This window comes from Paralichthys olivaceus, chromosome 9 (genome assembly GCF_024713975.1).
Source record: "Paralichthys olivaceus isolate ysfri-2021 chromosome 9, ASM2471397v2, whole genome shotgun sequence".
Taxonomy (NCBI): Eukaryota; Metazoa; Chordata; class Actinopteri; order Pleuronectiformes; family Paralichthyidae; genus Paralichthys; species Paralichthys olivaceus.
Genome location: NC_091101.1, coordinates 14,480,768 through 14,745,000, shown reverse-complemented (window position 1 = coordinate 14,745,000; position 264,233 = coordinate 14,480,768). Strand labels below are relative to the sequence as shown.

At 39.9% G+C, this 264,233-nt stretch overlaps 12 protein-coding genes and 2 long non-coding RNA genes across 29 annotated transcripts in view; 11 read left to right on the top strand and 3 right to left on the bottom strand.

Moving 5' to 3' along the window:
• The window catches only part of LOC109626904 (zinc finger CCHC domain-containing protein 7-like), a 5,406-nt gene extending 1,705 nt beyond the window's left edge, over window positions 1–3,701 (top strand). For 2 of the 3 annotated variants that reach the window (XM_020083144.2, XM_020083136.2), the window contains 5 exons: window positions 708–878; window positions 1,135–1,170; window positions 1,409–1,513; window positions 1,768–1,885; window positions 2,846–3,701. In XM_020083144.2, coding sequence (XP_019938703.1) covers window positions 708–878; window positions 1,135–1,170; window positions 1,409–1,513; window positions 1,768–1,885; window positions 2,846–3,300 — 885 coding nt within the window. In that variant the 3' untranslated portion in view covers window positions 3,301–3,701. The remainder of the gene's footprint in view (window positions 1–707; window positions 879–1,134; window positions 1,171–1,408; window positions 1,514–1,767; window positions 1,886–2,845) is intronic. The other variant, XM_020083153.2, reaches the window with a different exon arrangement.
• Window positions 3,702–3,936: 235 nt separating this feature from the next.
• Window positions 3,937–15,169, top strand: LOC109626892 (E3 ubiquitin-protein ligase RNF38-like). 2 transcript variants are annotated; one of them, XM_020083124.2, is made up of 13 exons: window positions 3,937–4,232; window positions 4,924–5,503; window positions 8,545–8,597; window positions 8,749–8,930; window positions 9,461–9,896; window positions 10,631–10,771; window positions 10,895–11,083; window positions 11,744–11,905; window positions 11,995–12,098; window positions 12,641–12,722; window positions 13,061–13,182; window positions 13,453–13,552; window positions 14,073–15,169. In XM_020083124.2, exons 2-13 carry the CDS (start codon window positions 5,215–5,217, stop codon window positions 14,133–14,135), a joined length of 1,923 nt encoding a protein of 640 aa, XP_019938683.1. In that variant the 5' UTR covers window positions 3,937–4,232; window positions 4,924–5,214; the 3' UTR covers window positions 14,136–15,169. The 2 variants fall into 2 exon arrangements, with proteins under 2 accessions (XP_019938683.1, XP_019938663.1); XM_020083104.2 differs by having other exon boundaries at window positions 3,937–5,503.
• Window positions 15,170–23,325: 8,156 nt separating this feature from the next.
• LOC109628102 (neuronal acetylcholine receptor subunit beta-2-like) lies at window positions 23,326–44,866 on the top strand. 3 transcript variants are annotated; one of them, XM_020085035.2, is made up of 9 exons: window positions 23,326–23,379; window positions 24,718–24,828; window positions 24,952–25,036; window positions 30,382–30,508; window positions 37,502–37,647; window positions 38,022–38,066; window positions 38,570–38,679; window positions 41,066–42,056; window positions 42,426–44,866. In XM_020085035.2, exons 4-9 carry the CDS (start codon window positions 30,457–30,459, stop codon window positions 42,579–42,581), a joined length of 1,500 nt encoding a protein of 499 aa, XP_019940594.1. In that variant the 5' UTR covers window positions 23,326–23,379; window positions 24,718–24,828; window positions 24,952–25,036; window positions 30,382–30,456; the 3' UTR covers window positions 42,582–44,866. The 3 variants fall into 3 exon arrangements, with proteins under 3 accessions (XP_019940594.1, XP_019940602.1, XP_069387989.1); XM_020085043.2 differs by lacking the exon at window positions 24,952–25,036; XM_069531888.1 differs by lacking the exons at window positions 23,326–23,379; window positions 24,718–24,828; window positions 24,952–25,036; window positions 30,382–30,508; window positions 37,502–37,647 and adding an exon at window positions 37,692–37,793.
• An 8,012-nt stretch (window positions 44,867–52,878) lies between these two features.
• LOC109624020 (neuronal acetylcholine receptor subunit alpha-3-like) lies at window positions 52,879–70,845 on the top strand. Its single transcript, XM_020078520.2, has 7 exons — window positions 52,879–53,125; window positions 63,721–63,860; window positions 63,963–64,007; window positions 64,089–64,198; window positions 64,612–64,819; window positions 65,032–66,036; window positions 67,774–70,845. Exons 1-7 carry the CDS (start codon window positions 53,068–53,070, stop codon window positions 67,897–67,899), a joined length of 1,692 nt encoding a protein of 563 aa, XP_019934079.1. The 5' UTR covers window positions 52,879–53,067; the 3' UTR covers window positions 67,900–70,845.
• Window positions 70,846–78,685: 7,840 nt separating this feature from the next.
• LOC109624081 (neuronal acetylcholine receptor subunit non-alpha-2-like) lies at window positions 78,686–85,398 on the top strand. Its single transcript, XM_020078582.2, has 6 exons — window positions 78,686–78,985; window positions 80,562–80,713; window positions 82,430–82,474; window positions 82,727–82,836; window positions 83,202–84,111; window positions 84,215–85,398. The coding sequence occupies exons 1-6, from the start codon at window positions 78,919–78,921 to the stop codon at window positions 84,377–84,379; spliced, it is 1,449 nt and encodes a 482-aa protein (XP_019934141.2). The 5' UTR covers window positions 78,686–78,918; the 3' UTR covers window positions 84,380–85,398.
• A 333-nt stretch (window positions 85,399–85,731) lies between these two features.
• LOC138411473 (uncharacterized protein C3orf85-like) lies at window positions 85,732–87,259 on the bottom strand. The gene is made up of 5 exons (XM_069531935.1): window positions 87,139–87,259; window positions 86,856–86,891; window positions 86,530–86,654; window positions 86,365–86,450; window positions 85,732–86,094 (listed from the first exon to the last, which is right to left on the bottom strand). The coding sequence occupies exons 2-5, from the start codon at window positions 86,887–86,889 to the stop codon at window positions 86,016–86,018; spliced, it is 324 nt and encodes a 107-aa protein (XP_069388036.1). The 5' UTR covers window positions 86,890–86,891; window positions 87,139–87,259; the 3' UTR covers window positions 85,732–86,015.
• A 4,276-nt stretch (window positions 87,260–91,535) lies between these two features.
• On the top strand, window positions 91,536–119,418 carry LOC109627075 (neuronal acetylcholine receptor subunit alpha-7-like). Its single transcript, XM_020083494.2, has 9 exons — window positions 91,536–91,750; window positions 101,892–102,031; window positions 103,810–103,854; window positions 104,747–104,856; window positions 111,907–112,154; window positions 114,171–114,365; window positions 115,220–115,306; window positions 117,841–117,950; window positions 118,062–119,418. The coding sequence occupies exons 1-9, from the start codon at window positions 91,681–91,683 to the stop codon at window positions 118,662–118,664; spliced, it is 1,608 nt and encodes a 535-aa protein (XP_019939053.1). The 5' UTR covers window positions 91,536–91,680; the 3' UTR covers window positions 118,665–119,418.
• Window positions 119,419–129,744: 10,326 nt separating this feature from the next.
• Window positions 129,745–132,094, bottom strand: LOC109626391 (uncharacterized). 4 transcript variants are annotated; one of them, XM_069531427.1, is made up of 6 exons: window positions 132,076–132,094; window positions 131,676–131,798; window positions 131,429–131,584; window positions 131,243–131,342; window positions 130,873–131,003; window positions 129,745–130,431 (listed from the first exon to the last, which is right to left on the bottom strand). In XM_069531427.1, exons 2-6 carry the CDS (start codon window positions 131,727–131,729, stop codon window positions 130,141–130,143), a joined length of 732 nt encoding a protein of 243 aa, XP_069387528.1. In that variant the 5' UTR covers window positions 131,730–131,798; window positions 132,076–132,094; the 3' UTR covers window positions 129,745–130,140. The 4 variants fall into 4 exon arrangements, with proteins under 4 accessions (XP_069387528.1, XP_069387527.1, XP_069387526.1 ...); XM_069531426.1 differs by lacking the exon at window positions 132,076–132,094 and adding an exon at window positions 131,961–131,979; XM_069531425.1 differs by lacking the exon at window positions 132,076–132,094 and adding an exon at window positions 131,950–131,968.
• Window positions 132,095–132,136: 42 nt separating this feature from the next.
• polr2g (RNA polymerase II subunit G) lies at window positions 132,137–135,444 on the top strand. Its single transcript, XM_020082311.2, has 8 exons — window positions 132,137–132,498; window positions 132,782–132,891; window positions 133,343–133,502; window positions 133,836–133,886; window positions 133,976–134,041; window positions 134,206–134,277; window positions 134,419–134,452; window positions 135,156–135,444. The coding sequence occupies exons 1-8, from the start codon at window positions 132,487–132,489 to the stop codon at window positions 135,167–135,169; spliced, it is 519 nt and encodes a 172-aa protein (XP_019937870.1). The 5' UTR covers window positions 132,137–132,486; the 3' UTR covers window positions 135,170–135,444.
• Window positions 135,445–135,453: 9 nt separating this feature from the next.
• On the top strand, window positions 135,454–142,043 carry eef1g (eukaryotic translation elongation factor 1 gamma). Its single transcript, XM_020082283.2, has 10 exons — window positions 135,454–135,675; window positions 136,509–136,667; window positions 136,898–136,961; window positions 137,682–137,824; window positions 137,997–138,140; window positions 138,267–138,396; window positions 138,648–138,849; window positions 139,482–139,654; window positions 140,776–140,900; window positions 141,673–142,043. The coding sequence occupies exons 1-10, from the start codon at window positions 135,664–135,666 to the stop codon at window positions 141,829–141,831; spliced, it is 1,311 nt and encodes a 436-aa protein (XP_019937842.1). The 5' UTR covers window positions 135,454–135,663; the 3' UTR covers window positions 141,832–142,043.
• Window positions 142,044–151,944: 9,901 nt separating this feature from the next.
• ahnak (AHNAK nucleoprotein) lies at window positions 151,945–187,211 on the top strand. Of its 2 annotated transcripts, XM_020098687.2 has the most exons (7): window positions 151,945–152,050; window positions 154,876–155,273; window positions 162,484–162,546; window positions 165,118–165,178; window positions 165,294–165,450; window positions 165,554–165,777; window positions 165,874–187,211. In XM_020098687.2, exons 5-7 carry the CDS (start codon window positions 165,294–165,296, stop codon window positions 185,299–185,301), a joined length of 19,809 nt encoding a protein of 6,602 aa, XP_019954246.2. In that variant the 5' UTR covers window positions 151,945–152,050; window positions 154,876–155,273; window positions 162,484–162,546; window positions 165,118–165,178; the 3' UTR covers window positions 185,302–187,211. The 2 variants fall into 2 exon arrangements, with proteins under 2 accessions (XP_019954246.2, XP_069388032.1); XM_069531931.1 differs by lacking the exon at window positions 151,945–152,050 and having other exon boundaries at window positions 155,005–155,273; window positions 162,481–162,546.
• Window positions 164,393–171,717, bottom strand: LOC138411471 (uncharacterized). Of its 3 annotated transcripts, XR_011244109.1 has the most exons (4): window positions 170,453–170,595; window positions 165,250–165,432; window positions 164,979–165,156; window positions 164,393–164,866 (listed from the first exon to the last, which is right to left on the bottom strand). It is a non-coding gene; the product is annotated as an uncharacterized lncRNA (long non-coding RNA). The 3 variants fall into 3 exon arrangements; XR_011244108.1 differs by lacking the exon at window positions 170,453–170,595 and adding an exon at window positions 171,579–171,717 and having other exon boundaries at window positions 164,393–165,156; XR_011244107.1 differs by having other exon boundaries at window positions 164,393–165,156.
• A 1,789-nt stretch (window positions 187,212–189,000) lies between the features above and the next one.
• On the top strand, window positions 189,001–217,303 carry klhl4 (kelch-like family member 4). 5 transcript variants are annotated; one of them, XM_020086235.2, is made up of 12 exons: window positions 189,025–189,237; window positions 193,017–193,483; window positions 201,638–201,805; window positions 204,907–205,043; window positions 205,423–205,619; window positions 208,443–208,655; window positions 209,724–209,910; window positions 209,990–210,214; window positions 212,539–212,701; window positions 213,870–214,082; window positions 215,355–215,526; window positions 215,898–217,303. In XM_020086235.2, exons 2-12 carry the CDS (start codon window positions 193,023–193,025, stop codon window positions 215,955–215,957), a joined length of 2,196 nt encoding a protein of 731 aa, XP_019941794.1. In that variant the 5' UTR covers window positions 189,025–189,237; window positions 193,017–193,022; the 3' UTR covers window positions 215,958–217,303. The 5 variants fall into 5 exon arrangements, with proteins under 5 accessions (XP_019941952.1, XP_019941794.1, XP_069388033.1 ...); XM_069531932.1 differs by having other exon boundaries at window positions 189,056–189,237; window positions 192,982–193,483; XM_069531933.1 differs by having other exon boundaries at window positions 189,118–189,136.
• Window positions 217,304–251,291: 33,988 nt separating this feature from the next.
• Window positions 251,292–252,212, top strand: LOC138411486 (uncharacterized). Its single transcript, XR_011244118.1, has 2 exons — window positions 251,292–251,469; window positions 251,678–252,212. It is a non-coding gene; the product is annotated as an uncharacterized lncRNA (long non-coding RNA).
• The last annotated feature ends 12,021 nt before the right edge of the window (window positions 252,213–264,233 follow it).

The window sequence follows — 264,233 nt, the reverse complement described above, 5'->3', positions numbered from 1 at the left end:
ACTGTCAGTATGTACATATTGCTAAAAATGTCCATTATATGATACAGTTGGTATATAAAGGATTTCCACAGGATCTTAAAAAGTCCGAAATTGAATAATGTGAATTTTAGGCCTCAAAAAGAAATGTTTTAGCAGCATGCAGTTTGTTATGTTTCCATGTGTTGTAGCTCTTTCTCAAAAATAGAGATGCTGAAATAGGCAGATATATTGTATGACATTTATTCATATCTGTCATACATTACAGGTCATAAATTTAATTCTGTGCGTTCTTAAATGTAACCTCTTGACACCTGCACTAGCCCTGTATATACCTTTCAGTTGCTGAGACTTCTGGCTTCATGTTGTAATAAAACATTGCTCTGATGTGTTATTTTTTTATTTTTTCTAAATCTAACTCCACAAGTTCTCTAGATTTTAACTGATAATCATCTTTCTGATTTTTAATAATTAGGATTGAGATATCACTGCAATGTATTTACAGATATGTGTGTAGTAGACATGTGTATTATTATATGGGAACTGTATATAGCTGTGCATAATGCCAGTTGTGCGATGTTGTTAGAGAACCTTGACAGTGCGACACAGTCAGGCTGCTGTAAACTGTGTGGAGACATCAACACTGTTGAAATCCCATGGTCACCTGTAGAGGATGACTGAAGATCATAACACCCATCTTAAAACCCTTGTATCACTTTTTTCTTCTGCAGAAATGTCCCACATGTGTCCTTTGTGGGATCCAGGGCCACATCCAGAGGGACTGTCCCAGCCGACCCTGCCCCATTTGTGGGCTGCCTTCACATGGCCTCAGGCATTGTGAAAGGCCCCCAGTATGGAAGCAGTTCTGCCAGCGTTGTGGGATGACAGGGCACCTCTCTGATGTGAGTTTGTACGTTGGCCCCAGGGTCTTTTGGCCCCTAAGAGTGTGTATGTGTTGCTCTGTTGAGGGAAACTTTTAAAGCATTTGTCAGTTATGTGTGACCGATTTTTTTGTTTTTAGCCCCAGGCATGTGTGGGATGATGCACTGTTTGATCTCGACGAACAGCCCCTCATCCTCAGTGCAGTTACACACTGCTCGGTTTTCTGTATTCCTGACCAAGAGACTAATTTTCTCCTTTTTCCTTGGTTTTCCACAGTCTTGCCCTGATACATGGCGACAATACCACTTGACAGTGAGTTGAAGTTTTTACTTTTTTTCCCTCACACACTCTTTTTCATAAATTCTTCTGAACATTGTGTTTTTTTTGGATTATTGTAGAAACTCTGCTAGTTTGAGTTATTAGTGTTTTTGCTCAGAGTTATGGAAATTAAGTCATTCAAACAGGCTAACTGAAGATCCTGTGTTTTACATGGTGATAATTGTCCCTTTCTAATGTTTAAACGTGTTCTTTACTTTGACAATTATTCCAGATTCGGTCGCAGGTTCCTCTCAGACCATTAACAGTCGACAGGCACAAATATAAGAGATGTTTTGGTCATTGTTACAACTGCTCTAAGAGGGGACATCTTGGCTATGTAAGTGGTGAATGAAAGGAACCCTTACCTTGCTTTTATTGACTTTCCTTGCCTTTTGGGGCTCTGTAATTATTTTCTTTTGTGTCTACTTCTCTACAGTCTCATCTGTTATCCCTTCTTAATATTTGTGTCCAAATCTCTCTCTGTTTTCCTTAAATGTTCCTTTTTGTCACACGGCACAATTCTGTGTCCATCTTTTACCATTTCTCTTAATCCCCACCTTGGTGTTTATATCTTTCTTTTGTCCATATCAGGAGTGCACTAAAAGCAGGATGGTCAGTGGGAGATTTCCTTCACTGCCTTATGTTTGCCACTATGACACCATGGAAGACATCCTCCAGCATCCTACCAGGATGCATGGAAAAAACAAAGGTGACAAAAACATTATTTTATTTTTTATCTGCTCTTTATTGATCATTTTGAATGGGAGAGGCTTCAGATTATATTTGCTCTGATTGGAAAGACAAAACCCACATCTTCATCTTTCCCAGATTTATGATGACATATTTTTTATATTTTAGCAATTAATAGAGTTGGCAAAAAAACAAAGTAACAAGAAAAACTATTAAAGATTGACCACATAAAATTGTGCTTACGGGGCTGCGCAGCCTCTGTTAGCTTATTTACTTGGCCTTTCACATCTTTCTCATGAGCTCTGTGACATTTGAATTTCCCTACGGGGATTAATAAAGTATTTCTGATTCTGATTCTGAAGATATAATCACTTGTACCTGTCTAAGAACACCAGGTTTAAAGTGTTGTGTTGCTGCCCTCTGTGGTTGAAGGATTCGAGCCTGGTTCACTGCTGCTTTGTTCAATCTGTAACCAGCAGTGATGTCACAGCCTCCTGGATGAACTGGAGCAGGGAGAGAAGTTTAAACTTTGGAGGACAATAGAACAACATTTTTAGGGGTTTCCTTACTTTAAGATACCATTGAAAACAGTGATATTGTCATCACTATATTTTGCCACTTGGGCACAGCAACTCAAGCTGTAAACACAGCATTGACATATTATCACCTTATATGGCTGTTTATATCCAGCTGATGTAAACACAGAACATAAGCATTATTTTGCAGTCATGTTTTTAGCCACTCAATGAATTTAAATCAAATATTTAATTGGTTGAGAAGTCGAGCTGAGGGAAGTTGATTGATACATTTTTATGAGTTAGTAAGTGAGCAGCCTCTTTCACATTGCGTTTGACCCATTGTCGATATGAAAATATTTATTAGTGCAGCTGTAAACACCAGTCTTTATAAATGCTCACACTGATTATTGAGGAAATCTTTTTTTTTTTTTTTTTTGTCGCTGGATCCATGCATCCTTCAGACCAGCAGCACCCGTCTGAACCAACAGGGCCGCCTGGGGTGGAGAATCAGCCAGTCCTTTGGAGGAGCAGGGCAAAGCAGGAGACATGTGTCCGAGCTGGCAGGAGGAAGACGTGGCCAGAGCGGCGCAGAGAGAGACAGGACGTGAAGAAACTAAGGAGAGAGGCTCAAGCCAGAAGAGAAGAAGGTCTACTGGGTAGGTCTCGTCGTAATTTTGATGATGAAGCAGACCCCTTCAAGTCCAACTTTCATTGTCACCGGCAGTCCAGACCGCCACCACAGATGAAAAAGAAGGATGAGGCAGCTGGCAGAAGGAGCAGGAAGAGCAGAGAGGCCGAGAGGTGGAGGAAGAGAGGAGGGATGAAACGTGGGGATTTATATCCTCATGGTGATGTTGACATAGGAAGTGAAAACCTGCTTTCCCCAAAGCAAAGAGTACGTCACAGAAAAAGATAAATATATTTTTTAAATGACTGGAACTGGATAACCAAAAGGTGAATAGTACCTTATTGTCTTTTAATTATTTTTTATTTATTTTCAGCAAAAAACACTGTAGAATAGCGATACAGTTAAACCATTGTCATCCTCAGTGCACCTGGTTTGAATGTACCTTTGTACTTTCACCTTGTTCTGTAAGAATGGCTAAATATTATACTGGCAGGGCCACAATTTCAAATGGTCTGTTTTGTATTTTGTGATAAGCTTTTACAAGGTGTTTTTTGGCTCTGTTGTACAATAAAGCACATGACATTGGGTCAGAGGCACAAACCTTTGATTGTCCTTGGATTGCAAAGCTTACAATATTTTTTTATTGTAGACACGACAATAAACATGCATTTCCAGGCAAAAAAAAAAAAGTGTCATCTGTGTTGAAAAGTGGTTGTTTTACGTTAAAACACACGAGAGGGGGGCGGGGGTGTTGTGTAGTGCATCGTAGAAGACTTCAGACGTGAGAGTATAGTCCCTCTGCTGCGAAGCTGCTGAATTATTAATGAGCTGAGCAGCTGCCCGGGGTTTACCAGACCAAGGCAATCAACTCTGATCACAAGCTGCCACTTAAAATCGACATTTACCACCGACCGTTAAACAAATATCACTTCGGCAGATGTTGTGCGACCTCAAACGTGTCCTCGCTCTGGGTTGGAGCGATTTACCGGTAAACACGGAGGCGGATTCGCGTGGAACCCGGCGGAACCCAGCGACACGTCTCTCTGCGATCGATTAGTTGCGACTCGGCAGGGATGTGAACCTCCCATTGATCGATCTCCACTACGCTCCCCGCTGACCAGAGAAAACAGCGAAAGCGAGAGGGGATTTAAATGGGACAAACATTGTCCTCCGCGTTTGACGGATAACGTAGCTATCTGCGTCCCCCACCGCTGCCCGAGGTAATCCGCTATTAGCTCCGTTAACGACGAGCCCCACGTTAAACACGGTGCGACGTTAGCTAGCTCGTAATGTCGGCACTGTTGGACTTGTTTTCCCCTCCAGACCCCGCTTCCTTTTAGCCTCGGGCTAGCTGGAAAATCGACATAATGCCAGCGAACGAGCAGGTATAGTTTGCCGACGTGAAGGGCTGTCACTTCACCTCGTTCAGCGGGATACTCGTCGCAGTTTAGCCGTAATTTATCCACGAACCTATGCTAATAACTTTGCTCCACGGCCAGCTACCAGGGCGGCGGGTTTCTTTTAGTTTGCTAACGCTCGACAGCTAGCCATCTTGCCTGTGTTGGGGGATGAAGTATTAAACTTGCCGACCTTTTGCTGGCGAATATATTTCCTTCACCTGCAGCTGCTGGTTCGTGGACTCGTCGGTAGTGATCTAATTTGTTGAGGACCACATTGCTTTCAACCATTGCCTTTAAAAACACTTTATTCTACAGTGTGGAAGCCTGACACTGCTCCTCTGTGGACAGACAATAGAGAACCTGACACTTGCTCAGTTGTTGCTCCGCTAACGACGAAAACTACCGATAACAACACTGAATCATGATTGTAGCTTGTTTCTGATTTCATGACTATATTTTTATACGTACGCACGTTCACAAGTCGTCAAGTAAATACGCGTTTCTCGTTCAGTTGACCCGCACAGACAGCCCGGGGAGAGACTGGATGGAGCAGATGCTGCTTGTGTGACATACGAGGTTTGTGCTTCCCTGAGCCCGCTGCTCCCAGGTGTCTCTCTCGGTAGATTTGAACCGCAGCTTTAAATGTGTGAGAGAACCCTGGAAGTGACCGGTGATCATCAGCGGTAACTCGGAGGATCGACAGACGCGCAGAGGCGGGAGGCTCCTGTCCGTTTCTCCAGCCCACCTTCATCACGTCCATCCACCACCACCGCCCTCATCATCATCCTCCTCCTCTCCAACCATGGACCCCCCGAGGACTCGGTCGCGGTCTCGGTCTGGCTTCTATCATTTCGGCATGAACGGCAGCGTTGGAGGCAACGGCGGCGGTAACGCTGTCGGCAGCGGGAGCTTGATGAACGCCAGCGGAGGAGCGGTGAGCTACCCGCCGCAGAACAATCCTGGCTGGGCGCCCCACCACCACGGTGGTCGTAGCTACTCGGAGGGCCAGCAGCAGCACACCCAGGGGAGCTACATGTCCGCGGGGGCGCAGCGCCACTCCTCGCTCGGAGCTCACAGACACCCCGGGGCCGGTAAGCTGGCTTCAGTAAACAGGGCCTGCAGCCTGGGCTAGATGCATCATTACACACACTCGCACAGGATACACCCCCTGAGGGATGCATGCAGACCACTGGCAGCTTAACAGGCTTTGAGACATTTAACTAAAAGGTTTGGTGCTTTCACTGCCAGGTGTTGTTTGAAAGGCCAGCTATATGCCATGTCAGTAGATCTAACAGGGGCTCAGCTTTAGAGGTTTGAGTAGCATTTACCTAAGTAAACAGAGCACACACGGTTCCTGAACTTCCTGTCCTGCATGTCACTACCTGGATTTATAGTTGCATTGCAAATGATCCTGACCCTCAGTTGGAGTTATGCACTGCAACATATTCCCCTTGCATGGTCCAGCAATGGTGTGGCTGAAGGCCTGAGGGTCATATTATGTTACTCATGTGGAGACCAGTGATATATGCATTTTCCTAGTGATTTAACCATGCAACATAGTCCTCCCTAGTCTCTATTAGATCTATATATGAGAAGAGTCTGATTAAAAGAGCAGTTTGGAGCCTTGACACAATCGTTGAAGTAGTTTGAAATGAAAGCTCTGTCTAGATAGTGATTTTCCATGCTGGCATATTCGTCAAAGTAGTTCACCATAAATCTCAATGCTATTCAACTTACATTTAAGTCGAACTGGTCTGGAATCAGTGGTTAAGTGCTGAGCAAAGACTGATGTATTTTAAAAACAAACATAAGGAAACAGGGTGATTAACAGCAGAGTAGCTGGTTTCTTCTCTTTAAGTTAGATTTATTTATTTTGCACAGTATCACTAAAACAGTGACTCAATGGCTTTCCTGTGAAAAAGAAAAAAAACTCCCCAAAACGTACAGAGAACTAACTGAAGCTGATATAGCAGCTAATTAAATAGTACTACTTCAATTCAGCTTCCTTTCATTGATCTCATTGACACCATGTTGACAGCAGGTTTCCATTGCTGACTATTGGAAAGTGTCTGGAGAAACCTTCTGTTTCACCAGATTGGATCCCCTCAAAGGCTAAAAAGTGGTGTGAATGAATTAAAGTGGGCTTTTAACGGGCCTCTGTAATAGTAACACTGTTGCCAAACACCAAAAATAACCCAGACAGAGGGGACACACACACAGAAACACATGCTTCTCAAATTGAAAGACTACAGAGAAGTTTGTGTGAATGTCCCTGCTGTGTGTGGCTCTGTCTTCCTCTTAGCAGCTGCACATGCCTCTTTGTCAGTGGCTGGGGTCTACGTGTGACGTGTTCTGCTTGTATGGTGTGCATTGCTGATTTCCTCTTTACCCATGCTGCTTTGTTGTCGTACATGTCACAGTATTATGCCCCCTGGTATCACCGTATGCAGGAACTTTGATGATGGGTTTGGAGGATGTTTGGAAAATGTGTGTCCCTGTCTAATTTTTTCTCCTTCCACTCCCCTTTCAAGAAATGACTGTTGCTTCCCACAATGTGCAAGCATTGCAATTTAATAGCAACCAGTTTCAGAGACCTTCATTAATACTGTCACTGAATCTCTACAGAATATGTGTGTAAAATAGGTTGCTCCTTATTTCTGGCCTGCTTCTTATAAATAATAGTTCACGTCTCTGTATATAAGAAAAAGAACAGAAGAAAAATGCTACTTGGTGACTGCTGATACTCAAAAGTTTTCTATCCTGCCTGAGTGGGTGTCAGTCCTGAAAGAAATGGTGTCAGTCTTCCCCAGCAGCCGTGCTCGGAGGAAGCAAGGTCATGTGCTCACCAGCAAAACCCGTCCAGTCTGGCTCACCATCCCCTCTCTTGTGGCCCCGGGGTGAATCAGCATTAACAGACCTAGTTCTGCGCAAAACACATCGGCGGCCGAGTCCCAGAACCCTATGAGGTTTAAAGAAAAAGGGATAGCAGATGAATAAAGATGTAAGCCAGTGTGTTGGCCCTCCTGTTGGCTTGTCAGTCAACCAACCGTCCCTCTGTTCCCTGCAGCCACTAGCAGGGCGTCTTTGAGCTGTCACTATCGGCAGACTTCACATTGCTCTGGAGTGGTGTCGCAAAGACAAGAAAAGGGTGGGGGGCTTGATTCCAGATTTGTTTTTTTTCTCTCTGAGAAGGATGAAGGGGCTGTTTGGATGAGGGAGAAATTATGGGGGAAACAGAACGAGATGAGGGGAGGATACTTTTTTTTTTTCTCCTTTTGGTGATTAAACGTTTTTGGGGGTACTGCTTAGGGGAAAGTCTTGTCAGCTGCATTCAAGGACATCCTTCTTAAGCTGCTGAAATGTCTGTGTGCACATGCTGCATCTAGACTGCACATGTGGACTCTCAGATAAACAGCTGGGAGAGCTGTTCTGAAACTGTGTGTGGCCTCAGAGCTTTAGTCAGTGTTTTAATGTTTTTTAAAAATCTCATTCATATTAAGGAGTCTTTTTGTGATGGCCTCTTGATCTTTGGAGAGATTGGTATAACTAATTCCTCTACCATGAGGAAAAAAACAGGCATGAAAAAAAGTTTATTTTTTGTTTTATTAACCGTCCAAAACTAAAAGAACATCTGACAAGCGGAAACCTGATATCTGTCAGTGTTTTTGTTTGATAAAGCACTAATGCAGTTACACTGATGCAGATTAACTTTCTTTCAATGGACAAAATCAATCCATGAACCTCTGCATAGTACAACAAAAGTGATCATTTGCCTATGAGAGCCAGAGAAGATGAGTCCAGGGTTCTATCTTCCAGAGATGGCTTCCTTCTGTGTCTGCCTGTTTAAAGCAGGGAATGTAAGGCCCTCACTGACAACAGGGGACCAAGACATTTCTGTTGTTACGGTTGGATATGGTGGTGTTAGGTCTGTACAACTGTTCAAGCAAATCAGCCAGGCTGTAACAAGATAATGACTTCTTGGCATCCAGTGCGTTGTTAGATGGAATGAACAAAAAACCAAAGACAACCAGCTGCTTGCGTGTTGGTTTAGAAACCTTAAGTCCAGGTCTCTTGTGATGTTTTTTTCAGCACTCGTATCTGATTGTGATTTTATTTCCTCTGTGGCCTGCAGGAGGAGTGCTTCATTTTCATCCAGATAATGTGTACAGTGAGGACCGGGACAAAGTAAGTAGGAAACATGACCAGTGTCCGTTGCCCCTCCTTTGCTACTGGTTTGAATAGAATTTGTATGTCATTGTTTTTCCTCTCATTCATTCTTCTCTTCTGTATGTCCTCTTTATCTTCTGCCCCCCTCCTCCCTCACCTCTGAGTGCAGATGGAAGACAGCCCAAGCCCCAAAAGGCAGCGTCTTTCCCAGCAGTCCATGTTAGATCTGAGCTCTGCACCTCCCTCCACTCCCTCCTCACCCATTCGCCCATGGGAGCTGCCTCCCAGTCGCAGACCACACCCCCACTACATGCCAGAGAGATGCCACACACCTGTTCGCAACCGGCGCAGGTAAGTTTGTGTACATTTGTAATAATAAAAAAACATATTACATTGTTTTAATTAGTAATCTGGTGATTGCTGGTTATAAAATGTCAAAAAATAATGATAAACTATCATTGCAAATTAAAAGTTCCCAGTTGTATATCTTAAAATGACTGGAGGATTTGAGGAAATGGGACAAAAAGTAAATGCAAGACCAGAGTTCCCCAAACTGAGGAGTCTCGAGCCCCCCGAAATATTCATATATTCAAATATTATTCTGGCCATAATCGCTGGCCCTAATTCCTATTCACACATAAATTATCATACTTTATTAGACAGATTTTAATATCTCTTAATTTCATTTATTTTTATGAATTTGCTATATGGAACAATTTTTACAGCCCAGTCTAAAGGCAACAAATTTCTTTCTCCTTAGTCCTACTCAGTGTTGGTTAAGTGGGTCAGAGAGTTATACTCAAACTTAGCATTTTGCAGTGTGTGGCAGCTCCAGTATTTACGCTGAGAGAAATGACAACCTCATCTTACTTCCCCTTCAGCCCTCCAATGAGACGTCAGCGTGGCCGGAGAGACCGTCTAACCCGCCACCATCACCACGCCCACAACAACAACCACCACCACTACAACAGTAACAACAACAACCACCATCATCACCACCACCACCCCAACGCCCACCATCATCACCACCATCACCTGCACTCCCACCACGGCCCGTCGCCAGGCCACCAGGATGAAAACTACCGTCATCTGGCTCCACCTCAGGGCTACCCACCTTACAGCCAGCAACCGCCTCGAGGACCCGGGCCTGGGCCAGAGGAGCGTTCAGGTTACCATCCCCAAAACCCCTCCCCGAGACCCCTCCACCAGTCACCAAACCTTTCTCCGAGGCTGCTGCACCCTGCAGCCCACCCACAGCACCCACACCCTCACCCATCCCAGCATCAGAGCAGTGTGGTGCTGGACCTCCATGAGCAGGTAAGCACATACAGATGAGTGAGGACTGACATTATACAAGAAAACCCTTGAAAATGAGAAAATATGACTTTGTGTTTATGACATAGTTTGATTCTCAAAGTTCATCTTTTCTTGTGCATTCTTGTCTCCTCTTGCTGAACCAGAATGAGACACACTCCCAAAACACTTTAGAGAAGGGAAAATGACACTACTACTCATGAGAATGTTAACCTATTTCTAGCAAGATGTAGAAGATGTCAACTACTGTATTTCCATTTAACAAAACATTGTTTATTTGTTTGTCTATTATCACTTCAGGCTTGTGTGGAGAATAATTCAATGAATAATTTAGCTTGGTTAGAGGTGTTGTTTGTGTCATTGAACTTTTCAGAACTCCAACTACAAAGAAATATCTTCTTTTCTTTAGCACGTTATCCTGTATGTAACAAATAGCTTTTTTTATTTAACCAAGTTCATACCAAAATTAATATCCACACATTCGTGTCACTTGAGCCACAGGACATTATGCAACATACTATTTTAACTTCATTACTTGTCCCACATCTAATTGTTCAGCTTAGAATCCAATGAATTTGCAACTTAATTTTGTTATTTCTTTCTAAAAGTGAAAGATGCAGACAGACATCATGAACCAAATCCTTTCATGAATTGAATGAGGCTTTAATTCTAATGCTTAGATATGCTAAGTTTGCATGCAATGTTTGGAATCTTTCTCCCTCAATGTCAATATTCAGGGTTCAGCTCCTGTGTCGTATCCTCTGTCTCCTGCGGGAGCGCCGCCCGGGCTGCCTCCTCGCTCTGCCCCTCAGCAGATCCCAGCGTGCTCAGTGGTTTTCAGTGGACAGCACTACCCCGTCTGCAGCGTCCCTCCTCCCGTAAGAGATTCAATTCAGCTGTTTACATGTGCTGTAGTTGTGCTGCATATCTGACTGGGTTTTCTTTATTTGATATTTTCATTGTTACCTCCTTCATGATGTCTTTTTCCCTCTCTCCGTCAGGTCCTTCAGACCTGTTCTGTGCAGCACTTACCAATGCCCTATCCCTTCCCATCACTGCTGTCCAGTGACCCGACCTTCCTGCTACCCCCTCCTCACCTCCCTCATCCCCCAACACACCTTTCCCACCACCCACCTCACTTGCCACAGCCTGGACAGTTTGGACCCTATCCGACACAACAGGCACGATCGGTGAGTCAGAATATGTATGTGTTGAAGTGATTTTTCTTTCAGCCATAGAAAATCATGACAAAGATTTTTAAAGACTCATGAGACGCTGGTATTTAACTTTCTATGTGCCTTAGAAAACTTTTCCTTCCTTTTTTGATACTAACAAAACCCTGTATTCATGTGTGGCAGTCAGCATCTTTCAGGAGCTTTAAATGTTCCACTTGCTTTAAGTGGAACATTTAACTGTATAAAATGCCGCAGTAAATGTGCTCCACTATGGTAAAGTAAAATGGGTGATGCATATTTTATACAGTAAGCAACTTTCTCCTTTAGCAGTAGCACACACTTGGGGATATTGTACGGTTTTGTAGCGTATGAAGACTTGTAGTAAAATAGGCCATGATTGCGGCATCATTTATATTAAATTGAGTTAAAACCAAAGATGAAAACAAGACACATCTATTGCTATTAGCTAAAGATGGCATGGAAACTATTGATTATCTGCTAATAACTCAATCATATGCACCCATGTTCAAATAATATGCACCAAACTCTCTAACTCAAACAGATCCTGATTTAAAAACCTGTGTGCTCCCTGAAGTTCATGCTTGTTTTACTGCGGTTGAAATTCTTCAGTTGATGGAATATCATGAAATTACGTTTTCCTGTTCTCTTCCGCAGCCATTACAGAGGATAGAGAATGACGTTGAGCTGCTTGGAGAGCATCTGTCTTTGGGTGCGGGGCTCCACTATCCGCCTGCCACACACCCAGCCCTCACCCCACACTCCACACAGCTCCACTTCCTCTCCCATGACCCCTTACCACAGGAGTTCTTCGGAGTGGTGAGGAATAAGAAGGAGTTGATGAAATGCATTATATATATATTTTTTAAAACAAATGATCTGACATGTATTTTTTTTTCACCCCTCAGTCCTATCCAAACTTCATTCCTCGGCGTCTCCCGGGGCGACGGTACCGTTCGCAACAGCCACTGCCACCTTCGCCTTACCACCCCAGCCTCCTGCCTTACTTCCTGTAAGTAGAACAGTTCATACATTTACTATAATGAGAGTTATGATGAAGAAGTTTTTCATTTCTATTATTCAAGTAAACAGATAATGATCTGATTTGATGACTTATACCTGAAGAACAATATAACAGAACAAAAAGTCTGGTTTCAAAATATGGTCGGATCACTTTCTTTTGCTGAGACTTTCAATAGCAATAGTTTTACATGGACAATATGTAATTATAGTCTTTTCAAAGAAAATAAATCTTTGTGTGGCTCTTACTTATTAGTTAAATTGTGAAAACAGAAGACACTCAAATGATTTAACAAAGTAATGGTTGCATAAAAAGAACCTGAGCCTTTCTCAGGCAGTTTCAGATCATGTTGAATAATGAATACACCGAAAAAATATAAAGTGAGAATAAATATTTTATATAAGATGGTAAAATATAATTTTTGGGGGTGGCAATTAACAATTCATCTTGGGTGCAAAGGCTATCAGAGCTTCTTTCTGTAGCTTTGAGTGAAGCTACTGCAACACATTTTAGCTTCACATCTCCTCCTGCAGTTCAATGCTGCCAGTCCAGCCCACAGGTCCTGCGATCAGCCTGGAGCTGGATGTCGACGATGGAGAGGTGGAAAACTATGAGGTTGGTCTTCATATGTCCGATTCTCTTCTCTGCTGGATGCAGACTCTGATTCTTGTGTTGTTACCTGCCATGGAGGTTATGTTTTGACCCGTGTTTATTATTTTTTTCTCTGTCTTAAAATGCAACATAGGGAACATTTCTGTAAATCTTTCTGGCATTTTCCACTTTCCAGGAGTATGTTTTATGACAAATGAATTATTTAGATTATCAAACCACTTCCCTTTTTCCTTTAAATTTCTATTACAACAGCCAGACAATCCTGTGTAGGATTGTTCTGCCTTGTCGGAGGCAAAGGATCTACTAAGTACCATTCTATTTGCTGATGATTTTTCCCTCAGGCTCTCCTGAACCTTGCTGAGCGTCTGGGAGAGGCCAAACTCAGAGGACTGACCAAGGGAGATATTGAACAGCTTCCCTCGTATCGGTTCAATCCAAACAACCATCAGTCTGAGCAAACACTGTGAGTGCCTTTTTACAGCCACAAGGTCATCAGCTGCTGAGAGGCTGAATTATTGTTAATTACATTTTCTGTTCGCTGAGACAGAGAAGAGGTGAACATAATGAGCCAAATTCTTGGCGCACGTTCTCTCTCAATAGATTGTGAACTTATTTTCACATAAGGTTTTCAGTGTCCAAGAGACATGGTCTCTTGAAAAAAAGAATTCACCACATGTGAATTGTGTCACCTGGAGTTATTGTGTTGGGCATCATGATATCTATTGTGCTGCAGGTGTGTGGTGTGTATGAGTGATTTCGAGTCCCGTCAGCTGCTGCGAGTCCTGCCTTGCAGCCACGAGTTCCATGGGAAATGTGTCGACAAGTGGCTCAGGGTAAGTGTCTATACCTCCCACGGCCTATCACGCACTGTTTGCCACATAGTTCAAGTAAATGGATAAGTCTGTTTTTTAGTAAGCGACCAGGCAGTGCTGCGTGAGGAGTCCCAATAAGTAAATTTCCTTTTTGTTCAAAGACACAAACACTCTCTGTACAAGTCTGCATTAATAAAATGTCAGAAAGGGAGAGTCACTTTTCCAGAGATCTGTCAGATAACCGAAACAAACATCAGGCTTGTGTGTAAATGTTCCTAAATTCAGCTCAGAAGAGTCTGTGAAATTTAAAAACCACACTAAACCCCAGGAAAAAGGGTTAAAAGACACATCTTACTGTGTTAATCATGACATAGTCTTGTGATTTTTAGATGGGTGACGCATTTTCCCAAGTGTCAGTTTGAATTGGGTTATGTGGATTTCAATTCAGCAACAAATAAATCAAAAACATCTGAAATACCCTGTGATTTATATTATGACCTGCTTCTAAAACCTTACTTTTTTTCCCTCTGTCTGTCCTCAGGCCAACAGGACGTGTCCCATTTGTCGGGCCGACGCCTCAGAAGTCCAAAGAGACTCAGAGTGACCACTTGAGGGAGCCAGACACTCCTCCACTGTCTGTCCGACACATTCAGTACTGCCTGCTCATATAAAGAAACACCTGCGTGCTCGTACACACACACACACACACACACACACACACACACACACACACACACACACACACACACACACACACACACACACACACACACACACACACACACACACACACACACACCCACCAGTTCTTTGCCTTTTTGTACAGCACCCTCTCTTCCTTTGTTGTTCTTCCATGTATTTTGTTTAAGTTTCACGCTCCCTGAGATTTTTCTCTCTTTCTCTGCTCTTTTCCAGTCAGTCTTTTTTCCTGCGATTTGTTTTTCTTGTACATGTACATACACGCCGGTCCTCACATTTCTCAGTGAATGACCCACCATCCTCCAGTGGTGTGTGTGTGTGTTCACATGTAGCACAACTGTGCAAGTGTTGTTAGGTCGGTCCTAGAGTGTGTGTGTGTGTGAGTGTGTGTGTGTGTGTGAGTGTGTGTGTGTGTGTCAGATTTTTTTAGCTGTCCTGGAGCATGCCTGAGTTTCTGTTGTGTATCAGACAAGAAAAACATCTGAGAGTGACTGACTTGACTTCCTGTTTGTATGTTGATGCACTGTGTGTCTGTATGGATACTCTGTTTGTATGTATGTTATAGACTTTAATCCTTTTCTCTAGTTTGACACTAAGGGTCCATGCTGCCACTATACTTCTAATTTGCCTATTTGATCTGTTTTGTTTCAGCAGAGTTATTATTATTATTATTATTAATAAATACAATTATAGGTGATTGTTTCATGCCTGGCGGTTACCTCATCTTTCTGGTTTTATTTTCCATTATAAGTGCTTCACAGTACTTTTTGAAATTAAGCACAGTATATTATATATTTTTCTTTTCCTTTTCGTTTAATTGCAAAAATAAGTTTGTCTGTGACTTTGCAGTGGCACATGTGTTACATATATACATATATATATATATATACTGTATAAATCTATGAATATCTGTATACCAAATAAAAGGCTTGATATTAACTTTTTAAACTTAGCATTTTGTATATATTTTAAAGTATTATTTTTATTCAGAATTAAGAGCTAGTGAAATAAATCAGGTGTTGTTTTTGTCATCCCTTTGTTTTAGTGGTGCTGTTATTAAAATGTGACACTAGACAGGTTTACATAGACACTGACATTCATATATTAACCTTAACAAGACAATAGAATCAATAAGACACAGCCATTTAATAAAAAAAAAAAAAAAAACTTTCTGATGACCTTAACCTGATAAGCAACATTCAAATTCAGGTGACGTACTCTGACCCTAGGCGCATTGTGTAGACATGTATAAGTCCAGTCACATTTTAACGTCCTATTGAAGTTTTCATTGCATTCTGGGACATCACCATGTATGACAGTTGGCAACGGCTTGATGACACATGCCCTGGATTTGAATGTGATTAGAGGGCAAAACAATGAGGTGTTGAAGCTTCTAAATAAAAATAAAAAAAGCTACTCAAACGGTTCAATGGTAGCATTGTGCATAAATCTATTTAACGCTAGGGTTTTAACATTTGAGGGGGAACGTCGAACGCATGAATTAGAGGATGCAATGTTGCCTGAATCTTAATCTGTGTCTGCTCTGTAACATGCTAACAGGAATATTTATGTAATATGTTCCATGAGAAACTGATGTATACATCATAATCTAAGAAATGTCTTCAGAATAAGATCAATAGTCAGATTATTGGTGTCCATGTAAATTTAGCCATTTACACTGTGTACAGGTGTATTAGCTTCAGACTGCCACTAGGCGGTGACACTGCTCTTTTAGACTCTCTATGAGCCGGAGTTGTTAAAGGTTTTGGTTCCTCTGTCACAGTCACTGGTTTACCTGTAGCTAATATGTATGGAACACGATTTCAACACAGCTAGTTAAATACAAATCATAACAGCACAGACTTATTAGACAATAGTACAATTTTGTACACTGATTTTTAGATTCTTGATGTAAAATTGTAATCCTGTGTTCTTCATTCAGTCTGGGCTTTGTATAAATGGACAATGTTTTTTTTTCTCCATCACAAGATAGTAAGCATCTCTTGGGGTTCCCATCTGAAGTACTGGGCTGGAGTTAGAGGAGTTAGATGTTACACATGCAGAAATAAGTTCAAAAAAACAAAGAGTCACAACAATAAGCTTCAAAATAATTACTGTTGTCATAATAAGCCGTAGAAGACGTCACTGGATTAATCATAAAAAGACTTGATTCTGCAGTAGTCTCAAATAATACAGCGGAATCATTCAAAATAAAACTACAAGACAAACGAACCAGGAGCTAATGATGAGGGTAAGCAGGGATGAATCTGATATGAATCTGAAACAAACATGGAACCAAGCATCTTATGAATTAAAAACCATAGTGAAGGGCTTAACCAGTGTTTCCTTATGAAATGCTAATGTAATAGGATTTTCCTAAATTAACGTCGAAATGTCTGCACACAGTTGGTGTGAAGGCAGACAACCAGGTCGACAACCTCTCAACACGCGTCTGTTTTCCCCACCGTCGACGTACACACATTTCCTTGTGTTTCCTTGGCAGCACACGCTTGTTGTCTTGTGAATATACAACAACAACATTAGTGCAGAATCCACAGCTGGACTCCACAAAACAGATGACACCTCCAGGATCTACAGCACCCACAGATTTTTACAAGCTACATGTGCGGAGCTGCTTCAGGCACAGGGAACACAAATGTCATTGTTTTTCAGTGGAGGAAATGTACAAAGCACATTTGAGGAATGTGACAGAAGGCACAGTCTCCAAGGGACATTTTTTATCTTGCATATCGCCACTGATTAATGGAAACACCCCCCTTTTATGTGTGTTTCCATTTCTGAGCAGTCCATGGGGCCAAACTCATGTCTATGACTTGCTACATCTGAGCCGAACTTTGGTCTGGTCTTCTTTAATCCTGATATATAGGTGTAGCTTTGGTGTGATTGCCACTCATTTTACTTGCATGGTTTGTGTGTCTGTTTGTTAGTAGGCAGGTTACTGCAAAAACTAGGCAGAGATTACCATGACACTTGGTGGAAGGATGCAGAATATGGGCCAGGAAAAGAACCATTACATTTTCAGGAGGATCAGGGGGTGGATGCAGGAATAGTTTTTTTCACTTCCTTTATAAAAGAGAGTGAGATAGTTTATTTTCTTTGAGAAACATTGATGTACGTTCTGAGTTCATGTTTAATTAAATGAGAAGCCTTTTGGCCCTGGCCTGATGACTCACTGTCCTCCTGTCCCTGTCTTTCACTCTGTCCAACTTATCTGAATCTCTTAACCCCCATTTTCTTCTTGTCTTTCCTTCTCCTCCACTGCTTCCATTCTTTCTGTCAGTGACTCTTCGTCTTCTTGTCCTCTTCATGCACTGTCCTCTGTTTTTTTTAATTGATTCTCTCTTTCAATTCTCTGTTGTTACTCTGTCCTTCCTCTCCTCTAATCTTTTCTGTTCTTCCACCAATCCACCCTCTCTCCTCTTCTCCTTCTTTGCCTGTGCAGAGAACACCACCCACTCCTTTAACCTGCTTCCGCTGTGGAGCGCTGAAGTGGAAATGATGGGGTTTACTGCCTAAAACTGTCTTACCAGTTACCCAGCTCAAGGAATAAACATTATTTGTCTTGTCTTGCTTCCTCCCGTGTCCTAACCAAGGTTGTTCCAGGCTGGAAATGGGCCAGTCCTTTCTGGCAGATCAGTCTGTCTTGAAGTTGTAAAATTTATTTTGTTCTAAAAGTGAAAATACTCACAGTGGGATGAACAGCGAAAGACAAGTTGCAGTGTTTTTCGTGAAAGTAAAATACCATTGGATTTAAATCAATTTAACACAATTATTGCGGTTATATACAACTACAAAGTTTAATAAGGAATCTTAACAACACCGTGTCCACGTTCACATTTTGAATTAAACTCAGTCTAAAGTCTAAGTCTAAAACTTTTGCTTACATTGACGCAGTTGCTGCCCACGAGGGGTCCCACTGGTGAAAAGTCTGGTTTGAACATTCTCCTCTTTGGTTGGTTTGCAGTGTGCTCAATCAGTCATGCATGAAGGGCTGTCCTGACTTCAGGCTGTGCTTGGGAGCTGGTGACATGTTTCAGGGAGGTCGTCCGACAGCGGCTGTGAGGAAGAGGAACTTTATTCAAGTCTGTTTAGGGTCATCAGGAGGGGAAGGAGAAAATGTACATGAAGAGGAACTGCTAGAATTTCTATGTTGTTCTTGTCAGTGTCAAACAACATATTTATTAAAGGTCTGTTTGTGAATCATTCTTTTTGTCTTTCAATATAAGTCGTATAAAACAATAAAAATTCTCTCAGTATCGACTCACCACGATGCCGATGGGGGGGTAGGTGAAGTGTTTGAATCCACAAACACTTCTGGAGTCACAGGGCTAAACTTTCTTGCAGCATAATCCAATACAGTGGTGTATAGATAATGAGAATTTTCATTTTTCGGTGAACTACCCCTTTAAATGCATCTTCTCCATGTTAAGTGGAGTGCATTAAGGGAAGTGGAAGTGGAGATGTGTCATGCACCTTTATTTACAGTCTATGCTCCAGACACGGTTTTAAGACATACATTATAAAAACTCTTCTTTCAAAAGTGAATTTAGATACAATTCTTAAAATGACATCCACTTCATGTTCACTGAAAAATCCAATTTCCAATTTCATGGAAAAGCTAATGTGCACTGGAGCCTCCATGTTTCCACATTACACTTGTATGTGTTGAATTTTAGATGAAAACAGGTTTCCAAATTAGTTCTGATGTCATAAACCCAAACGGTTTCCACAGAAAAACTTTCCCACTGCAGCAGATGAATATGAAAACAGCCTTTGTGTGTCAAACTCCTCACAGACTAACAATAACAATAAGTATAACACATTTTTGATTGGAGTGGCCCTTTAAATATCAGTGATGGTAAGACTAAAATAAAGGATCAGGAAAAGCGTAAATGTAAGAAAAACGCTGAATATAAGTCAATGCAATGTCCTCACAAGTGTGTATACAGCTGAAAAGTGAAAGGTTACTTGTCAGCGTTTTGCTGAGCCAAGCTTCTGTTAAATCTCCAAGGAAAACCTTTGGAAAAACTGCTCTGATGAAAATACACTGACTGTCAATGACTGATTTACAAAATGATTCAATAAAACAGATTGATCATCAGGGTCTTTTTTGTGCAATAACCCCCCCCCCCCCCCCCCCCCCGATCAAAGAAGCAAATCTTCTTTTCTTTCATCATATTCAATCAGTCCCTACTCTAATGAGGACATGAAGAGAGGAGAAGCTGTTACACCTCTGTGGCCTCTGCTCCGCTCCTCCTGCCAGCCTAGATTTTTAATGTGTAAATGTAACAATATGTGTGTGTGTGTGTGTGTGTGTGTGTGTGTGTGTGTGTGTGCCGTGTAGATAGACCTGTGCTGACAGGTACATGGATTTTCCATCCTGTTTTTATATAAAAAGAAAATGTGGGCACTGTGCTCTGCCTGCTTCAGTTATATTCACACACACACACACACACACACACGCTGTCTTCTTTTCTTACCTTTTCTTCTTTGTTACATCTTTCACTCACTGCTCGCAGTGTGAGGGTTAAATGAGAATGCGTCAGCAGCTCCCTGAGTGAAATCTGTTTAATATTTATTTCGTAGGGATTTCCCCATCCACACACTGGGTGGCTGTCGGCCATGTCATCATGTTCTGAGCTGTCAAAGGCCATCACTGTTACTTAGGAGATGTGTGTGTGGGAGAGAGAGAGAGAGAGACAGACATAATTATGGGCGAGAGAAAAGGGAGAAGACAGAATAAGTTTGTGTGTGTGTATGTGTACGCAGTGGGTGTAAATGTGTCTGATTGCCAAGTAAATGTGTCTGATTGAAACCCTTCTCCTGATGTTCCTGTTCCCACTGAGCCAGTGTGGCACTACATCACATACACACATTTTTGTACTTCTGTCTTAGTGAGGACAGTCATTAACATAATACATTCCCTAGCCCCTTGCCTTAACCTTAACCATCCATCTAAATGCCTAACCCTTACCCTAACCTAAACCTAATTCTAACCCTAAAACCAAGTCTTAACCCTCAAACAGCTCTTTGAAAAGTTAAGGCCGGTCAAAATGTCCTCACTCTGTAGGGTCTAAGCTTAAAATGGTCCTCACAAAGAATAAGTACAGGAACACATACACAGCCACACACACAGTGACCATGGACAGCAGGACCCTCCGGTGGTCTTCCCAGTCTGCTGGATAATTCCTTCTCCAGGGAGCTGGTGTGAGCCATGTAGAGAGGAGCAAAGTTCATGAAGTCAAAGTAAACACCATCAGTGTGATGAATTGCCTTCTGTAGTGAAACAAATACTGTATACTAATATTAGACAGCACAGAAGTTCTGACCATCTAAACTGCACTCAAAACAGAAAGTGTGAGGATGGAAGTATACACCTTGAGACACAGTATTTGTCTCTTTTGTTTGCTCTGTGGTTGACTGCTGACGGGTCTGGGATTGGCTCCAGCCTTTCTGTGACCCTCGAAGGATAAGTATTGTATCTAATGGATGGATGTTAAACTAAAGACAAACCCTCTGAAAAAAATAAAGAATAGCTGATGAAAAAATAGCTGCTGTCATGTTGCTGTGGAAGTTTACACACATCTTGTGATGTAAAAGCATCCATTTAACATCAAATCACCCAATAAAAACCAAAATATTCTGTTGTGCAGATAAGTTTCTCTAACTCTGGAAAAGTGTTTTCTGTAAGAATATACACACACGACTCTATGAATGCATGCAGCTGCACACCTTCAACAAATGGACACACAGATGCACTCAAAAACACATAAAATAAACTTTTAGTATGGATATCATTTTAAAGCCCTCATGTTTATGGTGCCACATCATTTTTCTCCACTGATTTGATTGTATCTCAGATGCTGAATGGTGCTTCTGAAGCCAGCTGGCCTCATGATTTTTTTGTTATCCCTGCTCATACCAATGTGTCAGACCAGGTCATAGAAATATAATCTATTGCTGTATTAAGGTGATAGTTCTGAGACAATGAAAATGGAAAGGTACTGGTCTCTGTGATAAGCAGGGTTGCAAACTGGTCAAAGTGGCAAATTGGCCAATATGAGTCACATGAGATAAAGTCTGACAGGGATGATGATACAGTTTGTGTCTTCTTAGAGATTTATGATGTCTTGGTTGTTTTGGTGGAACAGAGGGAGAAAGACAAAGGGTTTTAAGATGTGTGTTATGAGAGGCAACAGAAAAAGAAGCAACAGATCCAACATATTCAAAACCTTAACAAATGCATCAATAAGTAAGAACTGTCTACATGGTATCTAAAACATAAAAACTCTTTCTTCTCTTTACTGATAGTAGCTATAAGTCATGGATGACAGGAAATTTGTAGCCAGTGGAGACAACATGTAACAACATTCCTCAGCCACATTCAAACTGGGCACAATTTACAATATAAGAGCTTTACCACCCAAGGCTACCAGGACCCCCACTGTAAATTATCAGATCAGTGCTGAGTACAATTTGTGGCTTTATGAATAAAATGAGCAAAATATGTGTATCAACACTCACATTACCCAGAGGATCCGAGTCAGAGCTGCAGCCTCTTCCTTCCAGACACAAGCCGATATAAAGAAATACTGTACGTGCTACATAGACACATACACAAAGCACGGATGACAAATAAAAGCTTGTAAACCATGTGGACATGAAGATAAATGTTTGGAGAACTACTTGATGATTACTGATGCATGTTGAAAGAATGAAAATGCATCTTAGATTAATGAATATAATGAATAAGTTTATATAGGATATATACACATATGTACTTTTTAATAAATCACTCACATCCCTTTACCACAACACCCTTGTGCCAGTGAGACTGAGTAGTCTAGCATTGCCATCTGGAAAAGAAAACACAGAATTTCTGCTTTTTGTCTGTTTATGAATGCATCCTGCCTGTGGTGCATCCGTCTGAGTGTACACGTGATTGTGCATGCCTGTTTGTGTGTGTGTGTTTGCAGATGTGTCATTTCGGGACAAGGTGCTGGCTGCAGGCCCCACAGCACCCTAAGTCAGGTGTGCTGAGGTCAACCTGCACACATGGTGAAATAACAAGTCAAGTATCTTTGTGTTGTCTCGTTGCTCTGTGTTCACTGACTTGTGCTTGATTTGTTGTTGGAACAAACTACTAATTCACCCCCAGTTCCTTTGAGGGTTGGAGCTCCATCTCCGATGCTGTTTAATTTTTTCCTGAACTGTTCAACATTTGTTGTCATTAATCTTTGTTTAAATAAAGTGGAAGTTTAACAACGTCTTAGGTGTGAAGTAGTTTTAGTAAATTGTGTTTTATAATTTTTAGTTTTTTATTATATGTGTTACAATACATAATCAAACCTAAATGATAATATTAGTGCTTGATTTTTAATTACTTTTATTTAACTCAATATATTGTAAGGTGGACGTGGGTGTCTGGAAAGGCACTGTAAAAAAACATTATTATTATTACCATTAAAGTGAATCTCGCAAGAAGCTTGCTGACAGGAAGTACTTGCTATAGCTCGTATCTGGGCCTAACCTATACCGCTAACACGTTACTTAGCCATAAACATGCTACTGATAGTTACTAAAAGCTCTGTGTCTTTTTCTGTTGTGTCTGTTCTGTTCTGTTTACTTCCACCTTCTTGTTTTGTTCTTATGGTCGAGTGTCATCATATTAAACAAATACTTTTACTGATGAGGGATAAAAAAAAGGTTCATCAAGAACTGCAAAATAAACAAAGTGGAAACCCTGAAGACCCTCTGTATTTTGTACCCAGAGTATTTGGGTTATGTTTTGCAAAAATAAACAGTTTATTCTGGTTTCACAAACCTGGATTTTTAAGGAAACCTGCATAAAATTCCTGGAGTAAGCGGGTCTGATGGAAACCAAGATATTGTTGCACATAAACACATCAACCATGAGAGGGTGAGAAATTGCCTGTAAGTACAGGAAGAGAGAATCCTGGATATTGTTGGGATCATGTAGCCTTGAGGGGAAGGAAAGGTAACAGGAAGGCCTGGCATTGGGGCGGAGTCTATAAAAGGGGGTGTAAACCTCACCTGTCCCTTTCTTCCTGTATTGAGACACACCTGAGAGAGAGCATGAGGCCAGCTTTTGTTTGGTGTGTGATATGGTAGGATCCTTTTTGTCTAAAAATAAAAATGTTTGAAAGCACGACTTTCATCGTGAAACTGTCGAACATGAAATGTATCTTTCACCTCATTCTATCAAAATTAAGATTTATTGTTTAATAATCATTGAACCTGTGTTTTGCTATGTTCCTCATGTGCATTGAGGGACTATTAGACTTCGAGTGATTGCTAAAGCCTGTCAGCCAGGGAGCAAGGTGTGCTTAAGCTTAATGGAAATGTTTAGTAGCTTTAACATTTAATTAACATGGCTGTTCATAAAAATAGATACTAGTTATCTGCATGTGGGGAAAAAGACGGCTCTACTTTAGCAAGGTGGATGTAATTTACATTACATGAAGTTGTTCTACGATGTAAAAGTGTTCTTTTGTATATCGGTGTGCTTGTTTCTTCACTGTTTTCCATCTTATTGTGCCTTTTGCTCATCTGTTGAGTGTGCCATGTTTTTGTTTGATTTTCTTGTGAGGGTCTTCTGCTGTGTTAATGGTGGACTGAGTGGTAGCCATCTTGCATGTGTTTTAGTGTGTGGCTTTAGTCATTGTAGCTTTCTATGAATAAGAAAATATCAGTGTTGAGCTTTTTATTTTTATGTTTTTCACATTTCTCCTGATGTAGCATTCGGATACCACACTGTTTAACCTCAATGGTTTGTTCATTAAAAATGATTTTTGTGATCTTTCATTGTGTGTTGCATTTAGGCCTTCTGTTTCTGCTGTTGAGTTGAATAGAGATGAGACATTTTTCATGCATTATAAATAAAGTATGTATACTTAAGCAGTGTCTGTTTCCACTTTATTCAGAGTCACATATACAAAGAAATGAACCCAAGGTTTTTCATGTTGCATGTAAACACCATCTATGATATTGTAGTTTAGAAATCGGATAAGGATTTAACTTATGCCAACTTATGCAAATTTTCCCTGTCGACCGTGCTGCTTTTGGACCGCAGCAGCAACCTTTTCATACTCCAGCTTTGACCTGTTCCATGAGGCACATTTGTTCTGTAACAGACTGTGTATTCTGCTCCAGATAACTAGCTCACATCTTGTTTCTTACGCTGCGGTGCAAAAAGGTTCAACCTACACAAGCTGTACTGATCTGCTTGCATACGTTCAAGCACATACAGACTGAGATGACAGCAGGTTTTAACTCGGTCAGTTATTTGCTTCTAAACCTGTTTAATTCACAATAACCAGAATTTAAACTGTTGAGGGTAATTATGTTTTTGAATGTAAAGCATTGGATAATACATTTTGAACATCCATAACAAAGATATTTTGTACATGTACTGTGTTTAGTCACTTTCTGTTCTTTTATTTCAGGTCAGCCCTGTCAGAAATGCTTCGCGTTTTCAAGGATCATCTTTGTTTCATTCAGCCTCCTGGGTTTGGACCATCTGTTGCTCATTTACAATCTGAGCAGTGAAATGTACAGTAGGTGAAAATGTTGTTTGATTTCTCATCTTCTGTTCAATTTGATTACCCACGAACTGGTCACCACTCCACTAATGGCTTCAGATCCACCTACAGTTTACTGACTGCTATTGAATCCAACAGATTTAATGCTGAGGGGGACAAGAGTCATTCCAGGAGAAGAGACACAGTACAGAACACTTTATAATTTACGAGTGTTCATGTTCATGTGAGTGCACCTGGAAAAATGAAATGTAAAGACACACCTGCATCTCAAACCAACTGAGCACTGATGGCACCCACCTCTGCCACAATATATTAGAGATAACAGAAAGAGAGAAAGCTGATATTAGTTTTTATTGAAATTGGTTATATTTTTATAATATATTGATCTTCAACAGGAGACAGGAGCCTCCCACAATTTAATTTTATAATGAATATAAAGATCTTTCTGATTAGTGATTGTGATGATATACACACTTGAACACGTAATAGCTTTAAATTTGAGATCTGTCATAGGTTTACATTTTTTTTCCATTTTCCTCTGATAATCTCGTTCTACAGCTCTTTTTAAATGGGCTCTTCAAAGCTGAGTCTGCAAAGCACATATGTTTTTTTCCCCCCTTCAATCATTTTTAACAGTTAGTCATTTATTATTGTAGGGAACTTGCAACAAAATGCTTTTTTAGTAATTGTGTGTTTTTGTGTGGGGTGCCTCTTTTTTTGAAAAACCAACAAGGACAAGTTTGACTTTTCTAACAGGATTACATTTACAAAACCACTCTTTTAAACTCTTATGTCTGTAATTGCAGCTGTGCTCATGTTCATGGATTTAAATTGATCGTTTCAATCACTTCAGCTTTAAGCATCATGCACCAACTGTTTTCCCCTTTAAGTCTCCACCTCCTTATCTTCCTGGCAGGGAGCACCATGTGTTGCAGGAACATGCTGGATTGTGTTCTGCGCTGTCATATTTCTTCTGCGGCGCATGTGTTTGTGGGCTCCATGCCTGTCAGATTGTTGTTGCTTATGTCTTACGTGCAGTGCTGAATCTTCTCAGCCTGCAGTAAAGATGACATGAGAGGCTTTGTGGACGAGAGGAGAGCCAACGCTTTTAGAGACAGAGCAGCCATGCATGTACACACCGTCCTGCACACCCTGGGCCCTGTATGGACCTTTTAAATTTTGATAAACCTACACACTTGCATTTCTATGGTTGAATTTTCCACATCATTGAAGTTTAGGCCGCCTCTGTTTTCCCATACAACTCCTCTGTCCCTTTGTATTCAAAGGATGTGCTTGCGGTTTATGAAATCCTGAAACTGAGAAAAGCATGCACTCTCTCATTGGATTTGCTCACTGAGACTTTGAATAAGATTTAAGGGCAATCCTGAGGCTCTGATAGAAACCCACCTCCTCTTTAAACATTAGAGCAGCAGCAGTGACCGAGCAGCAGGGACACTCAGAAGCAGTTTGAAGACATGCTCTGTTGCTGCAGGCCCCGTCACAACATTTGAGTTCAGCCATGATAAGGTTCCTACATTTTCTCCCACCCACTGGGAGCTCGGCAGGGGTGTACATGCCTGTTTTAGGAGAGATGAGAGGAGAGCGACAGGGTGTGTGGACGGCTTAAGAAGAAAGTCCAAAAAGGAACACTGAGGGAGAAAGCACATGAATAGAATAAAGGAAAGAAGCAGAAAGACGTTAGAGCACAGTATGGACTGAAAGGAAATCAATGATGATGGGAAACACAGAGAAGCAACATGAAGATAAGATGGAGGTAGAGATAGATGATGGGTTGCATTCATCCCTGCGTGTCCTGGAGGTCCCATCATACCGATTCTGTTCCACCGGAGTAGGACGGTGAGCAGCTGTGACAGGCGACCAGTCAAAAACCTGGAAAGTCCCATCTCGTATTGTCGGTCCAAGACACAAATGTCCCCGAGTGAAATTTGAATTTATAAATTGAATTTATGATAAAGATTAAAGCAGCAGGGGAATTGGCAACTTCACCGGGGCACCCTGTCTCTGACTGTGCCGCCTGCAGGCAAACAAACACGCAGTTAGAAGACGGGGCGGCTGGTGAGGAGGCCCTGTGGAGAGGAGGAAACTAAACAAACTTAATCCACTCAAATGATATACAGTAGAGCTGTTGGTATGCAGATACAGTGTGTGCTGAGACCCCAAGCAGTGTGCATGGAGGAGGAGGAGACGGAGTGTGGAGTGTGTGTTTGTGTGTTCTCACCTTGAAGATAGACGACGTACACACATGGAGGTGTGCACAACACATGGTTAATTGGATTATGATGACAGAGTGGCTTGGCTCTGGTAGACATCAGACATCATGGCTGCAGGAAGTGAACAAATGAATGATTATGCAAACATTTATAATAAAATAAACACTTGAGCACTTTGACTTCTAGAGTAAAAGCATTTTTATACTTCTGTCTTGCCAGGAACAAATGTGGAAAAGGACACAAATCCTCTGAAGTGACGACTCAGTTTTAATGCGTCAGGATTTAAAGGATTATCTTCAGATGGAGGATATATTTAATCTCCTTGAGGATTTTTTAATGTTGATATTTCACCTTAGATAGAACTGTTTTTGCCACTTTGTGCTGGTATCTGAAAAATATGAAGATTTTCTTGTTTGCAAATTGTAGAATTCATATCAGACAATCAAAAATGGTTGCAAGATGGCATTGATGATGTTACACTACATTCAATAGATTCATTCACTTTTAATTCTCTTTAATGGCTGATATGAGACGTCTACTGTAAATATTTCACTTTGTCTTTTATAGCCACCCCTCCTGTTTGTTAGGATTGACATAAGCCCTGTTTACAACCTTAAATCTGGTGATGAAGATTTATGTTGTCTTGAAGCCCAGAACCTGAGTGTGACGGACAAATCTGTCTTGAAGATGGAGGAGGAATGGTAAACTCTGAGGTAGCACAACTTCACATTTTCTCAAAGTTACACAATTGTTGCTTAATTTTCCAGCAACATAGCTCTTAAAAGCAACAGGCCCTTTTCACATCAACTGTTTGGGACTCGTCATTGCAGAAATTAACATGAACAATGGCAGCGAGGCAGCATGGACAATACATGACCCTGAAACTGAAGCTGCTTCATGGAATCCAACCATAGTTTCTTTTATTATTTACACCTTGTTTTGACACGTTGTCAATTTCCCTGATGAAAAAGGTCAACTCTCAAGTGTCCATGTTTCCCACAATCACTTTTTCAAAGCAGCCCCTACCTGACACTGACACTGACTATGTAATGATAATGTGCCATTTTTCCTTTCACTTTAATGTATTAGCCGTTTTCTGCCTCTGAGTGAAAGGAAATAGCTGCCCGGAAGGCAGAACATCAATCTAATATCTTTTGCTTACCTTTGCAAAATGGTTGTCACTCATGTACGCAAATTGTATGTGGTGGGTTAAAATACCTGTATGGACTTTTAATAGAATTATGAGCTGCTTTGGGGTAAAGTAGCTCAGATATTGTGTCATCACGAGTGTTTTAATGAAACAGTGTTTATCTTTTAAATTGTGTGTGTGTGTTCGCGGGATGTCTCCTTCGAGCCCCAGCAGACCCCACAGTGAGCTCTAAGTAGCTCTGATTAAATTTGGCCTCCCTCTGCTCCTCTCCACTGCTTTTAGGAAGCGGAGATAATGTTCATTAGGGGAGAGATGGTCAGGGAGTTTGGGAGGTGGGTGCTCGCATGTTGCTCGAGTGTGGCTGTAATGGGGAGAGATGGGAGGGTAATACAATTTGGTTGCATTTGGAGCTGTGACTTTGGGTTGATTTAATGGAGTGTGTGTTTGGGCAAAGTTCAGGTGAGGGATGGACTCTTTGTTCCTGCAGCTTCTCTTGACTGCACATGTTTGAGGGAGTCACATAATTCTGGTTTGTTGAGATGGTTGCTTCTCCCTACTCAAGGAACAGACTGACATTTTGGGACACTTCATTTATTTTCTTGCTGGATTTGAAGTTGCTTGCCATACTAGCAGCACATGGACAGATCAGAACATCATAAGTAGTAGAACAAATGAATTAAAGTAAGAACCAAATATGGTTGTTTACAAAATTATAAAAAATAATTAAAAACAGCAAGAACTATGTAATAACTATCTCAGCATTTATGAAAACACTTTAATTCAACCCCATCTTTAATTCTTCGCTCTTATTGGTATTGCTTTTATTAATTTTTTGTTTACTTCCTCTCTTCCTCTTCTCTGTGCTGTGAAATAATTAATTGCAGTCACTTTGTGGAGCACATTTAAATCCATGTCTGCCTGCTGTCGTCACATCATCCAAAGGGACCTCTGGGGCAGTGATACACACACACACACACACACACACACACACACACACACACACTGTTTACTCACAGGCTCCTGCTGTTGATCACCCTACAGTTACAGTTATTGGGCTTTTGCTGACATCTCTGTCTTTGTGTTTTGGCGAATACCGAATATAACTTGCGAATATAATTGATTTAATGATCGAGCCCATATTCAAAAACCTTTTGCAAGATCATGTTTCCTCTCCAACTCTACCCTGACCTTTGACTCCCCCCCCCCTTCCAATGGTAATGGACACATTTAGAGGATTTTATTTTATTTCAAATTGTGAGCTGCTAAGACTTAAAGGTTTTCATGCTTCCTGAAACCAATGTCATGACCCCTCACGTCATCTCACACTGTACCCTTAACCAAACTGGCTTCAGGGAGCACAACCACAAAGTGCTCAATGCAGGTAACAACTGAAGCCTCTGCTGAGTTTCTATCATAAGAAAGGCAAGGCAGTGTCATTTAAAAAGCACATTTCATACGGAAGTTAAAATCAATAAATCTGTATAAAAAGAAATCTGCTTCACGTAATTTCAATCTTTGAAGCATTTTATCTTTTTTCTCCAAATAAACAGATTAACTTTCTTTTTGTAGTTCTTGGCTTCAGTCCAACCACTCCCTGCAGCAGCTCCCTCCTGAGCTTCATAAAAGTGTCTTTTGATGAAGTCAGGGACATTAAATGGACGTTTGATTGGAGAGGATGGAGTAACCCTCAGGACAGTCAATGTTTTCCTGGGGGGGGGATCTCTGACTCTTGCCGCTTCCTGTTTGTTGTCTCACATGTCAAACTGTGTCCATCAAGACTGCACAGAGTGAAAGTGACGCCCGACGAGGGAGCGCACAGGGCGGGCAGGGCGGTGATGTGAGGACCGGGACGCTTAAATCTTTTATCTGTAAGAATGGTCGCTCCGGTGATAACAGAACTGGCGTGTATCCCCACTGGCTTCACTGGCTCCTGACCCATATTCCCGGAGAAGATCGTTTTGTATATCGCTCAGAAGGAATCTGTTCTCTGTGGAGGGTTGGTGGTGCGCGCACAGCTCCAGGAGCAGCGGAGGGGTCGTTGCATCCAGCCTCCTCAGTCAGTGCTCCTCTCTCCGTGCCTCAGTGACCGCTCGACATCTGCGGGATTCCCTGCAATGAAACCGCAGTAATCCAACCTGTGCTTCTCTTTTTCACCCCTTTTCTTTTTGATATTTACTTCACACCGAGGCGGGAGAAGAAGACAAACCAAGCCCCGGCTGCAAGTTTGCGTGTGTGCGCCGCACTGGAGGAGGGAGGGAAGCGATGGCAAACCCGGTGAAAGCAGCGTTGGCTCTCCTGGTTCTCAGCGTGGCAGGTGAGTAATTCTCTCAAATCCTCCAGGAACGGGACAGGGAGGTTTGACTTTGTGGGGCTTTACGCGGACATTCTCGGGCTGTCCACTATCAAAAATCTCTCTCTGGGCTCCGTCCGTGACATGTGATATTACTGATAAGTCTATTTCAGTCAGTGTTAGAGAATTCCTTCAATCTCGCATGTGCTTGGTAGTTTAAACACTGCTCCTGTGAGCTGAAATATAAGTATCTCTGTGTTTTAAACCTTTATATTTTGGGGGAATGTTTGAGCCTCATTTGTACATTATAAATAAGAGTGGAAAGTGGGAAAGCAGGCTCGTGTGAACTGGAAGTGGAATCAAACACGTGATTCGGCACGTAGCAATTAACTGAGTTGTTCCTCTTTACGCAACAAACACTGTGATATTCGAGATTGCCATTGCACACATTTCCCACAGTCTTCACTTATATTTTGACAATAAATCCAATAACTGCGTGTAACCATTTGGCACTGTGGTCTCCCCATGGCTCATTAAACACACACACAGGTTGAAATGCTCCTGGTGAAATCTTATATCATGTGGCCCTCACTGTGCCCTAATGGCCTGCAGTGTGCTTCAAGGCCCTCTGACGACGATGATGATGGATCTAAATGGAATGCGGCCCCACAGTGGACTCCTTCCACATGATGACAGCTAATGAGGAGCTGTCCGTGGTGCTGAAAGTGTCCTCACTTTGTTTTATACAGTCCATGGTCCACACACATTATCTGCTTCAACAGCCCCAGAACCCACTGTGTCTGCTTCCTCAAATCAATTCAGTGTGTTCAGATTGTGTTTCATTCACAGTGACTTGAGTTGGAGATTATCTCTTTTCAATAAATATTAAACGTTGTGTACAGATAGAAATATGAATTAATACGGGGGAAGGATATTTATAATAAAAACTTCAATACCAAGTGATTTAGGAAGTTCAAAGACGGGTTGGTCTCATTTTGGGAGTATTTTTCTTCTTTGTCATTCATTATGATGTGAAAACAATTATCCTGGAGAAAATACACCCCCACATCAAATGAGTTTACAGTGTTTATACATAACTAAATCAGTACACATGTGAAATTCATTTGTGGGAAATTACGTTTTCACTTTGCGGTCAAAGGTCAGTTTTCACTTGTTTCCCATATCAACATATATTTGCTTGTTTGCCTTTTGAAATTTAACCCCTCCATTTTATATATCCATCCTCAGAACTATGTAGTTGTATTATATATAATCATATGTTTACTTTTTGCTTTGTTACTTTTTGTCTGAGTAATTTCTTGCCAGGTTTCATCTAAAGAGCACATTCTCTCCAGATCAGGTTATCGGTTATGAGCCTTGTGCAGTTTGTGCAATATTTAAGTTAAGGAAGTAATCTTCTGGTTAATCCCCTCTCCGTCTTCTCTTCCCTCGACCTCTTTACTGCTCTTTGTTACAGATCTAAAACTCTTTCATTGTCGTGTGCTCTGACTACAGTAAGTCATTGCATGATAATCACCTCATCAGGCCAATCAAATCTTACCCTGTCTGTAACTGTAAAAAGATTAAATCCAGGCAGCAACTTTGTTTACATGTATTGTTCATGACCCCCTCCTCGTATTCTGTAACTTCTCTGCCGTAATCAGTTCCTCATCAAGAACTCCTCTATCTCCTGCCCTCCCTGTCTCTCTCAGTATCAGCTGCATGCTGGCGTAAACGTGCTAATGTGTGCAACAGCTATCCCTGATGAGATGTTTTGCTCATTAAATGTTTACACAATGCCTAGGAGAGTGAGAGGGGGCGGTTACACGCTATCTGCGTTTAGCATGTTGCACGAAACCCTCACATGACCCTGACTTGGCTTTTCTGCAACCCTTGGGTGAAACGTTATCCTGTACGTGGGTGGGCAGAAGTATGCAGCTCTAAATCTTGTCCCGGGGTCATTGTGAGGTTGTTTAACTCAAGTTTAAAAACTGCTTTCTCATAACCGTAGACGTGTTTGGTCAAGACAACTCTGTGTCAGCGAGTCAACACCTCAGAGTTAATTATTAGTCACCGCGTTGGCTCACTTGTTTGGCTGTTGCTGAGAGAGGCAGACATAGAGAGAGAGAGAGACCAATGTGGAGACAGATGTATTTAGAGGAAAATTAGAAGAGACTAGTACAAAATTAAGCAGCAGTAACATATGATGGGGAAACTGTGGGAGCTCAAAAAGGGACGTTTGAGAAGGCAAAAGCAAAGGAGGGCAGAAAGACACAAAACAGATGGATTAAAAAAAAGAAAGAAAAGAATTGTCTATTTTATCCTCATGGACAGGAGAACTGTCTGTGATGAACAGTTTGAGGGCAACCAACCAAGAGAAAATCCAACGAGACTCTCAAAAAAAAAACCACACACAGGCAGTGAGTGATGTGAAGTGCTTTGTTGTCACTCACAAGTGAATGGCACATGGGTGTCTAATAAAAATGACTGATTCAGGTCCTGAGTAAATCCAAAGAAAGCTGAATTGAACTGTTTTGGTCTCTGGAAGGCCACAGCAGATGGTAACACACTAAATAATTCACCTCCAAAAAAAAAAAGAACCTACAGGATGCAGGAATTTGGATGCGTTTTTTTTTTTTCTTTTCTTTGTACTCTGCTCTGATGTCAAACCATGTGCCATGACTCATCTACAGCAGCGTGTCTGACAGGTTCTTTTACTTGTTTGCACAGTTTCCATATGTTGTAATGGAGACTTTATGTGGATTCTCTCTGACTGAGGACGACTTGGAGAATAATATTTAATTGTGTTTGAGTCTCTGTGCTTGTGAGATGATGGCATTTTTATTTTAGCAGCAATGAATTATTGAGGTGTGGAGAGTGCAGACAGGAGTGTGTGTGTGCGCGTGCGTGCATACATGTGTGATGAGACCTGCTGGTAGACTCTAATTCTTCTTACATCAGCCTCATACGCATCTCATTTTCACCTCATCTAGCATTTCACCATTCACCGTCAAACCCAAAACCTTGACATCACTTTGTATGCCCTCTATTGTGCTTCTTCACCATCCACCGTCCTTTCCAGTGGTCCCATGACATCATTTGTCCTTCACAGTCTATTAATTTTTTGTGCTGGGTTTATTTTTATGCCACTCCCTTTACAATTTTATGGTGGCATGACATCTATTATTTCTCGAAGGCAGAAATCACAGGAAGTGAGTAGAAGTCAGGAGCCACTACACTACGGACAGAATAAATATAATACCCTTTTAAATATGTGAAATTTAAACTAAATCTACTTTATTTACACAGTACCCTTGAATTGTGTGTGTGGGGGGGGATCAGCAAGAGATTTTTAAGTTTTTTTTGTTTATGTCTTCAGCTGATCTCATTTTAATTTCCCACTGGATAAAGAAGGTTCTCTCCTGAAAGGAAATGCAATACCAATGTTGATTTGTGATATTTAGGTTGCTAGAGTGGTGGGAAAACCTTCTCCAGCATCACACTTTCTCTTTCTTTTTAGCTACAGTAGGTCTCTAGTCATTTTATTAGAATGAACACTTTTTGAAAGGGACTACAGTGCATCCATGCCATAATTGATTTATTAAGAATTTATGAAAGGTCACAACTGGAGTAGATTAATAAAAAAAAACAGACAAAAACGTTAATGATTTAATAATGTTTTCAACCATATTATTGCCACATACTCTTTTAACTCAGTGGTTTGTCCTATTGTGCAATAGATGTTAAAACTAGTGCATTATAGTGGTTCATTGCTTCACAGCAAGATGAGTTCAAACCTCCAACCTGACTGTTTCTATCACTGCTGCAGTTTCATCCAAAAGACTCAAAAAGATGTGCTGGTTACCTGTCGATGGGACTGAATATTTATCTGGATAAATATTAAAACTGCAAAATGAGACTATAAACATTTATGTATGATCTGAGAACAAACACTTGTAGTGAGTGTCAAGTAATGAATTATTAAGCTTCAGATTAAGTTTGTTACTCTGATCGAAGTGCTGACTATACAACTGGTTTGAAAATGGGATCTGGTGAACTCAAATTTTTATATAATATAATGGCACCCAGTAGAGCATATACTATATATATACAGTACATCTGCCAAGTGCCAACAGCCATAAATTCAATCAAGCTGCAGCAAATTTAACACACTCATAGATATCAGTTCCCTGGGGAAAATGTTTAAAAACTCCCTCTCGCAATGTAAAAAAATGAAAAAATCATGGAGCTGGCCTCTGATCGGGATCCCCAAAAAACATTTCATGGAAAATATATCCTCATCAGAAGAAGTAATAAACATCTATCACATGCAAGTTTTTAAAGCTGTTTAAAACAGAGGCTCTATTATACATTTGTGTAAAATCAGTTAACTAGTCCGATGCAATATACATTTATTGAGGCTTTTTGTTTTATTTTAGCAGCAAAGATACTTATTACAGTAAGTTCCTCACGTATTGTGACATTTATGGCTGCTCATCTGTTCATCACTGCTTTGTGGTTTATTATCTCCTGCTCTTATCGAACCTTTTAATAAAATTCATGAGAGCACAAAGATGATGAACAATGAGCGAGACCAAAAGGATTAATAGAAAGTGTTGTCTCAACTCCCGGGCCGCTAAATAGCTCAAAAGCTAATTCGCTTTTAATTGGTACGAGAAATCTGTGTTCCAATACGAAGCAGTTTACACTCTTACTGCACACAAACAATGAGTTAGTGCTGAGCTGTGAGCCCCTCACGCTCAAACTCAAGAATCACTGCTATTTTCCATTAATCATCACCATAATGCGACATGATCCTATTTCATTTTACCAGATTATAATACACTAATCTGAAGATTGTTTTGTCTCCCATCCTGCTGTTGCCGTTGTGTGTGTTGTCCTGTCTCTTCTCTGTCTAATCCTGACAGACAGGACTGACAGAGTGCTGTGTTTCAAAGCCCTCTGAAGACGTTTACCCTTGAGGCTCAGTGTCATGTCACAGTTGCTCAGACGCTGGACATGTCTCGTCCTCCTCAGATGGAGGTCCAGGAGAGGTTAATGTAGAGTGACCATGTGTAGAATACACCTTTTCCTGCTGCAGTTAGAGCTCAGTGTCTCCTCTCCTCAGTTTCATCTTGACACGTGTCGGGAAACCTTTTTTTTAAAATCTTGTATAGATATTGATATGACAGCCGGGCGCGTAGCTGAAACTCAGTGTAAGTAAAGTGCCAAAATAAACAATATTCATAGTAAAGCTGCTAAGTGCACAGTTTTGAGATGTCGGCACAAAAGTACATTGCTGATGTCAGATCAGAAGTGTTTGCACAGCTATTTCAATACGAGTGGTTGACTGAATCACTGTATGTTGTGGCTGAAATGAAACCACTGCCAGATCTAATAAACTGTGCAGTGATATGATGTAATGGAATGACGTCCTTGTTCTAAATGAAGTTTAGTTGTCTACTGGCAGAGATCTTGTAGTTAATGTTTCATCATTTTCAGTTGGTTCTAGGTTCTAAAGTCAGACCACGGTTGTCCCTGTTCTTGCTGTGGTCTGATAAGGCCATGGATGACTCACCTTAAAACAGCCATCACTTCACAAACACCACAAAATCGTGACCTTCCTTCTCTAAGACACCGGCACAAAGTCCTCCTGCACCTGAATGAATCACTTGCTGACTCAGTGTTCCCCTGAATATTGAATACTGAATATAATTTTGGTTGTTGTTTCCACACGTGGATCTAGACGGGTAAACGTGAGGTTCCAGGATAAAATTTAAACAAAAGTTATGTGACACACAGTTTTAAAGTTTTAATTGAAAAAACTGTTTTATATTCATTAAAAATAAGACGTACTCTAAAGGTCTACAACTCTGGCAGAGTCCAAACCACTGTCACTAAATCTATGTGACCCGGTCAGATGTTCTTTGTTGCTCTCATGGCTTTGGGTTATCAGCCCCTGTGTTTGTGTGTGTGGGCAAATGTGACTCATTATTTGTAATATGAACGTTCGATTGCATGTATTATTAACATTCAACATATGCAGTGAAATGCCTGAGTGGTAAGTCGTTTAGCTACAGAGAATCCTTGTATTGTGTGTGAGCGTTGGATTGCCCACTCTCTTTCTCCCTCACACACACACACTCATTACATCTGAGGATATGCAGCTGGGTACATTGCTGCAGCACCTAGTTATTGAGACCCTACAGCACGAGATTTAACCATCGCTTCACCAACTACTGCTCCAGGCGTCAGTGTGTTCGTGCTTGTTGGGGGCTTCTCTCATCCTGATCCCGTTGATAAACGAGCGGTCAGCAATGACCAGGGAGCTGAGTAAGAATGCAGTTTTAAAAGTCAGAAGTTCACATGTTATTGTCAAGTGTTTCCTCACTTTAGTTCTTCAAGAGTTGTGATTCATTCTCATACTCAGTGAACCAGGTTACAACACTAAGTTTTAAAGATCAAGTCTAAAGTTCTGAATGAACCAGCTGCTTTTCACCTCTGTTCAACTGTTCACTGACCCTTCAGGCTTCATCCATCCGCAAGAAACTCATTATTAGACCCACGATTTATTTGACATCAGAGCCACTTTAACCTGTTCACTCTGACTCAACAGAGCAAAACATATGTAGATTAAAACATTATGATCCAGAACTGTGGAGCTGGAAAGTTCAACACAAGGTTACTGGCCTAATCGGAGGTTTATACTCATGCAGAGACGTGTGTCCAGTCACCACGTAATCAGATGCACAGCGACAATGAAATTAGAATACTGTATTGCTTTCAATATTTTTTGTTGATGCAGTTGTTCTGGCTGCAGTTTGGTATTTTTGGCAAAGTGTTCATGTGGATGAGACTAGATAATAGCCAGATGGTATTTTAGCTTAAATGGAATAAATAGTTTTCCTTCATTATCTCACTTGGTTGCATGTTACATGCAATATACATATTACAGGTTGTGATCCAATGTGCATAGCTGGTTTTAAAAGGTTATGTCTTTTGTGTGTGTGTTTTCAGCTGCCTCGTGTGCAGAGGTGGAGGAGCGGCTGGTGAGTCACCTGTTGTCACCGGAACGCTACAACAAGCTGATCAGACCAGCGGTCAACAACAGTCAGCAGGTCACCATTTATATCCAGGTGTCTCTAGCCCAGCTGATCAACGTGGTGAGGAAACACGCACATATGCACGCACGCACAAGTCTGACAACACATTGGTTGATATCACAGAGGGAGTCTTCCCCATGCCGAAGTTTCCTTGAGCAACATACTGAACACCGACCTGCTGAAAAACTGCTGCCCATCGATGCACTGTATGTATGTGTGTGTGAATGGGTGAATGGCAATAACCCCTTACTGTAAAGTGTTTCGAGTGGTCATCAAGACTAGAAAACTGCTAAATAAATACAGACCATTTATCATTTTAATCCACTGATTCGGCATATTCCAAGAGCACTGATGATGGAAATTATCTGAGGAATAAATCCTGCAGATTTACTGTTTGGACATCAATAAACCATCTTTGTCTGCGTGTGTTTCAGAATGAGAGGGAGCAGATCATGACCACAAACTGTTGGCTCACTCAGGTTTGTGTCTTAATTGTTTCTCCTTTATTTTTGTGTGTTTTTGTGAGGTCAGGCCACGATAAAGCTCTTCCTCGTAGTGGCACAACACACCAAACACATTTGCACAAGAAATGTCTGTGTGCTGCTTTGACCTCCACTAAAGAGATGTTTCCGACCCTGTTTGTTTGTTGGTGGATTTGTTTAATTAAATTTTGGTGCAAATCCTGATCCAAGGAAATAATTTATGGATGCTGATGATAAAAAACAGACACATTATGGTAACTGATATATATGAATTTGTAAAATTTCCTGGAACTTGATTGAATTTATGCAAACTGTTGGGCCTTATTGGAGGTTTTTACTCTACTGAGTAAATTTAAATTTTTTTTTCCAGTCAGAAACTGACTGTCCTTGAATTTGTTTGCATGTCATTTATATGCATGCGTCTGTATTTGTGTGTGCTTGTGTTGTGTAGCTTTTGAATATATTCATATTGCTGCTTTGACTGTGCACTTGGCTCTCAGGTATGGAATGACTACAGATTAATGTGGGACCCCGAAGAATACGAGGGCATCAAGAAAATCCGCCTCCCGTCACAACACATATGGCTGCCAGACATTGTCCTCTACAACAAGTACGTCTGCCTCATGACACACAGACACACTCATTGTGTCTGTAAAATGATAAGTGATTCAAAAAACAGACCTGTAATAGTCACAAAAAGCCCAATTTCCTAATATCCTCTTATTCCCTATATCCTCTTACCTCTCCTGCCTTCGCCCCTTGTCACCTCTTACAGAAAAATTAACACAAGCTTTAAAATCATGTTAACACAGTCCAGCAATTATCATGAGACAGATAATTGCTGATCTTTCAAGGGATAAGAGATGGCAGATTTTGCAGATAGAAAGTTGTGGAGAGACTGTTTTTGCATATTGAGCATAAATGATCTGAACACTGGAGTAAGACTATTTTTACTTTGTGTGCACATCTAAACATCCTCATGCAGCTGTGATGGCTGCAAGGAAAAATCAATACAGGAGAATCTCCAAGCTGTAATAAGTTATTCAAGGAGAATTTAGCTGCACTCCATTTTTCCACTGGAGCGTTTACTGACAGACTTTGTGTCTGTACCCCACCTCATCTGTCAATCTGTACTTGCTGATGAAGACTGTGCGATATCATTAATAAGCTCAAGACCAGCAACCAAATAGATCTGTGTGTGAGAATGTTTTCTAAATTCCTCTGTCAAAGATTAAGTGTATGATGCACACCTGATGGTGTAACAGGCTCACAGCTGTGTGGAGCTGTTGTGTTCTGGTCATCATCAGTGTTACCTCACCGTTTATCCCGGCCTTGTCAACATTAAACTTTAACGAGCACAGATTTCTGGTCAGCTAAAGACCATGTAAGGAGCAAAAATCCTTGAGAGGCCAAATGATGGGATATGATTAGCACTACTTCCCCACTTCAGGTTCAGGTCTCCAAGTCAGGGGGTGCAGACCCACAGTGAGCAGGTGGGGGCCTCTGCATTTTTGATTAGTCTGCATATTCACAGCAGCCCCAAAGCATTAGAGACTAAGTGTGATGGTTGGATTCCTGACCTACTTTATAATTGATAGGCCACTTATCTATAATGCATCACCTGCAGCCTTGGTGAGACGAAGAACAAAAAGTCAGGCTCAGCAGATTTGAGGTGGTGAGGGGGGTGGGCAGTTGTTGCCATGTTGCTGGCTTGTGTCCTGGGGTGAGTTCTTCTCCTGAGATGATAAAACGCATCCTATAACTTTTCACAGAGCTGTTGCATGTGCCACGTCAGCTGCAGACGCATGGTGTCAGACAAGAGATCGTTTTCCCAACGTGCCATCAGTTAGTGCAGTAAATTCATTTACTCAAGTCAGCTCAGCTGTTTGCCTCATGATATTGCTGAGGGACAGAGTCCAATGTTCATGCTTCAGCATCACTTGCTCATCAGCTGCATGACTGACGTGTAACACTCAATTCAGTGTGTGTTGTAATTATGATCTTACACTTCTCACTATTAGTTCACGTTCAACCTAAAGCTGCACTATAAGGCCTGAGGGCATGTTTTGCATCCTGTGCTTGCAAAATCATGAAATAAGATCCAGGAAGTCTGTAATAGAAGCACAAGTCTTATCAGATGCCAAAACACTCCACTGTGCTTTTTATTATTAGGAGGAAGCTCCAGCACGATTATAGCATTGCACTTCAGTGGCCAATGCAACATTTAACCACATGATGTCAGGTTTAGTGCACATGCGTACTTATGCATGGTTACATTTTGGCTGGGTTCAAAGATCACGTAACCATGGTTTCCATGGTGGCAGGTTTAAGTATATATAATTAACCACACAATCAAATGTTAGACGTCATCAAATTGAGATAACCTGTCAGCCAAACATCTTGTCCCACTCCTTAAAACTCTTACATATTCAAATGTTTGTTATGAAAAATGTCCCCTCATGGCTTTAAAATGTTCTTAAATGTAAGACTACACCTTGAATATGCTATTATGACCCACTTCTCTGCCCCGTCTCCCCACCCTCACATCTCACCTGCATTGAGGAGCCTTTTCAAACTACTGAGCCCTGCCCACAAGTTGACAGGATTGGTTTCTTAGTTTTGTGACATCACAAACTCTGTGTTAGGTTGGAAATACTAAGACCTGCATTGACTGTTTATTTCAGCTTAAAATAAAAATGAAGGTGTTCTCTTGTTTGTTACTCAATGCATGAGTTGCACCTTAAATGTCACTATGGCAACGTGGACCATTTGCTTTTTTTGTCTCTGATGTACGACATAAGCTTAAACATATATATGAAATTCAACAGGAGGAGCATGAGACATCCTTCTCATGTCTCTGTAATATGCTGTGTGCCTTGAAGGACTGAAAAATAGATAGAATTTGTCATTATCCTTCCAGCAGTCCGCTTTGAGTGCTTTGACTTTACCGTTGTCCTTTTCTTTTTCACTTGTTTCCCACTTTTTCCTTCCATCAGTGCCGATGGGACCTATGAAGTCTCCTTCTACTCTAATGCTGTGGTTTCCAACAACGGTGAGGTAGCCTGGCTTCCACCAGCCATCTACAAGTCTGCTTGTAAAATTGAAGTCCGTGACTTCCCCTTCGACCAGCAGAACTGCACCCTTAAGTTTCGCTCTTGGACCTACGACCACACGGAGATCGACCTCATCCTCCTCAGTGACTTTGCCTCACGTGACGACTTCAAACCCAGTGGCGAGTGGGATATTGTTTCATTGCCTGGACGCAAGAATGAAGATCCTGATGATATCAGGTACCTGGACATCACCTATGACTTTATCATCAAGAGGAAACCTCTGTTCTACACCATCAACCTGATCATACCCTGCATCCTGATAACATCCCTGGCCATTCTGGTGTTCTACCTCCCATCAGACTGTGGTGAGAAGATGACTCTCTGTATCTCTGTCCTTCTGGCCCTCACTGTGTTTTTACTCCTGATCTCAAAGATTGTACCACCTACGTCTTTAGCAGTGCCTCTGATCGGGAAGTACCTAATGTTTACGATGGTGCTGGTCACCTTCTCCATCGTTACCAGCGTTTGCGTGCTCAACGTACACCATCGGTCCCCCAGTACACACACCATGCCTCTCTGGGTCAAGCGTGTCTTCTTATACCGGCTCCCCTCTTACCTCTTCATGCGGAGACCCGGTAGCTCCAACATTCGCGAGAAGTTCCGGAAAAAACACCAGCAGCGATCTTACTCTGACCAGAAGCTGCGTGGAGCAGACGGTGGGATGGGAAGCACTGTGGGAATGGCAGATTCCTCCTCGTCCTTCTTTGTCAATGAGGATTCCGCCAAACGCTACGGCTGGAAGGTCAGCGACTTGTCAGAAAACACAGAGTTCAGAAAGAGGATGACTCTCAAGTCTAACATTGATGTGGAGGATGCAGTGGACGGAGTGAGATACATCGCTGAGAAGATGAAGAGCGAGGATGATGACGAAGGGGTAAGGAATTTGATTTCAAACATACATCAGCCTGTTGGTCATTGTGAACAGGTTTGTATCCTGATTAGCTCAAAGCTCCACCCACTGCCTGTTAGGTGTTTCTGTAAAATGTTATTTATTTATTTATTTTAAGTAATTAGGAAATTATTGTATGAGAATAAATATTGCATTTTGTAAAACACAATATGAAGTATCATAGGACTATGACTCTTCTGTACCAAAATTGATTCCTTCATGTAATTTTTATCGTATGCGTTCTATAACTTACAAAACTTTATTTTTGTCATCAACTCATTAAATCCTTGCAATATTGTGTTGGTATTATCAACAACTGAAGTATGTATTGTGTAACTTCCTTTGTCTCTGCAGATCATTGAAGACTGGAAGTATGTAGCCATGGTGATTGATCGTCTCTTCCTGTGGATCTTTGTGTGTGTGTGCGTGGTCGGGACGCTCGGCCTCTTCATGCAGCCTCTGTTCCAGAGCTACAACACCCCCATTGTTGATGACATGGACCATAACTGAAACTTTTTGATCCCAACATGACCCAGACATTAACTTTGAGTCCCCCCCTACCCTACGCCCTTGAAACAGAACTCTAATAACAATTTAACACAAACTCACACGTCCGCCTCACATGCCACTCTCACTGGGAAATGATTATGATGCACTTTAGCCCTCAACCACCACCTGCTCTCCTCCAAAACTCCATCCCCTGCCCTCTTCATCCTGCATCATCGTGACTCATCTGTCATTCACAGAGGAACTATAGGATCTATTTCAGATTACTTAAAGGATTATTCTGTTTTTTAACCAACACATTTCATAGTTTTGGCCATTATACAGTAGACAAGATTTATGAGCATTATATTGTTTATAATTGCTATTTAGTTTTATGGATTTTATCTTTATGCACAGCAGATATTTCAAGAGGGAGGGAGAGAATTCATGACACAAATGGTATCATCAACATCACAGTTTACAGATTGACTTCCTGGTTCATAATCACAATCTAAAGTTAAAATAAACCATAATTATCTTTTAATTTAAAACGTGAAATAAAACCACCTTTCAGCCATGACACTGTTGCTTGGGGGATAAATATATATCAGCATTTTCCAGTGGGTCACCCGTCACTTATCAGAGCTTTATCTGCCCAACTGCAACTCAGGACTTTTTCTGTTTAGAACAGGCTTGTTTTGCACTTTTGTCCTGAACCATCTCTCTGTATCTAAGTCTAATGGCCCTACAGGTCACTGTGTGGCCAGCATGCATACGACACTGTTTACTTATTATAATTTCTGTATTTAAACTCGGAGAGAAAACGCCCAAAGACGGACAAAGCCTCAGAGAGCCTCTGCAGATAAGCGTCTCACATCGAGGCACATCAAGAGTCCCTCCTATGTACTGTATGTAGAAGATCAAGTCTTATATCCTTTTGCCTAAAGCACACATGCTGTATGAATTTCTTATATTTGCCTTGAAAATTAGGACACAATACAACAAACTGTTGGACTGTTTACACCTCACTGTGAGCCTGGTGAGACAAACTGATCATATCCATGTCAAAGTGTTGTGTAAAATGAAGGGGGGTTATTACAGTGTAAACAATACAAAACTAAAACCAATGGCCATAAGGCTGTTGTTGATCAAGATGCCTTTTTAGTTAAAGGTACATTATATGCTCGAGTCATCAAAGCCAAGCTTGACAGTATCCATCACCAAGGAAACCAGCAGCAATAATATTGTACAGTATTTTATACACTGACCGTGAGCAAATTAACCAACAAGTCTGACTCTTCACTTGCTCTGTCTTCATCAAACTGTACTTGTTATTATCGCAGCCTGTTATCAGAAACATTACTTGAAACCGTGCTCTATAATTATTTGTACTATAACTGGTCTACGAAGCGACAAAGGGGACATGGGTGAAAAAAAAGATTAAAGTTTCACCCTCAATCTACACCGGTGGAGTTACTAATTACTACTAATAAAAATCCTCAGAATTATGCTAAATCATATTTTTCTAAAATGTGTGTATACGCAATACTTTCTGGAAATTTTAATCTGTTTTTAAGCCCATGTTACCTTAAGGGCTCCGTTCTGGTCACCATCATAACGCACTTGCTGTCACTGCTTCCAATTTAAGCGAAGGAAAAAGTGTACTAATCCAGCTGCGTTCTTTTTTCCAGTAAATTCAACTAAATATAATTTAGTTTCCTCAAAGTGGCCAATAATGTTGCGTGACTTGTTGAATTTTTGTCTGTCTCGACAGTATCTAAAGATGGACAGCATGACTCCCCAAAAGTGAAGTCAAAGTGTCTAAATCCCGCGGTTTAGCTGCTGTATAGGTCACACCCCCCACATCCTCCATGTTAGTGAGGAGAACATGGACCAAACTTTTTCTCAAAGATGGATTGTAATTTTAGGCAGTTCTGGTGATGTTTGTTCAAATGTTTAATGCTTCCAGTAAATCTGGTTTATAATGGGGTCAAACATCATGATTGACAGCTGAGCCTGACTCACGATTGGTCGAGCAAGTGTATCGGTGGGAACTCTACCGCAGCTCCCCCCTCTTATCACTACTGTGCAGACTCTGGCTCCATATGATGTCATTGGTGCCAGATGGCTGCATTCCTATCCAGCATTCCTATCTGGGAATATTTGACTTTATTTCTGGTGGAGACACGTCATCCATCTTTATATTCAGTCTGTGGTCTTGACAAAAAATACAAAGTATTACAAGGAGGAACTGTGATGGTATGTGATGTCTTGCTAACTAGATCAATAAAGGGAAATGAAAGCAACAAGCAGACCTGATTAATCTCACAGTATTAGTGTTTTAGAAGTTGCAGCATATTGTAGCAGTACCCGTAATGGTCATAATTAAAGTTGCTAATGAGAGAAAAACTGAGATTTGGAAACAAAGTTACCAACAAAAGCTACATTAGAATATTTTATAATGGTATTTTATAATCCCAATTTTCCAAATAAATTGTAATTTCTGTTTCCATTAGTGTCAGAATGAATATTTAAAAGTCCATGATTTGGTTTGAACTCAGAAACTGCTGATGCCTTCAGAAAAGACTCTTCCCTGTCTCAGTTTTCCAGTAAACATAATTTTACACACACACACACTCAAACATTGACTTAATGCTATAATATAGTGACAGCCACTGAATTGGAGTCGGGTTCAGCAATTACCGCTCTGTGCCCCCACCCGCCCCTGGTTTGACTCGTATATTAGATACTTGACATCTGCATCAATTTCCATTAAGAGAGAGACTGCTTGAGGTTGTGGAGGGTAAGAGGGGTGATGGGATGTTGTTGTTGGTCTCTTGGAGGTCCGGAGAGTTGGATATTGATTATAAATGTCTAATTTCTAAAACATCATAAAATGTTTCTATTATTTTTCTGTTGCATTAGTGTCATTCATGATTGGGCCAGATGATTATTTTTTAATCGTGCCTTTGGAAGCACATCAACTCATTAAATTCATTTAGAATTTTCTTTCAAATATAAACTTTTTTGTTGCATGTGCAGTTCCCTGTGTTACAGCCCCTGTATCTGCTATGGCTGTCATCTACCTATGAGAAGCTTCAATGTTGTCAACGTGAGGGTCAGAGACTGATGTCTCTGTCCGTCAGTCCTCAGAAGTTTCTATGGTGGCTGAGATGTCTCACAAAAGAGCTTTAACGGAAAACAGGAAAATGAGCTACAACACAACAGCCACACGTTTCATTGTCAACATCCAGTGTCGCTCCCTTCTATGATTGTGTTCCCATTGTGTTGTGGCTTTGGCTGTTTTCCGTTAATGTGCTTGTGTGAGACATTTCGACCACTGTACATTTCTGCTGCAGTCACATGACTTCACAAAACAAGGAGAGTTACTATAACTGTTATTAAAGTTTGTGCGAAGAGGTAAGAAGCTTTAATTCTCAAGATTTTAATTTTAATCTTTACTGACGCATTGAATGAACATGAACAAAAGTCAATGAAGTAATAGGAAGATATGAACTGTAAAATATAGTATGACTGTTGGTTTGAAGAGTGTATGAAATTAATCATTGCTTACACTTTGCTCCCTGTACACTCAGCTGCCAACCTAATGACACTTAATACAATGACATTGTCTCTAAACTGGTTCACAGGCACCACCTCCACGAAGCGAGTGCCAGAGGAGGAGTGTACGACCAGGCCTGTTCTCAAAGAGTCAAGAAAGCTGAAGGTTAGAATGAGAAAAGTCAGGCAGAGAGAGACGGTGTTGTGGTCTCTATGTCTGATCATGAAGCGTGAAAGTGGATGGGTGGAGGGAGAGGGATGGGAGTAACAAGCAGGGCGGGACAGACAGAGAGAGGGGTATGATTGATGGAGCCAGGAATGATGATCGGTCATAAACAAGAGACAAAGATTTCTGCAATCTATTAGGCCAGAGCCGACATTACAGACCGCTTCATGCTGTAGTCGCAGATCAATAAGCATTTATTCTTCTCTGCAAAACAAACCTCAGATACGGGTAGACATATGTGTGTTTGTACATGCACAGACAGTCACAGGCAGGCGAGCATATGCAATGGAAAAACGCATTTAACTTTCGATAGGATTGTGTGGAAAAAACAATCAAATTTTATGAGGTTGCCTTTTTAACTGTAGACCATTAAAGTCAAAATCGTTTGTTTTTATTTGGATCTTGTTTTTGAAAAAAGACAGATGTCTTTGAAAGAATTCAATTTCTGAGGAAATATCTGAGAAGTTAAACTACATGTTTAGTAGCCAGTGTTATGGGCTATTCAGAAATTACGACATAGCCAGTGGGTCAAATGTCATTTAAATATCTGCACTGCCCAGCATCCCTTCTGTTCCATTTTACTCTATTCTATGAACCTGCTGTAGTTGGATGCAGTATGGTGAGTGTCAGCAGTTTCATTTGTTTCCTGTAGTCTGCCGCTTCCCTCCATCACCCCCATTATCTTCCACAGGACATAAGGATTTATGTCTTGAGGATTAATACCTGCCATTGCAGCTCTGAGGTTGATATTTATGAACTACATTACTGCGTCACAGCATGTGTGCTGTGCAGTAGAGTCAGAGGGGCCATTGATCCTCCGCTCTGAGCTGAGGGGACAGACACGAAGCTGTGGTACGGCCACTTTACAGTGTTTTAAACTGGGCTCAGGGGGCAGCTCGGTGTAATGTCCCTGCTGGAATAATAAATATCTCCTCTAGTGTGCTGACTGATCAGGGCACCTGCTACTGCTGACTAGTGGTCAAAAGAGACACTGCAGGGTTCAGCAAGAAAATAGGAGATCTGAGTTCTGTCATTGGTTAATTACGATAACTAATCATTCAAATTTAATGATTAATTTATTGAAGGATTAAATAAATATGGACCAATATTTGAAGTTGGCTTTGGATTAATTTGCATATTTGGATAGAGAGTGTTTAAGTAAAAAATGTAACATTAGAACATATTTGATTTTTGCACATTAGAATGTTATGAATTATAAAAGTTAATTTTGATTTGTTACAGAAGCCCACCCGACAGCAACAACATGATTCATAGAATAAGGAAGAAAAACCACATTTGTTTCTGCTATTTTAAATAGCTACACAAAGTTATGCTCCTCTTGCCAGACTTTTTTTCTTATCTAATTTTTCTTGTCTGAGTCATTTTCTGCCACAAGATGATTGCTTTAATAAAACCACAAAATGTTGGGAATCACTTGTCTATATCTATATATAACAATATATGATTGAATTGGTGATCACTGAAGTTAAATCTATAATAAATATCGAGGTCACCAAAACACAACTACATTGTGTCCATGACACAATAGCACTATGATGCTGATGCACAACATATATTGCAATAAGAGTCAAAATAAGAAAGATAATATGAAATACACCAGTTTAACACTTTCTCTACCAACCAGGAAAGTTCAACTGTTAATGAAATGTTCCTAATAATGATGAAAAACAACTGAGCTACATGACGAACTGTGACGGCAACAAGATGCAAATACAATCATTCAGATTTCGTCATATAGGACGAACATGAGAGAGCTTTATGTGGCTCCTCGGGCTGCCCGCTTCATGAGTCCACATTGAATTCATACAACAAGATAAACAGTGAGAGAATAAAAACACAAAGCTGCACATTGTCACAATATGTTATATATGATGCCTCGATTTGTGTGGGTGAGTGTTAGAGGGAGAACATACAGAGAGGGAGGTAGTCTTCGTGGGAAAAAAAACAGCGCAGAGAGAGATGACCGTTTAATTAGCAGCTGACTGCTTTAATCAGATAACCAATTCAAACAATGAGTGGACTTTAATTAGTTGCTGGTGGCTGCAGCAGGCCACAGCGTGATCGAGCAGACTGCACACAGTGGACCGATGGAAAATAGGAAGTAAATTCTCTGTGGTGCTAATGGGTGTGCAGAGAGGAAGAGGAGGGAAGAGTGAGAGGAATGGGTGTGCAGAGAGGAAGAGGAGGGAAGAGTGAGAGCCATGGGTGTGCAGAAAAGAAGAGGAGGGAAGAGTGAGAGCAGGGGTGGAGGGGTTTTGTGGATGTGAACGCTACAGGGTTGAGCAGGGTCAGAGAGTGTAGCGTGACTGGCTATGGGAGGAGAGGGGATGCTGAGAGCTTTTAAAGGGGGATGGCGGAGGGTGCTGACATTGGAGTGGTGGGATTAGATGGAGCAGAAGGAAGACAGGGACTCATGGGAAGGAGGCTAAACTGCTAAGATGGGGTTAAAGGGTAAGGAAGGAAGGATACAGAGGTCGGGAGCCTACATTCTCTCAGTTCTGAACTTTGAGATAACATTTCAGTAATAAAGTGCCAGTCAATTATTCCAAATAATACAACTTTAAGTTACAGAGTGCCTAAACAAAAGACAATCCCAGCTGACATTGGGTGAGAAGCAGAGTTGCCAGAGTACTATTCAAACTCACAATCACACCTACAGTCAATTTAGAGTCCCCACACCTAATCTCATTCTGCATGTCTTTGGACTCTGGGAAAAGCTGGAGAAACCCAATTCAGACATAGAACCTTCTTCTAATGACATTGCTAACCACAGCACCACCCATAAACACAACCATAAAACATTTAATAATACTGTAGCTCGACAAAAACATATTGTACTGCAAAATCAAATACTGAGGCAGGAAACGAATAAAATACATTAGTCACCACTATGCTGGTAACCAAACTTTACTCATCATGTAAATGGAGAACGTGATCTTTTTCCATCAAAACACATCTGCTGTTGTAAATGAACTTTATACAGATGTTATTTGTTGGAGATGGGTGGGCTGCACAGACAGAGCTTCATCACTGTAAACTGCTGCAGGTGGAAACAAGGTTGACAAGTGAACCAAAACAGTGACGTTTGTACAGCCTAGTAATAAAAAACATACAAACTGAGTAAACACTGCAGAAAATATGTATTTTAATACACTGTCTACTTAATATTGATTTACAGAGCTGTACATCTACTAAATGGGGTAAAGAGGGACAGATGTGTGTTAAAGGGGAAAGGTGACGCTAAAGTTGCTACAGACACGACCTGTTGAATAATACAGATTGAGAATCAGATACGCTGCAGCGTCAGACTACAGGTTGATTACAGGCAGACAGCTCAGCGGAGTGAGTGACAAGTATTTGTGACAAAGAACCGACAGTGACGGGAACTAAATTAGATTTGGAAAGTCTAAACGCACCTGTGCTCTCTCTTTGCTTATGTCCTGCACTTTTAAACTCTTCTGCAGCCTCTAATTCATTATCATTTAATCTCCCTTTTTTTCCACAGCAGATGTTTTGATGTCAGCAGGAGCTCTGTTCTATAGCGATTAATACAGTGCAGCAATTACTTATGACTGATTGACGAGTCAAGTCTGTTATATTTCAGCAGGAGAGAGATAAAAGAGGAAAGAAAAGGACTAAATAAAAAATAGGACATAATATAGATACAAAAGTAACAGTAAACTCATGAACCGTTAGAGACAAACATGACAATGACAGCAAATGGTGGAAAGAAAGACAAAGGAGAGATAATACGAGAGAGAAGCGAGGTACAAGGTTGAAGAGGATGAGTCGGGACAGTCCCGTCTGACAAATGCTGCACTAACCACACTTGCCCTTTTCTGTTTGTTTTGTTGTCTTCATCGGGCCTGCGAGGTCCTTCTGCTTTGTCTGAGCTGTCTGACCAGATGCCTGCTGCTGTTTAAGAGTGCATCTGACCGTAGGATCGGACAGGAGGAAGAGACAGAGGAATATATAAAGTAGGATTGTAAGAGAGTATGTTCCTCTGTCACCTCGGCTGGAGCTGGTGCCACAACACCCTCCTATTGATTGTTACACAATTGGTGAAGACTCTTTGAAATCACATTTTTCTTTATTCCTTTATTAAATACAAAAGACTCCCACCTTTAACCCCATGAAACAGAAGCTTTGGATTTATTTAAACTAAGTAGTGTTCATGTGCATAATAGGCTATATAAACCCCTCAAATGGATTATTTACACATTTATTTTTTAATGAATGAAACAGGCACTTGAAGGATTTGTATTATTTACTTAAAAAGCAGTACTTTTTACTGTATTCCAAAATAATTACTTTCTTCCAATAATAGAATTTGCATGATTCATTGACTATCTTCTAAATCCTGACCCATAATGTCTGAAATGTTCACTCATACTCTATCTTATGAGTGTACAAATTATGAGGGGACACTGTTTCCCTTCCTTTCTCAGTAAATCTCAGTAAAGCCCCTTTTCTTCCTGAAGTTTTTCACAAAACAGATTTAATATTATAATATTTGTGCACATTTTAAATATATTTCTTAATTAAACATTCCCCAAAAGCAAAAATCATATATTTAATAAGATTTTAAATATTATTTTCACCCAAACACACACCTTCTTCACTCTGAACGCTGCAACAGGAAAACAGATAGAAGACACTCTGAAGGGAGGGAGAAAAGAGAAAAAGAAAAGACCTCCCTCGCCAAAACCGGTGGGTGGAATTAAAAAAATGATTTCCTGCAAATAGATTCACTGGCTCTGTCACACAGGGACACATCAGGGAGCCAAAACTTTCTCTTCTCTATTAGCCACCCACATAATTTCAACGATCACATCCTTTCTACATCCCTCTCTCCATGCTCACCCTGTACCTCACTTCCTTTCTCTGTTGTTCTTTCAGGGGCTCCTGTCTGACCATGTGCGGCACTTATAATCACTGCTGCTTTGTCAAAGCGGAGTCTGAATAACAACAACCTTGGTTGACTTCACTGTAGCATCAAAACAAATTGAGCTTAAAATTGAAGCCTGAGCAGATCCAGTCACCTTCTTTCTCTTATCTTTTGACCAGCTGCTCACATGCAAAACACTTTGCACTGTTACAATAAGTGTTGCAGAACTTATTTGTTTTACACTGGACCCATTCTCATATATTGTGGTGTATGCCAAATTTAAGTGGAGGCAGTGGTGTTTCTTTGTATGCAGTAAATTAAATAAAAAGTAATATCTGTCTTGCTTTTCCCTGGTGTGCATGTACGTCAGCAGCACTCCTACACAGATATTTGCGTATGGATGCAAGAGTCTGAAACTCTGTCTACAGGTTTCTGTGCCAGGAGGGTAGATTAGGAGAGAGTAAATATTGCAGCAGGGCAGATACAAAAACATCTTATGCTGCTGGTGCACACGTTCATTCATGCAGGTTCATATGTTCCATACATGCACGCACATAGATTCATGAAATATTCAGGGACAAATCAAACGCTATTTTGGTCCATCCTCTTACAAATTGGCTTGTAAAATAACATAGTGTGCACATCTGACACTGAGACAACAGCAAATGACACAATCATCTTGTTTTTGTAAACACTGGAAGAAAACTCAGTATATGTTGTTCATCCCTGTGAAGTGTGATGATTGTATTTCTTTATTTTGATTTTGTTTTGTTTTTCATTTTATTTTATTATCTATAATCGACCCATGAGTCTGACATAAAGCTAAACTTAACATGTCTGACTACAACAGATTAATTCATGGAATTTAGGCAAACAAAAGGAAGAAACTTTGGATGCATATTTCTAAAATGTCCCAAGAGATGGAGCTAAAAATGATAAAAAGCTAAATCCAGTCTGTTTACTTCTTTCTGCAGTATGATGTTGAAACACAACATTAGCATTTTTGTTTTTAATCTTATATAGTAAATGGTTCTGGGTGTGCATGATGCTCCAGAATGATTCCAGTGCTTCTTCTAAGCTTTAATAGCTTTCCATTATTTGAATTGGGCAGAGTGTGCAGCCTTCAAGGCTCTATTATAGAGCAGCTAATGCTCTAAGCTGCCTGAGCATTGTTATGCTGACAAAATCAATTAAGTGACTAAATAGGTCATTTACAGCTCAGAACTGACAATTTGTGATGTGTGTATGTGTGAACTGCATTTTGTCTCTAGAGCTATATTGAGTAGATGTGGGGATAAGTCTTTTCATTTTTCTTTTTTTACTTTTTAAAGAGAAACTATATATATATATATATATATTTTGCATATCTAGATTGATGCATAGGTTGGTAGATAGCCAGATGGGCTGTTTGTTTAAGGAAGCATACTTGCTTGAATATGAGAATACATTTGCAGTGGAGTTTGCAGGGCACCTTCGGGCCTAGAGCCAAAACCATTTCATTATTCCAAACTTATCACCTTTGAGTCACTGTGAGTCAGGCCGCTAAGTTTGGCCCGTGGGTGAGTGGGTGGGAGTGTGGGACGTGGGGACGGACGGACGGATGGATGGAGGGAGGGGTGGAGGAGGAGGGACGTGCAGAAGTTGTGTCGGGAGAGCGCACCACGAGTCCAACCTCTCCACCGCGCTCCGGAGCGCAAAGGAAAATGCTGTAATCTCAAAGCCTCGCTGACGCCCGCAGCAGGTTATTGACAACAACGCCTTCACCGGAATCACATTTTCATCCACAGGAGGCGTCGTCAAGCTTCGATCAATCAATGAATTTCCCCGGGAAAGTAACAAGCGTGCTCCTGCTGGTGCTCCTCGCAGCGCAAGGTAAGACCCGGCGCGCCATGCATGGTGAGGTACCATAATACTGGTTACTTTCTGTACAGCCTACTCTCTCTTCGTTTAGTCCCTGCTTATCAAATCAGATTCTCCACCCCTGCTCAAGTTCCCTGTGCGATTCTGAGAGAAAGATCCTGGCAAACAATCTGACTTCATCCCCAGTCCAGAGAGAAACGCGCGATAAAAACGTAACTGTAGTTAGGATATTTTCATTTTTGGGGGAATGAACCTCAACTTTTTTCAAGTTGAACAGAATACCGGTGCTATTGCGTCTTGATACAGAATGAGCCATGGCACTTTACAGAGATATGATCTTTCATTCTGCGTCCAGGAGCGCGCAACTCTGAGCGAGACCCGAGCTACACACACGCGCGCGCGCACACACACACACACGCACTCATTGACACCTAATTCTAACCCTAACCCTAAAACCAGGTCTTAACCCTCAGTCTATTGAATTTTTGAGGACCAGCTAAAATTTCCCCACAACATCAAAATGTCCTCACAATGATGGTATTTAACCAAAATTGCCCCTCATGACCATGGGTCAACATGCACTAGCACACATAAAAAAGTTTGCACAGCTATGTCACTGCATTGACTTCCATTCATTGTGGACAGCCTAACCTTAACAAAGACCAATTTACACCTAATCCAAACCTTAATTTATCCACATCTGACCCCTAACTTGAACCAGGACCTCAGAATAAAAAAACAAACTTAATTAGAACCAGGTTGTGGTACCCATGACGTCAGTGTTTATACTGGAACAGTTATAAGTAATAGGTAAAAAAAATAAGTACACACACACCACCTGCATGCGATACAAAACATTATTTCTGTTTAGTCACTGTTGTGTTAAGTATATGTGTCAATAATCAGATCTGGATGCATAATTCAACCAGGATATTCTTACATGCACGAGGGGTTTCATTTTCTCAGGAGATGGGTGATCTGAGATCATGACATATCGCATTAGCCAACAACTCCACCCCCGGAGCGACTGCGAGGCAACCATGCATGTGCCAAATGATCCTACACATGGATGACATACCATTCTCCAGCATCAGCTCAATGGCTGTCAACGTCGATTTCATACCTGAGTCTCTTTCACATGTGCAGAACTGTGGGCTGCAGCTTCCCACAGCAGTCAGAGGTCATGGTTAGTACATGGTCCTGTTGTCCTGGAGCTGTAGGCTGTGTTGCTCAAGGGCAGATGGTTGCCAGTGGTCTTGGAAGGAAAAGTTAAAGCTGGCACTGTGTGATTTGTGTGTGTGAGTGATCCATTTCCTTATGTGTTTTCACAGCTTATTTTGTATTTTCTGATGTTTTAAGTTCATTTAAGGCCTAAGTTTGCTTTTAAACAGCAGTTTTTGAAGTGGGGTCTGGTTCCTAGGGGACCCACATCAGATGAAAGACTAGATAAATGATAAGGGAAAACTTTTTACGCTGTGTTTACATGTAACTTAACGGTTATTTTAATGCACTGTCTCATCTCAGTCACATCCACAGAGAGTACAGAGAGAGAGGCGTCATGGCAGACTGTGTTTACCCATGGGAGCAACCAGCCGCACACACATCTAACTGTGTAGGATAAAAAAGCTACTTGCTTTAAAGTAGTAAATATTTTTTGGCAGTGTCACTGCTGTTTTTGCACTTTGACACATGCCAGTCAAATACTGTGGGTTGTACTTTGATGTAAGTTTCTGCCTTTAAGTGCAGAGATCAGGCCGATATAATATTTTCATTTTATGCATTGTCTGGCTGCAGAACTTTTTCTCTCAAATAACAGTTTCAGATGCATGTAATGTGTCTGCTTGTTATTCTTCTGTTAGTAGTTATATAATATATGTAAACTCATTCACAGTTAAATATCCAACATTTAAACTTTTCAGAGTTAGCTCAACCTCTGCAAAGCTTGTTCGCTTTAGTGTGGGTTTGTATCAACAGATTGACTTTATTAGCGATCATTTCTATAACAAATAGCAAACTGAAAGACCAAGATGTACAGATGTACTATAAGCCTTTCAGCTTTGACTATTTTATCAGGTAGCCTTCACTTTATGTAACTAGTTGTTGCTTTGGCTACTCGGCTCTTTCTTTGCAAAACTAAAAAGCTGTTTTCACAGTCATTAAGGGAACATTACAGCTGTCAGATTCAAATCTTATCTCAATCTTAACTAAATGTGTTGTTTTAAGTCTCGTGTAACAGGCACATTTTTCTATCTGTTAAACCACACACGTAATATGTGGTCATGTTGAACACTCTGCTGCTTTCAGGACATTTTCCAGAATTTTTCCAGAAGGGCTCAATGTGAGAATACAAATGTCAGAGTCAGTTGCTCCGTACATTTCCCAAACCACTCCTGTCTGAGTGAGCCCATGTGACAATATAGCAGGGAAATGTCCGGAAAATTTACAGCGAGCGACAGCCTAGCATGTGATGGATACAAAACTGAAAAAATCTGAATTAATACAAATATCTCAGCATAAAAAATTGTCGCCATACACATAGAAGACGAAGATGTCAAATTGCACAAACAATGAAATTCAAGACCTTTTGGCCGACGCCTGTATCGAGAAAAGGTGATTTATACAGAATGTGCACATCATGTCCTGCCTCCTGAATGCTTCCCTTGCCTGAATGTTCTGCATAATATCCTGCTGCATCAGATGTGAAAGGCAAAGTCGTGAAAACGTCTGGACCCAAGTGTTTGGACAGTTCATGTTTGAAGACAGCTTTCTTCAGTTTATCCCAGATAAACAGACACTTTTCCTGGGAATTACCTATATGAGATACGGTGTGCTTTGTTCAGAGGCTGCAGGAGGTGTGACGAATTTGTCCATAGGCCGAATCTCTGCTCAGCTATGTGAAAATGTTGTGACCGCTTTAGTGCAACAGTGAGTTCGTCCCAGATGTGGTACTCGCAGTCTTTCCTGTGGGAGCGGCACTAAGTGTCTTTGTATTGTCACGCTCCAGTCGTCATGTGAGAGACACTGGCTTCACACATGCTGGGACCTGACGCAGACTCCCTCACTCGTCTGTTTCACTCTCTTCTGCTTTGTCACTTTGCCCTTGAACTGGGGAAATTTCAAAAGGAACAAGAAAATGGTGCTGTGAATGGATGGTAGTGTTGATACGCTCACAGATCTTCTTCATGTCAGAGGAAATCTACTGTCTCTTTTCGATTTAGTGGTGGTTAACCTAGAAAAATGAAAGGATTTCTATTCTCACATTCTGTTTTCCCCCACTCTGTCCTCCACCTCTCCTTCCTCCTTACCCCAATCCTTCACTGGCTGTGTAGGCTTTTTTCTGATTCTGAACACGGGGCTGTGTATGCAGATATATGGCTGAAAAACACACACTGACACACACACACTCCCAGGGGGGTCCGATTAGTGGGCTACAGAAGGTATTGTCTCCTGCCATCCAGGATCGAGTGATTTGTCCCTGTAACAGAGGAATTGCTGATTCGGCAGTCCGCATGGATTTGGGTGTTTTAGTCAAAATAGAAATGGTTGGAGAGGCTTGGAGGTACAGGAAGTGAGGGGGGGACGTTAGTTTGAGTAATGACACTCAAAATTTAGTCACAGCCTGTGGGGGAGATGATAGGTTCCTTCAAATGTGATATTAAAATGAGACCAAATGCATGAGGCATTTACTTGGAGAATCTTGCCTGATCTGATCTGCTTGTGTGCCAGGCCTGAATCTTGCATCCAAATAGGCTGCGGCTGTGTGTTTAAAGTGTAAAGAGGATAAATCGTTTCAACCAAAAAAGCTGAAAGTGTAAATTACTAGTACCATCACTACAGAAGAAAATAAACATACTTGTTTGAAAAAAAAATAAGTCATCACAACTGAATGTTTTGAGTCAATGGAGGTTTTGGTTTCACTAGCAAAGGCTAAATAACAAATCTTTATTTCTTTTTTTTTTCTTTCAGCATTTGAAATGGATTATATTAAGCCTTTAAGTTTGCTCATATGGAGTTGTCTGCTTCCACCATCAAGCATATTTGCTCCTCTGCCAGACTAAAATGCTCCTCTGAGCTCGGAACTGCAGAACAGCTCTCCGGTTTCTCTCTCAGAAGCAATATAGTTGCATTAAAGTCTGACAGGCAAAATGAGTGTGTGTGTGTGTGTGTGTGTGTGTGTGCTACTGTGTGTGTGTGTGCTACTGTGTGTGTGTGGCTTAGGGGCTCTGTGGTGTTGAGGATCCTCTTAACACGATTGTCATGTGATTATTGTAACCAAAAAGCCCCCCTCTTTCCCTAGTGCACATGTGTGTAACCACCACCCTATGGATTGGATTAAACCATCACCCTCCCCTCCTCTAGCCACCACCACCACACTCTTTCTTTCTCTTTTTCCACAGATATTTTCCCCCAGACAGCACCGCTGCCTGATTCCTCTGAGACATCCTGGTCTTCAGTGCTGGCAAAGAACTGAGTCACGCTTTAGCATGAAAGCAGTGATGGTGAGAAATAGAAAGCTAGAGATGGGGTTGAGCAAGACCCCTCACATGGTGGACAGGGATTTTTCTCCCATTTTGCTTTCCCCAACGCAGAGCATTTTCCTGCAGAGCATTTTCCTGCAGAGCATCACACTTCCTCTGTTGGCTTACCTTCCCATGCATTGTGCACCCTGCAACTCTTCCTCAGGTCAACCAGTTGCATGTACCCTGGCAATGTACATGATTTAAAAGAAAAGATGATTCATCAGACCAACACCTTTTTACATTACTCTATGATTCAGGAATGATTTGAGGGCTCATTGTAGGTGCTTGTGGTAGTTGTCATTCCATTCCATTCCAGTGAGCAACCTACTGGTCAGTGTGTTGTGACATCTTGCCATTATAGTATTGAAGTTTTCTGTACTATTTGTGCTATAGTAGCTCTTCTCTGGGATTTGACCAAGCAGGCCAACCTTGACTACCCAGTGCCCACATGCATTGATGAGCCTTGGCCACTCATGACCGTCACTGGGTGGTTCACTCCTTGGATCAGTATTGGTTTGTACAAATCACACTGCATACTAAACCCCATGAGGCCTGCTGTATTGTCTGACCCAATCATCTAGCCATCGTGATTTAGCCCTGATTTAAACATTGTCTTTATTGTTTTTTGCTTTTTAAAAGAAGATTCTTATATATTGTTATGTGGCCACACAGCCATGATGAAGACTGTTCATTTGTTCTTCATTTGATAAACAGGGCAAATAAGAGTTAACATAAGGTGAGTTTTATGCCGGACAACAAAATATTTTGTTCTTCTTTTGAGATGGGCACTGTGTCCAATAGATTCACAAACTCTTGCTGTATCTCAGCAGTAGAGATAACCCAGATCAGTCATAGCTTCCTCCAGCTGCTTGAATTAAATTGCTGAGTTGGACTGACTTGATAATTGCTCATATATTCAAATTTCAAATCTGTATATTCACTTCATGCAACTCATTTAAATAATTTTTACACAAGGCCAGACTCTGATATGATGAGTCAGCAACTCACTGTTACGATGAGGTAGAGTGGAAAGTTAATGTTGGCATTGACAAAGAAACTGGATTGAGTTGGGATGGATTTTTCTCATCTTAATGATACTAGAGTCAGTAGGTGAGTCAGTATTGGCACAGATGAAATATGACATTATTGTGGTGATGTGAAGTCTGTTAAAGGCTTTCCTTCATTGGGCAACTTGAACATAAAGTTGCATCATTAGTTCATCTATTTTGTATAAAAATGGGAATTTAATAACAATATCTCAACCTATGTCAATATCAATATCATAACCTTTGCTAAGTATCTGACCTCTAAACTATATTACATGTTTTCGGATGAAAGCATGGAGGCAAAGAACTATTGAATTTCATGCATCAGTGAAAAAAATCATATGCTGTTCAGAGCGAGTCAAATCAGAGGTCAATGGACATACATAGATAAATAGGAACGTGTGTGTTCACACAGGCGTACGGTCTAGATGTAGGCAAACCCTCGTACATGAAAACATTGTTAATACATGCACCGTATGCTTCATGGGAGAGTCGCAGCACGTGCAGTAATCACCGCGGATCCTCTCGTGCGTCACTCAGCATGTCATGGTCAGGCCATCAAAAACCCTGGAGAGCAAAGCCACACTATCAAGCTCTTCTCAGCTTGTTCTCCACTTCTCTCCTCCTATCTTTTCTCTCCACTCTCTCTTCGTATCTCTTCTGCATGCACTCACACTCACTGTCAGCAGTGTATTATTGGAGGGTAATTAGTTCCTTCAGAGTGTCCACCACTCGCTCCCAGGCTCATCCTGTTAAGCACATGCGTGATCAAAGAGCTTCTCACAGGCCGTGGGTCTTTCTGCAGCTTTAGGCTCCTGTAGCCACCAAGAGATAGACCCGCTGTTTGGCTTGCTAATGCTAAATCAATGTGGCTATTTGAGGGTGAAACACATGACTGCTTGGCTTGGCTTCGCCCCCGTCAGAACAGAGGCCTGTCACTTTGTTAGTGCATCATGAAAGAGCACACCTCTGCTTTGATGCAACACAACTGTCAAGCTGAATTCACATGCGTTTTTGTTCTCAAAGACACACTGCAAAGACAGCTTTGTCTTCAATGGTTAAACACTTTATAAAGTTTGAGCTACAGAAGCTGTTAAAAGACAAGACACCTTTTGTTGATGATATCTGTAGATTTGATCTGTGACTCCCCCAGGTATGGAAGTGGAGGTGTTAATTCTTACTTAAATATATCACTTTTTGGATGAATTGGCACCTGGTTATATTACAGAGCTACTCACTTGGTGTGCTCTAGTCTAAGCAGTTCATTAGTCAAGGCTGGTAACTAAAGCTGGTAACTAACGCTGGTAACTAAGGGTGATGGTGCTTTTGCCATCTGGGCTCCGAGGCTCTTATCTTCCTTGCCTGAGTAGATTAAACTTGCACTTTACCTGTTTTAAAATCATTGCTTAAAACATATTTGTATGGAAAAGTCTGTTTAATGCCTGATTTTTAAGTAATATCATTGGATGTTGTTTATTATAAATTTTTATATTGTATGTTATATTTCTTATTTTGTTTTACCTGTGTTGTTTTATTCCAATTCCCAATCCTTTATAACCTTGTTTAGATAAGTGCTATAGAAATATGCACTCGACAGCTGGATCATGTGAAATTACATGTGGTTTGGATTTTAACTCAGGAGTCTGTATCTGCTGTATGTATATTCTTAATGGAAGATTTATAAATCATTCTTAATCATAAATGTTTTATCGCTGCCTGTTACTTCCACATGCTCACTTTTAAATGCACTCTGTGACCCAAAGAAAGAAATTCTTACATTAAATACCAGGGAGAGAGGCATACAGAAAATTCACGTGCAGCATCAACTGAGGTGAAAGTACAAAGGTCATAATTAACTTCCATTAAATTAATGCAAGTTAAGATCTTCAATGGCAGAATAAAGGAGGGAATTAAGGGAGTGTCTGTGCCAACAGAGGAAGAAAAAAAACGTTGTTTTTTTTTGTTACATTGAACAAAAGGTCCAATTAATTGACTTGGTTTAATTGCCCTGGTTTCCCCTCACCCAATTAGCGACTTAAACAAGGTTCTGGCGGTGCAGCGACTCAGGGAGCAGCGAGCAGTTTTACAGCAGGTACCAAGAGCTGAAATTACACAAGTGTCTCTCAAGAGAGGCCTTTTCGTTAAGCTGTAAGACTCAGCTCGCCTCTGCCAATGACCTCAGAAAACTTCAGAAGAGTTTAGAAACCACAACAGTATAATGTCATTTTTACCCTTATAGAGAACTGGAGCTAGATGTGATGGGTTTTATTTTTCATCATTGAAAGTTGTTTCTAGTTTTGTCTTGTCAAGGTGAGACTATTACTTTCACTGGAATAAAATCAAATCCCCTTTTTGTTTCTAAATCAAGACCAATAAATGGGTTGCAATATACACAGAGTGGCTAATTATAGGTCCAGCATCCATGCACAATTTGTGATTCAGTAAAACATTATAGGAAAAAGAAAATCAGTGCAGCCTGGTCTCATTGGACTTAAATGGCTTCTGCTTCCGCTGGTCTGCAATGTGCATTGTGTGCTAAATCCTAACCTGATATTAAGTGAGACTAACTCTGAGTTTAGGGGAGTAAGTGTAATGAATGAGGATAAATTAAGTCCTTGCATGCTTGTAAATGTTGCTGCAGCATCCTGTTTTCACTATGACCTTTACACACAATGAAATATTGGAGTGTGTTTGTTGTTGCACCAGATGTTGTGATTATATAAGTGCTCAAAAGAGAATTTTTAGCTCAGTAAAATTTGTTTACCCCCAACTCCTGAGATTAAAATCGTTTTGAAATGTGTGTTGAAGTGTTAAATGTAAAATTATTGTTCGGCTATAACATTCATTTACATGCTCATGATTTAGATTGTTCACAGTTATTATTTTCTCAGCCTTGGTACGTCTCCCAATATGATAAATTGGACAGAATGTAGTACCATGTAATGATATCCACCTGTTGGGAGTGTACTCCCAACAGCAATAAAAAGAGGATCTGCAGTATGACCGTAGGAGCAAAGATAATGAAAAATAATACATGTACACTTTCAGTAGAGACGGTCCCAACTGAATGGCCACATATATTCTCATTTTCAAAGTCTATACATCTATAGAAAACAATTACTTCCCACTTGGCTGCATTCTTGCGCTCCAGATTAGCTCAGTATGGCTGGATTGGTTAGCAATGTTACCTCAGAAGACGAATGTTCCCAGTTTGAATCCCAGTCTGTGTGGAGTTTGCATGGTCTCCTCGTGTACTCCGAGTCCGACTCCCTCCTAAAGTTAAGTTAAAGGTAAATTAGAGACTCTAAATGTCAGAATGTGACTGGTCATTTTACTGTATATGTTATAAAGTATGTTGGCAACCTGTACCCTGCCTCCAGCTGTCAGCTGGGATTGGTTTCAGCTTCCAGTGGAATGGATTATGGATGGATGGATTTTCAGTTCATATTTTGATTAGTTGCTTAACCACTAATGTTTGCGATAAAAGATATGTAACCTACATTCCAGTTGTTCCTCCATCAGTGATCAGACATGACTTATTCAGAGATGATAGCGTGAGGATGAAGAGGATGAAGACAGGAAACATCAGTTTTTCATGCTTCTGGTTTGTAGTGAGTTAAACTGACGCTCGCGCAGAAGGAAAGTTTGCCATTGAAGGACCATGTTTTATTCAGTTGTTGTCAAGGAAACAAACCTTTTCAGTGTACATGGCTATTTGTGTGGATATGGGTTATTCACCATTTGCCCCTTTGGTAACTCAAATTCTCCTCCAGCTCTGAAATGGTTCACGCGGCTCACTAAGTGCAAGTCTGATTGTTCGGGACCGCGTTGAGTAAAGTGTGCGTCACTTCTTGACTTGAAAGCTACAGTACGGAGAAGGAGGATTTTTTTTTTTTTGTGGTTGTTTGCTGTGCTTGAACAAGTTCACGATTCAAGGGCATTCAGGAGGACTGACTGTCAGTGTATCTAATATATAATAAATATCTACTCTGTCTAACTCTGTTGGCCGGTGTTTAGTTGACCAGAAGAAAAAGTGTTACAGAGGAACTGGAGCCACCATTGAAGCCACTGGCACAGTATTTCTGAGGTTTTGCTGATGGTGTGACTGTGTGCCGTCCCAAGTGAGGCTACATTTTCTGCTTGGACAGGCGTGGGTCTATGTGCCATGCCAGGCCTCAGTGTTACCAGTTGCAGTTTTCCACGATATAAACTTCAATCAAGCCTCACAAAGGGCAAACACACTCGTGCAGACACACGCTCTGGGATACTTCATCTTTGACTTTAAGCACTTTGTCTTTGGAGATATGATAAAAGCTTTCAGGTGTTGCCTTCATTTTGTAAACATGCAGCTTTATACCCTCTCAGAACACTGATCTCTCGCAGCCATCATAGAGAAACAACATCGATTTAAAAGTTAAAGGGTTATTTCACCTAAATCAAACTAATTTCTCTCAAAACAAAACTATCTGCACATCTAAATGTTATTTCTTTTATTCTGGTGAAGCCATTTTTGTGTGTGTGTGTGTGTGTGTGTGTGTGTGTGTGTGTGTGTGTGTGTACTCATTTTTGTTGCCTCTCTTGGACCTTTTCCAATATCAACACTGACCTTGTCGTGACCAGTACACCTCATGGGGACCAAAGCCTGATTCTAAAGGGACAAAACATAATTTCTGAGAACTTGGTTAAGGTTAGGGTTAAGGTGTGAACTGTGGTTAGGTTAAGGTCAGGGTCAGGCATTCATTGGTTACAGTTATAGTTAGTTATAAAGTTCTGGTTTGGCTGTCCCAATAAAGATAGCTGCACAAACCTGTGTGTGTGTGTTTCTTTTGCAGCAACAATATCAAACATACATAGAACAAAATATCTAATGAACAAGTGCCACATTTTAACTCAAGTGACCCTTAATGCTGGATTTCTTAATGCCCACAATTTAACACGGGAAATGTAAAGTGACATTGTTTTATTTCTCTCTGAGCCTTTATTTCATTATATTTGCTCATTTTCCTCTTTCTCCATTTCCACCTCCTCTCTTTTTCATCAGGCTGCATTTCATCTAAAGGAGAGGACAGATTGTTTCGGAGGTTGTTCCGAAGGTACAACCAGTTCATCCGGCCGGTGGAGAATGTATCTGATCCAGTCACAGTGGAGTTTGAGGTGTCCATTTCTCAGCTGGTCAAAGTGGTGAGAGTCTGTTGTCTATAAACAAAGAAATAACACAGATATGGATCATTCATTCATCTACATTTCACTCTGATGACTAATTCGTCCTTTGTGTCATTACAGGATGAGGTGAATCAGATAATGGAAACCAATCTGTGGCTGAGACATGTGAGTTCAGGTTCATTTTACATGTATGTGGTGTCTGCCACATTATTTGTATGTGGAAACTTACCCTGGTTTTTCTTTCAGGTGTGGAATGACTACAAACTGAAATGGGCCCCTGTTGAATACGATGGAATTGAGTTCATACGAGTTCCTTCCAATAAAATTTGGAGGCCTGATATTGTTTTGTACAACAAGTGAGTTTCTATTCACTGATGAGAAGTAAAAAACAAAGATGCTGAAAGATTAAACAGTTTTATAGTGTTTTTCAGCAATATATCTGTTTTCTGTTCCTCAAATTCATTATCTGAAAAAATATAAATTAATTCCAATGTGTGACACTTAAAATAGACATCACCCATCAGAAGTACTTTATATAAATAAGTTGTTCATATCTCTATAAGATTGTTTATATTACAGATACTAATCAGATAGATGTGGCTGCAATACCTTGATGTTCTCAGCTACAGTATCTTTTTCACAAGTAATGCTTCCTTAATTCTTCTTTCTACATGCTAATGATATTTAGATTTTGCTCAGTATCTTCTGACATTTTCAGCTAAATGTTGTAACGGCCTTTAAGTAAAACGACCTTTGAAATCTCTTACAGTGCTGTGGGTGATTTCCTCGTGGAAGACAAAACCAAGGCTCTGCTGAAGTTTGATGGCACCATCACTTGGATTCCTCCAGCTATTTTTAAATCCTCGTGCCCCATGGACATCACCTACTTTCCCTTTGACTACCAGAACTGCTCAATGAAGTTCGGCTCCTGGACCTACGACAAGGCCAAGATCGACCTGGTGCTCATTGGCTCAAAGGTCAGTGGGTCCGTCTGATCCCTGGGGAGAAATCCTGACCATTAGTAGCTTTGAAAATTCAAAAATATTAGCAATATTTCCCTCTCAAGCCGTAAATGCATTTTTTAATGTGATCCTCGACTAAAAAATCACAATTTACAAACAAAACTTACGAGTGGTTTCATAAGCAGCAACTCTGAGACTTAAAAATAGCTTTTCCCATTTCTCTTCAGGTGAATCTGAAAGATTTCTGGGAAAGCGGAGAGTGGGAGATCATCGACGCACCAGGATACAAGCATGACATCAAGTATAACTGCTGTGAGGAGATCTACCCAGACATCACCTACTCCTTCTACATCCGCCGCCTGCCGCTCTTCTACACCATCAACCTCATCATCCCCTGCCTCCTCATCTCCTTCCTCACAGTGCTGGTCTTCTACCTCCCGTCTGACTGTGGCGAGAAGGTCACCCTCTGCATCTCCGTCCTCCTCTCCCTCACTGTGTTCCTGCTGGTCATCACCGAGACCATCCCTTCGACATCACTCGTCATCCCACTGATCGGCGAGTACCTCCTCTTCACCATGATTTTCGTCACACTCAGCATCGTCATCACCGTCTTTGTGCTGAACGTCCACTACCGCACCCCCATGACTCACACGATGCCAGAGTGGGTGAGGTCTGTGTTCCTTGGGGTGTTGCCCAGGGTGATGCTGATGAGGCGGCCTATCGACCAGGGCTGCTCCTCCCCTGCTAGTGTTACAGCAGGGACAGGAGGAGGAGGAGGACGAGGAGGGAGCACTGGAGGAAAAAAGAAAAGAAAGAACAGCATAGGAAGTAGCTCAGGAAGTATAATTGTTGGAGGTATAACTGGGGGTGTCGCCTGTCCACCTCTGGATGGTGGCACGGGTGGAGGAGGGACCTCCTCAGCAGGTGGCTCCATGAACTGCGTGGAGCACCGCGACATGAACCGGGATATCAGCAGGAGATGCCCATACAGAGGCAAGGAGGTACCGACACCTGTCCCTCCCCCAATGCCCCCTCCTCCTCCTCCTCCCCAGCCACCCCAAACCCAAGGGCCCCAGGAGTCAGAGCTGCCCAAGCTGCCCAGGCCCCTGAATGTCTCATCGCCTGTCAATGCTGTGGTTGCCTTCTCCGTGGTGTCACCAGAGATCAAGCAGGCCATCGAGAGTGTGAAGTACATCGCAGAGAACATGAGAACTCGCAACAAAGCCAAAGAGGTGCGTCAGCAAGCATTACGCTTTATTGTCTGTCTTTTCTGCTAAATTATTGTTTTCCTTTTATTTTGGAATGATAAAAGTTGATACCCCACATATCTATTAGCGGAAGCTTTGGCAATACTAAAAGTATGATCCCATCTGTGGTATGATAGAGAACCTCGTCCTTTTATGGTAATTATTATTCCTGCGATACACATTATTACCTCAGACAAGGAGGTCAAGGTTTTATCCCTGTCTGTTTGTTGGTTGGTTTGCAAGCAATATTAAGCAAATAACTACTGGACATATTACAATGGAACTTGGTGTTATGATGCATTATGGGTTAGGGTAGAACCCATTTAATTTTGAAGGATCTGGATCAGGGTGCGGATCCAGGTATTTTTTATCATATTCTTTAACACTGAGAGATGAGAGCATTTTCCATTCAAGGATCAGAAATCAGGCATGTTTAGTGTACTGATGAGTGTGTAAAATTGGGTGCAGCTTGATTGAATTCAAGGGAACTGCTGGACCTTGGTGGAGGTTTGTGCTCTTCTGGGTGCCATTCTAGTTCTAGTTTTCAACTTTTATAACTATGATGGATAAAATTATCAAAATCATAATAGTTAACCTTTACAGGGAACCTTCTGATTTTACATATCGGTCTGTTTAGTAGGAGGAGGATTACTACTGCTTATGTGAAGAAGCTGTATGAATGGCAGTGACAAATCTAATGGGTTGCTTGAAGTGACATCACCTGAGTCAGCTCGAAAGAATACGGGAATGAAAATAAAAAAACCAAGGGCTGTGCAGTTAAAAAGACGTGAGCTTAGCAGACCTCTGTAGCTCACTCTTTGACTCGAGGCTACAAATATCATATCACACCTGGGACGACCAAGTTGTTGGCAGTGGATTTGCATTTTGTGTAAAGCAGGCACCAGGTCTTTGACAAGGAAGAAGAATGTGAAGAATAAAACAGGTAATATCTCTGCCTCTACTGCATTGAGTATTATTATCATATAGCGTACTTTGCATACAGGCTCCTAAAGGGAGATACAAGCACAAGACTTGAAAGCTCGTGGCCAGGGAAAAACCAGAGAACCATCACATATACAGCATTATCTTGGTCCCAATTTTAACCATGAACCTAAGTCAAGTCATAACCCTATAATGAAATTGTTAACCTTGTTGGACCTTTTCCCTTTAGAATAGTATGAATAGATTGTGTCTGCACAATACACACATGCATACGCACAACATCAACAAAACTGTCCTGTGTGTGTTATCTCAGTGAATTTCTACCTAGCTCAGAAACCGTTTAGACGAAGCTATAAAGGGAGTGTAAAGCTGCTTGTTTGTTGCAGACGTGGGGCTTTGTCTGTGCCTCCTGTGTGCTCTGGATGGTCCTGATATGTTTGTTTCCTCAGCTCCATCTTTTCTAAGCAAAGCTGGGATCTTTTTTTTTAGGCATGTAGAATAGCCTCCTCTATAGGGGCACAATGGCATTATAGTCGGTGTAACCATGATCCCATTGTCCACACCTGACTGTGTTTATACGCACACACATGCTGTGCAGAGTCTAACAATAGCCAGATGCATGGAGGTTTCAGATCTTTTTCAACACAAATGCACACGACTCAGTTGTGCCATTAACAGATATTTCACAGTTACCAAAAGTAGAGAGATCAGTGTTATTAATATATGTGTCCTAGATATTTGGTTTTCACTATCTAAATGCTCTTCTTTTCCTGTCCCCAGGTGGAGGACGACTGGAAGTATGTTGCCATGGTCATCGACAGGATCTTCCTATGGGTTTTTGTCACAGTGTGTGTGCTGGGAACTCTGGGACTCTTCCTCCAGCCGCTCATCAGCTTCTTCAATTGAGACACTTGTCTTTCTCTGTCTCTTTCTCTCTCTTTTTGTCTACTTCTGTCTAACACACTTGAATTAGTAAGGGAATTATCTCTCCCGCAGTTCTTTCACATCAAACAATATGGGCTGTCTTCTTTCCCCATTTCTGGCGTTTTGTCTCACCCCCCTGACTGCATCTCTCCCGCCATCAATTCTAGCCGTCAGATGTCTGTTTCCTCACATGACTTATCCGCATTTCCTCGTCCCTCCCCTTTCTTGCCCCATCAATGTGCATGTAATGCTGTTATCCAGTCTTCTCCTCTCATTACAGTTTTTTCCCCTGAAATTATTTCTCACATCTGCTCTCTTTCTCTGTTTTTCTCTTTTCCTTTGAGCCACTGCCGGCAGCTTTTCTCCTCACAGTCGTCCTTTGTTGCTCACTGTGCTCACACCTCTCTGATTTTACACTTTTTTATGATTTTTATCATATCTCTCATTTAATCAGTCTCACTAAAATCTCCTTTTAAAGAGTGACTTGGTTAAAATACTGACAATCAATTAAAAGAGACAAATAAAACTGTCACACACAATAAACACAATATTCAGTTCAAATGCAATCCTACATCAATGAGAAAAATCCAGCCATCACAGGTACAACTTTGTAAAAGGGGAACATTTAGTAGGAAAAACAATGACTGATGATAATAGTTCTGGGAGTATTCTGACCCAGGGGACCAACATTTGTAGAATGTTGTGAGGGCAGGCCAACTTGATTTGATCCGCCCAAGTAGAGATTTTTTCATAAAGCTAACAAATGCAAAAGTGTGTGGAAATACAGTTATGGCCACAGTTATGGCAGCTGAACAGTGGTGTAAGAGGTTTTCACAGTCAGCCATACAAATGAAATACAATATTATACAGTACTCAACGTCTTTGGTACTGTTCAGGTGTATTTATTTTAAAGAACATATCACCGTAAAAAATTGCAATAATCAAGTTTTTTCTTGTGTGGAGGGAGAAACAGGATTACTCCTGAAAGGAGAGACTTAATTTGATTTTTAGTTCATGAACTAAATTTTCATGATGTATGACATATCATGTATTTGAGAAATTAAAAATGATAAATTAGATTATATACTGAGAAAAGCAGTGGTCCTAGTATCAAACCCTGGGGCATACCTTTTGATATAGAGAGGGAGGAAGAGGAATAAGCCAATAATAACTGTATCATAAGCCGAGGATAAATTAATCAAAACTTCACAATATCAGTTTTTCAGTAGAGTGCCTCAATAAAGTCATTGCCATTCTAGTTATTGTGGTGTCTTAATGATGTCGTGACCATTTGTGTCTGAAATATTTATTTATTATTCACTATGAAACATTTCTTCTTTCACTATAATTCGACCCCTGGTTAATGATAACTGAACAAGTTTGTTTTACTGATAATCTTCACCCATCCATTTTTATTGTACTGTCTATACTAGGTTTGACATTTCCAGGCAATGTGTGTGAATATAATTACTGTAAAACAACATCAAATCACTAAAAAGAAAGACCATTAACACACCTCATCATATTAAATCCAATGAGGAGAATACATCTTGAGAAATGTGAACCAGTACGTCCCTGGTGGTTTCCAAATTAAAGAGAACTGTGACTAGTATTTTATAGGTGATGTCTATAGGTACAATTCAGTCTAAAGGTAATTTAATGGCTGCCACATCTTTCCTTGGACTGGTTTTCATGTTGTCAAATACTTTCAATCATTTCTTTGTCTGTTTGCCTGTACATACTTTAAAAAAATATAAGTTATGCATGACTTCTGAGAAGGACACTGTACACCCATAATTATGATGATGTGTTTTCCACATGTGCTCACACTAAGTATTATAATGCACTGCACAAAAATTCACCATATCACTACAAACCTACAATGTATAGAAACTCTTTAAATTGCACAATTTAGATTAAACTTGTAAAAAGACTTAAAAGTGTCTCAAGTCATTTCTTATAATAAAGACATTCCTGGACTTAAACTCTTTGAATTCTGAACTCTTAAGAATTGACTTGATCTTCCTTTGTGAGGGTTTAATTATAAAGACATAAAGGTAAGGTGAAACAGAATGTGACTGTATTCATCTGTCTGTGCGGCCATATGCCCTGGGAGAACCAGCCCCTGGAGAACACATGATTATGCATCCAGCAGACCTAGAGGGACTAACCTTGTTTAGTGTAGCGTTGTCTGTGTTGTAAATTGATGGAAAGGACAGGAGCATGAATGTTTTTGGAGGCGGCCTCCATTAATTCTAAAAATCCCAAATCCGTCAATTGTGTACATACATGTAAGTGGAGCCCCTACACAAATTAAACACCACAGTTTCCATATATTGTATATGGGGGCCATGTCAGGTAATAAGTATTTTTTTTTTACATTGATTTGTGTAATTCTAAGTAAATATTAGAAATGCATATTCCACTTTGTTACACATATAATCTGTATAATGGCATTGATACACGAGAGAATGTTTCCTGTGAGGTATCAAGGTTTAATTTTCCTATTGATACATATTATAGATAACTACTTGCCTGTTGGGGTACATATGTTTCCATGTTGCAATCATTCCTATCTGGATGTTTTTGATTGGGACAAGACTAATGTCACACGGTTCTAAAGCTGTTCAGTCAGTTGCTGTAGAATAAAAAAAGAGGTGAATGATAAAGGTGGAGGTTTAAATGATGCAGGAGAAGGAATGTGAAGAGGAGTGAAAGAGGATGGGTGGAAATTATTTAAAACCACAAAGCGTAGTGGGTCATCAGCTTGGGTCAGTGGGGTATGGTCATTGAAGAAAGATATGTTATAGGCAAGAAGAAAGATACGTTTTGAAATCACTGCAAGAGAAATGCATTTCGTTTTCAAACCTCATTCACCTTTTTCACTTGTCTTGTAGCTCTATTCTAAAATAAAAAGATAATGCATTATTTTTCTTTATCATTCTACTCTCAATGTCCCATGATGAAAGAGTGAAAAAAGAACTTTAGAGATATTGAATTTAATATAAAAGGAAAGACCGAAAAATCAATAAATAAGTATTCAGACTATTTCTTATGAAACTGAAGATTTCACTCAGATGTCTTAGATTTCACTTGATCTACTTTCAGGTGTTTCTACACCTTGACTGGTGGTAAATTCAATAGATTGAAAGACAAACTTGTCTTTATATTATATTACAGCTGACGGTGAATATCAGAGCTCTGCAGAGGTCAGATACTGAGTGGACTGTGTTAAGGTATGAGGATTAGGAGAATTTTTACTGCTAATATATTATCAGATATTAAGTATAATTTTCTTCTATACTTAGATTTTTCACTTGTGAAAGTCTTGATTTTAGTGAGTAACACAAGAGCCAATGATGTGTCAGTGACAGATGGAGGATCCTGCTGTCTGTGTTATTATGACGTAACATTTGACAACTGCATGTGTCAATATCCTCCCAAGTTCTGTCATAGTGTACGGTCTGAAATTATTTTTAATATTTTTTTGATAATATTTAAACCATACAGAAACCACACACATACAGTTAATAATAGTGTGTATGTATGTTTCTTTTATGATGTTACCAGTGCAACTTGCAATGTTTCTCCACTGGGAAATAATAAATGAATTAAAGATTCACACACATGCTTCATCTTTCATCAACTTCTGCAGCTGAATCTCACAACCTCAAGACTATGCTCCTATCATGGGCAGGTGGTGTTTGGAATATCTCTTTGTGTTTGTAGCTGCTGGTCCCCTAAAAAGAAACAGTCTAATAAGCATACCACCTACTGAAACAACAGTCTGACAACAGTCTGGAATCATCTATTACAGGACGGCGATGAAACACAGTCACACACTACTATATGTTGGCTGAAGTAAAACCCCCAGTGGCACAAACAGCATCTCGAGAGCAAAAAAGCAGAGCAAAGCATTTTTTCTTTGAAGCTTTTCGCTTTTTCTGACATATCCCTCTTTTCCTTCATCAAAGGTCACGGGTGAGTCTGGATGTGGCCGTCAACTGACACACACACACACACACACACACACACACACACACACACACACACACACACACACACACACACACACACACACACACATTGAAAGTTTAGGGTGGTGACAGAACAAAATGCAGCCCTTTCGTCCCCGAGTCAGATTGGAGTCTGACACTGGCTTTGAAGTGGCCCACCCTGTGGCTCCCAGCAACTCAATCGCTCACACTTAATCCCTCACTTGTGTGCACTGAACAAACGTGTGCATAAGTGTGTGTATGTGTGTGTTTGTGTGTTCAAGAAGGCAAGGGAGAGATTACACATGTCACCTGAGCAACTGAGAGAGAGAAACGGAGAGAGTGAGCGAGCTATAGGGAGAGAGTGTGTGTTCATTTATGTAGGCTATATATGTGCCCTCTTTGGCATGGAGCTCACTACATGGGGATTATGGGATAGACGGAGTCTAGTTATAAATATGGAGATGCAGCAGCGGCAGCCATACAAAAGCTACATATAATATCCCATCAGTCTCGGTCTGCTGCCTGACAGGGTCACGTCAGCACCTGGCTGTAACAGAATGAAGAGATCATCCTGAGAACCAGCCACTCCAGAATTACTGGAACACTATGTCACAATTGTACAAAATGGTAATCCTTCAGTTTTTTGAATTCCCTTCAAACTTTTAACAGGGAAAAAAGCCTGACAACTCTTCTTTCTTTTCAAATCTGCGTCCTGCTAAAGTTCCCAAAGTACAAGGAGGTCTCTCTTCAGAATTTTAGGATGCCGATTCTATAATATTTTGAGATGGACGCATTGGGTATGCTGCTTCTCGAAAGCTGCAGCCACTTAAATCTGAATTTGTGATGGTGTTGGATATTTCAAAGCAGTGGATCTTTCTTGAGTGATTGGACCTCAAGTGCTCGGTGGCCGTCGGAGTGGAGCGCAGCAAAGCTCTTGGTGCTAAATTGAGGGATAATACATTATTAAGCCATGAGCCACATGGATGAATATTTTACATGATTCCTCACAGTTGACACTGACTGCATCCAGCTCCTGGGCTGCAGGATGACGTCATGGCGTGTGTGTCTGCAGGATCTAATTTCATGCTTTTTTTGGTGGTTCTGTGATCAAAGTTCTGAAAAATAAATGACATAATTCTGTTGCTACACTTGGTTATCTTTTAAACAATCTCTTGTGGATCTCGCTTCACTCTATCTCTAGTCTCTATCTTAACCACTCAGATTTTGAGGGATCTAAGAAGCAATGAGGGGCTATCTGCAGGGGATGACCAGGGCGTACAGTTGGAACGGCTGGGGCGGCGTTTAGGGTGAGATGGGGCAAATGCAAGAGGGTGGATGGTGAATTAGGGTAGTCTCATGTGTCATCATGAGCAGGACGGTATGTGCCTGCGGCCAGTCAACTGTGGATAAGTAAAGGAGACTCTCCTTTAAATAATTCATTCCAGTGGGAGCCTTCTGTACACACACACACACACACATGCAAGCACACACCCACAGTCTGCTCATGCACATAAATTGCTGTTTCCTAAAGTAGAAAAGTAAACACACACACATGCACACAAAGAGCAGGTTTCTAATTTTACTCTGATGAATATTTATAGATGAATGAAGAAACATTGTCATAGGACACATAAGAAAGAGCATTTTGGAGGAACAATGAAACATTCTTGTTGCCCTTTTTAGGGAGAAAAAACACACTTCAGGAACAATATGCATTTCTCTGCTCTCCTGCATGTTTTTGTCTTTCTCACTTGAGGGAATAAGAACATTATTGCTGTCTTAGTGTGACCTGTCCTGTCTGAACACAATATGGTGGGTGGTTGTGTGCACATTTTTTTTCTTTTCATTAAATCTGTTGATTAAAAAAAGAAGAGAATGATGCTTTGCTGCATGAGATGTATTCTCAAAGTGTTGTTGTTCTTAGTATATGGAAGATTGCGCTCATATGTCTACAGTGAGACAAGCGTCCTAACCTGTGCAGAGCTGCTGCACTGTATTTCTGTATTATGTTAAAATTTGTTTGCCTTAGTTCTTAATCATTGTTTAATCATGTTAAGCTTTTTGTTCTGAAAAGTGCTGCAAAAATAGTATATCTATTTTTTATTATAACATACAGTGTTATTACTGGGCTCCACAAACTCGATTAATGAAATAAATCAGTGATTCTGAACCTATGGATTAATAGGCTCCTACGAGCCCAGATGTATGGAACAGATGTGTTTTGATTCATTGGCCCAATGACAGTCTAATTGGGTGGGTAGAGAGACATTATTTGCTAAGAGCTGAGGAGATTACATCTACATACAACCAGACAGCCAGGACCAACAAACAAGTGTTGGGATAAATGAGAACAAATGAAAGATATTGTTTTTTAAATGAATATTGTGATGAGTGGAGTTCTTGAATAAAATGTGGCTTATGTCCTCTGTGCCTGCACATCCTCATCACTCAACCATGAAACGTATAAAATCTGACGTGATGCAAAGAGCAACATAAACATTCATTTACAAAATCAAGTCATAACCTCAACACTGAACAATAAAAAACTAGATTAGCTTGCATCCTTGTTTCCTTTATTTTTTTTAAACAAAAATCTCACTGAGCCATTTACAGTATATATTCAAAGTTTATTGCTGTTTCCATAATATGGTTTTAATCTTATTTTAGAGCATGACAGCATTTGGACAGGCACAGCCCCTGAGGGCTTACACTTCATGATGCACAGGGAGCTCTACAGACAGCAGATGGACCTTTCAGCACCTCCAACTTGAACTCTAACAATTTACTGGATAAAAAGGACGAAGGGAAGTTCAGTCTACTGAACAACACGAAACTCTTGAGTTCTACTGTAGGGTTGAGGCTGGAACTGTTTCTGTTTCATTTGCTGTTGATACAGATACCATGTTGTAATATTGTGTCATCCAGCTTTTTATTTGGCCTTAACACAGTGAGGATGTATGAAATCTGATGCCACAGCAGCTGCTGTATATGCATGTGACATGCTGTATATGTGGGTGCGTGACAGTAGGTGCCTCATTATCTGTCCATCTTGTCCAGAGGCTCTTGAAGGTTACACAACATTTCTGTAATTCTAGATGAGACATGGAGAGTGATTTCTCCTGGGTCAGCATCCACTGTGAGCTCCTCATGGGCATTGACACACACAGACACACGCACACGGACATACATAGCATGTCCAAACGGATAAAGCAATAGATTTACTTCCATGCATATTGGTACACGGACTCAGATGGGCAGTCACAAGTGCTCATCGCTCAAACACGGACTCACACATGCACACACATCTGGAAACTCACATACATGCTCAAATGTAGATGAGACACATGGAAATAAATAGAGCACTGCTTACTCACGTCTGATGACAGCATCTTTGGTGTTCTAGTATTCCCACACACACACACACACACACACACACACACACACTGGGAGTTCATCATATTTTTAAATCATTTTTTAAATCACTTTATATAAATGTGAATAGGGAATGAGGGGAAATGGATGGTGTGATAAATAAGATCTCATGAACCGTGCCTCCCAAATGGTTCATTCAAAGTACAGCCACAGGGCACAATTAAATGATATGAATCATCATTGAGAGCTGTCAAGGCTCTTGATTGCTGCCTGAAATACTAACATGTTGAATTAGATAAAGTATTTGGGAGAAGTTAAACCAATCAAGAAAATCAAGTTGACATTTGATTTTAATTCTAGGAAGAATATTCAACTCAGAGCAGTTTTCAATGGTTCCTCATATTCTCATAAGGCTGCTCTACCAGGTTTTAAGAAGATGATATAATTCTAAAGATGATTAATGTAATAATTATAATACATAATCTGCACTCAAAATTATGATCTGCAACCATCAGCTGTTTTATTTTGTTTTTACAGTTGGTAACGTGTAGGTGGTTCACACACACACACACACACACACACATACAAATTCAATACAAACCAGAACACACACCTGCGTTATCTGAAGGAGACGGTCCTGAGACTGTGCAGACTTGAGTTTAAAAGAATCAGGGGCATTTTCTTCTTATCGCATCAGTCAGATAAAAACAAAAGGAAAAGTTGTGCTGTTATCTGGATGAAGTGTAATGTTACAGGCGTGTGTGTGTGTCTACTGAGTGAGAACCTTTTCCAGTCCAATCAGTGACAGCTCCTTTTCCTGTCCCTTCCTTTCCCTTTCAAATTTCCTCTCTTTATCACAAGTCTTGTCCAAATTTCCAACAACATATTTTACTCTAATCTGGTTTAGAATCTTTTACATCTCTTTTGATCTGCAGTTTTAGATTATTAAAATATCAAATAAGCAAACTCTTGCATCGAGTGGGGATCTTTTTTTCATCACATCATTTAAAAGTTTGCCTGATTTTGAAAAAAAACTAATTTGGGAACCATTGATATTCCAGAGTTTACAAGGTTATTATGCTTTCGTCTAAAGTGCTGGTAGTAGCGATAGTGAGACCATTGACTGATTTCTCCTTTGAAGCTTGTTCGAGGTTAGATTTTTTCCCTTCAATCCCCCCTCCTGCCTTTATCGCTACTTTAAAAAAAACCTCAGCAAACAGATTAAGATTAAACCCGTAGGCCGTGGGAGACAAGGCTGTTTTCTTCTTTTATTAAATATTTCTGCACCAAAAAAATCTAATCAAATTATGCAGATTTTAATTATGAGCTCAACAACAGCTGAGAAAACAAAAACAACACCAAACAGGCGAGAACACTAGCACACACACACACGCCTTAACATTTGGTAAACATACACACACACACACACACAGAAAATATATAATTCCTTCACTTTCTTTTCTTTCACTTCTTCCCTCTCTCTCTCACACACACACAGCCTGCATTGACTAACACTGAGCACACACACACACACACACACACACTGCAGCTGCCCACAGTCGTCTAGGAAGGGACCGGCAGGTTTCCAGCCTGCGAGAATTCATGTTTCCGAATGATCAGAGGCGAGGAGGATGGGACGATCTCAGAGGCAGCAGCTGCCCACCCCACGGCTCCAAGTGGAGCAGAAAATCAGGATAATTTCATTGTGATAATCAGCCTCCCGTTATCCCTGTCACTTCAAACCATGGAGGAGAAGGGGAGAGAGAGGAAGAGAGAGGAGAGGGTGCCAGAGAGAGGGAGAGAGAGGAGAGGGTGCCAGGGAGAGAGAGTGTATGACAGAGAGAAAGAAGGAAGGAAGAGAAAGAAGAGAAAATGGGAGCTTCATGTCTGGTTAACTACAGAATATATTGTATGCATGTGTGTGTGTGTGTGTGTGTGTGTGCGTGCTGGTGTGTGTGTGTGTGTGTGTGTGTGTGTGTGTGCGTGCTGGTGTCTGTGTGTTTGTGCTTATCTGACTATACTTGTGAGGACACACATCTTTTCCCTCTATACAGTCATTTCACCTAAATTACAGAGTCAATAACTGAAGCTGTAGTTTTGAAGATGGTCATTGCAGATAAGTGTTTGCTGGGCTCAGTTGTAAACTGCAGTTTAAAAACTCCACAGCAGCGTATCTGTCTTTTATTCTTTATGCTCTCATAGAATCCACAGACCTTGCTGCCAATAGTTTTTACTGGAACTGAAAGTTGACATTATTCAGTTTTGAACTCATCACAGTGAAGTCTGTGGACCATCAGAGTTACACAGACTTCTCCTGCACATTTCCTTTGTGCACCGTGGATAAAGTTGAATTCTCCTGCATTGTGATCTGCCTGCACAGCCTTCAGAGGCTGATCCTTTCAAAACCAACTCTGAGCTGTTGTGACCATATAGTAGATTATTGGCTTACTTTGTATACTTCCTACTTTAAGATCTTAAAATTCAACTGATAATACTAATACAATTGGTACTGGTAAAATGGTACTGACTGATATAAGATTGTTTGAAATTTAAGGCTATTGGGGGAACTTATTTTGTATTTATTACTTTTCTAGCTGCTCATATCAGTGTTTAATACTCTCAGATGTCAATAGCCTAAATGTGATTCTAGTCATACTAGACCTGTTAAATGAAAACTTTGTCTCAAATTAAATGAATAAACTATGAAACCATGGATATGACCCTGTGAAACACATCATGAGTTCAATTTGAGGGATTTCTGTGAGTTTCCATCATATTCCTGTTCTGCACCATTACATATTTGCTTATTCACTCAAGTAACAGGAAATACCTTTGCTGTCACGTAATAAAATGATGTGCTGAGCTGGTGTTTCTATCAGCGCCCTCCAGTGGACGAGTCTATGTGTGACACACAGTTGATCTCATTATATCTACCAATTAGACAACGATTCTGAGGGTCATCGATAAAAAACTGTATTAGTCTGTATTAATAAAATAAAAAATGGCCTCATTATGTTATGATTAGGTACAACATTGAAATTAATCGAATACCTTTCATTTTAGTTCATTCACTTTTTGCCATGAATTTGTGAAGCACTCTGTAACCTTGTTTAGATGATGGTATACAAATAAAGTTATTATTATTATTATTAAAAAATCCACCGTTTGTCATTGTTATTTTTTCAACACATCACAATTGATTTAACACAGATTTGTAAAACACGCACAAATATTTTCAAATGGTCATAACTGAAATTTTGTCTACACGAATATAAAACTTGAATATGAAACTTGCTTTATATGTGTCGGAGCAGTTTTTAAACTCCACACCTCAGCCCCTCCTCAACATCCTTCCCTCTCCCCCCTCCTCTTCCTCCTCCTCCTCCTCCTCCTCGAAAGAGCCGCTCCCCGCGAGGCACCCAACCCTGCCACAGTGTCCGGACACCGGCCACATGCGCTGCAGTCGCTGCACCGGGTCCTGTCCTCTGTTCACCAGCAGCAGGGAGCTTGTTCTCCGCCTTCAAGCCACTGAGCACCACTGATGGAAAACCCTGCGTTTTGTCCACCTCTGTGTGCGCAGCGCAGCGAATAGTATACCAGGAGCGCTCCTCCGGACCAGGACACCGTCATCATGAAGTTGGTGGTCCTCTTCCTCCTCACGTGGACCTCCTGCCCGCGGTGTCTCGCCAGCATCGCCGGTAAGAAAACCGAATAAATATGAGACTTTACTTATTCAATGCTTTTGCGTTTCTTATGTGAAAACACGAAGACAGGATGAAGTCTATGGTGACATGTGGTTCAACACTCGTGGCTGATGAAGATTTTAATCAACTCCACACAGCTCTTTATCACATTCTCCTATACAGAAAGTGCACTTATCCCTGATTTTCATTTAAATCAAAGAGACTGAACTATTTCCACAAATGTTTTTCTCTGGATGTGTAAATGTGATAACAAGAATGAAATGGAATACACATGATTTGGGATTAACAAAAGTAATCAGATGCAGGCTGCAGTATAAGTGATTTCACTCCTCTGCACTCATCCATTCAACCAGATAAGATTTGATATATCTTCCAGTGTAGTTCATCAGTATTGTGTCGTGGCCCTGCTCTGTCTCTGCTGAAGTCGATGAGACAAACTGGAACACAAGTGTCAGATGTCGGTGTCTCGCTGTGCTTTCACTGTCACACACAGAGGTGACTCTGGGATTAAACTGCACTAATACTTGATTGGAATGATGTTACTTTCCATTATTCACCAATGAGTCAGATGACGTCAGACAGATGTGAAACCAGCTGCAGGTTTAAGGTCAAAGGTCGACACTCTTCCTTCCTATCACCACACACCACTTCCTCAGTGTCTTAATTTAATAACTGTGTCTCTACAATATTATATATAAATGTGTCTCTGTCCTTTCAGAGACACCGTTTCACCTCAGGCTGATTGAAATGCTGCCTTTCCCATCTTCCGGATACAATTTTGTTATCTCTGCCCCTCCCCCTTCATTTGAAACTGCAGAGATCAGGCTCTTTGCATCTCTCGTGGAATATCGACAGTCTATGTTTTTATGCACAGAGACATATGTGAGCTGGATTTGGAGCATTAGAACCTGTAATATACACCAACATATCATTTTACACTTCTCCACTATAGATTAAAACATAAGCCCTGATCATTTCTAATGGGATACATTTGGTTGGCTAACATTTGTTAGTGCTAAACAAACAAGACATTTTAGCCTGAAGTGAATTCACGCACAAGATACATTTCTTACTTAAAACATGCAAGTTCCTTTCTTCTCAGCTCTCTCTCATGTTGCTCAGACCTGTGCCGGGGGGTTAAACTGTGAATAGTCTAACCATTGACAAACTTCTGCTCTTAGGCCAAACTTTTAATGAGCGGCCAAACACAATTTGTAACATCAAACAGTTGTTAATGAGCAGGTCCACAGAGATGGGTGGAAATAGTTATAGAGGTACTGTAACTTATTCAAGAATACTACAAGAATAACCCAACTCCACACAACAGATCAAATTCAGTGACTTTAGTAGAACTTTTTGTAAAATTAAAATGCATGATAAACCTACTTACCCATATTAATTAGCATTCATATCTTTCCAATGACATGGCAGAAGTAAGGTACTACCCGTGGAAGATAGACGTATACTGTAATATTGTGCCCCATGGTGGAAGAAGGAGACATGATTCAAGATCTTCACCTGGTACTTGCAAAATTGAATGGTTATTATTCTTCATTCCTCCTTATTCCAGCTAAAAGTGACTTTGTGTCTTTGGCGGAGATGGAGGACGAGCTGCTGAGGAACCTTTTCCAAGGCTACCAGCGCTGGGTCAGGCCAATCCAACGAGCCAATGACACTATTAAAGTACGCTTCGGACTCAAGATCTCCCAGCTGGTTGATGTGGTGAGGATGAATGCACAAACACACACGATAACATGTCTACGCACCTGTGGATTGAAGCTGTTGTCAGAAACAGATCAGTAAATACCCACATTAAACTGACACTTGAATCCTGTGTTATGTTTCATTTACTTCAATGATTGACTCCAGCGTCCCCCTGAAACCCTCTGATGGAAATATTTCTTAAAAATTGACATCATGACGCAGCATGGGGTCATGACTTTACTTGGGTGGCTTGGTCCCCCTGTGTGTTTGCACATTACTGGGAGAGCCTCAGTGAGAGAAGGTGCAATGAATTACAATGAATAACCATAATCCATTAAGAGTAACCAATACAAACAGGCAATTCGCTAACTGGCTAGCAGTGTGTTTTTGGTTTGCCCCAGAAGTTATAGCAGAGACACGTAAAATCACGGGTAAAGCTAACATGACAATTAAAAGTCAACCAAAATTAAATGTCCTCTTTCCTCCCAGAACAATATGGGATGTCTCTGGGTTGTAACATTATTGGAACAAATATATACTCATATGTCTAGTTGTTTTTGACATTCTAATGTACAATTATTACATATTATATCTTAAAAACATGACTTCATTGACACCATAGTAAATTGTGAGCCTCATAATTTCACTGCTAAAGCAAATAAACGTGTACAAACCTTATAAAGCACAGACTACTGGTGAAGTCTTAAGGTAAAGGAAGAGAATGACATGAGAATCGATCTATCAATTCTAACAAAGATCGGACACGGTTGTTATTTTGCCTGAGTGGTGTCGCTGTCCATGGTGCTGAAACCAAACAGCTGCAGTGTCACAGTGCAGAGCTTTCCATGGTCCTGAAATAGATCCGGAGCACTCTCTTCATATCTACAAGCGCACAGTAGCTCTCTCTGTGGAGTGTTTCTTTAATATTTCAGAGGTGTGCTGTGATGGTTTTACTCGGTTCAAGAAGAGAAAACGGAGGATGCTTATAGAGGAACCACTCTCCTTTGCCTTAAATATGCATCTCAACCAGTTTAGGCTTAACTCTTCCATTCTTTCACCTGACACAAGTGGTAGGAGAAGACAATCTGGGATGAATTAAACAAAGCCTCTTTATGGTTTTGCATGGAGTAGAGATTTATGTCCATGTTCTGTTGGATTTTTTTTAGAATAGATCAAGGGAAAGGAGAGCAAACCAGACTTACAGCAGCTCGGCTTCACTGTCCCCTGAGTGTTTCTGAGCTGCTGCATGTCTCTGTATTAGATTATGGTTCACCTCTGCTTTGTGTGATCACCAAAACATCCAACTCACTCTGACAGCTGGGGTCAGCTCTGGATATATTGAAAACATATGTCTTTGAATATATCTCTTTTCTCTTATTTCTCTGAAGTCTCAATTGTTCATCTCAAACTTTGGTGATGTGAAGACAATTGTTAAAATGTTAACCACTCTCCATCTCTCAGTTCCTGTTATTCCTGTCTCATTCTATTAAACTCCTGCTGTATTTATATTGCTTCAGCCAGTCCACTGCACCCACCTCTGGTTTCATGTTTCTTTTTCTTGTTTGCTAAGGAAGTGGCAGAGACAGGTAAATGAGATTCTGTCTGCTTTCTCAGAGGGGAAGCAAAGGATGATTTAGTTTGCTTTAACCAAGCTTCTCATCTATTCCACTTACATCTGATGGAATCCCTACATCAGAATTAGTGTGTGCTTAACACATTTTTTTTTGTATTCAGGATGAGAAGAACCAGCTCATGACAACAAATGTTTGGCTTTGTCAGGTAAGCAAGAGGAAACATTGAATCTTTACATTAAATCTTACCATTTGAACCCACAGGTCAAGAAGACACAAGCTGATATTTGTTTAGTTTGATTATCTAGTATTATTGTTTAATGCAAAACCAGATTATAAGGCAGGTGTCTGACAATATCAAAATAATAACTCTGGGAAGCACAGTGGCAAGATATATATTTTTTATATAGTTTTATATATAAGTCAAATGATTCAACGCTTTTTGTCCTGTATCTACCAGGAGTGGATTGACTACAAGCTGCGATGGAATCCAGACAAATATGGAGGAATCACGTCCATCAGAGTTCCCTCTGAAAATATTTGGCTGCCAGACATCGTCCTCTATGAGAAGTAGGAGTTCTCTTTCAAGTTCAGTTTCAAATGATTTACAAACATTTGATGTCTGGGGAAGCTTTGACTATTTTAATAAGCGAAAACGACATATAAACCAAATTCACTGCTAATAATTAGCAGTGAATTTGGTTTATATGTCGTTTTCAATTCATTTTTCATTTTCATACATTTACCAAAATCTACTAATTTCTAACATGATAACATGATTACATTAACACGATTAGAAGTTCCACTCTTGTCTACTTAACTTTGAGAGTTTTAATTATTAGTAATTGTAAAGAAGAATACATCTATGTATAACTGAAGGTTTGTGTTAATGTGATTCTGATGAACAAGACAGATGACTTGATTTGTTTCTTCAGTGCTGATGGGCGTTTCGAGGGCTCCCTGATGACCAAAGCCATTGTCAAGTACAACGGTATGATCACCTGGACGCCACCTGCCAGTTACAAGTCGGCCTGCACCATGGATGTCACCTTTTTCCCTTTTGACCGACAGAACTGCACCATGAAGTTTGGCTCCTGGACATACGATGGCAACATGGTGGATCTGGCTCTGATGGACTACCAGGTAGATCGAAAAGACTTCTTTGACAACGGGGAGTGGCAGATCCTCAGTGCCACCGGTGCCAGAGGAAACCGGAAGGACGGCTTGTATTCATACCCCTTCATTACTTACTCTTTTATTCTGAAGAGGCTACCGCTGTTCTACACTCTCTTCCTCATCATCCCCTGTCTGGGTTTGTCCTTTCTGACTGTCTTGGTGTTTTACCTTCCCTCAGACGAAGGAGAGAAACTGTCACTTTCTACCTCTGTCCTCGTCTCGCTCACTGTGTTCCTCCTGGTCATAGAGGAGATCATCCCCTCCTCCTCCAAGGTGATCCCACTCATTGGAGAGTACCTCCTCTTCATCATGATCTTCGTCACACTCTCAATCATCGTCACCGTCTTCGTCATCAACGTCCACCACCGCTCCTCGGCGACCTACCACCCCATGTCCCCGTGGGTTCGTAACCTCTTCCTCCAAAAACTGCCGAGGTTGCTCTGCATGCGTGGACACATCGACCGCTACCACTACCCAGAGCTGGCCCCTGAGAGCCCTGAGCTGAAGCCTCGCTCTGGAGCTCGGAGAGCAGGCCAAAGGAGCGGAGCCCATGGACTGGCGACTTCTGAGGGGAAGGAGGAAGAGGCATGGGCGACCATGTTGGAGAAAGCCATCTACTCAGTGCGGTACATCAGCAGACACATCCGCAAGGAGCACTTCATCCACGAGGTGTGTTTAGAATTAATCATGAAAGATTGAAGTAATGATCATTTTACAGATTCATGTTTCAATGAGTTGTTTTCACATCTCTCATTTCCTCTGTTTTTCCCAGGTGGTACAAGACTGGAAGTTTGTGGCCCAGGTGTTAGACAGGATCTTCCTGTGGGCTTTCCTCACTGTTGCAGTACTAGGTACCATCCTCATCTTCACTCCAGCTCTGCAAAATTTCCTTAAAATCCCTCCTCCGACTGCAAGTGAGGATCCACCTTCACACTAATGGCAATGACGTATGACTTTCACAGACAACCTGCTGATCCACCTTCAAGAACTTTAAAACACTTGAACAGGAAGAAGTCCCAGCAGGGGTTTTTTAAAGGTACACACTGACACTTTGATTTCTAGTAAGATTTCTTCTCTAGATCCACTGTGTAATATTTTCTTTATGTCATTTTATTCACGATAACATAATATTTTGTTTGTGCATAAATGATACAAACTTAGTTAAGCTCGGTACAACCTGTGTAACATTTGAGCCTGTTAATTGCCAAAGTCATAGGATTTTTAATTTAACTCAAAATGGCTTTAAGCAGCACACAGCTGTTAGTGTACCCTAGTTTAAAACTACTGGCCATGTTAGCCAAATATTTAAGCTTTAATTATATGAAACCTTAAGCGTAAAGTATGATGTTAACCTACAGATTTTATAATTTGCTTGATTCATGTCCTTAAACTAATGTCGTCATTATAACTTCATGTTTTTAGTGGACATTTCCCTTGATTTTGTTGAATGTGGTAGATTTGTTTTCTTGAGTTGTGTGGTTTATTTATTTATTTCTTCAGCAATCTAATTCACATTCTGATTATTCTGTCACAACATTAAAATAATCACATACCTGAAGCACAAAATACCTCTTACTCTAAATAAGAAAAAAAACAAACTTAATTGCTCAACATATCAACAAAATTTCTATTCAATTACATATTCATTAGACATCATGGACATCATGTACCTGTTTGAAGACATTCCAATGCATTGAGAAAATGAAAATAAGATGATTGTTCAGAGCTTAATTTGTGACGATGTGTCTGAGTGTCCTTATTTCTTATGTATTGATTCTTTGTCTCATCCTCTTAAAATAAAAAGCTTGCTACACTTGGTCACTGCTGATTGAAAATAAATTTGAAGTTACATCAAGTTCAGTAATGCATTCTAAATTACACAATCTTTAAATGTTCAGTATTTGTATGACTCAGATATATTTATTTATCACACAAATAAAGTTGTTTTGAATACTCGGTTTTTTGTTATACGTGACAACCTGTTTGTCACCATTTTGTAAAATGAAATTAAAATGGTCCATTATATCATATCATTCAATGGAAATGTGGAATAATCAAGTCACACACGATAACAGAGCTGGAGCCCATGAACAGCACCACCTAGATGGCAGCACCACCTAGAGGTTAATCATCGACATGACAAAATTTTCTGTCAAAAAGGAAACAGAGATAATGATTCTTTCCCCTGAAACAAACCTTTATAAAAAACCAAGTCCACTTCCCCTTTCCCCAGAGCCCAGGAATGAATCAGGATGCATATGAAAAAACCTGCATAGATAAAAAAAGCCCATTTGAACTGTTTCATTTGCTTTTATTTAAACTTTGAATAAAAGGTTTGATTACAATCAACATCATTGTAAAAGGAACATACGAAAAAACATTAAAATTTACAAACCAAGTCATAAGAATAAGTAAAATACACAACTCCTAGATAGATAGATAGATGGATAGATAGATAGATAGATAGATAGATAGATAGATAGATAGATAGATAGATAGATAGATAGATAGATTGATTGATTGATTGATAGATCGAAAGATAGATACTCCTCAGTTTAATTCGTCTGTGTCGTCTATCTGTGTTGACCTGTCTGACTGTCCAAGTGATCTCGGGCATTACGCAGCATCTCCATGTACAGTCTGTTGTTTTCACTGTAACACCGACAGATAAAAGAGATACAGAAAAAAGGACATTCAAAAGTGCGCAATTAGTGACATCACATGAACGAAGTGGTATCATACATTTAAGAGCCAGTGTTTCAGGCATCATATTAAGGTTTTTTAGTACTAAACGTGATGCACACTTCCATGTGTCAGTGGGGGACTGGTGTGGTAAAATGGAAGGAATATATTGTTGAACTAAACTGCCTTTACTTGCAAAATAAAACCTTGTCATGTCATGGTGTTGATCATCTCACTCACTCAGCCACAGAACGGTCGAACATCAGGTTACCCATGTCCATGTAGTACTGAGCATCTGTCCGAAGAGCTGTCCAGTACTCGTTGGCCTGAAACACAAAGATGCGTTGTCATACAAAACCCTCAAACTGACTCATGGTGTGTATCCACACCACTGCACAGTGTCACCTGTTCTTGAATAGTGTAACCCCACTGGTTCTGAGAGTGGTGTGGATCCCAGTATCCTGACTGTCTCTTCAGTCTGATGAAATGCTTTGCCTCCTCTTCATTCACGAAGGGGGCGGCAAAAATCCCTAAAACAGTGTTAAGAGCACATAACTTAAAAAAAGACAATATGCCATAAATATCAGGGAATTCTAAGGTTTGAAAATGATCATTGAAAAAATCATTCACATGTAATTGAGTTCTGATTTTAAATAATTGTGTTTTTTTTTCTTTACACTGGACTTAAAATGTATCTTGGAATCGGATTAACAAAGTTCAGTCAAACTTACCACTCAGGACAGCAAACAGGATCACAAACTTCATGTCTATAAAATGTTAAAATACATGAAAGGTTATGAATATCTAACACACTAGGATTAAAGAGCTTTTTGCCTCTGTTTACTTCGCTTGGATTGGGTTTCTTTTAGCACACACTGAAAATACACATAAATACTTGGTCCCTGACAATCTGCATGCAATTATTTCTTCTCATGCTGCATAGATATGTGATGAAGAAAATAAAGGAAAAACTAAAAAGATATTTTAAAATGTAGTGGAAAGTGTGAGATTTACCTGCAGTGTGAGCGGTAAGCTGTCTGAGAGTCACAGCTCAGAATCTCTCAGCTGAATGTAAACCTGAACAAGAGTTTCTTTCAGCAATATTTCCCAGCAACCAGAGGAATGAATGGAGTCTGTCCCTGACCGACCATCCACACACACACACACACACACACACACACACACACACACACACACACACACACGCACACTCCACTGGAACAAGTCAGGCTGTGAGATTCAACATTAAGACGGCGCCGTCTGCAATGTTAACAAACACACAGCACAACTCTTGATTTCAGCAAAGTCTCAGTTATTCCACTTAAAATGTTTCTGCACTGGTTTTTTTTTTTTATCCATACAATCAAAATTCAATATTACAAAGTTTATTCTGTCTAAAAGGAATAAAGTTTAGTTTTCAATATGTGCAAACAACTGCATATTTTTTGTTTATTACTGAGGCACTAATTGTTTTTAATTGTCTTTATCTAATCAAGTTGTGAAGTTTCTGTCTTTTATATTATAAAACAACAGGCCCTAAATAACATATTGTATATTATATACATCTGTGTGGTTATTGAAGTATAATAATCCATATATCCTTAATATACAATCATTTTGTGCACGTCAACATTTTGTCCACTGGGTGGAGACCTAGCCACAGTTTGAAATGATTTCTGCACCAGACACTTACCCAATGTGTGATATTAGTTGACATTAAAGACAATGACATTAATGGTAACAACAAAATAATTAACAGCTGTGTCAGTGTATTCAATGTATCAGCAGAGGAAGAAAACAAAGGAGAGTGCAGATGGTGCAGTAAATTTAGGACATTAAATCAGTAATGAAGGTGTAAAATAAAAGTCTTACTTATGAGATGCATTAAATGGAGGAGGAATATATATGCAGAGTGTAGCGTCACCTTAAGGAAAGGTAGAAGATTTAAAACCTGTTTTTTGTCAAAGACAAGCTTCAAAGTTTCTTATTTCAAAGCAGCTCCCTTGTGTATTAATTTAGTTTCTGCTTCTTAAGGTGCTGCATTAAATCAGGAGACTTCCTCTGAATATTTTTTTGTGTGATCCAAAATTTACACACTAGCTCAAACACAAACGAAGCGAAGAGGAAAATGTCCACCCATAAGTTGAACTGAAAATAAGTGGATGCACAAAGAGACAGCGACAGAATAAAAAACATTAATAATGAAAACATTTTTCTATTTATAAACTTATCCATGTCTAAGTATGTGTATATAAATGTGAGTAACTTTTTCTGTCATCACGCATTCATTGTTTCTCTTTTGCTGTGAACTGTTCTGTGTTTTCCAGGCTGTGTCTCTCTCTCACCCTCGACAGCATTGACCTTATCCACAGTAAACTCCTAAATGTGTGAGAGAGGTCTGACCTTTTTTTGACATCCCATAATAACCAGAGCCACCACCTGAACAGCTTAACAAAGACAAATGACAGAGGAGGAGTTTCTTCAGGAGGACGGAGAAAAACTTCATCATGTGAGCAGATATTCATACAAACCTAAACAACGTGAAATAAAGTGCAGAAAAAAGCCTCATGTTATTTGTTTCTTTCATCATTTTTCCAAATATAACTGCACTTCATAAACTCTCACACACAACATGCACACTCACAACCATAAACAGAAATTATTATCCACAAATGAATGCACATGCAAATACACACACACACACACACACACACACACTCACACCTTGGCTATAGCTCTGGGACCTGTGCACTCTCTGTCACAGTAAAAGCTATTTTGCGTTTTTCGCACATCAAAGGTAGCGGCTCAGACAAAAACTAAAACTCATCTGACCCCATTCTATCACACACACACACTCACACACTCACACACACACACACACACCCACCCACACACACACCCACCCACACACACACACACACACACACACACACACACACACACACACACACACACACACACACACACACATGCACCCTGCTGGGACGAGCGAATAATTCAAATATATCATTTAGAAACAGGGGGAGGGGGAGAGAAGGATGTTTAACAAAATATGGGTCTGGAACTTTAATACAAATCTTTGAAGGATTGTCGATCTAGATGAGGAAACGCGTCTTCATCACCTGGGATTATCATTACTTTGTGCCATGGTGTTGTAAGTTACAATGAGAGAAATCAAGAGCCTATGGTGACTCCACAACGTTTGAGTCCATTAGCGGAACACCTCTTATTTATAAAAGATGGAGAATTAACGGCTTCCCTCAGGTCTCAGTCTTTCATCCCTGCTGCTGTTCAGTGGATCAGTGCATATACAAATATTCAATCATGGTGCATCTCTGTGTCTGTTTGTTTTTTTGTGCGTAAAGAGCCAGAAGTCCCAGAGGTCAACACGCTGCTGGAGGTGTGTTTCTGCTCCTGAAGGTGAGAGATTGGGTTTTTTGTTGTGGGTGTTTGTCTAGTGCGTGACAGTATGTGTTTTGCAGCCACTCTCTAAAACAAGAAAGTGCAAAAAGAGGTAACACATCAGTGGAAATATACATGATGAAGAAAAATACACAAGAAAATGTTGGCATACTATTAATGCATATACACATACATCCTATAGATTATATGATGGAAACAAACTTATGATTCTTAACCATCTTTAGACTTTACCTGTAATATTATCATAGTTTAGTCGACAAGGCATTTGCACTGGTGATTTCAATGCAGCTCTTCATAAAACCTCTGTAAAGTTACACCAAACTTTTCAGCTTTCATTTCACAGTTGGCCCAATGCAGGGGATTTTTCGAAATTAGGTCCCCAACAAACCTGGGATTAGTTGAATGTCACCGTGCCTTTTCTCCCTCTCTGAGTTTGCCCAGTGAGAGCGAGCACGAGGATGAATGTTGCGATCAGAATGAGCCCACCTACAGATCTGTACTAAATCACATCTAACAGCAGTTCTGATGGAGCTACATGAGACGCAGGCATGTGGGATATGAAAAATGTAAAGACTGGTCTAAAACCAGTGACACAGGTCTGACTTCTTAGATGAGACGTCCCTGCTCCAATGAGAGGGGAGAGAGAAGGGGAGTCAAGCAGTGAGATGATTTAGAGAAATGTCTCATTTTCTGCTGGATCCCATTTCTGACTGAAATTATTTATAGGCTGGAATAAATAGGTAATTTTAATATACATCAAAATGGAGGCAAATATGTGACTCAGTATTTGTGATTGAGGGGAGTGGGTAATGAAAGCACTTCACATTCACATGTGATAATCCACAGCTGTGGGAGGAGAAGAAGAGGAGCTGGATGTGATCTGCAGTCGTGTCTAGAAAAACACTGACATGAGGAATGAGTGTATTTGTGTGTCTGTGACTCAATGGCTAAACCATTATTGATATATCAATTTCTAAAGTTGATGTGGTGAATGTTATGGCGAACAGCAGGAATGTCTTTGTGCTCATGATGAATTCAAGTCCAATGTTCTCTCTCTCTCTTGCTCTGTGGTGTAAAAACTCCACTGATAGTTCCCCAGCTAGTATTAAACTTTGTCTTTCTGCTGCTAGGTGCTGAGCTGGTCTTGTGCAAATGGTTAAATAGCATTTGAGCTGAAAGCTGCAGCCTGATCAGAGCAGAAAGAGTGAACCATAGTAAAGTTGAAACGAAAGAAGAGACAGATAATAAAATTAAAGAAGCTTAATAACTGTCCAAAACAGTTACACCAGTTGGCTTTATATGACCCCAGAAAAGTTGAATTCAACAACCATTAACAATCTCTCAACAAATCCAAGTTGTACTATGCAGCATGCTGTAGGGAATTACAAGATAAGGTTTTAATTAATTCACAACTGAACAGCCTACAACTTTGGTGGCTCTCATTAGAGTACATACCTCTGCCAAGTCCCAGTATGAAACCACATTTAAATTCACTGGATCTAGATTTGGATTTGGATCTGCACCACTCATAAATATCAGTCCCCTGAAATGTCAGATTTTAGTTTTCATCAAGATTCACAAATTATCATCTGAGAAATCAACAAACACACAACCTCATTGGTGGATATAGTAACACCTAAACATATGACAGACTGACAATTGAACTTCAGCCTTGATGATGTGTTTGTGTTGTGTTTGTGTTGTGTGTGTTTTGTTGTGTTGTGTTTGTGCTGTGTGTGTTTTGTTGTGTTGTGTTGTGTTGTGTTTTGTTGTGTTGTGTTTGTCTTGTGTTTTGTTGTGTGGTGTTTGTCTTGTGTTTTGTTGTGTGGTGTTTGTGTTGTATTAGTGTGCAGCCTGAATTTCTCCACTGCTCAGACGCGCGCTCCCGTGCAGCAGCGTCGCGCCGTGTTTGTGAGGGACTGTGTTCCTGACGCAGCGTGAACGCGCCTATCTGAACTCCACTCTCATTCCGGTCTGTCAGTCTTCCTCTTCCTCTGTCTCCCTCCTCCTCCTCTTCCTCTGTCTCCAGCCTCATGTTCACACCACCGCCACTGAGCCGGAGCACTTCACCTGTGTAGCCGACATTGAGAGCCCGCTGCCGGCGGCCGGCAGAGTCCACTGAGCGGTGCCAGGATGAGGTTCCACAAGTTTTGGGGCGCATGGTCCTTTGGGTTTTACGTTTGGACGGCCATGCTTTTCAGAGGTAGGTGAGGAGAAAAGTGGCTGTGGAGGTTTTTCTTTTGTTTTGAGACACTTTCTTTAGTGAGTGCATGTGTTTGGTCTAATGAGGGACTTGAGAACTTGATCATTTTAACAACTAAAGCACTAATCTGCCTGTAGGGAGGTAAAAGTAAATCTATGTTGAGTTTGAATCCGTCTCTTACTCCTGACATGAGTTTAAATGTGTGATATTTGTATGAATCACTTTTCGACAAATGACTTGTTTGGGAAATATTTGTACCAGACTGTATTTGGAAGCATTTTATTTTACTTCAATCAAAACCCTATTACTTTTTATTGTGGGATAAAGGAGATTCAACTGTTTAACATTTCATTGTAAGTCCAGAAGGAGAGGACTTGCACAGAGGAGCCCCCGGAGGACTGAATCATTTTAATTTATTACAGAGTCAGCAAATGTTCTGTTTAATAATACTGCCTTCTGAATCTTTATATGAAAAAAACATGAACGTGAAACTAAATGTTTCTCAATAGTTCTGACCCATTAAAAGGATGATTTAATACACTAAGTCATTTTTAAATGCTGTGCACATTTATGTGTGTGTGAGCAGTATTAATGTATGCTTGATCATGTGCAATGAGATGTGCATGCATAATTCTCTCCTAAGCCCCAACTTATCATCCTCATCATCATCGTCATCAGCAGCAGCAGCTTCACCATCTGGGTTGTTTACTTTACAGTTTGTGACGCAGCGGCTTTGCAGAAGATTCCCCATCAAACCTTTTATGTGCGTGTGTCCACCATCAAAGCTGCCACCATGTTCTCACCTCTACTGATTCAGCCAGTGGTTTTATACTCTGCAGGCAAGATTGGAAGATTGAGCTTTGATAGTGGCAACAAAGACTGACTGGCAAGATAAAGGGGGTTGATCACAGGACAGGAGGCACAGTCATTTATGGACAGTTGTTGGTTTTCTGGATCTGCTTTGTCTGCTGTCAAAGTTGTGAGAGCACCGCAAAAGAAATGGACAGCTTCACAGGTCATGTAGGTTAGACCTTAGTATAAATATCAAAGGGGTTTTCTCTCAGAACAAGATTTGAACTTTTTTATCTTTGCAATTTTGAGATAGAAATTTAAGCAGTGGAAATGGGAACCATATGGACAGGTCTACGGATTTGTTTGTAATGTTGTGTCATGGCATTTGACTGTTGGAAGGAGAGTAGAGGCTCTCGGGGCTTTGAGCAAGGGGGATTAGCGATGGGCTGTAGCTGCTTGTAGGCCGAGCATGTGCACATTCAGTGTACAATTGATAAGCAGCTTTAGTCTGTCAAGGGAAACACAAGACAATAGTCAAAACAGGACATTTAGGACGATTTAGATTCCTTTTAACAGAGACATGATTTTGTGATTATTCGTTCTCGATGCACACAGACACAGTGAGTTGAGAGATGATGGCATAACAGCAGACATCCTCAGCATAGATGTGGTTTTTTGCCATTGGAATTTTTTGAAGTTTTAGTTGCTTCAATTAACACCTCACTGATTAAATTCATCACTCAGAGAATCAGAGACTGGCGAGACTGAAGTTGCACAGATGCTGTAGTAGCATCTGCTTGATTTCAATGGAGCGCCTCATCTCTCTCCATGTCGCCGTCTGTCACTTTCACTCTTGCAGACTCTTCCACTCTCTGTCTGCCTCACAGTTTTTCCATGCTCAGCAATATTTCACACCTTCCCAGACCTAATCATGAAGTTTATGCAGTGTGGTTCAACCCTTGTTCAGCATTTCACTCAGGTGTGAGATGGTCTAAGTGATTGAAAAAGCTACAATTGTCAACAAGTTATGTTGCCATCAAGTTATCTTAAGGATTTAAAACTGTGGGTCCTGTATAAGGACGTCCTAAATGAGCATCCCAGTATGGATGTGACAGCGATGCACTCAGCGGTGCACTTCAGCAGAGGTCTTAGGTCCTGGATTAGGATTAAACATCCAGTGGTTTTAGGGCTCCAAGCCTTCAAGCATAGATTATAAATCTCTGCTATATGAATCTGTGCTTTGAAAACTTCATTAACACACAACACCATATGCTCTGATCCCTGCCCACTGCTGTAGTCACATGAAATTTTAAGCTTTATAACACACAAAATGGTAATGAGCACATGTACATACACATTTAAACTCACAAAAAGATAGACGTACATCAGCTACAGAAAAGGTATACGGATTTAATCTGTCTTTTTCAGCATTAATTCATCTCTGTGGTCTCCTTTACTGTCCCTCTTCTGTCTTTTCCATCCTCCTTTCTGTCTCCTGGATGCCCCCTGTTCCCCCTCATCATACCTCATTTTATAAATCTCTCCTTGTCAGTGACTTGCGGCCCCCCTCGTGCCTTTTTGTGTGCTGTTTGCTGGTTTCAGAGGCCGTAATTCAAAACCCTTCCTACAACTTTCAGTATCACCAGCTGGAATTCTACTTAAGACAAAGCAACACAGCCAGAATGCAGCAAATGAAAACTGTGTCTTCCTTTATTGTATACTAAATTATGTATATATTCATATATAAAAGGCTCATAAAAATCAAATATTTAGGTCAATATTTGTTTATATACTTCATAGCTTCAGTGAGCTGTGATTTGAAGGTGTGATGGTGCAGAGAGAGGTTTAGGATACGAATCTGTTTTCAGTGTTGTACATAAGCATTAGTGGGGATTTAAGTGTTGCTAACAGTTTTCAGGTGATTTTGCATAATCGTAGACCTGTTTTCTTCTGGGACACTTTTTGCAGGGCCATCTTTACAAATTTGGAAATTATTCCAGATGTTTGACTTTTTCTCCCTCTTGTCGTAGTCCTAGCCTTACATGCTAAGGAAATTTAAATATAAACAAAGGAGTATAGGAGTTTATATGTACCTGTATGAAATTGACAAACCAGGGGTGAATGATATTAAAACTGACATTAGTTTTGATAACTGAATAAAAACAAATCTAGTGAGTACTTTTCAACTCCTCTAGTAAAATCTGACATTTTCTGCCTTAAACAGTCCCATCAAAGCTAAGTGTAAATCGCAACCTTGACCAATTGAAGGATTTTTCCTGGGTTTTACTCCAGTGACACTTTCACCGCCATTAAATTCTCCCCCATTGTCCTCCCTGCCTTATTAAAAACTTCTTTGTCGTGTGTCTCTTGTTATCAGTGCTCGTTAAATCATATTCCTCCGACTCTCCCTCTCCCTGTCTGTGTTTTGACACGTGTTAGATAATGGAATGGCCACCTAGGTTTAAAGCTGCTGAACATCTGGCTACTTCACTGCTGACTCTTTCCTCCTCCAAATAATTAGTGGTGAAATAATAAGGTGCTAGACCATTGCCAAAGTAGGAGTAACTTGTTAGTTTTACAAGCAAACGTGTACACACACACACACACACATACGCACACACACACACACACACACACACACACAACCAAATAACAATAACTGCGGTGCCAACACAAGAATCATCTTTAGTCTCCTGTCCTTTTCATTAACTGAACTTTTTACACACACATACATACACAGACACTGAAACACACTTTGTTGCAGCCAGAATCCCATTATTTCTTCACCTTGGGTACTTTTCTTACAGATAAATAAATAATATTTGTGCTGGTCAACCATGATAGATGCTTCTGTTGTGGTGGGCTCTCATTCACAGGATTTCGAAAGGACGTTTTTTTGGCGGGGACCAATGTAATAACATCTGGAACAAACAGGCTTTATATCAGAGAGACGCATCGCTTATTGTGACATTTCAGCAGTGTCAGTATGTGATGTACGTTTTATTTTTGTTACATTTAGTTTAAAAAATTGTACGCTGTCTAATGTGACCTCTCTCTGCTGTATATCTACTATATCTTAAAAAGTACATGCAAGTGTTTATGCAAACAAACTGCATGTTGTGCTCTACACTTTGTCCTCAACACTCTATAGTGTGTCATTGGTCATATCCCAAGATGTAAATTCCTTTTTGCAAATTTAATAGGAAAACAAAATTTTCTGTGGGAGTTTAACTTAAGTCATATCACTCCTTCCACATGACCTTTCGATTGTGTGTGTATCTTTCTCTTTCCCCCTCATACACACAGACGTTCACTCTAAGACTAGATATTTGCATCAGAAAGACTGTTAATGTGTAGCATTGGCTGTGGTGCAGACTGTCCTGGCCCTCAGGGACTAGTAGTCTATCAGCGGTGTCTTTGTGCAGCTTGTTCCCCTCCAGGTTCATAACACCCTCTGTTGCAGAGAATTCTGGGATCTGAGCCCTGTTATGTTCCAGACTGGATAATAACTTTTTGTATCAATTGTAGAGATTTATCCAGCATGTGTACCACAGTGTGAAATAAGATTACTTAAGTAATAAGGGGTTGGTTTCGCTGTATTATGACTTTTATATCTGCGTTTTACAAACTTTTTGGAGGAACAAGCATCAAAATAAAGAAGTTACTGTTAACACTCAAGGCATTACTCAAGGAAGAGCCCATTAAATATTGAAGTGGATACTGATAAATGAGTGGATCCAGGATTTTTTTTCACTTTTTCAACAAATGGTAGGGTGTTGGAGGAGGTTTACTGGGGTGTCCTAGTTGTGTTTGATCTAATTGTTTTCAGTGATGCCTCTGAGGCTTGTAAGTCGATTAGACATTTGGTGACATAATAATTCTAACTTCTAAATTCTAACAGCACTGAAATCCCATCCTACATTAAAATAGAGAACCATACTCCAGTGTACATCGGTGCGGCAGAAAGACTGGGGAACAAAGCCATGATCATCCCTCTGTGTGTGTGTGTGTGTTCCTGTACTTATATCTTTGTGAGGACCATTTTAAGCATAGACCCTACAGAGTGAGGACGGTTTTGGTAACTGAGGATATTTTGGCCAGGTCTTTACTTTTTCAATGGGCTTTTTGAGGGTTAAGACTTGGTTTTAGGGTTAGAATTTGTTATGGTGTGGATGGTTAGGGTAGGTGTGAGCGTGTGCATGTGTATTTGTGTGTGTAACAAGGGGAGAGGGACAATGTGTCCCTCAGGCCGTCTGTGTTTAGATAGCCTGTGTCTGATGAATGTGTTTGGAAGCATCATGTGAACACATTGACCCAGTAAAAATATTCAGATGGGACAGTATTGCCAGACTGAATGTCTCAGTGCATGTTAATCTGTGTTTGTGAGAGTGAGGAGGAGAGAGAGGGTATAATGTCCTAGAGTGCATTTACTTCACTAGGTACTTACATTTGTAGCCACCTCACATAAAAACTCTAAATCTTTGTTTTCACATGTCACTTCGTGGAGCACAGCTCTGACCTCACTTGCCCTCTGTCTTAAGTGACTCTATTAAAATATCACAAAGAATTGCCATTTAATGTGTGTGTTTATTCATTACAAATAAGATGAAAAAAAACTCTGAAAGCAGAAAAACAAGTTTATTCAGGACAGAGTGAAAAAGGAGGAACAAGAGAGAGAGGCATTTGGAGAGAAATGGATCAAAGTGGGGATATCACAAGGTTTGGAATGATGTAAACGGACAAAGGCTTAAAGGGAGAGATGTACATTTAAAATGGAGAAGAAGAAAAATGCACAGGAGAACCAGTGAAGAGCTGTGACAAACTTTTTGTGGCTTGTGGAAATAAAAGCAGGAATTAAGAACTGACATGAGATCTGGAAAACTAGAAAGAGTGTGTGTGGGGGAAGATGGATAGAATGTGCTTCGCATTTTCTGTTATCGACTCACATTTGCATTTGACATTTAAACGTGTGTTGAATCCTGTTGCCTTATACTGCGATATGGAGGTGTGAATTTACAATGCCCTTTTTCTTTCTTTCTTTCTTTCTTTCTTTCTTTCTCCACCCTTCCATCCATCCATCCATCAATTGAGAAACCTTTTTATAGAACACAGAAATTTAGACTCTACGTAAATTACAAACCAAACCATTAGATAAAATAAAAATAATTGTTACCTCTTAAATTATCCATCTTTGTATTCTAATAGGTTCATGGCTGCAGCTGCCTCATCCTGACTCGTCGGTTTTTAATCCACCCTTCTGTCTTTATGTTGTCAGCTAAAGCACTCCTTCTAATTTGCATAGAAAAGAGTGGGTCCCATTCCAAAAACACACACCAAATGATTAATATCCTGTGTATTTGAACAAACGTTGAATCAGGGGCTGGAGCCCAGTATAAAATGAAAAACGGCAGGGTGACACTTGGTCAAGTTGTCCGACCACCACAGGCTATGAATCATAATGCAAGAAGATACACAGAGCAGATTTACAGATTTGAATTCTCTGTATTTTTCATTTCCTCTCAATATTCTTCGATAGAGCTCTTATATCTAATATTCGTCTAATAAATTTGTGATCTCTAAGGAGAACTTGTGAATATGTTAAATGTGTTTAGTAAGGTGCTGCTGAGCTGAAATAAAAGGTCCCCTTGGGTGCTGATGCTCTCGGGGTCCCTGAGGTGCTGAGAGGCAGCCTTGTTCTGTTTAATAAACTAGAACTAATTATATGTGCAGACATCCTGGAGCTCAGGGGCAACATCACAGTACTGTATCATTGAGGTTAACATGCACACATCAGTGCATGCAAAGTTTGAACACACACACATGCACACACACTGACACAAACTGTGTCAAACAGTGATGTGTTACCTGTTTCTGTTCAGTTTAAATGAGCACACACGAGGTGGTAAAAATTGACAGTGACTCCTGAAAGAGAGGAAAAAAGTTTGATATAAAATATAAAATTGTTTTATTGTTTGTTCAAGATAGAAATTGTTAATGACACTTGTCAGTGTAGCCCCATGGTCCTGTGTTAGGGATGTAGGAGTATATGACTGTGTATATCTATAAATCTAAGACTTTTTAATCTTGAAATTATCAGGCTCTACCAGTTTAAATAGTTGTGAGAAGATGAGTGTGAGTTTTACACACAGATAAATGGGATGATATAGTTTGTGTTCTTTGATGGCAATGTAAGAAATTCTGGATGATTGTGTTGTTTCTCTATGAAATAACATGTCTCCTGGCCTTTGCCTGTGATGGTAAAACCTTTAAATGATTTAGCCATAACTTTGTTATATTTATGAATAATTGACATTTATACTGATAATTCATCGTTTGGATAATGCCACTGACCTTCTCTCACACATGCTGACCCCTGACATTTGTTATGACCCACATGGTGTCACAGAGATGGATCTACTTCTCTACTTCAGTTGATTATCATTAGGATGCTTGTGTTTAGCAAGTGCACACATACACACACACACACACACACACACACACACACACACACACACACACACACACACACACACACACACTCACACACTCACACACACAAGATTGATATACATAGTGGGACTCACTAATTTTCTCCTCTTTAGCTGCGATGTAAGTTTAATGAAAATGTTGTGTGTTTATGATTGTTAATGACTTGACACAAAAGGTCAAACTATTAAGTGGCATCTAGTAATGAATGTAGGTCCAGTGTGGAAAAGGTCAACAGGTCAAAGGTGAATTGCATCATTGGAACGCGTTTTTTTCTGAAGCTATTTATTGGCAGCCCCATATCGTAATCTGTAAAATTTGGAAACATTTTTTCCACAGGGAGGTATATTTTCAGAATCTATTATTTGCATCACATTACCCTTATATTAACAAGATAGCAATTATGACATGCTATTGGCTGAATCCATATAAAGAGCATATTTAATTAAAAGATAATGAAGTATATGTGAGGGTTTAAGAGTTTTATTAACTTTCTGTCAAAGAGGAAAACCTCACCAAAGGGTTTTCCATCATGTTTTGAAATAAAACCATGTTAGAGAACAGTGAGACAAATCTTCCAGCTCACCTGCTCCCTCCGCCGCCGCCTCTCCTTCTTCCCTCTGTTGGAGTCTGTTTGATGAGAACCCTCGCTGTGTTTGGAAAAAAATTTCTTCTTACCAGCTTCTTATATCGTCTTCATGAGCGAGATTATTAAAAAAAATGAGGAAACAAAATAAACAACAACAACCCCCTCCTCCTCCTCCTCCTCCCACCTTGTGAATCAATCCCTTAATCCCAACTGTATTCTGCTATGTTTGGTTGTTGCAGTGGTTTATTTTATTTCATCTCTTAATTCCTTTTGAACGTGGTTTTATTACAGAGGCAGCGATGGAGGCTGAGCTTTCAATTCTTATTCATGGACTTTATTAGTTTAGTTTAGTACATTTGTTTGTACCTGGGCTCAGATTTCACTGTAATAAAACACAGGGGAGAGGAGGGGGGCAGGAAAGTAACTACAGATCAGGCTATATTTACATGCAAATGCAGAATCTGTTGTGCATATAGGTGTTTTGTGTTGTAAAATGAGTGTAAATCTGTCCATGTGGGTATAAACGTGTTTTGATGTAAGTCTACATGGATCCGTCAATGCAACTTCCACCTGAGGAAGTGGAACCTGGATAGATGGATGCATAGATGGAGAGGATGAGGTCTGATGTATTAATCACAGTGTGTATGTGTGGCAGAGAAAAGGTTTCTGTTGAGCTTCATGTTGCACCTCTGTCTCTGACCTCAGGCTCCCTTCTGCAATAACTCTCGTCATTACATCTTTAATGGGCCAATCAGCAGTGTTCCTGGCCACCGACACACTCCTCTCCTCCTACACTGTTACACATCCTCCGAGCTCACACACTCCCCTCCTTCGCTGTACCTTACTGTTTCTCATCCACATTACATTGCTGTATTTCATTTCCTCCCTTTTCATTTTCTGTGTCACTTGTTCACAGTTTCTGGTGGATTATCGGCTGTATTTTTATATGAAGGAGCCTTACACTGTTGTTAATAGGTGTTTCCAGCTGTGCACTTTTTTTAAATCTACTGATCAGTGATGAGTTGTTTATTTTACGGCATTAAAAATAGCTCAATAGACAGTTTTTGGGCTTTTATGCCCCACAGTGAGGGTCGGCATAGGATGATGTACAAGACTATATTCACACTGCAGACCTCTACGCTCAGCTTCAGTTGTGGCCAACATCTGATACCAGTCTGAAAAGTAATTCAGCTGTATTGACCTTCGTGTGCGAAAAAAACACTGCTTGAGCTATAGCAGCTGCTCACAGTGAGTTCTTGTACTATAGTGAGATCAGTGACTTCAAGGACATTGTGTGTATGTGTGTGTCTGTGTGCGTGTGTGTCTGTGTGTGTGTGTGTGTGTGTGTCTGTGTCTGTGTCTGTGTGTGTGTGTGTGTGTGCGTGTGTGTGCGTGTGCTCCTGCCTTTACTCCTGCCTTTATTTTGGGACAATTGGATGTGTGTGGAAGGTTAGGCAGAGAGGATCAATAATGGTGATGAGCCAACAAACACATCATCCTAATCACCATGGACCTTAACACTAGACCCCAGCCACACCACTTTGTGTGAGTCTGTGCACGATGCACTCTACTGATTTATATGCAGATGTCAGCACATTATGTGCTTATTTATTCATTATTCATCAAATATTTCAGCTCAAAAACAGACCTTTCTCTCATACATCATTCATAACGAAGAAAACTTCACAGGATGTAAAGTGTGGGAGTCTGGAACACCTTACTACAAATTCTGTATAGATACAGTATGTGACGGTGCATTTGAAATTCCACAACATATTATCATCTAGCTGCAGCCTGCTGCCAGATAAGCAAGGGTAAAAGGTTGAAACTATTAAAGTTATTTTCCAGATTAGAATTCTGCCTCAGTACACAGGAATATCTCCCATGGCTCAATTTGCAGGAAAGGGAGTGATGAATCCAAAACACAAATTCTTTTGTTTCAACTCTGGATTTATGGTTTTTAAAATGCAAACAAAAAGAGAGTACCCCCCGTGTCTATAAATCAAGAAGTGACCTTCAGAAACTATCTGCAGTGCTTGGAGGGGTGTAACACAGACACTGAAATATGTGCAGGCCGTTGATGGGAGATTTATCACTTTAATCAGAGTCATGACGTTTGAGTTGAAATTGTTTTGTCCGGCAGAACCACAAAAACCCAAGGTCGGGCCTGAACTGCAAGATCAAATGTTGATGTTTAAACAACGTACAGATTATGCTTTGAATTCAAAATAAGAACACAAACCATCTTTTCTCTTTCATCTATCGTTCCTGCAGGAACCCTGCAGGGGGAGCACCAGCGGAGGCTGTACAAAGAGCTGCTGGCTAACTACAACAGACTGGAGAGACCTGTGGTGAACGACTCGGCAGCCATCTTGGTGGAGCTTGGCCTCACTCTGCTGCAGATCATAGACGTGGTGAGAGAAACTGAAGTTTTATTTTTTTATGTGTTTGTGGCTGAGTGTTCAGGTTCTTGGTGGTGTAGAATGTGGTTTGTCTTATTTTGTATCATGTTGTTTATGTTATGTATAGACGAATATGGGATTTAATGGAAACTTAAATTCCTCCTGTGTTACATTTGAGCCATTTGGCTGTTCAGTACAGTCACATCATACACATGCATTTAGACATTTCTCATCCACAACCTAATTTATAATAAATTATACAGCTTTTCCCAAAGAGCTTGTGCTGAATGTTGGCAGAAGTAGTTCATTTCTAACGTTTGACTTATTATAACATAAAGACCATGCGTGCAAGCGTGCGTGCGTGTTCTTGCTCCAGGATTTCAAGCTCTTCACAGTGGGGCAATTTCAGGATTGTTTGTTTTTGTTTCTGGAAGTTGTTGTCTAATCTGTCTGACGGTTGAGGAATGATTCATGTTTATTTAGATTCTCATTTACACAGTGTGGTTTTGTTGCCATGACACAGTGCTAATTAGTCACATCTAAACTATGAAAAACAAATAGATATGATTCAGACTCAGACAGTAAATATTTTACTTCAAGTAGATTAAGAAAAGTAAAGTCTGTGTCAGTTTGTATATTGTGTATATACTCACTATTCACAAAAATGCTGTAGGCATTGTGACCTTGAGTGAAGTTAATATTTTGAGCTTATAAATTATATATGACACAGATATGTTTTCATCATTTCATAACATTTTTAACATACAAACACAGAGAGAGAGAAACCACTGGGTGATTTGAAATCTCTGTTTCTACCCACATTTCCAATCATTACTCTCAGCTGTGACTCCATCCTCTGGGTCATCTACTTCCAGGAAACACATTATAGATGAGTTTGCCATAGGCGCCTTCATTTTCATCTCAGAAAAGCAACAAGAGAGAGACGGATAGATAAATGAAAAAAAAGAAGTGGGGATATGGGGCTGCCCTCTCTCTTTTTGTGCAGGTGTTTCTGTTTTGTATCTTCAACTCTACGCTGAGAGCAGAGAAACTCTGATGCTTCAGAAATGCTAGTTCCACCTCGCAGCTGGAGCGAGCTGCATAATATCTCAAATACTTTATGCAAAGTAGGATTTGAAAACACTTAAAATGTATTATTTGGTAAAGGTTTTTAATGTGTAACAATAAACAATGTATGACAAATCATAAAAAGTATTCTTCAGTGGACTTTCCTATATTTTTGTATATGTTCTAGTACAATATAGACTGGTAAATCAAAAAATACAATCAGATTCTCAGAATACATCAAGATCAATAATTAAAAAACTAAATAGCACTCTTTTCACCATATACAATAAATTGCACATATACTGTCTGCCTGTCAGTATCACAAGTCTTGTCTATTCATCCTGTCCTCTGTGTAAACATAGGTTATAATGATGTAATAAAATTAAAATATCGTCTGTAAAAACTACTTATATAATTCTCCTTAGAACATGTACGATTCAATGCAAGTAAATGACCACTTTAGCATCGATAGTAACAATGTTGCAAACAAAAATGGAACCAACTGAATAAACTTTGGTAAAACTGAGTCATTGTGGCGAACACTGAGAGAGGCCGTCGTGAGTTTTGGAAGTGGTGAGTTCATTTTGTTAGTATTAAAACTTCTATGGTGAGTGAAAGTTTCAGAATGATGATACAAGAAAGAAAATGTACACACATAGATTGGCCTGGTTGGGATCGCTTACACAAAAGAAAAAAGCTCTTTTCCTCTTCCTCTTTGTCAGGATGAGAAGAACCAAGTGCTGATGACCAATGCCTGGCTGCAGCTGGTGAGTCGAGTTGGATAAGAGCACATTATAACCAAGATAATGGGCTTTAATCATATCTACAATTTTATTACACAGTCGTCTCTTAAAAGACTGTGTGACTGTGTTCCTCAAACAGACTTGTACTACTGCATAAAGAACTTGTCGATGGTAATGAAGTTAAACTGTGTACTGACTAACAAGGGATGTTTATAATTAAACCAATATGCATAGTGTAATATTTGTTGTATATTCACTTAACATAAGTAAGTGTTAGCTCATCCATTCAAGTATTTTCAAGCTATCAGCAATTATGTTCAATACTGTAACGTGTGTGTGTGTGTGTTTGTGTTTGTGCAATGCCTGCATCAGCATGCTCAATCATCACTTCAGGCAGCTTGTCAAGCAGAAAGTGGGATAAAGGGAGGAGGAAGAAGAGGAGGGAGGAAGAGTGCAGCATATTAAGTGGCCGTCAGCTTGATTGTGACTGGACATAAGGCCAAAGAATAAAAAATCTTGTAGCCTTGAACCAAATTTAACCGTGCATCAGTCATATGTTTTCAAAAGAAAACACCATTTTAAGGAACTTTCTCCGTCCCTTCTAGTGCTGTTATTTTAATGTGTTTCTGCCCAGGATTGAAAAGAAAGCCTTTACATAGTCAGAGTAAAAAGAAAAGAATTACTGTTTAATTTTATGAAACAGTAAATACTGAAAGAATCATTGCTCCCCTCCATTTTCATTTTCTTCTTGGCAAGAGGCAGCTCATCTTATTTCAAGGGAAAGTATCATTCTCTTGTAAAAGTTCAATTAGATTAGTTCAGCGAGACATTGCACATTATGGGTTTTTACAGAACATTGTAAAAAAATATACCATCACCTCAAAGTCTGGAGTCAGAATCTCTCCTCTGGTCTTAGTACTGGACAGATATCTACCTGAGCTGGAATCCAGAAAACTACCCTGGTGTCCAGAACCTGCGTTTCCCTTCAGACCAGATCTGGACCCCTGACATCCTCCTCTACAACAGGTTAGTACTGGCTGCTGCTTATGGTCTGACTTCAGTTGACTTCCTCTTTAAAAGTTGTGTCTGTTTTGTTGTTGTCTGATCTAATACAATAGCTGTTTTAATCCAGACTATTTATATTTCTGAGAAGAATTAGATATTGCTCTAATCCTTCTGACGCTCACATAACCAATTCCCCACAAACTATAGCAGTGTCAGAAATCAGTCTCTCTATATCATCCAGTCACCGATGACAGTTTGCTCCAGAAGAAGAACTGAAAAAGCTATTTTTGAAAGACCCCAACTGGGCTCCTTGAGGTTATGGACGCACACCCAGGTCTGATCAGCCTGTGGTGGGCCTGCCTTTGCAGAGGGTGTCTTGTGATGAAAAGGCTGAAACACCCAGTGATGCTAAGTCGCACATGTGATATGTCTCTTACATCTGCTGGGGATCTCTGATATCTGCTGATGATCAAAGACCGTCAAACAAACCAGAGATAATTATCTACCTGTAGCCTTTTTTATGCACTGAAAAAAGTAAGGGGGCAAATATTTTGATCATTTAAAGTTTCCTCTTGTGAAGTTGGAAGAGATCTTACTCTCCTCCCATCATCTGCTAAATATTTTATTATATATAAAAATATTGTGACCATACAAACTGTTTCTGTCAGTAGGGGGTGATTGCTTGGCTTACATTAATCCAGCTTCTATCTTCCTTGAAAGCTCACAGCCGAACAATCCATGATGTTACTGATGATGTCACAGCTTCCATTACATAATAACTAAGCCGCGCTGCATCTAAGTGCAGTGCATAGTTCAGCACAGTTCGATATAAGATCACTAATGTAGTCCTTTTGTTTTTTAACATCTGTGCTGTTATTTGAGTCAAAACCTGAGACTTTCATTAAAAGTCTACTCCTCTGCAACTGTTTTGTCTTTTGCGTTTGCAAAGTGTTTGTTTGTTTGTGAGCAATATTACGCAAAAACGACAGGACCGATTACGAATAAACTGTGCAAAGATGTGGTATGGGTCAGGAGAGAACCCTTTAAAGTTTGGTGTGGATCTGAATCAGGGCGCTTATCCAGGATTTATTTTTTCACTTTCTTTAACATTGTGAGTTTCTTTTGAAAAGCAGTTTGTCTCAAGCATGAAGGGAAAGTGTGGCCCGAGAAGAGTCCAGCAATGCACTTCTTGGATGTAGGATGGTTGCTTTGGGTTCATATAGATCTTTTAGCTTATCAAAAATCTTCAGTCGGCGCTGCACCTTTCTGTCAAGTTGAAGTTGACAGACAGATTCCTCTGTCCGCAGTGAGATACCATTGGTCTCAGCTCAAACTGTCAATCAGACTAAATTGTAATGCATTGGCTGGTAAAGAGTGTCAAGCTGACAAAAAGGTATAGAGAGTTCAAAATGCTGCAGGTCATTCGTTGTATTGCAGTTAAATATAAGTGTGTTTGTAGCACATTGAGACAGTAATGAAGAGGTCTTTATCTTAATTAATGAGGTTAATCAAGCTCATTGCATTTTGTAATTCAGGTCAGATTTTTCTGTTTGCTTTCGCCGTGTTTTTCTTCACACTTCTTTGCAAGGATTCCTCAAGTCTATTAGAAATGTAGGCCAGTTGTTTCTCTGCAAAACAACTAATTACACTACGTTTTCATGCTTGACTGAGAGACAGATGATATAACCTGAGACAGAGGGGGAAGAAAGATGACGAGATACTGAGGACAGATACAGTAACAAAGATAAAGATAATCACACTGTAAAACTGAAGATTTGATAGATTTCAACATTTACAGGGGGGTAAAAGAGAAGCTATTCAGTTTGTCTTCACTGATGTTACTGTGTGGATGAGAGAGGAGCCCCTGATGTTTCTCCTTGTGTCTACATTTCCCCCAATACACACAAACACTATTACAGGGAACACGAGGACAAAACAAAAGGTTCAGGGGTATTAACCCAAATTTTAAAAGCTCAGCGTTCAGACCTGCCGGGATTACCAAACCTAATCTCTGTGCTCTCACCCCCTTTTTCCCCCATTTCTGTGTTTTATCCTATGCTTCCTCTCCCTCCATCCCACATCCCTCCTCACCGTCTCTCTTCTCATCTCATTCTATTCGTGTCTCCTTCTGTCTCTCCGTCATAACTCACTGTCTCACTACAATTCCCTCTATTAAATCAACCCTTTCCCTCAGTATTTTATCGTTCCCAGCCTTCACTGACTCCTCTTTATAAATCATCCCATCTGCCTGTCTCTGTCAATCAAAGTGTCAGAGCATCACTCTCTCCTTCTCGCACTCCACCTGTTTATGTCTTTCTATAGTTGCTCAACCACCTTCTCTATTGCTGAGCGTTTCTCTGCCAACTGCTCAAAATCTGCTCGTATAACAACAACTCGATCCTCTTAAAAAAATACTGTTACATTTTACTAATTTGCTTTTCCAAAGAGGAACGTTATTACAGATCAGGGGGGAAATAGAAAAAAAAGTCAGGTAATCCCACACAAGATAAGAGTGTTGCCATGTTGCATCTATGACATCATTTGGCAACAGATTCTGCACAGTAGTGATCTGGGATGGAGCCGTGGTGTGGAGGTCATAATACACGTGCTCGACCAATCGTGAGTCAGCCTCAGCTGTCAATTATGACATTTCATCTTGGTGGTGTTGATGGTAAATCCATGACTCACAGTATGGATCATACGAGCGTGAAACATGATTGTGTTCAGTGTTGACACAATGAGGTGAAAAATTGAACAGCAATATGAGAGATTTCCAACTGAAATTTCAGTATGAGCTTAATGACTCAGAGACAATATCTGCTTTTTTCTTTTACATCTCACTCTTCCTTTCCTTGAACTCGCTCATCAGTAACTTCATTTTAAAACTGTAGAAGTGAATGATTGGATTTATGGTGAGAGCTTGTCTCAACAGCATGCTAATGAGAGAGAATGCATCCTCTATTCAACACAGTAAGACTAGCGTGTTATTGGCTGTGCACTGATGGACCACTGAGTAATGGCCATTACTGGTGTGTAATTGTGAGATAGTGTGTGAATGTGTGTGTCTTTGTGTGGTGCTAAAGACTATTCTGTCTTTATTTATTCGTATATACGTAACTAGTGTTCCCCTGTTTGCAGTATTACTGCGTATTAGTGAGATGGGAGCTTAGAGTTGTTTAGGGTAATTAATTAGGTGTGTGTGTGTGTGTGTGTGCGTGCATGTGTGTGTGTGTGTGTGCGTGTGTGTGTGAGAACAGACAGAGAAACATATGGCTCTTCTCAACAGGATCTTGCAGATGTTATTTTTGATTTAAAAGCAAGTGTGTGTATTTCAACCTCGATACCACGGCTTCAACCTAGATTACTGTAGACTGTGACACCAAATTACATCATCGATCCAAGACCCAGGATATTTTAGCTTCAGTTCTGGAACAGTGGGGCTGTGGAGTCTATGGAACCATCTGTAAATCTAATGTTGACAGCCAGTGTGCATGTGAGTATGCATGTGTGTTTGCATTATGCATTGTTTTTGTATAAATAATATCCAGATCTGAAAAAGCTTTGCAAGCCATTGACCTCCTCTTTTCATTTGAGGGGAAAGTCAATGGTCTCACTTGACTGGGGATCGATGAGGCACATGAAGGACGCTCAACTCAGGTAAACCACAGAGCGAATCCTAATTCTGCCAGCGTAGAAGACTGATGTACAACAAAGACAAAAGCAGTGTGACAGGCCATAAAGACGAGAGGAGAATTCATTGAATAAATGGATACTTGGAGGGGTTTTCAGTTTTTTTGGATGGCTAAACGAAGAGACAGATGGGCAGATTTGATGCCTTTTCTTTGATCACTTAAATTAATAAATGCTCTGTTAATACAATTTTAAAATACACTGTCCTTAAGACATCCAGGTTTATAAAGAGCTCAGGCCGAAGATGTGAAAGTACCAACCTTAATATTTGCAACAAATGACTTGGCTGATCACAGAACGATGAGCAGTATCGTTTACAAAGGTTTACTAATGTGCAGTTTGAAGGTATCCTGTGTCGTTACTGTCCTATAAATAAAAGTCTTAGTTGACAAGGTGAGCATCCACCAGCCAAAGGCAGTTTTAGTTTGTAATGTAACACTTTATTAACAACACATTTTGTACTCCCTTCCCTGACTTACAGTATAATTTGAAGATGTGTATAAGTAATCCACTCAGCATTGCTCATATATGTACATGCTCTCTGCCTCTGTCCCCATTAATAAATATATCTCAATGTAAATTACAAAAATACGGTAAATGCTGCCTGAGGCTTCCTGGTGCAGTCTGTTAACCTCAGAGGCTTCAGGCTGTCAGACAGAATGGCTAATGTCAGGACAGCCTGAGGCTGTTCACTTTGCTGCTATATTTGACATATGACATAATCTACATGGATAGATGTGTCTCTCTGCTGACCCACAGTAGCTGTGAACTGTCAATGGCAAAAAAGCTACAGGGAAGGTGTTTGCTTTTCTTCGTGGATTATTATACTCTTGTTTTTATTATCCATCTGATTTGAAAATCAACCAAGAAAACATGTTTGCAAAGAAATAAAGTCAAACATATCAGAATCAAATATTTTTCCTTGTTGCTGTGTCTGCCTGTGTAACCTGTTAGCAGGCATCAAGCAAAAGTATTAAAAATTATTTTAAGCATCATGATTGCGATATTACATCATAGTCTGGTTTAATAATCTCACAAGATTATGTTTTTTATGCCTCTGCGTCAATGACAGCTGTGGCCTGAGGCATTATGTTCTCAGGTGTCTGTCTGTCCATTCATACGTCAGTCTGTTGTCATTACATATCTCAGGAATCGTTCACTGGGATTGAGGGTTGAATTTATCAGATATTGGTCATCAAAGGTGAAGGTCAAAGTTATTTGGCCATAACTGAATAATTGATTCTCTGATTGTGACAAAAAGTCCATGTTGACATCAAAAAGTGTTGTAAATGTCTTTCTATAAAGGCACACAACCTTAAAGTCGTAATTCTAGTTAATGGTATGTGACCATTCATTCTACTCTGCATGGCTCTCTTTCAGCCTCAGTTACACTTTGTCACTTCCCTCTTTTTACCAGGCGTGTGTATGGGTTTGTGTGCATGTGTGTGTGCGTGCAAGTGTGTGTATGTAGGCAGCAGCAGGTGTTGAGTGAGTGAGTGAGTGAGAAGAAAAGCTCGGTGACTCATGTCCCATGGTGCAGGAACCTGTCACTGCCACTATTGTCACTGTCGGTTAGTTTCTGTTCACACCTTGTCCCTAGTCTCAGACGTCCACAGTACTCTTTCTCCTGTGTGTGTGAGTGCTGTACGAACACAACCATTCTCCCAGGGCTATCACTTGTCCAGTCGTGTCCATTATAATAAAAATGTGTACATTCGAATATCTGTTGAAAAACATTTATCCACAAAACTCCTGATTAAATAAGCCAACTGTTTTTTTTTTTTAGACACAAATTCTTTTGCTCTGTACATGTACATAACTGGAACAGTACGTGCTGTGATGTGTGAGATTGCAGTAAAACACACACCTTCTGATAAAGTAATGCCTAAACTAATTCAGCGTGTTAGTGGCCAACTTAAGCATCCTTACCCCAGCAGCTGGGTCCGTAGCTGAGATCAACACACACATTAGAGAAATAAATTACACTTAATAATCATCGTCCCCTTAAAAAAGGTACATTTCTAAATCTGGGAAAATAAAGGGATAAATAAAATGTGTTTATGAATTCTGGAAAGATGGAGGCAACGTTCTTTTGTCATGACTGAATGAGGCTCCGGGATATTTCAGATACTGATGTTATCTCTCTCTCACAGGGGAATACATTGTGCGTGTGTGTGTGCGTGTGTGCATGCTTTGATGTGTGCGCATGTATAGATATACTGTGTGCCTTCTCACTGTGTGTATGGTGGTCAGTGTGGTAACGAAACATATTTGATAGGTACAGTATAAGGTGTATTTTAGAGACATTGCATATAATGAATGAGCTTTACACTGTTTTTCCTCCTGACTCGCAGGCTGTACAGAAAAGCCCCTTTAATCTTCACTCAGTTATTTCCCCTGTTTGATTATTCTGTTTTTTTTTATTACAGTATGCCTTATATAAGCAATGGCTACAGAAGTAAATTCAGAATGTATTATTAAATACACATTCGTTACCTACAGCAGCCTCAGGAGGATATCAACGTTTAAATGTTAATGTTTTACTGTTATATTATGAGGGCTGTTTGTCCCCTCAGTTTTATTTCATGTTTCATGTTTATTTCAAAGTCCAAAGAGATTCCTTCCTAAGCCCACCCATGGACAATATTTAAAACTTGTTTAAAAAGTTTATTTAGCAAAAACCGGGTTGCATCATTAAGTTTATTCCTGAAAAGTGAAATTAGTGGGTATTTAATAGTTCTTATTCCCTGAATGTTGCATGATTTTCTGATTGTTTAGCAGAGACTGTTGTCAAGGTATGTGTTTTAGCCTTTAACATATGGAGTGAGGACACTTTTGCAGGTCCTCACTTTGTGACCCACCTTTAATGGACTGTTTGGGGGTCAAGACTTGGTTTTAGAACTAAGGTTAGTTTAAGGGTTAGGGTTAGGCATTCAGTTTGGATGGTTAGGGTAAGGGGCTAGGGAATGCATTATGCCAATGAGTGTCCTCACTAAGATAGCTCTGTCTCTGATACAGTCTGGAAACTTTACAGGTGTGTAATTGAGATCACAATGAAGGCTGAGGGTGTGGTCCGACCCAGGACGACAGAGTAATAATGTAGGAATGACTTAAAGTGTCGGAATGTCAACAAGTTGTGTTGTGGCTTTGGTGTCCATGCATCCACAAAGGTGCGGTCTCTTGGTTTGTTGATAAAATAAAAATGTTTTCCATTAATGCCCTACATTCTTTCATATGTTTATTTTTCGTGACAAGTCATCTCTATGCAATATTTCAAATTAATAAGACCTTATTCAAATGAATTGTAGATTGTTCTGATGTAAAAATCGTTTTAAAGTGCACACACTCACACACACATATTATTCTCTTTTCTCTGCCCAGTGCGGATGAGCGGTTCGACGCTACCTTCCACACCAATGTACTGGTCAATGCATCAGGTTACTGCCAGTACATCCCTCCTGGCATCTTAAAGAGCACCTGCTACATCGACGTGCGTTGGTTCCCTTTCGACGTTCAGAAGTGTGACTTGAAGTTTGGCTCCTGGACGCACAACGGTTGGCTGCTGGACCTCCAGATGCTGGACGTAGACACATCCACATACATACCAAATGGAGAGTGGGACCTTGTGGGTAAGAGAGCTGATGTTTGTATTTATCACTGCAGGTATTGTCACCAGAGTAGATTGCTGTACTTGAGAATCTTGTATAATTCAGTGCATATGTTTTAACTCAAAAACATTTTTTCCATCATCTCATGAGACTGAAAACCAGTTCCTTGAGGGGCTTATAACAATAATGCACAAAATGCTATATTCAGTCTGCATAGTACAAATTGTGAATCTACATCTCTTATTTTCTATGGTTTTAAATATTTAATATTGAGAAAAAGGTCAGGAAAACCTGCCAAATACATTTTAAAAGCGATAGAGTGCTTACAAATACATAAAAGTCCATTTGATTTTCCGTCTCATTACATTGCGTACATCATGACATACATTCATACTAATGGTTTTCACTGTGGGAAATCATTTGCATGTTTGTAGTTGGATGAATTGGAATGATTTTTGGAAGAACTCCCAAGCTGGATGCTTCCAGCTGGGACAGGAACAGCAGATCCAAGTACCGGTGCCCCTGGGGTGATGTTTAGCTGGACAGGGGTGTCAGACAGCAGCAGATGGTCTGCGAGAGAAAAGTTTGACACTTTTTTGCCGGCGTGCAGCCAGGACATATGTGAGTGCAGCAATCCACATCCCTCCAGTTAGAGTCCAAGGTTCAACTACCAAAAGTCACAAATGATTATGTGTTCCTGCACATGTACTACTATTCTGTATACTTATTATTATTATTCTTAGTTCTTCTTCCTTAAAATGTTGTCCTGCTACTCCTCCCGCAATTTTGGTCGCACATACACAAGAGACATAAAAAAGACACAAATAAATAAATGCATTAATAAATAAGTAAATAAACAAATGCATGAGGAAATACATTTAAGACATTTATTTATTTATTTCCTTATTTATTTATTTTTACACAAAAAATAACCTAATGACTTACAGTAAAAACACTATTTACTGAAATCAATGACTAGAAAAACTTCCCTCATATCATTATGTGTTTCAATCACCATAGCAACCACATGCTTTGATTTAAAATTGAAGCTGATTTAAAAAATGTTTGCATAGTCAGTATTTCTATTTGATTTATGAATTCTCTTGTACAAAGCGACTGTGAGAGGTGCTTTACTTGTTCTTTCTCTGGAATTTCGTTTTATTTGTAATGGTGTAAACTGCAAGTCTGGCTTCGGAATTTGTGGGCATAGTTACAGCACAACACAAAAATAAAACCTGCCACAAAGAATGAAATCTGCAGTGTGGTTCAATTCATCTGTTGACTTTATTACTTCCTACTGGAAACATGGGAATCGACGACATGCGCAGATCAACTGTCTCTCTGAAACCGGTAGCCTCAGCTGATGTCTTCGGGTGCGCATATGCGCGCGCTGAAAGAGGCTCTCTCTCGAGCCGGCGTATTCAAAAATTTCTCAGGGAGGAATTTTTGGTCTATAGTTCAGCTTTGTTACTTTCGTCATTTTCTGGCTCACGGAACATCTACTGATAATTACAGAAATCTGTTTGTCCATCTATCTGTCTGTCCCTCCGTCCTTCGGTTTTCTCACCAATCACTCATCCAATCCATGTCATGGACCCAGTGAAGTGCAGTTTTGATGTGAAGTTAAAACTGCACCTGCTGCATCACCACGTCATCAGTGACATAACAAGAAAGTTGTGATGATGATTTGTGAATTTCTAAATAAAACCCATTTCCTCAGGCCCTTTTTCTAACAATGTCCGACAGCCACATTTTGAACAGGCATTTTCTAGACCTACTAATAAATCCAGAAGCTTCGGTCTGTCCTTAGATTTTCTCGGCCCCTGTGAAGCTCAGTGTCTACGGTTTTTTAGATCAATGCTTCTATAGCAAATCGACAGACAGTGATTCTTTCATTTATTAATTTATTATTAACATTAACAATGTCCCTGATCAGATCGTCAAGGTCACACTGTAGTTTGACAGGCGCTGCACTACTTTTTTTTCAACCTTTTTCAATTGAAAAAACATATATGTATGTGTTCTCTTCTCCCTCAGGTGTGCCAGCAAAACGTAATGAGCTTTACTACGAGTGCTGCAAGGAGCCCTACCCTGATGTGACATTTACAGTCACCATGCGACGCAGGACTTTATATTATGGACTCAATCTGCTTATTCCCTGTGTGCTGATCTCTGGCTTGGCCCTGCTGGTTTTCCTGCTGCCTGCAGACTCTGGCGAAAAGATTTCTCTGGGTAAGAGTGGGATGCCGAAAGACAAACACACATATTCTTTGTATCCAGCTGGACCAGTGAGATTTTCACTGTAAAATCCATAAATCTAAATGTATATAAATGTGTCTTATTTACGATTATATACATGTAATGGATGAATTCCAAGCCTATTAAATTACATTTTGTGCTTAAGTTTGAAAGACTTTAATCGGCCAATATGTAGTTATCAGACTTTCCGAATGATCAATATCAATAACAGCCTGAAAAATTCATTATTATTTTGGCTCTTTGATGAAATGATTTTGGCTTCTTGACATTTGAAAAATGTGTTATTGATCCAACATTTCATCATTTAAATGCAGGGAATCTAAAAAGTAAAATAAATTCACTGATAGGGTTTTCAAACAACAAGACCAAAACACCAAATGTATGTGAAAGAAGTGCAAGTGAATGAAAATACAGTCACAACGCCTTTAAGTGCAAACACATGTCTTCAACCACGTCCTTGTGAATACACGTCAAATCAACTTGAAATAATTGATTTTCAAAATAAGAGGCTCACCACCATTTTGGATTCACCTCAGTGCCTGACACTCGATGCAAAACCATCTGTGGATGAGCAGCCACCAGTTACAGTGTCAGAGCTACCTCAGATATGTCAGATGAGCCAGGAGCTGAGAAATGGCTGTAGTCTTGAGAACATAACTGATTACATACATAAGTAATTATAGGAATAATTTCACATACGAGTGACCCTCATCACATCATTATGTAAATACTCATGTTCTTCTCTCTCTCTCTCTCTCTCTCTCTCTCTCTCTCTCTCTCTCTCTCTCTCTCTCTGTCCCTGTGTGTCTTTCTATCTCGCCCTCAAGGCATCACAGTGCTGCTCTCGCTGACTGTTTTCATGCTTCTCGTCGCAGAGATCATGCCGGCTACGTCCGACTCGGTTCCTCTGATCGGTGGGTTATTTTTATGTCTATGTCTCTATGTATTAACACTGGGAAGTCATCATTGCATTTTGCAAAAAAAACTACAAATTAGGAAAAGATATCCCTTGGGAAACAGTCAAACTTAAGTGAATGTAATATTGATTTAGTCAATTTATACATAGACAGGACTGACATACAGTATTTACAGTAAAAATGTGAGTGTCCATCTGAGCCTTTCTAACACTTCTAGTAAACATCAGTAATATAAAACATGCATCAATTATTGAGTGTTTTCAATGTGGGGAATTTCCTTATCGCTATAAATACTGTATACTGTATGTTCTCCTGAAAATTAATAAATAAAAATTCCTCTTTGGCCTGGGCTGGGCTTTGGCTTTGGCTTGAGAAGCCTGAGGGCTTGTATACATCATTGTCACTTCTCCCCGGATGGTGGATGGAGTAAATTGGGTGGCCAGAGTTAAACCTGTCAGTACTGTTAATATGCTGTGATATATGTCTGGTTTTCTGATGGGAAAGCAAGAAAGGAATGAAGAATATAAACAATAAAGGATGAAGAGACCAAGATGGTGGAAGAGGCGTTTAACATTTTAGGGATAGTTCAACAAAAAAATTGAATTCAGTCATGATCTATTCACCACTATGCCACATATGTTGGAGGGGTGGGTGAAGTGTTTGAATCCACAAAACACTTCTGGAGTTTCAGGAGTAAACGGTGTTGCAGCCAAATCCGATACAATTGAAGTAACTGGTGACTCCTTCTTCAAACATAAAAAAAACCTGAAAATGCCTGCATTCTGCTCCTGTGGCGTCATCCAAGTGTCCGTAAGCACCAATATTCAAATTCGACTCAGACCAGTGTCATTTACACCATCGTCCTCTGGATCTGCGTTCATGCTCACAAGCTCTCGGGGTACGTGGTGGAATCGCTACTTCCGGTAGCAAACATTTAGGCTTGGACAAACATCAGCGTGAAGAGAACCACAGAACATTGTGCACTTTTGACTTTTTTGGTCTATGTCCCATCCGCTAACATATAGGAGGTGGGGTTTGTGACCTATACTGTAGCCAGCCACTGTGGGTTTGATGAAGATGATTTGGCTTCACTTTTGGGGAGCGGCCATGTCAACCATCTTTATATACAGTCTATGCTTTTATCTTGTACATGTGTCCTTTGTTCCGTGTCATGTAAGAGATCAGTTCCATGGGGTCAAAGTGAGATATAGTATAAATATAACCAAAGTATTAATAGTGTATCATTAGTGTATTTACTAGAGTTTGGTCATGCTGAACATGGTTAAAGCTCACTGCCCTCTGATAAATGTGTCATCAATAGTAATTAAAGTGAATAATCAGTTTTTTATTTCCCATGACCTAAACACAAGGCCAACTGGGACACTTTTAGTAGCCTTGTTAAAATGACTCATGTCCCTTTACAACACAGTGGCTGAATGGGAATGTGAGTTATTGTAGCTGCTTGAACTGTAAATGAAAATTCAGCACCACTGCCAGAATCAGGCCACATGTCTTTTAATCATCAGACCCTAATCACCACATAAGTGTGCTCATTTTCATTTAGTTCATTTATTTAGACCTATCTCCAAAACCATTTGGCTCAGTCCGTTTTAATTCATCTTTAATGTAGTCAGTGCAGCCATGAACAACAATGCTTCCGTTACTGTATCCATAAAGTCATTAATGACTGATCACAAAGCAGTCAGGACACACTGTCCTTCCAACTCTCATAAACATATCCTTAAACACCATTTCTGGCTCTTATTTCTTCTCTCTCCTCTTTGTTTTATTATTCTCTCCTCCACCTCTTTTCCTTAAGCTCCCCCTTCTATCCATTCATTTTTATTTCCCAGATCTGATAAACAAGGTCACATCCCTGACATGAGGTGAATGAAAGTTTGACTGAAAGTTTGACTTTCAGTGACTGTCATCAACTTTAGCTGTTTGCTTTACCTTCACAGTTTCTTCAAGAGAAAGGACGGCAGGAACTTAGATATACTGTGTGCGTGTGTGTGTGTGTGTGCGCGTGCAAGTGTGTGTGCGTGCATGCCCGTGTGCGTCAGTGCACAGCATTCATTTAATGTTCCCCTGCTGTTCCCTGATGCGGGTGAAAACATCCCTCCAGAACCAGAACTAATCTCCCTTACTCCCTCTTCTGCTGTGTCTCTCTCTCTCTGCTCGGCTGTTGTTTTTTGGTTTGTTTACCCCTATTCTCTATTTTGTCGCATTTTTGCACAGATTTTATTCCCCCTGTCTGGGTTCAAGTGGGCATCTTTGCCCCCTGGCAATGTAACTTATTGCACTTGTTTTCTTTTCATGTTTGGGCATGAAATCAACCTATTTTTGGGACTTTGTTGGAACCAAGGTTAATGTTGTACCTGCTAGTTTATGTTTGCTATTGGCTATGTAGTAGAGTTATTGAGTTAGTTAAAGGGCGACTGAAAAGGGAAAGAGCATGACCTAAAAAAGCTTGACATAATTTGTAACTAAGACTAAAATTAAAAACATTTGATTTGTTGTTTTATTTGCAGCTCAGTACTTTGCCAGCACCATGATGATTGTGGGAATGTCAGTGGTGGTGACTGTAATCGTCCTGCAGTTTCATCATCATGACCCTCATGGAGGAAAGATGCCCAAGTGGGTGAGTGACTGAAACTGATTTTATCACGTAATTATCACTACTGTGACAGAAAACCTCTGCCTTTATGAATGAGTGGACATTGTGCACATGTGCTGTACTCTCTCCTTTCAGGTTCGGGTGGTTCTGTTAAACTGGTGCGCCTGGTTTCTTCGTATGAAACAACCCGGAGATGAGCGCAAGCGACCCAATTACAAGTACCGTCACTCCTCCCAGCACCACTCCAGCACCAGCTCCATAGAGATGGGCACAGTACCGAGCCTCACCGTTCCCCTCTCACAGACATGCCCCCCTTGCCCCACCGGCACCTCAAACGGTTCAATGAGCCTCTACTTTGGAAATTACCACCCCATAGAGAGCCCACACTGCCCACCCTCCAGCGACTCCGGGGTAGTGTTAGGTGGACGTGCCTATGGCACCCCCAGCGACGAGGCCGAGCCTACTGGAGGAATCAGCAGCAACGTTGGAGGCCTCGGGATGGGAGTTGGCATTCCCCCACCAGAGATCCAACATATCCTGGAGGAGGTGTCTTACATAGCCCAGCGATTCCGGGACCAGGATGAGGCAGAGGCCATCTGCAGCGAGTGGAAGTTTGCAGCAGCGGTGGTGGACCGGCTGTGCCTGGTGGCCTTCTCTCTCTTCTCTATCATTTGCACCTTCACCATTCTCATGTCAGCGCCCAACTTCATAGAGGCTGTTTCCAAGGACTTTACATAGCTGGCTGCTGCAGCAGAAGAGAGGGAATAAAGAAGGTTCAAAAGTACATAAAGAATAGGTGAAGCCGAAGGGTAAAGGAATCCTCAACCTACTATCTGGACACACCATTGTCATGGGAGCAGGGACATGCACTGTTTTATGAGAAACATTATAGTATCTCCAGAAACCTCTTGCAATTGGAGGCTGGTAGATCTGCCAAGTAACTGAATCATGTAGTCAATTTAACAAATCAGGAGACAAAACAGTTGATTACAAAGACACGTCATTTTGTTTAAAATTCCAAATCAAGAATTGCCCCACTCTGTCTTAATGTCAGACACAATTTGTTCATATATGAGGTAAAGAGTTTTGTCATGCAGGCTAAACAGTAAAGACACCTTGGTAGACTTGAGGCAAAAGGTTAGGAATACCTGGGGCAGTAGAGAAGTGCACATCATAGATTTTCTTTTTTATATTAATTAAGATGTCGGTTAATGAGAGATGAATCGTCTTTACCCAGAAAACAGTGTAAATATCATTGTCGTATCTCCAGGAGTCATTTAAAACCACTTTTTAACTGCATGTTGCGGCACATGCGGCGTCACAGTCCACCTCACTGCCTCTTCCTCAGTCATCTCATCTCTCATATATGTACAAAAGCCACACATACAAATGTATAAATATCACCTCACTGCGAGCTCGTACACCAACTGATCACTTTCTGAACTCTTGATAAAGGCGACACAGACTTTTTTTCTGAGGATGTACCATCCCTGTAGTGATGTTAGTTTAGTTACTAAAATGAGATGTCTCACTGTGAATTTCATCATTTTGGGTTTGACTTTGATCAACACAGCATCGGACCCAACTCTGTTGCTTTGATGCTTGTTTAGAGGTAGGATCCCATTTCACTTTGTATTGTCTGTTGATTCAGTCATAATCAACAGTTTGGGTCAGTGTGGCAATGAAACTTCCTGTATATTGTATAAAAAAATCACAGAGTTGTCTCACATCTACTGGTGTTGACCAGTAACACAAGACGCACAGTGTTTTTTAGCGCAGTCAAATATTGTATGATAAACTGTACAATACATCTTTGGTTGTGCACTATACAAACACATTCAGTGACGCTGGAATCCAGTCAGAGTTGGGGATGCTGAGAGAAACCTTATGTAATGACGTCATGTTAAATGCAGTGCAGCAGTGGACTATGTGTAATTTGTGTTGATATGAACTGACAATGTTTTGCAACAGTTTAAGAATATATTTCTGCTATTTGAAGCAACACTATACCATATTCATCTTTGGACAGTTCAAACATGGAGTGCACATTTGTTCTCTGTCAAATTCGTGCAGGCTAACGTCCACGTTAAGTGTTACACTTGTGCATCAGATAAGTTACACAAAGTTAAATAAAATATTACAAAAAAAAATATTGGGTCGGCGTTTGCTACTCTCAAAATGTTACCCTAAAAACTGAAATTAAATGAGCGTTTTTTTTTATTGATTTGTTTCGTAAACTTTGCCTTGCATTTACAGCCTCTTGCCAATTAGGGGTGCTGGAGCCCCCGCTGCCCTCTGACTCCCAGCGTCCTTGTACACAGCATGAGTTTATCTGCAGGAAACAGGTGAAGGAGTTTTGAAGTATTGTGTAACTGCTGTGAAAATACTCATTCATGTACTTTTAAAGGTGAACAGGAATTTGAACGTGTTGGTCCTCACTGAAGATAAAGAGTGATGTGACTTTTGAACCTCTGACACCACAGATCGGCAAGAGGCTTGATAGCAGGAGGACTCTCAACTCCATAAACCGCCATATCACCGGAGATATATACTGTAGACGTATAAAGGCCCTATTGTCAGTGAGTTTTGCCTGTGTTTTGTAGAGGGAGCCAAGTGACTGATCCATGCAACAAAGTTCTTAATGTGTGAAGATCCATCTTTGCCTCACATACACCTTTATGTTGTAGCTACAGAGTATTGGTCTTTTTTTCTCTTTTTCTGTCCAAGTGTCAACTTTTGGCTCCATGTTAATAAAAGTCTATTTATTCTCTGTATAAGTGTCTCTGGGAAATGCTTGTGTGCAGCTCCCTTCTTTCACATTTTCAAGACAAAGTCGACATCTCAACCTGAGCACTGGCACATCTCCAGTCTCTCTTTCCTATCAATCTATCACTCTCTCTCTCACCTATACACTGCTGTGACAATCAACCTGGAACATATTGAAGTATAAACATGCAGGTTTATTAAATGTGTGTTGACTATAGGAATGTAGCTCAAGTGTTAGAGCTCGATTGACATGTTTCAGGTTTATTTTAGTACACATACGCACTCTTATTTCCATATAACTAAATAAAAGGCCTCATATGTTAACAGGAGCTGACTGGGAAATAGGAATGAAGCTGGATTTTCAAAGTAAAAGCCCAGAGATGGTAATAAGACCTTACCACGAAACATGGGAATCAATGGCACACACCAAGCATCAGATAAGCACACACACACACACACACACACACTGACTCTGCTCACTTCTCTCTCTCTCTCTCAGTGTCTCTCTATCTCTTTCTCTCTCAAACCACACACATTCAAAACTTCTCCAGAGGAATTTTCTAGTCATTTGTATCTGGAATAAACAAGTGGTTTGTTGCTCATAATTTGGAAGATTCACAACAGAAAATATATATAATATAATACAATATCAACAAGAAGGCCACTAGATCTGGATTATTATTTGGAACTGCACCAAATTGCACACACTCATAATTATCAGTCCCCTAAACATGCCTGATTGAAACCCATGAATAATTCTCTGAGAAATCAACAAAATGTGGGAAAACTCCTCATCTTCCAATGTTACAGAAAGTGTTAAAAATGTTCTGGAGCTGCAGGAATATTTAATGAGTTCATTGACCCATATCCCGTTCTCCCACCAAGTTTTGTGGAAATCTGTCCTACATAATATATTTTGTAGTTTTACCAACAAACAGAAAGCATTGCCCTAGGCAGAGGTAATAAACTACACCTAATAGATTCACTGTAGTGAATTCATCAAATCACAGTTAAGTGTCACTGGGATAGTTTCAATAGTTTCAAGCCTGTTAAACTCCATCTACAAGTTAGAAGTTCAATCAGAGTGCATGCTACTTCACATGAGCTGGCAACGTGGCAGAAAACACATCAGCCAGATGTCTTCAATGTAAAATGATGGTCTGTTAATGAGGATAACACAGAGGAAACTGGAATGATCTATGTAAATGGTTGTGACTCAGTTGAAATAACAGTCAAACAGTATCACCAGGACAAGGAAAATACAATGTTTTTAAACTACTACAGAGAAAATATATAAGATAATGATAGGAAAATTGTCTTTGGTCTCAGATGAAAAAGGAAAATAAAATAAAATGTATGGGACAGGATATCAAATACAAAAATTGAGCTGAAATAGGCCAAAAAAGCAGGCGAGACAAAAAAATAAGTGGGGCATGTTTTTCCTTCTGTGGTCTAGAAAATGTGCTATGATTTCTTTTTTGTGCAACCAACAAAAGCTTCGTCTCAACTTCCAATTGTTTGATGTTTTCTGGAAGAACTCCAATCAATAAGACAGTGCCCATGTTTCAGGCTTAATGGTTGGTGTATTTATTTCTGTAAGAGATAAAAGATTTATGTTAGTGGGTCTGCACATTTACAGACTATCACAAACCCCTGAGTTATTAAAGAGAGACTGGAATCCTACTTATTCAAATGGAATCAGATGTCCTCGCTGAATCTTATTCTTCTTTGGCATCACCCTCAGTCCTAAAGTCTCATATTTTAAAAGTTCTCACTGTCTGCTCATTGAAGCTCTGTGTGAAATCAGCCATGTTTAGACTGATATGAGAATTTGCTGATCCAAGTAAACATCCCGATCTAGTGAATTTAAATGTTGTTTCATAAGGGGACCATTGGCCCTTACAGATCTATGTGTTAGTGTCATTCTGGTTTAGTTTCTCTAAAAGAAAGCAAAGGATAATTAACAATTTACCACAAATTCACTTTTTATGATACAAAAGTGACATATATATAAAAAGTATATTTCATTTATTGTCTTGAATTGGCCTCATTTGACTATTGTAACTCAGTTCTTAAAAGCAGAGAAAGGACTAAAGGGGTTGCAGTCAGTCAGTGGGCCACACAGAATATTACATAACTGAGGATAAACTGAGAATCCCTGGATAGAGAGGGTGTGTGTGTGTGTGTGTGTGTGTGTGTGTGTGTGTGTGTGTGTATGTTTGAAACCTAGTCTATGTTTAAGATATAAGAACATGTGGTACATTGATTTTGTTGGACTGTAGTGAAACTGCAAAGATTGATATTGATCAATTGAGAAACCAGTTTTAACCTTGTTACTACTCTGGAATCCAGGAAAGACAAATAGCAACCACACACCACATCACACACTCCTCTTTCCATGCTTAATTTGAAATCTGTCCATTCTAATGTGGTCTGAGACAAATTCCCTCAGGGCTCAGGGCACAACAATAACTCGAGCACAATACAAGCTTCATATTCAAATATGCAACAAAAGGAAAAAGTAATATCAATCACCATGTAAAGCTATGTATTGTGTTCTGCTCTGTCCTGTATGCATTCATATTTTAATGTTAATACGATATATCTAAATAGCTTAATTAGACCCAAACAGAGCTATTTGGCCAAAAACACAACAGCAATGCACCACCACCATGGAATCAGTGGCAGCATCAGGTTGGTTTTAGAAGATATATGAATGTAAATGTTAAATTATGAGGAATCCTGGAGGCAAATAGTCAGTAAACAGATGCAAATTGTTTAGTTTCTTCCTGAACAGTTTTCAACTTGTCCTTATGTCTAACATGTCTTCTATTATGTCTCACATTATAAAAATTACTTAACAGTCTCAGGGAAAATAAATTGTTGGAACAGATGCATGCATCCCCAATGTCATCAACGGCGCCTGGTATGCAGAGCGAACCCCCCAGTGAGAAAAAAAAAAGATCTCGACTGCCAGACTCTGCTGCTAATCTTCAAGTGCCTGAAGTATTCAGCCAGACCTTCACAGTGGAGAGGCTCCTGAGATCACAACATGTAAACAAGTGTTGTTGTGTTAAGTTATTTTTGTTGCTGTTTTTATCGCTGTAGATACAGAGCCCCAGTGGTGGCAGGTGCGAGCGCAACACTAGGTGGTTGGGTGCCTCACACACACACACAGACACACACACACACTCACACATGCATGCTTGTGTATATCAACAAAAACACATTCAGACACACTGTGCTCAGCGGGGCTTTAGCGACACCAGATTGCACGTTCATGGTGTCAAACGGTCAGGCTGCTGAGCTCAGTGTGCAGCTGATGTACACTTCACAGGGAATCGAGAAGTTATGGACCAAAACACAGATGCTTTTCTTATTTTTTGTCTTGGAGCACTGATTAAAATCTAATCTGTAACAGTGAATAATGCAACAACAGTAAATAATATACAGCAGCTGCATTATTTTCATATCTAAACCATAAACAAGTCGCTGGGGGCTGTTGGGTAAAGCAGAAAGAGCAGAAAAATAATGCATTCCATTAAAAAAAAAGGTTTGGGCTGAAGCTCCGTCTTATTACTATCCAATATGAGACTGACCTCTTCCTGCTGAACTCTTTGGCTGGCTTTATTAGTTCAAAGAAAGCTTTCGCTGTGTGTTTGTGTGTATGTGTGTCAGATGCATTGTGGGTAGGAGGGACTCTCACAACACTCCCACAATCCCCTGGGGGTTGAGAACCTTGCTGGATGCTTCAGCCACACCAGATGAAGCTCTTTTCCCCTCTTTGCCCTGCATGTTGCCAGGCCACCTGTCTGCTCCTCAGATATAAACAGTCTCTCACTTTCTCATACAGTTCTATTCTACTTCCTTTTGCCCCTCTGTCTCTGTTCTCTTTATTGTTTTCTATTTTTACCTTTCTTCACAGTGCCTTCCTGTTTCAGTAATCTCTTATGACATTATTTAATTCATTCTGCCATGACACTTTCATTAGGGTAATAAGCCCTGATTAATTTCAGTGGGTGGGAAAAAGAGGGGACGGCCTGAATGTAAATGTGGCGCTTTACCAAATGAGCGAGCGGTGGAGGAGTTGGCTGGGCAGGGAGTCCTGTCATCTATCAGTCGCCTCTCACTGTCCTGAGGGTTTTCCTCCTCTCTCACTGAGGCAAAACTCCAGTTTCATATGTGAGATTTGCAAATCCCCTCCGAACACATGGCTGCAATTAAACAAGTCAAATGATATTCATATTCTTGCCGCACACAAACAAATGAGCACAGCACCTGCGTGCGCTCACAATAGAGTCTGCCGAGCAATGATCTTGCCAAGTTTCAAGGACGAGCGCAGAAAGAGCAGACTTCTGAAATAATTATTACAACCTAGATTCAAGCAATAATCTGGAACCTAGACAGGGTGAAAACAGAGACAGAATAAAACAAAGCAGATCGAAGGCTTTGATGTTTAGATGGGATTGAAGCCTATACCATACACATCACTGCAATAAAATGATCCCATCCAACACTGACGTTATTAGTTCCAGTGTGCTGCAGAGCTCAGAGGACAGGCCGCATGTCACAGTTTGAAGTCTGCATTGACAGCACCTGATCTTATTGAATATCTTCAAAGGGAAAATAAAGGCAGGGGGCATACAAAGAATCATAGACTACCTGTAAATGCCCAGGCAGCCAAACATTCTAAACACACAAATAAAAATAGCAACTGTATGTAGACAAATAAAAACAGCACATGCACAAATCTCTCCATCTCTCTCTTTTAGCAGCAAATATGAGATGATGCATGACCTGTAATCTGCAGGCATGAAGTAATCTGAGTGAATGTGCATTTGGATTATCCGTCTGGAACGGTCTAATCTGAAACACTTCTCACACTGGTTGAGTGAGAGGTCATTAAAGAACCTCAGCTATGTGGAGAAGCAACGTATTAGTGGTTGCTTCAGTGTTGTGGGGATGGTTTGTAGCAGAAATTGTGTTCCTGTGGACATGATAGCTACAAATTATCTGTAGTATTTTTACTTCCTTCTCGCTGGCTCATTGGCTGCTCTTAAAGCTCCTCTTACACCTTCATCCGAGATTCACTTTTATCATCACGATGTGTTACATGACAGTTGCTATGACAGGTCTACCTCCCTGATCAGATTCAGGATGTGCAGACTGACGTTTCTGTTCAACCTATTTTGCATCACACTTCCTTGTTGACTGCAACATATATTTATCTCATCCCTCATACTTTTAAAATTTGCAAACAACAACCAAAAGATTACCTGAATATATAACCCATATCAGTATGTTACCTCTTTGTGATAGTGATGGGAAACAGTTAAATTAAGCCTGTGTATTAGGAGTTTAGATACTATTTGATGTGTTGCTGTCTTGCAAGAAATATTGTTCCATAAAAGCAAAGACAGCCAGCGTTTTTGAAACAGGTTCTTTCCATATGCCATAAGCCCTACTTTTAAATCACAGGCATAATAAATAATTATGCATATTATGTTTTTGTTATTTAAAATCATTTTAAGTGAGGCACTTAATTGTACTTTATAATTATCACACTTGTCTTTAAAACTACTGCTTTTTTATTGTCTTTTAACTGCTTGTTTGTGCACACGGTCCTGAGAAATGAAAATTTGTTCCATTGTGTGTTTTACAGATAGCTGGAATGACATGAAACGATAATAAGGACCAATATCAGTATCAGGAACCTTTGAGGGGAAAACATTATGATAGGATTCAGTTGATTATGCAAAATGTAATAACACTATCAGAAGAAAAATCTTGTCATTCATCACATATTTGCTTATTACAAAAACTTGTCTTTGTAAAATCTCCCTGGGTGAGATATATTTTCATTCAGTGTATTTTTCAGAGACTGACATCGAACTCTTGGCCAAATCTAACATTTGAGGATGACAATTTCACTGCAAAGACAATAGTACCTTGACCTCTACATGTTTGCCACATAGAGTGTTTTAGTTTTTGCTCTCTGTGTTGCAGCTGTGTGACTGACTGCATGTTCTATCTCTGATGTTGAGTCTTTGGGGATTCAATTCCCAGATAGGGAACAAGTAGATGCGCTGTTACATGGGAAATTCAATCAAACGGAATTAATGCAAGTGACCCCAGCTGCAAATGCTCACAGAGCATCCACATTCAACACACACACTCATTAACACAGAAGATTGTGCATATATGTAGTTTTGCAGTCTTACATATTCACACACACTTTTTACAGGAAATGACACATTCCTAACAGGAGATGATAATGCTCTCATCCTTGCATCATTCCATTTGCTCATGTCCCATATGTGCCTGCCTTGTTAGAATTCAGTCCTTCTGTACGTCTGCATTCACTTCAGTGAGTCACAGAGGGAGAGTATATCCCTCCTGTCTAAATAAAGCCTTGGTTAAAAGAGGGAAAACATCCTGAAATAGGCTTTCACATATCGTCCATATATATGTCATTATATTTTATTGTTCTTTATGCTCTGTCAAAGTCAGTGATTTGATTTTCCAGAATTATTTTTTACTTTATGTGATGGTTTAATAAATATTTGATATGATACAACTACTGTATAGAAGCAGCAAAGAAAACATGGACATTGGAGCATATTTTTTGAACATGTTAGATTATGTACAATATTTCAAGAACACCTAAAGGGAATTTTGGTACAAACATTTACTTGTACTCAAGGTACACTTTTTGCTTTGAGAGGGCTTTACCTTAAAGGAATAGATCACCGAAAGATTTAAATTCACTCATCACCTCACCACTATGGGTGGGTGAAGTGTCTGAGTCCAAAAAACACTTTTGGGGTTTCAGGGGTAAACAGCGTTGCAGCTAAATCCAATATCCAAGTGTCCGCAAGCCCCGACATTTATATTCGACTTGAAACAGCATCATTTAACCCATGTTTTTTAGCCTAAATGTCCTCTGTTATCCTCCTCTGGACCCATGTTCGTGCGTGGGTCACTTAGACTCAAAGATGAATCCTGCAAGGTTTAACGAAACAACAGCAGCAGCAACAGTTTTTTAGGAAGTAGTGAGTTCTCTTTGTTTACCATTCAAATGCCTCATGAACCAAAAGACATGGATTTCCAACTGTCAAGGTTCATGCTTCTTTTTTTGATTTCTGACACCTTATATCAACTTACCCTACAACAGAAGACAGTTTCCCACTTTGTGCCTTCACATCTCTGTTGGACAAATTATCTTTGGGTTTTTATTGTATTTGGATGTGAAGTTACAGTTTTTGTAAAAGCAACACAGATGTTTTAGCAAATAATGAGCTTAACCTCACAATAAAGGGGAAGAAGCTGCAGACTGGAGACACAATTTACATAAGAACAATTGGGTTTTTAGGCCAGTCCTCTTCTCCTCACTAACAGTGAAGATTGGAGGAGTTATCTGACAACATTCAAAGTTGTATTAAATTGAAATGGACAAGATTTGCCCAAACACCCAGAGGAGGCTTGGAAGATGAAAAGCACTTCTTACAAAACCCAAATTCTTATCTCTCTTTGAGTTATGTGGGTTGACTGACTGCGGGACGTCTGGAGTGAATGACAGGAATAATGTTACATTTATACTGCATATGCAGGCCAGTGTAAGATTTTTTTAAAAGTTGATATTCTGTCAACGTACAGTGATTTGGAGGGAAAATGTCATGACCGTGTTACAAATTCTAAACATTTCTCTGTTATTTACAGTCTTTGAGCCGAGCTGTGTTCTGCAGCCTGCAAATTTCACCCTGCAGGAAAACTGCATATGTCAAATTCATATGTCAAATAAGCTTTAATTTCATTTCATATTTATCGCTGAAGTTCATATCGATGTTTTAACAGCAGAAATATTAATTTGATCTTCAGAGAGTGCTCCAGAGGAAACTTTCGGGAAAACGACCTTCACTAATGTGAGTGGAACATTGTGTCTAGAGCTCTGTCAGAATATTTAATGTGATTATGTTTGTACCTGAAGATGTAGATATCCTGTTTAGATGACCTTCAGGCACATTGGCTCCTCAGGCTGAAATCAGACATTGACTTGACATTCACAGTTCCATATGAAATGACACTTTTTCTCTTAAGCAAATATGTCCCTAAATATTCAAGAAGGCAGCGAAGGAAAAAGACAGTTTGCAGTATAGCTCCCTTTGCAACCCTGTGAGTGGGACTCCAACATTATTTTAACACCAAAGTGAATCTTCTGGTGATGCCTGGAGTCATGTTTGACTTGTGTGACTTCAGATAATGAAAATGGTTTATGGTTACCCCTGAAAAGAAAGTTTTCATCAGCATTTATTTGTTGGTAAACAGGATTAGACAAGAACTACTGAACTGATTTCCAAAGAAGTTTATGGGGGTTGGGATATGGCCCAAAGAAGAACCCACTCCATTCTGGAGTGAATAAATGGGCAGATCATTGATTTTCTTTTTCACTTTCTTCGCAGTGTTTCTACCAGAATTAATTAAATCCATGATGTAGCACATGACAAACAAATTAATCAGAAATTTTGATTATTAATAATAATAATAATAATATATTATAATTATTATTGTATCTTTACAATATTTGAGTGGTTAGGTTTTTATACATTTAAAAATATATTTTACATATATTTTTGGGGGGAGCCTGCAATCGGTCAGTTATATGTGCCAAGTCACAGTTGTAAGATAGGGCTTTGTTTTAAAAATTTTGTGAATTTCAGACATTTTTACAGATAGTGATCTGTAGTTATATAATATCAAACCATCTATTTGATGATTAAGTGGCCAATCAGCCTTGACTGAGGAACGCGCCTTGCCAGGCACTCCGACTTTTGCTGGTGTAATTTAAGCAATTTCAATATGTATATGGTGACATCTGGTGGTGTGACACTGGCCCAGCACTGACTGTGGTCCAGATGAAAGAAAAGTAGTCTTATCCTTGTGAGAGTTAAAAAAATCAAGAAAATTAAATATAGCAGAAATAATTATTTTGAGCTTGTGTTCTTTCAGTTGATTTCACAAACAAGGAAATAAAGAGATGCAGTGAGACTGTGAATTGAAGTGTTAACATAAAGTTTCTTTGTATATTAAAAAATGTAATATGTATGAACAGACCGTATTTAATAGAGTTGAAAGACAATTGATATTTATGTGAATTGTATCATGGGTTATCAGAGATTAAAAAACAACTGCAAAAATATTTTATACTCCCCAACCACCACCAACATGGCAAGTGTATAATAAACCATTTATACCCCAAATTTAAAATGTCATAGAAAATACACAAACTCACACTGTCACCCTCACGTAATCAATAGACCCAGTAACATTTTTATAGACTGGAGTAATCCACATGTTACACAGTCCTGGAGTAGTTATAAACAGGCCCATCTATGTCTCTCCTTCAAAAACAAACACAAGCATTGAACAGGGCTGTTGTTTGTGTCACTCTTCACTTGCCGTCCCCGCCTGCCTTCTCCTTGCTCTTGTCCCTGGGAATACGGCCCATATTGTAAAACTCTGGGTTCGGCCGCATGTCGGTGAGGTGGGCGAGCCGGTTGGACATGGCAAAGAACGCAGAGATGGCAGCGATGTCCCAGGCATCCTCACGGTCAAAGCCCACTTCCTCTAAAGACTGGAAGTGCTTCTCCGTAATGGTGTCGCTGCGGCACACGGCCATTGCAAAGTCCAGCATGGCGCGCTCCCTAGGTCCCAGCTCTGCGTTCTCATAGTTAGTAATAACCTGGATGAAGGCAGGGAGAGGACAGATTAGAGGAAATATTTTGTTTTACAGTAAGGAAGGAAAGCAAACAACAGAATACATTTGTTATAAAAAGGAGAAATATATGGATGTTAAAATGTCAATGACTATAATATAATACATATAAAAAAGGAACAAGAAAGATATATTTCTCCTTTTCTTCTCATTTAAAACACCCATGCCTGATGTTAGCTGGTTTCTTTGTGCGGGAGGATTACACAAAAACTACTGAACATATTTCCACAAAGCTTGGTGGAAGGATGGGACATAGGCCAAGAAAGAAAACATAACATTTTGGCATGGATCTGGGATTTTTTTTCTTTTCCTCTTTCTTAACCATTGCGAGAGAGACATTTTCACAGATAAAAACAGGCATATTTAGGGGCCTGATATCAATGGCTAACGATCAGTAAAAGGTGATACCTGATCAGACAGAGTGGGCTTCTTGGAGTAGATGCGGTGCAGTGCACTGTGGGATACCACACAGTAAAGACACTTGTTGTGAATGCTGGTTGCGACTACGATCAGCTCACGATCTGCCTTGGTTAAACTGCCTGGAAGACATTAGACACTGAGTTAATGTGAAATAAGGAAAAACAACACACAACACATACAAACTAACGACACATAGTGTATGACACACTCCTGCATGATATGTAACTGATATCTTGCATAACTTGCCGATCCTGTCACACAGTGATGGAACTGAGTCAAAATTGGCCCTTATAGCTATAGATAGACATATAGATATATATATACACACAGACACATATATATACACACACACACACACCTGTCTCCTTGTTCATTAGTTCGTTGTAGTAAGAAAAGAAAGCTCTGAACTCTGCAGGCCTGTGAGAGAGCACTTTGAAGACATTTGGCAAAAAGCCTCCCTGTGGACACACAAGCACAATTAGGTATTAAAACAAATGCAGCAAAGTTGAATGTCTCACTCATTCATGTGTTTGTTTATTTCTACCTTAGACTCAACCTCCTCCATGAGCTCCACTACATCATAAGGCAAGTCTTTCTTGTTGGGGACTGGATAGCGGCTGATTTTCTCCGGAGGGGGGTCACCGGACAGAAGTCTGGTTCCCGCAGCTGCAGCCACCTTCCCCCGGGACCGGAGCGCCGCCTGGCCGTGGAACCGGAGAGGAACATGGGTGTCAAACGGAGACAGGATCAAAGACGACCAGGAGAAAGTGAGAGAACATACGAGTACTTACAAGCTGCGTGAACACAGGGGGACGGAACAACTTGGAGATGAGGTTACTCGCCATGTCATAGCCTGGAACTTGCACAGGTACGGAGTCCCGGAAGAGTCAGATCTCAGCGAGAATGTTTGCTTTCTTGTTTTGTCGCAGGACGTTTACAGGGAAGTGGCAGGAGGGCGTGTCCAAACAAACAAGACGAGAGATTATTGATACATCTGTCACGATCATAATATAATAATATAATCAGCCTACGTCCTACAATCCAACCCATCACATATTGACTGACATCACGATTACATGCATGTGAAGTTTGGACAAACTGATGATCAGAGGCAGATTCATTTATCAATCCAAGGAAACAAGTCCAGTGGTTTTATATTAAAAAAATATGTGTTGACATCAGCGGACTGACCAATCACAGAGCAGCACTGAGCCAAGCCCGCTGTCTGCCATCCTCTTGCACTATCCCTCCACACCGCTAGGGGACAGGCTGTGTGTGTGGAGGGGACTCTGACGCCATATTTTGCTTCTATTGTCTATTGTTTAGAGTCGAAATATATAATTAATCAATGCTTATAAAAGTTATTTAGTTATATAGCATCATATTCATGAGCATGTGTGTGGATAGTATGAGATCTTTATTCCAGAGACCGAACTCTTCCTGAAAGACAACGGTCTGATTTCATCGATGGTCGACCCGCTGACCCGGAAGAGACTGCGTAGCGAATAAGCGTCAGGCTTTTATTCATTGACTCAAATTCAGTTGTTGTAAGTTTTCAAAACAATAATATTAACCGGGGTGTAATTGGGCATCACATCCGAGATGTTTTACCATGTAAGTATGAGTGTAATTCTCACTGCACGAGCTGGCTAATGGCGTTTACTTTAGAAAGCGTCACCGTCAACGCTGCTTGGTTAGCATTGCTAATGTAGCTGAACAGAACTTCTCCACGTTCGTTTTTGTTTTGATGACATGCGGACACATTCGTTTGTCCCTCTTTCGTTGCATGAACGACACGCGGTCTCACGTTCATACGCGTTTAAAACAGTGTTTAGTTCCTATTGTTGCATCATTAATAACGGAAACCTTGTCTTGTACGTACTTTTTGTGCTCACAGATTTCGTTGGAGCATGAAATCTTGCTCCACCCGAGGTACTTTGGTCCGAACCTCCTCAACACCGTGAAGCAGAAGCTTTTCACAGAGGTGGAGGGAACCTGCACTGGCAAGTGAGTGGCTGCAACACTCAGTTATATGCAGGATATTTAAATGCAATGGTTTGATCAACTTTGTTGAAAATATATGGATCAGATTAGTAAAGTTCAGCGATCTTAAATCACATGAATTATATATTAGTTAACTCTATTCTGGTGTTAACTGTTTTGGGATTGTTGATGCTATTTAACCTATTGGATCATGTTTTGTTAAAATAGTTTAAACCTTATTTTGTACACATTTTTACTTATAATTAATCAATTGTGTTTAAAATCAAAAGTTTAAGTTGGACCATTAAAAAATAGCAACTTAAATAGCAAAGTAGATGGATGTTCTTGTTTTCTGTTTGTTTTGACATTTTAAATTACCATGCAAATATGAATACACACTATAAATACATTAGTGTTGTATTCATATTCCAGCATGGATATGAAACATTCATGTTGTTAATTTTTTCTCTTTCAGGTATGGCTTTGTGATTGCAGTCACAACCATTGACAACATTGGGGCAGGTGTAATCCAGCCAGGCAGAGGGTTTGTCCTGTACCCAGTCAAGTATAAGGCCATTGTGTTCCGCCCATTCAAGGGGGAAGTGGTGGACGCTGTGGTCACTCAAGTCAACAAGGTGAGCAAGAGGGCAGTGCATGTTTAGAAGCTGCTGTACGGATGTCTTGAACGTTCTTAATTCTTATATGATGAAAGTATTTTAATTGCCTCTGTACAAGGGGGAGGTAATATATCAGTTTGACTCCGCATTGCTTGATAAGGTTTTGTGTGTATGAGATGTATGCATATACTTCAGAGGAATCTGTACTGTTGTTTGAATGGTTATTTTATTTGCTAACATGTGTGTTCACGTGTGTAAACTGATACCAGTTTGATAAAGTGGAATAGAGGAATTTATTATTGAATATGTACGATATTCAAACTTTATTTTATATTTCACTGTTTCTTACAGGTTGGATTGTTCACAGAAATTGGTCCCATGTCTTGCTTCATCTCTCGCCATGTGAGTCCATGTAACATTTATAGTTGTTGCCTGCATTGGTTGCCCTGGTTTATATTAATATCCTATATCTTGTCTTTTCTTTTTTTCAGTCCATCCCTTCAGAAATGGAGTTTGACCCCAATTCCAACCCTCCTTGTTATAAGACAGTTGATGAGGTAAGAATATTCAGTGTTATTTGTGTTATTTTGTAGAACAAAAAATGCAACCTTCGGTTGAAAATATTTTCCTCTTTTTGGTTTTAACAGCTTTTTAAAATGAAACAGTCAATGAAAAAATCTAGATCATTGTAGTTAAACTTTTTTCCTCTGTTCTCTTCAAGGACATTGTTATCCAGCAAGATGATGAGATCCGGCTCAAGATTGTGGGAACAAGAGTGGATAAAAATGACATTGTAAGTGTATTATTTCTTTAACAAAGATATGGAGCAATGTTTCCACATCGATACAGAAAAAGATGTGTGACTATATGTCAAATGTTACATTGTGATTCGTAGAAATAACACAGTGTACGTTGCTTTTTATTTGTTTTTCAGTTTGCTATTGGATCTCTCATGGATGACTATCTTGGTGAGTATCATACCTCAGAACACTGTCATACAGATGGTAGATGTGCTCATTAGACGGTCATTAATTGCAATATAGCAAATGTAGGAGTCCTGAGGCTTGTATACCCTGGATATCTCTTTGTTATTTGGTCTCACTAAGCCTAACAACCTCGCTAGGTCCGCTTAGCATCTCCCGAACGCCTCCATGTAGAAGTGCTTAATCACCTCTCTCGTTAGATGATAACAGCATACAAAAACACAATGAAATGGCTTTGACTAAACTGCAGCCCAGATGAAACAAAATGCTTAAAAAGAGGGTGTCTTTCTTCACGAGAGTGCACGCCTGTTGTGGAGCTGGCCTACTGCAATAAAGAGGACAGTTCTGGTCCAGTCTCCACACATGTTTGCCATCCTGTGAAACCCTTTCATGATTGCCCCATTAAGCTCTACAGGATCTTCCTTGAATGTTAATGCCATTTTTCAATTGGTCAGAAGCCAGTGTTTTTCTACACTTTTATCTCTAACATGATCAGCTCTGGATTTGGTTTGGTGCTCAGTATAGGGCACCATGGCGATTTAACCTGATACCAGAAGATGATGCAACAAGAAGTTGCCTCACTAACCACAAATCCTGCTTTGTAGTACTGGCCTTGTTAATTGAATGTGTGTTGTTTTTTTGTTCTGCGATTGTTAATTGAACTCCCCGTCCTCTTTTTTTTTTTCAGGTCTTGTGAGCTGATTCACACCACAGGATGCACAGGGAACATTTTATGTAGTAGTGTCTTTCTTTGTTGTAATGAATATTTTTCTACTGTGATTGATGTGGTTTGGTGACAGGCAGTGAAGCCCACAGTTTATTTTGTTTTATTATCACGCTGTACAGACTGTATTTCTCCTTTTTTATTGGAAGCCATGCATTTAGTCTCTCTTTCATACGGAATTCATAATTTCCATCTCAGCTATGTTTGTTATTTTGTATGTAGGAAGTAATAAAGTATTTTATTTGTTCTTATATATATATATATATCTTTGTCTTTTTTAAGTAACTACATTCATATATTTTTTATTTTTTTTTAAATCTGTTGTAACGTGCTGAAACGTGGCACCGCTTCACCCCTACGTACAAATCCAGAGCCGAAATGTGAACGCGGAAGTGTCACGGGCGCGCACGTCTTTTGGGCGTAAATACGTCAGAGGAGCGCGCCCTCGCTCTTTCTTTCTCTCGTCCTGAAGATGGCGGCAGGGGTGAGTAAGATGGAGAAATGGCCACAGATGAAGCTGCGTGTGAACTTTCTGACTCAATCCGTCGAACATCGGTCGCATCTGGGCTCTTATTGAATATATCTCGGTCTGAGCCGTGTCCTGGGTGTGAGATGGGGCAGATTAAGTGTGTATTTAAGGAGATGTTCATTCAGTCTTCATTCAGCTAGCTTGTGCTACACTGACGTAGCATTGAAAGTGAATGACGCCCCTCTCCTGACGCAGGCTAGTGCCACGTTACCTTTAACAATTTTCATTCTGTGAAAATTACCTGCTACATTTTTAAATATCCACCTTTAATCCGTTTGGTTCTCGACCGGTTTGGTTTTGTTTTCTATGTAGCTTTCGGGTTTTGCTTGTCTACGAACGAGTATGATGCTAGTTAGCCTTAGAAGCTAACAAATAGCCACGTGAAAACCTTTGGGTTTTGTTTGTTGGTTCGTGCCCAAAACTACATTCGGTTGTGGTGGGTCGCTTTTGTAAGATTTATTTAGCCGTCTTTCAGCGTGTCACCATTGTCTCCTTCATTTCCAATTTTTAAAACGTGGCTAACATCAGGTTTTAAATGGCTTCATTCATTTGCGTCATTAAAACTCAAAGTCCCATCATGCCCTCTAACTGGAGTGATGGCTCGATGACCCAGTTTTCCTCTGGACGTTTCAATTATTTAACCATGTACTTTAACATCGATATGAAAACATCTTAAGGCCAAGTAAACATGTAGCAGTCCTGTTTACAAAATTGTGCCAAATTATTTCTAATTAAATTATTTTATTTTCATTTGCAGCAATCATTTCAGTGTTGTCTCCTTCTTTCAGACTCTGTACTCGTACCCAGAGAACTGGCGGGCGTTCAAGGCCCAGATTGCAGCCCAGTACAGTGGCGCTCGCCTCAAAGTCGCCAGCAGCTCCCCTGCCTTCACCTTCGGGCAGACGAACCGCACTCCTGCCTTCCTCAGCAACTTCCCTCTGGGCAAGGTGAGTGCTACTGGTTTGTTGGTTTACAGGGATTGTCTCTGTTTAGCTGTTACTCTAGTTGCAATGTTAGGAATGAATATAACCAAAGGCTGTGTATCTTCCTTGCGCCAACTCATTCAGTTTAAACTGGTTTGACTGCACTACCGTGTGGCAAGCCAATCTGCTCTTGCACACAACTCCTTGATTCTGCTGTTATAATAAACCAAATGAGCCACGTTGTTTTTTTGCAGGTCCCCGCCTACCAGGGAGATGACGGCTTCTGTCTGTTTGAGAGCAATGCCATTGCTCATTACCGTAAGTCTCAAATTAATTAATAATCAAATGCCTAGTTTTACCCACTCTAGGTTAGGATGTTCATCCAGAACAGTGATTCTCAACCTGGGGGGTTGCAAGATAATATCTGGTGGTGACATCTAGATGGTTAAGATAAAGATATTGATACAATATTCTCAACTAGTGATAGGATATGCTTCAGAAGGGGCATTGAGGGTGTGTTTGAGAGTCAGTCCTATTGTTCATGAGTTGGTGCTTGGGCCTTTACAAGTAACTTAGACTTCCATGTATGGCCACAACTCTGACACTGTGGCGTGAAACAGCTGCCTGGTCAGGCTGAGGGGTAAAGAAAAAAAATCACAAAGTATTGTGTTACCACATGGTTTAAGGAAACAGTTTCATTGAAGATTAATGTATGTCAAAGGCTTAGTAATGGTGGCATGTGTCTGTCCAGTCAGTGAAATTGAATTCAGATTCTTAAAATATTACTTTGTTTTCACAGTAGACAATGCATTTTTCACTGTAGAGGTGGGCCAACAGTGAGCCAGCATGTGTAGCATATGGTAAAAGGAATACGTTGGACCACTAAATGTTCGATATGCCTGTTATGAAGCTTTAATGTTCTTGTGGTCTTGAAGGGACATATTAATGTTGTAGTACACTGTTAGGCTAGTTAAATCCACTTGGTCAAATTTTTTTTTTTTAAATTGATTTCTAAAATGTCTAATTTTCTATTTCCAGTGAGCAATGAGGCCCTTCGTGGTGCCACTCCCCAGGCTGCTGCCCAGGTGCTGCAGTGGGTGAGCTTCGCTGACTCTGAGATCATCCCTCCAGCCAGCGCGTGGGTCTTCCCCACTCTCGGAATCATGCAGTTCAACAAGCAGGTATCTTGCTCAGCATTTCTTGGACAAACATAAGACTTAAATGATTATTTGTTGGAAAGTGGATGCCACTTGGCCAGAGTGTACTGCCCTGCTGTTGTGACTTGGCACTTAATTATATAGTAGGTTTCAAATGTAAGCCTGCATTGTCATGTTTTTATCTGTGTCTGTGCAGGCCACAGAGCAGGCCAAGGAGGACGTGAAGAAAGTGCTTACAGTGCTGAACCACCACCTGAACACCCGTACGTTCCTTGTGGGAGAGAGGGTCAGCCTTGCTGACATCACTGTGGTCTGCTCCATCCTCTGGCTCTACAAACAGGTTTGATGTGCACACAGCAGATAACATTAACACAGCCACACACTCAATGGTCAATTTTTATAATCTGTGTAGTGATTTGAGTCTATGCTCTTTCTAAAGATTTAAACTCTTCTTTCTAACGTCTAGGTCCTTGAGCCTTCTTTCCGTCAGCCTTACCCCAACGTGACCCGCTGGTTTGTCACCTGCGTCAACCAGCCCCAGTTCAAGGCTGTCCTCGGAGAGGTCAAGCTGTGTGAAAAGATGGCCCAGTTTGACGGTAATTTAACACTGATGACGTCAAACAGCACACTTAATTAGCACATGACTACTCTTTTGAAGGGTGAAATTAATAATTTTCTGTTGCTAAATTCTTCATTTTTTTTTTACATCAAAATGGGTGTTATGCAAACTGTGTCAAATTGCTTGGAATAGTTTGCTTTTTATTTCCCAAGTCCTTCCCAGAGAGTAGCCCCAGGGAAGACTAATCCAAAGACATTAAACATGTCTTTCATTGTTCTGTTTGTCCAGCCAAAAAGTTTGCAGAGATGCAGCCCAAGAAAGAGTCCCCCCCTAAGAAAGAGAAGGCACCAAAAGAGGCAGCCAAGCCCCAGGAGAAGAAAGAGAAGAAAAAGGAAGAGAAAAAGCCTGACCCAGAAGAGATGGATGACTGTGATGCTGTTTTGGCTGCAGAGCCCAAAGCCAAGGACCCCTTTGCACACCTGCCAAAGAGGTAAACGTCTGCAGGCTGTCCTTGTCTTTGGGGTTAGTTTTTGGTATGAATTTTCATTTTTGCCCTTCAGATTTGTCTCATGTCTAGCTAACAATTTAAATGTTTATGAATAAGCAGATTGTCACATGTGTTCTACATCAAGAATGTGGATAAGGCCTTGATCCATCTGATCACTTCAGCAAATTATTTGAGTACTGTCCCCTCTAGTTAAAATGAGTACTAATTATTAGGTGTATGTCACATTGAATTTTTCACAAGGGAAGGTGTTTGGTGTACACACCATGTGTTTGGCAGTAACAGGCCTGTACACCATTAAGGAAACTCTCCTCTGGGGAAAGCTGTGTGCCCCCCTCCCCTGTCTTTGGGCAAGGCAGTGTCCAGATATGGCACCAAGTCTTAATCTGACAGGGGAAGAGAAACAGAACCATGTTCATCCCAGTCATCTCTGTTTCAGTGAGTTAAAGGCTGGTTCATGCTATGGGCACATTTAACAAAAAATAAACGGATTTGTGGTTTGAATTGGTTCATGCTGAGGCCACAAACAATATTATACTGACCTCACATTGTCATTCCCTCTCCTTATATGTGTAGACAGCAGATGTGTATATGACCTGATCTTTTCTGTATTTTAGCCCATTTGTTATGGATGAGTTCAAGAGGAAGTACTCCAACGAGGACACCCTGACAGTAGCCCTTCCCCACTTCTGGGAAAACTTCGACAAAGAGGGGTACTCCATCTGGTACGGCCAGTACAAATACCCAGAGGAGCTTACACTGACATTTAAGAGCTGCAACCTTATCACAGGTGAGACTCGGCAGTAGCCATCTGAACAAATGCATTGATCTAAGGAAGTAACTGTTTTTATGTGACTGCACAGACAATGGTTTTATAAATTAATGTTATAATAATGTATACATTTTTTTTTTCATTTGTTGAAGTTGTCTCCTATTATGTAAACAGAACACAATAAGTGATCAGTAGAATGTCATCATATTTTACCATGACCTTCCTCACCTGCATGCTTCATAGATAACTTCCATGTGACCTTGTAAAGAGATGTGCTTAAGTGTGATGTCTGTCAGACTTAATCATTAAAATGGCAGTTTACATTGTGTTCATATATCTTAAATGGTCAGTAAATCTGTTTTTTTTTTCCTAGTACGTGTTTTGACCTATTTTTATTTATTTTATTATTTTAATGGATTTTGAGTTGGGCATATAGAATACTTATACATTAGCTATAGGTCAGTGATTATGGTCTTAAGTTACTGTGTATCTCTTACATCTCTTTAGTGTAAGTTTGACCCATATTTCAGTGAAGTGGATTTCTGGCACACAGATTATAAGTAAATATGGTGTGAGTGCTGCTTAAGAATGATTTTAAAGCAGCAGCCACTGCTTCCCTTAACGTTTTACTAAAGATATTCAATTCAGTCCCTCTTAGTAGGAAAATAGGAGTCTAATTGGCTGATCAATAAACATTTATTGCACAATGTTTTCTGTTATTAAATAATACACACCTCCACTATAATGGGAGTCATCTCTGTGGTAAAAGCATTGTGTCCCCTGTCATTGGGCAAGGCGGTGTCCATTTATGGCACAAAGTCTTAATCTGACGGGGGAAGAAAAACTTGAGACCACATTCATCCCAGTCAACTCTGTTTGTGAGTAAAAGGCTGGTTCATGCTGTGGTCACAGTAAGATACACTGACTGAGATACTGAAATGTTGCTCTATTAGGTTATTTTAGTTGGAGCCTTTTTGTCAATTACTGAAATGCTGACGGAGTGGATCATCTGTAAAACCTAAATTATATTGCTAATGGTGCCTTGTTTACGGTCAAGTACAATTTCTTCCACATCGGGAATTCTTGTCGCTATTCATTAAAATGTCCATGACTCAAATGTCCTCTTCGTTAATTAACAGGTATGTTCCAGCGCCTGGACAAACTGAGAAAGAATGCCTTTGCCAGTGTCATCTTGTTTGGCACCAACAATGACAGCTGCATCTCTGGTCTGTGGATTTTCAGAGGCCAAGAGCTGGCCTTCCCTGTAAGTTTTCAAAATCTTGGAACACATCTCATGTCGTTTTGCCTTGATAACATGTGTGCTCTCCAGCATTTACTGGTTTCATACAAAGATGGTATGTTGGCATAATTGATGGACTAATGTCCTCCTTAGCTGCTTCTTAAAATGTGCAAGATATTTTGTTGTCAGGATATACATGGTCTGGCTGAAGGTCTAGCGTATTGTCTCATTCTTTTAAACATCCTTTAAAAATACGACTTGAAATGTAAGAGATTATAATTGTTGGGGGGAAATAGACCTGCACTACAGGAGTCCCTCTGTGGTGAAAAGTGGTGTCCCCTGTCATTGGGCAAGGCAGTGTCCATTCATGGCACCAAGTCTTAATCTGATGGGGGGAAAAAAAACTTGAGACCATATTCATCCCAGTCACCTCTGCTTGTGAGTAAAAGGCTGGTTCATGCTATGGGCACATTTAACAATGTCATAGATTCAAAATTTAGATTTCAGTTGTAAATTGAGTTGTCTGTACTACTTAAATTTGAACTTCTCTGGATTGTATCTCGAAATTACATGGTGTGAGATGAAGAAAATTAGTCTCATTGATAAATTCTTTGCCTGCATCTTGCATGATCTGCATTTGAATGCACTCTATTTGAAGTTTTCCCTGTTGAATATGCTGACCTGAGTACTCAGTCATCTGATTATCAGTGGTGTTGATACGTTATCTGCTGTTTAAACCTGCAGGCTAATTAGCTCCCATTCATATTACTCACTGTTCTGTTTCATCCTCCCCCAGCTGTCCCCAGACTGGCAGATTGACTATGAATCATACGACTGGCGCAAGCTGGATCCAGACAGTGAAGACTGCAAGACCATGGTGAAGGAGTACTTTGCCTGGGAGGGAGACTTTAAGCATGTGGGTAAAGCCTTCAACCAGGGCAAGATCTTCAAGTGAGCAGGACTCTGGGACAGGATGGTGTAAAGAAAGCACTCAGCGCTTCAGCTCTTCAAAACATAAACCTATGGACTTTCAGCCAACGCGTGCTTACCTAACTTCAAGAATGACTTGGAACGACAGTGTTTAAAGACAAATGAAATATTTCAGTGGCCCCAAACTGTTTTTTTTTTTTGTTCGACCTGCGAAATAAAGCATTTTTCTTAATGCCATCTGTGGGATTTCATGTCTGGTGTATGACTTCATTCTAAATGTTTTTGTTTCCAGTGATAACCCAATCTACAAACTCATTAAAGTTTCTAAATCCTTTCTGTTCAAGAGAACCAGCCAGGGAAAAAGACAAATTGGGAAAATGTAATTATTTGCTCCACATATAGATCATTAAATGCACTTGCACAGTAATTGACAGCAGCGCATATTGTTCATTAAATTTCTATTCAAGAATTTATAGTTGCAATTGCGACAGCTTTAGAGTGTATTCATTTGGTGAGCTGACTCACTGTTGTGCAACAGTGCACACCAATGACTACACCCAACATTTAAACTGGGTGTGGTCGGATGTAATCTCACATCTAAACTGAAAGCTTTTTAGCTTAATCAAAGGACTAACATTTAAGATTTACTTCATGCACTTCTTTCTGCTTAGCTTATTTGTGAATGAGCAAATAAACATAGCATGAAGAAAACTCCTTTGCTTTTCACCCAATCAGTTCCCTGTGGAACAGTGTTGGTTGCAGTACCCTCTGCTGTCTGCAGAGGTCAGACAAAGCCTTATCACTGAGAAACTTGAATGAGGCTCACCCAGCAGAGAACAAACGAGAGGCCAGAGATCTGTGGTTTGCACAAACTGAGACAAGAATGTCATCTGCTTTAAACTATGGGCTCTTGTTTTGATGTTGCTTGTGCTTCCCCAAGGAGAGGAAGCCTAGAACAAATCTTAATGAAAAACAGTCAAAAACACAAAACTTACTTAAGAACCCTCTTGAACAAGACCTTTGCCATAAAGTTTATCAAAACTTTAGTTTAATCCATGTACATGAAGTACAAGCATAGACTGTGTTGTGCAAGACAGAAATGCAGTTAGAGAATTAATCATTCACTTGATGTGACGGGCAGACATAAAAGATCTTTTGGTTTGATCACACCCAGCTCAAAGTGAAAATTACCTGTTTCAGAGCCTACCTCTGTAAGATGGTATTCTTATTCCCATTTACAGGAAGAGACCATGAAAAGACCATTTCAAGTGTCAAAACATCCTTTAATTTTCTATTTTTCATCACGATCGAAGACAAACATGTTTATGACGCTTTATCTGAATTTCATCTGTGCCAGGTCAACAATGCTGTGAGTGTGAAGACAAAGGACTTGATTTAATCGGACACACCCAACTGTATGAAAGTTTGTGCACAACACTTTGGATCATTTGTTGTGTGTTTGCACACCTGCAGCCAGGCTTATATTTTCACCACTGCCATAACTGATTTCTTTGTTCAGTTCTTTGTTTGTTCAGTACAAAAACCAGGACACCTGGACCCACCCATATAATATTTAGTGATGTTAACATTATGAATTCACATGATCTTGAAATATACCTTTGTGATGTTGGGTAACATTTAGAACAGTTATCTTTTGTTTAGTTCTGAGGTTTAGAAAATCCTGGGTGGGTCTCTGTTTCTGACACACTCACATACAAGAGAGATGCACATCCCGGAGTGAGTCAGATGTGTCATTTTTTCCAGCTTACTAAGCATGATTCAAGATCACTTTGGCCCCACCATCCACCGTAGTACTGAATCAGGGAGGCCATTTTAGTTTGTTCTGTGGTCTCATGGAAATCTGAAAATGGAAATGTTCCCATAACAGTGAAGCGCCCAAGTCCTTGAACACATGACTCACCCATCCTGTGGATCACGGTGGAAGAGGGCTGTAACTTGAGCAAATAACTTCAGCTTCACCCACAGCATTGCAGCAGTTACAGCACTGCTGACAGCTAACCCTTTGATTGCCGAAGGAGTGGCAGTACAAAGGCTGTTTCATCTCACTGATACATTTAATGTCAGCACAACACACACAGTTCTACGACTTTTGAGGTGATTTTCTTATGCAAAAGTAGCATCACAAAGTCCATAAAATACTCACATCCTTGTTTGTACCAAGTAACTGCAGAGTTAAAAAGCTAAACTAAAGTAAGCCACTAGAACAATGTGAAGTCTTATGCCAATGGCAACATTTTCTCATCCAGCCCTGCCAACCTTCCTCCCCCTGGTCTTCATTTCTCTCTTGGCTGCACACTCACTACTTCTTTTTCCTTCCTCTCTCTTCGATTTCTTGCTCCCTGGTAAATTTTTTTTCTCTGTGTCCGCGCACGAGAGGGGGATTTTTCTTAAAAGCAGTTGCAACAGTGAGGAGTGCTGGCGAGGGAGGAACATAGAGAGAGGCTGTATTGTTTCGCCACACTAGTTCCCTGTGTGGCTGTCAGCCCCCCGTAGGAGCTTTAGGCATGGTATCCATGTGCTCAGCATATGGTGGGTGCAGGACGCACATCTGGAAAAGACTGAAGTGGTCGGTGGAGGGCTTGGAACTGAAAGGTGAAGAGCTAGCACTGGGGAGTCAAAGGTTCAAATCAAACACAGATTTCATCAATTGGCTTTAACATTTTGTGACTAAAAAAACAAGACTGTGTACATTGTTTTTGAGGGTTATAACTGTCGCAGCAAGTCCTTTACTAGACATCTTCTTCCCCTCTCTGCAGCTTTATAAGTTAATATAAGAGTGTGTCATAGATGTAGGGACGTCTCTCAGTGGACAGAGACGGCACTCAGCCACCACACATAGTCCCGCCCTCAAAATTTTATGGAGTTTTCCCGAGACACTAGTCTGGGGTTGGGCTTCGAGTCCCACAAAAATACATTAAACTCGAGCATACAGAATGGGGCCAGGAAAATGGACCCTTAGTCAGCACTTGAGGGTTACTTCACCTTGTGTGTTTGCTCTTTGCAGTTGAGGTGCATCTTGGGACATCATGAGATAGCTAAACTGGGTTTCAAGCAGAGGCAAGTAAGGCTTCTGATAAATATAAGAGAAGAGAAGAGAATTATGCAAATTCAAAATTTGACATCAGAGTGTATCTTCCATGAGGCAAGAAAAGTGATCTACAGATCTTAACCTCTGTTCCTGACTGAAGGTTAATTCCTATTTGTGCACTTAATGGGGTCTCAGCTGCACATTTCTCTGTGGCACTATAACACAGCATAGTAATTCAGCACTGGAATGGAATGAGAGAGGTCAAAGGTGGGTCTGCTGAGGGGAAATAGCTGAAGAAGGCAGGGAAAGGCGAGTTGATATAGTAACCGAGCATGTCTGACTCTATGAGAATGCCTGCGATTGACACCTTTAAACAAGTCGTATTTTAGAAAAGCGATTATTACACCAACATATTTTCTTGGTGAGATTGTGTTGCCACGGCCACAGAGGTTGTCTGTGTAGGAGAGGAAAGTGTGTGACATGAAGGAAGAGAGGAGGAGAGGTACAGCAGAGGGAAAACAGACAGCCCCTGCACTTTTGGACATGAAACCCCAGAGTTGCCTCTGTCTCATATTACCAGAATCTGGAGGTGGAGCATGGGGAGTGTTGTTGTCAAACTACAGCAAAACTGTAATATGCACTACCATGGCTACCATGTGCATAAATATTGATCCCTGGTCTTGAAAAACAAACCTAAGTAACACAATAAAATAAAAGTATAATAGAAATAACAAAACATTACCTTTTCTCATCCTTTGATGCACAACACTGCATCCAGCATTAAAAAAAGTAACTTTCTGATAAATAGTTACTCATCATAGTGTCAGCTGCTTTGTGGTTTGGGTGTGTACTGAACCTTTAATCTTTAAATGGGCCCTATCTATTATCTCCTCAGGAAACTTAAGTACAACTGTCTTTCTTTTTGTAAATAGGTTAAATTGCAGGTCACAGTAACTTACATTGTTTCACTTCTTTTCAAAAGATTTTATTTCCTCTTTCAATTTCAACTCATTTATGTAAAGAGGCAGTTTAGACCTGGAGGGGCTTTTAGTGAGAGTATGAAAAGATAACCCTGACTCGCTCAGGGGAGGAATTAATCTCCACTTCATGTATTGACTTGTTGGGAGCTATACATCTAACTGAAATAATTGGAGTGTTGGAACATTTACAGCTATGACTGGAATGTGCTGTTTCGGAAGGTATGAAGCACAGATGGGAGGTGAGCCACAGGCAGGAGACACTCGCAAAAAAAACCTTATCCCCCTTATCGCTCCAAATGGGTCAATGATTCAAAACAGTTGAAGAGTGAGTGATTTTCAGACACTGTAAAGAAACTGATCACAGGGTGGGTTTATCCGATAGATAGAAAGATAGAAACACTGTGGTATTTGAGTTTCAAAACTGTGCTGTTGCTTCACAGTCTCTGGACCGATTAGTTGAAACAGTTGAGCAACAGTGATACACCTGAAGGTACGTTTTCAGAAACACTATTACGCTGACTGCATAATGACTGCAGAGGCAAGACCCAACCTGTGAAAGGTGTTCCCTGCATCAGTCTGTTTAGATGAGCTTACTGTGCACACCCTGCTTTGGGAAACAGGATTGAGGGTGGAGGGATCATCATGTCTAAAAAAGAATTTAATAAACTAAACAAACATAAAGTAGAGTAGAATTTCTTACAATGTTACAGACAGCTTCGTGGCATGTGATATTTATCCATACACACACAGGGCATTGCTATGGAAACATCCCTGCAAGTACCTACCTCCTTGCTTATTATGTTGCTATAGCAGCCATCCCAGAATAGTCTCTTTTTTTCTCCCTCGTGTTCGTGACTCACAACTTGCAGTGGAAACCACAGTTCAGTCGGTCTCTTATTCCCCTTTTCTCCCCCTTGCATTCTTTTCTTACCAAAGGCACAACTCGCTCTCCTGAATCATCAGTGTGTTTATGCGTGTGTTTGTGTGTGTTGAGTAAGGGAGCCCACACTGCGGGGAATTCCAAAAAGATTACTGATGATCAGTTACTATGGTGATAGTAAATATCAGGCAGCGTGACCTGTGCCATGCAAGATATTGTATCTTGAGTACTGCACACTGTCATTAGCTGTGTGAGTGTGATTTCTTTGTGGCTGTAATCTCTCCATGGACACACTCAGCTCTCAGTGGGTACTTTATGTCCACTTTGTTTTGAGAACTTCCAGCTTGTGTATTCACAGGGCTCCAGGGGCGGCGGATCACAACATCACATGTATGGGAATATGCTGCATCCAGTGTAACAAATAATACAAGTGGGAATTGAGTTGAGGATGAATTTTCTTTTGCCAATGTGTTGAACAGGAACATTGTGGATTTGTTGTAGTTTCTAATGAATGTGATCAAGATGAAGGAAATCCAATTATCAGTGCTAATTAAATTAACTTAAATTACATTTTAAAAAGGGCTTCAATAGTTGATGAGGCGGTTTCCTAGCTTTCACAGCTTTACACAGGAGGTTTTCCAATTATATTTAAAGCTTCACTGGTTTCTGTTTAAGAGAAAAAGGCAAAGTCAATAAAAGTTAAAATGAGACATTGCAAGTAACTGCTCTGTGTTCAAACAGCTATAAATCAATATTCTTATCATGATTATGCTTCAAATTGCAAAGTGATAACAATGAGATGTTTTGAAACAGGCTGCTTGTGATGACCTTTCAGAGAATTATCACCTGACTGTTCAGCTGGCCTCGGTTTTAAAGTGAGTTCCTGCTCTTTGTTTAAGCTAAACTTAACTATACATACATTGTTGGTCCCTGGCACCGCCCTCTCAGCATCGTTTTTGCCTGCAACAAACAGCTGTTTTTTTTGACTGAATTATGTAATCTACAACAATCTATGAAATGAAATTGTGTTATAGACAAATGATAACATGTATCATGTTTTGTGTAAAGTTAACTTACCTTTAACTACAGTATATCCCTGTAAAAAAAAATACAGCGGAGCAACAGGTGCAATATTTTCCTCTGAGATCTTCTGGTAGCATCAAGAATAAAGTAGCAGTCATTTGGCAACATTCTTCAAATGCTACTGAATTAATTGAAAACCCTTCACTGCTCATAGAAGAGCAAATAGTTTCAGACGTTAATCAATGAGGTAAAAGTAAGAAGTTGTGTTTGCCTTTCTTGATGACACTGAAAAAATAGCCTGCAGCAAAGAAAAGTTGAAATTCAGGTTATTCATTTTTAAACAGTAATCATATACCTATTCCTTTTCCTTTTCTTTTCTTTTCCCACCCATATTTTATTACAGTGCATGGAATCATATCACAATGCATTGCGTTGATATGATTTAATTTAGGTTCGGCTCACAATGCTACATAAATGCTATGTGGATCTGAAGATTTCTTAGCTTTTTAAAGTTATCTTTACCAACATGAAGAACACTGGCTGAATTTGTAAAATGTTTCCTCTGACATTCTGTTAGACTGACAATGGTTGTTTGACAGTGTTTATCTCATTGTGTCTTCAGCATTGGCTGCTCAAACCCTTCACAACAACATTGACAATGTTGCATTGTGTGAAAAAAATACAATGAAGTTGGTTTACAAAGAAGTCTTCTATTTACACACAATCTGGTTTGTGTAGTTAAGTGCCTGCTTTTAACAATGATCCTCCCAAAAGCAAACTGGACTGGACTGAACTTTTGGGTTTACTGACATTCTCAAGGGAACACAAATGTAGCAAATAAGAGCAGTCTCACTGAAAGCAGACACTTTGAATAGGTTTGCTGTTAATGTAAATCACTATTTTGTTTACGATTTCAACCAATGCCTTCATTTAGGAATAATGGATTATTAAATTACACAAACACAGCTCCTAAATACATGACACATGCATATTTCCGAACCATTTAAGTTTGACTTTTGCAGCAGACACACACAAGAATAAAAAGATCAGCAAACACTGAGCTACTTTATCAAGCGTAGATTATTTGGTATCAAAACCTTCTATTGTATCTCATGTTCTCACAAATGATCTTGATGACTAATTCAAATGGGCCATTTGCTAAGTACACTGCCCACATTATCTGGATTTTAAAAGAATTCCAATTCCAGTGACATTTTGCAAATATGATTCAACAATTGTGTCTTTCCTGACCTTGTTCTATGCTACTTTCAAAACTATTTTTTGAGTTAATAACTGTCTCTCTCTCTCTCTCTCACTCTCACTCTCTCAGTCTCTCTCTCTCAGATAATTCCTTTGTGTCTGATTAAACTGCGTTGCACAATCAAATGTGCAGCTCCCACCCATCTGGCTCTCATGACTCTGGGCAGAGCCAAATAGTTGCTCAAGCATGTTTGATAGAATTTAAATAATCATACCATATCACAAGTTAGAGTTTTGCTCAGTGCCATGTGATTTGTCTTCTCGTGCAGGAGACATTAATCACACACAGACGTACACACATACATGCACAACCTCATTTGACCCTCCATCCATCTAATCCTCTGATTTTCCTTTCCTCTATAGTTTGAGCTTCCCTGTTTTCATTGTAGTCATGGGCCGTGACTCATCGCACGTCTGAGCCAAACTATTTGCGTTGGTTCACACTGGCTGACACACCTAGGACCAGGAAACACACCCATTCCCACATATCCTTGTATTCATGACCTGCCATGAAGCAGTCACAGGCACAGAGGATTGAGTCAATAAAAACATGCACTAGACGTGCAAAATATTCAGGACATGGCGCAGATGTTTTGTTTTATGGCCATTGCACAACCCACATTTTAGTTGTCTCTTAACTCGTTCTCTAACTCTTCTACCTCCAACTTCAGCTGTTAATTTATTTTGACTTCACAAGTGTGAAATACAGTGGCAGAGACAGCTCATTGCAACTCAAGAAAATGTGCAAATTGACAACACAAGCAAAAAAACGTTTTGTGTGTCTATTTGGTTGTGATGTGTGTCTGCAGTGCATTTGGGTATTTGGTTGTTTGTTCATGTGTATTTTTTTGAAGCTGCAATGGAGTTAGACCTTGGCCATCGTAGCTTCTCAATAACGGTAGCTTTCTAAAAATCGTTTTCACCTCATTAGTTTAAGAAAGTATAAGTGGAAAACAAATATGGTTCTTCTGCAGTAAAGTAACACAGCGGGGAAAGTGTTTACTGTGGGGTTGTTATGTGACCATAAACATTGGAAAACCTGCAGAAAAGTCGTTGAGCAGCACAAAGACGGGACAGGAGTCCTGCTGTTTACACACGCACACTTCATAGGAGTTGTCTGTCTAGAAGCAGCAAACTCTCAAAGCTGAAACTTCTTCAAAGGCAACAACGCAGCCACACCTCAATGATAAGTCAAACATGCGTGAAACTGAGCAAACAGGTACAGTAGCAGGTCACTTTGTGTGCCGAGGATAACCAACACACATCTATAGCAATTACAAAATGTGTATATATATATGTATACGTATAGCACATTTCAACAAAAAGGCAGTATATCAGTAATCCTGTTAAATTGTAGAAGCAAGATAATGCAAAACATAAGCATTTAGCAGGAAATTTAAAAGAATTACATAGAGAATAAAAAATGAAAATAAGATGATAATTGTGGCAGACCTGTTGTTGTCTGGGCACTCTTTCTATGAATGTAGAGCATAAAAAACTGGCAGTACATCTCCGTTATTAGGTTTGACAAAAAGCAGAGGTCTGGATGGTTCATAACGTACAGCGGTAGATTAGAAATGTAGTTTGGCCAAACCATTCAGTGCTTTGTAAAAACAAATAGAAAATAAATATCTCAGGATGAAAAAGCAGCACCATACATGTAGAAGACAGTGAAGTAAATGTCAAGAGAGTGTTTAGTGATAAGAGCCGATGCTGGTGTCGATATCACCTGAACGCTCCAGAGATTTGTGTTGTTGTGCTGCAGAGGCCTCATCTGAAAAAGGCTTTGTTATTAGGGTTAGGCTGCATTTTTAATCAGATGCAGCTTTCTGCTCGATTTTTTAGAGACACCCTAAAAACATCATGTTATTTGTCAAATCAGCTGAAGATGAATGCATCACTATTGCCAGATGTATGATAATTATCATATTTGTACAATAGTTTTGCCTTCTGTACGATCAATAACAGATGATGTATGATAATTTGATTATTTTGAGACACTTATTATTATCAGTTGTAATCTGGATAGTAAAATATGGATCACGTCTGTATTTACACATCTTTTCTGATGTGATGTCTTTTCAGCCCATCATGCTTGTGATGATAAACGAGACCGTCGCACCGTGAAGCCATATCCCGCTAGCTTAACACAAGTCTTTCCTGTGCCATGTTTCAAAATGAGAGCCTTGTGCCTAAATCACTTCGAAACATCACTATTGAGCGTCCTATCCTTCCTCTGGTAGTGTTGGATAATTTTCCTCAAAATACGATGATTTTAAAATTCTGGTACGACACTTTAACATTTCCCATCTGGCAACGCTGAAATGCATGGACACATTGTTTCAAATCCTGCTGAGACATAAGTCCTTTGAATGATGTGATATAAATTAATATATAAACATAGCAAGTGTCCTCTGCTGCCAATAGGAGGTAAAGGTGTCACTGACCTTTACATTTGTTTGCTTTAAAAGATTGTTACAGTCCAAAGAGTGAATACCACATACATTCTTTGGGGGTCTCTGCTTATCTTAGTTGGGAATCCTCCTTTACTTTTATCTCTGTGTGCACACACATGCACACACAGAATGACACACTTACACAAACACGTAAACAAACAGTGGGTCCTCCCTCTGAGGGAGAGCTGACCGCTGTTTGGAGAGAAAACTAAATCAGAACTCTCTGCCATAATGGTGTGATGTGGTAATATTAAAATGTGTGTGCGCGCGTGCGTGCATGCACGAGGCACGCGGGCACATGTACGTGTGTGCCACTCCCTGCTCGTACCCCGCAGAGCCACGGAGTTACTTCCTCTGTTCCCTCCGCTGCTCGCAGCACATTGTTTCCAGTGTCTCACCTCACAGAGCACGTGGTTGCGAAATGTGGACAAGGAGGTGAGGAGTGCTTCGAGGACGCTGAACTTTGACGTGAGAGTTGAACAAGCACACACAGAGGCCACGTTCACCAACACACACGTACAACACACGCATCCACAACACACAGGACAGCCCATCTGAAGTTTGCACACACGGAAACCAGGGTTCCACATGTATATGTGAGTATAGAGTTGTGGTTTGGTTTAATATTCACTCAACTGTAGCTAGGAAACACTGCAAGTTATTGCTGAGTGTGAAAATGTTAAATGTAAAGTCACAATTGTTTCAACAAATAGTTAGAACGAAAGCAGAGACAATTCAATAAGTTAGCTTAATGTAATGGTTAAAATGTTTGAAATAGTTAGCTAGAAGATATGTATTCATGGTTAAATACTTATACAGAATTAATTAACATTTAAAGCAATGAATATGCCAAATTGTTTAGAATTGTTAAGTAAAAGTAATGGATAAATACTTGATAAAGTTTACTTAGAGTAATTAATAAATGTTCGATATAGATAACTTAAAGTAATTGCAAAATAATTGAAATAGTTAGCCAGAAGTAATGGATTTAATATTGAATGTGATGGATAAATAGTTTGAGAATATTAAGATTTGATATATTGAAAATGACATGGTAAATAGTTGAGATAGCTAGCTTAATGTAATGGATAACTATTTAAATTTAAAGGTCCAGTGTGTAAGATTTAGGTCAAAGGGAACTATTGGCAGAAATTTAATGTAGAATAATTATGTTTTCACTAGTTCGTTTCATCTAAATTGTATGAATTGTTGTTTTCTTTACCCCAGAAAGGGCCCTTTATATTCAAATACTTTATATTTACATCCAGGGGACCCTCATTACGGAGGCCGCCATGTTTTTTTTTACATTAGTCCAGACTGGACAAACTAAACACCTTTTGAGTTTTTATGACAATTAAAGGCTGCCACAGGTTCTTTTTCATGTGGTGAAGTGAGGGGTGTTTAGCTGCAACATGCATTTTCAACAACAAGAAATAATTCTACACACTGTACATTTAATATATGATTAATTGAAAATGTCAGGAATAAATTATTTAAATATTATTATTGTTATTAATGTATATATTTAACTCTCAAAGCTATGAATTAATTATTTAAAAATGTTAGGATATGATACATTGAAAAAGGCCCTGAAAAATGGTTGAAATAGTTAACTATAAGCAATGGGTAGCTAAATGGTTTAAATGCTTAATAGCAACAAATTCTCAAAGTAATGGATACATGGCTAAAGCAATAATAGAGAAATGGTTGAAATGGTTCAACATGATCGAACAGAAGTTGAAATATTGATAGTTAAAGTGATGTATGGTAGAAAGATAAAAAAACTGGATATGTGATTAAAAATATAAAAAACATGGATAAATGGATGAACTTCTGCTTCTCCACATTTGAACATGGCAACCTAAACTGTGAGAGTTCCGCTCAGTGATAAAACCATCATAACAATATTCACATTTGAAAATGTGAAAACATTTGAAACATGGCAGATGGTGTTCATGAGGAAGTTTCATTTACAGGGCTGGGTGGCATCATGAGACAACTTAAACATTGTTTTAGTTACTGAAATCATATTTTATCTGACATTTTCATTCATAAGCCTGTAAGGTGTCATTTGCTGACCCAATATTACCTGTAATCCCAGGCTGAATAACCCTGAGGCCACACCCAATATGCCACTGTCTCAGCGCCTCATGGCATCACTTTCATTTCTCCACTGCGATGAAACGGATGTATTGTACATATTCAACTTCACCATTGCACAACTCTTTTGTTTTGAGTTTTCTAGAGCAAAAGTTTGAAAGTGTAGAATAACAAGTTTTTTTTTTAATATTCAGAGTGAGTCAGTTTGCTTTAACTTGTCCTGCACCATAGCTTGTAGAGACAAGACTTGTATGTCTGTGTGGAGACTAAAATTTGATCCATGGTAACATTTTGAGAAAGGGAAAAAAAAACTTAAATATTGCATCGTGGATGTAAAGTATTCTTAAAAAACTTGAAATGAACTTAAGACTTAGACTTTAACAAAATCTTGTGACACTGACTATTACAAAATAATGCAGGGAAGACAGAATAGTACTTATACAAAAAACTTTTCAGATTACATTTACAATTGCTGTTTTCATCTGAGTGTGATGAAGTGTGATGAAAAATTACATTTTTAAGTATGCTTCCATAAACTTTAAAAAAAAATCCAAAACAGAAATAAAGTTATTTAATATAAAACATGCAGCTTTTCCAATTCAAAAAGATTGGGTTCATGGTGGGCCTTTTATAACAAAACAAAGAGAAACACATAAAATCCAATCATGTAAATAGACATTTTACTCTTCGTAAGTAAAGGACTCCTTCCCTGAGTCATTTTGTTAATGATCACTTTCTGTGAGTTTGTGTGCAGTAATTTAGATGCTGTAATAACATGTTTATGTCATTGTCTATCATATGATAACCATTTTGTGGTGTGTTACCCTGCTTACTTCAATCTGATTCTGAAACATGAGACAAAAACTGATGAAAAACTATTTGAGTTAAAAGTTAGAAGTTTTTTTTAATATGTCATAGAAGGAAAAGGGGAACAGGAACAAGAATAAGATTTAGTGGATTTTGACTGTTAACTGCCTTGCAGAGATGTATAAGCATTTATGCAAGGCAGTTAAAGGCTAATCCCAGTGTATGCATGTATAGTGAGGTGTGTTGTGTGCCTTGAATTAGCTCAAAACAGTCAGAAATCTTTTCAAGTTTTGTATTATTGTTGGCAGCAATAATGGAGCAAAAATATCCAAAGCCATTCCAAAAAAACCCCTGTCACATTAGGATTAAAATATCTTCTCAGTTATCGATCACTTTGACCGTTTAAGTGCTTTTGATAACAGCACTTTCAAAAGCACAGACTGCTGTGAAATAAACAGATTTATTCATCGAAATTTAATTTAAGGCATTTTACAATGAATGTGTTTTAAAACAGAAGTTACTTTTCCTGTTCCAAGTCATCGGAGAGCCCTGTGTGAAGCAGTGGGTGGTCCCAGCTGCTGAGGACCACTCCCTCGCACCGGTTCCCTCCCCTGCATTCCCCTCCCTCTGCAAAACAGGAGTCCTACGCAGCTCCCTGTCCAACCTCTCTGCTCAGCCCAGACGTTCAGCCACACAGAAGAAAAAGTTAAAATCAACTCACATCAGAGAAGGGAGGGAGAGAGGGGGAGAAAACGCCCTGGAAACTTGGTTGATCGAGAAAAAGGAAAGGAGTGACAGAATCCTAACAGACTGCAAAGCTGTGAAGAAGTGCTTTTGGACTGGGGACTGGACACGTTTTTCCAGGATGCTCAAGTTGGTGTGAGGCTTCTTGGGCGCACAGACTGCGCAAAGGTAAAGATGCAAATTTTTATTACCTCAGACTGAAGTGAATGAGTTTCTGAACTTTGTTTCTTATTGTGCTTTACCTAAAAAGTGATTGTAATTATAGGACTTCATTCACACGAAGTTCAATAACTAAATTGCACTAGTATCAAAGTTGTGAATTCAACTTTCCTGAACTTTTCCAGTGGGTGCTAGAGGTTGAGACTGTGTATCAGTTGTAGCGTTAGAGTGACTTTGTCCTACTTTATAACTCCTGTGGTATACTATGGTTTGCCTATAGGGGAATTTTGCTGTGGTGTTTACCTTTATAAATAGAACACTTGAAATGTTGCTTGAGAGTTTCTGTGATATTTGAAAGTGGCAGCAATGTGGATATCATAATAACCTTACTGATCTAAAATGGTGCAGCACATGAGCAGTGGGTGTGTACCCACAGCCACCACATGAATGCAGACTTGAATGCGCACTTCACTTTTCCTTCAACTGCACACAAAGCTTGTTATCCAAGGTGCATAAAATTGCGGGACCAACCATTTTAAAGAGAATATAGAAGACCCATATATGAACGTAGTCCCTTTAGATGAGGAGAGTTAATATCTCATCACTTTTTCTTTGTGTAGTGTAATTTGACTGTTGTGCAAAGTGGTTTGCCTTTATATATATACATTACGCTTTTGTTTTGGATAACAAACATTTTTACATCTGTAGTATCCCGCACACTATGAAAAAAAAGATAAATGGCAAAGGGGCTGATGTGAGGGTTGGGTTTATTTGCGTTGATTATATTGCACAGGTGTTTTTCTTGTCTGTCCAGCACCTTTTGCTGAGACTTAAATTAAAATATAAAGGTACTTCCCTCTGTAAGCCTGCAGCAACAAGCTTGGGTGTGGATTCCTCTCCTTTACCTCACTCCACCCCCTCCTTTTTTTCTCCCTCCCTTCTTGCTTCGCTGTCTCCTATAAGAGGCACACCCTTTACAGCAAAAAAATAAAAAGAAAGGAAAAAAACTCATACATGCTGCAGACAGTCGTCACATCCAATGGTCATTGATTGAGTTTCCTGGGGCCTAATCATATCTTTTTCTTAACCTGTCCACTTAGTTGTATAGAGGGCTGTCATAATGAACTTTTAAAATCTCATATATTGGTCTTTTATGTAGTCTTTTTTTGTGGAATGTGGTGATTTTTTCTCAAGGTTGATATGATATCAGTTGTTTCACCTCCCTCCAGCTCAAGTTCAAAACTATCAGTGCTGATTCGCAGTGAGGCGTATATTTTTCACTATGGCTTAGTTTTTAAAGTCTTTGGCAGACAGATATTTCTCTCTGTGACTTTTACCTTGGTTCCTTTAACCTGAGCTCCTGGCCAGAGTGTGTAGGAGAGGAGAGTGAGGAGACGAAGAGCAGGGGGGGAATAGCCAGAGACTGAGTTAGTGAAGGGGGATGGGCGGGGCGGGGGCGAGGAGGGGAGTAATGGAATGTAGTGGTTTGGAAGGACAAGCTAATTGAAAACAGGCTTGAGGCGTAGAGGGGGACCAAAAAACTTCACACATTTGCAGAAAGAGAGAAATTTGTTTTATAAAGCCAGAAGTTGAAGATTTTTGTTTTTCTGCTGTTTATATATTTTTAATGCATAAACGGCATCTTTCTAGGTGTGGTTCAAACGAGAATCATCATCGTCTGGTCTGCATTTCAAGTGCATATGTTCATGTACAGGAAAAAGCCGATAAAAACAGGCATAATCCTTCGTTGAATCTTACTTGAAAGTCAAATTTATTTGTGTGCAGTTGCCTGTCCTCCACAGCTCTCTGCCTCAGCCACACCCAAGAGTCATTTAGAGGAGTGTTAGAGAGAGCTGCTTTTTGCTCTGCACAGACTTTTCTAAAATGCACACTTAACTCATGCCTAATGCCCTATAGCTGTGAGTGTCTGGCATTTCTCAAATTTCACTTGTCAAGGTGATTGATTGTGACACAGACTGCTTAAAAAGCCAAATGGTCTAGAGGGCCACAAGGTCTTTGGGTAGTAGGTTGTCATTTAAGTTAAAATATGTTTAGTGTTCAAAACATTTCAAACATTCATGTTTTACCTGGTGATGACATGGCACGTACTGAGTTACAACAGGTAGAGTGTTTTACTGCAAGAATAAATACAGAACTAATGTTTCAAGGAAGGAAATTTTCAGAAAGGGTTCCTGACTGTGAGCTGCTAAAATGCTTAGTTCGGCCTTATGTTATTAATACTGTTTATTTAAATACATTAATATTATCACTGTGGCAATGTTGAGGCTATGTTACTGCAAGATGTCACTTAAATGAATGCCATACATTTGTAATGTTAAAAAAACCACACTGAAATTTTGAAGAAGCTTTATCGATAAAATCTTGCTCAGTCATCATGGCAGATATCCCGCTGTGACATTATTGATTATTTTGTTGCACTTGCCAACCATGTGATAAATAGCATCTTTACTCTCCTGAAGTAAAGGCCATGTGTCACAACAGTTTAGAACCTCAGTCCGATCATGTCAAAAATATTTATCAAAGCATTTCACCATGCCAGTGTGAAACGGAAAGAAACTGGTCTCTCGCACACTTCCTCTCCCATTTCCTCATGGGTTTGTTGATTGGGTGGTTGGAAGGAGGAACCACATGGATGGGCAAAGAGAGGTGGATGTAATGAATAAACTGAAAGAGGGGAGGGTGAATGAAATAAAAACTATAGCTTTTTTTCCAGAAGCAAAGCTAGGCTCTTGGACATCCGGAAGTCCTAGTTGACTCACTGAAGTCCCACCCTAAAGACTGGTTAAATAAAACAATTGGGAACATGTAGATACACAACTGTACCAGTGAGGGAAGTTTACTTTTCTTACAACTGCAAATAAACATCAAACAGTAGAGTGCGATTTTAGTCTTTCTATGCAATCCACTCAGCAGCCACTCCCTTCTCATCCATCCACTGCTGGTTTGGAATGTTTCAGCATTTCCTCAGTATGCTCTATGGAGTGCCTATCAATTAGCACCGGCTGCCTTGTTGTGTTTGATAGTGGTTTGAGAGGTAAAATGAGACAGATCACAAGTCACACTGAATACCCACCCATGCCTATGCATAAATAAATTCACACTTCATTTTAGCTTCAAGCTTGGTGTGACTTTAGTGAGCATGGAATTTTAAAAAATGGATGAAAATAATTTTCTGATAAATAAGTAACTTTCACCGGTGCGCCGCCAAACATATGTGCTACAAAACAATCCAAAAACAATAAGACTTACATAACTATTGCGGTACTGCACTGCCTGGTGTCCGCCCACTTACTGTCTAACCTGCACCCCACCCCCCTCAAACACTATTATGTTGCCATGCAAAAGGGTTGACATGTAGCATCTGTTACAAAGAATCACTTTGGAATGAGGCACACAAAATGTCAGGGCAGCAGGACATGGAATGTAAATTTAGAAATGCAGCTTTGTTTAGGCTTTCTTTATCTGGCACAAGATTCTCAAGGACTGCACTCCTCAGAATCCAACATGCATGTGTTCTAAACAACTCTACACTGGTGTGGTGTGAATACAGTCACTAACCGAATGCATATGCTTAAAGTTATACAACTAGCTAAGGTAATTATCTGTCTATATACACATTCTGCTGCCATTGGATCCATCTAGCCCTCCTCTTAAGTTTCTTGCCTCCTGCTCCATGAATGGACTTGCATTTGTTCTTGTTCAAACAACAGCTGTAGACTGAAACAAATCCTGACCAAATTGCCAAATTAAATTGAGTTAAGGTCAGTCAGGGCCTATATAAGGCTGTTATGGATGTCTGCAAACCTCAAATGATATCATAAGTATGTGACAGAGCTGTAAAAAATTCACCCTATTTCACTTTCTCTCACTCTAGTTCAACTATTTATGCCATATATGTCACCATCAGATATATTGCTGTGTTTTTCTTCATCCTATATTTCATGTGCTGTTTTTTGACTCTGAAACTGCCCATAAGACCCAGTCCAGGATCACTTCTCATTTCAAAACTTCAGCTTTATTCATGTCTAACTTTTGCAAATAGTTACTGTTGTGCTATTTCAATTGTTAAGTCACCTTTTTGTATTGACCAATATAACATGTAATGCCGTAAAATGATTACATGGTGCTCCACAGTTACAGGTTGTGATCGTTGGATGACAAGTAAAAATTTCCCTCTAAAGCACAGAAAGAAAAAATGGAATACACCCTGGGAGAGGAAATTCAAATTGAGATCATCCCTCATTAGATATTTAGGGAAGTAACAGAGAACAATGAGTCATAACAGGAGCCATGAGTTATCTGGCACTTACCACTTCATACAGTATTCAGACTTTCTGCCACTGTGCTTTTGTGAACTTAAGATGAAGATGTATAATTTACATGGAAATCAAGGTATTGTGGAAATGTTCTCTCAGCACAACTCCTGGTCTTGTTTGTGATCTCATAAAAGCAAGAGAAGAGTGTTTTAGGGGTTTTCATTAGTTTTTCCATTTGTTGAACGACTCCTGCCAAAGTCACAATAGCATAATCAGCAACAGGCCAAGTTGGCGTCAGTGGGCAGGCTTTGGTCTTCTGCAGGACTTGTGGTTTGGTTTAGGGCTATGTGGACTATGGAGTGCAAAAAAGAAGCATTTATTTTGAGGCAAATTCCTTTTATATGCGTCACACATGCATGTCCTATCTGCCGGTTTGAGGGATGAGAGAACCCACGGTGGGGCCTGCTGTGTCTCTTTTTGTGTTTATTGCACTTGCTGAGTCAAACTACAATGCAGAGTCGGGAACAGATGGTCTGTTTTGGTTTGACAACACCATTGATTTGGTTACTGCTCCTCTCTCCCTTTTCTCTTTCTACACTGAGGCCTTTTTATTTGCTCCTAATCAAATCGTATCATTCACCAGCACAGCTGTGCCTGATTCACTTATGATTGAGCTTTAATCATTGTCACACTGCTCCTATTTTCTGTCCACTAATTCTATTGGATTTGGCAGTCAAGCAGATTAATTGACTACAACCACTTTGAACAATATCCAGTGTGCTGCGACCTTCTTAAGAGCAAACTAAAAAAGTCTGACATTCAGGTTTGTGCCTTCAATTCAAAGAAGAATATTATGGAATATATGGATATAGATAGTAGTGAGGTGTAGACTGTTATTTGTTTCATCAACCAAATGCTAGCTGAAGTGATTATATTGATGATGATATGGATGATGAAAATGGGATTCATTCAACTTATCATCTCAGAATTCATTTTAGGGTGTGTGTTTCAGGATGCAATCAAAGGTGCATGTCTGACTGAACGTGGCATTTTTGTTTATTTGAGCAGAACCTATAGAGGGGAGAGTGTGGTGAACTGACTGCAGGGGAGTGGGCACTCAGGGTGCAGGGTGGGCAGTTAGAGAGAAATTGGACATTTCTTCGGAGTTAGTCACTGTGGGGAGAGGCTGGGCTCCCTTCCAGCTGGACTGACGACTCTATCAAGGAATGTGTGTGACTGGAGGCCTGGGAGGGGCTGTGCACTGAGCTGCTCCCTCTGTAAGCACAGCACAGAGGTCCGCCTCGTGGACTGTGGTATTCCTACTCTTCACAACAGCATATGATTCTATTTCCTTTCCCTACTGGTGGTGACCATATTTCACTGTGTGTGTGTGTGTGTGTTTATGTATGTTGTCTCAGCAAGGTGTGTACACAAGGTGTGGCAACCTAGTTTTAATCTTTTGAGTATGTTTACTCAGATATGGCTATTGTGAAATATTTCCCATGCATTCAACTACAATTGCTTTTTCTTTCATGATATTTTTTTAAAGTCACCACATCTATAAGAAAATTCAACCAACAAAATAAGTAATGTCTCTTTTTACAGATATGTCAAATACAATTTATCTAATTCTGCTTGGGATAATCTCTGATATAGGCCAGTTCTCACTCATGTCTAACAAAAGCTTTTAAAAAAATGTCCTTCAGTAGACTGTGTACCTGAATGACTCTCCAACACAATCGTCTGATGAATGTGTCTCTGTAACTAGAATATGTGCCAGAGAGTGTACACAGCTGCTGTGGCACAAGTCTCTCTACACAAACATAATGACACCCACATACTAGCTGGCATTTATCTCTGCTCTGTCCCATCCATTTCGGTCTAGGACCAGTTTAAAAAGGCAGTCAAAAACATGGCATTCTTGGGCAAAACTCAAAAGCATTTTACAAGCTCCCTCGTCTCCAATATTACAGCTTTTAAAGGATTTGCTCACTTTCTCTCTACTGCATTAAGTGTTTGGCATAGGTATTTAAAGCCTGACTGTTTAGAAATGGGTTCACTGTCTAACACAGTGATTTGGCATAATTTTCATCATGGTAATGAGCACTTTAGTGTAGTTAAAATAGGGCACAGAAGAGGGGGACGTTAATGATGGGGTTGGAAAGCCTGTCTGAGAAGATTTTTTCTGAGGGACATGTTCCCACCGGTAGATGCCTGTCTCTATACACATCAAGTCTGGTTCTGTTCATGCTGAGACTGACAATAAGAAGGCTTTGTTTCACAGTAAAGTCAGTGGGTTGAAGCAATAATACTTGTAAGATTTTGAGGTAGTTACAGCGGGTAAAAGTAACAATGACTTGGAATGCAGAATTAAAACATAGTATCCACACAATGAATACAGTTGCAACAACATGCTATGCTTCTCACTTAGTCGAGCAATATAAGTAGGACAGAGGCATTCACATACATATTTTAGAAAATATTTCCTTAACAATTCCTCTACACCTGCATTTGCTTAACAAAACCCTGGATATATAGTGTGTTAGTGTGTCCGCCTACCTCCTCCTCCTCTGCAGCCATGCCAAATAAGAACCTGAATGCATTAATTTAAAGGGTGTTTTTGCATAATCACTTGCTGGTGTCAACGTTACTATTGGTTGGTTAATTATTAGACTGTGATGGCTCTGATTAATTATGGAAGGTCCATTGAGCATATACACTAAAATACAGCAAGTAAATACTGATTGAATGTGGCGCTATTTCATATGGGGACACAGCTCTCAATGCAATAGTCACCTGTACCCTTAAACATTGTGTTTTTGCACAAGAGCTGGATGATGAATTCAGGATATATTTACTTTGTATTGTCAATGATAATTTGATTTGTTAAATCATTGTAACCAAACTCAACTCAACAATCTCCTTGTTGTTTTTGTCAGCAGAAGTCAAGAAAGAAAAAACACAGCAGCAGACTGAAGCCCTTGGCATTGCTTGAGCAATCCAAGGTAAGTGTCCTTAGACTTGATGCAAAAGATTCACACACATTCACTACACAGACATCAAACCTCTGTTTTAATGTTTGTTAAAAAGCCTATTCTGAACCTGGAAGGTTATGCCACTGTCATTCAGCTGTGAAAGGCATGTCTTGTAGAAACCTGACACTTCTCTGCCTCTACTCCCTGTGCCTCCTCTTGCTCCCCTCCTTCTTCCCCAGTGACCACCTGTTCTAATCGGACCCCTTTCCCCTTCTTATGAAACAACTTTACCAAAAGCCCGCCAAGAGCACATTGTTTGTAGTCAGCATAGCAAGCTAGCTGAAACCAGCCTCTGTAGGCCAATAACACGTCATAAGAGAGGCTTATCCAGAAATGTTCTGTGGTTGCACTCTGCTTAACAGAAGCTTTTGTTTCCCCTACTGTCCCCTTATCTCCCCTAGCTCAATACACATACACACACCTTTTTCCAAAATTCTCACTTTGTGTGTCCTCTAAATATGTTTCAGATGACATCACTAATCAAATTCAAGGACATGTGATGCCAGGAATGTCCCTGACTGACATGGAATTCAGAGAAATGAAAGGGAAAGAATAGAGGACTGGTTAATTGTCTTGTTGCCTGATCGCTTTGAGTAGCAGACCATCTTATGATCTCAAGAACAGAGCCTTATTTATTTAGCATCTGTTTACAACACAACCCTAAATCTTAAATCTAATCATATGATGTTTTTGGATTATTATTTGGATTAATCTTTTCTCTAAACTAATTTCTGCCATGTTATGGCAAAATCTAAGCTTGTTTAAAAAGAGGGCTCACTTGAGACAAAGTTTATACAAGAATGAATGAATGGATTGGGAATATTCAGGATGCCCCATGCAGTACTTTAAACATTTTAAGAAGACTCATCAATGACTCTTCGGTCCCAAATTCTCAGGTCTACTTGGCTGCATTACCTGTTCTTCTCTGCTGATGTGTATGCTAACATTTTACAGAGCCATTTCACAACCATACCACCCCCGTTTGCTCACTTTCTATCAAGCTAACTTTCCTTTTTTTTTTACAATTTCCATTTCTTTCCATCTTCCCCCTAAGTTCCTTCCTTCCAGTGTCAGCATTGATCTTTATGAGTTAATTGGAAAAGGTGGACCCAAACCCCTCACCACCCCAGCCCCATTTTGACTTTTCTGCTGTATTTGATGCATTTAATGTGATGGATACTGAGGTCTTGAAAAGATTTGTTTCAAGCTTCAGTCAAGTCATACTAGCCGACAAATTAAATTAATGGATGGGAAGAAGATCAGTTTGTGGATGCCTTTTAGTGCTTACCATCATCTTTGACATGAAAGTCATCCATGTCTCTGGTATTATCATGGTTAGTGTCCCTGGCCTGTCCTGTTAAGTCTTCAATGTCTGCGAAAGGCAAACTCTTAATATTACATCAAAGCATTGCAAGTATTTCCAGTATTCCCAACCATGCAGGACCAGTCTATTTATTGACTTGCCTTAAGTGGTTTATTATGTGATCTGTGTCCTTGAACAGGGTCCTGAGACCAGTTTGCAAATTGCACGGCATTCCAAACAATCTGCTTTGACATTTTGATGTACAAATGCAATAAAAATAATATCACACACAAACTTGCAAAATTTTATGTCCTAGCAAACTAGTGAAAGCATAATTTTTTTTCTAAAATTCTCATTTGTTAAAATGCATGTTCTTTAAAGAAGAAACGTAAGCTTAATTTGCTAATTTTCTATGTTTGGAAAATGGGCAAATGCCAAATGAATGCAGAATGCAATGTCAACCATTGCTTGTTAGGTGACATATAGCTCAGACCACATTGCATAATTGAATGGTTGGGTTGTGCAGAGTTTTTTATTAATGAAACAATAGATTGTGTACTCCAAAGATGAGAGTGGATATTAGTCAGCATGTTTCAAAGTTCTAACAATAGTGAAAACAAACATGATCTTCTTGAAACAGTGAATTTCATCAATACAATAATCACAAATAGACAAAAAGTGATGTGTCGCTGTCATTAATGAGCATCCAAAGAAGCTTTGGTTTGCATTGTGTATATGAGCTTAAACAAATGTGTACCTGTTGTGGTATTAGAGTACTGTCTGTGGATGTGAATGTTTGTTAATGAGAAGGTGTGTGGTAAAATGTCGATGTACTGTGTGTGTGTGTGTGCACCCCTGTGTGTTTTCCAAAAGCAAGACAGTTTAAATCATTGTTGTCTGTATTGCTATTGGGGCTGGGTCGTAGGCACAGGATCGGCTGCTATCCTCTGGGCAGGGTGTGGTCTGAAACCATAAAGAACAAAGCACCTAGGAGGGAGTGAGTGAATGGTTTAGTGTATTGGGGGTTAGAGGCTCTATTGTCTGACAGGATTTTAACACCATCTAGTGTTCAATATTGGGTTCTACATGCTAGACCCACCTTCAGAGCAGCATCAGGAAAGGTAGATGGAGAATTAACAGTTTGGAATTAAATACTCTATGTGTAAAGTGAAGTTTTTTTTTTTGGTTGTCACAATTTTGTTTTGTTAGATGATTATTGCTGTGCTTTCTTTATGTAGGGAAAACCCAGGAAGAGTTTCCCGTGCACCAGGGCTGCACTAGCGGAAAGCAAAAAAAAAGGTATTTTATGAGGTCGCAATAAGTTTACAATGTTATATATTTCTCTTTTATACCTAGATGCAAATGCATACATTTGTCTCAGCAACCTTCTGTTTTGTTTTCTTTCAAACCCTAGATGGCTGAAGAGGAAGAAACCAGGGAAGTGCTCTTTCCAGACTGGGAGGGTCCAGACAAAACTGGCTTGACCATTGAACAGTCAAGTGACGGAGACATCTTTGTAAAGGAGGTGAAAGGAGAGTCACCTGCAGCGCGGTCTGGAAAAGTATATGAAGGTAGAATTTTGAATAAAGAATTAAGATTTACCTGACCAGTGTTCAAAGTCATCACTAGTATTCTTAATAGACTTTTTTGGTTCTGCCTCCATTTAATTCACAGGTGACCAAATTGTGGGAGCCACTATTTACTTTGATAACATGAGCTCAGAAGAAACAGCTGAGCTGCTAAAGACATTGAACTGCCACAAGGTTGGACTGAAACTACAAAACAAAGACAAATCCCCTTGCTGCTCGCCCTTGAGCACACCATGTCGTTCACCAATGGGTACACTGACATGGGAAGGGAAGACCCGGTTTGGAGGTTCTAGTCCAGACATCATCCTTGTAAGGTTTTTTTTGATAATATGATATCTGACTTTTTAAATGGAATCTAATAAAACAAAATGCATTCAATGCTGAATGTCTTCTTATGTTTTACAGAGTGGGGATGATGAAGACTATAAGAGAATATACACAAAAAAAATCAAACCAAGGCTGAAGTCTGAGGACCTTGCAGAAGGAGTAGATGTTCGTACAGAGCGGCACAGCAGCACAAGCAGTGATGGCAGCACGATTACTACCATCACCCGCCGCATTACTACCTACACAGTGGATATGCCGAGTGGCATAAGTGAGCAACCTGAAGTTTCAAGCCCAGAGTTCAAGGGGCCAAGGCACGAATCTGCAGATGGATCTCCTCGTTTCAGAATCTCACATGGCAGCCCTTCAGGTAAAGAGGGAATAGAAGAGGGAGTTTTCGAGTCAGGCAATGTCTCTTACACTGGGCCACATGTTAGCTCCACAGAGACACGATGGGGCAGTGGGGCTATTAAGACCACAACAAATACAAGAGAGATAGAAAAAGACAGAAGCGCAGGTCTCAGATTTAAAGGACAAAACTTTGGAATAACCGGTGGTAGCCAGGCAGGTTTTGAGATCTCAAGAGGAAGTGGAGAGACAGGAGATGGAAACACTCAGTTGTCTGAAGCAAGCATGACACTAAGAGACAGCACAAACACTGGGAATAAGCATGTTACAATAGGAGGGTTAGGAAGTGCAGAGGTAATTGCTGCAGACGAGAATGGAGGATCAATTAGTCTGTCTGTACCAGGGAAAGGAATGCAGATTTTGACTACATCAAATGATAAAACACAGGAGGAAAGTCTTGACACCAGTTTAGGTGGGAGAACAAAGGTTAGGGTATCTGAAATCGCCATCAATCCCCCACAAGCAAAGGGATCAGGTAGTATTGAAATTGCGAATGTCAGACATGGCGGAGGTTCCATTGATATTGATACTGAGTTGCGAGGTGGCAGATCAGCAATAACAATAGGTAATGTTACCTCTGGATATTCCTCAAGGCCTGCCAAGATTTCAGTGGCAGGTGTGGATGTAAGTGGTGTGCCAAAGACTGAGGGAGAAATTAAGGCACCGATAGTAGACTTCAAAGGTCCAGATGTAAATATTGAGGGAAATGAAACGGATTTCAAAATGCCTCAGATAAAGATTCCATCATTTGGTGCTCATGGGGTTGCTATTAAAGCACCAAAAGTTGATTTTGAAAGCACTGATGTAAAAATCAAAGGAACCAAACCTGAAATTGACATTAAAGCACCAGACACTGATGTCAAAACAACTGTGGTTAGCATTAAAGGGGACAAAGTTGATATAGATCGATCAGATGCAAACGTTAATATCCCAAAATTGGATATTAACATTGAGGGACATGAAGCTGGACCCAGTGGTCTGAAAGACACAAAACTTGAAGGTGATGTGACTGTACCAAGAATGAAAGTAGGTCAAATGAATGTTAAACCTCCAGTAATTGATGCAAAACTGGAAGGTCCAAACATTAACATATCATCCATTAAAGGAACAAAGATGCCAGCTGTGGATATCACACTTGAAAGTCCACAAGCTAAAGGAGATGTGGATATAAAAAAGCCAAAGATTGAAGGAAAAATAAAAGCACCTCAAGTGGATTTCGGAGGTCCAATTGTTAACCCTGAAAGTCACGAGGGACGCAAAATGCCTGAAATTGAAACACCATCATTCGGAATGAAAGGTCCAAGGGTTGAAGGGCCACAAGTTGAAGTTCACATTCCAAAAGCGGACAATATTATGAAAGCTCCTGAAATTAACATTAAAACAAGGGATGTTGACATTAAGAGCCCCAGTGGTACTATGACAGGATCAAAATTCAATGTGTTTTCGGGACTGAATGTTTCCGTGCCAAAAGTAGATTTAAGTGGCAAAGGTTTGAAACTCAAAGGTGATATGGATGTATCAGCTAGTGAGAGAGAGGGAGACAGAACAAAACCTGGGATTAACATCAAAGGTCCAGAGGTTGACATTGAAGGGCCGAATAGTGAATTTGAAATGCCTAAAATCAAAATGCCATCTAAGGCACCAGATATTCAAGGCCCTGATGCAAAAATCAAGGGATTTAAAGTTAATATGCCATCCATAAAAGGACCAAAGATGCCAGGTGTTGACATCAAACTACATGCTCCAAAAGTCAAAGAAGATGTGGGAGACATAAATGCTCCTGAGGTGGACATTGAAGAAGCAAATATTGATGTAACCCTTCCCAAAGCTAACATTCATGTTGAAGATCCTGACATTGACATCAAATCACCAGAGGTACATATTGAAGGACCAAAACTCAAAGGGTCTAAATTGAATATGCCAACAATATCAGGACCAAGCATCTCCATACAAGGTTTGGATAAAAAACTCAAAGATCCAAAACTAAAAAGTGATGTGGATGTGTCAGGTCCAAAGATAGGAGACATCAAAACACCTGATGTTGTGATCAAAACTCCAGAAGTTGATATTGAAGGGCCTACGGGGGGTTTTGAAATCTCGAAAATGAAGATGCCCTCTTTTAACATTAAAGGTCTAAAATTGGACAGTCCAGATGTTGATGTAAATCTTCCAAAAGCTACAATTGATGGGAAAGTACCTGATGCTGACATGAAAGCCTCACAGATTGACATCGAAGTCCCTGGTGCAAAAATGACAGGACCCAAATTCAAAATGCCAACTGTTAAAGGTCCAAAGATCCCAAATCTTGACATCAAACTAAAAGGTCCTAAAGTTGAGGGAAATGTGGATGCTTCACTTCCAAAGATTGAAGGAGGCATAACAGCTTCGGACGTGGACATTGAAGGAGAAGGATTTGATATTGAGGGCAAAAAAGGTGGATTTAAAATGCCTTCATTGAAAATGCCATCACTCAACATAAAGGGCCCAGATGGTGATCTGTCCCTTCCAAAACCGACAGTTGATTTTCCAGCTTCTGACATTGACATCAAATTACCAGAGGTAGATATGGAAGGACTAAAACTCAAAGGGCCAAATTTGAACATGCCATCAATATCAGGGCCAGAGATAAACATGCCAGATTTGGATATAAAACTCAAAGGTCCAAAACTAAAAAGTGATGTGGATGTGTCAGGTCCAAAGATAGGAGACATCAAAACACCTGATGTTGTGATCAAAACTCCAGAAGTTGATATTGAAGGGCCTACGGGGGGTTTTGAAATCTCGAAAATGAAGATGCCCTCTTTTAACATTAAAGGTCTAAAATTGGACAGTCCAGATGTTGATGTAAATCTTCCAAAAGCTACAATTGATGGGAAAGTACCTGATGCTGACATGAAAGCCTCACAGATTGACATCGAAGTCCCTGATGCAAAAGTTACAGGACCCAAATTCAAAATTCCAACTGTTAAAGGTCCAAAGATCCCAAATCTTGACATTAAACTAAAAGGTCCTAAAGTTGAGGGAAATGTGGATGCTTCACTTCCAAAGATTAAAGGAGACATAACAGCTGCTGAGGTGGACATTGAAGGAGAAGTTGACATTGAGGGCAAAAAAGGTGGATTTAAAATGCCTTCACTCAACATAAAGGGTCCAAAAATAGAGGGCCCAGATGGTGATATGTCCCTTCCAAAAGCGAAGGTTGATGTTCCAGCTTCTGACATTGACATCAAATTACCCTTACTGAAAGGGCCCACACTCAAAGGTGCTGTGGATGTGTCAGTTCCAAAGATTGAAGGAGACATCAAAACACCTGATGTTGATATCAAAGGTCCAGAGATTGATATTGGAGGGCCCAAGGTTGGATTTGAAATGCCGAAAATCAAAATGCCAACATTTGGTATTGAATCCCCTGAGTTGGATGTCAAAGGACTGGAAATTGACATTGAAAGTAAGAGTGGAAAAATCAAAGGTCCCAAATTCAACATGCCAGAAGTTTCAGGACCGAAGATATCCATGCCAAATGTCGACTTTAACCCAAAAGCTCCCAAACACAGCGTTGATGTGGATGTGTCAGTTCCAAAAATTGATGGGCCTGATGTAACAGTTGATGTTCCAGAGATTGGGACAAAGAAAACTAAATTTAAAATGCCAAAGTTTGGATTTAAGGGACCAAAAGTAAAGGCCCCAGAGACTGATGTGAAAATGGTACAAGGGGACATCAGCATCAAGGAAAAGAATGGAAGCTCTGAAGGTCTTGATGTTGACCTGGGACTGACTGGTCCAAAAACTAAAGGTCCAAAATTCAAGCTGCCAAAATTTGGTTTCAAAGGACCAAAGGCTGAAATGCCAGAAGTTGACATTAATCTTTCAAATGCTGGCACTGATATTAAAACACCATGTGTTGAAATCGAAGGACCAGATGTTGACATTGAGAGTTCTAGTGGTAAGGTCAGGGTACCTAAACCTAAAATGCCAACAATCTCTGGACCAAATATCAATGTAACAGATGTGGATTTAAATCTGAAAGGGCCCAGATTTAAAGGTGATATGGATATGTCACTTCCAAAGATCGAAGGAGACATAAAAGCACCTGGTGTTGAAATCAAATCTCCAGAGATTGATATTGAAGGGCCTAAGGGTGCATTTGAAATGCCAAAAATCAAAATGCCTTACTTTGGGATCAAGAGTCCTAAATTGGAGGGTCTAGATGTTGATGTAAACCTTCCAAAAGCTAATATAGATGTTAACATACCTAAGGTTGACATTGAAGGTCCTGATGCAAAACTCAAAGGGCCTGGATTCAACATGCCAAGTGTTTCAGAACCAAAACTCTCCATGCCCGGTGTGGATTTCAATCTGAAAGGTTCCACTCCTAAAGGTGGTGTTGATGTTGCACTTCCAAAGATCGAAGGAGACATGAAAGCACCTGGTATTGATATCAAAGCTGCAGAGATTGATATTGAAAGGCCCAAGGGTGGATTTGGAATGCCAAAAATAAAAATGCCTTCTTCTAAAATTAAAGGCACAAAATTGGAGTGTCCAGATGTGGATGTAAACCTTCCAAAAGCTAATATTGATGTTAACGTACCTGAGGTTGACATTAAAGGGACAGACATTGACATTGAAGGTCCTGATGCAAAACTCAAAGGACCCAAGATTAAAATGCCATCACTTAAGGGACCCAAACTTCCAGAGTGGGATCTTGGTCTAAAGGGGCCCAAAATGAAGGGAGATGTTGATGTGTCTGTTCCAAAGATCGAAGGAGACATACAAATTCCCACAGTTGACATTGAAGGACCAGAAGTTGACATTGAGGGGCCCAGAGGAGGATTCAAAATGCCGAAATTTAAAATGCCAAGCTTTGGTGGGAAGGGTCTAAAACTTGAAGGACCTGAAGTCGATGTCAGCTTCCCAGAAACTGATATTGATATTAAAGCCCCTGAATTGGATATCAAAGGACCAGAGTGTGACCTAGAGAGTCCTGGTGGCAAGATCAAGGGACCAAAATTCAAAATGCCAAACATCTCCGGACCAAAGATCAGTATGCCAGATGTGGATTTCGATCTGAAAGGGCCCACATTTAAAGGTGATATGTCACTTCCAAAGATTGAAGGAGACTTTAAAGCACCTGGTGTTGATATCAATGCTCCAGATATTAGCATTAAAGGTCCAAAAGGTGGATTTGACATGCCTAAAATACAAATGCCATCCTTTGGCATCAAGGGTCCTAAATTGGAGGGTCCAGATGTTGATGTAAACCTTCCAAAAGCTAATATTGACGTTAACGTACCTGAGGTTGACTTTAAAGGGCCAGAAATTGACATTGAAGGTCCTGATGCAAAACTCAAAGGACCAAAGATTAAAATGCCATCACTTACGGGACCCAAACTTCCAGAGTGGGATCTTGGTCTAAAGGGGCCCAAAATGATGGGAGATGTTGATGTGTCTGTTCCAAAGATCGAAGGTGACATCAAAATTCCCACAGTTGACATTGAAGGACCAGAAGTTGACATTGAGGGGCCCAGAGGAGGATTCAAAATGCCGAAATTTAAAATGCCCAGCTTTGGCGGGAAAGGTCCAAAACTTGAAGGGCCTGATGTTGATGTCAGCTTCCCAGAAACAGATATTGATATTAAAGCCCCCGGATTGGATATCAAAGGACCAGAGGTTGACCTAGAGGTTCCTAGTGGCAAGATCAAAGGACCAAAATTCAAAATGCCAAACATCTCCGGACCAAAGATCAGTATGCCAGATGTGGATTTCGATCTGAAAGGGCCCACATTTAAAGGTGATATGTCACTTCCAAAGATTGAAGGAGACATAAAAGCACCTGGTGTTGATATCAATGCTCCAGAGATTAACATTAAAGGTCCAAAAGGTGGATTTGACATGCCTAAAATACAAATGCCATCCTTTGGCATCAAGGGTCCTAAATTGGAGGGTCCAGATGTTGATGTAAACCTTCCAAAAGCTAATATTGATGTAAACGTACCTGAGGTTGATATTAAAGGGCCAGAAATTGACATTGAAGGTCCTGATGCAAAACTCAAAGGACCCAAGATTAAAATGCCATCACTTACGGGACCCAAACTTCCAGAGTGGGATCTTGGTCTAAAGGGGCCCAAAATAAAGGGAGATGTTGATGTATCTGTTCCAAAGATCAAAGGTGACATCAAAATTCCCACAGTTGACATCGAAGGACCAGAAGTTGACATTGAGGGGCCCAGAGGAGGATTCAAAATGCCGAAATTTAAAATGCCCAACTTTGGTGGGAAAGGTCCAAAACTTGAAGGGCCTGAAGTTGATGTCAGCTTCCCAGAAACAGATATTGATATTAAAGCCCCTGCATTGGATATCACAGGACCAGAGGTCGACATAGAGAGTCCTAGTGGCAAGATAAAAGGTCCAAAATTCAAAATGCCAAACATCTCCGGACCAAAGATCAGTATGCCAGATGTGGATTTCGATCTGAAAGGGCCGACATTTAAAGGTGATATGTCACTTCCAAAGATTGAAGGAGACATAAAAGCACCTGGTGTTGATATCAATGCTCCAGATATTAACATTAAAGGTCCAAAAGGTGGATTTGACATGCCTAAAATACAAATGCCTTCCTTTGGCATCAAGGGTCCTAAATTGGAGGGTCCAGATGTTGATGTAAACCTTCCAAAAGCTAATATTGATGTTAATGTACCTGAGGTTGACATTAAAGGGCCAGAAATTGACATTGAAGGTCCTGATGCAAAACTCAAAGGACCCAAGATTAAAATGCCATCACTTACAGGACCCAAACTTCCAGAGTGGGATCTTGGTCTAAAGGGGCCCAAAATGAAGGGAGATGTTGATGTATCTGTTCCAAAGATCGAAGGTGACATCAAAATTCCCACAGTTGACATTGAAGGACCAGAAGTTGACATTGAGGGGCCCAGAGGAGGATTCAAAATGCCGAAATTTAAAATGCCCAGCTTTGGTGGGAAAGGTCCAAAACTTGAAGGGCCTGAAGTTGATGTCAGCTTCCCAGAAACTGATATTGATATTAAAGCCCCCGGATTGGATATCAAAGGACCAAAGGTTGACCTAGAGAGTCCTAGTGGCAAGATCAAGGGACCAAGATTCAAAATGCCAAACATCTCCGGACCAAAGATCAATATGCCAGATGTGGATTTCAATCTGAAAGGGCCCACATTTAAAGGTGATATGTCACTTCCAAAGATTGAAGGAGACTTTAAAGCACCCGGTGTTGATATCAATGCTCCAGATATTAATATTAAAGGTCCAAAAGGTGGATTTGACATGCCTAAAATACAAATGCCTTCCTTTGGCATCAAGGGTCCTAAATTGGAGGGTCCAGATGTTGATGTAAACCTTCCAAAAGCTAATATTGACGTTAACGTACCTGAGGTTGACATTAAAGGGCCAGAAATTGACATTGAAGGTCCTGATGCAAAACTCAAAGGACCCAAGATTAAAATGCCATCACTTAAGGGACCCAAACTTCCAGAGTGGGATCTTGGTCTAAAGGGGCCCAAAATGAAGGGAGATGTTGATGTGTCTGTTCCAAAGATCGAAGGTGACATCAAAATTCCCACAGTTGACATTGAAGGACCAGAGGTTGACATTGAGGGGCCCAGAGGAGGATTCAAAATGCCGAAATTTAAAATGCCCAGCTTTGGTGGGAAAGGTCAAAAAATTGAAGGGCCTGAAGTTGATGTCAGCTTCCCAGAAACTGATATTGATATTAAAGCCCCCGGATTGGATATCAAAGGACCAGAGGTTGACCTAGAGAGTCCTGGTGGCAAGATCAAGGGACCAAAATTCAAAATGCCAAACATCTCCGGACCAAAGATCAGTATGCCAGATGTGGATTTCAATTTGAAAGGGCCCACATTTAAAGGTGATATGTCACTTCCAAAGATTGAAGGAGACATAAAAGCACCCGGTGTTGATATCAATGCTCCAGATATTAACATTAAAGGTCCAAAAGGTGGATTTGACATGCCTAAAATACAAATGCCTTCCTTTGGCATCAAGGGTCCTAAATTGGAGGGTCCAGATGTTGATGTAAACCTTCCAAAAGCTAATATTGACGTTAACGTACCTGAGGTTGACATTAAAGGGCCAGAAATTGACATTGAAGGTCCTGATGCAAAACTCAAAGGACCCAAGATTAAAATGCCATCACTTACAGGACCCAAACTTCCAGAGTGGGATCTTGGTCTAAAGGGGCCAAAAATGAAGGGAGATGTTGATGTATCTGTTCCAAAGATCGAAGGTGACATCAAAATTCCCACAGTTGACATTGAAGGACCAGAAGTTGACATTGAGGGGCCCAGAGGAGGATTCAAAATGCCGAAATTTAAAATGCCCAGCTTTGGTGGGAAAGGTCAAAAAATTGAAGGGCCTGAAGTTGATGTCAGCTTCCCAGAAACTGATATTGATATTAAAGCCCCCGGATTGGATATCAAAGGACCAGAGGTTGACCTAGAGAGTCCTAGTGGCAAGATCAAGGGACCAAAATTCAAAATGCCAAACATCTCTGGTCCAAAGATCAGTATGCCAGATGTGGATTTCAATCTGAAAGGGCCCTCATTTAAAGGTGATATGTCACTTCCAAAGATTGAAGGAGACTTTAAAGCACCCGGTGTTGATATCAATGCTCCAGATATTAACATTAAAGGTCCAAAAGGTGGATTTGACATGCCTAAAATACAAATGCCATCCTTTGGCATCAAGGGTCCTAAATTGGAGGGTCCAGATGTTGATGTAAACCTTCCAAAAGCTAATATTGATGTTAACGTACCTGAGGTTGACATTAAAGGGCCAGAAATTGACATTGAAGGTCCTGATGCAAAACTCAAAGGACCCAAGATTAAAATGCCATCACTTAAGGGACCCAAACTTCCAGAGTGGGATCTTGGTCTAAAGGGGCCCAAAATGAAGGGAGATGTTGATGTGTCTGTTCCAAAGATCGAAGGTGACATAAAAATTCCCACAGTTGACATTGAAGGACCAGAAGTTGACATTGAGGGGCCCAGAGGAGGATTCAAAATGCCGAAATTTAAAATGCCCAGCTTTGGTGGGAAAGGTCCAAAACTTGAAGGGCCTGATTTTGATGTCAGCTTCCCAGAAACAGATATTGATATTAAAGCCCCCGGATTGGATATCAAAGGACCAGAGGTTGACCTAGAGGTTCCTAGTGGCAAGATCAAAGGACCAAAATTCAAAATGCCAAACATCTCTGGACCAAAGATCAGTATGCCAGATGTGGATTTCGATTTGAAAGGGCCCACATTTAAAGGTGATATGTCACTTCCAAAGATTGAAGGAGACATAAAAGCACCTGGTGTTGATATCAATGCTCCAGATATTAACATTAAAGGTCCAAAAGGTGGATTTGACATGCCTAAAATACAAATGCCATCCTTTGGCATCAAGGGTCCTAAATTGGAGGGTCCAGATGTTGATGTAAACCTTCCAAAAGCTAATATTGATGTTAACGTACCTGAGGTTGACATTAAAGGGCCAGAAATTGACATTGAAGGTCCTGATGGAAAACTCAAAGGACCCAAGATTAAAATGCCATCACTTACGGGACCCAAACTTCCAGAGTGGGATCTTGGTCTAAAGGGGCCCAAAATGAAGGGAGATGTTGATGTGTCTGTTCCAAAGATCAAAGGTGACATCAAAATTCCCACAGTTGACATTGAAGGACCAGAAGTTGACATTGAGGGGCCCAGAGGAGGATTCAAAATGCCGAAATTTAAAATGCCCAACTTTGGTGGGAAAGGTCCAAAACTTGAAGGGCCTGAAGTTGATGTCAGCTTCCCAGAAACAGATATTGATATTAAAGCCCCCGGATTGGATATCAAAGGACCAGAGGTTGACCTAGAGATTCCTAGTGGCAAGATCAAAGGACCAAAATTCAAAATGCCAAACATCTCCGGACCAAAGATCAGTATGCCAGATGTGGATTTCGATCTGAAAGGGCCCACATTTAAAGGTGATATGTCACTTCCAAAGATTGAAGGAGACATAAAGGCACCTGGTGTTGATATCAATGCTCCAGATATTAACATTAAAGGTCCAAAAGGTGGATTTGACATGCCTAAAATACAAATGCCTTCCTTTGGCATCAAGGGTCCTAAATTGGAGGGTCCAGATGTTGATGTAAACCTTCCAAAAGCTAATATTGACGTTAATGTACCTGAGGTTGACATTAAAGGGCCAGAAATTGACATTGAATGTCCTGATGCAAAACTCAAAGGACCCAAGATTAAAATGCCATCACTTACGGGACCCAAACTTCCAGAGTGGGATCTTGGTCTAAAGGGGCCCAAAATGAAGGGAGATGTTGATGTGTCTGTTCCAAAGATCAAAGGTGACATCAAAATTCCCACAGTTGACATTGAAGGACCAGAAGTTGACATTGAGGGGCCCAGAGGAGGATTCAAAATGCCGAAATTTAAAATGCCCAACTTTGGTGGGAAAGGTCCAAAACTTGAAGGGCCTGAAGTTGATGTCAGCTTCCCAGAAACTGATATTGATATTAAAGCCCCCGGATTGGATATCAAAGGACCAGAGGTTGACCTAGAGATTCCTAGTGGCAAGATCAAAGGACCAAAATTCAAAATGCCAAACATCTCCGGACCAAAGATCAGTATGCCAGATGTGGATTTCGATCTGAAAGGGCCCACATTTAAAGGTGATATGTCACTTCCAAAGATTGAAGGAGACATAAAGGCACCTGGTGTTGATATCAATGCTCCAGATATTAACATTAAAGGTCCAAAAGGTGGATTTGACATGCCTAAAATACAAATGCCTTCCTTTGGCATCAAGGGTCCTAAATTGGAGGGTCCAGATGTTGATGTAAACCTTCCAAAAGCTAATATTGACGTTAATGTACCTGAGGTTGACATTAAAGGGCCAGAAATTGACATTGAATGTCCTGATGCAAAACTCAAAGGACCAAAGATTAAAATGCCATCACTTACGGGACCCAAACTTCCAGAGTGGGATCTTGGTCTAAAAGGGCCCAAAATGAAGGGAGATGTTGATGTGTCTGTTCCAAAGATCAAAGGTGACATCAAAATTCCCACAGTTGACATTGAAGGACCAGAAGTTGACATTGAGGGGCCCAGAGGAGGATTCAAAATGCCGAAATTTAAAATGCCCAACTTTGGTGGGAAAGGTCCAAAACTTGAAGGGCCTGAAGTTGATGTCAGCTTACCAGAAACAGATATTGATATTAAAGCCCCCGGATTGGATATCAAAGGACCAGAGGTTGACCTAGAGAGTCCTAGTGGCAAGATCAAAGGACCAAAATTCAAAATGCCAAACATCTCCGGACCAAAGATCAGTATGCCAGATGTGGATTTCAGTCTGAAAGGGCCCTCATTTAAAGGTGATATGTCACTTCCAAAGATTGAAGGAGACATAAAAGCACCTGGTGTTGATATCAATGCTCCAGATATTAACATTAAAGGTCCAAAAGGTGGATTTGACATGCCTAAAATACAAATGCCTTCCTTTGGCATGAAGGGTCCTAAATTGGAGGGTCCAGATGTTGATGTAAACCTTCCAAAAGCTAATATTGACGTTAACGTACCTGAGGTTGACATTAAAGGGCCAGAAATTGACATTGAAGGTCCTGATGCAAAACTCAAAGGACCCAAGATTAAAATGCCATCACTTACGGGACCCAAACTTCCAGAGTGGGATCTTGGTCTAAAGGGGCCCAAAATGAAGGGAGATGTTGATGTGTCTGTTCCAAAGATCAAAGGTGACATAAAGATTCCTACAGTTGACATTGAAGGACCAGAAGTTGACATTGAGGGGCCCAGAGGAGGATTCAAAATGCCGAAATTTAAAATGCCCAACTTTGGTGGGAAAGGTCCAAAACTTGCAGGGCCTGAAGTTGATGTCAGCTTCCCAGAAACAGATATTGATATTAAAGCCCCTGGATTGGATATCAAAGGACCAGAGGTTGACCTAGAGAGTCCTAGTGGCAAGATCAAGGGACCAAGATTCAAAATGCCAACCATCACTGGACCAAAGATCAATATGCCAGATGTGGACTTCAATCTGAAAAAGCCCACATTTAAAGGTGATATGTCACTTCCAAAGATTGAAGGAGACTTTAAAGCACCTGGTGTTGATATCAATGCTCCAGATATTAATATTAAAGGCCCCCAGATTGACATTGAAGGACCAGATGTTGACATTGAGGGGTCCAAAGGAGGATTCAAAATGCCAAAATTCAAAATGCCAAGCTTTGGTGGGAAAGGTCCAAAAATTGAAAGGCCTGAAGTTGATGTCAGTTTCCCAGGAACTGATATTGATATTAAAGCCCCCAGATTGGATATCAAAGGACCAGAGTGTGACCTAGAGAGTCCTAGTGGCAAGATCAAGGGACCAAAATTCAAAATGCCAAACCTCTCTGGACCAAAGATCAGTATGCCAGATGTGGATTTCAATCTGAAAGGGCCCACATTTAAAGGTGATATGTCACTTCCAAAGATTGAAGGAGACTTTAAAGCACCCGGTGTTGATATCAATGCTCCAGATATTAATATTAAAGGTCCAAAAGGTGGATTTGACATGCCTCAAATAAAAATGCCTTCCTTTGGCATCAAGGGTCCTAAATTGGAGGGTCCAGATGTTGATGTAAACCTTCCAAAAGCTAATATTGATGTTAACGTACCTGAGGTTGACATTAAAGGGCCAGAAATTGACATTGAAGGTCCTGATGCAAAACTCAAAGGGCCCAAGATTAAAATGCCATCACTTAAGGGACCCAAACTTCCAGAGTGGGATCTTGGTCTAAAGGGGCCCAAAATGAAGGGAGATGTTGATGTGTCTGTTCCAAAGATCGAAGGTGACATCAAAATTCCCACAGTTGACATTGAAGGACCAGAAGTTGACATTGAGGGGCCCAGAGGAGGATTCAAAATGCCAAAATTTAAAATGCCCAGCTTTGGTGGGAAAGGTCCAAAACTTGAAGGGCCTGAAGTTGATGTCAGTTCCCCAGGAACTGATATTGATATTAAAGCCCCCGGATTGGATATCAAAGGACCAGAGTGTGACCTAGAGAGTCCTGGTGGCAAGATCAAGGGACCCAAATTCAAAATGCCAAACATCTCTGGACCAAAGATCAGTATGCCAGATGTGAATTTCGATCTGAAAGGGCCCACATTTAAAGGTGATATGTCACTTCCAAAGATTGAAGGAGACTTTAAAGCACCTGGTGTTGATATCAATGCTCCAGATATTAACATTAAAGGTCCAAAAGGTGGATTTGACATGCCTAAAATACAAATGCCATCCTTTGGCATCAAGGGTCCTAAATTGGAGGGTCCAGATGTTGATGTAAACCTTCCAAAAGCTAATATTGACGTTAACGTACCTGAGGTTGACTTTAAAGGGCCAGAAATTGACATTGAAGGTCCTGATGCAAAACTCAAAGGACCCAAGATTAAAATGCCATCACTTACGGGACCCAAACTTCCAGAGTGGGATCTTGGTCTAAAGGGGCCCAAAATGAAGGGAGATGTTGATGTGTCTGTTCCAAAGATTGAAGGTGACGTAAAAATTCCCACAGTTGACATTGAAGGACCAGAAGTTGACATTGAGGGGCCCAGAGGAGGATTCAAAATACCGAAATTTAAAATGCCCAGCTTTGGTGGGAAAGGTCCAAAACTTGAAGGGCCTGAAGTTGATGTCAGTTTCCCAGAAACAGATATTGATATTAAAGCCCCTGGATTGGATATCAAAGGACCAGAGGTTGACCTTGAGAGTCCTGGTGGCAAGATCAAAGGACCAAAATTCAAAATGCCAAACATCTCTGGACCAAAGATCAGTATGCCAGATGTGGATTTCAATCTGAAAGGGCCCACATTTAAAGGTGATATGTCACTTCCAAAGATTGAAGGAGACTTTAAAGCACCCGGTGTTGATATCAATGCTCCAGATATTAACATTAAAGGTCCAAAAGGTGGATTTGACATGCCTAAAATACAAATGCCATCCTTTGGCATCAAGGGTCCTAAATTGGAGGGTCCAGATGTTGATGTAAACCTTCCAAAAGCTAATATTGACGTTAACGTACCTGAGGTTGACATTAAAGGGCCAGAAATTGACATTGAATGTCCTGATGCAAAACTCAAAGGACCCAAGATTAAAATGCCATCACTTACAGGACCCAAACTTCCAGAGTGGGATCTTGGTCTAAAGGGGCCCAAAATGAAGGGAGATGTTGATGTGTCTGTTCCAAAGATCGAAGGTGACATAAAAATTCCCACAGTTGACATTGAAGGACCAGAAGTTGACATTGAGGGGCCCAGAGGAGGATTCAAAATGCCGAAATTTAAAATGCCCAACTTTGGCGGGAGAGGTCCAAAACTTGAAGGGCCTGAAGTTGATGTCAGCTTCCCAGAAACTGATATTGATATTAAACCCCCTGGATTGGATATCAAAGGACCAGAGGTTGACCTAGAGAGTCCTAGTGGCAAGATCAAAGGACCAAAATTCAAAATGCCAAACATCTCCGGTCCAAAGATCAGTATGCCAGATGTGGATTTCAATCTGAAAGGGCCCACATTTAAAGGTGATATGTCACTTCCAAAGATTGAAGGAGACTTTAAAGCACCTGGTGTTGATATCAATGCTCCAGATATTAACATTAAAGGTCCAAAAGGTGGATTTGACATGCCTAAAATACAAATGCCTTCCTTTGGCATCAAGGGTCCTAAATTGGAGGGTCCAGATGTTGATGTAAACCTTCCAAAAGCTAATATTGACGTTAATGTACCTGAGGTTGACATTAAAGGGCCAGAAATTGACATTGAATGTCCTGATGCAAAACTCAAAGGACCCAAGATTAAAATGCCATCACTTACGGGACCCAAACTTCCAGAGTGGGATCTTGGTCTAAAGGGGCCCAAAATGAAGGGAGATGTTGATGTGTCTGTTCCAAAGATCAAAGGTGACATCAAAATTCCCACAGTTGACATTGAAGGACCAGAAGTTGACATTGAGGGGCCCAGAGGAGGATTCAAAATGCCGAAATTTAAAATGCCCAGCTTTGGCGGGAAAGGTCCAAAACTTGAAGGGCCTGAAGTTGATGTCAGCTTCCCAGAAACTGATATTGATATTAAAGCCCCTGGATTGGATATCAAAGGACCAGAGGTTGACCTAGAGAGTCCAAGTGGCAAGATCAAAGGACCAAAATTCAAAATGCCAAACATCTCCGGTCCAAAGATCAGTATGCCAGATGTGGATTTCAATCTGAAAGGGCCCACATTTAAAGGTGATATGTCACTTCCAAAGATTGAAGGAGACTTTAAAGCACCTGGTGTTGATATCAATGCTCCAGATATTAACATTAAAGGTCCAAAAGGTGGATTTGACATGCCTAAAATACAAATGCCTTCCTTTGGCATCAAGGGTCCTAAATTGGAGGGTCCAGATGTTGATGTAAACCTTCCAAAAGCTAATATTGACGTTAACGTACCTGAGGTTGACATTAAAGGGCCAGAAATTGACATTGAATGTCCTGATGCAAAACTCAAAGGACCCAAGATTAAAATGCCATCACTTACGGGACCCAAACTTCCAGAGTGGGATCTTGGTCTAAAGGGGCCCAAAATGAAGGGAGATGTTGATGTGTCTGTTCCAAAGATCGAAGGTGACATCAAAATTCCCACAGTTGACATTGAAGGACCAGAAGTTGACATTGAGGGGCCCAGAGGAGGATTCAAAATGCCGAAATTTAAAATGCCCAACTTTGGTGGGAAAGGTCCAAAACTTGAAGGGCCTGAAGTTGATGTCAGCTTACCAGAAACAGATATTGATATTAAAGCCCCCGGATTGGATATCAAAGGACCAGAGGTTGACCTAGAGATTCCTAGTGGCAAGATCAAAGGACCAAAATTCAAAATGCCAAACATCTCTGGACCAAAGATCAGTATGCCAGATGTGGATTTCGATCTGAAAGGGCCCACATTTAAAGGTGATATGTCACTTCCAAAGATTGAAGGAGACATAAAGGCACCTGGTGTTGATATCAATGCTCCAGATATTAATATTAAAGGTCCAAAAGGTGGATTTGACATGCCTAAAATACAAATGCCTTCCTTTGGCATCAAGGGTCCTAAATTTGAGGGTCCAGATGTTGATGTAAACCTTCCAAAAGCTAATATTGACGTTAACGTACCTGAGGTTGACATTAAAGGGCCAGAAATTGACATTGAAGGTCCTGATGCACAACTCAAAGGACCCAAGATTAAAATGCCATCACTTACGGGACCCAAACTTCCAGAGTGGGATCTTGGTCTAAAGGGGCCCAAAATGAAGGGAGATGTTGATGTGTCTGTTCCAAAGATCGAAGGTGACATCAAAATTCCCACAGTTGACATTGAAGGACCAGAAGTTGACATTGAGGGGCCCAGAGGAGGATTCAAAATGCCGAAATTTAAAATGCCCAGCTTTGGTGGGAAAGGTCCAAAACTTGAAGGGCCTGAAGTTGATGTCAGTTTCCCAGAAACAGATATTGATATTAAAGCCCCTGGATTGGATATCAAAGGACCAGAGGTTGACCTTGAGAGTCCTGGTGGCAAGATCAAGGGACCAAGATTCCAAATGCCAACCATCACTGGACCAAAGATCAGTATGCCAGATGTGGACTTCAATCGGAAAGGGCCCACATTTAAAGGTGATTTGTCACTTCCAAAGATTGAAGGAGACATAAAAGCGCCTGGTGTTGATATCAGTGCTCCAGAGATTGATATTAAAGGTCCTCAGGTTGATGTTGAAGGTCCAAAAGGTGGATTTGACATGCCTCAAATAAAAATGCCTTCCTTTGGCTTCAAGGGTCAGAAAGTGATTGGTCCAGATGTTGATGTAAACCTTCCAAAAGCTAATATTGAAGTTAATGTACCTGAGGTTGACATTAAAGGCCCAGAATTTGACATTGAAGGTCCTGATGCAAAACTGAAAGGGTCCAAGAACAAATTGCCATCACTGTCAGGACCCAAGCTTCCAGGATGGGATTTTGGTCTGAAGGGGCCCAAAATGAAGGGAAATGTCGATGTGTCTGTTCCAAAGATTGAGGGTGGTATTAAAGCTCCCAAGGTTGACATTGAAGGACCAGATGTTGATTTCGATAGTCAGAAAGGAGGATTTAAAATGCCTAAGTTTAATATGCCAACTTTTGGTGGAAAAGGTCCTAAACTTGAAGGGCCAGAAATTGATGTCAGCCTTCCAACAGCAGACATTGATATTAAAGCACCTGAAGTGGATATCACAGGACTAGATGTTGATATTGAGAGTCCTAGTGGTAAGTTTAAAGGGCCCAGATTCAACATGCCAACTGTTTCAGGACCCAAACTTTCCATGCCCGGTGTGGATTTCAATCTTAAAGGTTCTACTCCTAAAGGTGGTGTTGATGTCTCAGTTCCAAAGCTGGAAGGCCCTGAAGTCAAAATGCCAACCATAAAAGGACCAACACTGCCAGACGTTGATGTGTCAGCTCTGAATATTGGAGACATTAAACCACCTGTCATTGATGTTAAAGGTCCAGAGGTTGAAGGCTTTAAGGGTGAAATTCAAATGCCCAGAATCAAAGGGCCTACAATAAAAGCTGAGATGGATGCATCAGTGCCCAAAATGGAAAGGGATATCAAAGTTCCAAAAGCTAATATTAAATCACCAACCATGACAATAGAAGGTGGAAAGACAGGTGTTACATTTCCCAAGTTCAAAGGTCCTAAGTTTGGAATGAAATCGATAGAAGTCGAAGGACCTGGATCAATGGTTAAGAAACCCATGTTCAGCGTGGGAGCTAAAGGTTCCAGAACAGATGTACATCTCCCAGACACTGAAGCAAGTCTGGATGCCCCTGATATTGACATCAATGTAAAAGGGAAAAGGGGTAAATTTAAGCTTCCTAAAGTGAAAGCAAAGGCAAAGAAACCTGATTTTGACATAGAAACACCAGTAGTAGACCTGGATGTAGACACACCCAATGTTCATGTTAAAGGAACAAAGGTAAAGAAGCCTATTTTTGGTAAGCTTCATTTTCCTGATGTGGAATTAGATATCAAATCACCAAAATTGAAAGGCGATGGATCTTTATCTGAGGGACTGAAATCACCTGATATGCCATCTGTAAGCCTAAATGCTGCTTCTGATGGGTCTTCTGTTGAGTGTCCAGATGTTATGTTGGAAGGGTCAGATTTGAAATTCAAGACTTCTGATATTAAAATGAAAAATGTGAAATATGGGGCAGAGGTTGATGCAAATGTTCCAATGGGCAGTGCAATTGGTGGCCTTCAATACCCAGAGGATATAGCAATATTCCCCAAAATCAAGGTACCAAAATTTGGTATTGCTCTTCCTCAGCCAGAAGGCCAAGAAGGTGGAGAAAATGTAAAATCTGAATTTGCAGCAGCTGGAGGAATACATCTACAGCATCCATCTGTCAGTGCCCAAAATGTTGAGGTTGCCAGTCCAGAACTAAAGCAAAGTGAAAGCAAAGTAAAGGTAAAGATGCCAAAACTATTTGGTAAATCTAAAGCAAAGGGTAGTAGTGTAGGTGACGTTCGGGGACTTGAGGGAGAATTGAGTGCCAGTGGAAAAGGAAGTAAAGATCTAAGTGTACAAACTGGGGAATTGATAGTTGGGAAATTAAAACTAGAAGGTGATCCTGAACTTGGTGTGTCAACTAAAGGCAAGTCAGCCTCACTGGATTTTTTCAAGAAATCAAGGCATCGGTCATCGTCTCTGAGTGATGAGGGAGGGCTTGCAGTCAGTTCTCCTTCAGTTCACCTAGATGCTGAGGGTGGCGACATTTCATTAGACCTGGGAGGAAGCAAGGTCAAAGGAAAGAAAAGCAAGTTGAAGTTTGGCACCTTTGGAGGGTTTGGTTCAAAGTCTAAGGGCTCATATGAAGTGACAGAGGGCAGTGAAGCAGGAGCAGAGGGAAGTGCAGGTCTGTCCCTACCATCTAAAAAGTCAAGATTGTCTTCATCTTCCAGCAGTGACAGTGGTTCAAGAGGTTTTAGGTTCCCAAGACTTGAACTATCTGTCTCACCCAAAAAATGAATAGTTATGAAGCCAAAAAAACTCTCATGTACAGTCAAATATATTCTCCTAGAATGGTAAATTCTTGAAAGTTTACTTTTTTAAATCTTTGGAGACATACACAGTCATGTTAATGTCATTAACAATAAGTAATTATTTTCTCTTTTTTTTCAATAATTAGTCAGGTGTGCATGAGATTGTTTAAAATCCCTTCAAACTGTAAATAAGATTAATTTGTATTGTAATAATAAATATTGTTTTTGTACATAGTCCAGATTTATTGAAAATATGCCATGTCACCAAATATCCATCAATAGTTTATTACATGGTTTGTCATTATTATCCTAGTGCATTCTATTAAATGAATGTTTTTAATTAAAGGGTGTGGTATGTTTGTATCCAGTGGTCTTCTGCACAGAACAGATTATTACAATAGTTATTTTGAAGGAAAATCCTGTTTATACACAAAACACAAATACAAACAGTTACCAGTTTTTCTGTATGAAATCATTTTTATTTTCAAGCTTTGATATTATTTAACCATTGAAGAAGTATATATATGCAACAGGGAGCTGGCCAGGGGCGGACTTGGAGCATCAGACCTCTAATTTTGGAGGCTAAACTATGTAACAGTTACCAGACTAGTAAACAAGTAGGTGGTGCAAGATATGATAGTTCAAGGGCTTTTACTTTGAAATTCTAGATCAGATTGTACTGATATTGTCTGGGTGACCATCTGAAACAGGTAGTTTCTTAATGTCAGTCTGTTATTTTGTTAGTTGAATTTACTTTTTTCTTCATTATAAGGTTTATTGACTCAGTGGTAATGACAAATCATACATTTTTGAAGTCTCAATTTTTCTCTGAAATTGTTTCACACAGTCATAATTCTTTTATCATTAATTGTATTTATTATTTTTCATTGCTTCATTCAGTTCAATTAATTCACTATATTTTAAATTAATTAATTATTTTTTATCTCATTAATTCATTCATGCATTCACAGACTGAACTAATTTGACGTCCCATGTACAGGAAGGTCGCTTTTATTTTGAAATCAATCTAACATGTAACTTAATGCTTAGAAACAATGTGCAGCTGGAAATGAGTGGCTGGCTTGACCGCAGTCCTTTACTGCTGTACAGTGTCACTTGACTGACCTGGCCCCTGTCACTTATTTTGCAAAATTTAGCTGCATCTGAGGCAAGAGCTTTTCTCTTACTTCTTTCCCTCTCTGCTCCACTGTTCCATTTCTTCTGACCATGACCTTCCATTTCCGTGATTACATCGGTTATGTCAGTTGCCAAGTGAATTTGAAGGGTCAGTCACCTCGTTCCTGCTTGCTATATTATTGCAGGTCAAGTTAGACCATCAGACCTCTAGGTAATGTCCCGGTGCTCCCGATATGCAGTCCGCCACTGGCTGGCCCTAACACATTCACATTTTAAAGGGTGATGGCATTGTATACACCATAATTGCAATGACAACCACTGTTTATAAACTATCAACTCTCTAAAATGCTGTTAGTACTTCTCTGTTAATTTTTATGCAAATCAATTCACCTTCAAATTCTATGTGATTTACCAAAAATATGCATTTGTGTCACTTGTTTTAAACATGTAAACTTATTTATATGTTTATAAAAAACATATAAACTTCCTTATTCTGTCATTTTCGTTCTTACCTTTTTTTTTACGATCCTCTGTATTTTATTTCTTTTGTCACTCTCTGTACACACACTCTGTGCTTATTATTATGTTAAACAATGTCACAAATAAACTCATTTGTATTTCATTTGTTTGCAAAAATATGCATTGATAGAGAGTTGCATAGTTTTGATCAGATATGATGGAAATGGGACACGATACTTTTGGTCTATTCTTTTGTGTGCATTCTGCCAAAGAAACTAAATAAAAAAATTATAGAATTGATGTTTCTTCAATCTGTATTTATTATGATATATGATCAATACTTAGGATTTACTTAGTTCCATTTTACTGTCAGCAATATTCAATACCCTTCATGATGCTCAGGTGCATTACATAGAAAAGGTTTCCATGTATATGTAGTAATTGTACTCATGTGAAACTAGACTTAGTGAAATATTTATGCATAGATGAGGCAGGCTTTTGAATTAATTTTGACTGATACACATCAATTGTACAACAACTCATCTGACTCGAGTTATTATCTGTATTTTTAAGATTTGTCTTGACATCAAACACCAATTTAGCTGTTTTTCCTTTGCCTCAATGGGGAACTAGAAGTTTCACATTTTGAATAAACAGAGGAAACCATCTTGTGCCCGTGATGTTATGTTGAGCCACCCAACCAGTCTTGAATGAATCTCAGCTGTCTATCAATACACCGTATCCCATTTTTACAGCATCAAATAACTAATTCAAATCAAACTTAGAATAAAAGACATGAACATAGGTCTGTTTTATATAAATTGCCAAAAATGACAGAAACCACTGTGATTGCTTAATTTGTCCCATCTCCCACCCACTAACATTGAGGGGTTGGTGTTTTTACGGGCATCCAGCAGGGCGAGATCAAGATGACTTGGCTTTTTTTTTTCTAGCTGAACTTGAATACAGTCAATGGCAATTATGCCATATAGTGACAAATTCTAAAAGGCAGCATACCAATATGGATTATATATCTGTAAAAATCCTATTTAATTTGGTGACAAAGGTCAAAGCCTAGATGCTAAATATCAACTCTGTACATATTCATTCACAAAAAAGTCACGTGACTGTTGGACTGGGTTTGGTTTCATTTGAAGCAGCTAATGATGGCTGGCAAAATTAATTTTTTATTTGACTTTTTCACTGTAAATGGAAAAAGGTTGTTATGAGAGAGATGATAACAAACCAAAACAATTAAGTAGTTGGCCAGACAGCTGAATGTTGAACAAAACACTGGCTTACCAGACTTACATTTTCAGACACTTTTCGGTTTTTACATAATTGTCACAGGATTATGACATACAACATCTGCTGGTGAAAATACAGATGGTAATTTTTAAATATTTATTTTATGCTTGGTATTACTGCATTCAGGTAAGAAACACGATGTATGACCATCTTTAAATGTAGAAAGAAACTTGTCTGTCTTAGTTTTTTGCTGTGATGAGCTAATCTGCTCTTATTTACATTTACATTTGAATCCCTCTTATTAGCAGGTTGTTACTTTCACCCACTATTGGTCATATCACTCAAATTGAACCTTAGATAAATACAGATAATAAGATAAATCTGTGTTGAAGGTCTCTTTGGGATGCCTGGAATATCAAAACAGTGTACTGATAGGTCTTCTTCGAGGAATGGAAAATACACCACCCAGTGGTTAGATTACAATACACCACTATTACAAGGATCTGATATATACACCATGAAAACTTTACAGACTTTTGACAGATGTTTTTGAGATTGGTTGATGCTGAAATTAATTTTATCACATTCATATTCAGTTTAAAAATGTTTGATTATCATTAATTAATTATCATAAATATTAAAACTGTATTTTCTCTGAACACACATTGTCTTGCTTCAATAACATTGTTTTTAACAGGCAGAAATGTGAGATATTCACACACTGACAAATTAATTAAAACAAGTATTATAGATTTTTTAGGGTGAGGCTTTGTGAAAGCAGTGTTGTGCCTCGAACACAGGATGTGATCCCATTACTCATGGCTGCATGTGCACAATTGTGGTACTGCAAAGGAAGGAACTTCTTCAGGAGTTTCCTTTAAAAGAGGAAAGTGCCCCTTTCCTTTGTGGAGAGGGACACAGAAAGGAAAGGACACAGGAGAAGAAAAATGAGGAACAGTCCTACACAGTTGTGATGTGTAAGTTTTTGGATTCCATGTGTATCGGGGAGGTTGTCATTTTAGATGATAATTCCACTGGTTGAATGCTGAAGAGTAACGATTAGAATCACTTTCTCCAGGTAAGAAACAAGATGACAGATTTTTTTCCGACTATGAATAAACACCCATGCACATTAGCACATTGGAGAATATTGTCAGAAAGAGAATAGAAAATTTTTCTCATGCATTCTGGTTACTTGGTTTATCTGATTTATATGTGTTTTAAACTGTTTCTCCTATTGATTCAGGTGGTACCGTAACTTAGTTTGCATGTTCAGACTCAAACTTGTTTCATAACCATGGTCACAGACATGAATGGTCAGGGATGTTTCAGCAAAGACCTGGATATTCTAAGAATTCAGGGTATTATCCTGCTCTGGAATTTCAGGTCACTATTTACATGAGCAGTATGCTTGAGAGTAAATGCTGTGTCTGTATCAGTATGTATGTATATATATGTGGATATACTGATGTTTTTATGATTAAATAATGCTGAATTGTAATCACATTCACATTTATTTAGTTTTGAAATGTTGATGTGATTATTATTGATTTAAACTGTATTTGCTGTATATACATTAATATAATATATCAACATTTAATCAAGACACATCTTGATTTCTATTTTAAATGGTGCTCATCTACCTGTCCTGTCCAATCAGGCAGATGTTGGATGATAATGTGGTTTACACCAGTCTGACATCCCATGTGTCATGATGCAGAGTGCAGCCAGATGGTGTCCTTGACTCCTGCAAGAATAAGGAAGGTTACCCAGTGTGATTTGTTTCCATACATTAAATCATATCTCACTTTGATATACCTTGAGCCTTATCATTATTCTTGCTATTATTATTATTATTGTATTTCACATCTGGACTTTCTATTCAAATAGATAGTGTCCACAATAATGAACAATTACAAATAACAATAATATGAACGCTTACTTTGGGAATCCATGTTTATGTTTTCAAAGCTAATATATAAAATAGTTTCTGCGTACAGATGTTTAAATGGTAACAAAAAGTTTCAGGGGAATATTATTAGGGAAAACGTGATTTCTCTAAATTTGTTTTGGATACAGTTCAGCAAATATACAGCCAAAGATTTGTCAAAGCTACTTTCATGATATTCTGGGGTTTAAAAAGTATCAAAAGCAAAGAAGCATCGAGTAAATACACAGTGTCTGCTTAACATGGGATATTAAACATCATAAGTTCACGTATACAGCTGATTCTGTCTAGAGTGATAATCATTTAGTGATTGAAGTTTACTGTACATTTAAACATAAATGTATTGCATGCTATTTAAGGACATAATGAGAGTGGTTACAGTGTCACTCAATCCACCACCATAAAGGATGTGGACAATGTACACAAACTTATGATCAATAACAACTCAACAATTAATAAATGGAAGTAATTAATTTAATTAGTATGCTATGGATGATTGTGTCTCTGTTATGAAATGGTTAATGTCAGAAGGTGAAGGTCTATGGTTCAGCAAACCAAAATGGCTTCTTTTATGGACAACTGAAGCCCAGTGTGCCGGTGCTGTTGCGCAAACACAAACTCAAAGCATGTGTGTATGCTCTCTCATCTATTTGGATCCCCAGTTGTAACCAGTTAGGCTCCAAAAATTGCAGAATATAAAATATTTTAATATACGGAGAAAGTCCTTATTATTAATTCATTGGTTTGCCTCTTGACTGTAAAAACAATGTTTGATGCTCTTCCATTCTTATTGTATCATTAGCATAAACACTTAGTGATAAACAACGGATGAGCCACACACTTAATGTTGTCTTTCAGCCTTCTGTTATTGTAACCATATAATTCATTTGAATAATGCATTGACCTGAAAATGTTTTATTGCATTTTATCTTATAATCATCCTCATGTGTTGTTGTTTGGCATGTGTGAAAGAACGGAGACTTAAATGAGAGCTTCATATCTAATATTGGTAGGAAGAACGTGTGAGCTGTGAGGCGTTTACAGATTATTCAATGAGACCATGTGTTATGTGAGGGGCAAGAAACTGTTCATGTCATCCTCATCTGTAAATACATTATTTATCATCATAGAATGAAGGCAATGTGCAATCTGTGAGTGGAAGAGATATTTAAACATATTTTATAAATCAGATCAATGTCTATCCCAAACTGTCCCATTAAAAAGGAGGGGCTGTTGTCCTTCTGGTAGATGCTAGTGTACACAGTAGCAAACCTGCAGTGGGAAGTGGTGGAGGCGGATTAGAGATAGAGCAGTGTTCAAATCCAGCAGTTTGAGTGCAATGTTCTTTCACCTTTGTCATGGGGGTGGAAATTTGGAGCGAGTACAGGAAGACAGTGCTGCATTTTCATCCATGTTACAGGAATGTGAATGTCAGTGTGTAAGCTTGCAGTAATAAACAGTGAAAACAGTGTGAATAGGGATCTCAGCAGTGACTGAGTAATTTCAATGTAAATATCCATAAATCCTGACCCGATGCAATATGCAGCATCAAGCAGGTGTAAGGATTGTTGTGTTTTACAGTCTGTCAATCATTCTGTAAGTAATTACTGCCTGCCCATGGGAATATACAGTTTCCTTTGACAACTGGATCATAATAAAGTACCTAAAACATAGATCCAATTGTAATGACAAAATATCTCACACAGCATGCCAGACTTTTCATATGCTGGAAATGGATTGATCAAATGTACCTAAATGACCTTGTATGCTGTTTCCCTCCCCCTGTGCCTTTAAGCAGGGTTTAGTTGTTGTATATCAATTACCTACACTGGAGGAGTATTAAACAACCACAGCAGCAGGATCTATTTTTGAAATGTAAAAGACGGTTTTCTGAAGCCCTGACTGTTGAAGCGGCAGCTGACTGACCTTGAAGGTTCATCAGTATGTAGTTTTTCACTTGTAATCACAGGGGGCTTTCAAGGCAGGGACTGAAGGAGAATATTTTTTTTCTGCATGACTACCTACACTGAGACATCCCCCCTTGGGTTCCTGCTTGATGTGCGAATAGCAAGCTGCACATGTGCGTGTTGATATGAGATACATTTCACTTTCCTTTAACAGTGTGAGCTGGTTATTCATGAGTTATTTATCTATCCCTGCTTTTTCTGAATGCATGAGCATGGGTGTATATACATGAATGGATTACAAGCTCCTCGTAATAATCCAGTCATGCAGTGTAGTTAGTAGTCTTCCTCGTTCCCTCCTTCGGCAAGCAGCGATTTACTTTGTCAAGGTGTGATCTCATCATCCTGGCTCAATGATAACCCCCCCCCCCCCCCCCGCAAGAGCAGGCAGCCCTGATATCACACAAGCATACATAGTCACACAGGGACACACAGAACAGTAGCAGAGGCAGGGCTTGGGAGATTTTCTCATTTCATTTCCAGGGTATACAGTATGTGTCTGTCTCTTACTGTGTTTGTGTGTGCACAGGGGAGACGAGCAGAGAGAGGGAGAGAGAGAAAGCGAAACAGGGGAGGCGAAGGGGAGGGTGTGTGGATCATGCATGTGCATTAAGTCAGCTCCAGCGGCACAGCAGCAGCAGCAAACAGAAACAGCAGCAGCACAGGAGGAAGGGGAGAGAGAGAAAGACAGAGAGGGAGAGTTGGAGGGAGGGTTGTAGTCTCAGGCACAGGAACAAAAGCTGCAGAGGACTGCTTTCCATCTCGAATAAAAGAACAACGGAGGAGTAATAGAAGGAGGAGGGGGCGATCATGATAGTAGTGAGACAATAACGGAAGAGAAGAGGCACGTTTTAGTCAGAGAGGACTGAAACCAGGGCTCTTCTCATCTCTGCTCTCCATGTTTTTGGAGACTCATCGTACCATTGCCTTCATCTCCAAACCCAGAGGAGGATGTCTGTGTCGGGGAAGAAGGAATTTGACGTGAAGCAGATCCTCAGGCTACGCTGGCGCTGGTTCAGCCATTCATCCCAAGGTTCAGCAGGCAGTGGAGGTGGTGGCGTTGGCGGGGTGGGAGGCTACATCCAACAGGATGGCCTGGACCACAGAGGGACACCCACCCAGGGTCGGCTGAAGAGTCACTCACGGGAAAGAGGTGTTGGGGGACTACGGAAGACTAGCAGCCCGGCCCACAGCATCTTGGCACCAACGCCTGGGCCCACGCCTGTCTATGTCAGAGCGGGGCAACAATCATGGCACCATCAACAGAACACCATCCAGGGTCTCCAGGTCAACGAGGAGACCTCAAAGAGCAGTTCCTCACCCAATGCTACAAGGAAAGAGGACCCCAACACTGGCCAGGAAAATGTGAAGAGCTGCACAGAGGAACCTGCAGAGGTGGAGGCCAGAGAGAGGTATGTTATTAGGTATTAGATACTTAGGAGGCAAACATGGAGTGGCCCAATTAGCATAATGCCATTTTGGGGAGCAAGCCTGACGTCAGAGGCAGAACGCCAGGATTTAAAAGTGAGACTGTTTGGTTGTGATCAGGAAATAAGAACACATAATAATAATAATACTTAAAATGTGTTGTCAACACTCCAGAGATTAAATATGCCTCAACAGTTATTTCAAATAGAGAGTATGTCTACAGCATTTTAACTTCATTCACATTAAAATTTCACAGTGCCATGTTGCATGTACATCCTTTAATTAAGATAAGGTTAAATGATCTGCACAACTATCATTTTTCTAATTCATCCAGGGTAGGCAGCTGCTACCAGGGCTCACCTAGGGACAGCTCATCCTCACTGTCCACAGCATGTTAGGTTGGATAAACCAATAATGCATCCTTTTAATTATTCAGTGGACCGAAAGCTGAGGCTTTTTCTACTCTCTTGTCTGTGTTTTGGTCCAGAATACATGTACTGTGCCTTCGCCCAGCTCCATGGAGTATTTAGATTTTTACACAGCACACTAATGCGTTCTTTCATAGAGCTAAAAGTGGATAGCGGGAAAGGGCAATTACTTCACGTACCGGACCTATAAAAAGAGGTAGTGAAATCACATGCATTATCTAGGCTGCAAAACATAAAACACTCTAAAAGCCCAAAGCTATCATAACTAGCAGCTAGCATGATGGTTACTGAATGTATTTTCCACTAAAATCATATCTTTTCTTCAGCTATCAATCCCACACACACACATACACTCACTCACACACACACACATACACACACACACACACACACACACACACACACACACACACACACACACACACACACACTTCCATGTGATCCTACATCTTCTTCCAGGAAGTAAACAGGTTAGAGATGTGTGTGTGTGCGTGTGTGTGTGTGTGTGTGCAAATGCTGTCTGGCAGAACACTAGAATCACTCCACATCAAGGATGAAAAGACCAACTCTCCTTTTATCTTGTCTGTGACATTCTAAGGTGACTGCTCCTTTAAGCTCTTCTGATTCCTGCATGTTGTTGTTTCATACACCTGGTGATGAAGTGAACAGTGATAGTGAGTCCCCTTTGTTCCATAAAGAGAGCTTGCAGTGATTTAACAGACAATTATAAATAACCACTCTCTACCTATATACAGCCAAACATTGTGTGCACTTAATAAATGCCAGGGCCAGTGGACAGTTGGGTTCCCTGAACAGAACATGAATAATTCTGAGTTAAGATGCAGTTTTGGAATCAGCTCAATGTTCTGCTCTCTGTGTTGGCATAATTGGCAGATGTTCATGTTTGGGGTCCCTATGTGTGAAAAGTGCATGCATAAACGATGTGCCTTACGGTAAAATTGTGTGAATTGAGTTCATGCTGGCCATGTAAAATACAGCGTGGCCATCATATTTTGACAATGATACTGAATTATTAAATGGTTCTCCTCTGTTGGATGATAAAATATATCCTTGACTCAGATGTACTGGATTGTAGTGATTCCTTCTTTTGAATTTGACTGTCTGTATATCTGATTGGAAATAAATTTCAAGGGTATTGATTATTTCTCATACCTTAACATTTTTGCACACAGAAAGACTAAATAAATCAGTAAAGTAAATTAGGCCAAATAGTTATTATCATTCAGTGGCTCCAAGAGCAAGAAAGGCAATGGGTATCAGCAGTTAGTCAGAGAGCAAACACAGTACTGCTTGTTGCATGATGCCTCTTGCCAGTTGGCTTGTGTTTAGGTGGAATCACAGTCTGTGGATAACAGTGAACAGCTAATTTCTGGAAATGACGTATGGACATTTACTGTATGTATGTAGCTGTACAGCGAATTAGGTCAGCGACTGTCATAGCTTGTTCATGTTCATCAGCGGCTAAACAGATGTGTGGATGTCACTGAGATATGCACATTCATTTCCTTCACCAGCTGGGTGGCCCTATTACGTCTCACATCATAAATCCTTGACACGTAATTTGTCACAATCCCTCAGGCTGGCTCTACAAATGAGCTCTGCCGGCTGTAAAATATACAAAAGTTTTTTAACCATTTCTCTGTAGCCTCAAAAATATGTGTCAATCATTTTGTGGTGCATGCCCCCTCAGTGATTACTTTCATTCACATAATGTGAACAACTAACCCATCCTATCAGTTTCTTCCATTGATTTGGTTTCTCACTTCTGTTATTAGTGCTCAAGATTGTTGTTATTCTGTCTGATCTAAGTGGCAGAGTCAATAAAAACTATAGTTCATGCTAACATGTGGGTGTAAAATGTTTTATATTTATAGGTTAATAAGGATAAATCAGTAGTTCTCTGGTATTTCTGTGGCAGGAATTCACACTTTGAGCTGATAAAATAAAATAATTATCTTTTGTAGAACATTTTAAAACCTGTGTGGGTGCCGTGACTATTAAAGATAACTCAAAAAGGCAGCGTCTCCTTTATATCCTGGTCTGTGCCGGTTTAATTATTCTCATTCTCTGACGCCTCCTCCTGAATATAATGAACCTTTCTCATCCAACAGACTGTATATACAGGGCTGTTAAATCAAGTAGGATATAACACCTTCTTGTTGCCAACCTTTAATCCCAATGCTGTTAACTGTGTGTCTGTGCTATCCTCACGACTCTCATCCAAATAACCTCTCCCCATTGTGGGCAGAGATTATATACGACAGAAGTTAACCTGAGTGGAATAGAAACCCTGACCTCTCCCACATAAACACCAACAGAGGCTTGAGTCAGCGGGCTGTTAGTTTGAATGATATCTCAATTCTCTCTTTACCACCTTGGAAAAAGAAACACCACCACCTCCTCTTCCCCCATGTCAACAGCAGTAATTCAGATATTTGTTGTATGGCTCATAACACCACAAGGCTTAGAGGGTCTTGGTCTGCAAGTGATACGTGCAGTGGAGGCGTCTTTAAGATGCTGCAAACGGCAAAATACAGTACATCTGTGTTAATCTCAAAAATGTATCCCAGAGGATTAGGAGATTTTGCGATCATATGTAATTGATTCTTTAACTTTGCCTCATCAGCATTCTGTACACAAGGCAAATGGAAGCAAAACATCCAGTATTCAGCAGTGAAAAGGATTTTTGTTGGATTTATTATTTATTTATGGTCAAATGATGATTGGTATTTATTCCCCCCCAAATGGACCCAATTAACAGCTTTCTACGAATTTTACATTGCTATTAGAAGGGGTCATGTCTTAGTTCACCAGTGTCTTGTGGCTCACATCCAGCAATTTGCATTGAAAGACAATCATGGTGGCACAAACATCTGTGTCGAATATGATATTGTAGACAAAAAATAGAAGACAAAAAAAGTATTTTAGAAAACATCCAGTTGGATAACTATAGTAGCATATAGAATAATCTTTAAAATTATTCAATCAGACAAATACTATGACATGCAAGTCTTAAAGTTTAAAGCCCAGCAAGATAAACAAATACATGCAGGATCTAAATATTTGGATATTTGGATTTTTTGTGGATTAATTTGTTTACCCATCATATCAGATGTAAATTAATTATGGACAACACAAATGTAGTGTCATGCACTAAGCGAGTTAACCTGCCATCAGCAAAGCAGTAAGGAGCTTTCTGCAAGGATCTGCACATTTTTCACTTACAGGACACCCCCCAATCCCCAATGCACACACACACACACACACACACACACACACACACACACACACACACACACACACACACACACACACACACACACACACACACTCACACACACACACACAATTTCTCAGCATTAAAATGCAAAGCTTGATGATATAAGTAAATCTATGAAGGACTTAAAATCCCAATTAGATATAATCCAAATTATTATTAGAATTTACTATCCCTTTAAAATTAACCATCCATAAAGTGCAGTCTCTATTTTGAAATATGTTCATGTCACATAGCGCAGTATTCTACATGGTTTTAAACAGATATCTCACTTATATGTGCAAGTTAATTATGCAGAATTGAATCATTAAAGAAATGGATAGTTTCACTGATAATTTCTCATTTTCACTGAGCAAGATTTGTCCCTTCTTGGTATAGTTTCTTAATATTCAAAACATGAATCAGTAACCCACCTGAGATGTTCATTAACTGCTCACAGACATTGTGCTGAAATTAACTTCTTCACACTGTTCTCTCAGTAAAGGCTGAGGATAAAAGCTATAAGAAGGCAATATTTCATTTTGCTCTAATAGCCGTGCCAATTTTCCACTGCACTCTCTCACATAAAGGGCCCGCTGGCCACATTTGGAATAGATTTCAAAAGCCATGGGTCCTGCATGCAGCTACATTTCCTCCAGCATTGTCAATATTAAGCAGGTATATCCAGCGCAACAATGGCATCAGAAGAAGAAGGTCTCTTGTAAGCCTTGTAGAGATAGGAAAAGTGCAAAGAGGAAAATTGTTTTTTGTGCAATGTTATCGTTTCAGTCTCAGTGCTGGGATCAAGTGATTACAGTCAGTATGTGTATTTCTCTCCACACAAAGGCGAATGGCAGTATAACGCCTGTCAAAGTACAGAGGCATAAAGATCTCATGGAATATATGTGCCTTGGCACATGCTGCATGAGGCATTGTCATAGTTGTTAGATAGACCCGAGCTTCTCAGCAGACTTCAGGAATAAATGGATGCTACAATCCATTTTGAAAGAGACAGTTCCCATTTGGCAGGGGCAGGCTGCACGACTGTCCTTCTCACAGAGGGATGGAGTTGAAACTATTTGGAATAAGACTGGGATTCTCTGCAACACGTCTGACTCAACTTTTACAGCCAGCGGCTAATCTGGGCTGACGAAAGCACATCTTGAATCGTATAACCATTCATCTGAGAGGGCAGTGTCAGCACAGTGAGAACTTGATTGCGGCAGATGGAACGCAGGGAGGGACATTAAGCAGGATGTTTTTAAATAGCTTTTCTGTATTATCATAAATTTCCTACATATTACTGATAGTAACATAAAGAAGAGAGAGTGACCTTGGTGATCCTCTCAGGACAAGATCATCTCTGTCTCTTATCCAGGACATTTTTTACAGACGCTGCGCACACACAGCCTCTTCCGTCGTGAAGGACTACCCACCACCCCCCTCTCCACCCCCCACACAGACTGTTTGTCACACTGCCATCAGGCCGCAGGTTCTGCAGCATCAAAACCAGCAGTATGATGTTCTGCAACAGTTGCTTCCCTTAAGCTTTCAGATTCTTAAACAGCCTGTGCCCTCCGCAACACACTCACACACACGCACAATTACACAGACACACACACACAAAGTTTCAATGGACAAGCCTGCATTATCACATATACCGACCGATCATCACACCTGTGACACCTATTATCATTTATTATTATATTTATTATTATATGCATATATAATGACCTCTGTCAGCCAGCTTTTCTCATGTATTTATGCTATTAGAGTAACTCTGTGACATTGCACTATGTATATATTGTGTGTATATTATATATTGATAATATATCTGATCATTAATTAACAATAAACATATTGGGTTATATGCATTATTTACCACAGTTCTGTTCTGTTTTTAATCTGTTGATAATTTATTATTGACTCAAACATGGTTACTTTTTACTGTATACATGTGGATGTGCACCTCACGAGTGATCACATGCAACACAACTGCCTTCATTGTCTTATTCTTTTTTTTATGTTGTTTGTTATGTTGCAGTACTCTGGTCTGTGAGGAACATTTCATTCAGCAGCATGTGTCTTATGAGTGACAATAAAAAAGAAACCTTTAACTTTTGCTGAACAAATACCACATGGAATTTTCAATAACACCCTTAAAAGAGTCGTCTAGTCTTGACAACACAGGATAAAAAAACTACATTGTCTGCTTCACCTGCACAGCAGAATTTTTGAAGATGTGGTGTCTTATCTCGGATCCAATTAGTCACGTTGCGGTGTGATAGCTTGAGCGAATGACAAGACTTCAGATGATATGTGCTCACTGGTGGAAATCTGATGTGTAAGATAAAGTAAGATGGGTCTTCTATTCTGGTTTATTTTGTTCGGTTAATTTGCCTTCTCATGGTTCTCATAGGCACATTGAAATAGTTTGTAGATCCATAGGCCCTTCTGTGTCTTTTTCAAATTGCTTGGTTCTATGCAATGAACAGCAACGTCAGTTTCTCAGGAGTAAGGTGCTCTGGGGCTTTAGTGCCTCAATAAAATTGGGCTATACCTCTGATGATCCGACCCACTACAGAATGCGAACCATACACCTCAGAGAAATTTACTGCTCCCTGGAATGTGATACCAAAGCAATTAGTGTCGGAGAGATTGGTAGACATGAAAAATCCGTACAGCATGCCCAGGAGCCAATACAAAGGCAATGCATCTCAGTTTTATGGCCCCATTGCTTATTCAGTCTTGTTTGGTGTTCCTCTTCAAGACTTCAGAGTCAGTGGGGAATTATCCTGACAGGGCAATAAATTACTCTTGCATTTAGCATAAAGTCTCCCGGTAAAGATTAGACTATAGGATACTGCAGTGACTGGAGAGCAATATAAACAATTCCCAGAGGTAAAATGTTTTCGCTTTTGGTAATCAAATCAGAGAAAGTCACACACTTGGCTAAAAACTGTATAATAGTGCGTTAATCAGGACGTCAATACGAGCCACCAGCCCCTCCACCCTTCCTGCTTTATCAATCGCAGTATATTTGTCAATATATTGTGCTCCCCAGCACTGCAGGATTTTCGGTTCATTTGTATTGCCATATCTGTAACTATCTTTACTAGTTTATCCATATTTCATATCAGCGTATGAGTGGTAATGAGCGAGGACATAAAGTGTCTCCTTAAATAGCAGTGCCATTTTTTCTCAGGCGCTATCAGTCTTTACGCAGCAGAGGCACCATGAGCTGACAGTAAATTCCCTTGGAGAGACGGCTTGGGTCTGTTTATGTGGCGTAACAAACAACCCTAAATGTCAATGAGCGGACTCGCTCTGTGAAGGACACCAGAGTGACTGGGCCGCATTATTTGCCACGAGTCTGAGGGATTACTTGGATGCCTGTAAAACAGCATGTAATCTAGCAGCCTGTGGGGATGGAGACCCAGCCTCGCCACAGTGCAGTGAGGAACAGATTTCTTAGCAAAACACACATGCGCATACAGATATGCAGACACATGCACACAAGAACAAAGGCATACACACACACACTCAAAGGAAAATTCTGTCTGGAAAGCTGTTGCATCCATTGTTGTGCTTGCTTGTCCCATTGGAAGAGCTTGGTTATCCACTTATGTACGGAGTTTAGTCTTAACAGTTTTAATTTCAGCTTAGACTGGTGAGAAAGATTCACCCAGAGAATAGAGGATTCAGGAGTGCCACATGTCCAAATAAGCTCTTTTGTGTCCTCAATAATTTGCCGGTTATCTTGCTGTGTACAGCTTCATAATTCATTTTATTTTATTCTCGGTCAAAGAGGATGAAAAATTTGACCAATTAAATAAATTGTTGAAATATTTTGTCTTCCTCAATTAATATTTTCTTATCTATTTCACCTGTCTTGTCACTTTTTTTCCCCCCTTCAATTGAAGCTGTTGTTCACAGCTTAAATTTGACTGCATAGTGCTGTTCTGGTCTTAACGACCACTGGAAGCACTTTACATCATGAGTCATATTCACTCATAAACACACACCTCCATACTGCGTTTCTCATCTTGCTCAAGGAGACTTTGACATGCAGACTGGAGGAGGCGAGGATCAAACCGCAGACCTTCCAATTAACAGGCGACCTACTCTTCCTCCTGAGCCACAGCCACCTCATTTACTGTTTACAAATGTCTATGTCTAAATTGAATAGTAAAGGGCAAAAATCATGTAGTTTCAATTTTTTCTGATACAGAAGACCGCTTGCCATATTATTACTGGTGGATTCGGGACCTGATGGTGAAATGCTGAAATGTTTGGATAGCAGAAGTGCATTCAGAAGCGCAGAACAAAGCTACAATGCTAACATTAATCTCACAATAGTACATACAGAGTTAATCGCTTTACTTGTTATTTTCTAATCACCCTACATTTCTTTTCTCTGCCTTCTTCCACAGATTGGTTCTGAGCACCTTCTCCAGAATGAACACCAACTCCTCGGATGAGTTTTTCCAGGCCACAAACCACGCAGAGCAGACATTCCGCAAGATGGAGACGTACCTGCAGCACAAGCAGCTGTGTGATGTCCTCTTGATAGCAGGGGATCACAAGATACCAGCTCACAGGTCGGTGTTAGCACTTCTGCCTGCTTGATTTCATAAATTACACTTGCATCTGTTTTTGTGTAGAGTTTCATTGAGGCTTTGGTCTGGGCAGCAGTTCACATACTGAGGAATAAATAAATATGTTTTAAAATGCAAAGCAAGATTCCTCTTATTTTCAGGTGAGAGTTGACAAGAAAGATATGCAAACTCATTGTTCACTTGCATGTAAACAATGTACACTGCTGTGATCTAATTACACCTCAGCCCTTCCTCATTCCCACTGTGCATTTGATAAAAGGAAGAACACTGTGATCCGCTACACCGAGCTGTCGATATTTAGCCATCCAGCCCTAGGTTGAATGGCTAAATTGACGTGATTGCACAACATCCGCTGAATGCTGAGAAGCATCGTGTCCACCGAGTGCAGGCACTTGTATACACCAGCGTACTTGTTCATCCAGACAGACTCATAAAACAGAAACCAGAATGCTCCACAGAGAGAGCGAGAAAAAAGTATCAGTCACTGACCTAGTTGGGTGAAATGAACAGCTCTCTGACTGCCTGTCTCAGTGTCGTTTTATATTTGCTCACAGGGCATAACCAAGCACCGCAGGGATGATGTATAGACATAATACATTACACACAATATAATAAATTTACAGTTTACTGTGTTGAAGTGTTAAAGTTTAATCTTAAATGGATACATGGACATTTCTACCCACCAATCTTCACTCAGCAACCTGCAATGTCAAATTATTTTAGACTTTATTTTTGCACTTTTATAAAAAACGAACTGGAATCTCTTTTTAAGTCTGCTAAGGAGGTTATGTTTTCTCCCCCGCCTGTTTGACTACACAAAAACAACTGAACATATTTCCACAAAACCACAAAAAAGAAAGAATGGATTTTTTTTTAATCTCTTTTGTAAATATTGCGGCAAAGGGAGATTTCTAACATTTTCCTTGATTCCTCTGAGAATAATTATTTGTTCTTGATGAAAAAAACCTACAAATGTTAAGGGGACTCATACTTATGAGTGTGTGCAATTTGCTGCAGATTCATATAAAAATCCAGATCTATTGAGAAATGTGGTTTCATGGTGGATGTATGCCTACTAGTTTACAAAAGTATTCAGACTCTGTGATCATGGACATAATCTTTGCTTTAATTATTGCTGAGAAAACCTTGACATAGTTAAGATATAGTACATATAAGGTCCCACAATTTACACTGCAAAAACAAGCCAGGAAAACCAATGAACTTTCTGCAGACCTCCATGGTAAAATCATGTTTCGGTGTGACAGGAAAAAACATTTTTAAGGCTTTGTGTAGCCAGGAGCACAGTCCCTTTCACACTAACGCTGGTCCGCTTCCATGGATGGTTTGTTTGGAGTGGTGTGCGATCCCTGGTCCGCTTGAAAACGGGGTTCTCTGTCCACTTGCAAGTAAATCCTGGTGCGGTTCGCTTACAGTGGGAAAAGCAAACGGACTATCCAACGGACCAAAGAGAGGAAGTGAACCAAAGAGGGGTCTTGGCCAATCAATGAGCTGGGTTTTCTTCTTCCTCATGCTTTTTTTCTTCCTGGTCAGTGGTTTGGGGCGGTATTGCCGAAAACGAGCAGCTGTTGTAACTACGTGACGTTGTCCAGGTGGTTTGGTCCACTTTAAAAAGTGCAATGTGAACAATGCGGACCAAATGAAGGTGTGACATTTTTCGGCATTCCCCACCCAATCGAACTGAGTCCCTCGGACTATCCTGGTGTAAATGCGACTGTTTCTTCTGATTTCCTTTTCTTAGAAAGATTTTTTGAGTAATACCCAGAAGAAAACCTGCTTTGAGGTTGGCCAATGGCATTTGAAGGAAACAACATTCTATAGTCTGATGATAAAAGATTTAACCCTGGGCAGAACTCTAAGGATTATTTCTGGTAAACTCCAGGCACCATCACCTGGCTGATACCATCCCTAAGATGAAGCATGGTGGTGGCAGCATGGTGGTGAAATGCAGCTAAATATAGAAAGATCTTTGAAGGAAGCAGGCTTGCCCTCTCTTCACATCCTTTCAGTGTGACACTCACCCAAAACATAGGCTTACAGCCAAGACAGCGATAAAGTGGCTTTAGGACAAGTCTCAGTCTGTCCTTGAGTGACCCAGTCAAAGCCCCCACTTAAACCACACAGAGCATCTGTGGAAGATGGCGATTCACAGACACTTCACATCCAATCTGTGGGAGCTTGAGAGGATCTGCACGTAAGAATGGGATGAATTGCCCAAACCAGATGTACAAAGCTTGTAGCAGACTTACAACTGTTGCAGAAGTACTGAATCAATAGTCTGGCACATAATCTCAATGTTTTATTATGGGTTGGTGTGGGCTACTGGGTGTTTTATCCATTTTACCTATTTAAGATAATCTTCAACACAATTTAGGGAGCCCTCTGAGAACATCCATTACGTCATGTTAAAGAAAGTGAAAAAATTATTCTTGGATCCGATTAAAAATTAAAAGGGTTCTTCCTTGAGTCATGCCCCGCCCCTTCAAAAACATTTCCTGGAAATCAGCACAGTAGATTTTGAGCAATCCTGGCAACAGAGAGAATCATAACCTCCTTGGTGGGGGTCATACAGCGTATAATGTGTCTGAAAATATTAAAAACCAATAGATTATGCAAATGGGTGTAGACTGTTGGACTGTGTCACCTGATCTCAATTCCCTGTGAAGCCATATGATCTCATTTTTCCTTCACAATTCAACCAGTGTGTAATGTGAACCAGACAAATGAGTTAACGTAACTAAAAGCCTGACCCGCGTAGCTATTAGCAACATGAAGTATGTGTGGTATTTCCTTCATCATACAGACAAATTGGAATGATACAGAACGTGCAGGCGAACAGTAAGTTACTCCATATCTCACAGTGACCGATCAAAATGTAAAAGCTTATGAGCTGCTGTTAGGACCAGTAGTGCTTGGAATTATCTCACTTATGAGAGAGAGACACCCTCTCTCTTAGGATTGATTCACCAATCATTTTAAACAATCAGTATATATAGATCTCCCACATACTTTTTAACTAATGTCCAGTACAAGAGCATTAATCCATGATTTTATCTGTATGACAGATTGGTCCTGAGTGCTGTGTCGGACTATTTCGCAGCCATGTTCACCAGTGACGTGAGAGAGGCAAAGCAGGAGGAGATCAAAATGGAGGGAGTGGATCCAGAGGCGCTCAGATCTCTGGTTCATTTCGCCTACACTGGTGAGTGCTCATAAAGATGTTCACTAGCTCTTGTAAGTCGTTATGAGACTTCTGAAATCCAGCGTTATTAAAACGGATCAATAAGGCAATTCATCACTGGGCTGAGTGACCTGGCAGCACTTCATCATAAAAGTACTTTATTTTACCGGACACTTTCCCCTTTGATAAATCCCCTGCTCTGTGTATCTGAATCTGAATATCAACTTTCACAATATTTTGGAATACTATTCCACAGTAGGTATTTTTTTAACATTGATTCTTTATTAAATTTTACTGGAAATATTTGCCATTTTCTTGATTAAATACTTCTCCCACCTCTGTGTTATCTGTTGATGGCCACATAACTTTAAGACATATTTTTCCTGTCCTGATAATGCAGGTGTCCTTGAGCTGAAAGAGGAGACTATTGAGAGTTTATTGGCGGCAGCATGCCTCCTCCAGCTTCCTCAAGTCATCCAGGTCTGCTGTAACTTTCTGATGAAACAGCTTCATCCCTCCAATTGCCTGGGAATACGCTCCTTTGCAGATGCCCAGGGCTGCGTGGACCTGCTCAATGTGGCTCATCACTACACCATGGTAGGAGGCAAACATGTTTACACATACATGGCTTATTTATTTTGAAATAAGGAAGTGTACAGAGAAAGCACAAGGGCAGGTGTTGAAATGAGCTATAGCTGTAAAAGTATCAAGAGTTTTAAAAAATAATTTCAATTACCCCTATTTGTACTACTCTCAAATGAAAGTTAGCAGATATGGTAGTGGAACTAATATAGTCCAATCTCAACACTTAACTTAGTAACTAATTTTACCCCCCATGACAGGTGAGAGGCGACAATGGCCTTGGTGGTAGAATAATAATAATAAACTTTATTTCAAAAGAGCTGTTACTAAGTGTTTTGCAGAAAGAACCTGAAAAAAATTAATGGGTTGACCACTGTCCCTTGGGCATCAAACTTATACCAAATCAAATATTAGTGTTGTGATCCGCCGTACTGACTCATCAGTGGAGCAGTCCAAACACAAAAACTCTTATTATACCCTCTGTGATAACCACTGTTTTGTCAGTTCAGTCAGTAAATACAATATTTATGGATGATGTCATGGCTGGATATACTGTTCACAACACATTTTATTATTTGGGTATCCTCTGTGTGGACATTAGTTATTTTAAATAACCTGTCATAACCTTTCAGGAAAGAACTGTTGGTGTCTTGGTTATTTATATCATCTAATTTCAGCGAGGAAATGAGCGATGGGCACATTTGAATAGAAATTGAATAGTTTCATGCTTGCACGTTGTCTAATTTAGTTATATGGCTGTCAGTAAGAGATACCACGTCGCCGAACATTGATTACTGCACTGCCAGCCTCGTGGAAATGTGATTTCTGTATATCTCTGTGAGGAATATTTGCATTGGATTAAGATTCATGCACATATTTGTCAGATAGTGTCTTGCCGGCCACGCAGAAGTGACAGCGTAAGGCAGGGCCTTATCTCTTAAAGGACATCTGCTCAGCCTGTTGACACAGGCCCCATCCAGGACAGCGAGGTTAATCTAATCATCAAACTGCACAAGAGAGCCAACTTCCTGCTCAGTCACTTCAGTAACGAGCACGGAAAGTCATGGGCTTCCTGGAAGCCCATCCTCTGGGTTCTGAGCGGAACGAGTTGTGTTTTGATAAGCTTGTTTTTCCTGGTTGAGAGTGGCAGCCAAGATCTGTCTCTGACATCCTTTTCCTGTATGAAAAAGTCACCCATTTCATGTTGCACTGGATGAAAATGTAATGTTTCATTGTTTGAGACGACAGCACATCTCTTTAGCAATAAAGACCAGCCGCTGGTTTTCAATGTTCCTGCAGATGGGTGTGTATGCACGGCCTGCTTTGAAAGAATTCATTTTGAATCACCAGTAATAGGATTTAACCTTATTTTCTAGATTCAATTATTTTCCATGGTTTCATTGCTAATCCAGAAATACATTCGTCTGCTACAACTTTAAATCCAGTTACTGTTTTTTAAAGCTGGGGCTGATTTTTATTTATGATTGGATAATATATTTATCATATTAGATCAAATATTTCAACAAATACTACAGGATGTTTGGAAATAACCAGATGAAGTCAACTTTCCCTTTGCACCTCTGCAAATTAGATGGTAATTGAAAAGTTCTTAAGGGAATTCTCCCATGCCCCCCCCCTTTGATTAAACATCAGCATTGCTTCACTTCAGAAAACACTGTTATTACACAATTAGTCTTTGGCAGTACTTAAATCAATTAGTATCCTCTCCCGCTGATCTTGTTTTCCAAGCAGTTTGCCCAGCAATGAGTTTGCCAGCATCTGAAAACACATCTTTTTAAATGAAACTCTGTTGAGCTTTAAATTTTTTCATCCGCTGTTCCGGACAAGTAATTACAAATAATTGGTCTAAAGCAATGTCAAAGACTTTGGTGGAATTTCCCCCTCAGCATTACCACAATAGATCAATAGATGTCCCTCATTTCATTAAGCCTGTCTGTACTAAGCTCTTGAAACCTGGTCTCGTAATAGATTGGACCAAGTCACTGTAATTTGCTGCAGGTTGATGATCAATATGCTTGTTTTGTGTAATTGTCGAGCATCCACTCCAGAGTGAGAACTTGATTTGTCAAAGTTATTCTTGGAGCTTAATAATTAATGCTCAGCCATCTCGTTTAGAAAGGAAACAGGGTGTGATTACAGCCAAGGATTGCTTTGCATGTATGTGTCTCATGTGTTTACATTTTGGACATACCATAGAGCCGGAGAGGAGGGAGGGTGTTTTATATAGCATGATCTCTAATGGAACTGGAAGAAACAATGTCCTTGAGGAGGTAGCCATGCAATGCAGTAATATCGCCCGGGCTTCGGGCCAGTAAGTGGAAGATCAATCTTTAGGAAAGCAATAGAGAGCAGCTTCCACAAAACTTGGAGCTGGACACCATGTTGGCTTAATGGTAATGCTGGTGTGCAGTGCCTATCTGTTTCTCATTAAACGGCTTATAAAGGCTCAGCAGTGCCATGTGATCAGCAGCAAAAATGGTTTATTAGCTTATGAAGAGGCTTTTTTCAAGATGCTTTATGCCAGATTGATTTGTAGCTGGCTGCTGTGCGGATCATTTGATTTTATGAGCTAAGTGAAGTAGATGACAGTTTCATCTTTACCTCCAAAATTTCAAGAGTGAATCAGTTTTGTTAGAAATTGTAGAAAGAGACGTCTAAATTGGCATCAGCTACCTCCTCGCATTCATTTTTCACCAATTCTCTGCCCTTGTGACATATGGTCCTCATTGATAACACACACACACACACGCACACATACACAGGCTGCCGGTTAATGACTGATAATTATCTGCCTCCTCCATGTCTCCCATGTTCCAGGAACACTTCCTGGAGGTCATTCAGAACCAAGAGTTCCTGCTGCTTCCCACAGCTGAGATTGTTAAACTGCTCTCCAGTGATGACATCAATGTTCCTGACGAGGAGACCATCTTCCAGGCTTTGATGATGTGGGTGCGGTATGATGTGCAGCATCGACAGCAGGACCTCGGTGTCCTGCTCGCTTACATCCGCCTGCCTCTTCTTCCTCCACAGGTGAGATTACAGAGGTGCTGGTTTAACAAAAGGTACTATCAGGATTATACACATATGTAAAAAAAGATTTAGCTTGAAAAATAAATAAAATGATTCACTAAATATCAAAATAGTTGCCAATTAAAGTGTCAATAACCCATTGTGGCCGTATTGAAATAACTCATCTCGCAGTGATAAATCAAAGAGGCAGCATGACAGCGACACATGACATTTTATGTGCACTGTCAGGACATAGATTTGTAGCTTGGTTTGAATTGTTATTGACTGAAACTCATGTTTTATGAATGCCTTGTTTTTGAGAGGAATAAATATTTTATTATATCATCCAAATTTACACATCAAGCACAGATAAGCCTTTTTGGCAGATAGGTATGAACATCTGAAAAAATGAAAAATACTGCTTTATGTAAAGATCATTTTCCAAAACTAATTATGCTCTAGTTAATGTCACACAATCTAAGTCTAAGATATAGATAAACAACAGAAATAAATCAATGTTTTTTTATTTTATGAAAAGTAAATGGATGATGAAGATCAATAAATACAGTTTTAGTCACATATTATATTCAATAAAACCAGAAAAAAATGTGCTCGTAGAAAAACTACTTCATCATATCTCAGCTCAGGTTTAATGCCATATGGACATAAGTCACTTAAGACTAAAAATAATGTGTTTTCCAAAACAAAATGTGATGCACTGTTTAGGAAATGCCTCCAGATATCTGCACTATAAAAATGGTTTAAAATATGGTGGTTTGCTGCAGTGAAATAAACAATATGTTATCAGTTTTTATAATAATGTTTTCAGGACTGACTTTTGCCCTATCTGAAGATAGGAAATGTATTTGTACAGGTCCGTCTTATAAAAAATATCCTCATTCAACTTAGAAAATGGTTTAGTGTTTGAAGTAACAGAGATACAGAAATGTCTGATACCTCTATTCTGGAATGAAATCAATAACTATGTAGCTCAGGTTCAGGATCGCCATCGCATCCCATCCCATCTAAGGTTTTCTTTATATTAACATTAAAACAGTAAAACCCTCTGACAGAATCCTTGTAATGTAGCTCCTTGCAGATCTAGAAAACAACAAGATGTTTTCTGATGATCTGGAATGCCAAAAGCTGCTAATGGAGGCAATGAAGTACCATCTCCTACCTGAGCGACGTCCCATGTTTCAGAGCCCCAGAACCAAACCTAGAAAGTCCACTGTGGGAGCACTTTACGCTGTGGGAGGGATGGATGCTACCAAAGGTATGAGACATTTGCTAATGATACACATCAACGCAAGCTTATCTGAATTATCTAATACTTTAAGGGTCGGTGGTTTTAGGTTCGACCACCATAGAAAAGTACGACCTGCGGACAAACACATGGGTCCAGGTTGGAGTGATGAATGGACGGCGGCTGCAGTTTGGCGTGGCGGTGATAGACAACAAGCTGTATGTGGTCGGAGGGAGGGACGGACTCAAGACGTCCAACATGGTGGAGTGCTACAATCCAATCAATAAAGTGTGGTCCACCATGCCGCCCATGTCAACACACAGACATGGACTAGGTAAGTGTATCATACTGTACTTCACTTATTTCACTAAAAAAAGGAAGGAGGTAATACATTGAAAGAATTTTTCCGATTTTCTCATAAAAACTTTGGAAATCGATTTCAAAATGCTAATATTTGATGTCAATAGGGTTGTAACTAATGTCAAGGTCGGCAATTTTTTAACTCCACTAAGGAGAAAATGTTTCAGTCTGCTTTTGTTTGTTTGTTATTTTGGTTTGTTTTAATTGTTAGTAGGATTACACAAAAGTACCTGACCTAAGGAAGAACCAATTAAATTTAAGCATGGATCTGGATCATGAGGTAGGTCCAGGATTAATTTTTTAGAGATTCAGATTTCTGAGGGAATGATTCATTGATCTTAATTTTAAAAAAAACTGAAAGTGTGAACAAATTGATGCAGATCCAAATAAATATCCAGATCTAATAGTTAAATATGGGTTCATAAGGAGATTGTTGGGCCTTGGTGGAGGGATGCATATGGGTTCACCTTTTTAAATAAACCGATAAATACCTTGAGAATAACATAAAGACTAAATACCCTTGTGTGTTTTTTTCTAAATGTTTAGACACATACCCTCTAATCTTTCCTTACTTCTCTCTACTATCATTATTATTATTATTATTATTATTATATAAATTACTGCTTTCAGAGGGTGTTCATGATAAAATACAGTTCTTTGAATCAATTCAGTGTTTGAAGTTTCAGCTCAGTCGGGCTTCATGGAGTTCTTTTCTGAGAAATTTCAGGATGCATGTTCAGAAGGGTCACAGTTGGCATGCTGTAAAAAAAATTACGCATTTCTTTTTGAGATAGACCTTTGATATTTCCCCCTTTCCCCTATCAAAGCTTGGCAGGCTGTGCTGGCCCTGCTCTCCTTTACCCTTCCCAACCCAATAAATCTCATATCAGAGGCATTTTGATTCACAGTTGAAACAGTCTGGGTAACAGAACGGGAAGATCTTGTCAAAGCGTTCGTCTCACTCGCCCCGTGTGGTTGGAGGTATCAGCGAGCCCAGGAGATCACTCTGTACAGATTACCTGTGTTGTCTTTCATCTTTCTGTAGCAGCTATCTCTCCCTGCTTGGCTTGTTCTGTGCATATTCTGAGTCTATATATATAGGATATACGTATTTGAGCTTAGTGTCTACCAACAACCCTGGACGCACAGCCGTTTCCTGCTGTGTGCATTACGGGTAAAGACGAGAGAAAGAAAAATATTTATTTATTTATTCCAAAACCTCTGTACAGTAATATAAGTGAGCCTCAATATGAGAATTGTTTGTGCCTGATTGTTTTGTGTCATTTGAGGTTGTCTGAATGTGGTCTTGCCCTTGTGCTCCCTCGGAATAATTGAACTCCCACGAAAAGGAAATAAAGGGTGGTCATATAATTTCCATTGTGTTAAAACATCCTCTGTTACTGATGAAAACCACTTTCCTCTGTGGCTTGGGAATGAGGAATAACAACACAGTTTTATAGTCTTCCTGTTTTTTTGAATAGATTTGGTCAGTTCTATGACTCACTCATGCTCAGTTCTAACTGAGTAATATACCTCTCCTTCAGCTCTCTCCAAGAAACAAGGAAATGTTTGATTCGGAAATGCCACTTCATTTATTTTAATTGTTTTGTCACTAACATGTGGTTTACATTTCCTTTTGCCTCCAGGATGTGTCATGATGGGAGTTTGAAAAATCTTTGTTTCATTAGCTTCAAAGTGGTTATTTATGTACAGTAACTTTAGCTTTGATGTTTGTTTATATCAAAACAGGTGGATGTTGTAGCAGAACCACAAGCTGTCAATACATAATAACACACACAAACACACAATTTAAATACACTAGTGCAGTGCCCGTTATAAAACTGTTTGTAACAGGCTGTTTGCTTGTAAAAGTGACATGCAGTAACTGAGCCACGTCATTTATAGGCACGCTGTCACTTAACGCTAGTCATCCTTTGTTCAAAGTTTTGAATGGATCACATGTCCTAGTAACACCAAATTCAACACTGCACTTCCCTTGACCTGTTAAAATACACTATCCAAGTGTGAGGCAGATAAGATGAAAGGTTTTCGAGATGTGCGAGCCACATCCACACAGACAGACTGAGATTTCTGGTACTACAAGAAGGAACAAAATGTTCCTGTTGTCATTCATGAAGTCTCTACCATGTTCATGATTGCATAAGTAGATAACATCATCATAATACAATTATAGAACTCAAATTATCTAATGGTAAAACTTTTGTTCTTCTTAAAAGCCATATAATAAAAAAGCAGGTTTTGCTGAGTAACATTTACCACCTGCATCCATTTTTGTAGGCATTGCTGTACTGGAGGGCCCCATGTATGCTGTTGGCGGCCATGATGGCTGGAGCTATCTCAACACAGTGGAACGCTGGGACCCGCAGGCCAGACAGTGGAATTACGTGGCCAGTATGTCAACACCACGGAGCACCATGGGAGTCACAGCACTCAATGGAAAGTAAGTTGGACAGAATATTGTCAACATAACCTTTTGATAAGAAATGTGCAACTTTAAACTTTTGGTTTCTTCTGCTTTGAAATATCATCTTGCCTGAGGTTGAGTTCACTTCTATTTGTAAATCAACAACAAACACATAGTAGAGGCAATTTACACTGGTGCATGACTTTGAAAGGGCTGCCAAGAGGTTCAGTTTGCTATTTAAATGCAGACCAGCTGCATATTCCAGAACAGAAAAAAAAGAAATCATCATCTAACTTTAATTTGTTTTTTTGTCAGATTCAGTGAAAGAAAAACTGTTTGCAAGTACTGATTCAGACTGAAAAAGATATAGATATATCAACAAAATCATCTGCATGTTAATTTGCATAAAGTATGAAATTAATTACCATTAGAAATCTAAAAAATCAATACCTGTATAGATTCCATGTTTGTACAGATATTTGGCACAATGTATTATCTGGAATGGAGCATGCCGTAGAACAGGCTCAGTTGTGCAACAGTGCACTGGGCCCAGGAGAAGCTGAAGTGCAGCATTAGTTTGTTAATAGTTTGACAACATAATGCTTCTTGTGGTCTGTGTGAGATAAACTGCAGTGTGGCTGCAGAAGCACAGAGTTCTTCTGATTAGCGTGGTAATTCATACAGTGTAAGCAGAGTCTATAAAAGCAAAACACTGTGTATATTTGTTCGTATTAAATGCCTTACAACCCCGTTTGAGAGTAAATTAAGCTAAGAAAACAGGGACCAGCTCTCGGCCTCATTTAAATACTCGGTGTGCTGAAGGAGAAAAGAGTTTGCTGCTGCTCGGCTGCATCCAGCATTCAGCATTAAAGTCGATGCGTAGTTATTTCTGCATCTAGGTCAAAAATAGACAACAAGGAAACTATTTCCCTAGCCTCTACTTTCCTGTCGGGCCTGAGAGCTACAAGCACTTAAAATACTGATGTGATCTTTGTGGCAGAGAACACTCAAGGAAAGGGCCTTTGAAAAATATTATCCACTGTGTACTGCTGTATCTTATAAAATCTGTCACGTTGACAGTGTTCTGTCAGTATTTTTTACAAACATCTGACAGCTGATTTCAGCTGCTCTTGCAGGATTCAGCAGGACTGAGCATCCATGTCAAACACTTGAAATTTTGAAGCCGTTTTGTTTTATTTCTCAGATTGTTTGCAGTCGGTGGTCGAGACGGCAGCTCATGCCTGAGGTCGATGGAGTGCTTCGATCCACACACTAACAAGTGGAGCATGTGTGCGCCCATGGCCAAGAGGCGAGGAGGTGTGGGTGTGGCGACATACAACAACTTCCTGTATGCTGTAGGCGGACACGATGCCCCTGCCTCCAACCACTGTTCTAGACTCTCCGATTGTGTTGAGAGGTCTGTAAATGCTTCTGCCCTGGAGGAAATAACACACACAAAAAAAAAAAAAACGTTACGTAAACTGTTGTGGATTGCATTTGGCCGAGCTCAGTTAGGCGAGGCTGTTGCTTTTCTCATGAGAACAAAGGAGACTCCTGGTGATCTCCACCCTGTTCCTGTCAGTGTTGCACTACATGATACTAAACTGAGAAGTTCATATTTTCCACACTTGGTTTTATTTCATGGTATCTGGCCCCATCTGCTGGACATACTGTTAGACTAACACACCAGCAGAGCACCTTAATTTGCATTTCACTGCTCAGATTACACAGTGATGCAGTGATGAGCACGGTTACCTAGCAGCAAGAAGGGTTTGAACTTTACAGCTGACTCTTTCTGTGTGGATTTAGCATGTTCTCCTCATGTCTGTGTGAGTCACCTAAAACATGGAGATTGGGTTAATTGGAGACACTAAAGGAAATAATTGAGGAACTATATTCATATAAATATAATAGAAGTGTGTAAAATAATGTTCTTAACCCTCACAAATAAATGTGCCACATTAATTTCCCACCATCAATGCTGTTTCTTTTATTCATCCATGAACCTTTTAATAACTGATTGTTTTTCTGATTGTTACATATTTTTTGGGTTTATTATTTATAAGGTTTTTTATTCCTAGAGTTAAATAGACTCACAAAACAATGTTAAAACTTGATTGAAAATATTTGATGCATCAGCACTGTTGTTGGAACTTTTAATACTTTAATCAGAGGAATAAGTTTGTTTAATTGCATCATGTTGATTATATCAGTTCCCACCCAATACCACATCTGTGTGATTATGGCTGTTTCCCTTATTGTGCTGGGATCTGAAATTTAAATGCGCTATTTCATAATAATTTTTTCCGGCACATTATAATGCAATCATTTTGTTATTATGCTTAAAAAATTACAAAAAACATTTCATGACACAGAAATCATACAATGTAAGATCTACACCGCAGCTTTGTTTTCCTCATCGAAATAGTGTAAAGGACTTTTTTTTGTGCAGCAGTTTCTGCCCTCGCTGATGAGTTCAGGTCTCTGTGGACCCAGCGTCCACAAGCTGCTGTTCCAGAGACAGTTTTGTTTTTAACTTTCAATTTGGTCCTGTGTCTACAGTGCTGTAAGCAGTTCCCCCTGGTGACCATTCATGCAGCTGTGATTTATAGGAGTGGACGTAAGGGTGTTTGACTTCACCATCCATAATGCAAAAACAACCATTTGACCAAAACAATTGCATTTGCAGGTATGACCCAAAGACGGACATGTGGACGACTGTGTCCTCCCTCAGCGTTCCCCGCGATGCGGTGGGTGTGTGCCTGCTGGGCGACAGGCTGTATGCTGTCGGTGGATATGACGGCCAGTCGTATCTGAACAATGTTGAGTCCTATGATGCACAGAACAATGAGTGGACTGAGGTAATGACACAAAACAAAATCATTTATCACAGTCAGGCAACAGGCTTAAAATATGAAATCCCTATTGTGTTAATATAAATAAGAAATACTGCCATGCACATTTAGGTTTAAGGAACCTTTGCTATTTTAATTGGGTACATTTTAATGGGATTGTAGGTTGTTTTTGCACATGTAACATCAGGGTTCCAGTTAATGCCCGTCAAGAAGATAAATCTGCTTAAGTCACTGAATCCTATCAATATTTTAGAGCTTGCTTTTCTTTTTTTTTCCTAATGTGTTTTTCCACTCTCTTATCTGCATGAAGTAAACTGTTTTTTTTTAAGAAAGCCTCCAATGAGAAGCTGCATGTTAACCTCTCTGTCTTCCTGCAGGAGGTCCCTCTGAACGTTGGCAGGGCGGGCACCTGTGTGGTGGTGGTGAAATTGCCTTGAGTGTATTGTCTCATGACTGCATGGGAAACAAGTGAGAGAGTGGCAAGGAAAAAGTGGACAAACAAAACAACGGATCAAGGACACATCCTTTGAGAGTCATGTTTTCATCATTATTTTTTTCTTTGCTTTAAATCCATGATTTGTCAGAGGGAAACACAGACTGAGCCTTCACCCATTGTTTCTATCATTAGTGGACATGTCTGCCCACTGGGGAGGAGCTGTTCAGAAACTCTGCTCTGCTCTGCACATTCTCCACATTCTCAACCGATCAAGAATTTTCATAGACTTGGCAAAGCTGCAGCGAATCAGTGCCAAACCTTTGTTGTTGCTGGTTTGTTAAGCTAGTTTTATGAAAAGTTCTGCGTGTGTCTGTAAGATCAAATGTAAAAGTTGCATTTTGAGTAAATGAGCCAAACTCCAGGTTAAGTTTACATTTATACACCAACATTTCCTCTCAGTGCCATCACATACAGTATATTTTTTGGGTTTATATTTCCCTTTATAGCCACAAAAAAAAGAAAAAGTTATAAATGTAATGTACCATTGTCTTTCCTTAGTGGGTGGTCCAAACAGATTCTCTTTAGCAATGAAGAACCACTGTGACCACTGAGGCTGATGAGTTCGGGAATGAAATCAAACTTTTGGCTGAATAATAATAATATATTTGGACTTTTTTTAATTTTATTGAGCCTGTAGCTGCAGAACACCAAAGTCATTTGCTTGTCTTAGAAGAGGTTTTGTTGCGCATTTAATACAAGTTTACAAAATTGTGAATTACAGAGAATATATCATATTGATATTTCACATTACTGTATTATGTTTTTGTGGAATTTGTTGTTGATGGGATCTCGCCTAAACCAGAGCACTGACTAAACTTGTTATTACTCTGTTGGCTTCATTTGTGGGCATGCAAGGTGAGCTAATGTTTTTGTTTGATTTTTACAGTATTAGACATCAAGATCATTGTCTCTTCTCTATTGTAGGAGACTCAATGCCTTCTTGATCATCACATACGCGGCTCAGATGTTGGATGAACCCTGAAGAAACAGCAAACTGTGGCTCAGTGTCACCGGGTTCATCCACAGAGCTGTTTTATGTTTTTTGGGGGGTGCAGCACTTGAAAACCAGATACCCACAGCACTTCTCTAAGGTGACTCTGATTAGACTTTTTAGATTTGTAGTCAAGCTGCTCATAAAAGTAAACATTACTAACTTGCTCATGATGAGATCTATTTGTAATTGTAATTATAACAAGTTTTTTGGGGTCAAATGTTACTTTTTATGTTTTTATCATAATTTTGTACAGCATGCGAAACATACAAATAAAAGGACTTCAGTCTCCTCTGCATGATCAAATCCATGTTTAGAGCTAAATGTGGTTCCCTCTGCGGGCAGATCTTTCATTTCTCTTGTTCTGCTTTAAGTAAACTAAACACGCTCTTTCACCTAAACAGACTCGGAAGCTACTTTGATGTCAGAATTAACCTCAGTCTTGTCGTCGTCACTGCAGCCACTTAAATCGAGCGAGCATGTTTATTGTACATCTCTGGGTTTTTACCTCCTCACCAACAGATTGAGGACCAACTGCCTCGGCTCGCCTTTGTCTTTTTCATTCATTGTTTACTCTCCAAATAGTTTCAGTCCCTTTCTCCTCTCGCTTGTTTGCTTAGATTTCAATGGTTTCTGCATACAAAGCACTAGCTTATGTATCCAGAAACCAGTCTGTGTTTTTAGAGAATGCAAACATATTAGGAACACATTACAGCAATTTCACAATCCATCTCTCAGAAGAGTCTCTCTCACTAAAATTTCTATTTCTGTTTATCTGCATCTTCTGCTGCCAGATCTTATAAAAGAAATCAATAAAGGATAATAGCTTTAACCTTCGTCCACCTCTTCAGAGAATAATATCACTGAAAGCCCAAACATGTGGAACATTTATCTCACTAGATCTTTGTCCAATTAATTCAAAAGGCATAGGCTTTTAATGGCTGGAGAAACATGAGAGTGTAATGATAGGTCCATCTAATTTCTCCCTGCGTTGAAAAGGATTGCTGCAAAAGTGAAAGATTTAGTACTTTACATTCTGTTTTTCATATCCTAAACTCCAAATCTGTCAGTGTTGCTTTGCCGACTCGATGGAGGTGCCACCCACAGGGCAACAACTGTAGTTAGAAACAGACACAAGTCATCAGGTTTGGAAAAATTAGCTTTAGCTTACTGTTACCACACCTTCACTTGCATTACATTTTCACAAGAGAAATTTGACTTCTGCAGTCATTTTTGATAGAAGTCCTTGGAAATAAGATTAACCAATAATTCAGAATTAAAGTCTCATAGCACTGGTTTATCTGAAAGGTGCTCTGTTTTAGCTGACCCGGCACAAAACCGATACTTTAAAGATTATCCTTAGAATAATTTAACCATTTACTGCAAGTACGCTATTTAATCAACTGTCTTGAAATAAAACATCTTATTTTGAAAGAGGAATTTCTCTTATTTAAATCTCACCATAGAACACACAGGCCTAATCCCTAAATTAAATGATCTATAAATTATCTTTAGGGGGATGCTACCAAATGTGTAAAATGGAAGACATGCATATAATGACAACATTGAGTTGTTTTATATTTCAAAGGCTTTGAGACAAACTTAATATGGATTGTTTGGATGTTATGGTTTATTTGTTAGTTTCTTTGAGTAGAAAAAAAGATCCAAAAATAGTAGTGAAATTTGTTTTTTGTGCAGATGTCTCAACAAAAATCTGCTCTTTCAAATATATTTTGTAATGAAATTATGCAGAGTATTTAAATATGCATCACTCTTTTCTGGTTTTGTTGGTGAGTGTTCATCTTAATTCATTTTAGCAGTTGTATTTGTCTGAATCTCACAAAGACACCCACCCACACACGTTTTAAACTCCTTCATGGTGATGTAATCATATCATACATTATCAAGAGAGGGTGCTGTTGCACTGCCGTACCGAACCATGCTCACCACTGCAAACGGCAAATCAAAGATCTCTAATACCATTAATGTTCATAATAAATGTCAACCACCATTAAGAATTCCAAGGACAAATACTTGAGCTAATCACCCTGCATAATTATCGAGATATGATGACGAAATGTTGGGAAATTGGCTGTTAAGGCACCGCCATCTCTAACTTTCATACAAGCATCTCACTGAGTTTTAAGGGAAGCACAGAGCCCAACAAACGAGACGAGTTGTGACTTGACAGATGATTTATCAGGTTTTAAAGGGATTTTGGCGTCACCAAAGTCTCAACAACCTCTCACAATTCTGTGACAAATGTAGACAGATTGTTCTATTTTTGAGCTCTGCTCCTAGCCTCCTTTGGATTTTTTTTTTTTTTTTTTAGAAGTGAGTGAGCAGCTCTCCCTCCTATTTTATTCTTCTGGTGACAGTGAGAGATGGAAAGTGATGAGAGAAAGATGCAACAGCACAGCATGAGTAGCAAACAATGTACTATATCGATTGCAGGTTGTAAATACGTACCATATGTGCACCAGGCTGCTTTCTAATTTAATAAATATATATATATATATATATATTTGGATTTCGGTGGAAAGGCAGTTTTCATAACTTAAAAAAGAAGAATACCTGTTTTACAAAGATAAGATATTGCATTTTACAGAAGGACTGGAAAAAAAAAACTGCATGTGAGATCATCTTTACCACAGGGACAAAAGACAAGATGGATCCTTCTGCAAGTGCCACAACAAACTGTCGGCTCATAAAAAAAAAGATTGTCTCCTCAATCCTGCTTAAATTAGCCTGTTATCAATTGGCACGTTTAATAACTTGCAATGAAATGCCATGTCAGGCCAAATGCTTTGTCTTCTCTCTCAAGGTAATGGAAAATTGGTTTTACACTGCAATATTTTTCTTGTCCAAATTCAGGGAAGACTAAAAGAACCGATCCCAGAGGCAGCAGGACAGTAACCACAGGGACATGTGTTCCTGCTCAGCTCGACATCCAGGTGAACTTGAGGGATCGCCCGCTCGAGGAACTACACCACAAGCTATAGCCTTTAAGTGACACTGCTGGTGATGAAGTAGTTAGCCGGGCTTTCATGAGTCTCGCACCAACACAAAGAGTGACAGTTGCTTTTCTCATCCGATCAAAGGCGGCAGACAAGAGCTGCAGAATGTTTCCCCCCTCCGTCCTCCCCCGAAACCCCATCTCTATCTAATGATAGTTGAATACATTGTCATCTCATTATCTTTGAAGAGAGGAAAGATCCCTCCCATATGAGTGGGCACTGTGTCTCTTGCCATCAGACGGCCCCGAGATTGGTGAAGCGCACTCTCGTCTCATTATGTTGAGTGAGAGATATCAGACACATCCCATCTGCCGAACGCCTTCAACACACATGCTGCCATGCTTCAGCCACGCAGGCTGATGCGTAGATACGAGTGGTTTATCTGTAATTCTGCAACTCTGCTATGAGACTGGTGTTCTAAGAAGGTTCAGGCACTTCTATCGGTTAAATCACTGTGTGGTTGAAAACCCTGTCAGAATTAAAAGAACACACACTCACTTGTGATTGGATCAGTAAAAACAGGACTGGTTATTTCAGTTACCATCAAAGAGCCTTGGACCCTTAGACGTTTGTCTCGTCTGCATCTCATACCATCATTAATCTTGCATCAAATCATTTAGTTTATTTCTTAATGGTTTTAAACTAGAACACAAAACTTAATTTACCCCCAGGCAACTGGCTGCAAGGCTTTTACTGGTTCCTGCTGACAAATGGAAAGAGAACCAAATTTCACTTGTGCAATCCCTCCCAGATTTCCAATTTGCAAACCCTCTTTGGGGTAAAATAAATAAAATAGTACCATAAGGGAAAAAATATAAATAAATTAAATGAAAAAAACATAACATGTTACTCACTCTAAAATCTGCCATCTGAAAAATCATGATAAACCTCACATACAGAAAATATTCGCCTTTTAATTACCTTTAGGTTTTCAATGAAAGGATTTAGATTAGAGTATATTTTTTATACTTGTGTGACTATTCTAATATGAATGAATAGCACTTAAAGGCAAAAGAAATGCCAAATTGGTCCCAGTTTCTCTTGACTGGCTTTAACAGATGTCATGGGCCGATTGCCAAAACATCTTATCGTGGACACAGTACAGTGAAACCACAACACTGATCTACATGATGGATGTCAGATCAAAATGAATCCAGTCATGGTTTTACCAGCTTTGAATTCATGCATGGGGAAGCCTGTCAGGGGCGAGAGATGATGTGGACACTGGCTCTCACTGTTTGTCAAGATTTTACATCCCTCCCCCTTGCTACTCGTTTGAAGCAAGTCATCTGCTGTCAAACAGCCGGCTGCCAGTACGCCTGAGAATCTGGATTCAACATTTGTGGACTTTTAACAGGAATGAATGTAATTAGACTGTTTTGTGGGTGTAAAGCATCCTTTTGCATACACCATGCAATCTATCATTTTAATGGGCCTCAACTTTCTCAGGGGACATGCTTTAATTTGGTAACTACACTTCTATAATTCCTTATTTTATGTGTCTAATTCAGACAGTAAATCAGTGACCTATCAGTGGCACCTTTTTTTCTCCAGCAGTTTTGCCTATTTAGAAGACTGGGCGACAGCAAAAAAAAAAAACAGAACTAAAGCAGACTTTTGAAAGTCGAGCATCAAATGGTGTTTTGACATCAAATGGAATAATAAGGAAACATCAAAACCAGAAAAAAAGATCACATATGCAAACAGCCCAATTCTTGAAATGAGACTTGTTGTTTGTTTTCTGACAACCACAATGACAAAGTCGCACTGGTCTGACTCCGTTTCTGCCTTTGCAGCATCCATAATTCAGAGAACATGATGTCCACTTCAGAAATACAAACCGCGGCTGCTTGAAGGACACACACAATATACATTTTACTGCTTTCTTTTTTCAGATAAATCTCTGCAATAGGAGGAAAAAAAAACATCTAGTGTTGCTTGTATGCCACTATTGTATCTGCTACGCCTCTTACCCCATATGATCTTCCTCTCGGCACATTGCTGCTGCCCCTGCAACACCCACTTACGAATTACCTCCAAAAGTAAATCACTTCCTTTGTCAGACACGACTGCCTTTCTTTCCCAGACCCATTGCTTACTGCTATTGTTAGTGAAGATGAACAGCCCACGACAATTAAAGGTGTGGACCATTACTTTCCCCTGTAAGGACGGTTAGGCCTCATGCTTTACAGCCTTTGGGAGCACACGGCCATATCTACATTTGTCATCCGGAGCCATAATGGACGGCTTTCGAATGGATGAGGAGCCAACAAATGTCCACTGCTCTGCACGCTTTGGGTCAGGTTCACACAGCCATGTCGGATGACTTGAGGATACAGGCTGAATAGTGAAAACTAAGTTAGAGAAATGTGGCTATATGGCAAAAACAGAAAACACAGCCATGCAGAAATGCAACTCGCCCAGCACAATGTCTGCAGTTTTTAAATGGTGTAACACTGTTTATTTTAGATTCTGATTAGCTGATTTTGAAACTGCCTATACATTTAGCTATAGCTCTGCAGTTTTTATTATTTAAATGCCTTTGTTTGTAACTGTTGTTCATGCTACTACACTGTGTTGAAGATTGTTTTAGATCTTAATTTTAAATGCTAAATCGTACCAAAGGTTATTATTTTTTCAAATAGGTTATGGTTTGCATTGAAATGACAGATTTGACAAAAGCCTCACAATAGGTGGTTCTGTCACAAATACCATTGTCAATTCCTACATGGCTGGGATATGTGCCAGAACCATTAGTGATCAGCAGTTTGAAAAGCTAATATAAATGTTAGTGATTAGTGCTAGTGATTAGCACTACTAGCAATTAGCACTACTCGCAATTCAATGTGCATTTACAACCAGTTACGTCTGGTAAAAGGTATGTGAACGATCGTGGTAGTTTTTAAGTGTAATTTTATAGCTTTGACTGTGACCTACATATGGCGCACTGCTTCAGCTTCAATCATCCCCACAGTGGTGCCAGCATATGGCCCGGACAACAACTCAGCAGTTATTTTTCTACGTGATTAAAAAACAACAGGCCAACAGGTTGGTCCCTTCTGGCTGAATACCTGTCAGGTCCCAGTCAGGCAAACATGTGTGGCTGTTACATGTCATCACTGAGAAGCATGATGGTGACATGGTACAAGAGATAATATGTGTTTTCGACTTGGACTTGCTGGACTTGCTGGATCTGCTGGCAGCTGCAGGGGTAGAGTAAAAAAACACAGACATCAAGTCGGACACTTCCTACTTCTCAGGAGCTGAGAACAACGGCAGATCTCGCAGCATTTGCTTTTTTGTTGCAGATTAAACAGATGTTTTGGAAATCCCAGAGTCTTTGCATGAAGAACAATGAACAATGAAGTTGACAGTGATTTTCTTTCAGCTGAAAATTAATAATATTGTGTATAGTTACCATGTCTAAATACAGAGACATACTGTCAGAAGGATATGAAATTCATCACATCCTCTTTGGAGAGAAATAAACAGAGATAATATTTTTTTATAAATTAATCACAACATTAGAAATACAAAATAAGACACAAACTGACTTGGTGACATTTTGCAGCGCTGGATGAAGTTGGACAAAAATTCTAACCAGCATGCATTGTGTTAAGCACTGCACAGCGCCACATCAAGTGTGAATGTGGCTGATGAAAAAGTCAAATTTTCAGTGTAATTACAACTGAAAATAAGCAGCTTATCAGGATGATTTGTAATTATGGGGACTGGCTTTTAAACATAACATAACAGTTAACTCATCTTGTTATAAAGCGACTACAAACATGCACATGGGTACACTCTACTGTGCTTTCTCCCTGACAATTAAACAACAACTGCTTCTAAAGCCTCTCCAGCAGCAGGAGCTGGCCCAGACTATACCATCCAAACTTGCCACACCCTCCTGGAAACAGACAGGTGAAAGTTATCCATTAAAACCAACTTTAATAACGCTTGTGCTGGTACTCGTCACCAAACATACATTTGGCAGCTGGATTGAAACCCTATACACAAAATATAGAAAATATAAAAATACCATACCTATCACACCCCCCCCTCACATATGGTTTCTTCCAATGACATCACTGCTGATGTCACCAAAGGTAGAAATACAGGAAGTGGTGGGCCACATCCTCCTATAGTTTCACTCACACATGGTGGGAAAGGTGAGTACCAAAGAAAAAGCGATTAACTAATGAAAAACTGAAATATACTAGTCTGTCTTTATTTAATTTTGATGGTATGTGGACTGTAACCTAACATAAAGCCAAACACAAACTAACCCAGGATAGTCTGTCTGCCAGCTGCAACTTAAGGTGATATTATAGTTAAATTAGTTAAATAGTTAAATTAGGCATAGTGAAATTGAATGGAGTCCGACTTCTGAAAAGGACAAAAGGCGAGTTCCCACCCACTTTGTAACAGCAGGAGAAACACTGATAAAATCACTGTTTGCAGTTTGTGTTCAGCAAGCAACTTCTTCAAGGTTTCAGTCTGAAATGTTACGCAGTCACGTTTTGCCGTCAGTGAGCTAATGGCTAAGAGGCTGAAACAGAAAGACAATTTGCGAATGTCCCTTCTGTTGCTGCTGTGGAGGGTCAGCATTGGACAAAGTAAAATTGTTTTGTTGGAGTACCCATCATGGAGCAGATATGGCAAGCTATTGAAAAAACACTTAAGGGAACCACAAGAAATTTCCAGTGTTTCTCTCTGGTCTGCAATGAAATTTAATTAATATATACCACCAAGACTTTTAATGCATGCTACTGTCAACTTTGATACAAGGAAGGCATTACTGTCTTTGCTATCAATACCTACCACTACTAAAGGTGAAAAGCCTATTTGCATGAGCAAGTTAGTTTTGACTAAAAGCAGTTGTAAGTGGCATCATCATCATCATAATCATCTGACATCAGACTTCAAAGTATTGGTTCCAGCCATTGCATTAGAGAGGCTTGTGTGATAAGTAATGTAACTGTAGCTTATTTTACACAGCACCTTTCACAGACCTTTAGCAAACAAACAAATGAGGTCAGAGATACAAGTACACCATATAATGTAATATAGGTAAATTATATCCTAGTATGGCCTATGAGGGATTTTATAAAAAATGAACTAACTTCAGTAGATGCTGTAAAGGCCTAACATGAGGTTAGTTTTTTTAGAATTGTGTGGAAATTCAAATTGAAAAGTGATAAAATATGTTTAATGTTGTGTATTTTTTTTTTTTTGTACTTTTGTAGAGTAAATATTGTGTGGTTTTGGTGCAGTAGGTGTGGGCAGGAAGCTCAGCTCAACAAAAAGAGAAGAGATTTAATTGCTTTTATCTAAGGCTGCATGTTGCGTCAGCTCAGCTGGTGTGGTAGCTTTAGTTGATAACTAGCTGCTGGTATTCCTACATTTATGAGCCACCTGGGTTTTAGTCATAGTTGAATGGTGTTTAGACCCTGCAGCTTGAGGATGGGATTTCTAAAATGTTCTTTAGCTATCTGTTGTTGGTCAGCACACCTTTCAACTATAGACTGGCTGCTTGTTATTATATAAAACATAGTTTTCATAGGCACAGTTGTTTAAAAAAATGTATTGCTGCATTTGCTGTTGAGTGAGTAGTATATATATTTTTTTTTTTTCATAAAATGATCTCAGTGATTAAGTTGTTCAAGCACTGGTTATGAATTTTATTAGTTGTGTACAACTTGCAGCATTTCTGTACTTTTTTCTTTTCCTGCACTCTATCTGTTAATGCTGTGTTGTCAAATTGGTGAATTTGTTTCCCATGGTTTTTTTCTCTGTTTACATCCTTGCCACCATAAAATAAGGATATAAGGTGAATTATGGACATGTTAACTTAAAAAAAATCTTTAGACACTATTATAAATCAAATCATTAGATGATTGTTAAATGGTAACTTAATTAATCTGGTATCATTGAAAACAAATTAATAGATTGGTTGCTCAAGTTTCTCAAGTTTTATACAAATATTGTGATACTATTTGCTCAATGCAAAAAAAAGCAACATTTTGTTACCTAATGTTATCTGATGTGCTGCATTAGCTCAATGTGACTTGATTGTTTTCAGGACATAACTATAACACAGTTACTGACTGAACACATCTTTGAGACGGTTAAAGTGAACTCCTTAATGTTCATAAAAAAGTACAACAGTTTATTTTTCTTTCCTGGTATCATGTGTGGTACCAACTTACTGTGTATTTCTACAACACAGCCCCAGAGACTCTGCTTTTGATGATGAGTGTTGTAATAGGTGTAAAAGCTGGTGCTTCCGTCTTGCTTTGCAGCTGTATTAAAAAATATACCCTGTGCACCAAGGGATTTCTCAGGAATGTCTTCTCTGACACAGGCAACAGAGAGTCAGTGAATGTATGTTAAAACATATTTAAATCACATTCATCTTTCATATGTATCTATTTATAACATATTAATTCATTCTTTATTTAAAATCCCATGGAAAAAGATGGTTTAGGTCAAACTGACTTTAATTAATCAATATGAGATGTAGCACTGCACGCACAGGGATGAAGTGACAGTTATGTAAATGTGACAAGAAAATGAAATTTCTGAAATAATGATAATGTGGGAGTACAGTGAGGTGATGTTGTAAATCTGAACACTTCTGCTGTGTTTCAGCTGTAGGCCACAGTCTAGAACTACCTACAGATGGGATCTGAGCAGAGATACACCAGGGTTGATTTAATCAATTTTTAGAACATTTTGTTTCTTGCTTCACCCCAGGCAATCAGCATCACACAGGCAAAACCCACACAGAAGCCATATTGCCAGGAGGATTGCCCACGGTGGACAAAAGCTGAACCATTCTTATCCTCCTATAGCCTGCCGTCTGAATCTGATAGTGTATTCATGCAGATAACAACTTCAAAAGATTAATTCACATCTTACTACACATTTCTTGCAGGAAAATCCCTTGTACTCTGAGAAGCCTAAGTCTTTTGTTACATAGCCTTCAGCTTGGTAAAATACTTTTCCTTCAAATTCATCCTGCGGCTCATGTCTGATACTGCAGTTTGACGTGCTGAGGTGTTAAATTATTTAGGTTGAATCTGTATTTTGTTATAGAATTGAGCTGGAAGGAATACTAAAATATACCAAGTTACCAGTTCTGATGGCTGGGTGAATTAAACAGAGGATATTGACCCTGTAAATAGTAGATCACACTGCACCTGATCATTGCATAATGTTTCCCCTGACTGTCCCTAATGATATCACATTTTAGCCAGTGAATGAAAGAAACATTTCTGTAGATGTCAGTGCATGTGAGCTGGCTTTTAATGACTATTCTCAATGGCCAAAGCATATAGCAAATTTAAACTAAATGGAAAAGTAAGCTCCATATGCCACAGAATGAAATATGGCACCAGAAACAGTTCTATTTGAAAAAAATCAAATAAGATCTAAAAACAAAAATCAAATGCCAGGGTAAATAGTGACGGCCACCTGTCTCCCTCTTTCCCCTCTTCTGCACTGATACTGCATGTCTTATGTCCTTCACAGCACAAGAAACCATGCATAAAAACCAGGCTTCCCAGCATGCCTCAGGGTTTCCAACATAGCTGCCAGCAGGATGCAACACTGCAAGAGGTGCTGCCTCTTTAAGTCTCCTGTGTGGCATGTTAAGCAATGGTAATCTGCCGCAGTGCAGACAATAAATTCCACTGCATAACTAAGCGTCGCCATGACATCGTACCTGGATGGAATATCATATGGGCAGATGGAGGAATGGATGGGTGGAGGCCATGCCCAGTGCAGGACAAACATATGCCCCCAGTGTTGACACAAACGGCACAAAATTGTATAACTAGTCTCAGTGTCACCCCTTTTTAGAGAAAGGACTGCATTAATTATTTCCCCTAGCTTAGTGCTGGATTGGTCAACATGTGATTCATCTGTTCAGTGCAACAATGGAGCTCAATGCTAAGACAAATCTGAGAGCCTGGGCTGTCTTCCCAGTTCCCAAAAGCTTAATAGTGTGCCATGTGGAATGATGTAATGCTAAAACACTGCAAAACTTGAGTGCAGCTTCAGTGAGGGCAGGGAAAAGAGAGAGAGAGAGAGAGAGAGACAGACTGGAGAGAAAAAGAGAGGTAGTGAGAGAACGAGGGGAGGGTGAGATGGAGAGAGACAGAGAAAGAGACAGAAGGAGACTCAAAGGGCCTGATTACTGCATATCATCTAGAATACAACTTGTCCCGCACAAATCTCCAGTGAGATCCCCATACTGTTGGAGTTTGATAACAGAAATGAAAAGCTAGTTTGTGCTGGGGCTCTCTTAACGCAGCTGCCTCGCAGTGTTGAGGACAGTGATCTTCGAATGTTCACTGCATGACTTAGACAGCAACTCTGCACTTATTTGACAAACTGAAAGCCATTTCAGGCTGTCACAGGCAAAATTATTTGGAACACCCTGTAGCAAGGACCTATAATCCCCAACAAAGAAATGTTATTATTCACAACAGTGTGAAAAGAGACACACCAAAGCTGCCCTGCACTAACTGTGGGTTTTGCTTTGGGTTTTGATCATTTCTTTTTCTGAATTTTTTCATGAAAAATATTAGACTGGCTTTTTATTCTTTTCACTTCTTTCAAGTACGGAAGATTAAAGGATGGTGCAAGCACAGTAACACTTGATAAAACAGTTCTTTGCATAGAAATAGCTTCTCACATAAAAGAAACCAGTCAACTAATTTTTTTTGAATGTGACAGTGTGCTGTCATGTCATGAGAGATGCTAAATCAGATTCAGTGAACTATTAAGAATAATGCTCAATTGTTCTGATACATTTAGTTCTCAACATTCAGTACTAATGATTCAGATTATTTAGAGCTGACAATACATGGATACTGACAGTCAGCATAACATGATGAGGGAATAAAATAATAACATTTTGCTCCAAGAATATACACACTCACTTTTAAATTGCTTGAAATGAAAATCTGATATAGTCTGTGTGGATATTTCAGTGTCATATCACACTGAGTAATATATGCACAAGGAATACATATTAGATTTTGATCAGAAAATTTGTCTTAAGCTCCAGTTTTTTATAACATTACCAACCAAATTACATTATATCATCGGGCAACATAATTGCAGTTTGTATTTTAAATCATGATTTAGATCATGGGAGAACAGCACTAGATCCTAGGTCTAATGAGGCTGGATTCTTAAAAGGTCTCATAAGAGTAGTTTCTTCATGCTAAGTCTTTATTATTGGACGGTACAGAAATCAATTACAGTTTTATAGAGAATCTTGATCCCTTTAGGGGGAATTCAGGAAGGAACACTTTGCATTTTACAGGTCCTCAGGTTCCAGACGACAATGAAAAGTGTTCACCAGTGACAAGTCTGTGGTGTTTCAGTGCCAAGTTCAAGCTCCTCCTCATAATAACAATAATATTCATAATATTGACACCAAATCCAGTATAATTCCTCCATCCAATTGCAGAAACTCTACTTTCCTGCCACCTCTTTGATGCTCATACGAGAAACTTTAACATCCGTGGTCAATTTTCAATTTCTATTCAGATCCCAGACCAATTTGTAGCAGCCTGTAGAAATTCACTGTTTACTATGCATGGCGTTCTAATACCTTTGGCCCTTGCTGGACAAAAGGCAGGGCAGAGGACCAGGGGCATTTCATTTCATGCTCTGCCTCCTCAACCCCAGATGTTCACCTCGAAAACATCTCCACTGAAACAGGTAGAAGCTTAATGGCCTGTAAATTGCCCCGAGCTCAGGTAATGAAATGCAACCTCTGTATAATTTTAATTGAGAACTCTGGATGGAAATCAAATGATAATGTGCTGCATGCATGGGAAGTTTTCAAGTAACAGTGAAATGTGTGTCTTGTGTGTAAGTGCAGCTTGGCCTAAAGTAAATGGCTTTTTCCTTGGGAACCTTGCTTCATTTTAATTGAGGATTGCACGGTGTAATAAATGGGTTGGTCATGACTTAGCATCTGGTAAATGAAGCAGAGGATGTACACACCTCTGAATGTACAACGGTGCTCCATATTTACAATTCAATCTGACAGGGTGCCTATTAGGAGCCATAAAGCTGCTCAACTGTTAGATACGATACCCTCTATAACCCCTACCCCCTCTTCACAGATACGCAGAGTTCCAGTGGTTAACATTTCTCAGTTAATTTGTCCTCATTTATATTGCGTGTTTCTCTGTAGGTTTATTGCAAGTATTTGTTTGTAAGACGAACACAGATCATTGCTTTTAGATGTAATCACCCATTATTGTTAAAACAGGGTTGTGAATCACAGCAAGAAATGTAATTCTGAACATATTAATTATTTTTTTTTTGCCATTTATAAGTTAAAGTCAAACGTGTCAGCTATCAAATGGAGATTTATACTTCCAGCAGACATATGGCAACGTTTCAAATGACCTGAGAAGTGTAAATCTAATATTCACTCTGTTTTTCTCTCCGTTTTGGTCTCTACCAAGACCTGAGGGATATGTTTGGCTTTTTAGCTCTTGAATGCCCCACTGTGTTCACTGGCGGGCTGCCATCTTTGTCTGTCTGCTGTTTGCTGCAGGGCAGGTAGCGTGCTGTGGGTTTATCAGTGCTTTTAACTCTGAAAATGTGCTGGTGGAAATACGATTCTTGTGTGTGTCTTCGTCCATAAAACCAAACTACTGAGCTGAGAGATGTCAAAGATGCTTTGTGGAGCTGAGGGAAACTGCAGGTCGGGTGATAATTCTCTGTGGGTTGGTCACAGACACAAGTGACCGTTTCACCTCATAAAGCAATTTCATGCATGCAGCAATCTTTTCATTGTTGATTTTCAAATATTGATTTGTTCAGTTTTAACTACACAAACATGGCCAGCTTTTATTTACTGAACATGATCCTCTTCATCTTCCTCTAAGCTCCAGTAAATTTATACCGCAGGTTTGTTGACCGAAAGGAGGTCACAGTCAACAGATGTCAGCCAAGCAGAGACGCTATGTGCAATGCACTGTGGGATGGGCTTGAAGGACTCTGAGGAAACCAGATGTCGTCAAACTGTCAAATGAAGCCCTGTCACTGCAACAAATATAGTATTTGAACCAGAAGTGACAGTGACATGATTAGAAAAAAATGTGCGGATGTAGAGATACAGCTCAAGCGTTAGAATTTATTACCCGGAGTCAGGCTGGTGAACGGTTTACCAAAAAGCAATTTATATACAGCAAATTATATGTGTTCTTGGATGTGTCATTTGACATGAGGTGCTGAGGTGCAAACTTTGTGACGTACTGGTTTCATCTCCAGACACCACTGCTTATTTGTCACCTGTTGCACCCCTCCCAGATGTTCACGAGGGACCTAATGATGTGCACTCTCTCTCTCTCTGTCCTTTTCTCTCCAGTTTTCTCAAGGTAGGAGAAAGAATTCGGGCTCTACTTGATGTTGACTCTTAAGTATGTTGCGGACACATGCGCACACAGATTTATACACTAAGGGCATGGATGAACCATATTTGAGAGCCTTCTGACAGGCAGCAGGTGATGGCGCCAAGGCCAGCTGCTCCTGCCCCACCTCTGCTCAGCTGTCCGAGCCCAGAGCAGCCTTTGAACAGCCTATTACCCCGACACAGCACCGGGGGAAAGCAATCAGCTCCAGAGGTGCACTACTCTCGCACCAGATGGTGTGGGAGATGAATCGAGCCATTATATTAGTGCTGGGTAATTCCTCAGATGAAGGTAATTAACAAGAAAAATAAGTGCTATCCTACCTCTTCTTACCACCTTTGCAATCCGAATGGAAACTCCACAATGACGCCTTTTTACTTCACATTAAAAGAGAGAAAGGCGTTTTTTGAGATCCCTCAAATTAACGCTCCTCGAAACATCCAAAAAAGTCTTAATCGCAAAAACCAAACACCTGATCTTAACTGAAATGCATGACAGCACAATCTGGTGCTTTTCCAGACAATAAAGAATACTGTTGACAGAGTAGATATGCTTTACAGGCTGGAACCTGTGTATTTTAATTAAACCATAAAAGACCATAATCTGATTAGATCATCAGCTCATGATTGTTTTTATCCCAATATGTTTATAATAATCAGGCATTTAACACCCCAGCTGCACGAGCTGTTATGCTTTTCACAACATTTAATAGTAAAGATTTAACATCTTTCATTCACACTAAAAGTCCCGAGTACTTAAAGTACAAAATAGTAGCACAGCATTTTTACAAATCTTTCCTTTTTTTTTAAAAACAACTCTGGATGTAGTTTGCACCAAAAGCCTTGAAATAAACTTTGCGTCTGCTATTGTGTCGTCACACCTTGAGAAATATGGCTGCAAAAAGTGTGTCAAAGAGCTCTGCAAATATGGTACCTGCATTGGCTTAAGCCCGAGCAGACAGAGACAGATGACACCAGAATGTGGATCTCCGTTAGCTTTAAAGGATTTAGGTAAACTCTGAAACAGTGCTTATTGCTCTCTTATCCACTTTTGTGTTAATGAAAAGCATGTCCTGAATCCGTCAAGGGAGATTATAGGTGAATATCATTACTATTGTCCTTTTGCCAATGTAGATTCACTGTATCCACAGGGATTATAGTCCAACCCATTCCAACATGTATTACCTTTCCCTGCCAAGGAAACTTACGAAAGGTTGAGCTGACGATAAGAGCTGGAAATCATGTGTCACAGGAAATTCAGACTACATCAAATTGTAAGAGGTGGTTCCTATTTTTTGACAGTGCCAGTGCAACCCAGTTTCCCAAATCATAGCACTGCACTTCAGATGGAAGATAGGATTGTCTGACCATGTCTTTGAGTTGAGTTCAGTCATGGCCATAACCTCCTTATATGTAATGAAAGAAATATTTTAAAAATAGTAAAAATGTTTAATAGTTTTTCTCTGGGCCGAGAGTGTTCATATTGCATCAAGTTTTCATATAAGAAAAACTAATTAACAATCAGATCATCAATCTTTTGTTCAATTATTTGTTCTTTATCTTCAAGCCTTATTTTATTTATCATTTTGCACATTTTAACCTGAATAATGTATACCGATTAAACCACATTATTTTATATTATTCCACGTGTATACCTTTTATTGTGATTTCATACCCACCTTTATATATATTCCTGCATACCTTTCTATATTAACACTATATTATATGCTATTGTGAATCTAACCTATATATTTATATACATCTTTTTATAGTTGTATCATATAAAATATACTGTGTTTTTAGTTTAATATGTTGAATTTATACCACATTAATAGTATTCTTATACTTATATTTTCTAATCTGCATATACGTCTATCTCAGTATCTCCTTATACTAATGCACACATACAGTTTTACACATGCTTATGCAATCATCTTGTGCAGCTGCACTTTACTCAAGTACACTTCTTTAGAAATAATATTTCTGTAGTAAAAGGTGTATATCATGTACATATTCTGTTTTTTTTAATGGAAAAAAGTGTCTAGATCACCCTTGGTGGTTGACTGCAATATATATCATAAACCCTGCCTTCTCCATGTTGATGAGTGTGACGTGTACCAAATTAAAAAGTCAAAGTAAACTGTTAATTAAATGAATCTCAGGTGGTATGATATTTTAGGTAGGTCGTGGTCAGGAACTGATTTTGAAGTTACTGATACATTTGATTTAGTTTACATGTGATTGTAATGTTGTTAAAAAAAAAAGATGTCATAAGATGTCAGTGTTCATGCCCAAAATATATTAGCTTCATTTCTGGATGTGTGGAGAAAATGGTAATGATCCATCTTTACATACAGTCTTCAGCAGTGAGCATTTAGTTTGTCTTTGGTGAGAAGAGAGTTTTCAAAGGGAGCTTCTGAAAATAATGTGCAGACTTTTTCAAATTCCCTCGTCCAGCTGCTCCGAGCGTGGCTCAACACCATAAACCAGTTCCACTGTGTTGATATTCCTTTTAAATGCCACCAAAATCCATATCAATGTAGAATTATTTATATTCAGAACCATGCTGTTCTGCAGCTTAATTCTCGACTCGGGAACAACATTCCAAATATTTAAATCAGTCATCTCAGTGTCCTTCCCCATAGCCCTAAAATCAGGGGCAAAAAGCCTTTGGCCTTAATTTCAAAAAATGGACATGTTCACCTGGCAATGCCTGGAGATACCTTGAGGGCTTTTCCATGAAAAGTTGCAACAACTGAATACTGTTTTTAAATGAACTAATTAAATTAGCCATGTCTTGCCGTACATGCACATACCATTTCTTGAGATGAACCAGTATCTAGACTCCACATTGAGTATATTTGTAATTGAATATTTTTTTACATTGTCCACAGGTGAGTTTGTTGTAACTGTTGTAATAATGTTGAATTTCATTTTGTTCGACACTGGTTTGGAATGAAGTCTACCTTAAACACTCGCAGATTATACAAACACTGAATGATTTACAGAAAGATTACACTGATCTAAAGTCTCATTTCTTGTTGAGTTTTTCAGCAGCACAGTAAATTATTGCAAGTCAGTTCAGAGGAGTGAGTTCCAGTCATCAAAGGTCACACTGCTTAGACGATCACTTCCACTGCAGCCAATGCAATGTTTAGAGCTGAGAGCAATGCTCTCCGCTCATGTTCAGCATCTAAAAAAAAGCAAAGCCAGCGGGGGATGTCAGCTCAAAATAGAAGAAAGTCAAACGCATCCAAAAAATGCAGAGCAGCCAATTATATAGTCTGTGTAAGTTTATGTTACGAATCACGCGGGTTGCTGTCTGTGAACTGCTGCACCACCTAAACTTTACTTTGGGCACATGTTCAGTGGTCAGCATTGGAAGAGTTAACCACAAGTTTACTTTTTGAAATACCTTCCAATTCAGATTTTTTGCAAAGCTTCAACCTACTATTCATTTCTGATCACTACTCACTTACAATGGAAAACCCTCATCTCCACTCTTTTTGTTGTTAGGGAAGCTATAGGCCTGTTTTACAGATCCATCACCAGCTCTGAAGTATTAGTCTGAACAGAGCATGGACCATATATATATTTATATACATTCTGAATACATAACACACACACACACACACACACACACACACACACACACACACTCACACTGTATGCTGTTTTTTATACTACATATGTTGCTGATGTCTATTTTGTTTTAATGATGTTTTTTTTAACAAATCTTCAACCTATCTTTTTTTTTACCTTTTAAAAAAAGTTCAAAACGAACTAAACATGTCAAAACAAGATACTCTGCAGGAGGATCTACAGTATAGGAGTTAAAGAGATCATAGTACGATCAATGGCCACTACATCAGGTGAAAGATGCTCCATTTACAAATACAAATACATACGTTAAATGTCTTCAACTACTGGTGTTTCACAGTATGATTCTCATATTACTGGACACACTGACAATCATCTACCTGCATTGTGTCAAGATAAGTTTAGCACTTCAAACTTCTAGTTCACAGCTTTGAAGAGGACTGACGGCACAAATGAGAATGTCAGTGCTACGGGTTACAGCCTATACCCAAAGCTAAGATGCACTTAAAAATGCATAGAGTATCGATCCTCATGCTTGAGCAAAGTAAAATACCAGATATAAAGGCAATATTGATGTATACTGTTCCTGAAGTATGATGTTTAAGATATAAGTTAAGGGGAGCACGTATTTTAGGTTCCGAAGGAGGTGTGCTCAGGTCTCCATTACTCATGCGATGCTCAATGCAATCTTTGTGTTGTACAACCTTTTTTAGTTGACAGGTGAAAAGAGGTCAAGGAACAGAAGTTGAAGATTTAAGGTTGGTTACGTGCATGTGTTATTAAGGTAGTTTTTTCTGCATGGCAGTAAATGGAAGAAAGATTGAGAAATATTGAAGTAACATCCTGATTGAAAAAAAACAAACAAGCAATCAATAACCCAGCTTTTGTAAATACTAGTTTACAGGAGTAGAAGTGATCAGTCAGTCAGTCAGTTTCCTTAGGTGTTCAAAAAATTCATCCGGCTGGTCACTTGCCTCTGTCTGTACAAATGTCTTGCCTGTTAGCAATAACAGCTAATCATGCAAATGGGATCAAGGGTGCCAATTTTTTTTCCCCGAGGTGACACTCTGGGTCCACACAACACATGCACTTACACACACGTAAAAAAAGCAACCCAAGCTCACACTCAAAAATACATATTGCAGACAAACACCAGGAAATTTCCATACGGCTTTCATTAACAGCCACTACATCATGCAGAGGATGCCAGACTACATGAGTGATATACAATCAGTGGCAGAAGTAATCCATAAAATAGCCATGAACTTGTCCAAGGTGTAATTTCACTTTCTAGACGTGATTGTGCGCGGTTTCTGAGTGAAGTGAATTGAAATACTGTTTATATGTCTTTTCTCAATTGATTTTTCTTATCACTGATTTGATGCTGCACGATTTGGAATGTTTTTCCTGTGTCTTATCTCACAAGACGCCAATGTATGGACTGTTTCGATCTCGTATTTAAGGCAGCATTTGCTTGTTTCACACACTAACTGTCGGTAGTCTCAACACTTTGGCTTTGGTCAGAGACATGACCAAACCATATAACTATAAATTAAATGCACACAAAAATAGTATATGCAAAACAGCTCTGAACATAGTGTAAATGCAACCTTGAAATGCTAATATTTTGCAAGTCTCAAGAGTTTCTCTGACAGATTCTCAGAAGAAAAGTTTGATGTTTATGTAAATCATATGGTGCTGACAGATGTAATGCTGTCTTTGGAAGTGCAAACAAAGAAAAATGGGGAAGGCGAAAGTAAGCACTGAGGAGCATGTCTATTGTTTCGACAGCTTGTGTCCCCAGCATCTGGCATCAAGCATGAACAGCATGTCAAGATTAATGAAATGTTACTTTTATTGATCTGCAGCATGCAGTATATAAATATTCACTTCTTAAGAAACTGCAGGCACTCATATAGTGCCCAACAGCGAGTGCAAGATCAGTTTGTAAAGTTTCTGAAGTTTTCAGGGGGTTTGCAAACTAAAAAAAAGAGAGGTTTCAGCCATATACTGTACCACAATTTAAAAACAAATGTTCAGTGCACGGTTTAGGGACTAGATAATCTTAATGTCTCCCTTGCTATATTCTGGGGCTTTAAATTCCAATCAATGAAGTGAAATTAAAGACCATGTGAATGACTTTCAGCGTGCGTCGACTGAGTGGACTTGTTAGTGGGAGCAGGGGCATGGTGGCAAGAGCGTGGCAGAGACTGCTCCCTCACTCTCCTCTCCCCATTTAATTTTCCAATCCACTTCCTCCACATAGTTAGGAGAAGTGAGTTTTGTTCTGGTTTGATACACCATCTAATGAGAGCTACTAAGAGCCTGTTGAAATCATTCCCTAATAACACATTCTGAAGGCTGTGGATGAGAAATACCCCCCCCCCCCCCCACACACACACTCTTTCCATTCAGTGTTTAATATATTCTTTCACTCACCTCTCTTCCATTTACATTCCTTCACCACGTTTCTCCATTTGCATTAACTGTATTTTTGACAAGAAGAAAAACATTCATTACACTTTATATGGTTTTAAACAGTGATGGTTTTTAGTTTTACAGTATGTGGTTTCGGGCAGCTGATGTACTCACACAAAATCCCAGAAAGAAACAACTTTGTGAGAAAAAGCCCTCGATATCTTCAGCTTATAGAGATTCACAGATACAAGTGTCGATATTACAAAATCTTCTCTTAATAAGAGCATAAGCTTTACCAACTAACCTTGATTTGATCTGAAATTGGCCACACATCAACCATGGAAATGTGTAAGATCCTGTTTATCAGCCAAATACTGTACAAGTACTTCTCTACAAATAAATATTCAACACTATGCATGGAGCATATACCCCATTGAATGGTGCATGACAGCCTAGCCTGTCCACCCTTAATCAATTCTACTTGCTTGACGCATTCTAGCTCTAACAGGAACAAGTGACCTGACCTGTGCTGCTATACGCTGTCTGCTTTAAACTCCTCTGTGGTTTAAATGTTATCTCTTTCAAAGATAAAGCACCCTCCCCTCCACTTCCTTGGGCTGTGGGCATTAGTTACAGCTGAAACACTGGTTTGTATTCTGCTTTGAATTCTGGAATTGTGTCGGCACCTTGACGTTTGATTGGATCTGTGCAAATACACGTATATGCAAATTTGCCAGATATCAGTTCTTGCTTGGGGTGAAATGGGAAACAGTGGCTGCATTCTGAAGAGCCGCTCGCGTGGACCTTCCCTCTCTTCCTCCTTAGAGAGCAGCGTTTGGTGATCTATAAATTCTCAGTAAATCTCAGAGCCAGGTCGCCTTCCCTGACATTTCCACACTCCCACATAGCATATTTTTAAGCAGGTAAAATCTATAATCTGTGTCAATGGTATCACATGGTTTATTCACAGGGGGGGGCTTCCCGCACTAAACTGGCCAAGGATGCAGTGCAGAGGCTCAGAGGAGGTAGAAATGTTTGTTCTTACCTCTGTTGTCATACGTGTGCCTCAGGGCCTACACCAGTTATTCATACGCCAACAAAGACTTTCCAGTATTCTGCTTACTACACAGCGTCGCTCCTTATGCAATTGGGACTAAATGTGACCTTATTTATAGAAATGATGCAACTGTTGGTGTTCTGAATAGAAATAGTGCACGATTAATTATCTAGTTTGAAAACATAAAGGTCAAAATGTGACATAAATTAAGCAAATTAGACACAGATATTTTCAATAGGATTGTAGGAATATATTATTATTAGAATATATTGTATCTTCATCTCCATCTTGTCTTTATAATAATAATTATAATGGCATTGTGATATAAAACATCAACGTAAAGGGATATCAACCTATTAATTCCACAAACATCTGTCTGTATGTATGTGGAACACAATGCACTTTCTTATGTAAATCGGCTGAGAAGGTGCAGTGTTAAGTTTAGTACGATTTGGACACACAATATAGATACAATATTAAAAGAAATTAAATAAACAGGTGACTAGCATTCTGTTGTAGTCGGGGGGGCAGTGTGCTCCCAGTCAGTCTAAGAAGTAAACACGATAAACAACAGCAGCGGTGGCCAGCGGCCAATAATATCTGTCCGTATTCATAGAATCAAATTTCTGCTGTGTCAGAGGTCTGTTATGCAATTGATACATCCTACCTGGTTTATCTGCATTGAAGATTTTATACTCTTCATTGCAGATAAACCATGTATGATGACCACACTAGTTTATAAGATCCATGGTAAAATGATCATGTAATTATGTAGTTTTATCTACTTATATTACACTCGTATCTTTGCAGAAACTCTTTACTGCATGTACCCAGTGGCGATGCATTACATCAGAAAGTACTGTACACTCCAGAAATATGGTCGAGTAGAATAAATAAAAGTATTTCGAAACCTTTTTTGGATTTTGATGCATTGCTACTCTGACATTCATTCTTGCAGAGAAGAGCAGATAATTGTATATGATACCAACCAAAAAGCTATTATATCTGTGCATCTATGCATTTGGACAGTGGTAATCATTAGTCTTTCACTGATCTTTGCAATTAATCCATCTTGACATGATAATTTGCGTCTGCTCTATTTAAAGTGTTTTTGGGAACCTTTACTCAGCAGGGTGGCACGGCGGTGTGCATCTGCAGAGGAAACAAGAGGCAGCTGCATCCAGTGTTTCAGGACACAGGCTGAGATCAGAACAGGTTTCCCTCATTGTGTCACCAAATTACATGTGACAGGTGGAGGGAAAAATGGCATGATTGATGAACAGAGTGATTCTCTACATGTAATTAATACACTACTAATGTTGGACCATTTGTCTTCCGTACTGCGCAGTAAAACCCAGAGTAAGGTGAAGCAACACATCGTGATAAAGGCGCCTATCTGACCACCCGGTGATGTGAGCGATTGTGTTTCCTTTGCAAGATTTTGTTACCTAATGGCTCGCCTGGAAGCCATGGGGACATTGTAATGGACAATGCAATGGATAAAGGATTGTGTTGTCCATGTGTTGACTTAACAACATTGATCTGGAGAATTTATATTGAAAAAAGCGATAATATTTTGCTGTGAAACACTGAAGCAGTTTTTGTCAGTTACGGGAGGAATAGCATAAAGCTTTACCATCAACTAAAATTATGAATCTATGACATGTTTGTGAATAAAATGTGAGTGATACTTATTAATACATAATAATTGATAGCATGACAGGTTTAACATATTCTGCTTTAAATACCACAAACTAACACAATAAAAAATATCAAGTGCACAGAAAATAATCCTTTGCTTTTCACCAACAGCAAAATGTTTTGGAAGAGACAAGAAAAACTGAGCACAAGAACAACAGAGCTGCTATAATGAGCGGCGATGCCCACTTACGTGGAGCAGACAAAGAGAAGAAGAGCCACATACAGACACTCAAACTTTATAAATCCTGAATCAAAGGGGAAAAGAAAATAACTAAACACAGTTTGATTGAGGAGAGATCTCCAGGGAGCTTAGTTCAGCAATACAACAGCAACAAGCCCTTAGCACCAAAGACAAGCAACAATAACACTTTTTGACAAAGTCTTTAATTTTGGATTGAAAAGAAACGGTATGGCTCCATCAATTAGTGTAGACAGATGTGACAGACAGACATAAGCAGACAGATAACAGAGCACCTTATCAAACAATGTGAGTGTGGTGTAATGGTACAGAGGGAGAGAGAAGGAAAAAAAAGAGGAGAGAGATTGTGATGGATGACACAAGATCCAGCATAGTATCATATCTCTGTGGATTAAATGCTCTGGCAAACTGGCCCTGGAGTGTGCTTGTGCATATCATTAAGCTCCATGAAGAGGAGGAGGAGGTGGAAAAAAAGCTAGAGAGGAGGAGGTGAAGACGTAACTTGTATGTATTTTTTTCCATAGAGTATTTGAGACGATAAACATTTCATCTGGACAGAAGGGAAAAATCTAAGTAGCCCTGAAGGATCGGTGCATGTCTGAAGAGCGCGTGCAAGACAGAGGGTGGTTTGTGACGTTTTGTACATCTAGGCACATCCTTGTATACCGCTCAGCTTGTCTGGTGTCCAAAGTGTGTTCACCTGTGTGTTGGCTCTGTGCACCGTGTGTGTCATTCTTCGGGAAGGCAGATTTAAAAACACACTTTGTCAGATATTGAATGGCTACTGTATAATTTGACGGTTCTGTGCACAGAGGCAGGCTGTGGTATGAGTCATTGATTACACATCAGCTTAGTATGCTGCAGTGCAGACCCTTACATTGGTGGAGAGGCAACCTGAAGCCCCCGAATCAATACCTGCAGGCCTGTGAAGCTTTCCGCTCGGTCCGCAGTGAAGGACTTCCTCACTCTCCTCTGGGCCCAGGCCTAACCTTTTCCAAAGAGAGGTGATGAAGGAGCTCATCATTTCTAATGAGGAATTAGTGATCAGGGCCAGAAGAAATGACTGTCAGCACCACATCGAGGAGTCCAAAAAGGTCTCGGAGAGTGGGAAGTGCCAAACAGTATGCTTTAGGGACCTTGAGATATTCTTGATTTGCTTTGAGAGGTAGACAGCAGGGTTTAGCGGCTGAGCTGAGGAAACCCAATAATTAAATATCTCTGTGTTCCTGACATTTAATTTTTTATCTTGTGAATTGGGGAGAGAATGAATATTGCTTGAAGATAATCCAGTTGTCAGCTCTTGAAGAGCTAAGAACAAAGCAATATCAAGAATTATTAAAGATTTTGATTTTCAGAGGGACCTATATTTTAGTGTCAGAACTTTTAACCTAGATAATGTGCTCTTGTTCTAAAAACTGAGCTAATGCCGCTTCTCTCAAACCACGTGATACATTTCATGTTTAAGAGATGAATCACTCCAATTGACAGAAACATATTCACAGCTAATTAAAAATGTAATTGCGTGCACTTTAGCCATTTAGAGGAAGATGAATGTGAAATCATTAGGCATCCTCTGAAAACCAGATGTTCATTAAATTATGTCTATACAAATGCCATTGTTCAATAGCTTGCCAGAATATATGCTTACAGTAAAATGCAGAGTAATTCATCGCTTAAAAGTGCGTTAATTGATTCAAGCCTGCAAAAATAGCCCATCACTGCAGCACAACATTGAAAGCCAGAACCGGAATGATGGTTATTTTCTCCCTTTCTTTCTATTGTTCTATGGCTCATCTATTATTAAGATCCATTTTAGAATCTGAAATGAATTCTGAATGAATAAGAAGTCTGATTAATCTTAAGAGAGTAATTCAGTTGCCAGGCAATGTTGCTTTTTAATAAATAATATCTGTAACCTAGTAAAGCTTATGAGTATAATCTGCTTTTGACGCACGTGGTAATCACAGCAGATATGAGGCGACATTCCTCTTCGCCTGGCCTAAAACAAAACCCATCTCTGGAGAACGCAACAATCATGCCTCAGTCTCTCTCTCTCAATTAGCCCCCGCTGTGCAATTCATTGGGTCTGCTGTAACAGTCCCTTAACAATACTTACCCAGGCTAGTCATTACTCAGTTCTACAAGATAGGGGCCGCCATCTGCATATTTGGGAGACATAATATAGGGTCTGATAAAAAAAAAATCCGATGGCTCCTGCCGTTGAAAGAGAAACACAAAACTACCCAACCTCTTCAAAACTTAAGCCACCTACATGTTATTTCTTTTTCGTCAGTTCTTGTCAAGTTAAACTTGGCCACAACAAATACAAAAATCTATGTTTGGACTGCCAAATGGTAGTGACAGGCTGGAAACAAAAATCCTCACAATGTCTCGCTCATATTTCCTTCGCTGTTTTGATTTGCTGGCTTTTTCAGATACAGATAAAGTTGGGACTAACTATCTTAGTTTGTGCAAACTGTATATGTATTTTCCGTTCTTAGACAAGATCAAAAAATCTCAGCTGAGACATGGTTGTTTGTAGACAAAAGGTCTCTGACCTTTCTGAGATTATTCCCTGTTGGTTTCCTTCTTTTATACGCCCAGTGAATCCCTCCTTTTTGTGTTATGACAATTATTATAAGCCTCTGTCAGACACACCAAGAAGCCAACTCACCACTCACTTTATGTACCTAATAAAAGCTATGCTGAGTAATTTCAATTTCACTGAAGGCTTAACCACAGCCACTGCCTCTGCTTTTTACATTAGACAGCTCTTCCAGTGGCTGTGGATTGGACTAATGGAAAGTGTGCTTTTGCCTTTACCTTGGAAGAATGGGGAGAAAGAGTGAAGAGGGCAGAGCGAGTCGAGGATGACAGATGGGTTGACTGCAGCGTTGACACAGCATCCAAATGAAGATTCCTGCAAATGTAACCTTTATTTTGACTAGTTTAGAGTGACAGACAAATATTCCACTTTATGTCAAAACATATTTTGACAGCCAAATTAAACTGGGTTGATGCCTTAGTGATTTTCACAAACTTACAATTGATCCTCTGCGTTACTCCTGGTAAAAGCATTAATATGTTTACGTCAAAAAGTTCTGTGCAATACAGGCTCAGACACTTTGCTCAAAGCAGCTACATCTGTCTACAGTGTCAGTTGCTTCTCATGAGGAGAGCAGATGGGATCGTCACAAGCGTTCACTAGGTGGCAGTCTAGTAACATAAAACCAGGTGGCTGATGTGAGCCTGCATGCATACATCAAGGTAGAGAGATGAGCCGATAATATGGATCGACAAGATTTAGGTGTTTTACGGCTGCATCAGAATACATAATTTAATGTTTGGTCTTAAAAACCAAACTTAGAATAGAAGTTTTGTACATTCAGGTGCTGCTGACTATGATCATCACTTTTTTCTCTCTGTTTCAGTTACACTGATCGGGTCCGGGCTGCGATGGGTGCATGATCTGGTCTGTTTAACTTTAAGGATCTGTAAATTGTCCAAGCTGTGTTCTTTGCTCTGATACCTACCCACCTGAAACTGCTGTTCCTACACTTCACTGAAGCAATTATAGAGAAGGACTTTGGCAGATCAATGAAATCCTCTTTAGATGACAGAGCCGTATGGGCATTTTGATCAATTCCAGATCAATTCCAGCGTTTTGCCCAAACCTTGGCCAAATAAAAGTGGAACCTCTAGTTGAGAGTGGAGCACTCGCCAATAACGACAGCGTCTCTGTCGATTGGCTGCTTGTATCTGTGTTCTGGCTTGTGTCTGGACACAGTATAATGTCTACAGTGCTAGGCTCAGCACACACCTGCTGGTCTCTCTGTCTGTACATCGCCCATTTCCCTTTTTCCAAATGTGGAAACGTGACAAGTGCTTGAATGCAATCTGAGTTGGCAATTCGCATCAAAGCTCTCTGTAAATTTTAAAGACGAGCTGAGAGTCATCATTAAAGAGACTGTGCATGGCTAAATCTGACAAGACTAAATAAGAGTGTAAGTGAGAAGGCAGGAGATTGAAGGAAAGAACAGTCGTAATTTCTCCCAAAATTCACTGTCATTAGACAGTATGTTCATTGTCAAAAATACTGCCAGAATAATTTGAATGGATCGCTGTGATGCATTCAATTAGTTTTGATTTATGGTCACACATTTCCACTGTAAAAGTACAGTCTATGCTGTGTTTCTATGTGGCTCCTACTTGCCACGAGACAAAACTGTTAAAACCAAAAATTAGATCTTTACGATTCACAATCTGTATAGAAACTGACTAAAGAAGAAGAAGATCTCGTGCTGGTGAGTCATTCTTTGTCTGGACAGAGGTCCAGTTGCTAAGACATATTCATAACAGAACCAGAGTTTCATCTGAGCAAACAGACCGAATCAATGTTTTTCCGGTTAGTTAAGATGGGACTGTCTTCTCTAATGCAGCCTCACTTTATGATAAGGCTGATAAAGTGGGTGTCCTTCTACATTTAAAGAAATACCTTATGCAGCCTAAAATCTATCGACAACTGCATTACTACTTTTTCACTATTTGAAAAATGCCCTGTTTGCTGATAGTTATGTATTGAATCCTCATTTTATCCCCTCAATTGGATGTGTTTTCCTCCCTTTCCCTTATATTTTAATCCTCTCTTCATACAAAGCTCTGTGCTCTTAACATAGTTAATATAACAAGTAGGAATGATGATTTCATATACTTGAAATATAAACTATGCTCTTATCTCCACACAGACACACAAGCTTTGCCTCTTCTCCTGTATACACGAGGAGCACAGGCAATATTTGTAGAGTCAAGCATACTCATCCTGTACTTTGCACCGGAGCAAGTCAGGAGCTGTTAATACATTTCTGTGCAGCTACAGCCCTCCACAGCTTCATGATAATATATTTCCATCAGCTGGAGACAAGAAAAACACATCTGAGGCCTTTAATAATGTAGACACGAGAGCCACTTTACCCCACCCGCACAATGGATCCAAAAATTAGTGTCAAATGCATGCATCTTCAGAAATAGCCTGGCTGCGAAAGCAGACCGAAAAATAAATATGTCAAACTTATTGGCGTTTTGTATGAATAATGGATGTTTTAATACATCAGCGTGTTGTATTGTATTGCAAAAAGGCCATATGAAATATACATCATCTAATTAGATGTCGTTCTCGGACGTGGCACAGCCTGTTTTTGATCAATATGTAATAAGATCTAGTATCAATTAGTGATGGTTGGGGGTAGAGATTTAGCAGTAGAAAATGGAAACTCTAAAGGTAAGTAAAACAGCAGTAAAAATCACTGCAGCACAAGGAATAAACTAAGCACACAATAAAGATTTAAAAGCTCATTCTGAAAGCAAAATATTGAAATCTGTAGATTTACTGCATCAATATGCTGCGGCTCACCTATAACCACTGTATTGATCAAAAGGAATTATGTCTTCTTGGTGTTCTATTCACACCTACAGTGCATGAAGATCTCTGAAAAAAATCTGTGAAAAAGATAACTTCTGAAAAGGTGCACAGATGTGACATGACTGCATTCATAGCAATATATCCAGTAATTACAATGACTGTTTAATCACAACCATAGGTCCTTTGGATCTACAACTGTTATTCACTGTGGACTTTCTTTCAACAGCAAAACAAGTAGATTTTTGTCTTGTGTTTTCGGAAACATCATAGAGTCAGTGGATGATAAATGAAATGATCAACTTGTCATGTTGCATTTGAATGGCACTAAATGATCAGTGTTATTGTAAGGGCTATAAACACAATCCATATACTGAAGTCAATACTCTGCCTTGTTACTCAAACCGGAAGATTAATCCTGAGTTATACGTGCATCTATCAATTCACTCATAACTGCAAGTCAGCCCAGCACAATGATCTCGAACGGAGAAGGACGGAAAGGAAGATTGTGCTCTGACCTGTTCCGCCGCTGGTGGTGGCAGTAGGCAGTCAAATCTATGATGCAGGGGCAGTGTGTGTGTATCTGCGCGTGAGTGTGTGTTGAGGGAAGTCACTGAAGCAAAGACAGAGCATGCACTTGAATGATTGAGGTTACCCGGGTGACCTCATAAACCAAAACCCGTGGCAGTCTCCCAAGGTGAACGCTGAATTATGCCGTCATTAAAGGACAGGCCCAGTTGCCAAGGTTAGTATGTAAAGTATAATCATCTTCCTCCCCCTTCTTCCAGTCACTCATTAGTCCCCCTCATGGACCAACAGAGATTATACCTTGAACTTGCTTGACTACAGCTATCTGCCCGCCGGGAATGGTTCTGCTATGGGCCATTTATATCCCCTCCCGCTATCTCCAGCAAGCTAGGCCTACAATTCTGCAGGTGTAGCGTCTGTATGCACTTGTGAGAGTGCACTAGTGTGTGTGCCTCTCCACCCGAAACTCTGCACACAGATCATCGAGTTTGTCCCATAAAAAAATGAGGGATGCTTTGACTTACCGCCGCATTATGTCCCAATTTATAAAAGAACCACTGGGAAGAAGCCAACTGGTGTTGCAACAATTTGTTAGAATTAGGACCATTTTTTTGTTTCCCTGGGCACTCAGTGCTGATTCAAACCCTTTGCTTCCAAAATGGTCTCACTGCCATTTGAGGTGCGAAAATACTGCCAAGCGTCACAGACGTACGTCAAATATAACTTTACTATTGAAAGTAACTTTACTATTGAAAGTAATGGCAATCAAAATACATCTCGCAATCAAGCACGGACACTTTGGAGTACTTAATCACATTAGCATGCATACAGGGCAGTCACATTTAATCAAATCAAAGTGCAACAAAAGATTTAGTTTTTAGAGGAAATCCATGTTGCTAAAATCAAACATGGCTATTCATCACAATCATTTACTTTTGTTTAACTGACATTGACACCTCAGAAACAAATGCCACTCAAAGTCACAGTACTAGGTGAAATTAGCACCACTGATTTGAATTAATAAGTGCCATTTTGTCTAGTGGTACCTCTTTTGAATATTCACTGTTTTACCTTGAGGCGAGCTGTGATCTTGTTAAATATTATAGCTGTGATAAGACTGTTTATGTTGCGCAAAGTGATTGATAATGTTTATTTACATTCCCATTTACTTTAGCCAATTGCCTGCTAATGCTGGAATTGGACACTAAGAGAGGGTATTCATTTCAAAATTGGCAGCGACACTAAGCACACTTAACTACTAGTGCTTCTGGTTGGATACAGCTGCTAAAAAGTAACACATTCCTACTCAATTGATGTCTCTGCTTTGAGTTAGTTGTACACTGTCATTCCATTTAGGGAGAATAATTTTCCTTGCTTTGTGTGAATGGTTCTTCAACAATAGAGAGCTTGTGTGTCAGATATCCATTATATTGTAGGTTTATAGCTTCAGTCACTGACGCCACATCTCCTAAAGACTTGAAGTCGAACTTTCTGTGGCATACTCCTCTTCAGAAGCAGGACAAAAGTTCATCCCCCAAACCACTCACCCACCCCCACACAGACTCACACATGCACCTACACAAACAATTTTACTATTAGCAACTAATAAAAAAGGATCCAAGTTGGATGTCAGTGAACTAAAGGTCAGCAAGATAGCATCAGCAAACTCTTATTTATTTTCCCTTCATAAATCACATTTCGTTGAACTTCATAACTTTGCTTCATGAGCTTGACTCCATAATTTTTCCCCTGGTAATCCACGCCCTTCCTGCAGTGGATTTATGCCCATCACCAAGGTGGCCTGCCCTCCAGCCTGAGGCTTCATCCACTCTATGTTTTAGTAAAATGCAGAGTAAAACGCTTTTGGTATGTTTACACATGGCAACCACTCCAGACATTCTGAGCTCCTAAACCTGAGGCTTTTGTAAATGCTGTTGGTCCTGTTTCAGATTGAAAACCCTGGGGTTGGTGGGCAGAAAATTAAACTTTTGGAAGCAGTGATGTAGATGCCCACCTTTGCTTCCTGATTGGGTCGTTTCAGTCAGTACTCTACTGCCTGTGTTGAACCTAACATTGATTTCAAATTACAAGTGTGTCTAACACTAAGTTTCAGTTCCACTTTGTCAAAGTTCATCAGGTGAGACAGTAATTTTCTGCAAAAACCCATCCATTTCTAAGTAGAAAATGCCCATGAAGAAGAGGGCCCTTGTGCTGAAACTACAAGCCCCACTGCACTGGCTGGCTGTTTGAGGTCCAAACATCAGCTAGGTAATACTCACACACAACAAGTTTGTCACTCACAATCTTAAGTGCTAGGTTCAGGCCTGAAGAAAAACAGAGAGACATCCAGCAGATGAATAGACAAGGGAAACAACCACAAATCTCCTCCACTCAAGTTGCACTGAACAAGGCTTGATGCCTGAACACTTCTTATGCAATGCGCACAAACAGCTGTAGGAGGGTCCCATTTTGATAAGTCATCTTCCCAGGACAAATTATGTAGCCTCTCTGTCACTGTCCCTGTCATCCTTACGGGCGGATGGGATTGAGTGCATTGTGCTTATAGTGTTGTGTTAGAGCCAAATGCTCTTAGGTAAGAAAGATGGATTTAGTTTGAGGTACTACAGGGACCCACTCGTTCAAATATTCAGCTCAGGTTTACTGAAAGGTATACAAATCACTCACTCTCTTTGTTGAGGTCAAAGCAAGTAGCGGCACCATCTTAATTGCCAGTGACTTGAGAAATGTGCCAAATATGCTCAAAGGGCTCGTTTGAAAGGACCTCAATAATCAAAGCCAATTCCCACTGAGGGACGGAGAAACTGATCAGTGGACAGTTACGTAGCACCCGGTATGAAATGCTTTAAGACAGACCGTGCTTCCCCCAAACTCCTCATGCCAACAGAGGGTCGCTGAAGCATACATTTTCACTCAAAAAATGTAATTTGAATGTACCAGTCCGTATCCCTTCAGAGCCTTCATAAGACAACATAGAATCAGTGCAGCAACACACTGGGGACGGGCACCATTTACTGCTAACCACTTACACTAGCTTAACCATTCTGTCAACTTTATGAAATCATAAAAATCTTTGCTGTTAAAAAGCATATATTTATCAATGCAGATAAACATGACACAACTTAGGTGAGCATTGCTAAGGAAGCGAAATCAGGCCTGCTCATTTGACCAAGCACCATCACCGTCTAATTCCACTAATCTCACCAAGAGCTTCTACTTAGCGACCCCTCTGAATGAATTTGGGCAATTGACCTGCCATACTAAATAAAGTGACACAATGTCGGAACTAATCTGTGCCTGAGTGTAAGGGTGCAGGGAAATCTACGGGGTCATCAGGTGTGTGTGTGTGTGTGTGTGTGTGTGTGTTGTTTAAAGTATCATAAGATCACACCACAAGTTCCGCACCACTCACATCACCTTTCATCTCACACATAGCCTTTAACAGGAACTACAGTGTATGCTTTAAACTCTTACACCAAGTTCACTTAACAGGAACAAGACTGATTTGCCAACCAAACCCCTTCAGCTTATCCCCACTGGGCAGACCTCAAGTTTCCTACATCACTCCTCTGCCTCTGGAGCCACCTCTGTAGGTTTTTCCTCTCATAGGCTGTCAACTCCACAAATTACTCAACCCACTGTGGCTCTGACCACAGCAGAAGATTTGGTCTTAGATTAGTCATGGCTACCTCTTGAGGAGCTATGAGCTGTTTTCTCAAATCTACTTTAATTTGCCAGTATCTCCCTGCTTTTAGCTGACAGGTATTACACCTTTTCAAAGTCACTTGCTTCCTGACTTGTTCACTCTCACAAACAAACAAAATCCCATCTTGTTTCCTCTTAACATCTGCTAGAGAATTCAGCACTTGGGTACATGAATGTATACCTCTGCAACCTTCCTCCTCAGCAGCGCAGAAAACAAAACATCTATACGACCAAGAATGTATCTTGCAGAAAAGAACAATAATTTCACAGTGGCACCATGCAGCACATACAGACCGTTATACAAGTAGAACCTTAAAGTATCTTGTGTCAGCCTGCTTATGTTGACATGTCTCTGGGCATAATCATAAAAACTATGACAGTTTGTACCCTCTGGGATCCTTCAAATATCCATGCTTATGCACAGAAAACTAGGAGTTATTAATAAGGTGTATGCAGAGATCTCTGCCTCTGCCATCATTGTCAGATCAAATCACCCTCTGCACGGGGACTCTGACCAAGGTAGAGTTTGCTAACTGGACAAATCTATATTCCTGTTTTGATAATGTATCAGTTAATGATGTGAAAAAACCCACTGCATATCAGTGAATGCAGATTAAATTCACATCACTGCTGCTGCCTTTAGATGACTGTGGGCATCCACTCTGCTTCAGAGGGGGGGTTTCATACAGACCACTAACAGCTGTAGATGAGATATAATGTGGAATGTTTGTGTATATATCTAGATGATATATGATATATGTTGATGATTGCTGGTGGAAGTATAGGAAAAGTAAAAGACTGTCCAAAACTATATGTTGTACTAGGTTGTTTTTGTTGTGCACTAAATACATTCAGGTTTTACATATAATATGATTATGAAACAAGATTTTAGCTTTTATCTCCTGGTATTGACATCTACATGTTAGACAGTTTATAAGATGGCACCTTTTGTATCCATGTCATGTTTAGGTGAACAAAAGTAACTCTGGCGTTATTCATTCGTAATTCTCTTCCAGCCTATTAATACTTTTCAGTTCTCATTTGTTTTGGGAGTTTTGTCTCTTCAGTCTCCTCTTCAGGAGGTAAATAGCTGTTAGGTTTAATTCCTTTGATGACTGTGTAAAGCTTTTCACTTCCCCCCCAATGAAGTCCTTTGTTGTTTTTTGGGTCATTGTCTTGCTGCATGATGAATTTATTCCTGTGTTTCTCGGTAAATTGGCAGAGAAAATGTTTCTGGAGACCTCTGAAGTGATTCTGCTGCCACCAACATGAGATACAACATCAATAAAGATCAGTGAGCCACCGGAAGCTGTCGCGAAAACCCAAGCCATCACATCACCTCCACAATGCTTCACGGGTAAACTTTTATATTTTGGATCATGAGCAGATCTTCTCTTTCTCAACACTTCAAATTCTAATCTGGCCTTTTGGTTCTTACTGTTGATGAGTGATTTGTGTCTTATGGTATGAACTATATTTTCTTGGATCTGTCATCAACTGTTGTCATCCTTGGCTGACATGTTTGGTGCCTGTTGCTCAGTACAAGATATTTTTTTTGTTTTCAGGACATTCCAAATTCTTTTATTGGCAACGGCCAATGTTCGTGCACATCAATTTTCCCTTTTTTCTCAGCTCTCAAAATGACTTGGGTTTTCTCTTACAGAAAACCCAACAAATGTAACCCAAGGCTCAACCAAGAAAATATTCTAAGCTTTTTCAAGTTTAAATATTACATCTAAACAGAAAAACCTTGCCAACAGGAGTATCTGTCAATCACATTCCAGTACCTTTGCTTACTCGAACAGTGGGTGGGTTCAAACAAAAGGAGCTATGTCCTACATTGTTCAACACATCAAGGTCTAAGTAAAAGCTAAAGGTTTGTATCTATTAATCTTTTGATCTCAAATCCAAATTTCTTTAAAAACACTTTCTGAGGGGACTGTAAAACAAGCGAGCATGGCATGCAGTAGATCAATATGTGTTGACCTCCTCTACCAGAATAGTACAGTGATACTATGTAATAGTAATTGGATGATTAGCTTTGCACCAATGTCTGATTTAGGTTAGGCACGCACAATAAACATTTTAATCTATCCAGTATCTGAGGCCATTATGATTCATAAGTGGCTCTTGACAACATTTAAAAAAAATAATCAAGAACTTTTCTATTCTGTTTTTTTTCTCAAGTAATTTGACAATGTATACATTAGTTCTATGTCATAAACAATAGAATGACCTTTCTTAACAAGAAGTGAAGGATTAATGCTCACATCCCCAGGGTGCAAAAATACATTGCCAGCCATGGTTCAGTAGAGCTGTGAGGAAAAAGCCCTACTAGCTGGGCTAAGCTCAGTAGCTTTCTCCTTCCTGCTCAGCAGCTTAACCATAAAAGCAAAAAGAATAGGTTTATTGGGAAAGGTCACTCCAAAATTAGCCAATGGTGAGGAAGCACAGAAGGGCAGTTAACCCGCTGCTTATAATTGGACACAAGAAACAGGAAGATGTGTTACATAGCTGCAGCCGTGAACATGTCTAAGTGTTTCCAGCGATGTGATTGTCTCAACATCAGCAGTCATTGTTACTGCCATAGCTCAACTTGTCTCTTGCTCTTTCATTTTTTTGAGTCATTGAATGCTCCCCTGATGATTCGGCTGTAAAGACCTAGTTGTTGAATGTGCAGAGAGAGAGAAACATGAATAAAGGGCAACGTCAATACTGCCCATTTATAGGTAGTAGCCCCCTGACTCGCTCTGCACTCATGAAAATTTAAGCAATGTAGAGATGAGTGGGTAGGTGTAATAAAGCCTTGTTAGAAGGTGAAGACAGGAGCATACCTTACATTAATTAGCCCCCCATGAGGTCCCAAAAATGATGACAGATCTTTAAATGAAACACTTTAGACAACAAAGTTAAACACATGCAGACAAAACAAGGAAAAGTCGAAGAAAAGCAAGAAGAAAACTGACAAAATATATTATGTTGAATCCACACACATGAATCTCCTGACAAGAATGGATTTGGTCACATTCATGTGGAATTTGAGGCTGCACTGATGCTGTTATTTATGTGGTTGATGTGTGTTTGAAAAATTCTGTCAATTTAAGCAGAATTCCAGTGCTGTTAAAGACATTTTTCCTGGTGCAATATACATGCATTAGTCAATATGCTGTAGAGTCTTGTAAAGAGATAAAAATCAGGAGTCTCCTATGCTGTCTCCTTCTGTCAGACACTGACTCATCCAAACATGTAATGGTGATCTATAGTTATATGGCACTAATCGTGGATTTATGTTTTCAAATGAGCAGCTTTAATTCTTATGCTTTATGTAGTTTTTAAAAAAATCTGTGATACAAGTCCAATACATTCTACCAATGAATATTTCAGAAATGATGTAAGTAGTGTTTTCATTTGCGTGCCATCATATACACATTAATTAGCTGGGCCAACTCTTTCTTCTCTTTCCCCACTGTTGTGTCACAGAGTTCAAGTACTGACCAAAAAAAGAGGTATTAGAATTCAACATTTTTCACACCAGAGATGGGGTAGCTAAGCTGTGAATTAAGCCCCAAATCCCTTCGATTCCCCCTGGCTGGCAGTCTGCTCATCACCATTACTTATTCACCTGAAATAAAAAAAAAGTGACTTCCAGTGTAGGATCGGCCCTCTACATACACTGTACCCTTCAAGTCCTGCCTACCTGTTATAATCCTGCATAATGGAAAAGTGGAATGTCACCTTGTGTGAGAGACAGCTGATATCTCTCAGCGAGCAGAAAAAAAGCCATTTAGCACAAGTGCAGATCACATTTAATTAGACGAGAGGATTTAAATTGCCATGCATCAAACACTGCAGATGACCAAAACGGATAGAACTTGGGCCACGGGCCAGATTCTTGAGCTCTTCCATAACCCATCACAATCCCTTGAGCTACGGGGGTCAATAAGTCAGAACACAGCCGCCTTAATTAACAATGACCATAGCTGCGGGTGTCCAGAATTTGAATGCGTGCCACCAGTATTCCAGTAAAATATGGAGGAAAATTACAAATTAGCAATTTTAGCTTGAAATGTGCCATTATTGTTTTATACAGTTCAGGGTTTAATTTGGAATGTCTGTCCTGGAATGCATGATCGGGCAAGAGCACGAGAGGATTATACAGCAGTAACTCATTACACGTCCATGATAGATATCTCTGTGAGGCGTCGCAGATAAAATGAGTTTGATGTTTCTAGTTCACTAATGACCGCAGTCGAGTTACAGTGAGGTAATTCTGTGATACATGTTAACCTGTCAAAGCTGGTGAATATTTTCAACACTTAGCTGCCACCTATTGTTGAGGAGTGATTTCACTTTCATTATACTTTGCATATACATCAATAATAGCCACACAGCTGTCAGAGTCCATTAAGACACATCTACATAAGGATAGGGGCAAATATTCATAGGCATATCACTTTTCTGCGAACAACTCGGTGAGATGGATTGGAATGACACAAAGATGAACTCCCTTTTGAATCCATTGTGAGATGGGAACTGCCACATTGGCTCATGGTAAAATATCACCCACACATGTACACACACATTGAACAGCACACACACCCACTGGTATGCACATATAAAATTATTTATAAATCTCTCAGTCATCTGGCGCCTTTTTTTTTTTTTTTTTACAGAGTTGTTATTGTCTGAGAGCTTATATTTCCAATTGACATAGCAGAGAAGCTGGACATACAATAATTAATCATTGATTCTGTGGATTTTTTCTTACAATATTTTAATACAATTAAACTTTTGGTAGTGTAGATATACATAGAACCCCAAACAGATAGTCTCAGCAAATAAATAGCCACGTGAATAAACACTATAACAATAAAGATGAATGCAAAATGCGTTTTATTATTTTTGATAATAGAAGTCCACAATACCCTTTACATTTCATTTGGAAAGATATAACAATCCCCAACACCCAGGAATCATAACACTAATGCATTCTGAAATAATCAGCAGCTGTGACAATTAATCTGATATGAAAACATATCATGTAATCCCACAGCTACTGAGCTTTCATCATAGTTAGCATCTCCATTGTTTGCATTTTACTCATTGTATCTATGCATTAATTTACAGCAGTGGCAATCTATTTATTTACACCTCGTTTGTACAATAAAACTAGCTGGTTAATTGGCATCTGTGGTTTTGCTACATGTAGTATAGTTACTGACATCACATGATAAAATAGTTAAATAAAATAAAACTGTTGATGGGAGCAAAATCTACGTCCCATTGTGTATGCATTTGGAAAAACAAACAAACAATAAAAACAACAAAACTAAACTAATATTCTGCATAAACTCAAAATTCTAATAATAAAAACACAAATGAGAAAAGCACAAAGATATTTTGATATTTTGTGCAATTAATAACTCCTCGCCCCATTGTTTTTGATTCACATCTGTAACATACAGAGCTAAACTGAGTTAGCATGCACTGTCATTATTGCCTTGAAACCTCTGTTGCCCCCAGCAGTCCTTGTATAATGAGAACAATGTGTGCTTGATGGTCTCATGATTGCTTCATATTGCTTTGCACACACAGGGCCTCATTTGCACTGTAAGCCTCAGTACAGGTTTACATGCATTCTTCTCCAATTAATATTCTAAGGTGTATTGCCTTCATGGTCTTAGCTCAGCAAAAACACACATAAATAAAAAGGAGAGGAAGAAATGAACGCTGTGATTATGGATTACACTGGATCAAATCCCAGATGGAGTAGTTTCATTACAATGACAGGAATATCCCAGCTCAGGCCCAGGTGTCCCTGGAAACGCTGGTATTGACCATCACAACAGTGCTCGAGTGAGAACAAGCTTCCCTGTGGGGCCCAGATGAGTAAGGAGCTGTCAAGCTTGGCTCCCCTAAGCGTTAATAGACCCCCTGCCTGAAACTATCTCCAGGTCTGCATCTAGCCTTTAGCTGAGTTTTCCAGAGCTCTAGCTGTAGAACCCTGTTTCTATAGTCACCTTCATCTCATTCTGTTTCATAGTTGCATCTGCAGGGTGCAAATTACTTGTTATTAGAGCAGCACTGCAAAGTACAGTGTGCTTCCATCATCCTATTTCACACATTGATGGATCTTAGCTTAATTGGGAAACAGACCCTTCTAATATTCAGCCTAAGTCTTCATTTTCCAGTTCTGTCTGTTCAATGCAGAAGCCAAGGTACTTTTAGCCCTACACCCTTTGGACATCCTCTCCCAAAATACACATGGGCTGTGTCATTGTCTTCCTTCTCAAGTCTCCGTCTCTCACGAAATGTATGTCTTCTACCTGGTACTCAGTAGTTTAACTTTAAGTCTGAGGTGTGCAAGGTGAATAAGAATGAAAGATTGCCCTGTGGACCTTCTGGACTCCCCAGCACCATTTCAGACCGAGCACTGCCCATTTGGACAAACTTGTGTCTGTCTGTCAGGTAGTTAGTAATTCAGGAAATGTGTCTACCCTCATTGCTTGTAGCTTCTTCAGTAGCAGTGGCTGGATGATATTTCGTGCTCTGGAGAAATCACATTTTCATCCAAATGTGAGTGAGGAGGTAGATCCACTCCAAGATGAAGTTAGTAGGGAAACTGAAGACACATAGTGATGATTTCCCTTGCGGTCTATCATAATCCAATCCATCCAGCACCTTCATCACATGAGATGGAACTGGCAGCAAATATTTGTATGGGAACCACTTGGTAACTGTGAGATAGCAACTGGTTGATAGTCATTGAGGTCAGATGTATTTTATTTCTTGGGAAGCGGAACCACGAAGGAGGTTTTCACAGCACTAGTTTCTACTCACGATTCAGATTCATGTTGAGGAGGTGATTCAGAGGGCAGATGGTTGGCTGGCTGGAACAGGTCCTCCAAACTCTGGGGCTGCAGCCTTGCCTTGGTGCAGTCTCTCCAGCTGTCTCATAACCTGACTGTCAAAGTTGGACAGAGGAGGTTGCTCGTCTGTTGTGTTGCTGGTGCTCACCAGTATGGATTTAGGTTGGGAAGCCTGGGAGCACTGGGAGCAGTGGACATGTGTGGAGGCTTGGTTGTGTGGTGAAGGAGACAGCTTAGGGCTTTGACCTTGATAGAAACAGAGTTTTGCTCATTTGACCTCATCAAGCTGCCCACTGGTTGTCTGTCTCTCATCTTTACTGATTTTCTATCCCTCATGCTGTTCTGTTTGAATTTGGCCTCCAACTTTCTCCTGTAGGAGTCCTTGCACTCCTTCAGGTTCACCCTCAGGTTGTGCTTTGCCTTCCTCTGTATGTCTGCTATTGTGGCTCTAAACTGACTAATCTGCATAATATTTCTAAATGGTATTATGTAGTCACTTCAACTCTGCTAAGTTGAAAAATCTTTTTGTATGAGGTCAAGATTGTTTCGGCCTTCAGTATTGCATAATAAAGACCTAGTATAGAAGGAGATTTGTTTTGAAGTTACTTGGTGAAAAGTCTGAAGTTACAATAGCTGAATATTAAGTGTCTGTCAATGGTCACAGACCCTTGGTTACACAAGCACAAACTTCAAACCTGTAGCGGTGCTTTGTTCAACATGAATTATCTGTCTCGGGATAAAACTGCACAAGGTAAGGCAGTATTCAAATCCTTTCCTTTGAATAACATAAAAGAAATTGAATATTGAATATCAGGGATACCCTGAATAAAAAGCAAGCTTTGTGAGAGAAAATATACTTAAGAGGATCTATTCAGCTGTACCTTTCTGGTGGGCATTTTGTTCTAACCTGTGCAAGCCAAATCATTTTTTTTAAATATATAAGAATTTATGTATATTTTTCACTTATTTGCCTAATATGATAGGTTGGTAGTATAATAATTGCTGTATCATGATCGAGCATCTAGTTACTGGACCTAAAAAGACAACATGCTCAATTGCACAGGATAAAATAACAAAGAAACAAAAACAGAATGGTTTCTGATGACCTCTTCTGTCAGAGTCTGCCTATTCATGCACTCGATTGAAATCACCATATGTCACATGATGGAATGATGAAATAATAAAGGTAGTAGTGTTGCTGTCTTTAGCTTTGTTTGCTGTTCATTCTCCTAATGGCGTAAGTCGGGTTTGAGTCACTATTACTCAAAGTGGCTCGGAAAGGTTTGTCAACTCGTTCGCTGTGCAGCTGTCGTCAACTTGAATTCATTGCTGGTAAAATCTTCATCAGACCATTTTAAACCCCCTGAAGTAAAACCCAATCCTCTGCTGTCTGTCCACATGGTCAGACACATTTTGACATAAACAGACATTTGAATTGACTTCATGTGGAAGATGAGTATTTTTGGATGTTTGGGTCCTTTTTTTCTCTTGCAGTGAAACACGGTCACCAGTCCAAGTGCAACCATTTGTTACTGTGTTTCTTTTCACAGAGACCATGTATAAATAGGCAAGATCAGGAACAAAGAGTCCCTCATGTATTTTGTCTTGGTCCGCATCTCTGAAGAAGCTGCAAAACAGATGACACTGCCAGAAATAACACACAAAATGCCTTTTTTCTTTAGGCAACCAACTAAAATAATGTTGTTTTTATTTATGGTACGACTATAAAATAAAAATAGTTGTCTGATATTGTTTATCATCTGAGGCCACAAGTTCCAAATCAAACTCCATCTGATTATCATTAGAATGTGACATTAAGAATGCAGTAATAGTTTCATTGTGTAAAATTTACTTAGTAAAGCACTTAATCAGTACAATTATAAAATGTATTTGTTTATACACTGGTATTGTACAATATGGATGAGGTCCAGGTGCAGATAAGTCTTTAAGTTATAGACCAGAGTCTGGCTCCCTCATCTATAGACTTAGATATCTTATCCTTTAATTCCTGCCCTTAACTTTAACCATAACTTAATTAAACCTAGAATCCTATTTTCTCTTTCTCTCACCTGAATCCAGATACTGATTTAAACAAGGGATTCCACTGAATATATTTCAGCAAACTCATTAATATTAGGGCACAGAGAAATGCCTGTTGAAGTTGATCAAGAGATGAAGAGTCCAACAGAAAGTCTATTTGAAACACTGACATGTTAAAGCTGCACTGGCCACCAGCAGATGAACCCAACACTTCAAAGCAAATGTGCTGAGTGTGTGCATGAGGCTTTAGCTTTTCAAGTTCTTGGAGGAAATTCACTGGAGTCCTATTTCTGGCTACCTGTCCAGTATCACACTCACTGGCCTGCCAGTTATTGAGAACATCTTTGACTAGCTACTTCTTTTAATTTCACATTTAATAAAAGAAGAAAAAAATATTTGGCTCTACTATACAGCAAGATTAGTCCATTACTTTACATAAAATTAGTTGAAAGCTGCCACTTCCAACTGGGGTGTTGATTCTCAGTAGGATAAGCAGCAGTTGCCACTCTTTCACATGACTGTCAGTTATTTGGTTCAGTGACAAATTTCCTCCTTAGCTCTGGAGTGATAGCTGTGATCAATGGAACCATTTGGAAAAATAAATCCATGGCCAGCAAGTGTGCAGACATTGGTGAGATGTACCTCTAAATGCATAAATCTGCCAACTGTGTATCTCAGGAGTCCTCTGCTGCTTGTTGTTTAATGTCTCTGTTAAATTCAACAAGATTGGCGATCGCAGTCACTGGTTTGGACAGTTGTATTTAGTGTTTTTCCAATTTGTGGTTTACAAAACGGGTAAACTAGCACCATCCAATCAGAGTGAGACATCGCCTCAGGACATGTCATAAATCAAGATCTTGGCTTATTACTAAGAGAGAAAATATTTCATCATTGTTAAGTCTGGAGCTTGTATGTTACTTGGATCATGCGTTTAACAAGGGACTCACTTCTCAGCTGTGAAAGTTTGAATACAAAATTATTTATTCTGATGGAAGATTTTCAACAATGAGTCACTCAGTAATCAAAAATAAAACCTCTGCGGAATGGAACCAAATGACACCTTTACCTGTTCGTGTTTGTGATTGAAAGTAATGTCCCCATGATGTCATATTCAGAGAGTTTGTGTTCAACTGCTCGAAAAAGTGATGCATACATTGATAGATAGATATTCCATGATTCTATCCTTTGCTCAATTTTGTTTGACATATTCATGACAGCATTTAGTCCTTTATTAACAGTCTATTTACCATCTAAATGTATATATTTCCAGCTTTCTCATTAAAATTCCCTTTGAGTCAAGGTTTAATTCCCTAAGCCAAGGTCCCACAATGGCTTATTTGATGTATGTTTCAGAGTTCAACAGCTCTTAAAACCCTGTTGTAAGTGTCTCATGGTGCATACCATCAGAACTCTGCCTCATTGAGATAGACAAGCACAAAAACACAAGTGAAAATAGGATATGTAGAGGGTAAAAAGTTTCCATGGCAACAAAGAGAAAGGCTTTGATACCTCTGGGCATGGAATGATGAAGATAGAGAATGACTGGATGGATTTGCGTTGCAGTCCTGCACTGTATGAATAGGGCTGCCATTAGAACACTTGTCCACGATGAAACCTTTCAAACCTATTGAAACTTGTACATTATTTTTTTTTCATCTGCTCAGTTATGCTTATATCAAAGAATGTAAGGACACTGAGGTATAATCACATATCACAAAGGAGTCACGTATTTACTGTAAAAATTCAATGCCACGCCAAGGCCTTCGCCACTGGCTTTATCTCTTACCTTATCTGAAATCCATTACTGGTCACACATAGCCTCTATAGTATTGAAAATAATCATGCATAATTCAAATATTTTTATATGGAGTGATTTGGAGTGTGTTGTAACGTTTCTATAGCTTTCTTTGTCAACATCTATTGATATCCTCTTTCTTTGTCAAAAGTGAACAATAACCAAGTTAACTGACAAATATTGGTTTAACTTTGTTTCTGTAACCCACGTTATCTGAAATTGTGCTTCTTTGATTCTTTCTTGGAAAAAGCTTTTTTGTGCCATGTTGAGATGTAAGAATGTCTGCCCTGTTTTATAGCCAGCTTGTCAGAGTATATTATTACAAGCCTTATTGGTTCCCTGATTTTCATTTAATCTACCTCCGAGATGCATTATTGCTCACCCTTTATGATCTCATATTGTTTTATTGAACATGTATTGTGCTTCTCTGGTAGTGCTTGCTTTTATGGCGATGCAGTAAATTCCACTCTTTTAAGATGAAATCGTGAATTACGTTAAAAAGTTGGTGCTGAGCAGCGCAGGGGGCCACAGGCTAAATTTGGAGGATGTGGTGAGCTGTGGTTTAATGCCACAACAATTGTTTACAACAATCTAACCACCAATTCTGGTGGAGTCTGGTGGAATATGCTTCCACCATTACAGCTCAACAATCACAGCGATCAAACTTTAGCTTTCACTGGTTGTCTTGCTCTAGCTGAAAACACCCTGTAGCGTGCATATGTTAAATCTATGTGACCAAGACGATCCTTCAGGATTAAAATGACGATGACGTCAGTGATGACCACATTTCAAATCTGATGATGCCAGTTTAATGAACAGTTAAAACATCGGAGGACTTTCTTTTTTTGGACAAATATGTGTATAGTCTTTTCAGAACAGCCAAGAAAACCACTTAACATAACATAACAACGCACATCAACATCAAGGTCACATTAAGGCACCCGAAGGCACTTGAAATATAGAGGAAGTATGACATGTACACAACACAATATTTCTCATCATAGTGGATGGATAAAAAACATTTTTTGAAAGACACATACATGGGTGTCTTAACAGTGACTTTGGGTTTGTACTTGCTGCTCTTTATTCCTACAGCATCATTACACATCTATAATTATGAGTTTCAGACTATACATTAGATCTTCAGTAAGATCAAAACAAAAACCGTTACCTAGTCTTTTGTCTCCAGAAGAGTGTAGCACACTGACTTTATATAGAGCGGAGAAATAATGGATGCTTTTGACCGGTTAGATGATTTGACTGAAGGGTTCAGCTCTAAATATCACTGGGGAAGTGTTTAGTGTTAATATGCTACAAACCCTGGCTGTTTTGGACAATTAATATTCCGGACTTATATTACAACAGAAACAGAGATTCCTGGGAGTAAATGCAATCATTTAAAAATTACAACCAGAAAAATGGCTCTCATTTAATTTGTAGCTGGCCTCTAATTATTTTTTTTTTCATTTTGTATTATTCTGGTGTCCTGTTGTAAAACAGTCGGATGTAATTGTCCCTGTAAGTGTCAGCCTTGCACAGTGCATCCAAAATTTATGTTATTATGCCTGGACCTACAAACTAACAATTGCCTGTAAGGTGCAGATATCAAGTTTAACAAGATAGCTGTTTAATCATAGGCTAATTAATTTATCAACTTCGCACTGGGTATAACAATACCCATGACAATTTATACCATTGCCTGCTGTCTTGTAATCATTACTGCTTTACCACACTTTGATTATAGGAATGTTTTGATTCTGCTCATGTGGCTCTTTCTTTCTTTCCGTCTTTGCCCGTCTTTCCAATGACAAAATCAAGGTTTTCTCTACAGCTAAGAAAATTGAAGACACACTTCATACCCGAGAAATCTTGAACTAAGAAGGTTCACAATCATTATAAGTGGGAGTAATTGTATTGAACTACAGTCACACAACTTGACATTTGAAATTTATGTGCATTTCAATGAATCTGCTTTCCAGTTTTGAAGAATGTGGCAACATTCTTTCAAACTTTTCAACAGTTGGTACAAGGATTTAAAATGAACTTAATCCTAAAAACAGCTATATATCCTTGAACTATCCAAAACCTGAATGGCACAGGCTCATAAAAGAGTGTGCTCCCCTGGAAGCACATGCACAGCAGCTAGAACTGACTGTTCTTCAATAAAAAATGGCAAAACCTATATATACAGTTATATACAGATACAGTTGTTCCAATTATAAACAAGCTCCCTGGTTTCCACAAGAATTGGCATGGCGACCAATAAAGCATGGTTAGTTTGCTTTATGGCGATTTTCGGCACAGTTAGAGCACATCGCCGACCAAATTGCTTGGCTTGAACTTCTCATTATACAACAGAGTATTAACTACAAATTGTGAGTCAGCAGAACCTGAGATGCATTAAAGTGCCCTTTATTGTATCAGTGGTGAAACTGCTTGATTTAACTGAGTGTGCAGTGAGATGAGTAAAGGTGTCTTGATGCATTGAGGCGAGAGAAAAAAAAAATGCAGATTTGGGAGTAAAACTATGATTCATACAATGTAAACATCCTGGAGTGCATCAACATTACACCTACAACTAGTATGTGATTGTAAAACTCATTTACTAGTGGTACAATTATGGCACCATACTGTAATCCTCTGCCGACCTTGAAATTGCACCTTGTCTAAATGTAAATCTAAGTAATATGCATATGTTTCCATTTCAGAGCACCTAAAATACCATATTTTTCCTCAGCATACAATCATCTCTTTCCTAATCACATGTGCTAAAGTCTGGAAGAACTACTGAGGTGATGCTATTTACATCTGTTTTGCAGAGACCTCCTGTTGATATTTACTGGATGTCAGTGAAACATATTCATTGCAACTATTTCTCATGCTCAGGCTCTCTAGCCCCAGTGCCGCATGTTGGGTGAATTCTTCATAGTGAGAAGAATCATATGGATGTATAAATCAAAATGTGCATTTTCAACTGATAAAGAGGAAGATAAATAGGCCAAATCCAATAGTGCCTCTGGAAGGAGCTGTGAGCTTGAGGCATTCAAAAGCAGCCCACCCCCTTCAATAAGCCATGAGCAGATGAATGGACTGTTCTTCCTTTCCCTGCTGATTGGTGCTGACAAACTATAGATCACCTGTGAGGTAGCAGCACATTATTTTCACCTCGACTTGTCTCACTCTATTCCTCAGCTTCTGGTATCATTCTATCCAAGACAAAAGCGTCAACTCTGGCTTTGGATGTGATTTTTTTCTACCATCACACAGCCAATCGAATTCTAATGATTATGGATGCAGTACATGTACAGAGTAATCTCTTTTCTTGGCATGCAGGTACATGTTTCTTTGAATAAAAACACTTGCAATATTACTGTTTTCTTCTAATATTCTGTAATTCTACAAACTTCATCTGCACTA

Excerpts from the sequence above, each read along its gene's own strand:
- polr2g (XM_020082311.2), top strand. Across the intron at positions 133,887-133,975 it reads CTTGCTTCATCTCTCGCCAT|TCCATCCCTTCAGAAATGGA; the intron begins GTGAGTCCATGT and ends TCTTTTTTTCAG. Across the intron at positions 134,042-134,205 it reads GTTATAAGACAGTTGATGAG|GACATTGTTATCCAGCAAGA; the intron begins GTAAGAATATTC and ends GTTCTCTTCAAG.
- LOC109628102 (XM_020085043.2), top strand. The coding sequence starts at position 30,457 with ATGGCAAACCCGGTGAAAGCAGCGTTGGCTCTCCTGGTTCTCAGCGTG. Across the intron at positions 37,648-38,021 it reads TAGCCCAGCTGATCAACGTG|AATGAGAGGGAGCAGATCAT; the intron begins GTGAGGAAACAC and ends CGTGTGTTTCAG. Across the intron at positions 38,067-38,569 it reads CAAACTGTTGGCTCACTCAG|GTATGGAATGACTACAGATT; the intron begins GTTTGTGTCTTA and ends CTTGGCTCTCAG.
- eef1g (XM_020082283.2), top strand. Across the intron at positions 136,962-137,681 it reads CAATGCCATTGCTCATTACC|TGAGCAATGAGGCCCTTCGT; the intron begins GTAAGTCTCAAA and ends TTCTATTTCCAG. Across the intron at positions 137,825-137,996 it reads TCATGCAGTTCAACAAGCAG|GCCACAGAGCAGGCCAAGGA; the intron begins GTATCTTGCTCA and ends GTGTCTGTGCAG.
- LOC109627075 (XM_020083494.2), top strand. The coding sequence starts at position 91,681 with ATGAGGTTCCACAAGTTTTGGGGCGCATGGTCCTTTGGGTTTTACGTT. Across the intron at positions 114,366-115,219 it reads TGGCGAAAAGATTTCTCTGG|GCATCACAGTGCTGCTCTCG; the intron begins GTAAGAGTGGGA and ends CTCGCCCTCAAG. Across the intron at positions 115,307-117,840 it reads CGACTCGGTTCCTCTGATCG|CTCAGTACTTTGCCAGCACC; the intron begins GTGGGTTATTTT and ends TTTTATTTGCAG.
- LOC109624020 (XM_020078520.2), top strand. The coding sequence starts at position 53,068 with ATGAATTTCCCCGGGAAAGTAACAAGCGTGCTCCTGCTGGTGCTCCTC. Across the intron at positions 53,126-63,720 it reads GGTGCTCCTCGCAGCGCAAG|GCTGCATTTCATCTAAAGGA; the intron begins GTAAGACCCGGC and ends CTTTTTCATCAG. Across the intron at positions 64,820-65,031 it reads TGGTGCTCATTGGCTCAAAG|GTGAATCTGAAAGATTTCTG; the intron begins GTCAGTGGGTCC and ends ATTTCTCTTCAG.
- LOC109626391 (XM_069531427.1), bottom strand. The coding sequence starts at position 131,729 with ATGGCGAGTAACCTCATCTCCAAGTTGTTCCGTCCCCCTGTGTTCACG. Across the intron at positions 131,004-131,242 it reads ACTAATGAACAAGGAGACAG|GCAGTTTAACCAAGGCAGAT; the intron begins GTGTGTGTGTGT and ends AATGTCTTCCAG. Across the intron at positions 130,432-130,872 it reads AGCCCACTCTGTCTGATCAG|GTTATTACTAACTATGAGAA; the intron begins GTATCACCTTTT and ends GCCTTCATCCAG.
- LOC138411473 (XM_069531935.1), bottom strand. The coding sequence starts at position 86,889 with ATGAAGTTTGTGATCCTGTTTGCTGTCCTGAGTG. Across the intron at positions 86,451-86,529 it reads GTTACACTATTCAAGAACAG|GCCAACGAGTACTGGACAGC; the intron begins GTGACACTGTGC and ends TTTGTGTTTCAG. Across the intron at positions 86,095-86,364 it reads TTCGACCGTTCTGTGGCTGA|TGAAAACAACAGACTGTACA; the intron begins GTGAGTGAGATG and ends TCGGTGTTACAG.
- ahnak (XM_020098687.2), top strand. The coding sequence starts at position 165,294 with ATGGCTGAAGAGGAAGAAACCAGGGAAGTGCTCTTTCCAGACTGGGAG. Across the intron at positions 165,451-165,553 it reads GTCTGGAAAAGTATATGAAG|GTGACCAAATTGTGGGAGCC; the intron begins GTAGAATTTTGA and ends TTTAATTCACAG. Across the intron at positions 165,778-165,873 it reads CTAGTCCAGACATCATCCTT|AGTGGGGATGATGAAGACTA; the intron begins GTAAGGTTTTTT and ends TATGTTTTACAG.
- klhl4 (XM_020086235.2), top strand. The coding sequence starts at position 193,023 with ATGTCTGTGTCGGGGAAGAAGGAATTTGACGTGAAGCAGATCCTCAGG. Across the intron at positions 193,484-201,637 it reads GAGGTGGAGGCCAGAGAGAG|ATTGGTTCTGAGCACCTTCT; the intron begins GTATGTTATTAG and ends CTTCTTCCACAG. Across the intron at positions 210,215-212,538 it reads AACACACAGACATGGACTAG|GCATTGCTGTACTGGAGGGC; the intron begins GTAAGTGTATCA and ends CCATTTTTGTAG.
- LOC109624081 (XM_020078582.2), top strand. The coding sequence starts at position 78,919 with ATGAAGTTGGTGGTCCTCTTCCTCCTCACGTGGACCTCCTGCCCGCGG. Across the intron at positions 80,714-82,429 it reads TCTCCCAGCTGGTTGATGTG|GATGAGAAGAACCAGCTCAT; the intron begins GTGAGGATGAAT and ends TTTTGTATTCAG. Across the intron at positions 82,475-82,726 it reads CAAATGTTTGGCTTTGTCAG|GAGTGGATTGACTACAAGCT; the intron begins GTAAGCAAGAGG and ends TGTATCTACCAG.
- LOC109626892 (XM_020083124.2), top strand. The coding sequence starts at position 5,215 with ATGGACCCCCCGAGGACTCGGTCGCGGTCTCGGTCTGGCTTCTATCAT. Across the intron at positions 9,897-10,630 it reads TGCTGGACCTCCATGAGCAG|GGTTCAGCTCCTGTGTCGTA; the intron begins GTAAGCACATAC and ends GTCAATATTCAG. Across the intron at positions 12,099-12,640 it reads AGCCTCCTGCCTTACTTCCT|TTCAATGCTGCCAGTCCAGC; the intron begins GTAAGTAGAACA and ends CTCCTCCTGCAG.